This window comes from Gallinula chloropus, assembly GCF_964237585.1.
Source record: "Gallinula chloropus genome assembly, chromosome: 4".
Lineage (NCBI taxonomy): Eukaryota > Metazoa > Chordata > Aves > Gruiformes > Rallidae > Gallinula > Gallinula chloropus.
Window position 1 is genome coordinate 29,960,070 of NC_140088.1, and position 269,793 is coordinate 30,229,862.

At 38.3% G+C, this 269,793-nt stretch overlaps 5 protein-coding genes across 5 annotated transcripts in view; 3 read left to right on the top strand and 2 right to left on the bottom strand.

Annotated features, from left to right (window-relative positions):
- Positions 1–14,323, top strand: part of FAR1 (fatty acyl-CoA reductase 1) — a gene marked incomplete at both ends in the record, with an annotated part of 23,619 nt that extends 9,296 nt beyond the window's left edge. Inside the window, 6 exons of the mRNA XM_084263975.1 lie at positions 84–202; positions 676–743; positions 2,277–2,448; positions 9,496–9,625; positions 10,696–10,823; positions 14,161–14,323. Coding sequence (XP_084120101.1) covers positions 84–202; positions 676–743; positions 2,277–2,448; positions 9,496–9,625; positions 10,696–10,823; positions 14,161–14,323 — 780 coding nt within the window. The remainder of the gene's footprint in view (positions 1–83; positions 203–675; positions 744–2,276; positions 2,449–9,495; positions 9,626–10,695; positions 10,824–14,160) is intronic.
- A 25,297-nt stretch (positions 14,324–39,620) lies between these two features.
- OVCH2 (ovochymase 2) lies at positions 39,621–57,590 on the top strand (the record flags this gene model as incomplete). The annotated part of the gene is made up of 21 exons (XM_084263138.1): positions 39,621–39,711; positions 41,984–42,093; positions 42,779–42,870; positions 43,963–44,135; positions 45,081–45,176; positions 45,563–45,714; positions 46,388–46,583; positions 47,909–47,932; positions 49,186–49,276; positions 49,385–49,518; positions 49,903–50,043; positions 51,076–51,206; positions 51,599–51,692; positions 52,501–52,632; positions 53,030–53,110; positions 53,755–53,941; positions 55,446–55,515; positions 56,084–56,279; positions 56,537–56,688; positions 57,028–57,196; positions 57,568–57,590. The coding sequence occupies 21 exons, from the start codon at positions 39,621–39,623 to the stop codon at positions 57,588–57,590; spliced, it is 2,535 nt and encodes an 844-aa protein (XP_084119264.1).
- A 4,306-nt stretch (positions 57,591–61,896) lies between these two features.
- On the top strand, positions 61,897–74,047 carry CYB5R2 (cytochrome b5 reductase 2). Its single transcript, XM_084264060.1, has 10 exons — positions 61,897–61,940; positions 62,042–62,188; positions 62,985–63,057; positions 64,756–64,862; positions 65,796–65,925; positions 67,297–67,380; positions 67,880–67,965; positions 68,777–68,876; positions 70,663–70,860; positions 73,193–74,047. The coding sequence occupies exons 1-9, from the start codon at positions 61,926–61,928 to the stop codon at positions 70,833–70,835; spliced, it is 915 nt and encodes a 304-aa protein (XP_084120186.1). The 5' UTR covers positions 61,897–61,925; the 3' UTR covers positions 70,836–70,860; positions 73,193–74,047.
- Positions 74,048–74,907: 860 nt separating this feature from the next.
- Positions 74,908–159,437, bottom strand: PPFIBP2 (PPFIA binding protein 2; the record flags this gene model as incomplete). The annotated part of the gene is given in 27 exon segments (XM_084263037.1): positions 74,908–74,940; positions 74,943–75,023; positions 76,596–76,766; positions 77,144–77,332; positions 78,153–78,278; positions 78,925–79,059; positions 79,930–80,018; positions 80,501–80,612; positions 80,775–80,925; positions 81,400–81,528; positions 82,202–82,340; positions 84,419–84,560; positions 86,487–86,528; positions 88,363–88,423; positions 89,173–89,237; positions 89,431–89,525; positions 91,497–91,572; positions 94,209–94,270; positions 95,619–95,729; positions 97,191–97,299; positions 99,200–99,292; positions 101,255–101,437; positions 106,716–106,847; positions 117,267–117,380; positions 122,188–122,277; positions 143,410–143,624; positions 159,371–159,437. Coding segments are annotated over 27 exon segments (3,012 nt in total).
- Positions 159,438–188,032: 28,595 nt separating this feature from the next.
- OLFML1 (olfactomedin like 1) lies at positions 188,033–193,612 on the bottom strand (the record flags this gene model as incomplete). Its single annotated transcript, XM_084263917.1, has 3 exons — positions 188,033–188,811; positions 191,785–192,073; positions 193,487–193,612. 3 exons carry the CDS (start codon positions 193,610–193,612, stop codon positions 188,033–188,035), a joined length of 1,194 nt encoding a protein of 397 aa, XP_084120043.1.
- Between the last annotated feature and the right edge of the window lie 76,181 nt (positions 193,613–269,793).

The window sequence follows — 269,793 nt, forward strand, 5'->3', positions numbered from 1 at the left end:
TTCCCCCTCCTTTTGGAAGGCAACAAAGTTCCATGTGTTTTATTGGTGCATCTTATGTCTCTTTTATTGTTTTGTTCTTTAAGGCAGGAAAAGGAATTCTTCGAACAATGAGAGCTTCCAACAATGCAGTAGCAGATCTTGTTCCAGTAGATGTTGTTGTCAATACAACACTGGCTGCAGCCTGGTATTCTGGAGTTAATAGGTAAGTCAGGTGACAGTAGAAAATGCTAAGTATTTTGAAATGATCTTGTGTATTTTAATAAATCACTCTTCTTTTGAACTTCTAATTGGTATTCTACTATTTCTCCAGGACAGAGTAATCTAAGGTTTTAACAGTGTTAGTCTCTCAAATTGTAACTTCTTTATGCCAAAGAGGAAGACGTCATTTACTGATGCTGTTGTACAAGCTATGCCTGAAAATTATTTCTTGGGTTCTTTTGCAATCTATACAATCTACAGTAATGAAAGTGACGCCTTCTGTAGGAAAAAAATACAATAGTTAAAGGAGAAAAGTGGAAGATAATACAGGAACCAGAATACCTAATGCAGGACTGATGCTTTCTGCTTTATGTAAATAATGCTATTGAGGAAGAGGCAAACTTTGGGTATGTCTCTTGTCTGTGTTTTTAAAAGACAGTTTGTCTTCTAACTTGCTCTTTTTCTTTTTCCCCCCAGACCAAGAAATATCATGGTATATAACTGTACAACAGGTGGCACCAATCCTTTCCACTGGGGTGAAGTTGGTATGCTATGTGTTTTGGATTTTTTATAAGCTTTAACAGAAAAATACAGTCAGATAATAAAAGCACCTAATTATAGTAGGCTATTGGCATTTTTATTGTTGAAAATAGTGTAATAGCTGTGTCTCTCAATTTTGCAGTGTATTGTGCTTTTTCATTATCTTCCATAGTTAATTCTTTCCCTTTGTAGCATTATCACTTGTTCATTTTATTGTGTTTTTAAATTCTGTTATAACTTAAAGTGTTGGAGAACTGAGTTTTCTGTTTGCTGCTGCCATGACCTAATCTTCAGAGTGAAGGTAGCATGTAGAGAAAAGCATTGCTCAGAGGAACAGTAGTGATGTTGGGTTTAATGCCAACTTTAGTAAATACTTATGGATAAACAGCTTGCAACTAGATGTCTTGTACATCTGCATAACTGAGAAGTATGATAATAATTTTTCACCTGTGAGCTCTTTATTCTATTTGGCTTAAGTTAATTGTTAGTTGAGATGACTTTTTAAAATCTTCAGATAGCTCCAACTATTTATTCGTGTACAAGGGAAAGTAATCTTTGAGAGTATGGCCGCCTATTTTCAACCCTTAGATACTCCGACTAGAATGTAACCAACATGCCAAAAGCTTTGTAATCGTTCTTATTATAAATAGAAACGCAAGCTGACTGGTATAGTAAAGGTGTCTATTAGAATTCAGTTTCTTAGAAATAGAGATCTTAAACTCAGGTTATATATTTTGCATTCAGCTAAAATCTTAAATCTATTTTATTTCTCTTGACTACTTTCTTTCTGCTCTTTACTTGCTCTTGCCCACTTCTCTGTATCTGTGTTTATAAACCTTATTGCTTCAGCCAAACTTGGAAGATTGCTGACTTCATTTATATCACAATTTGAATCAGGGGGTTTAAACACTGTCTATAACAGTTGCAGCATAAACTTACAAGAGATGATTACAAAGAGGAGGTGAATTTCCAAGTAATTTTCTAGGACACTGATCCTGCATGTCTGTCTTGTACAGATTTTTCAGGTGTCAGCAGGAGTTTCCTGTGGAGTTTGATCCTAATAGCGTTTTTCTTAATGCTTAAATATGGATAAGTAGTCTAAAATTTTGAGTCACTTGAAATGCACTTCAGATGCTTGTGATGGTCCTCAGCCTGGTTTTAAATTATTCTTCACACGAGATTACAATAGTGTTCTTCATGAGATACAGTGCTATTTAAGTAGTGATCTATATGCTATATAAACTGAAATTACTGTGAATTTTGAAGTCAACAACTTCAAAGGAAAGAGGAACAGAAAGAGAGAAGCTACAGTAAAATTCTGTTAAAGTGGTTTTTAATATAATTAAAAGGTCTTTTATGCCTTCATCTTCGGTATTGAGCTAAATGTGTATGACTTATTTTCTGTGTATTGTGGGAAAGTTAGGGTGGCTACTGAAGTAACATACTGAAGTAAATACTGTACACTGTAATGTACTTTGCAAACCATTACATTTTTATATGGTTATCATCAAAGCTGTTACGCAACTTCTCTTCCTCAGAGTACCATGTAATTTCTACTTTCAAGAGGAATCCTCTCGAGCAGGCCTTCAGACGGCCCAATGTTAATCTAACTTCCAATCACCTTTTATATCATTACTGGATTGCTGTAAGCCATAAGGCCCCAGCATTCCTGTATGATATCTACCTCAGGATTACTGGAAGAAGCCCAAGGTAATGGTGACTAGCTCTGTCTTGCCTGTTCCTCTGACTTCTAAAAAAAGCTATGCTTACACCATGAAGTATATTGTTTACTTTTAATTTTTTTCTTTCCCTGAATGCTCTGTGACTAAAACCCAGCATTTTTTTCCTGAGAACAGGTCCTTGAATTCAAAGTGACTTTCAGCTTTCTAGCAAAAATGAGGATGTTTTTGTTGGATAGTTGGGGGTTTGAGTAGTCAAGGTAAACAGAATTACAAGATCTAGCAAGTTATGTTTGTTCTTGAAAAACAGGCATGCAAAATACATTGATCCTTATTTTTTCCTACAGGACACTACGTTAATTTGAATTTCACAATAAATCCGTTAGAAGGTTCAGTAAGGCACCCTAACTTTAGTTTTGAATCCAACATTCTCTTATGTCGTTATTGGATGGTAGTCAGCCATACAGTGCCTGCAATTTTGCACGATCTTTTGCTCAGATTGACAGGTCACGAACAATGGTAAGAAGGAAAGGGCTGAAAATACCTTGATAGTAAGGTGGTGGAGACTTGTGAAGAAGACATGGCATGGGCACTGTCTGGATGTACTAACTGTAAGCAATAACAATCCAGTGGTGGCATTTCTGAGAGATTAATGACTGGCTCAACACTCTTGTCTTTGATCAGAATCCTAGGCAGTCGTTAAACTCCAGGATGTGGCTTGCGTTAGGATTGTTGTTGCTATTATAAACTGAAAATGGAATGGGTGACTGAGTCAATAGCTGCGGGTTTTTCCTGTAGATGATACAAACCAACATACCAGATCACACAGTATCATCTCAGCATTCCATCCAGTTTATAATGTTTACCCTAGCGTCTGGCTGACTTCTTAAGCGGTGAAAAAGGCTGAACTAAATTATGTAGAAAGAATATAAGATGTCACTTCAATTTGTTTCAGATTTTCCAAGCCATATGGTCTTAACTCATTGTGTATGTTGTGTTTTCAAAAGTATTGGTCTTCAGACTATAAAATATCCACTGTGGTGACAGTGTATTAATGCAAGTGAGTATTCATTCATTGTCCTGTAGTCTAGGTCTGTCTTTCAAGGAGGGTAAAAGTTCTGTAACAGACTCGGTGCTGGATCAGTAGAAGGAAGCCATGTGAGTGGTTTGTAGAAGACTTCTAATTGCCTCGGGTTCTCTTGCTCTAAGCCTACTCAGTAGTGTAGTACAGCAACAGTAGTGGCAGGAAGCTGTGCCTGTAGTCTTCTCACATTAAAAAGATGTAAGCCCTTCAGATCAAAAGAAGCTATTGAATGTACAAGCTCTCAGCTTTCAGGTTCTTTTACAGTTTTAAGTTCTTCGTAATAAAATTGATAGTGATTCCCTGACAGATGTGTGAACTTTATCACACAGTAAAAATAGTTGTACTATAAATGCCAGCCTGCTGTCAGGAAGTAGTACTGCCAGAATCTTATCAATCTTTAAAAAACATATAGTCCTTTCAGTAGTTGACCAGTGGGAGTAAAATAAGGCCGTGAGTAATCGTGTTATTTAGAACACTTAGCAAGTTTTATATTATAACACTGGGAATGTTTCGTTTTATTTTTGCTTTTCCTGGAGTTGATGTCCAAAAGAGGGAATTTAGAACTTCATTCAGTACTAGTACAATTGGTGACATTTAAATATGTTATTTCTAGCCTGTAGAGTATTCCTAATTAGCTAAATGCAACAGTGAGTGGGTGAGTTTCCTATCATGCACAAGATTTCCGGTTTGGATGAAAGATGGGAGATTTAACTAAAACAAGCTATTGTTCAGTCACTAAGGTTACTCACATCCACTTAAAAGAAAAGCTTTTAAGTTTGATATCCAGCCCACTTATAGGAATATAGCTTTCATTATTTAGTGTTTTTTTAAAGCACTTTAAAAACAGGAGCCTGAAATAGGAGTAGAAGCAAATAACTATATAGATGTAAGCAAGACATGCAGTGTTAAATGAGCTTCATGTGTTACTTAATAAAAAAATTTGACAGATCTTTACTCTTTACTCCTCCACTTTTTTCTAATCTTCTGGCTCAAAGTACTCTGAAAGCTGGTTTAACTAATGGGCTGGAGACTCATGGTATTGAGATGTATTATTGTTGCTGTGGTCATTCTATCCAGTTGACAGAATGGCTTTAATTACCAGGTAGCATGTACTAGAAAACTTTCAATACCTTGGAAGCATCATTGGAGATTCTTAAACTCACTGTAACACTGTTCTGAGGGGAAAGGTTTGCTTAACTTAAAACGTGACTTTTTTCCTGATACTATTTAGCAGAAAAAGTTAAGCAGTATAATGAAAGTGTGAAATCAGCACAAGAAAAGTACCATGCTAAATTGACTTGCACAGTCAGCAGCCTGCCCTCTCAGTGCTGAGTCTGAACATGCTTCTGAGGTCTTGGTTGTGTACAGTGTAGGAAGAAACTGTGAAATCACTGTATGGATTTAACTGCACTGTTGTCATACTGACAGGATATTGTACTACAACTGAATGAGAAATTTTTAACAAGTGGAAGAAATAAATCAGGTGTATGATACTTCAGACCTAAAAGGATTATGTTCATAATAATTAATTTTTTTCCTCTTCAGTTTCTTGGAAACTTACTTGTTTAAATTTTTCTGTAGTATGAAATCCTTCTTGCCTCAATTGTGGAAGTAATGTTTTTAGTGAGATGGAAATATTTTTGCATTTTTGTATGTAGCTAAAAGTTCTTTGAATTCAACAATTATCTGATAGTATTAACAGCTAAGGAAAGGAATAGAAGAAACAATGAGTATAATACTTCCAAATTTTATAGAAAGAGCACGTACAATAAAGGTTGGCATAATAAAGGTTTAATATTTTATATTAAAACTTAAGGCTGTTATAACGTTGTGCAGTTACATAAATAGTGGTCATTATCCTTAGGATCTAAGTTTAAGGAAAGTGTTGTCAGTAGCTTGCCATATATATTTAGTTGCATAGTAAAGGTCATTAATTGTGTTAATATAAGGCATAGTTCTCCTTTTACTTTGCATAGTACTTAGTATAACAGAACTGTGTTATTGTTGTGGCTTAACCTGGCAGGCAGCTAAACCAACCAAACAGCCTTTGCTAACTCCCATCCTCCCCACACAGTGGGGCTTGTGCCCTTCGCCTGGCTTCAGGATTAGCTCTTGACCAGCATAGTGGGGTGGAAGAAAGAACAGATTGAGAGAAAACCAGTTTAATTAGGACAGAAAATGAAGAATGTGATAAAAATATGCAAAACAAGCGATGCACAGCACAATTTCTCACCCCCCAGTGACTGATGCCCAGGTAGGTTCCCAAGCTGCAGCCCTTGGGGGCCAACTCCCCTCAGTTTATATATTGAGTGTGTTGTCATACAGTATGGATATCTGTCCAATTTGAGTCAGCTGTGCTCCCTCCTAGCTTCTTGTGCACCTGCTGCAGAAGGCTCATGCCTTGGCACTGGCAGGGCCTGGGAAGTTGAAAAGTCCTTAAATGTTAACACTGCTTAGCAACAGTTAAAACATTAGTCTGTTATCAACATGATTTTAATACTAAGTGCAAACAGCAATGCTATACCAGCTAGTAGGAAGAAAACTATCTCAGCTGAAACCAGGAGAGTTAGTTGAAAACAACTGACTGTATTTGAAATCTTAAAGCCTTTAAAATACTACCCAGCATATCTTTGCAGTTACTCTGGAAGAAGAGAATGTAGTATAAAATATTTGAAGTGGTAATTCGGGGATTTCTCCAGCAATTAACTTCCTGTTTCTGCTTTTTGTAAAGTTGAAGGTGTGGGTGGTGTGTTTAGGGAGGCATAAAGGATGTAATGTCTATTGTTTCAGTTCTCAGTTCAAAGCTTGTTAAAACATGAAGCACCTTTCACATAGTTACTGTCTGACAAAGCAGAAATTATTGAAGCATACGCTTTTATTGGCTAGTTTAGTATGTTCTTCCTTTTGGAAGCACTTTACATCGTTCACTTAAAGGAACTGCAGAGTTGTGGCGAAGATAAGAATTCCAGTACTGTGTCTTAGATTTCAAAACTTACAGCCTAATGTAAAGCTGAACAAAGACAAAGCCAAAAGCTTGGTTTGTGTTGTATAGGAATCTTAAAAAAAAAAAAAAAAAAAAAGAAATTGCCTCTAATGCGGAAGTGGAGACTTGCAGATTGGTGGCCTGTAGATCAGTCTGTATTTAAGCATCAGAACTGTTTTTATCCTGGAGAGAATAGGTTGTGTGTAAGACAAAATGCAGTCATGGCCTTAAGCCAGGTTGCTTTCAGCTGTCTAGTACAGAAATATGCCCACCCAACTTATGGATAATCGAGTTTATTGCTTAAAACTTTTAGTTCATGTGACATGCTTCTCAAGTTTATATGGATTTTGTGTTAATGGCACCAAGCACTGCCTAGTAGAGGCAAAATTCTACTTGATACCTAGGTGAAAGTCTCATGTGCTGTTACACTGACTTGCTGAGTGCTGCTAATGTTCAGTTCTTCTATGATGGTCAGCAGCTCTGACTCTGTTTTCGCTTATCAAGCACTGCATCACATCTTAATACTATACTGACTGATTATAGATGGCTTTGATATGACATATCCAATGGCTATCTCTGGAACAACCTGTGAAGTGTATATTTTAAAGCTTCAGGTTGAGATAAAGTTCCATCATGTGTATTCATACTCTTTTTATTTTGAGTTGTGTGTGTATTCCCATCTGCAGGAGGATTATGGTGCCGTTGAATTCACAGAACTTAGTTTGCCAACACTACATATGCCCACTTAATGACATTCATTTTGTTGACCATCTTTGAATACGAGAGGTGTTCCCCATACTTCAAAAAAAAAAAGTGTAGTTTTGTATTGATTCAGAGCAAACTAATAAGCTGTCACCAAGAAAGCTGGCCCTATTCTTCCAACTTTGTAATTGATCTAGCAATTGAGAGATTGTTGTCTGATATATCAGGACACTAACCCTACAAAGAAAAAACAATTTTCCACTGATAGAATCAGCTGGTTCTTTGGTTAGTCACTAAACACAATTTATGTTGGAGGGAGGGGACAAAATCTGCAACTGAGGTAGAAGAGCTATTTTTTTAATCAGCTTACTTATACTCTAAAACCATATCCATAAGCAGAGACAGCAAGATTCCCAGCAGAGGTTAGTCTTTACATTACCTTAAACTTAGTTTAGTTTTTCTTTACTGGAAAGAGTGAAAACTGATATCAGTGGCCAATAAGAAGCTCAAAATCTACACTTGTCTAGTTGGATTTGGACAATCTAGCAGGAGCACAAGTCATCTTAGCCTGTAGCTTAGCATGAGACCACAAATTGTGGAGTCACAAAAGGGCAAGTCAACTAAGTTAAATAATAAGACTGTAAGTAGACCTTTGCAAAAGATCTGAGCATTTAGCTGCATTGCTTTCCAAGAGCTTTTCTGAATTTGTTGACTTAACTGTTATGCTTTTTAATATTTGGTTTTGTTAGTACAGGATATGTTTTGGATGCATAGTCTATATTCCCATTTATTGAATTGTAGGAACTCTGGTTCTACTCAGCCCTCACTGTGGCCACCTTGCCCAGTTGATGAAACTATAAATAGGTGTTTGAAAGCATCTATAAATGTCTGCTATTAAAATTAGGCAGTGGTCTAAAATTTTAATACAGGTCTGAATTTTGCTGTATACATAAGTTCCTGTCAGGTTTAAGGAAAAGTTTGTCCTTTTTCTGCTTTAAAGATACTCTACTTTTTTTCTGTGGTCTCCGCAAGTTGTGTTACTCCATTTCAAGAGAAAGAGGCAATTTTGATATTCCCCTAGATACAGAGATGCCACCCATTAGTGACAGTAGGGGACACTAATGCAGTGTAAAATACTTTTATTTAGAAGAGCTTCTGGGACAATCTGCTATATCCCTTCTACATGTATGAATGCTTCAACGCAGGTTTCAGAGAAAAAACAGTGGTGTTTTTTTATTGCTTCTATGAACTTCACTGAAGAAAATTTACTTTCAGAAAGCCATTCCCTGTTAGTGCTGGGTTGGTTTGCTTTCTCTGCCTCCCTGTGCTTAAAATGATCCCTGTGTCCTGCTATAAGGATCAAATTGGAAATACCTCAGGCAGCCACAGCAGAAATTTTAATAACATTAGGTTATGAGATACCTAGTTAGTACTTACTAAAATTAATGATTATCTAGCACTATAATACTTGAACTGATTTTCTTGTCATAAATGTGGAAGACAGACCAGATGACTCATGTTATTTGAGTCCACTTCAGATAGTCTGTTCAAAGAGAAACTTGCCCAAATTGATCCTTATTACATAAATTCTATGTATTCCAAGTGATGTTTTCTGTAGAATTGCTTACTTTGCATAATAAGAGATGATGGAAGGTTATTTCTGCATATTTTGAAGTAGCATAGAACACCTAACTAGCAGGATCTGCGATGATCTATCTGTGCTTTTAAACATTTTCATACCCTCAAATATTTTTCTGCCCCTTGCTGCAGAAGCAGTAGGGCTAAGGGACTAAGCCATAGGTTTAGTCGTTTTAAGTCTTGATGTGTTAGTGGCTGTAACAAACCAATTTTGTTACAGAGATCTGGTCTTGCACAGTGCATGGGAAGATCAGGGAAACAAACTCCTTTAAAGTTATGTGCATATGTTCTGCGCTGTGCAATTTCACCAAATCAAGCTGTCAGTAAAGCTAGATTCTCCAGTATGCTGAAAAGTGTTCTGTGTCCTAAAATAAGAGAACACGTTTTGCTATCTTTTTTTTAGGGAAGGAACTTGTTTATACTGGGAAGTAGAATTAAGAAAAAAAGGACAGTCCTGTAACTTCTGTCTCTATAGAGATTGAACACTCCTTGTCCACTTTAAAAATATGCAGAAACATCCTGTTGATCTAATATAACATGCTTTGGGTACAGAGCAAGATGGGTTATGTTAACATGGGGGGTGCGAGGTTGGAGGGTAAAAACTGCACAGTGTTACTGTTTGAACTAATCTTTACCTCTGTAACCTGTCCTCCCCATGCCTTGGACTGTAGGATGATGAAAACAATAACACGCCTTCATAAGGCCTTGCTGTTGTTAGAATATTTTACACGCAATTCTTGGGTCTGGAACACGGAAAACATGACTATGCTAATGAACCAGCTAAACCCCCAAGACAAAAAGGCAAGTAGTTGTGTGGTGTGGGCGTGGGGGCTGAAAGTGTAATGTGAACTCATTGATTTAAGACTGACTCAGGACATGAACTGGTAGTGCTGCTTACTGTAATATGTAGAGCTAATCCTAGTATTAACTTAGCATTGGAGATTCTTAACACATCCTTCCAGTTGTGCCAGGCCTGTGTCATGAGCTAGGTCAGTGGTATGATCAAAGATGAAGGGCTGGACCACGTTGTAGGAATCCTCATGTAAACAATGGTTGTCTTTGGAGTGGCCTGATGGTGTACTCTGGTGTTGCCCGCATAGCAACCAAGTGGCCACACTGTTACAGTTTTAGCTACATAACAAATAAAACAAGGCTTTACTTCCTGACCACTGTGGAAGGATGGACTTAAGCTTTTAAAGCTGAATACTGTTTCCGCTCATAAAACTGTTTACTTGTCTCAAGTTTCTGTAATGATCTAATTGGCAAATTTATTCTAATTGGTCAAGTTAAACTGCTAGGAAAATCTCGATATTTATTTGGAATTCAAACAGCTTAATCTTGAGGTGAGGAAATCCATACATCATTGAGAAAGTGAAAGTTGAATTTACTCTAACTTCCTCTCCTGAGAAAGATACTCATCTGGTTCTTTTTAAAATGTAGTGATACCAACTTTAAGCACAGCTAAAAACTCTGCATTTATTAAACAAGTGAACTTGGCGCTGAGCAGCGTTTATTCTATTGCATAGTAGAATTTTGTTGCTTAAAAGGAAGCAACATAACAGAATAGTTCTTTCTAGTGTAGAATTCCTTACAGACAGATGAAGTGGGGAAGCAGTTCACTTAGAAGTTGAGGGAAGAATATTACTGCTGGGGAGGAAAAATAAGGCATAAAATTTGGAAGACATGATTGAAGAAGCTGGTAGTTGAGTCAGAAATGGGATCTAAATCTGGAGCATTCTTATGATTAAGGAGAAGATAACTTTATTGCATCAAAGACAAACTGGAACTATCTGGTATAATTTGGTATTCTCTATTATATATAGCAGGAGAATTTTTAGGCAAGTGACGTTGAATACTTTTATTTCATGCAGACATTTAATTTTGATGTTCGACAACTACATTGGGCAGAGTACATGGAAAATTACTGCATAGGAACAAAGAAATATGTGCTGAATGAAGAAATGTCTGGTATCCCTGCAGCTAGGAAACACTTGAATAAGTAAGTATAAATTTTTGTTTCCCCTGGTTTATATTTTCCGTGTTTTCCTGTCCTTGTCAATTTTTGCTTTTCTATGTTGTAACTTTATAGCACCTGTTTAGGTCCTTGAATTCTTCTATTCTAATTCAGTGGTGTGAAGCATTTTCTAAAGTCGTCAGATGTCTTCTTCCTTTTATTTGTTGCTCCTGAGTTGCTCTCAGTATTAAGAGTTATAGTATTAGTCTGAGATTATGGTTGCAGTGCTGATAAATAGTGTGCTGTAATCCAAGTTTCTGATTTTGCGTAAGTCTCTTTTGAAGGTAGAAGGTACACAGTAACACAAGGTCAGAATGGCTTGTTCAGTTAACAAGGTTCAGTAGAACAATAGTTGTTTCTTACTGGAATGTGAACTTTAGAAATCTGTGAGTAAACAGGTGTGGACTGTCTACATCAGAGTAGGCAGCTTTGACGTTGGTGCACTACCATGACTTCTAGCCCTTTTCCTGTGGCTTAACTCCACCAATTTGAATGCATTGTTACTGTCCAGAATTTTACAGGCACAGTTGCTCTTGTTTTTGTTCTTAGCTGATTCATAATAACACTTGTAGACTTAGTTTTGTAGAACAAGATTAATCACTTATTTCACTCTTTAAAAAGAAAAAACAATTTCTTTACATCTCTTATCCTGATAGCACAAAGAGAAGTGATCTAGGTCATAACCTGTGCCATTCTTCTAAAGACAAGGATTTGCACTTCTAGAGTGGCTTGGCGTGATAATGTTACAATCTCAAATACAGGCTCAGATAATGGTTTGGGCTGGAAGGGAATTTAAGGATCATCCAGTTATCCGCTTCCTCCACCCCCTCCCCTGCCATGCACCCTCAACAAGATCAGGTTGCCCTGTCCAACCTGGCCTTGAACATTGCCTGGGAGGGGTTATCAAGAAATCAACCTGTGCCAGAGCTTCACCACCCTCAAAGTATGAAGAATTTATTTCCTAATGTCTGTTCTAAATCTCCCCTCGTCCAGCTTAAACCCATTACCCCATGTCCTATCATTCCATGCCCTTGTAAACAGTCCCTCTCCAGCTTTCTTGTAGGTCCCTTTAGGTACTGGAAGGCTGCTGGAGCCTCTGATCATTGTTACCTTCCTGTGAACTTGCTCCAATAGCTCCATGTATGTCTTGCACTAGATGCAGGACTCCAGGTGGGGTCTCAGGAGAGCAGAGGCAGAATCACCTCCTGTTGGCTTTATGGGCTGGAAGTGCACATTGCAGGCTTATGTTGAGCTTTACATCGACCACCGCTCTCAAGCCCTTCTCAAGGCTGTACTTAATCCATTCTATGCCCAGCCTGTAGTTGTGCTTGGGACTCCCCCAACCTGTGCACAGGACCTTGTTAAACTTCATGTGCTTGGCATGGTCCCACCTCTCTGGATGGCATTCCTTCCTTCCAGCATGTTCACTGCACCACATGGCTTGGTGTTGTCATCAGAAAACTTGCAGAGGGTGCACTCAATCCCACTGTCCATGTCTCCAACAAAGATGCTAAACAGTGCTGGTCCCAGTACCAATCACTGAAGAAGCCCTGATGAAACTGGCCTCCACTTGAACATTGAGCTGTTGACCAGAACTGTCTGAGTGTGACTATCCAGTCAATTCCTTATGCACCAAGTGCTCTGTCCATCAGATCCATCTTTTTCACTTACCCAATTTAGAGATCAGGGTGTTGTGTGTGGTACAGTGTCATATGCTTTGCACAAGTCACAGTAGATGACACTAGTAGCTTTTCCCTTATCCACCAGTGCTGTAACCTCATCATACAGGGGCACCAAACTTGTCAGGCACAATTTGCCCATAGTGAAGTCATGTTGGTTGTCAACAATCACCTACCTAATTTTTATGTGCCTTAGAGTTCCCTAGGAGGATCTGCTTCATGATCTTGCCCAGCCTGTAGTTCCCTGGGTCTTAATTTTTTTCCCTTTTTAAAAATGAGTGTGTTATCTCCCCTTTTCCAGTCAGTCATATCTTTACCAGACTTGCACAGCTTCTCAAATATGATGGATAGTGACTTAGCCACTTAATCTTCCGGTTCCCTCTGCAGTGGTGAGTGCATCTCATCAGGGCTTGTGAAAGATGGCAATCTTTGACAAAGGTGGGGATAGCTGAAGAGTCCCCTTCTGGGTTGGTTTTTAAGTTTAGATGTAATTCAAAAGAATGGATAGGAGTTAACATACAGTTACCATTCTTTGTACAAAGGATCATACCAAGTTAAGATGAGAAATAGTATTGGAGCAGCGTCTATTTGCTCCCAGCTCTGTTTGTAAGTGGATTATTTTGCAAGAGGTTTAGAGTAACATATATTCTCTGTGAAGTAATAAGTCAGTCTCTTCTGCTACCGTCTAGTGCTTAACTAGAATCTTGAGGAGTTCATTGCTTCAATATTTACCAGAAGTGACAGTCTAGGGCACCTGACTTCTCTAGGAAACATAGTAAAATTTTTCCACAAATACAAAAGTAGGTTTTACATATGTAGTACAGACTTTTTTTTCTTCGACAAGTAGTTTGTAGAGGAAGGTCTGACTATGGTAACACCCAGCCTAAATGTAAAACAAGGTAAGGGCAGTGAGTATTTCCTTAAAGTGCATTGAAAATGCAATTTGTCATGATCTGCTGAACCAAAGAGATTGCTCTCTAAGAAATAGAAGCAAAATCTGGCTCTTGTTTGTCTTGGCAGTCTTCTCACATGTGAAAATGGAAACTTCCAAAAGTCATAGTTGCCTTAAAAGGACACTTTTTTAATAATCTTGAAATAAAATACCCTGTGAAGAGTTTAAAATTGCAGTGAAGACTCTGGACTCTGTGGCTGGAAAATTGTATTATGTAGCTTGTTTGGTTTTGGGTTTTTTTTCAGCAGCAGTTGGAGTTACTTCTACATATATATATGTATATATATATGAAGTTTTAAATACGTGTAAGCGATGAGGGGACTTCATAGTGTTAAATGTTGTTATATATTTTGTGTTGTTGGCAGCTTTCTGTAGGTAACTTACAGTTTCTGTGGTCTTGGCTTTAAGAGTTTTCTATCAAGCAGTTATGAAGCAGTAGTACATGTTAGCAGTAGCCCATGCTACAAGGGCTGGCTCTATTCCTTACTCTTCATGTGTTCCACTTTTCAGCAGTGAACTATGGAAAATCCTTCTCCATGTGGTCCTTCACTTATCAGCTTATTTCCATCATTCACTTAATATGACTCAATGTATCTGGAATTCTACGTTAGAAGTTAATTTTTAGAGTGTTCTTGTTCACTGTAAGTCCTGGTACCTTGTCTTTTAATTCTTTGTTTTGTTTGTGCTTTAGGTTAAGGAACATACGCTATGGCTTCAACACAATTCTCGTGATTCTGATTTGGCGCATCTTTATTGCCAGATCACAGATGGCAAGAAATATCTGGTACTTTGTGGTTAGTCTGTGTTACAAGTTCCTCTCCTACTTCAGAGCCTCCAGTACTATGAGATACTGAAGAAGAGAATTTACCATTAGGACATCTATGCATATGGTGGTCTAACTGCACAATGCCTGTAACATGTAGTCATCTCACATTTTGTAAAAGCATTATTTCACCTTAAATTGGAGTGCAAAATATACGGTATGGTATATGTAACATTAGTTGTGTATCTTCCTGGAAACAGAGCAAATAAAATGGTCAAGTGCCAGGTTGAATTGGCATTAGACAAACATTTAAATGACTTATTAGCCTGGGGAAAACCTTTTAGACCACTGACCAATGTAACTGTGCAATTTGGAAGGTGTTTGTTTGAAATCTGCCTTAACATGATTTTTTTTCTTTGAAGTTTTACTCCATGTAATAAAATATTGACATAGTAGTTGCTAGCTACTGTAGACCTATTTATTTGAAATTCTAAATTAAAGGGTTTTACAAGTTGCAAAAGTGTATAAATGATGGTGGATCTCCTAGATAAAATAACTTGAGGACTTCTATAATTTGTCATTACTTTTTGCCACATCCTTTTTCAAAGTAGGGATGCAACAGTGGTGCCTACTTCGCTTTAAAGGAGAAGGGGGGGGAACCAAACCAAAATCCCAACCAGTCTGGTCTTAGTGATTCAGTTCTGCGCTAGAAACTGGCTGCATCCAACGTAGATTTGTCAGCATGCACAATTTGCTTCTCTGAAAGCAGAATTTATCCTATCGTTGAGTAAAAGAAAAAGAAATGTAATCCTCAGTGGGGCAAAAATAGTCATTGGCTGTCCTCTCTTCTTAATGACTTTTGTTGAGAACACAGAGCCAGCACTTGATTGTTACACTTCTGACTTCAAAAGGTAAATAATAATTGAAAGAAATTTATTATGCTTAGTTGCTATTTATGTTACTGGTAATAGTAGTTGGACAAGCTATAGGCTTTCATTGAGAAATACTTGGTTTTAAATTCTGAGTAATTTTACCAAATACTTCTTGAATCTTTTTTTTTAATCTCTGAGCTATGAAATTTGATGTATGGACAACACCAGTGCATAAGCACACTTTCTCATCCCTGCCCCAATAAAACCTCTTGTTTTGCTTGGCAAGCAGAGTAAGGGGTGCACCTTACTTCAAAATGACAGTATGTTAACAATTCTTCCATCTATCTTTTAATAGGTTTAAAATTGGAAAATGTGTGTTTTCTGGATACTACTGTTTCAGTGGGGCAAACACTTGTAGAAATAGCAAGGTGTAAGAACATATTGAATCCTTGTTTAAGGCAATACAGGAAGATCCCTTTAAATTTTGATTGTACAGGGTTTTATCTGAGAACTCTAATGTTCATCTAATTTATGCACTGACCAGCACCCTTGCCTAGTGTTTGCTCATTAAAACAGTTTAAGCTGATGAATTTATGTTCTTGAATCTTCTTGGAAAGGCAAATAATGACTTAACACAAGAGCCACATTACAGTTGCCCTTGGTAGGGGTTTTTTGTCCTATTATGTAAAGAAGTTATTTTGCTATTCTTATGAAACTCTTACCTTAAAGAGAACACCTTTCCTGCAGGTGTCTGTCTCTCCTTGAAAAGATGACAGCTTCCTTGCTGAAGCTAAATATTCTGTAGTAAGTAGTGAAGCTGTAATTCCTTTTTAAAATTACCTGTGTGTATATAAAGCTAGTGATGAAAAGCATAAATGGTCTAGGACCACACCTTGTGTGAGAGACCTCTGACTGTGTCTGAAAATAAGTTATGGCCTCTGTGATTGCAGATGTTACACTCTAACAAATACATTAGGCATATTCACATTTCTAGTTGCCCCCCTGAGTATTTTACTAGATCTGAAAGTATGCTTAAGCATTCCTGCATTGTAGACTTTTGAGGTGCCTATTCGCTGATGACACCCTTATGTCCCATGTTGGCATGTGGCTGAAGTTTGCAAAGGACAGTTATATCATTCTGAAAATGATTCTGTGAAGCAGTTCACTTATGAATTTTGGTTGTTTATAACTCTTATACGTGAAACTTTTGATGTTGATTTGTTAATACTGAGAACTATGAAGCCAGTGAACTGATTATTTCTGGTCCAAAGGACTGCTTAGAAATATATTCTTTTGAATAACTAACAGAGAAAACTTTAAACATAAGTATACTCTCTAAACATTTGCCAATTTCGAAACCCAGTTTTTTCCTTTAGAGACTATGGTTCTGTGCACTATTGGTATTTTACACAAATTCATAAGGCATCCTGTTTAATTGATGATAGATTCAGTGTCTCGTTTATTACGTTAGTTTTGTCACTTCCTGTGGTCAGTCTGTGAAATTCTATCTGAAACTACTGGAGGTTTTTCCATATCAAAACCCTGTTCTCTTGCAGTTCTTCATACCAGTGTTTGCACAAAATGGATGTTGATCAAAAATATACCGGAACTATATTTTGATACAGTAAACTAGACTCACTGTACTGACTAGTAAGATACAGGAGGTATTCCAGGTGGTTAAAAAGGAAGAAGAGCAGTCTGAAACAACATGATCACTTAACTGTTACTGGTATTTAAATTTGGGACCAGGAAAAAGCCCCATGTTTTCCTGTAAAAATGTTTTTCTCTGCTATAGGAACAGATGTTTGGAAACAAATGCTAAATCTGTGAGCTTTTATAAGACAAACAGAAATATTGGGTGCCTTTGTTTGTAAACCAAAAAATAAACAAATCCCTTGGAAGTGTTGTTACTGTGTTTATTGTGTGTTTGAATGGCTTTAGTCTAATTTGTGGAAAATAACTGCACAGTGCGAGTGCCATCTTGCTATATGTGAGTACACTCTTCTGAGAAGCTTTGGAAGTCATGATAATGACTAATACTGCATTTTAAAAAACAAAACAAACCTTCACAATCATAAAACACCAACAAACAAAACTCCCCACAATCTAAACGCTCACGGGGTGATACCAAAACACACTTTGTTTTATTATGCTTTGTTGTAGTGACTTGTATATCAGCTAGTTTCCTCCTCACTGTCACTACCTGTTCATTTGTAGTGTTAGTTTCAAACTTAAATAAATGCTTTTTCATATGGTTTTAAATGATACTATGGTTTTGCAGTAGCTTTTGGATTAACATTTCAAAGAATTGTTACACAGCTATTTTGTAGCATCTGTGTTTTGTGGTAAGGGAGGAGAAGGTAGTGTTACATTAGTGCATCACCAGCATGGCTTGTGGATTTTTTAAAAAAACCTTAATTTCTTGGAATCATTGTATTTCAAAGATTCCTCCTTTTATTAAAAGCACACTTCTAGAGATCGGACATGATCTGCAAGCTGTGGTTTGGGGTCTGCCACCTTTCAAGTAAAGGAATGGCTATGCTTTACTTTAGGAGATAAACTCCCAAATATAGATGTGTTTTGTTGGTCTCTTTTAGATGATTAAATAGGAAGGAATAGAAAAAAGTTGTCTTGTGCTGTTAAACATTTTGCCCTTTCTTTAGAGTACAGTATTACAGTGTACGTTGTTCAAAAAGAACAGGATTATAGGAGGTAACAAGTGCCCTGCACGGAGCTGGGATGCATAACTTTTCATAGTATCTTTACATATTTGGCAATCTGCTGAGCAGACTTCAAAAACAGAAATGAAGAAAAGTCACCAAAGAATTGCTACTCTGGAGAAATGTAAGTGAACTACATTTTAAGTGCTTTAAAGTATATTCTTGTTATTTGTTCATCTTTTTGTGCTGAAGTATGTGTAATTTATCTTGTCTAGCCTGCTGACATTCGCTGTGTATTTCGAGTAAATCTCTAGGAATGGTAAAATTGTTCCAGTGGAGCTGGAGTTGTCTGCTCTTATTTTTAATGTGTTGTACCATCGTAAATATAGAAGCAAAGGTTGACAGGTCTCACTTATCACTTTACGTTTTAGGTTTTTGTGCTGTCTTATACAGTATTCAGAGCTTCTTCAGACAACTCTGTCCTCATTTCTGTCTGCAAATGGCTGCAAGTTAAAGGTTACTTAACCAAACTGAGCTGCTGCTTTTCCATCTCAAACTAAATTTAACCCTGGTTCCACTTTCAAGATATTTATAAATGCTTTCCTCCTTAATGTTATCTTAGTACTTTTCTCCAGCGTGGATTTGACATTCATTCTGGCTTTCCCTGCTCTGCAACAAATATGACTCACTGATAATTGGAAATTACGCAACTGTCTTTTCTGGAAGATGGAACAATGACAGCTTTGAGCAGCTTTTATTCTTACTATGAGAAGCGGGAGAAACTGACTAATTGGTGAAAGCTAAAGTTCTGACACACTAATGCAGTGAATAAAACTGGAATGCTCAGAGACATGGGCTCTAGGTAAGGTGGATAGGACTTTTTTTTTTTTGTTAACTGCAAGTGTAGTGATTATTACCAGAAGCTTTTCTTTTCATTCTAAATCAATTGTTACACTGTTCAGGATTGTAATTCTGTAGCTGCCACTGAAAAATTAATATCTTGACATGTAGAAGCAAGGCCTCTTTTGCTTCTTTATAAGCATGTGAAAAAACTGAAGTATCAACTTAACCGTAACATTCTTTGAAATAAAAGATGAAATCCAGAACCAAGACACCACCAATTTTCTGGGATGTAGAATGAGCAGTAAGTCTTAAATTGTCCATGCCTCCTGTGGTAGGAGTTTCTGCTACATCCCCTGCATTTGCCCCATTTGTACAGCTGAAACAGCGATTCAGTCTGCTATCGTGAGTGTCAGAAAATAGGTATGGTAATCTTGGTTTTTTATTGACAAACATCTGATTTACCTCTTAAGTGAAAAAAATTAAGTATTTCACCACTACTAACTCTTATATATCATGTCAGCCTTAATCCAGGTTCAAGACAACATCATATAGCTGAAAGTTTTTATCCTTATGAAACTTGGTATCTCTTTTTTCCTTCATTCCTCATGAAATTATGCCAGAACTAGATGTCTAGGGACACAAATAGTTACTTACTGTTTTAGATACCTAACTCGGATGGAATTCAAGAATCTAAAGTTAGGAGGCTTGATTTCCTCTATGACACAGTCTTCTCAGTATGATTCAGAATCATAAGGCAAATGTTTAAAATTAATAGGGACTTCTCAAAAGAAGTCATACTGTGAGGTGGGGAGACCAGTGGAAATAAAAAGGCATGGTTAAATTGTGGGAGCAATCTGAATGTTGTTACTGTTTATTTTCATGGTAGTATATACGTGGAGTTGCAGCTGTACTGGCACTGCATTGTCATGGGACTCATGATCCGCACTGCATATAAAGCTCGTGGTCCAAACAGAAAAACTGGACAAGAAGTTAACTGAGTCTATGTGAGCACTTCTCACTTAATGTGTTCTAGGACCCTGCTTATTCAACCTGGACTCAGATTCGGGGGAGGGACAGCAGCTAAAGATACGTTTGGAATATTGCTGACAGTGTATCAAAGCTTGTGGAGTCTGTGGAACATGAGGGTTTCTTTGCAGTTTACGGGATAGAATCCGTGCAAGCTACTTACATGGCAAAGTACAGCACTGTGTGTCCCACATACACAAGTTAATCGCACCTATGAACAGACACCTGGTGTCTTCAGATAGGCTTTAAAAAACTTACTGTACTTCAAAGAGGTAGTTAATTTTGGACATATTGCATGGATTAGGACAGGAGGGCTTGATACTTACAGTTAAGTCCTGTAAGTCCTTAGCAGGAAAAACAGAAATTTCCTGATCCACTTGCGGTGCTTGTTTCATGTTCACTTGCTTCATGTTCCTTGAGGGACTTTTTATTTGATAATGCTTAATTTTTAGGCTGTACTTAAGTACAGTTCTCCAGTTAGGTGGAGTTAGCTTTTATTTTGAGAGAGACCAGGTTGGTTTTTTGTTTGCCTGTATCTTTCAAATCAATCTTACCTTTCCTGTTCCATAATGATTCTCTCAATTCATGTCAGAGACCTGCTATTTTTGCATAAAGCATGCAGCACATACTTTCAGAATCTTGTGCCTGCTAAGTAGGGTAAGGATTCAAGCATACTTCTGGGCAGAGCAGAACAATCCTGAAGCTCTTGAGCTTTCACAGAGTACTGTAAATTAAGAACACATGCTATTCTGACTCTTAATGCAACCTTCTCCAAGCCTGAAAGTGAAAGAGGTCTCTTCCAAATACAACAGTGGAAGACCCATAACTGATTTTCCCCAGGCATTCTGTTTGCTGGCAGAGCACTTGTCTGTAATAAGCTACTTAACCCAATCTAATGTAGAATTTACAAGAATCACCCATTTCCTCTGTATCACCTTGCAAGTGACAAGCCAGGAGGCTGCTTCTATGTTTGGGTCTTGGCTTTAAAAAGACCAGAGCTCTGTATCTAACACTGTTTTGCTATGAGCTTGCATGTTTGGAGTAATTTGCACTGAGCAAACAAGCTCTTAACTGTTGGCTCCATTGTTTTCCTCCTCCACCCAGATGCTACTGCTGGTTCCCCTGCTCTTACCACCCACTCACCACGCTGTAGCTGTAGTTCCTTAAGATGAAAAGATTGCATGCTTTTGGTTGTAAATACTTCTAAAGAGTATTTCAATGTCTGGGATTAATAAAGTGGCCATTCCCCTGATGCCTAAATTCTGATTCTTGGAAACAAACACTTCTAATTCTTCTGTGACAGCAAGTATCAGTCTAAATGATGCATGTGTAAGGTTACTTGGTGAGCGGAGCATGTCTAACTACTCTTCAATCCGTGTGTGTGGTTTTAAGCTACAACTAATCTTTCCTTGTCAGTGACACCTGTGGTTTTCCTCTGTTAAATATTTGATTTGGAAAGAAAAACATGCAAGGTAGCTTCCACTCTTGGTGACTCTAATTTAAAACCAAGTCTATCCATTTTTAATAGGCGTGTGCTGCACTTAGCCTAGCAAGTCACCTTCTGGATGAACTCGTTACTTCTGTGCTGGTTTCTGCACTTTAGAGTCCAGGGGCACTTTGCACCCATATGTATGTTGAAAGAGTATGAAATGTGACTTTAAATTCTACAGAACATCAGGTGGCTGAAAGTATTTTAGGGACTCGGACTCCAATAGCATTCTGTGAAGGCCTTCCATGTAGAAATCCTCTCTGGTGAGAGAGCTGGAGAACAGCATATTTTTTTTAAATGTTAAATTATTTCCGTGTCATATCAATCTCTTCTATTACTGTAGAGAAAGAGCAAACTACTGATAGGAGTTAAACCACTGCTAGGAAATAGTAGCTATGTCTGAATTAATGAGCTTAAAATATTTTTAATCAGACTCAATAGAAAGAAGTACTGGAAAAACTCAGAGCCTCAGTATATAGAAACTGTTGATGCTTTTGTCTTTAAAGGTTGTGCTCATGCCTATCGAATAACCTTGCTTCTAATTAGAACTCTACAGTAGATTTTGTAAGCAAAAAGTACTAAGGCCAGAAAGCAAGTGGAAAAAAAGTCAACTAGTTCTTTGCACTTGTTTCTTTCTCTGTTTCAGAATTAAATGCAATCTTGTCTGTTTAGTCATTCTGTTGTAAACTCTTGGGTTTTGTGCTGCTTGTTTGTCTTTTGTTGAAATGTCAGGAGTTATTTCCCTGGGTGCCAGCAGTGATCAGTGTGGCTGGCGTAGAAGCTGAAAGAGGAATCTGGAAACAGATGCTCCCTTCACTCAGAAGCTTTACAGGTGCTTGGCATGCAGGTTTTGTAATTAACCTTTTTATGTCAGGCATCTTTTAGGGTAAGTTGGATATGATATATGGTAAGATATCTTGCCTGAAAGGGTGTCTCTTCAGGTACTTAAAAAACCCCCACAAAACAAGCCCTCCAGAAAAGCCATGCTAAGACGTCACTTGTGCACTTCAGTAGTACCCTTTTTAAATCCTGACCTGTTGTTAGCACATCAGAACTTGCATTTTCTATTAGAAAGCCATTAAAACATGGTAAGTGAAGATGATGTCTTGTGTCTTGATGAATGGTTATAATCTTCAAAGCAGGTCATCTTTCTCTTGATTCTTCTTCCCACCTGTGGGACATTGAGTGGCTCCTATTTTAAGATCACCTGTTTAGAAACCCAGGTGGGAGAGAACAGGTCATTTAGCATGTAGTGCTGCAAAAAGACATGGCTGCTGCAGAGGAACTGCTTGGGGCTTTGGAGTAGAACAAGCTCACCTGGGCCTCAGGTGATGCTGGAAGAATGGGTTGCCACCACTTAGTTAAACTGAGAGCCCTGGCTGTTAGTCCTCTGGCCCAATTTGCCTCCAGTTCCTTTTGTAGGATTTTTCAGGGTTGGTTGCTGCTGCATCTTCTAGAAGCTTTTGCTTGTTCTCTTCAATAGCAGCAGTTTCGTAGTATTCCTGAGGAAGCTGTTCAGGAGATGGACAAAATCTCAGGTAAGAGAAAAGCACAAACGGGCGGTTTTCAGAAGAGAAAAGGCTCAGAGGTTCCTCTGAACAGCGGCTTGTTTGAACTGACCCACACTGAACTTGCTGCTCCACTTGTTCATCTCTTCTGCATCATCTGTGTGCCCTCCATGCTGGCTTGTAAGTAGTGCTTCCAGAGGGACTGCTTGCTTTCTCTGCTTGGCAGTGTTTGATTAAAGCTTTTGTGCTCAACTGCAGGCCTTGTGCAGCTGTAGTTCTCTCATCAGCAATTTTTCTTTATTCTGTTGAGTGTATGTAGTTTGTTAGCGGGTGTTCAAATCTGCTTCACAGCTTCTGGGTTTTGTAGAACTTGTTGAATGCTCTCCTAAATGCACTGGTTGTTAATGACTTTCATTGTGCAGTGCTTTGTCTTCTCAGTACTTCAATATCCTTAGCCTGGGTAGCTTTGGAGGCTAGTGCAAATTCAAGATATAGCTCACCAGGAAAACAGTGATGTGATTTCATATGTGCAGAATCAGGATTCCAGCTTGTAAGGTGTAGAAGTGATTTCTTCGGGGTTTTTTTTGTTGTTGTTTTTTTTAATCTAAAATGTGTAAAGTTAAAAACTACCACTTTTTTGCTTCCAACTATCTGTAATATATACTGTCTATATAGGACTTCTCAAACTACGTGTACAGTGCACGTGACTGTCCACCCTTCTTGTTTATTGTTGGTTTTATGTTCCCTGGAAACAGTCTTTTGTTGACAGGATCCGATTTAGAACAGGTATATTCACGGTAGATTTTAGTCCTTTGTTTCTTTACAGTATTACCCTGTGTTAATCACATTATGAACATATACAGTAATTTGCAAGCATTGTATAATAATTTGAAAAAATGTCCAAAGTGTTTAATGTGTGCATGTCTCAATTTCCATAAACATGTATGTATAAAGAGTAATATATATATATACATATTGCCAGATTTTACTCTTCTGTTTTGTTCATGACTTCTGATTTCCTGTTTTATCTGTGGCTCCTTTTGGAACTGAGGTAGGAAATGCTTAACCATTACTATTTCCAAAATGTAACTGCTTGAGAAGGCTAAACATAGGATGCCTGTGCTAACTTGTGCCATCTGTTAGGCGCTTGGCTTGCGTCAAAACTGCACCAGTCCAGTGCTGCCTTAAGTTCTTTAGCTGCGTTGATGCAGTGGTCTTCCTGCTGGTGGGATGAAAGAGAACAGTTTGGTCTGAGAAAACACAAAGCTAGTCTGGATACAGCATTATTCGAAATTCTGTGGGCTGCTGATTGATGCTGAGGTATATACTTGTGCCCGTGGTGAGCTTCTGAAAGAGAGTTCTGAAGTATGCGGCAGTGGTAGGTGCGAAAATGTTAATAGACTTGACAAGCTTATGGTTTCTTGGAAGCACCAGAAACGGGGTGCATGGGCTTGTCACTGGTGACTCAACATAGATGTGGAAGATGGGAAGAAACATTTCATCCTTTATTGCAGTAATTGCTACTTCAACCTTGTCTAAAGCCTTATGCCCTGCTTCCTTTTGACAGCAAAAAGTACGTGTGTAAAAGAAATGGGAAAGTAGTAAAAGAGTCATATTTTATACAACTGGATTAAATAAAACTTGTGTAGCTTGTGGTATGTGTGAAAGTAAAAAATGAGAAATAAACAGAAAGTGTATGATGAATCATTGCTCTTAAAAATATTTCTACTGTTGTCCTTTTCCTTGGGGTGGAAAGTATAGCTGCTTTAGAGCTTGTGTTTTGAAAGGAAGCACAAGTTATTGGAAACACAGATCTTTTTTTTTTTTTTTTTTTTTTTTTTGCTCCTGTAGGAATCCGTTATTGATAAAATTGCTGTAGCATGATGTCTCTTGGACTGCTTAATGAGTATCTGAGGGAAAATAAAAGGTACAAAGGCTGTAACTGAAATCTGATTGCATTGCTGGTTTGGAACAACAGATTCCTGGCCACTGGCTGGGATGTCTTGGAGCTAAAGTAATTTGAATACATGTGATGTTAATTACTAAGCTCTGCTTAGATTTAACTGCAGGATCATTTTGAACTGTGTGTATTGGTAAGCTTGCTATGAAAGCAATAGTCAGTTGCTGTTATGTATTTGGATGGTAATATTGTCATAGCCAATTTTCTGACACTCCTGTCACTTTTTTTTTTTTTCTTTAGAAAAGAATGACTGAAGATTAGTTGTTTGTATGGAGTTAAGAAACACAGAGCCCAGATTTCTTTCCTGGCAATTAACTACTTTAGAAAAGAGGCTTGCCTTGGGAGACTGTTTGTAAGTGGTGCATGTCTACCAATAGAGTATTTCAAAAAGTACTAAAGTAAATCTGTAACTTTAATGCTATACAGACAATACCTGCTGTAATATAATATTTAGGCAGAAATTTCTAACTAATAGAATTAAATATTTTCTATGTCAGTATGGAATAGATTAAAATACTAGCCCCAGCTAAAGTATTTCCAGATAAAAATCATCTTCTCCAAATTATATAATTGTAAAGCTTACACAAAAACTAAGCCAAGCATATATGTGCATGTATACTCACGTACACAAATATATAAATGGCTCTTCAGTTTCAGGATCCTTAGGAAAAGCTGAAATGCTTCAAGGTGTATGAGAAGATTTTTCACTGTTCTGTAGAATTAAGAGGCTTATCATCTCAATTTCTTCATTATAGGTGTATTAAATCCAGTATGTGGTTTGCAGCCTTGTATTTCTATGTGTAAGTTAGTTACTGCACGTAGAGAAGGTGGTGTGTGCATTGTTGGTAAGTTCTATTCAAAACTCAATTGTTCTGGAGCAGAAAGGACAAACAAGAATTCAAAAAGTCTTAAATATTTTTATGACAACATTAAGATGTGTAGGCTCTAGATTTACTGGTGCGTTTGAAGGGTGACAACTGTTAAATGAACTTGCAGAGAGATGGAATCAGTCTTAAAGAACTCTGCACGTGCTTGAGCAGGTAGCAATAAATGGAAGGGTGAGAGAAAAGGAGCAAGTTCAGTTGCATTCCACAAAAGGCATTTTTTTTCCTGTCAGTTAATGAAAGCAACCTAGAAGCTTCTACCTGTACACATTTGAGAGAGGGGGGAATAAGTTTACTTTATCTACAGCTCTGTAGCAGCTGTACTCTAATCTTTAGAGCAAACTTGAATGCACAGCTAAGCAGTGGTTGAGTAAAAGTGCTGATACTCCATTAATAACAGTATTGCAGATGTTGTTGCTTCAGTGAGTTTATGGATTGGCAATTTGAATAGCCAAAAGACAGCAAGCCAAAAGAGGAAGTATTAAAATAGGGATCATACAATGGACTATTGTTGCACGCAGACTGTTGGGTAAGCAGTGATAAACAGTGCATGTTGATGGAAACTATTGTATGCTCTCTTTTGAAAACTTAATTGTGGCTTCTGAAAAATATGGCATTAGTACTGCATGGGCTGCTGTTAGCCTGCTTCACTTGTGTAATATAACTGCAGTTACATGCCTTGAGACAGATGCCTAATCTTTTGTTTGCACACGTATTTCTCTCTCTTGTTAGGTGGCAATCACACTCTGAATGCTCTGTGTGCAGAGATAGGAAATATAGCAAATTCTGATGACCAGCTCCAAGTTAGTTACATTCTGACACTGTTTCTCAGAGCCCCTGTTGTTAGGAGACTGTTGGTGTTTCCATAGTAAACTCTAGGTCTGCAGCCTGAAGCCTTTCAGGGTAGCACTTGGCAAACAAGTCAGGCCTCTTCTTGCTGTCATTGGTCTCAACTGCAGGATAGCAAAGTGAGGCTTCTGGGGGCCTTGAAACAGGTATTGCATCAAGGACACTTTGCGTGGCAAAGCTAACTCTTCCCAAGGATTCTTGAATACATTACTCTCTGCTGGGGAACAGGATTGTTCTGCTTTAAAGAGCCTTTTCCAGAGAGGGAAAAATGACTAAAGAGAGAACCCATGCAGTTCAGATGCTGTTTGAGGTTGGCCAGTTAAAGCTACACTGGAGCAGATGATTTGATACCCAGCAAACTTTAATTTTAAATGTGGTGTTTTTTACTTCAAAAATCACAAGCTTTCTATAGTAGAGAGCTCTGACAGGTGCCAGCCGTAGTCAAACTATGGAGAATGGAGCTTCCCCTGGATTGATTATTGTACCAAGAGGTCAAGATTATTAGCCTTGGCTCAACTCAGGGACTTTTAGCTGTTGAAGCTTCTGGGTGTCCAACTGGTCAGAAACATAGGTGCAAACTGTGCAGCAGAAGAGTGACTTTACGTAGGTTATGAATTAATCTTTTTCTTTGTTTTAAAGTTAGTTTAGCCATCGTGCTATTTTGACCATTGCACTCAAAAGTGCAATGTTAAATGAGATTCAAGTCTTGGCTTTTTTATTTAATTATATTGCTTAATGTTCAACTTTTTAATGACAAACCAGGTATTTTGGAGTAAGGAATGAATGAGGGTAACTAAAAAAAAAATAAAAATTTTAATTTTAAGAAGCTAAAGCATACCCAGATTCTATTGTCAAGGTCTTTCCACGTTTATAAGTCTACACAGTTGCTTTATGCATGTCAAGTTTATTTGATTTGTTCTAAGAGTTAGGTGAACCTTTGCTAAACAGACCTCACAAAGCTCTGTTAAGGGCTCTGAAAGCATAGGACATCAGAATGTAAGTAGAAGCTTTTCATGCTCGGTGTGTTGAATCTGGGTCCATGGGATAGGCTCTGTGGCGCTGCAGTGTTAAACTCAAATATATCTGGTGTTTGACTTTCACTGAACACACCTATTAAACTAACCACTAGTTTCTTGTGTGATTCTTTCCTGCCTGCAACAATGAAAACACTGGAGACTACTTGAATTATTAACTCTTTGTAGTCTGAAGTCAGGCATCCTTCCTGCAACTTTAGAGAGGGTCTGAAGCTGCGGAAACCATTTGTTTGCTGCCTGGGAACAGTTCAGAATTCCAAAGACTATACCAGGTCCATGGAGAACCTCTAAAATTGCAAGTAGAAATAGAGTGCAGAAAGAAGATAGTGCTCATCTCAATAGAGGAAAGCATGCAGAAGCTGCTAAACCGAAGGAGTTGCTTGTTGGGAAGATCTTGAATGTCAGTGGCAGAGCTTCCATCGCCTGACCTGTCATGCTAGACCACAGCCCTGTTGTGTCTCCTGTTCTCATCACCACACATGATTTCAGCCTCTGGAAGCCTTTTTTTTTTTTTTTTTTTTTTTTGTAGGCTATTCTGGAGGTCAAGATGTGCTTCACTGAAGTTTGCTGTACTTGGTTTGCAGATTTATCTATCCTACCCTATTTCCTTTCATCCATCTGTACATACACTCAAGCCTTATATGTTTGGGCTCTCTTTGCATCAAAAGATATTAAAAACCTACAGTTTACCCCTGACCTGTGCTCTAGAGATGGTAGAGAGTTCCTAACTCATGAATTAGTGATGGAACCCCATGCATATTACATGAAGGCAAGGAACAGTGCAGCAAGTGATGTGTACTAATTCAGTATAAGCTAGCACAGAGTGGCACAAAACGACAGTATTCTGCAGTGTTTGTGAACTGCAGCGTTCTGAGGGCTTGACATGGCACTTTCCTACATAAAAAGGGTTGCATTGTGCACAAAGTTGTGAAAGAAACACTGCTATTCAGTATGTTTCAGCTGTTTTTTTCTGTAGGGAGTTAGTATTTGCTGCCTAGTTTGTTTGGAGTTTGTTTTTTGTGCGTGATTTTTTTCCTGTTGTTTGATGTGGGGTTTTGTGGTTGGGTTTTTTTTTGTTTCTTTTTCAGAACTGACCATAGGTCTTGCATGATCAGCACAGTGCTCACAGCTATGTGGCTGACCTCCGTGGCAGTGACGTCTTAAGTCAAGCATGTGCAGAATTTGTAGGTGGCTTAGTTCTATTTCCTGTATACATCAACTTAAGAATAAAGCTTGTTCATTGTAATTTAACACTATGTCTGTGTTGGTTTAAGTCATGTGTCTTTGACCCTAGAATGAACATACTGACCAGTTCCCTTGTGCTACATACTGCTATTAGAAATAGCAGCAGTATGAAGAAAGAGGGCTGACATGAAAATTTGCCTGTTTAGCTTAGGTGGACTGTATTTCAGTTGTTTCAAGGGGAAAGAATTAAGCTTCAACTAATGCTGATTGCATGGAATATATATCTGCTGATGAAAGGCAAAAGCCATTTCCTGAGTTTGAGTAGAATGTGGTTTCTGTACTGTTCTGTGATGCTCATTAAAGGCCTCCAGTTTTTGACATACTGCAAGAAAAGTGACCAGTTGGTGTAGTTCAGTTTTCTACCTACTGTAGTTTCATACCAGCCCTGGAACTCCTTTGAATTAACTTTCTTAAGCTATTAGAACTTGTCTGTGATCATTTTGTGGCAATGTGTTGCATGAAGCTTGCTCTGGCCTGTCATTGCAGCTGTGGTAGTCGTGACCTAAACCCTCAGGCTCTGTCAGCTTTGCCAAATCTTGCTAAGATAGTTGAAATTATCCCTTCCAAAGCAGGGATATGATGGAATGGTTGTACATACGTGTCTCCTTCACAGTATGTGTGATGATGTTACTTACAGCAATGGGCACTTTTTTTTAAGCTCCATTATTTAGCATTTTTTTTCCCCCTTTGGCTCTTCTTGCCTCTTCTCCTTGCCACAATTGCTTTTGCAAAGTCTTAAGTTGTGTACTGAATGTTTTTTAAGGCAGGCTTCTCATTTCCTACTCTGTATTTAGAGCTACATTTGCCACTGCAGATATGGGAAATCCCAGTTTCAGGAGAAACATTTTCTACTTCCTATCTTTCATCCTGCTGTGTGGTATCTTCTGGAGCACAACTTTCCCTAAGGAAGAGAACTAGTAGCATTATTGCTGGCTGGTGACATCTATGCAGTGATTCTGCTGTGGCAGAAGATGGTGTAGGTGGTCACATTGGTACAAGCTGCTTGGAAGCAGGAGGCTAGTTATGAAGGTGAGAAAATAACCATGTTAATGTGATAATTCTAAGCCACCTAAAGCTTAAATGCAGGTGATTTTTGTATTGTGTGCATACCTGTACTAGGATGAATTCTACTTAAATTTGCAGAATGGTTTTGCAATTACTGTCCCTTGTGCACTCAGCATTGAGAGTGAGGTGCAAAACTGGAAAAGCCATATAAAAATCCTGCAGTGAGATCTGTGCTGTATATCCTTTTTACTCATAATGGGGTCCCTTATTACAATTAGTGAACATCACAGATTTCTTGGTTTTCCTTAAGCCTCCTCTGCAGTCATTAAAACAGGTTTAAATTTATTCCTATAGAGTCTATTAATAGGATTATAAACTAAACTCTTAGTGTTACTTTAGATATCTCACTGGGTTTGAACAATGCTTGTCTTGCAGCATGGAGCATAAACCATTTATTTTTAGTTCTACAGCTACTTGAATGGCTGCATGTTTACTATACCAGGCAATATCAAACTGTCCAGTGTAGACCAACTACCTCCATGACAGAATTGGTGTTGCTCTGCCATCTTATGGCAGACCTGAAAATGGAACACAACACTTCCTAATTTAGTTTCCGTGCAGGTTATACATATTAATATGGGGCAGCTGGAAAAGCAAACACAAATGCAGTTGATTCTGCTATTGGCTGTATTTTAGTTATAAAGAAAGGAAATATCCCTTCACTGATCAGTAATTCTGTTTGATTTAGCTTTCTCCACCTCTTGGAAATTGTTTTCTTGTTGGGCTTGAGCTGATTTTGCTTGTGCTTTGCATGCTGTTATGTTACTCTGTTAATATAAGAGGAGACCTTAAGTTCTGGTTTTCACTTTATTGCAGTCTGGTTCTCTTCTTCTCTGTGTCTCCCTTACCATATTTAAATGTGGGGGTTGTTCACCTTGTAGTCTTTCACAAAGAAACCCAAAACCCACTATCCTGATTTCAGCCTGGAAGGTACTTGCCCCTAAAGATGAAATACACCCTTTTGCAGTTCTGGCAAATATAAATAGCTCTGTGACCATGCTAATTTGTCACTGGTCTCTTTTCTGGATTGACCACTCAGTCCAAACTTGCTCTCTGATTCTCCCTACACTGATTGCATTTTCCCCTGAGTCCTGAAGAGATTGATTAGCCACAGAGACCAAAGCTGGCCAAGAGCAAACAGACCATGGTTATATGACAGCTTCCTGTAACAGTGAAAGCCGGTTTCTGTTGACTGATCAAGAGCAAATACATAGATCACTTTCAGACTTCCTTCTCCTCGACTTTTAAGCTAGTTTGTAGAATCATTCATCGCTGATCAGCTACCATTTGGACTCAGTTCCATCCCTGTAGGGCAGTTGTACTCTCTGTGAAATAGACTGTGCAGTGGTACCAAGAGCTTTGGGCTTCCAGTGCTGATCTTAGAAGGCACCTGGAGTGTTGTCCTTCTATGTCCTGTTCTTGATGTGAATCGCAGACTAAACTTGGCAGTATGGCCCTGCTCACCTAATCTTTCTCTTCAGAATCTTTCTGAAAAAGCATGCAAGAACTCCTCTCGCTGCTGTCTGCCTGAGATGATGTATTTATGTATTTTGAGAATATTCTTAATTGCACTGTAATAGTGTAACTGTTTTTCCTATGTTAAAATCAGAAATTAAAATGTATTCCCCAAAAACCAGGTGAGCTGTTGGATTTATTTTGGACCATGTGCCTGTTAGGCATCAATGTAGTATTATCCAGTGTAATTAATATGAGTATCTTCTATGCAGCAGACACATTTTCCTTTTATACATTGTTCTGTTCATGATATTTTGAACCTTGTTCAAAGATAGTATGTGGTCAGAGATTGCTGGGAAATGTGTATCTGGGGCAAGAGTACCTAACGCTGGGGAAAGGTGACAGGTTGGGAGTGTGGTCTCGTTTGTATTTGTTTCACACCAGTGATAGGGAAGCAGGTTGTATGCCCCCTTCTACCTGATGTTACTGTTGCATCTGTCTTATTGGCATATACCTCATTTATAATATTGGACATAAAATAATGCAGTCATCAAAAGGCTATGTGAAAGGTGGCTCTTATGTTCAGTTCTTATGTTGGGTTTTTTCCCATGATAATACACTAAAGCCATCATAGAAACAAGCATTCAGACCTTGAAAATACTGTCTGTCCAGTTATGATTTCCTAGTATCAGGCCCAAAGATGAGAGAAGCGGTAGCAAAGCACAAGCTGATACTTGTGGAGGTGAAATGGAGATTTATTTGTATCAGATGGTCAATACAAACATGTCACATGATTCCTATGCTGAGGATGGTGATAGAACAAATTGTTGTCAAGGACAACAAAAAGGACTTTAGGTATATCAATAGCTAAAGGAAGACTGGGGAAACCGGGCACAGTGTGCGTGCTCAGTTATGTAGGACACAGAAAGGGCAGAGTTACTAAATGCCAACTTTTGATTCAGTTTTTATTTCTAAGGCCAGCTTTCAGGAATTCCAGTCCCTGGAGGTAAGAGACAAAATCTAGAGAAAGACTTTCTCTTGGTTGAGGAGAATCAAGATAGAGATCACTTAGGCAAACTTGATACCCACAAATCCATGTGCTCTGATAGGATACACCCAGAGTGCTTAGGGAGATGACAGATGTTATTGCTGTGCCACTCCATCATCACTGAAAGGTCATGGAGAACAGGAGAGATACCTTTAGGACTGCAGGAAACACAGTGTAACTCCAGCCTTCAAAGAGGGCAAGAAGGAGACCCAGGAGACTACCTGCAAGTCAGCCTTACCTCCATCCCTGGAAAGGTGATGGAACAGCTCGTTCTGGATGACACCTTTAAGCACATGGAAGAAAAGAAGATTATCAGGAGTGATAGCATGGATTCACTACTGGGAAATCATGCCTGACCAATCTGATAGCCTTCTATAATGACATGTCTGGCTGGGTAGATTAAGGGAGAGCAGTGGGTGTTGTCTACCTTGACTTCAGCAAGGCTTTTGACACTCTCTCCCATAAGATCCTCATAGGCAAGCTTAGGAAGTGTGGGTTGTATGAGTGGAGGATGACAGTGCACTGGAACAAGCTGTCCACAGAGGTGGTGGAGTCTCTTCTGGGAAGACTCAAAACCTGCCTGGGTGCAATCCTGTGCAGCCTGCTCTAGGTGATCCTGCTTTAGCAGGTTTGGACTGGATGATCTCCAGGGGTCCTTTCTGACCCCTATGGTTCTGTGATTCTGTGAAAGGAGAAAACTTAGCACGCATTAAAAAACTATATATTTAAAGTGGCTTAACTAGTTATACCAGAAAACACTGTTCTTGCCACTGGTCATGCTGTCTCCGAATCTACAAAGCCTGTTTGATGAATGTTTGTTCAGCCAAATCATGCCAGATTGCACTAGCATCGTTTCAACTGTCCTCGTCGAAGTATGGTATGATGTAAAAATGTCCTTGTTCATTGGTGTACTTGTCTTGCAGCACTTGGCTGTGTGGGGCATCCTTAGGGCTCTTCTCTGTGCACACAATGCTGGCAGTGTGAGGGATGGAGGGGAAGGGTGGGCTCAGTTGCTGTCTGTGCACAAAGCAGTGCAGAACAGCTGAGACATTTGGCAGCAATGGTGGGTCTGTTCATCTGGTGCCTTCCATCTTGTATCATTGACGTGCCTGTTGTGAAGACAGCCAGGACCTCACACCCTTTTGTGCTCATAACTTATCTGTGGTAAAATGCCTTGTGAGTGCAGGTTCATAGCGTTTCAGGCTCTCTTCTTCAGGATGTGAGAGGGTGCTAAATACAGAGTCTAGATACCTGCAGAACAAAACCAGTCATTGCTAGAATGTTAGCATAAAATAGTATAGCTATGTGAAATTAATGCTTTAGCATTCCTCTGATTTTTATTTATATTTACACTGAGGAGCTGCCACTGTGCTAATGACTATGTATTTTATTAGCAAAAAAACATTCCAGAGAGGACGCTGTACATTAGGGAACTAAGCAACCTGCACTCCTCTGACTGTAGCTGATTAGCCAGATATTCCTTGGCTGAAAAGCATTATTACTGATCTTCCCTTAAAAAGTATTTTGAGATATTCAAGCTAAATACTTAAGCAGAATTTTATTCCCTTTCTCTTCCTGCATTTGTCCTTTCCCAATTAGTGAGTTACCCTGTAGAAGCAAGGCTGAACTCCATCCGGGGGAAGCTTTGGCCTGTATCATAACACGTTTTACTTTTTATAGCCAGCAATATTTTTGTGGTTTTTTGATATCCTTGGAGTTTTTTTGGTCTTGTTTCTTGCTTATCTTGAAAGGTAAAATCTCTGTCTATGAGAAAACTTAGCTATAAAAGGAAAATCTATGTCAGCATTACTCATTGCAGATACAAGTATCTGAACCTGCATCTGCAATTCTCATACACTAGTGAGCTTTGAAAGCAGGAAAAATGAAGCTTTTGTGAATAGTGGGAAAATGCTAGCAGGTGGTTTAGTTCTTGGTTACCAGTTACTTTTGGCTGGTCTAGCAACTATTGCGCTTTGCTCAGCATGATGAAAAAGAGTTTAGTGTGCGTTCCTCTAGTGTCGCACTCCTCTTTTTCACAGGGACTTAAATAGGTTTTGATACATATCCAAAAGCCTGAATTAAAGACCAAATGTTCTGGGAAACAGTGCCTTGGGGGAGTTTCTGTGGGTTTTCATTCCACCCGGTGCTCTTTTGAACATACTTGCTATTGTACACTTCCTTCTGTGCCCTGACAGGTCAGCTGAGAATTTAGGAGGATGTAACAAGTTGAAGTAAAAACATTATCAAAAGCCATCCTTTCTTGTTTTACTGCTCCCTCTGAGTCCTTACTTTAGCTAATTAGAAGCAATAAAACATAACTAAATGTCTCTCTGTGAGGCAAGAACAGTGGCCCTTTCAGTTATGGAGAGGTCTGTAGTGGGAACACAGTGGTAGCGGGGGAGGAAATGTTAAAAGCACCAACTCTCAGAAAGTAATCTGAAAAGGAATCTGATATGTTAGGCTGACTAATACTTGGGAGGATGTGGAGTGGATGCAAGTTGTGCAGGGGTGGTAGCAACTTTCCTGTTTGATCTATGGAGTTACTAGGTGACTGTTTCTTTTAACTTCTGCTGTGATACTAAAAGTCTACAAAGATAGTTGGCCCTTTCACGGGTCTTCATAATTTAAGAAAAGGGACTTCATAATCCCCAGAGTGTGATGGTTCATACTTAAATGTTGCAGAACATTTAGCTGAGATATGTTTACTAACCAGAACCACACAGGAGGTTGTGAAAAAGTTTGGAAGAGAACCACAACCTCTGAGTCTTCTTTTGTAGGGCAATACTGTGTCTAAAACCCTGTCTGGCTGAAGTTTCATGATTGTTTTAGCTATTTTAAATTGCAAGCAGAGGCTGCAATCAAAAGGAATGAGTTGATCTGTTTAGTGCATGCGTTCATTACTCTTCTTTTGCACTGGCACTAGCATTTTTGAGTACTAGCTTTGATCAAGAAGCCAATCCAGCTTTAAAAGCAAATCTAGCTACATAGGAGCATTCAGCTCTCCAGCCAGCCTGACCAGAACTGAAGCCAGCACAGGGGGAATGGCAGCAACAGGCACTTTCTGGAGGGGGAGGGTAGGAGTGTGTTCAACTGTCCTCTTGGTGGAACCCGAATTTTGGGTTGGTTTAAAGCTATCATGTATTTGTATCACTTGTGAAACATTTGCCTACTGAGTTTTCAACAGTTACTGTTTGTCCTTGGTATAGCAGCAATCAGTCCTCTGCACTGTTTTTATTGGTAACTGATAATTAAATAGGTTCAAAACAGCACTGGCTTAAAACTTTAGTCTCTAATCATTGTATAAATATTTATTTGCTTAATTTTCAGGCAAACATTTTGCTTCCCAAAACATGTCTCAGTGACTGAAGAATCATGGATATGCATCTGTCTGGAAAATTAATTGATTGTATTGTCAGCATTAATTCTGCAAAGTTTTAGCTTGCAGATTTTTTGGTAGCCTTCACCCAAACCTAGCTGTAATCATAAACTATAAAGCTAGCTTCCTTAGGATTTACGTGGGAATGTTGAAGTGAAATTTTGTGGTTTTTCTTTTTAGGAGGTCAAGCAATTTCATCAGAGATTTCTGCTGGTCTGAGAAAGTACGAGAGTGCTAACCACATGAATCCCGACTAACACAGCAGTCAACAGCCCACTTCTGCTCTAACATGGGACTGTATCTGTGGAGAGGGAGAGGGAAAAACGTGTTTGTGAGTTCTAGAGTTATTGAATGTTTTGGTTCTCAGAATGGAGAATTTTGAAGAGGTAATTCCCTCAGCTTTTCAATAGATTGATCTTTGAAGTAACACAAAGGCTTTGGCTGGAAAGAATGAATGAAATGTGGTTGGATGGTGGTTTTAGAAGCACTCTGAAGTGAGTTCTGTGCTCGTATATTTTGGCTTTTATTGGCATCTTAAAGCTCTTATATTTTGGGAAATGGTAAGCAATAAAAGGCTTATCTTGAGAGTTAAACTTGACTTTCTTGTTATGTCAAACTTGGGCATAATTTGAATCAAATCATTGGAGTTACGGTAGGTTAAAATGTGTGAGAAAAAAGTTTGTTGGAAAATAAAAATTTGTGCATAATTATCAAAACATAAAAACTTTTAATCCTTATTAAAACTAAATCTACTTTCAACTAAGAATGATTAGATCCGTAAATTTAATACATGAATGATAAGATCTATGTGGTATAATATTTCAAGACATTATATCACGTTTAAAATATCAAACTGTTAATTTTATTGAGTTAATAGGTATTCTGATTTTACAGCAGTGAACTTGTAAATAGTTTGGATGTGATCAGCAGCCCTTGAAAGTACTGCTCATTGTGTTTAAAAAAGCCAAAACCAGTCCACAGGGAAACCAAACAAAACCCCCTTCAACTTAAATGCCTTTTCTACTGATCTTCTAACAGGTTAATCACTAACCAGCAATTGCTGGTTGCCTTACCCTACACACCCTCAGTTATTCACTCCTTGTTCCCTCTTCTCTTAAATTTCACATGATCACTAGATGAATACATTTTCCACCTTTCTTCCTCCTTGGACAGGAGGAACAACACAAAGCAGCTTTTCTAGCAAGAACAGAATGTGTTTCTTTAGGTCCTGAAGTTTGGTCATCTCTGTGGTCTGCTAGCCTTCAGTGAAAAGCAGCCTGCATTCCCTCCCATCAGCTCCTGACCCCCCTTTAGAAATCCCTCAAAATCAGAAAAAAGAGCAGCCATTCTAAAAAGTTCTGATGATGAGTGTTCATTCTTGTTTTCTCTCTTGGACTTAAATTTATTTGTTTATGTGTGTTTATTGTTTTTAATATCCTGATAAGAAGAAGCAGCTATATATGTATTTCTACAGCATCAATTATACTTGGATTTACAAGTGGTTTATTCCCCAAATGCATGGTCAAAGAAGTGACAGGCCAGGCTAGGCTGACTAGCATTGATTAATGCCATTATTTTGGGGCTAGGGAACAGTTCTACCTGCTAGAACCTGGATTTGGCCATTTGGACAGTTAGTAATTTAATGGCTTTGTCTTCCTTACTACAAAGGCACAGGACACTAGCGGGATATGAAGCCAGCTCCGCGTTGAGATTCAGAGCACGCACGTGGATGGTGATCCAGTCATAGGATTTGACCTTTCTCTGCCTTTGAGGAACGATGCTGGTGGGGCTGCCTGCCAAAGCTCTGAGTTTTAGGAGCAGTAGCAGCTATCCAGTGGGCTAAGTAGGCAAAATCATTAGTGCATCTGTCTGCATGCAGGGTAAAGATAACAGCGCAGGAGAAAGATAAATAGGTAGCAAAAGAGAAGAAGAGAGAATAGTAGGACAAGAAAGCCTGCACTTCTGTTTTGCCAGCCTAGATAAGGAGCAGGTTGTACAGAACGTGCCTTTCTACGCTTTTTCTTTCTGACCTCTTTGCCTGCTGCACAGTAAGTGTTGTCTCCCTGTCAAATTTGAAATGAGCTGATTGTTTCATCATTTGCCAGTGGGATGGATGTTTCTATTTCTCATCAGTAATGTGACAGCTGTAGTTTGCAGAGTGTCACTTATAACTGTAGAGATGGGGTTTTTTTCTTGGTTTTATATCATCTTGTGTGGCATCATTCCAAAAGATGTCATGGTGGTGGGTGATCAGGTTCGTCTACTGTACTTGGAACTGGTTTTGGGTCCCTGCAAAGTACAAAGGACTTAATGAAGCCAAGCAACCTTCAAATTTTTAATTAGAGCTGGAATTATATTGGTGATGCAGGTTTCTGAAATGAAAGAATTAGGTATCTCCACAGGATCAGTAGGAAAACTGCAGTCTTAAGTTCTGTATATAAGAGAAAAAATGATTGCAACTCAAAATTTCAAAGTTTATATTCAGTTGTTTGTTATGAAATTGTATATTCAAAGCTGTGGTTTGTTATCCTCTGACTGGCAGAGGAAAAGAACAATAAAAACCTAGAATTGAATAAATACATAATTGATTGTTAGGGTATGTTGACTGATGGTAGATTGATACTGTGAAATACTTGGCCAAATATTAGAACATATTCAATAGTATTACTGGGTCAAATATAAAGTTGTTTTCATTAGGAAATTAAAAATCATGGGTCTTGTTCATTGTGATAGTAACCACAAAAAGAGATACTGTTTTAATTACTGTTGCAACTTATTTTAAAAGAATATCTTTTAAAAGAATATCTAATTTACCTTTACCTTCTGGCATCTTGAAAAAATGTAATATTGTTATGACTATGAAGGTGTTCAAGACTGAAATTTGTATTAACATGCATGTATTGTTTACTCCATGTTCCTGTTTTCAAAGTCTGATTCATTTCCCATGTGAAAGTTACGGGTTTGTGAGAATATTGAAGGTGGCAATATTGAATTATCTTTTACAAAGAGAGGGGAACCTGAGGTTCTCAACTACTTAAGCCAAGAAAAAGAATCACAAACAAAGTTTTTTCTTGTCTTTTGTAAATATTTCTTTGTTCCCAGCTATAAATATCCCTTGCCCTTTATGGTACAAATGGGACTTGTGTTTTCGGCTATCCAAAGCAAAACTATTGCTTCTCTTAATGACTTTAATGTCTTACATTGGCTCTTATGTATTTCTTATGAGTTTAAGATAGTTTTGCTAGTGCTTTAATTGTATTTATAATTTTATTCAGTCAGTTCCAAGTTGACCAATACTTGCTAAAACTGATGAAAGTTTGAAGTGTTGAACTTGCAAAGGTAACTTAGGCTTTCTATTTTGTGAAGTCTCTTAATTTAGCTGCTGATGTGTTCTTTATTTAGGATTTGAGTAGCCTTCTAAGAGACTTGCACTTTTAAATTGCTATTAAAAGTGCTTAGCCATCAAAGTGACTTGGAACTGGTGCTGCTGATTGCAGCAATACTGAAATGTTTTTAAAAAGCTGAGCCCTGTCCTCCTTAGGTGCCTTTCAAAAATGGGACATAAATACTGCTCTTTTGAAAAAATGACACTCTGATGCAGCAGCAATCTTTGTCTTGTACAGCACCAAGCATGCTGCCAATAAAATGATAAACCTGTGGTGCCTTTCTCAGGTCTGTAAAATTGGCTAAATAATGTATCAACTCTTCAAAAATAGCAGAAATTCTAGGGGCAAATAGGGGCAGTTGACATTCTGTTCGCTTGTGTTCCACTTTGTGTAGATCGGCCTGGGTAAATGTTGGTAGCAAGGCAAGCAATGGTAACCTCATCTTGTCATTTTGCTGGGGAAAATGCTAGGTTTAGGGAGGATTTTGCTAGCATTCTATAGCAAAGATTTCAGTAATGGTGTATGAAAGGATCATGCTTCGCGAAATTTTGTGCAGGTGAGTGCTTTATGGCTGGATTAATGAGTAACTTCACTTCAATTAGTTGCTGTCTCCTGCGGTGTAGTATTTGGGCTTCTTTTTCCCTATAAAAACTCTCCTTGTGTTCACTCAGCCATTTAGCATCCCAAGATGCGTGCTGCTCCCAGTAAGCTGCAGTTGCTCCTGACTGGGATGGTTTGTATGACAGAGTTCTGCGCTGTGCCATCTGCCCTTCAGAAAGGTAGGGTAAAGTTTCACTTCTGGCACTAACCATTTTCTGAGGACTAAGGGATATGTCCTTAGGCAGTGTCCTTAGCAGATGGGAGTCAGTGCTGAAATAAAGAAGCTGAACTAGTTTCACCCCCTAAGTTTTTGACCCTGAGAGCTTGTAGATCTGAACAGAAGGTAGCATTAGAATAATTGGTATAGTTTTCCTTCTTTGCTTTTGTTGCAATCCAAGTTTATAACTGAGAGTTATCTTTTCATGAGTAATTCTTATGAAACATTTATCTGATTCCTTTAACATTAAATATGATAACACTAAATAGGATTATAATTAAATTAAAAAAATATTCTCTGACTTGCAGCAAGTTGATGCAGCTAATGGTTTAGCATGTTACACATGGACTGCAAACAAAAGACAGGGAGCCCTCTCTCTATTCTCTTCCATCTCAAAATCCAGAGTAATTGGGGTGTGGGGGGGGAATGGGACAACACTGAACAATTAATGATTTAAATTATTTCTGTTTCCTCATGAAGATGTACTGATTTATAACAAACTGGAATAGAAATCAGACCTTGGCTGTTCGTATCACCATCTTGCTCTCATTTTAAATTTTCAGTAGTAAAAAAGAGAAGCTTGATTTCCTAAATTCTGCATATCACTTGTTTTCACTGTAAAAAAACCCCAACAAAATAAACCCTCTATTTTTAACTGTCAAGACAGGTGTGGTATCAAAACTGTCATAATAAGTTGCTCACATAAGCAGTCCAAAGCATAGTATTCTGTAAAATGGTATTCTCTTGCTCCAGCATCCTGCCATGCAGATGGATGTGATGCAGTTCCCCTAGAAATCTCTCACCTGACCACTGATCGAGACTAGTCCTGAAGCAGGCTGTAAAGCAGGCAGGAATCTCTTGGGCATACAGATTTTAGTTTTTTAAAATGTGGGCAATAGAAGTTTGGCACAATATATAAATATTGGTATGCAACATTTAAACTAATCTTGCACATGTTAGGAGAATAGACTTTAATGCTGAAAGAAAAAAACAAAGTTTTAGAGTTTTAGTTTGTAAATCTGATTTTTATGTTTTTTCCCCATTTCTCCAATACCAAATTCATTTTGGTAAAACCTAATCCTATTTTAAAAAAAAAATTGTTTGCTTTCTCTCTCCCATTTCCTGGCTGTATCTTTGCACATGGGAACAATGTGGGTGCAGTGAGAATTAGGAGACAATGAAAAAAAAATCAGATGAATTAACCACATCATTTCAATATGAAGCCTTTTTTGTTTGGATGCTAGGTTAAGGTAGCATTGTGTCAGCATTATTGTGACACTGTAATCACTTGCATCAGCCATGCTAATCCTGAGGATGATTGCATAACCCTCTTTATGGATGCTGTAAGCATTTTATGGTTTGGAGGATTCTACCTTTTCCAGACAGTGTATGCAAATATTGGTCCTCCATCCTTTGAACACAGCTGTCTGTCTGCTAGTTAGAGAGGTGTTTGGCTTCAGTGAGTTTTCATATGGCTTTCAGGGAAAATAAAATGGCAGCTACCCCTGGGTTTGGGAAGCGCTACGAAGATTTCTCCTGTTACAGTGTCCTGCTTGGCAGAATTGGTTGCTTTGCTTCTGTCTGTCTTAAAACACTACCAAATCAGTAATTATAACTACAAATCTGTTTCTGTAAATATACCCCTTTACAAAGTCATAAATGTTACCAGCCTCACTTAGCCATGGTAGGTGATAATGAGCGAATTAAGTAGTGAATTAAGAAGAAATAAAGTTGGCCCAGTAATACATGTGCTGGAGAACTTAAACCACACTTGTCCATCAAGGTCTGTATGTTGTGCATGGTGACCCTGATTGTCCAAAATACTTTAAATACAAATGCTGGGTGTAAAGAGCTGACTGGAAGCCATAATGAAACTGCTTGAAAGAGAATGCTGACATTCAAAAAGTTCAAGTAAGCATGGACCAAACAAGACCAGTAGCATATGTATGCACACACACTTGCTCATGGCAGGGAAAATTCAATAACTGTGATACAATTGAACCTAAAAGTGTTAATCTGGGTAGCTTCTGCAAAATAAAGTGCATAGCATTTTTCTTAGCCTGATTTAGCCTCCGTCTGGGCAGTAGTTACTGGGAATTATAAAACGTGTTTCCTGTCATGAGACAGCAGGTAGTTGTATACTAGGCTGTGTCTTCCAATGCTGTGTTACTAAAATGCAGAAAAAACTGAAATCTGGACTACATCTTTCGTCCTTTTCCCCATTTACTCCCCAGATCCTAAGTGTGGGCAGAAAGTTCAGGAGACGAAGCTGTGGAGTTACCTTAACCTTTTCACTCGGATTGTTGGGGGAAACCAGGTGAAACAAGGCTCGCATCCATGGCAGGTTTGAACAAGGAAATGTGTTTTTTATCTTCAGAGTACTGAATTTTCATAGAAATGACAAAATAAGAAAACAGATGTACTCTGTGCTTACTGACCCTTACTGATTCCTGCTGTATCATTGAGCTCCAGCCTGCTTTTATGAAAAGCAGTGAAGCAAATGGAAAGAATGCAGAACCTGTCCTACTCCCTGATAAACCTTGATTGTATTTATTATTTTGTTTATCATTAATTCCTGAAAGAGCAACTGTAGATCAGTCTGTTGTAAAGAGGCGTGGATGAAACTGCTCAGAAATAGGAGGTTGCCGAAGGCTGCAAGCCCCAGCCCTGACTGTTGTCAGGCATCATGGATTTGCTGTGGTCCCAGTGATCTGCAAGGGAAAAATTCTAAACTTAACTGGTAACTTCCACAGAGTGCCATGTATCTCAGTGATTTGACATTTATTACATCTATGTTGCTTTTATCCCAGTACCACATTACAGCTGAGTGGAACAGCAAGGTTTAGGGTCTCTGACTCCAGTACCATAAGAAAGGGTGTACCATGAAAGTGCTTGAAAAGCCTCATGTACTTTAGCTACGTGAATCTTCAGAGAGCACTTGCATGTACTGCCTCCCTTCTTCCCAAAAAAGCAGTAAGAGCAGAGATAAAGATTTTCTTTATTTGGCATGCCTTCTTTGTGTGGCACAGGTTTCCTTGAAACGAAGGCAAAAGCATTTCTGCGGAGGCACCATTGTTTCTGCTCAGTGGGTGGTCACAGCAGCGCACTGCGTCTTGGACAGGTATGGATGTGACATTTCAGGGGCAGGCTGCAGGTGCAGATGAATGCTGACTGTAAACAACGTGTTTGTGCTCTAGCATCTTCTTGTGTCAATTACAGGTGGTACCCTTCCACTTGTAACTGCTATTTCCCATGTTTTAAACGAAACGGAGAAAAAACAAAACCATTGCAAAAATAATTACGAATATAATAAGTTTGCAGGGATTAGTGGAGGCTGATTTTTGGAAGTGTAGGTAGAAATCTGTACCTAACCAGAAATATCAGGTGACTACAATTGTATTTTTTTTGTTCCAGATGTAGCAACTGGCAGAGTATATGCAACTAAATTGTGAATTGATATAGTACTGACCTCTTGCATGCCAATGATTTTCAGTCTTTGTGCTAAAAAAGCCCCAAGACCCTCATCTGTGACTGAGTTGAATGGAAGGTTTCAGTCTTGACTCTGTGGTGACTTCACAGTTATTCTAATTCTCTTATGATTAATACTGAATGCTTGTACTAGGGGGTCACCTGGAATTACAAATTTCATCTGTATCTGGCATTGTACATAATCACATTGTGGTCAGATTACCCGATAAGTCAGAGTTTATATTACCTATAGAAGTAGAGGCAATATCTAAATCAGCACAAAACATCTGGACACAAAAGAAATTCTTCAAATCTGGTGAAAAAATTTGAAGCAGAAAAAAAAAATATAATGACTGCTTTTGTGCTTCCTTACTGCACATCTGGTCTGGCACTAGGAGCCCTAAAGCAGGATTCACTATGTTTTTAAGGTATAAATTGAGAATGTCCAAGTCTTCCCTCTTTCTTCAGAAAGCATTTTTAAACATGGTAAGAGGACCTGGTTCCTTAGTGGACCATCAAATCACACTCAGGAGTTATAGCTAAATCATCATTCTCAGTCATTTTCATCTCCCAATTTCTACTGCTGGGCATAGTCAGCTCTTGCTTACTTTACATATTAATTTAAAAAATGAAGATGAAAGGTATTAGGTATCAGTAGTAATAACTCTTCTGTTTAAATACAACTGTGTTTTTTCCTTTCATGTTGAAGATTTTGTAGCAGAACTTTTTTTTTACTATTTTACAGGAATTTACTCCAGTACCTGAGTGTTACTGCAGGAGAGCATGACTTGAGGATTAGGGAGAGTGGCGAGCAGACACTCCCTATTAAAAATGCCATTAAGCATCCAAAATTTGACCCCAGAAGGCCGATGAACTATGACATTGCCCTCCTGAAGCTGGATGGATCCTTCAACTTCAGTAAGGCAATAGTTATCTGGTATCTTTTTCAGTGGGGAAGGTAACGCCTTTGCTTCTCCCACATGCTGCCAAGTCTTGAAACTCAGTTGAAACCCATTTCCCAGCTGTCAGGTTATGCCACTAAAAATCTCCAGAGTATTTTGCCACTGAAGTATTAAAAATACCAGAGGTAACTCAGAAAAATGCATCTGTTTAAGTGGTCTTCTTCAGACTCCCTTTAAGAAAAAGGTATTGTTCTTCGTATGTAGAAGATTCAAATTTGTCACAATAGGTGTTTTTATTTCTCTGTGGTGTAGGTGGAGATTTCTGTCTCTGGACAGGAAAGCTAGTCAAAGGCAGAGCAGACCTCAGAGCATACTGCAGTGCTGTCTGTACCCTACTCAGTTCTCTGCTACTACTTGCCCACTTTTCCCTTCCTGCAGAAAGGAATATGGGATTATCTTTAGTAGTGTGGAGTGGTCCATTTAGGGGTGGGATGGGGAAGGAGAGGACAGTTGTTACTGCCCTGTTTTCTGGCCTGTGAACCTAGCTGTTTGTCACCTGTATGCTAACTTTGACTTACAACCTGACTTACAGTCATACATAATAAATCCTGAGGTGCACAGGAGAGTCTGCCTGACACTGCTTTTCTGAAGGCTCCAGCTCACATCATTAGGTTGCTCTTTCTTTGCCACCACAGAGGTGAACAGGTACTTTTGCTAATGGAATTTTGGATCATGATAGCAGCTAAGTTTAAGCAGACTGGGCTGAACGTTGTGGTGTTGGGGCTTTCTGTTGCTATTCCAAAACTACAAAGCTGAGGTGCAGATGAATTGTCAAATGCCAGATTAATTTTTCAGATGCCACAAAAATAACAGTAATTTTCTAGTTTTAAAAGATGAGAAAGGAAGCTGCTTTTTGTTCTTTCAAACACTTTCTAATAAAACTAACGTCTGTGTGTGACAGGTTCATCAGTTCTGCCAGCATGCCTTCCTGATCCAGGTGAAAAGTTTGAAGCAGGATATATATGCACTACTTGTGGTTGGGGCCGTTTAAATGAGAGTAAGCCACTCAAATTGCTCTTTGACATTCAGTTTTTTTAGTGTCGTATTTCTGAAGATAAGAGCTTGATTCCATTGGTCATATACAAGAAGAAACCATCAACTACCCAGAAGTATTGTCATCTCAAAGTGGGATCTTTGCTAGCTTCTGTGCCTGCTTGTGAATTATCTCAAAATGGATCATTAGATATATACACACACACCTGTATTTTAGTTTTGAAACATTTTGACATTTATTCAAGTAAACTGCTTATGTGCACAAAACTGGATGCTTATGCAACCATAAAATGACTGACAGCAAATTTACAACTCTATTTTTGGTGCATTAGCAGTGACATTAAGTTTACCTTTCAGCATTTCTTATGAATGATTTATTTTGTATTTCAGATGGAGTCCTCCCCCAGGTTTTATATGAGGTCAATCTACCAATTCTAAACAGTAAGGAGTGTTCAAGAGCATTGTCAACTTTAAAGAAGCCTATCCAAGGTGACACTATAATGTGTGCTGGATTTCCAGATGGAGGAAAAGATGCCTGCCAGGTCAGCTGAGCAGAGGGGCTTTTGAGTGTTTCTTAGCAGCTCAAGGCTCTGTGTGCCTAAGTGAATAAAAATGCAGTATTTGGAGGGTATTGATTTTGATTTGTAAATTTTGTCAAGGTTCTGTATGGGACAGCACACTTAATTGCATGATTCCTTTTTAGTTATTGTATCACTTGCATGACAGGTTCCTGAGAGCACTTTTGCAATGTATCCCAGTGCAATTACACTTAGGGCTTCAGAATGCTTGATAAATTAAGTAGTTAATGTTGCTAACGTCCTAAAGAGGAAGGTAGAAAGCATTGCCTTGGATTACAGGAAGGAATGGAAGAGAGATAAAGGTTAAATGATTGTTCCTTGACATGAAGGGGGAAGGGAAACTCCTCACCCAATTTTTCAATCTGAAACACAGCAGATGTGCACCCAGGAGGGAATTAGTCTGTGTGTATCCCTCTTCACTATCCTTACTAACACAATAAGAAAGTGTCTTCCTTCACAGTTCTGGGGGATTTTTTTGGTTTGGGTTTTTTTTTTCTTTTAATTAATTACCCCCTACATTACAGGCCTGTTGCTATGGCACAAAAGACAATTCAGTAAACTCTTCAAGGCTTTCTTAGTGGTATGCATGCACTTTTGTAAGCTGTGGGTTGTGAGCTTTTACCTGATCTTTTTACAGGGAGACTCAGGAGGGCCTCTTTTGTGCCGACGTAAACACGGTGCCTGGACACTAGCTGGTGTGGTCTCCTGGGGGATGGGATGTGCTCGTGGCTGGATAAGCAATGAGAAGAAGAAACATCAGGAAAGAGGATCTCCAGGAATATTCACAGACCTCAGTGTGGTGCTTTCCTGGATTCAAGAGAACATGAGTGCTGGTATGAAGTCTCCACAGTGATGTGTCCCTCACTCTGGTCTCATAATAGTATTTAATTGAATTTTATCTTCTTCAAGATACAATATGTGTATTTTTCCCACTTTTCCTGGCAAAGCACCGTGGCATTCACAATGCCTTTAAGTATACAGTATTGATTAGCAATTGCTAGCACCAAACTGAGAGCATTGTACAAACTTGTTTCTCTTCCACTTTACCTTCTACAGGGACAATATATATGTGTGTATATAAATATATCTTGATTTTAAAAAAAAAAAACCCAAACCTTTAAGGATGGTTCTTTTATCTATGTGGGGGAAAATGATGGTCTTGGATGTGGTTTTGCTTAGTATGCACAAAAGACTGCATATGCCCTCTGTGCAGGGGAAGAGCATGAAAACTATCCATCACTTCCAAAGACTTAGAGCTGGTGGTATAAATGACAGTCTGTCCAGGGGTGAACTTCCTTCAGAGCATTAAGAAACAATATTTTCTTCCAGTTTTGTCTGTTTTTATTAAAAAGTGCTAAAGATTGTGTTGAAAGAACTGAAAAACTGAGTTTTTACTCTTCAGTGATAAGAAAAATAATTGCAAGGACAAGAAATTTCCCATTTTAAACCAGCTTCAACTGGTGACTGACAAAAGAAACCATAATGTCAGAGAAAAAATGACCAGGGTTTAACTTCTGAAAAATGTTTTCTTTTTCATTTAAAAATATATACATAAAAAAAGAGACAGTCTTGTCATTAAGTTACTAGTTAGCACGTTTTGTTATCAGGAAAAATTAATATGATTAGCTATAGTGGTAATTAAAGTTTGTTGGCTCCAGTGAACAGAAACAGCGCTCTGGCAGGTAAAATGAGAACACAGTTCTCAGTTGCATTGCACCAGGTTTTGCTCGCTCGCTCTTTTATACTGTCACACTGGTGCAAAAGACCTTAACTGCAGTCGCTGTCAGGCTTAATGTCCCTGTGTCCCTGATGTAATGCTAGCAGTTGGATTCTGCTAAGCTTACCTGAAAAGTACAGTATTTACTGAACGTGTAGAGGGAGAGTACTGTGCAGGGGCCTCTCAATGTATGATTAATTCTAGAAGTGCCTACTCCAGAATTGTTTATTCCAAAGTCAGCATTGCCTGAACTTCCAGTTTTAATTCCAAGCTAGTTTATTGTAGGCACTATGTCCCTTATAAGCATTTGCTTTTGCCTCAGTTCTACCTGTATAAAATTACCATTTCACACAGATAAACATAAACCCCACATTGTAAATACAAAACTACAGTAATTTATTCTTCTTTTTCCACTTCCTTCCCTATCTCTCCTTTTTTTAGATCTGAAAATGAAAAGTTCCACAGGTGAGTACGGTATTTTTTCAGTATCTTCTATATGTCTTAGAACATAAACACCCCACTCCCCAATAGTCTGATGTGTATTCTACAAAGGAAGAAACTTGACTCACAAAAGCACATTTACATATATATTTTAAACATATCCTTTTTTCCCCTCTGGTTCTGTAAAACAAATACTTATGTAGCATTGTACTTGTGTACCGATGACTTCAAAAAGGAGTTTTCCTTAGGACAGATACATAGAGAAAGCCATATTTTTACTGAAATGCTAATAAAGTTAATAGGGAAATTGTAGAACAGAACCTCAAGCAGTACATGAAATCTAGTTAGTGAAATTGATTCTGTATAAAAAAAAAAGTTCTATACAGAAAGTATGAAGTAAATTAGTAGTACTTTTGTGAGGTCTATGATGAATCTACTTGTCTGTCTGAGTAAAAGGCAAAAAACCCAGCCCTGAACATAATATGTTTTATAGTTTAAGTCTTTGATTCTGCCATGTTTGTGTTGTTCGTGGACACTTGGTTCATCTAGGTACAAGTTCTCAGAGTACACAAGCTTGGGCACACAATCAGTTTGTGTAGACTTGCTGTGGCCGGTGCAAATTGGGTATTGAAGTGTTTTGTCTTCTCAAAATTTGTTACTGGTCATTCTGCCTTCAGGTAAGATCTTTTAAGTACATAACTCCTTAAATGTGTTTTCATATATGTAATTGTTGGTAAGTATCTTACTGGTTTATCTTGCAAGGAGAAGGAAAGGCAAGAGAAGATAATTTTTGTAAGTAATTGTGGTTCTATTGTCATTTACCTGGAGAGGAAAGCTTCTGCTTCTCTTAAAGTGTCTTTAATACCCTATTTGCACTGTTGCAAAAATCTTCTGCTGTAACACAGCTAAGAACATTATTACAAGTGGGCTCAACAAACACTTATGTTCTGAGGTATGTATTTTTCCTCCCTGGAAAAATATTTAGACTGAAATCCTCATTTAACAAATAGTTTCTTGAAGGTAAAAAGCATGCTGGCAGTGCTTCATTTTTCCTCCCAAATTGTGTGGGTTTTAAAACTGACTAACCATAATTTCAAATACAAGAGAGGAGATAGAACACCCAGCATCTATCTGCCAGCAGAAAGAAGGTGCAGATGAGAAATCTTGAGTCTTGCAATATTCTCTGGATGTTTGAGCTTTTAGGTGTAACAGATCATAGAATGATGTGTAGGTGTCAAACCTGGTTCCTCTTATTTTGTTTTAACTCTACAATGCAGCATTTTGTGGCATTCAGGATGGCAAACTCCCCAACACTGAAGGAGAATTACATTTTCCTGGAAGTAGCAGAGAGTTCTATCAAAACCAGCAGTAAGTAGACAAAACAGTCTTTCCCCAGAAGCCACTCCTGGTACAGGTGGCGTTGGTTTTTTTAACTCAGTTCCAGCTTCGTGAACAGGAACTAATTTATTGTTCCAGATTGTGCATTTGGACTCTCTCTGTACCGGAAGGGAATCACATCTTGCTTCGTTTTTCTCACTTTGATATAGAGCCAGAAACATTTTGTGACTATGATTCTTTATCAGTCTATTCAAAAGACGACAGACTTGTTGGTGAGTTGCTGTAGCCTTACTCTCTGGGTACTCATTCCTTTTAATGGCAAGTACACCCAGTGAGGACATTGCAGGTGAGTATTTTTGCTTATGTTTTTGCAATGAATACATTGTGACATGATCTAAAATAAAAGGCAAGGTTGGCAGGAAGGGAAAGAAATGCAAAATGCCTGGTTAGGGAACTGTGTCAGCATATTTTCAATATTTTAATAGTGTGTGTCTCTTATTTGTGCTAATGTAGTGGTAGAAAATATAAAGGAATGGACAGACCATTTTCTGTTCAACTTTAAATTTGTATAACCAAGTACTTAATATGCTTCATGCAAAAATTCTCAAGTGACTAGAGACTTTAAATGGTGATTATTCTCTAATATATTATTTCAGGGAAATTCTGTGGAGCAGATCTTCCATTACCTATTTTAATCGGCTTCAATAGTATAAGGATGAAATTTGTTTCTGACAACAGGGATTATGGAACTGGTTTCTCCATGACCTACAAAGCTCTTACACCAGATATTCTTCCTGGTAAGCCTAAGTCTAGCAATATACCTGTCTGCACTAATGGGTGGTGGCCTGAAAAATGTTTTCAGGAGAAAATAAATCAGAGGAAGCTCCTCTGACTTTTCTAAGTGGATGATGTTATGAACAAGGGAAGTGTGTTTATGCAGCTGTGTGACATTATGAAGAAACTGGGCTGTGGAAGAGACAGGATAGATCCTGGTGAGAGAAGCCCTCCTTTAACTTTGCCTCTTCTCCATCCACTTTAAACAAGATCTCATTTCCTTCTCTACTGCTAGAACATTTTAAAATTTAATTAATAACATTGAGCAGATGTTTAATTAATATGATTTCGCAAATGAGCCGAGTTTCCAGATGAAAGCTGCTTTGCTACTCTCAAGCATGCTTTCCTGGAGGGGCCCTGAGGGAACTGACTAATACATATATATATATATATATATATATGGGAATTGCTTTTCATTTTGCTGTGCAGAGCAGTTCACCATTGTAGGACAGGATGATCACTGGGAAGCAGGCCCAAGGGCTGGCTGCTGAGTCTAGGCAATCCAGTTAGACACCCGTTGTTCCTGTTTCTGCAGCTTTTCCAGCTAGCTTCTTTCCTTTGCAGAGTGTAATAGCAGAGTGTAGGGAGGAATTCCCTTGGAGGGGCCTTGCCACTGCATAGTCCCTCAGGAATGCATATCTGCTGGTTGCATTTTATCTCGCCATTCTCATTTCCAAAGAATGCTGGCAGATATCCTTCTGACATGCCATGTCCTGTTCTTGTATCACCCCACACAGGCACCTGTGCCTGCCAGTGCACTACCTGTAGCCAAAAGGGAATGCTATAGTTGTGGGTTTAATTGCTCTTCTGCCTGGGAACAGAGGAAAAGTTTTCTTTGCATCTTTTTCATGCTGAAGGATTTGACTTCCTGCTCTTCTTTTCCCTTTGTCAGCTGTGTGAAAGCACCACAAGAGTTTTTCGAGATTTAATTTTGTGGGTGTGAAGGATTTAACAGGAAATCACGTGCCTCCGTTTTTGTTTTCCTGCATTTACAGACTCTGGCTGTGAGTCCTTAGCAGTCCTTTTTGAAGAAGGAGTGTTACAAAGCATGCACTATCCGGAGCGCTACAGCAACGCGGCCCACTGTCAGTGGGTTATTTGTGCGCCAGAGGACCATGTAATCCAGGTATAACATGAGCCCTTCTTGTGTCCACAGAATGGAACTGGGCACCATTTAGTTAGCAATGTTACACAGCTAAGGAGAAGCAGCACCAAATAACATAAACTTGAATAATGTTGCTGAATGCAGTTAACAGAAATCACTTTCCATCCCAAAATTCAGATAGGTTTTGATCTCTCCTTAAGGTGACAGTAGAATAGGATTTCCCGGGTTACATTTTATCATGGCAGATTCCTCTAGCTACTCTAATGTGCTGTGTATCACCTCTGACACTCAGACCTCTCACAGAAACCAAGCCCCGAAGGAATCATTGAGGATGCTGAAGATTCTCTTACAGATCTTTGAATTTTTCTTCGTGAATTTAACAAGGCTCACCTGTTAATTTTTTTTATTCAAAGCTTACATACGATTCTTTTGAAGTAGAGGAGAGTGAAGATTGCTCTTACGATGCCGTGACTGTGTATGAAGATGTGGGAAAAGAGGAGGAAATTGGTTTGACTTTTTATTTTTAACATACTGTCACGGTGACCACTTTCTTTCATGACTTTCCTAGCCCTGTTTTACAGTGTAGAGCTGACCTCTAGAGTCTCGGGTGATGTTATAGGTCCTAGTTTCAATACCTTGAAAAACACATCCAGGTGTTGCTGCTTTTGTTCTGCTGACAGAGGTAAAACCACATTTAACAGAAGAGATTCATGTATTTCAGTTCTACATGAAATGCAGTTCTGAAATGATATAAATGAACAAAAGGACATAGCACGATATTTTTATAGTAATGATCAGGCATGGAAAGCACCCAAGAGGTCTCCTTTTCAGAGGCTATTTGTTCTTCACTCCAGGTGAGCATCGGTGTAATTCTTGCCACCTTGCTGGAGCTTCCCCTGGCTTACACAGAATGAGAGGAAGACCTGTTTCAGGCAACTGTTTTCAGCCTTTGCCAATGCTGGTGCTTAGATTAGTGCTAGCAGATGCTAGTGCTGAAACACAACCAGGGCAAATCAAGTTTCCAGGGTGTTCTAAATGTAATGACAACCGATGAGCATGAGTGCTGCAATAGTCTCTTGTGAAATAATGTAACAGTTTCCTTGTTCTTATGAGATAATTACTGAACAAAGACGGTAATTATAGAACAGTCCTTCAGCCTCAGTCTACTTATCTGTCCTCCTCTCTTGTGCATAGCGATGTTTTATCCTTGTGTGAGATCTAGAATGCACGGAATATTGAGTACCCACTGTTGAAAGAGATAAGGATGAAAAAATACATATTAATCTGCAGTGAACCTTTCCTTTCTCATCTCTAGCTAAGTCCTGTGGATTTGCCCTGCCAGCACCTGTTCTAAGCTCCTCGGCTGTGATGCTGGTTGTCTTTCGCTCTGATGAAACAGAGACCTTTGGAGGATTCAGAGCTACAATCTCCTTTGTTCATGTAACAGGTAATAGAAGTAACTTGGGAAACTGCCCCTTTGGGGCAGCGAAGAGGGCACTTCAGTGAATCTGGCTGTTCAGAATTATTTTGCTGTAGGAGGTTCATTGAATTGTTTCATTGAAAAAATGTATTGTAAACCCAGTGAGGCATTAAACAAAGGGCCTATTGAGTGGGTGAAGAGAAACAATGAATCTATCAAAGCTGGAGAGTTTTGTTTTGTGTAACAGTATTTTGGTGCCTTTCAGATGGCGCTTTACTGCCCTGTGGAGATGTAATTGCATAGATCCCAACTGTAGAAACCTATTCCTTCTACAGAAATTATAATATAAGAAATAAAAATGATTTTGTAATAAAAATAACACTCAAGACAGCCTGCTAAGACATTGGCCATTTTCATTTGCTAGATTTAGATGCTTTGGATTCAACTAGTGAAGACGAATTTCAGGAGATGGATATGACTAAAGAAGAAGTACTGGTTACAACAGGTAAGCCAACCCGAGTTGTATTTTCTCCCTGGAAATAGGGAGTATCTACTGGACTATAATTTAAATGGTGTTTTCTCCAAATATTTAATGGATGTGGTTGTCCCAGAATATTTCATTAAGATATTTTGAAGAATAAAGAGACGAATAGTAACACTTCAGTGTTTTGGCTTTAAAATAGTAGAACACAGTTTTTCTTGTTTTGTGCATTTAAAGTCATTTGCAGCAATGCAATGACACTATTTCAGCTTGTATGTCCACTTATACCTACTTGCTTTGGTGAAAATAATTGCAAGGAGTAAAGGGTAGTTGAAAATAATAACCAGGATTTTAGAACTTCCCTTTTTCCCTGTAGTACTTTATAGAGAATGGGATTAATCCATATTCGTTACAGGTTTGAGGCTAAAACTTTTGAAGGTAAGCAGATGCTTTCCATATTGGGGAAGCTCTGTTTTTACCAGGGTCATTTCCTCATGCTACCTCTAAATGTTTGGATCATTTGTAATGAGGCAAATTGAAAGATTGAGTGAAAAAGAGGAGGGAAAAATCTTGAGAAGCTGTGGGGCAGCTCTTAAATGGGCTGTTCTTTGCTTCTGCAAATTGTAATCTCTAAAGACTTCTTGAGACATCAGTGCTTTCTGTTTTAGATTATATTTGTGGAATACCTTCAAATCAGCCCAGGTTCATCTTCAGTAGGATAATTGGAGGTGAAGAGGCTGTACCATACTCATGGCCTTGGCAGGTCAGTGTACAAATTACAGATGAGCATATCTGTGGAGGAGCAGTTCTTGCCAAAGAATGGATTGTCACAGCTGCTCACTGCTTTAATTCTAAGTAAGTACACTGGAATTAACCCTTCCCTGGGAATGTCTGTAATTGCATGGTGCATCTCTGCAGTGTGGTGGTTCTGCCAGGGGTGGCTGGCACCTGCTTGCAAGTCATGTTGGCATAGCACTCTTGCCCCATGTGTATGTACTGGGATCACAGTGGCTCCTTACAACATACGTAGCTTACTTCTGTAGGCTTAGTTTTTATTCAGATCAGTTTTCAGGAGGGATGACAAGATATTAAGTCTCTTGTCATAGGGATGACAAGACATTAAGTCTCTTGTCATCCATCACTTACTCTTAGGTAACTTCTTTGTGTTTGGGTCATTTACAGAGCATGCTTTCATCCAGGTAGAATCAACCTATTAAAAATCACTGAATTTACATAAATTTTAGAGGTTATATAGGATGCTCTTGTGCACAGAGTGGATGGAATTCCATTATTAAGAACCTATCAATCTGCTAAATCAGATTACATGGGAATTTTCCCATCTTTATTGAGAGGAGCCAAAAAAATCCGTGTGATTTTCAGTCTTGAAAATACTTTCTAAAATGCAATTCAGTTATTAGTCTCATGACTAATTGAACACTACCTGACTCTTTTGAATTTCAAATTAATAAAAAATATACTAATTTAAAATTCACATACCTAGGGCCATTGAAATATTTTTTAATTCTCTAAGGATTGTTGATAATTAATTGTTCTGGCCTGTTACTAAATAAAGCTGCAATTACTTGAAAATGAGGGTAAGCTTGTAAAAGCCCTGAATGCCAAAGTTGCCTGGACATCTATATTCCCCATGTCTTTGATTCTCTTCCTCATCCCAACAAAACTCTGGGGATCTGAAATGCAAGTGCTGTTTTGAATTTTGTAATTTGGCGTCTAAGTGTCCAAATGTTACTTGTGCTGTGTTGAAGGCACAGCTTTAAGTGCTCTATTAAGGAGGAATTCTCTGTTGCATGCTGCCATCACATCAGAATTTGTGTACATGGATAAGTGATTCTACCTAAATGATTTCATCAGGGGGGTATGACAGGTTTTCAGGGAATGAGAAGGTCTGGTTAAGAAACCAAAGGATTAAATGAAGTGTTTCTGTTGCATTTCTTTGCATCATTTGGTGGGTAGTTCTGTTTTAAAGTTACCATTTTTTTCATTAAGAAGATTGGAACCAGCGCTGTCCCTGGATGCTGAGGACCATGCATACCTTGTGTTTTGAATCAAGCATTCCCAGTGCTTATAGAAGTGACTGTTGTCTTGTTGGCTGCATGTTTGAGAGGTCCCACTGCCTCATCCTGAGAATGTTTCATGCTCCCTAGAAGTCAATAGGAAGATTTTCAGAGATTTGTAGGGGAGTATGGACCTCAAAGAGTTGTTGGCCTAGGAATATGTAGGGCCCTAGTGTCTCTTTTGGGTGGGAGAGGTTTTAAGATTCACAGCTTCAAGAATGCAAGAATGCTGTTATACTGACCTGAGAATGTACTTACTCTCTTTTTTTTTTTTTTTTTTTAAGGGAACTATACAGAGACTTATGGATGGTGGTAACAGGACTTCATGATCTTACAGACCAAGAGTACAGACAGGTACTGTAAGTTCTGCTGAATAGTAAAATAATCTCAATCTTACAAAATGGTTTTTAATGTAAAAGCATCTGCCAAATTGTTTGTGATGCAGCAATCAATCAGCCTGCGTGCTGACCTTAATCTGCATTTACACAACAGCTTTTGTGTGACTCTCAGAGAAGTTGTATCAACTTCTGTATCAACACAGACCTGTGTCTTCACCAGTAATGAACTCCAAGCTCAATATCCTGGAGGATGCGTGAGGACTGTATTGTCTCTAACTTCCCTAGTCACTGTTTCCAACACAGAAGTAACGGTGGCACAACTTTCTACCTTGCTCAGGCTGCACAAATGTTTTTCCAAGACCCTCTTCCTAGACTGAATTTCCTGAGTGTTCCCTAATCCATATCCAAGAGGCATAATCTTCACCTGTTAATATAAGAAAGCTGTTGACTTGATCAGCTGCTTCTAAATGTTTCTTCCTCTTAAGGCATCTCACATATGCCCTGGACAATTTATAAAACCAAAGTTATTTAAAACATCAAATTCCTTAGTCATTCAGAAAATGCTAATGTCCTTGTTTTCCTAGAAAAGGTCAGTAAAGCAGTATATTATACATCCAAGTTATAACAAGACTACTATGGACTCTGATATTGCCTTACTGCAACTGGCTGAGCCCTTAGAATTCAACGACTACGTGCGCCCAGTGTGCCTTCCTGCCAAGGAGGAGGTGGTTCAGCCCTCCAGGGTGTGCATTGTCACAGGATGGGGTGCACATGAAGAAGGTATGCAGACTTTGCCATTTTGAAGGGAAAGCATGCTGTAGCTGTGTTTTAAATAGTGTGTTCTGTGTTGTAAGTCATTCTGTCTATATATGAGTTCCCAGAGAACAGACATGTTAAAAAGTTGTCACTTTTTAAAGCTCAGGTGGATGTGCAGGGACATGGGTTGGAGGAAAGAAGTCAGATAATTTAGATTGAGACTGAGCAGGGGAAAAGTATTTCATGCCTCTACTGTTTTCTGAGATGTCTTTTACTTCAAGACAGAGGAAAGGGGAAAAAATTGCATCAGCTGGAAGTCCCCATCCTGGTCCTTGACACGTGTCAAAGCTATTACGTGAATCTTCCCAGTAAAGTGACCCAGAGGATGATTTGTGCTGGATTCCCTCTGGAAGAAGGCAAGGACTCATGCACAGTAAGTTGCACACATCACCTTTGTCTTCTAACACTTGGGGTGTGGGTAGATGGGTTCTGAAAAGGGGAGTATTAAAACCTCACTAAGAGCTGTTTTCTTGCAATCAAGCTGAAGGTGATATATAGCAAAAAAACCTCCTTAATAGTAGGATTTTAATTACTCATATTGCAAACAGAGGTACTTCCCTTAAACAAAGGTTACTTCATTCTCTGAAATGTAATAACTTTTAGAAAGAAACCCCCAAACACGTGAGCAACTCAGGCCTCTCATAGCTGAGCCAATGCTTTAGAAACAGGGAGTGATGTTAGCTCGTAACAAGATTCCTTTCTCCTTGTGCAGGGAGATTCAGGTGGCCCATTAGTTTGCCCTTCAGAAGATAACTTGGGATTTTACACCCTTCATGGAATTACTAGCTGGGGCTTGGGCTGTGGAAGGAAAAGCTACCCGGGCGTATACACAAACGTTGGTGTGTTTGTTGACTGGATCAAGAAGAGTGTTAATAGTAGTGGTATGTATGAAAGTTAAAACAATTGAATGAATCTTTGTGCTATTTGCTAGATGCTTTGAGGCCTTTTCCAGGATACCATATTTATGTTTGGGTGTCCAGCACTTCCTTAAATCTTGGCTGTTTAAAATACCCAAGCTGAATGCCCAGAAATAGCTGAATGTAAATCAGTAGGTGCTACTGAAAATCTTACTTCTACAGGATGTATTATCCTTTTTATTATACTTCTCTTGTTGCTGCTCATTTCTCAGGGTTGGGAGGAGGTAGGGAGGCCTGAACTGACACATGATGACAGCTGATTTGTGTTGAGAAGTTTACAGACTGCCTTTGACTTTTGCAAATTTTACCCTGTTGTTTTTTTCTCCTTTTTGTAGATCTTCCCCTTTTCATGGTGTGACTGTCAAAAGAGCAGTTCTGATGGACCACATTTTAAAACATTTCCAAAGCACAAATACCACTGAAAGTGAAATCAGTGTTAGTTCAGGATTGGAATCTCTTCACCAAAGTAGCTGATACCCTGGTGAATTTACACAGGAAAGTGATTTACTGGAATAGAGATTTTGGCCTTACACACGTGTGCTTGGGGTAGACACAAGTTACTTGCAGGCTTCTGACACCTCTTAATCTGTATTAGAAGGAAAGGGAGGTAAAGAACACCATGTGCTAAGCATGTCCTTGAATGTAGTACTGGAGAGCGTAAAAATACTGTGGAAATAGGTGAAATAAATGCTGCTGAAAAACAGCTGAAGGGCAGTCAGTCATCTTTCTGTTAAGGTCAATGAGAAAGTTACCTCTGGCTCTGAGAGGGTGAGTAGCAACAGTAGAACAGTGTCTAATCATTAGCAACGTAAATCAATCCAGTTGCTGGGAAGAGGATATTTTTAATATAGTCATTCCTATTTTACCAAACTCCATGTTGCTTAAAGAGATAGAAGTGTTTGAAAAGACAAGTGTTGCAGGCTGAGGGCCTTTTGCACCACATAAGAACTGACAGCTATCCTAATTAATCTATACATATTAAATTGTATCCACACATTTCAAACTGAGTACATTTACTTGTAAATCACAGTTTGTTTAATGACCAAATGGCTGCTTGTGTAAGGAATTGTGATGACAGGCTCCAATTAGCTTTGCAGCCTGCTCTGTGCCCAGTCTTAGTTTTTCAAAACTAGCTCATTGTGACAGCACAATAGGTAACACAAGCGGTTTTGACTCTGTGGTCTGGAAAAGAACTGGAAAGGAAGTGAAATATCTCATTTTGTTTCTGTTGATATTAATGGCAAAAATCTTGAGATGTGTTTCCCATACTTGTGTTCAGTACCAGTAACCCTACTTTTTGGATTACGTTAGTTTAGGACTTCAGATTCTTTTACAGATGCAACTTTATGCTGCAGCTGGGAAAATAAAATAAATCTACCTTTATTCCCAAGGGAACACAGTAAACATTTTTCACCAGTTTGTTCTCTCCACTGTAAATTTTTAGGCCAAAGCCCACAAAATAACCTGTAGCAATTCTTCATGGTGACGGAACTATTGACAAATTCAAATTAAGTGTTAGGCACAGCTGTGTTATTGACCAGAGGATGCTTGTTCTGTCTTTGATAAGCTCCTTGAAGGGGGTTTTGGAAAGCAATGGAGGGAAAATATCCTTTGCAGTTTTTCATTACAACAGTCAGTTACTGTTCAACTATGATGGAAGTTGCTGTTGGTTAACAATATTGGTTTAACTATGCTTGGAGCAAATGCATCTAATCACTTGGTCGTGATTCTATTTTGTTTAAGAGGGACAAGATGACTTTAAAAGACCTGTAAAGTTTTTATCTGCTTATTAATCTAATGCAAGGATATCAAAAGGTGTGTTCAGATGAAGTTACGGGAGAAGGAAAGGTGCCAGCTGTACTTAACCCTGTTTGGCGTAGTGGTTATATGCGGATAAATTGGTATCACTTTCAAAACACCTTTTATAGATCAGAAATGAGATCTGAAATTATTTGTTTGATGTGATTAAGGTACTTACTTTTTGCTTGACTAAATGATGTTGACTTTGTGTTTCTCCTAATCTGGTTTTACAAGTAGTCTAGTTTTGCTTTTGTTTGTTGTATCTTTTAGTCCATTGTAAGCTGCCAGTATCTTTCAGCAATGATGTCAATTGTTTTGGGATGCAAAAGAAAGCTGATTTAAAACAAAATTAAAAATTAGTTTCAACAGACCTCATGCAATGGAATTGTATTTTAGTTTTTATAAAATTAATATGAAATCTACTTTAATTCTTAACAGTTATATGAGGCTTTCTTGAACCCTACAGTCAAAAGGTAGGATACTAGCAGCTGACCTTAGTACTGAGGTAAGCTTAGGTTCCTTTAAAAAAAATCCCTTAAAATCTGGTTATAAACCTTCTTCTGTTGGCATGTAAATAAAAATAGCGTCTTTGTGACCTTATATGGGAAGAAATGAAGGTTCATTGCATTGTTCATTGGCACTGTGCTAAATATTTAGAAACAAAGTCTGTGTCCAAAAATATCCTGTTCTGACCTTTGGTTAACATAAGCGTCTGTGGCCGTAAATTCTCCTGCTTAGCTCTGGAACAGTAGCCCTACTCCACATGTGTGCATGGCCATGCTGGGAGTCCCACTGTGTGGCCAATGATGCACCTAGGTAGCTGTTCCAGGAGTGGCTATTACAGCATTTTTGTCACTTGTTGGAAAGGGAAGATCTTCATCAGAAAATAGAAAGTATGTATCTGTTGTTAATGCATGTCTGGCAGCAGGTCAGAAGAGGAAGCCACTGTCTGAAATCTGGGGTTTGGCTATATAGATTCTTTTCAGCCTAGTGGTTTACTGCATCCTGCTGTTCTTGGTTGCTTGCTCCTGTGATCTCCTGGATGAAGCTGGAGGAGCGACTGCACAGCAGCATCATATCCTTCCTTGGATGTACTCTGCCTGGAGGTATGCAGGCCATGTATTTCCTGACTCTCTCACTTTCCAGAGTGGGCCTGTCCAAAAAGATCTGGCAGTCATAGTATTCAGGTTGTACTGTAGAACTATATTCTCATGCAGTCTTCCAGTTTTTCTTCTCTTTTTCCCCTACCCTTTTGTCCTTTGACCTTTTTTGAGCATGAGTGGCACAAGGGCAGTTTTTATTCACGTTTAGGAATCCATTTACTGTTGTGTATGGGATGCACAGAAAGACTTACTAGTTCACCTGAAGTGACCAGACTTGGTTCTTTGTGTGCTTTCAAGAGTGAATTGAGCAGTAATGTCAGAAGAACTGTGGATGCTATGTCAGTGTAAAACAAGTTAATCAGAGGAAGAATTAGGTTTAATATGTGTAATTATTTTTTTCCTTCCGTTTTATCTAGATCAAACTCCTGCCTTTGGCACAAAAGAAAATAATCAGCAAAAATTGAAGGAGCAATAGGAATAGTTAATACAGAAAACAAGAAAAACCTCTGAATGTTTCTCAAGCTCTATAAAACCTCCACAAAAGTCCATTGATACTAAATACTTTAGCATTGCTGCTTGTCAAAAGTGAAATTTTGGTCCAAGGGATAGGGAAGAAAGTACAAAATAAATATTATTTCTGAAGTCATATTAGCTGAATCTCAGCTTTCTTGCTCCCCCTTTCCCTTTTAGGAAAAAGTTCTTCAATACAAGGGTGGTGGATCACTGAACAGGTTGCTCAGAGAGGTAGTGGAGGCCTCATCCCTGGAGATACTCAAGGTCAGGCTTGATGGGGCCCCGAGCGACCTGATCTAGTGAAGATGTAGCGGGGGTCTGACTAGATGACCTCTAAATGTCCCTTGCAACCTTACACATTCTATGATTCCGTGATTCCCTAGGTTATTGCTCATTTCCTGGTATTTTGCAGCACAGACTGCACATGCCTGCAGAGAAAGTCACAAATGCAAAGCCAAGAGGTCAGCGGTGCCTCTCTGGGTGCACTGGCATTGGAATGACACCATTACCTGTGATAGTGGTGCAGCTTTAATGGTGTTTCATCGGTCTGTACCTATTGCAGACTGGAGGATGTTTGAGTGTGAAAGATGCCATCTTTACCACTGAACTATTGTTAGATTATAAATCTATTGTTAGATTATGAATAAGGTTATGTGCCATTCTGCATAGAGGACGTGAACTTTGTTACTTTACAGGACAGACTGGCAAACTGGGTCTGGGCCAGAACTCCTGCATCACTTCTCTGTTGCTGAACGTAAAGGCGATGAGAACTGGGGGAGGAAGAGGACTACCACTGGTGAGTGTCCATCCTGGGCAAATGGATTTTGTGTGTGTTTCTGCCCCAGTGCTCTGTGCCCAGTTTCCAGTGGCCCATGGTGTAAGTGCCACGCTCCCACCCTGGGACGCTGGACCCGCAGGTCAGTGCGGTCTGTCTGTCAGTGACATCTGTGCACAGGCCACGTGAAATGCTGATAATTAGGAATCATATTCCCAATCATGCCTTAGCCTTCAAAATTGACGCTTAAAAGGGGAATTCGATTCCCAGGGTACCCTGTTTCCACCCGGGTTGTGAGCGGAGCAGACGCTGGGCAACTGGTGCGGCATCGCCCTGGCCCCAGCCCCAGCCTCCGCCTCGCCTCACGCCAGCAGCCCCCACGCGTCCCCGGCGGCTGGGCACCGGGAGGCGGGACCCCGCGGGGCCGGGGCGGGGCAGCTGTGGCGGGCGGAGGGCGCAGGTGGAGCTGTGCCTGTCGGCTGGGGAGCTGTGTGCGGCCGCCATGGAGGCTCTTGCGGTGAGGGGGTCGGGAGGGTGGCGGCCCGGGGCAGGCCCGCCGGGGGGCCGGGTGCGCGTGTGGCGAGCTGTTGCGCTGACCGGCGGCCCTTCTCCTCACAGGGCGCCCCTGTGGCCATCGCCGTGGCCGTGGTAGCTGCGACTGCCCTGCTGCTGCTGCTGCTCAGAGGGACGGGGCGGAGGGCGAGCGGCCTCGTCACCTTGCAGGACCCGCTCGCTAAATACCCTCTGCGGCTGGTGGACAAAGAGGTGATCGAGCGCCCGGGCGGCCTCTGGCCTCCCGGCTCCGCGGGGGTCTCGCCGGCCGCCTCGCTGCGGCGGCCTGTCGGCCCGGGGCGGGGGGTGCTGAGGTGCGGTCGGTCTGTCCCTCGGGGAGGGCGGGGCTGAGGGGTGGGCAGTCTGTTTGCCCGGGGAGGGCTGGGGGATGCGAGGGCCAGGGGCGGTCGGCCATGATCTGACCCAGTCTTTGGGGCCAGCGAAGGGCGCAGAGCCCTGGAGGGGCGGCTGTGGCTCCCGCAGCCACGCTGCGGTGTTTCCTGGGATTCCTAAGCAGCATTTGTGCCTACACTCCGGCGTGACGGTTGTTTCAAATGAAGGGTGGATTCACGTCTTTGTGTGCTTAAATCCTAGTTTAGAGCCGCATTTCTCCGTTGATTTCTGTCCAGCGTGCACCAGTGAGGAGTCACCCCGGCAGCCGGTGCTTCTACACGCCCTGTCTTGCCGGCCTGATCTTTGGCCACAAGTTATGAAATGTGCTCGCTGGCCTTGGGCGATGGAGGCTCTCCAGTTTTGCTTTATGTGACAGTGCCGTAGGGATTGCACAGCCAGACAAAAATCACCCCTTGTGGAATTAAACAGGAAAAGGCTTTGGTTCTAAACCGTCTTAGCTATTTAAACTTTATTTTTCAAAGCTGCTTCTGCTTCCTTTGCTAGTGCTTGGCTTGCATGCTAAAGAGGAGCAAGTTTACTGTGTTGAGTAGAGTTTGAAATTCAAAGCACTGGTGATGTTGTCCTCATTCTGATCCCATTTGCTGAATCTTTTTAGGAAATCAGTCATGATACTAAGAAATTCCGGTTTGGGCTCCCTTCACCAGATCATACATTAGGATTACCTGTAGGTAAGTACTGAAAGCACTTCATTACATGTATTTCAGGGTTTAGGTTTTATAACTGTACTCCTAGTTCTTGGACTTCTGACTGAGAGTTGAACACAAGGAGTTAAAACCTTCATCTGAATGCTGCTGTGTCAGAGAGAAATGTCAGATTTCTCAAGGGATTGTAATTTTCATGTTTTGTGTGTGCTTTGTTCTGTCTCTTAAGTTGTGTGGTGTAGTTTGGGACAAGAACAGTGAAACTGAGATGTCTGATGCCATTCACCAGCAGTCAGGAAACAAGCAGTCAATCTCTTTCGTGTTTCTTATTTGCATTCTGCTTCCATCTGGTGTCCTCAGTTTATTGTCAGCTGGCCTCATGCTTTTGCAAGTACAGTTGTAGATGAGAGTACAGCTTTTCTGCCTGGGAAACTTATAACTATTCGGTGCAAAGGGGAAAATAGAACTACTGTATATAGAAAATACTCCAATATTCAGAGCCTTCTCTATGCATGCACTCACCTTTGATTAGCATACCATGTATGTACAACTTTGTCTTGCTTCCTGTAGCGTGAAGTTCAATTCAGGCTAGGATTGGCACAGTCTGCATTACTGTACCCAGCAAAACCGATGGGATGGCATTGAACCTTGGACCTCAAATTAATGGTAATCTATGCAGGGGAAAGTCTCCCTTTTTTGATTTGCAGACAGGGCAGATGCAGCCCTGTTTGTGCTGTACTATGTTTTGCAGTTTCCCTTGCTGTATGGCAAGTGTCAGGGTCTTTCCCGTTCCATGCTGTGACCATGTCCTCCTTTCATCCTGCCTCTCAAGGACAGTTGTCTTTCTCCAAATTCCCTTCTGGCATATATGGGAAAGTATAATTTACTAGGCAGACAACAAATGAATTGAGATGTGCCCTGCAGTGCTGGTGTTTATCCAGACTTTATTCTTAAGAATTTAGGAGTAAGATCTCGAAACTGCACAGGCCAAATAACTTTGTGGGAGATTCCCGCCTTCTGCTTTCTACCAGGATCATTTTGCTAAAGTGTTTTCTGCCAGCACTGCTCCTGCTTTATGTTATTCCATAGAACCCTCTAGATTAGCACCACCTGGCTGAGGAGCCTACTCTTGGCAAGGAGCTTCAGTTCTTTTAATCAGGAGAATGAAACAGGAGGTTGCCTCTTGGAGCATTAGGTTGGGCACCGAGCTCTTTGTGGACAGCAGTGTCCCATGCTGTGGAAGTGGCAGCGTTACCGAGAAGGACTGTGACCCAAAGCTGTGTTCTTCATGTCTTGGTGCAGAATTGCTGGGAAGTTTGCTCTGAGAGGTTGTTGGTAACAAGATGTAATAAATACCAATGTGAACTGGTGCATCCTTTCACTTTGTTGCTAATGAACATGAGAACAGCAGAACCCAAAATACAGCAAGCACCTGAGAATGAACAATACACTTCCTATAGCACTATTTTACTTCAGATTTCCTACTTTCCTGATATTTTAGCATTGATTCTGTAACATGCTGGCTCTCTAGTTACCCCACATTCCAGAAACTCCTTCTGAAAACAGAGAAGAGACTAGATTGATACAGCATTCACGTGGTAAAGATTTTCTCTGTTATTGCTTGTGTTTAACAGGTTTCAATGCCTGCTTTTCTCTCGTCTTGTGCTCCAGGAAAATTCAAAACCAGGCATGAAAAATAATCAGACTATAATTCTCTTTCCTTAGGTCAGCACGTTTATCTTTCTGCAAAAATCGATGGTAATCTGGTGATTCGAGCTTATACCCCAGTTTCCAGTGATGAGACAAAAGGTTATGTGGATTTAATTATAAAGGTAAATTTTCATTTCCTTTAATACAGATAAATTGTGAACTGGAAGGAAAGGAAGTACTTCATTTTAGTGACATGTAGAACAACTCGTTTCACATTGTCCTTGAATAGTTAGTTGCATCCTGTGTATCTGTCACAGAGGTAGTAGAGGTAGGGTAGATGGTGAAGAGTCAATTCCTTGGCATTACTGCAGGGGCTTCCCTAGTATCTTTTATCTGGCAACATATAAACAGCAATCACTCTCCCTCGAGATGCTGCTACTAACATGCTAATAGGTGTAAGTAGAAAACAAGCCAGTAAGAACTGATGTTCTTGGTCATGCTACAGAGATTGCAATTATATGTCTGTAAGCATCAGAAGTTGTTGTTAATGTGTTTATTGTTTAAGAAAATGGGATGCAGAAGCAAGGGAAATCCTTTCAGTTTAGAACACAGGATGATTTGATCCCTGGATTTATGGATTTTGTAACCATTTTCTAGGACAGTTTTTCCTTGAGCAAAAATCTGGGCTTCTTTTGCTGCTGTGTTCTTCATGTTCCAAGTATGATGAATTGCTAGCTAATTAATAGGTATTATGTGTTTTGAAAGGTGAAAAAGATATCAGCTGGCTGAAGTCTTAAAAGAAATGATGCAGCAATGCTATTTTCAGGAGTGATTACAAAAATGGGGTGACGTAAGGTGCTTGCTGGAGCAACAGCAAAATGAGGGCACCACTGTGTAATCTGCCTGCCACCCATTCCTGTTAGCCTGGCTGTCTGCATAGGGACATGTGCCTGACAGTACATGGCTTATTTGGCTGCTTCTTGTTGCAAGGCACAACAGCTAACTGAGAGCTAAGAATTGTCTCAGTTTCTTTCTCAGATGCTAAATACCTGCAGTATTGTGTTCTAGAGCTTGTGATACTGTCATCAGCAGAGTGACTGGATTTTTTTTTACAGGTCTACCACAAAAATGTGAATCCCAAGTTTCCAGAAGGTGGGAAGATGTCCCAGTACCTAGATGGAATGAAGATTGGAGATGTGATTGATTTCAGAGGACCAAATGGGCTCCTTGTCTATAAAGGAGCAGGTACTGTGACATGAACATGGGAGAGCAAAAGAGAGGAACTTGTAGTGGCTATTTTCAGGGGTTCAGTAAGACTTTTGTAGAGATTTTTTTTTTTTTTAAAGCAGAAAAGAGAAAAATCTACCTTTCTTGGTCTTGACCAAGAGCCCATCAGAGTTGATGTGATAGGAAAGAGTACTTTGTGTTTCTTTTGTGTGAGGAGTAGCTGGTTAGTCTCTCACCTCTGGGACCGTGTAATGAAATCTGAAAAAAATTGCTATTGCATCATATTAAGGACAAGGCTGTGCTGGGACTAACACCTCAGCTGTACATATAGAGGCAGATGTTCCAGGTGCTTCTCAAACAGGGGTGGTTGGGGCCTAAAATGCCCTCTGAGAATCTCAGCGTTGTTACTGAATAGCCCACCGACTGACAGCCAGCTCCAGGTGTGAGCTGACTGGGACAAGTCCAGAACAGTCACCCCCTTTCAGGGCGCAAGCGAACGACTGTTGCACCGATCTTGACTGCGAGGGGCTGTGCGCTGAACTCGTGCTTCAGGGGGATAGGCTTTCAGTGCTCCTCTGGGTTGTGACCTTGTATTTCAGTAGTAGATACGATGAACCTGTCTCAGAGGAAAGGAGTGATGCTTTGGCTGCTATGAAGAGTTAGTTACAGCTCTGTCTCTAAGGTCAGACTATGCCAAGTGCTTTTTGTGTAGAACACTTCTCGTGGGCTTGCGGTGTGGCTGGGTCCTTGGAGCCCAGTTCGGGCACACACTGTGTGGTTTTGCCATAGGCCTGAAGCAGTGGTGTACCCAGGGCTAGGGCAGAAATCAGCAAGGTCTTCTCATCACAGGATACTAGAAGTTAGTCAGCTGACTCTGAGTGTTGTGGGGATCCCATTAATTGGAAATTAATTACACTAATTAAGTACTGATAAAAATACTCAAGGCTCCAACATTGTTGATTCTAATCTTTGCAGGGGTTCTTGCTTGATGCTGGTTTACTTTTAGCTCCTTTGAATGTGGAGACGCACAACTGGATTGATGCACAGTGCAAGTGAGGGTGATGAAGATGGTCTAAGAAACCTGTTTCTGCAGTAGAGTCTGTGGTTACCTTCAACAGTCACAGCTGCTGATCTGTGTTCTGGGCAGTGATGTGGGATTCCTGGAGTTTATCATAAACAATCGTGGTAGATTAGGAAGGAGTGCATCAGTTGTTCAAAGCTAGGACTGGAGTTTACAGAGACAAGGAGGCTTCTACTCTTTGTGCTGAGTCCATTTAGCATTTCCAGATCATCTGTCCTAATGATTGGTAGGCTGTAGTAATGTATTCCCATGGAATTTCTATCTGTTTGGGAGTTAACATAGATACAGGTTTTGAATATTTCTTCTAGGTACCTTTCTTATCAAGCCTCAAAAGAAGTCTGAAGCAGAGAAGAAGTTTGCAAAGCATCTTGGGATGATAGCTGGAGGAACAGGTAAAACCATTCTCATCATATGGAATGTTCAGAGAGTGAAGACATTTTATGGATGTGTGTGGGGAGTATCAAACACTGTCCTTCAGTGGCAGAGCACTCAACACTTGGAGTGTTTGGCAACACTGAGGCTTCCTGGAGCTCAGTCCTGGGAGCTAGTTGATTTGCTGGGTAACCTCAGAGAAGGCACTTCACCTCTCTGAGCTTCAGTCGCAGCAACAAAAAATATTTTAGGAAAATGTCTTAAGAGTAGAGTTCCTGTGGGTGGTGGAGAATGCTGAAGGGGAAAGCCCTGGGTACAAGTATTGTAGTGTTGTTGTTCTTTTGAAGCGATTTGTAATAGAACCCCCCAACCTCTGCATTTGACACGAATTAGAAAATCAGAGGTATGTAGCCCTGTGCAAACTAAGCTCCCACTGAAGGCTGAAAGAAGGCAGCGTTGATATTGAAACCACAGTTTTTGAAAGACATACCCCTTTTTAACCACTTTGTTTTTTCACAGGAATAACTCCTATGTTGCAGCTGATTCGTCGTATCACAAATGATCCTAAGGACTCCACCAAATGTTACCTTCTTTTTGCTAATCAGGTGAGTATACTGACTCATCTGCTAGTTCTCCTGTGATGGCCTACAGTTTTTGCTGGCCTCTGAGCTCTTTAACTGATGGGACATTGACCACTGGAGAAAGTACTGTGCTGCATGTTTCATGCTCCTCTTTGGGTTTGTATTTTCACCCAACCTGTTTATGAGGAAACATTATCTGAGATAGGACGTTTAAAAATGGTCAGTATAAGGAGGAGCAGGAAATGGTAGTTATGACAGCTTTTAAAAGACTGGCTTGGGTTAGAATGATGTAAGGAGGGGAGACAGGATAAAAAATTACCCACAAGGCCCTTTATAAATACTTGTGTGGTGTTCTCATAGTTCCCATGGTCTTTGTTTTGAAGATGGCTCCTCAAAGTTTTACTTGTACTCCCTAATTCCTGTGTTGTGGAACAAATAGTGTGAACAAATCCTGATGCCTGTACTCCTTTTATTCCTTTGCTGATCTGAAGGAAACAAACAGGTTTCTTTTCCATCAGTCTGTTTCTAAGGTCAGCCTTCAGCCTGGCCGTATGTGCCAGGGTCAGAGACAAACCCAGCTAATTGTGACTGCAGTCTGGATTAAAAGGTTGTTGTGGTTGCCATCTTTACAACAGTGTTCAGGTGGTTGTTACGTCTCATAGGTGGTTGTTCTTAATCTGAATTTACAGAAGCCTGTAACAATAATAGCTGCTGTGTAAGGGGCAAAATAAATCACTTTCTTAGTCTGAAGGAGCTATCATTGCATTTGGGTAGTTGAATGCCACAGGAGCTCACATTAGATGGTTTGGAGCTGAACAGTGGTGTCTCTCTGCAGACAGAAAAAGATATACTACTGAGAGCTGAGCTAGAAGACATTGCCAAGAGGCATCCTGATCAGTTCAAGCTTTGGTATACACTGGACAGACCTCCACAAGGTAGGCTGCTGGCACACAGTGGAAATGCCTTTGCTTGTTGCTGTACAACAGTGTGAGTTTCACTCTTGTTCAAGGGGACAGTAGTGTAAATACCAAGTCTTCTTGTCCTACAATTTTAAACGACAAAGACACCCCCAGGCCCTCCAAGACAAGCCTCACTGCAACACCTGTTTGGAAAGTGATGGAAACCAGGTGTGAGCTAACTAACTCCGGTTGGGTCAGACATGTCACTCAGTTGCTCTCCCAGCACAGGATGTGCCATTTTTTGGGACTTCTCAGCAAAGGTTACAGCTCAGTTTGGGCCATCTCCCAAATCAGCTTATGTTAGCACTTTGGCATTAGATTGCTGAATACCTCTAAGTACCATGTGCACATCTTCATTTTGCAGCAGCTCCAGATTAGATCCTGGTAAAACGGAGCTGCCATGTGTTTAGATTAAGGCATTAACTGTAGGCTGGTGTAACACTGAATTAGAAACGGAGTATGGGGTCGGACTCTACTGAATCTCCTTTGAAACTTGGGTATTTGTGTTTGCTGATGAAGTAAGTGATCTCAGCTTTTATTTAACAGACATAAGAGCCAGAGTGAGTCGGATCAAAGTTCTGTACTCGTCAGCAATGTCCATGAGTAGATGGCCAGAGTAATCAGCAGGCCTTGATACTCTGCCAATCTTTAGTATTTCTCAGTTCTGAGCCAAATATGTCCCTACAGATACAGGAGCCCTCAGGGGACTCACTTTGTATGAACTTCCTGTGTCTCCTTTGGAGCCCGTGTGAGCTTTTTGGCAGTCTGTTAGTGGTTCCATAGGATTAGCACTTTAGTGTGAATAATGACTTTCTCTGGTCATTCACCTCTTAATTCTTGTGTCAGAAGACTGTGAGTAGGTGCCTACCAACTGCCTTCACGTTACTAACGTTACAGATGTCTGTCAATCATTCTTGCCATGCCAGCTTTTCTATGCTGAAGTTTGCTGCTGTCCCCCAAGTAGCAGTGATTGTGTACCTTTGCTCATCCTTCTGCTCTCAACCTTTTCCAGCTCTGCTCTGTCCCTTTTTGGGCTGAGCAGATCAGAACTGAACAGCTGTAGTCAAAATGCAGGCAAAGTGAAGTTTTGCTTTGACAGGGTTGTTCTTTTTCCTTTCCTGATACTTCTTAACACTTCATATGATATTGGACTGCTGCTGTTTTCATAGCCTCAGTATTTGGCTCCTGATAAATGACCTTAAAGTATATATTTTATATGTGAAGACAGGATTATTTCTCCTGCTTGGTTCACTCTGAATGGCAGATGCATTCAATAATATTACTGCTTGAAATCAGTTAGCATTTCTTTCCTCCTAAATCTTTTCCCCTCTGATAAGAAAGAAAACTACAGGGCAGAAGCTCGATGATCCTCAAACTCTGTCCCCTCACCACTTGATCTCTTTTCCATGTGTGGGTTTTTTATGTTGGATGGCACAGGTCTCAACACCTCTCTGTGTACAACTGTGACCTCTGTTCACTGGAACAGAGATCTACTCTTCCTGTTTATTCCTACCTGCTGTCCTGTTTATCATCATTTACTCACAGATGTTTCATGTCTTAACAAACAGATCATTACCCACAGGCTTCTTGTCCCTTTTGAAGGTTTGAGCTCCATGAGAGATACAAGTTTCTCTTGGCTTACAGTGATGGTGGTATAACTTTGCTGATTTCCCAGCTACTTTGTGGGTGCAACATGTGCAATTGAGAAAAGCTTCTGGCTGTACAGAGATACAAATTGCCTGTCTAATGTCTTTTGTTTCAGATTGGAAGTACAGTTCTGGCTTCATCAGTGCAGACATGATTAAAGCCCACCTCCCAGCCCCCGGCAGCGAGACGCTAATTCTCATGTGTGGGCCTCCACCTATGATTCAGTTTGCATGCCAGCCCAACCTGGACAAACTTGGCTATCCCAAGAGCAGTACATTCTCATACTAACTCTGATGCCATCTGATACCTTTTTGTAAGTACTACAATTTTCCTACAGGGACAACTGGTACATTACTATGCAGTATTTCTCTTTTTTGCTGCGTGCCTGTTTAACTGCTTAATGTGATTTCTGTAGTTTAAAACTTCTGCAGTTATTTTAATAATAATACTAAGAAAGTTGAGAGATGGTCTTGAATCATGTGGCAGTAACTCAGTCTAACCTCTTAAGCTAGTATGAAATGTTAATTCCAAGAAGAAAAAGTGTCATTGGAGGGGTAGGGCAGAGGTAAAGCCATGGGATGGTTAACATGGAATTTGGGAGAGACCTATAAAACCTGCATTTAGTGAATCCTGGGAGAGGAGGCTACAAAGAGCAGTTGTCCTTTTTTTTTTTTTTTTTTTTTTTTAAATGCTGTTTCACAGGCCTGTACCAGGGACTAAGAAAGAAGTCACAGTCTGCTACTGGAAAAGGGAACAGACTTTGGGTAACATGCACAGTGCTTGTTACTGGAGCAGAAATGCTCATGAGTGCGAAACTCAATTCCTAACAGCCTCAGCTAAAGAGTCTCTGCCAACTATATATGGAACTTCTGGGCTGCATATAGCCATAACTGTCCAGTGATGTCACATCATTTGAATGTCATTCTCTAAGCGTACTGTTTGTTCTTTTGGCAGTTTTAGAAGTTTCCTTTGCTTATGAGGAACCAGGGCTTCTTACTTCCTGTAGCAGCTATGCTGAGTCAATTTTATACTCAGCTAATGCCTCATCTTAGTGTTTTTACCACACGTTGTGTTGCTCTTAGTTTTCAGTGCCTGAAGTACTGCATGTTCATTTCCAGGAGTTTATACATACTATGTTTGTTTGAGGGTCTGACAAATCCCTGAGCCAGAAGACTTGTGTCTTCAGCTGCTAATGAATATGTTTTACCAAATATTTTTACTCATGCGACACAACACGAGAGGAATTTAATAGTTAAAAATTGCTTTTGTAGTCCACTGGATCCATATTGCAGAGAGACACCCGGGGATGCAGACTCTGATTCTGTCCCTGATGAGAGATGAACCACATGCATTTGTGTTAGAATCATTCCACAGTCAGCAGGAGATGGGGGAACATTCAGAATTTATTCATAACAGTCAAAAAATAAGCATTTATGCTAGTGTTATGCTAATTAGAATGTCTTACTATATATTTTTTTAAAAATCAGTAATTTTGTAGATTGACCATTCACAGCCAAGTCAGCACAACGCCACACTGAGTTATAAATACACATCAGCCACAGAAATCTGAAAATCTGCTTGGAATATCCCAGTGACATTAAGGCTGCCCCTGTTGAAGCAGATTATCCTATTTGTGGTGCCATAACAAGTCTGCTGGCTAATTAACCTGACCAAGTATTTCAGATGCCTGTAGTACAGGATCTGGTCACTAGAGTTGACTGCATTGCTGGGTTAGAGATGTACTTGACTGGTATGTTTAGTACCTTTTATTGAGCATTTTTAGTTCTCTGTGTAAGCAGATTTCCCCGTCCTTTGGCTTTTCTGTTATCATTTCACTGTTCAGTGACAAGAAAATTGCCTTGGTTTTACTGTTTTGGACAATAAAACGCTGTGCTTCTAAAATGTGAGCCTACAGTGCAGGCTTTGTCATGAGAGGCACATGGGGTGCAGATTAGAATAAGTCACCTTTAAAAAGTGCCAGTGATGGCTCTTGAAGAGCCCTTGCTGCATGCTCTGAGGTTTCCCCTTTACTTGGGAGGGCTGTGTCAGGGGGTGACCTGCCCTCAGGCTATATTAGTATGTAAACTAACACCCTGCAGCCAGCAATAAGAGTAACACAAACCAGCCACATCTGTACTCAGCCTTTTCTTTACAGCTGAGCTGATTTAATTTCTGGCATTTCCCTGTTTACTAAGATCTCTTGCTAATACCTTACTAGGATGCAAGAGCCACATGTCAAAAGATGCCACATGGAATTACTGCTGTAAAGGAGAGACACTTACTTACCCTCAGATAGCCCCTAAAGTAAAGAGGGATAGGCTGTATTTCCCTCTGATAGACTGCTGCTTCACTCAGCAGGATAGCAACAGTTTTATTTTGACAGGTCTTTTTAAAGAGACAAAAAGTGTGTTTCATTGTGGTACTTGCCTGATGCTCCTTAGTCACATTTTATACATCAGAGCAGTAATGTTACCACTTAATGAAGTACAGTAGTCTAGGAAATCTATCTGTAGCTGGAATGAAAAGAGAAGGGAAAGCAAACAGCAGTCTTGGTTACATTACCACCAGTTCTGATGCAGATTTTACAAGAGAGCTCCTACTGCCACCTCCAGTACTCAGGGCTGTTTCCATCTGTGTTTAATTAGGTGCAGCTACAGAATGAAAATAGGCTTACTTACCATCCCTGTCTTCCTGAGAGCCTGTGCTGTGTGTCAGACCAACCAGGTACGGGGATCAAAACTTGGAACCATTTGGACTGTTCAGAAGACTGTTCAGCATCCTGGTGTTGCACATGTGTGGCAGCACCAGCCCTTTCAGACATGATGTCAGTGTACAGAAAGAGCCTATTAAATACTTCTACTTAAAGAATTGTCATTTAAAACAAAAATGTGGATCATGCTGGAAATTCGTTTGCACTTAACCTACAACAGAGTGCAGTGAACACCACTCTTAAATTACTTAAATGTTTTGATTGCTACTTGATCATGAACATCTTAATGCACATGTAAAACATCACATGGTAAAAAAAAAAATCACTTCAAATGAAGCACCATTTTTTGAGTCCATTAGTTTTCTAGTAGTCTGAGAGTTACATTTCCTGCTGCAGTTGTTCAGCATCTTTGAGTTAGGTAAAGATTTATGAATGTGCCATCTTGATTGTCATCCTTCTGATAAAAGCAGGGGCAGGATGGATATAGCATCATGTTCTGTTCTTCCCGATCTGCACCGCAGTTAGAGGGCAGGACACGTGCCCATGGAAGGGATGAGAGAGTAAAATCCTTCTGTGGGAAATAGTCTCTGGCAAGACTGTGGTAGCAGTTAGTGAGCACTCACCAGCCTCCACCTGAATTTTAGGTTGCTCTGATCAGTACCCCATGGACTATGGGACTTTAACCATTCCTGCATTACAAGTGAGCTATAAAAATAAAGAATTACAAAAGCTCTCTCATTGTACACAAACACACCGTGTAAAAGACTACCCAGTAAAGAGGTTAAACCATGCTGCCAGTCTCAGATTCCCAGTCTCTGGGTACCAGTACCACTTCTCTCTCAACACCCACTTCACATGATGTAATATGGAAAACAGCGTGGAGGAGAGTTACCTGTGATGCTTTGCTACACCAACAGTACTAAATGCTACGTGGTAAGTCAGTCTCATTGGCAAAACAGGGGTAACCACAGCATCAGGCTTCTCCTGGCCACCCCTCTGGACAAGCATGAGGTATTACTAGTCGTCTTGGTCACATTGAAACATCAGCTCCAGTCTTCAAAGGTAGGTGTTAAAAATCTGCTGTCGTTCAGTGTTTCATCTTGGCTTAACATTGTCTGAAAACACAAGATGTAAACAAACAAGCAAGTGTGTTATGGTTAAAGAAATCCAACTGCAATGAGATCAGATTCACAACAGAGGGGGTTAGAGCCACATAAAATTAAAAGGAATTTCTTGAATGCAGCTTTGAGTTGTTATTTCAGAAAATTCCCAGAGTTATAGGCATGTGGCTTAATTATGTTATGTAATTCTTCATTATATCTTTCAGTCAAGGTGGCTGGGTTTTTTTAATTAGCTGCTGATTTTTAAGTCTGACCCTCTTTCCTCAACTTTGGTGTGACTGAGGCATTCAATAGTGGCTACTTGCAAAATCTTTGAAGAATCGTTTTGATTTGAGGATGGACGTCTGTCACTTGGTCAGAGAAGTAGCAGAGACCTTAAAATAGGCCTAAATCGAACTTGGTTTCTAATGTGATTCAAAAGTAGGGTTCTTCTGGAGTGCGAACACACAGCCAGGCTCCAAAGAAGTATTTAAGAAGAGTGAGTCACTCACTCTTAACTACCACCAGCAGTGACCGACTTTCATGAACTCTAGCAGAATACATTTGTGACTTCAAAGCAAGAGGGAAAGGAGTACATACCGTCAGGTGGCTTATGCCTTGAGAGAGAGCCCCTATTTGCATGACTGTTCCTTCTGAATGTTCCATCTGTAAAAGTATTCAGGAACTAGATCAAATCAGGCAGCACCTGCAATCGTATTCACTCTGCATGCTTCGGGGAGGTATCTGTGCCTGGACAGATGAAGCTGGGGTACGTTTAAAAGCTCTGATTTCTGCACATTAACCAGAATGACTCCATGCTGTACAGGATGTGAAAATGCATTTAACAATAGGAAGGGTGAATCTGGATGAAGAAAGATTGATTTCATGTAACTTAAGCTGTAATTCACACTAGAGAAGAAAAAGCTTAGCTGGTGTTACCAGTGAAGAATGGTATTTTTCTGACACTGTAACACTTCTTCTGGTAGTCGGCTTCCACAGGTAAGGGTACTTCATGATACAGTCCTACCTCTTCTGCTAGAAAAAGGTTATCAGTTCTAGGGCACAGAGATGGCACTGCATGACCACGTGCTTAGAGTCATGCTGTATTGAAAGAACATGCTCCCAGACAGAAATCCAGTCTTGTAACGCTTGAACAACCCCATGGTAGAAGCAATTGGCTCAGAGTTAATGCATTCACCTGCAACTCCTAATTGTGCTCGTGGCCATCCATCCCAAATTATATTCAGGACCTGGTAATGTCCCTGCTTGGGAACAGTACTTTACCTTGCAAAGGTGTATGCTGGAAAGCCAGGGTTAGAATATGAACATGAATGAGACGTTAGATGCAGTAAACCATGCAAATGGAAAACAACTGCTTCACAGTTAGTGTTTTCAACTTGGTGACCCTTCTCTTACTAGCCTTGAAGTGTTTGTCTCTCACTTAAGGCCACAGGGCGTAGGACAGGTTACCTCCAGCTGCCTCTGTGGCTTCTGCCTGTTGTCAAAGTTCACACAAGCCTCCTGGAGCTCCGTTTTTCAGGGCTTTACATGCCTTTACACAACAGCAAAGTTGAATAACATCTGATAATTTTTTAGTTCTTCATCCTTTGTCTGTATGATGTCAAGACAGTTTTGTTCACAAGTTCACTGCTACATAACAAAAGTGAATTATTTAAGTATTAGTTTATTAATAACCTTGTTTGTTCCTGGTGCATTGTTCTCACATACACTGCCTAAAGCACAACTACTCCCCGCTATACACAATGAAAGAGAAATTCAATTGGATTCTTTGATTAACCACTGTTGAAAATATACAACCCAGTTGTATAGCACTTGAGAGCTTTGTACAAATTAGTCCAAATAAAGTTATTACATTAAAAACCACCCCTAAAGATAATGAAAAGTCGTGTGCAATACTGAGCTTAGGAAAGCTAGAAGTAAGAAAGTCTTGTGTTTACTGCAACCACCACCCTAATTGTCAAAAGACATCGATCTTCGCAGTGTAAAGGTGTTACATTCCTGAAAAAGGGCTTGAAGATGGATGTTTGTATTAAGTTGATTTAAAAATGTAACCTGAAATTCTTAGTATAGAAGGCTTTCCAGTCCACAGCCAATACCTCTCAATGAGTTCATGCGGATGCAGTGAATACTGAGTTACATGCTAACGTTTGGTTATTTGCAAGCTTGGGAATGCATGGAGAGGATGAGATGAGAATGGCATCAGTCTGTCTGTCCCACCTGATCCAGTTCCCTATCAGTTAATGGACTGAGTCCTTTGTAGCCACTGTAGTTTTTCTGAGTGCCGTTCGTAGCAGCTGGGCTTGGATCCATAGGACAAATGTAGTCTGTCGATTCATCAAATTTCTTTTTTCTTAAGTTTCCAAAATGTGAAAATCCCAGTTTCTTTGGCTAAAGTAAGATGAAACAAGGAAAAAAAGGTTGTCCTTCAGACATTCAAACCCCCCTCCTTTTTGATTTGTGGTTATATGCTAGTCTTTAAAGTGTTTAGATTTTGAGCTAGATAAATGTAAAGTCCAGTGTAGCTCCCAGTTTGAAAACAGCAAGGTAGTGTGCCTTTTAAGAAAAGACAGAAAGGATTGCATGCTTATTTCAGAAGTGATTTAAACAGATACAAATTAAATGCTTTGGTAGCTAGAGTAAAAGAAAATGTGAAAGTCCTAGAACTGATGTCTCTCCCTGCCCAGCTTTGTTCCTTATTTCCTTTGTAAGACAGGGAAGAAGCAGCTTGAGCTTCTGAAATGCCTTGTGTTCAAAGCGGTACCTACCCGCACTTTGGCAGTGGTGGTCAGAGCTGTGTATGCTGTTGACTCTGTTATTTCTCTCTTTTCTTGTTGTGCCTCTGGTCCAATTAATACGTTAAAATTGGTTGTTAGGTGGCGTCGCAGGAGGGTCTTCTGAGGTGGAATGTTCAGCAGCATTGCCAGCGTGTCACCATTGAAGCGAGGCTCAAGAATCTATTAAAAAATGGCAGAGTATTTATTATTAATATGGTTAAATATTTGCAATAGTGAACAACTACAGTGCTTATCAGAGGGATTTCTTAGAGAGAATAAGCTAGCTAGCTAAGTTAGACCTTTCATCACTCACTTGTGATCTGATACTCACATGGGTTTGAATGGGAAATACATGACAGTGGGCACAAAGGAGTGCAGACCATCATCAGGCAAAAACTTACTTCTGTTTATCATCAAACTTTGCACTTGTTTGGATTCAACAGATGTTTTTCCAGAATTTTCTGCTTTACTCTGAGGGTATAAACTTCATCTTAGCACACTTTTTCCCTATTCCATTGCTGCCAAAATTCTGTGGCACTAGAATCATGGTATTTCAGAACTCAAACTTTACTAAGCTGCACATACTCTAAATGTTTTGAAATAAAAAGAAGTCATTCCTCATTGCTGGCAAGACTGCTGTGAGTGCAGGACAGTTAGTTACAGTAGCTCAGAGTTCTGTTAAAACCCCTCAAAGAAACACCTAACAATGCCTTGTTAATTAACTTCCCCACAGTACAGCTGTGTTCTGTGTTTTGAACACACAGCCATTAGTCACGCACAGCTCAGCTTTGATTATATAAAAAATATTTCAGTAGTCCCTTTCTTATTTTAGGTTTCCTCTGTAAGATTCAGAGGCCTGGATCAGAGACAGAGGCTCTGTCGTGCTGCCCTGTGGCTGATGTATTTGTTTCCTCCTGCTTGACAAACCCCAGATACAAGATGTTTTCCATTACAGTCTGCCAGTGTTCAGTAGGTGCAGAGTAGCATGTGGAGTCCTTACAATCAGGCCACCGTGCACTCCGCTTCCTCGAAGGTTTGGCGCGTATTCCGCCAGGTCGACCGACCTGAGCCACTCCATCACCCTGTGGTTGGACCACTGAACTACTTCGGTAGGCGAGACGCTTTTCTGTTAAAGCAAGAAGAAGAGCTGATGACAATTGCATGTTCCCACTGCGTATCCTCATTTCAGATAGAACATTGTTCCTCCTCTTCCTCAAAGAGTGATCTTTTTTGCCCTATTCTAAGGTATTGTTTCATTCAAGGCCTCTCTGAAACATTCTCTGAGGAGATGGCAGGCACGGTTTTGTACAGATGAAACTGCAGATGAATACTGCATCAAGTAGTACAACAACAGAGACTGCAGCTGGCAGGTGTAAAAAGGGGAGCAGTTTGAGAACAGTGTTACTCTCAGCCTTTAATGCTACAAGAATAAGCTATGCTGACTGGATCTCACGGTCCACCAGAGTTGAAAATTAGGACAGGCAGGAAATAATCAAATCACCCTCTCAGAAGTTGAATTGCCTTCTCTAAGTGAGTAATTTCTCTAGGGAAATGCACGCGATGCAACAAATAAGGGGTCCAAGCACTTCAGGGGGGAGCAGGTTTTGTTATTGGTGAGTACCTGTTACGTTCCAGAGTGGGGAAGCAGCATCCCTACAGCTTTAGCTGCAGTTCCCTAGGAGCAGTGATTGAGGTATCATTGTACACCACTAACTCTGCATCACCTTTCGCTGGCATCAGGTATTAGTGCTTGTTTAAATTGATATACTTACACGTTCTCTCACCTCCTCAACTGGTCGCCTGCGTAGACAGTGGGGGTTAAAACTGTTGACATGCAGCACGTGAATGGCACACTTAATGCTCAGGTGATGCAGCTGACTGGTGACTTTCAGGAAGAGAAGGTCATTCTGGAAAGGAGCCGAATGCCACAGAATACAGACTAAACCAGGTACTTTCCCCAGGAGGAAAGATTTTAAGCTTGCTGTGTAGTTATATATAAACCACAGTAACTATGGTTTAAGTAAAATTAAAACACAATATTTAAAGGGAGTTTTTTGGGGTAGGGGTCTTGCTGGGTGTCTTAACCAGTGTACCCTAGCAAGGCCTGGCTAAAAACTGAAACTCACCAGCCCGTTAATTAAAATCCCAGTGCATGGCTAGCTTTAAAATGCTTTGACTGTTTCTAATCTAAGATGCTGTTGTGGGTAGGATCTGTGCAGCCAGCAACCCCCACCCAACAGCCAGGGAACAGTAGGGACTGTGCTTCTCTAACACCATAGGCAAGACCGTACTTTTGATAACAGTTAAATTGCAAAAAGATGCCTCGCACAGTTAACGAGAGCAAATAATTATCCCAATGGGCAGGGAAACTAAGCAATCGCAGTGGCTGGGTGTAGTGCATAGTTTGCTGCTTATGTGGTTGGAGCTGCACACGTTACTGGATCTGCTGCTTATCTTTACTGAGTATTGTTGCTACCTTGGTGTGGAGAACACCAGCCTTTAGAAGTGCTTCTAGAATAAGTCCTTTTGCCTTTAATCATGGGGTGTTAGATGATTTGAAAGGCTTTGCAGACGTTAACTATACTGCATACTATGACTTATTTTACATACCTGAGGAAGAGTAGTTGTACACTACATAATACAAATGAATGACTACTGGCACTATTTCTGTCTTGCAAAAATTCCTTAACTGTTCACATTTAAAGGAAAGTTGTAAAATTCTTTGCTCCTTCTGAAGTTAAAGCTGGTGAAACCGAGGAGAAAGGGTTTTAGCTTACCACAGTTAAGTACTGCAACATTCTCCCATCAACTCTGGATTCATGAAACTGGTCTTTGTACTGAGGTAAACCAATGTCATCAAGCCATCCTGCAGGTACAAGAACAGGCCAGACCAGTGAGAATGAAGCCCTTCTCCCTCTTGTCTGGGCTGCCACTTTGAGGCACTCGGATGGCTCTTTCTGCCCAGCCACCACCTTTCAACAGGAGAGCCTCTTCCCAGCAGCCTCAAAGCAAGTCCCACCACACAGTGTCCCTGGGATGTTTTACATACAGCGTGTGACTGAACATGTACCTTCTGCAGCGTAACGCGGCTCCCGCTAGGCTGAGCCTCCTCCTTTTCCTTCCCCGCAGTCTGAATGCCAAGGGTTCCCCTTGGAAGGTAACTGCAGAGCTCCATGTTTGGAGGGTGAGAACACAAAGTCCTCACTCTATGGAAAATTTCCTAACTTTGAAACTTAACGGTCTTAAAGAGATGTTTGGTAACTGCTTAAACAAAGGTGTCAGGGAGCCCATCCACGGGGGTGGGGTAAACTCCTTTCTAAACAACTCCATGATAGTTCAAACACTCACGTGTCACCCAGATATGGTCCAGTTGCGCAGACTTCTCATCTTGTTTTGCATTTATTGATTTAATGGCCAAAACTAATTTCTTCCTGTGCAATGGATGCTTTATTCCCATTTCCTGAAACAATAACCATTAACAAATTGTTTGCCTTGCCTCTGGCTCTTTCAATCTCCTTAGGGATCTACAAAAATGGATACTTGGTAGAACTGCCAGGAGTTTGAAAGGGGATGGTTGTACAGAATCTACATGTGTTGTTGCTCAAGAGAAACAGCTGATTACCTTTTCCATGTCCTGAGGTGTTGCAGTTAACAGTGTATGGCCAGAAGTCACCCACTGCCGTGCAAAAATGACGTACTGACCAAGACCAAAGTCCTCAAGCCAGTTGCAAACTCTTTCAGTGCTCCACTGAGCGAATGGAGCATTGTAATCACTGAGAAGTAAAGGAAAGAGAATTATGGTTATTATCAGAAAGCATATTGTGCACCCTATGTGCCACGGTACGAGTGGCCTCATGATTTGGCTGCCCAGCCTCAACTTCTGAGCAGTTGGAGGGGTGCGGGGCCTGTGGGTGTGAATAAGAATTTCCCGTTTTCTATTTGAAAAGGGGAAAAAAGAGAATTGCTGTATCCTCATCACTTTGCAGATACTCCCATAAGAGATAAAGAAAAAAATCGTAACAAGATGAAATATCTGACACTCCACCAAACAGCTGGTGCTGCAACCTGCAGCTGAAGGAGTGCAGATATACAAGCTACTACTACTTTTTCTACCAGAGACATTATTTCCAGTTGTTGTGGAATTCCCTGTGTAATGGGAGTGTGTTGAGAAATGTGTTTTTCCCCCAGAGAAGCACACTTAGCAATACCACACAGTGTGCTGTGCAAGGTGAAGAAGGAGCCCTTACCTTTTCTGGCCTTTGGTTTCCTTTGATCTGGATAACCGCGGTCCAGCTGTTGCACGGAGGCCACCTCTTCGAAACTCTGCCAAGCCCAGGTCGTCTGCAGGGAAGTTACCTGACTGAGTTCTTCGTATTCTTTCAAGACAAGAGTGCCAGGACAGTACTGTTAGCATGTGACAGACAGCAGTTGTTTCGTCTGGAAACTACAGTGACAACTAGAAGCCATATTACCTTCCTGTAAGCCACAAACATCTAATTAAGGTGGTAGCTGAATAAGCTCCAGCCAAACAGGCTAGAACCTATCTCCGAGGAAAGGAAATAGAAAAGCTCTGCAGCGCAGCCATAGCCCTTCACCCCAGTTACAGACCCATACTGGAAGCCAGACTCATAGATGTCTGCTGCTCTAAAGCAGATAAAGTGAACACAGTAAAACAGTCAGTCCCCTGCTTTCTTTCATATTTTACCTGATGGCTTCTGAAATGAACAACTTACTGTCATTTAATGGCTCAACACTAATGAAAATGATGGTATTCTAAATTATTAGCACTGTAAGACGACATCAGTGTCTTATTTCTTCCAGCAGCATGACACTCTGAAGACTGCCATCCATTTTTCTACTCCCAAGCATACACAGAGACAGACCCAGACATCACAGAGCCACTCTCTCCTTTTCCTGACTTTTCCTTCATTCTGGCTGCAGATAGTGTAGCTTTTGCTGAGACCTGGACTCAGACTCAGCTGAAATGCTTTCATGGGGAACTAAAAAAAAAAAAAAAAAAAAAAAAAAAAAAAATAATAAAAATCTTACTTTCCCCAGATTTTCTTGATTCCTTTTGGACTCTTTCTGTTTTCTGGAGACAATGAAGATTGTGGACTTGAATCCATTCCCGAAGAAAGAGGTGAAAGGTCATCTGAGATTACTGTTCCATCCATATTCTCGGTTTCTCCTGGGTTAAGAACAGTAATAGTGTCACATTTTATACTAATTATTAACAAAGGCATTATCTGAGAGACTAATGTTTAAATACAGAACACAATAAAAATGTAAATATTTATAAAAGTGTTCCTGTATTTTTTAATAAGATAACAGAAGGTAACAAAAATGCTAGCTGCACATTTGATACAAAGCAGAAAAAATAAAACATTGGGTAAAATAGTATTGTTATTTCAGTCATTTGTATTTAAATACATTATTTTAATTATTCAAGGTCTTCAGACTGAAATGGACTCTCCAGACACTTGCCTTGCCCATTCTTAACACCAAAAGTCCCATCCAAATGCCAGACAGCAAAAGCTGTCACTTCAATTCCTTACTACACTTAAGGAATTCAATCTGGATGGTTCCCTTAGTATTAGTATTTCATAGAGAAGAAAAAAAAAAAAAAAGAGGGAAACAGGAAAGGGAAAAAGTAAGCAGCAAAACTCATGTTAACGTTGCATCTTGTTTGGGTACAGTACCTAGCACTGGTGCACTGACACTCCTGACGCGATCTTCAGTCATCCCAAGAAGCAGAAAGCCAGATGAAGAAGCAAAGAAGATACAAAACACGGGCAAAATAAAGTTACAGAAGAGCGAAGTGGTAAGCTCAGCAGTAAAAGCAGAAACCAAAAGAAAAGAAGCAGTTATGCTGGACGTGACAGTGAATATGCATCGGTGTGCACAAGCCCCGAGAATCCCGTACAGGTCATCTTGACAAGAGAGGGATGAGCAGTTATAGCTGTTTTTTTTAAAAAAACTCTTCTGGGACAATTCCAACATGTTAAGCATATGCCACAGAGCTTCACAATGCCTGTAGTGTCTCTGAAATGAGGAATGTCTATGAGTACATTACATTCCTCTGAGGTACAGACTTGGTGGTATAATGAGTTTACTGCACGTACAAGAAACAAACAAAACTGCAGTAAAAATTCCGTAAATTCGGTACATGGAAGGAGCCACTACTTGTTTCTACAAAAGGCTGGTTTCCTGTACAGGATCACCCATCCTTGGATAATCCTGCAGTTAAAGACATAATAGCATGGCTCATGCACTGCCTACATCCCAAACAATCCCAAACATTTGAACCTGTTTTTAGGACTGTGAGACCTTAATAAAGACTCAGATAAACAAAACCAACGAAAATGCAACCCAACCAAACCAAAGCAATCTGAGCACAACTTTTAAAGTGTAGGAACACTTTAAAATCACAGGGGACACTCTTGTGCCAGAGCTCCCATGCTCTCCAGCCCTTGGGTAGTACCTGGCTCTGTCTTACTGTAATGTTTTTTTTGGCAATAAATCCATGCTGAGATGTCACTGAAATGAAATTACTGCCAGCTTCCACACATGGCTATGGTTGGTTGTGGAGTAACAATATACTTGTATTGTCGAAATCCCCTGATGTTTTCCTGCACCTAGAAAGTTAATTTTTTACTTGTGGGTCCCCACAAGCTGCAATTAACACTGGGCACTAGGACTTGTGCATGTTAGTGCTAGTTATATTGCAAACCTTTATGCACTACAATGCAGTGGCATGGCAAGGGAGGGGCTGCTTGGTTTTAATACACCAATCTAGTATATGTTTTTTAAAAACACTGGTGACATTCTTGGCTGTGCATTTTTGTTTGCAGACCAGCAAGCTCAGGAGAGCAGTGGAAGTGTGTGTGGGAAAAATACCACTTATTCATACTGGCAATATATCTTCATCTCTAAAATATCCAGGGTTTTGTTTCAGAATGCTCTCCCCCTGGTCTTTGAAACAGTGTCTCTTATTAGCTATACTGTCACCGATGTCAGCAAATTCTGTCATCAAGTGCACTAGAAAAGAACAGTCTGAGTTAAAACCATCCTGTAATCTCCAGTGAGTTAATGCAGAACAGTTTTGGTACATAGTTAAAAGAAGGTGTTGCAGTGTCCCTGACTGAATCGTGTGAACGTCACAGCCCATTGTCCTGGCACAGCAGATTGCATGTCACATCCTGCCCCAATCCCTCCCTTAGCCTTTTTCCCTTCCACGTAACCCTCTCAGGAGGGGCAGACACATACTCAGGCCCAGGACGCTGTTGTCCTCGTTGGTCACAGCACACCCGTCCGGCGAGTTGTACGTTCCCTGCTCTCCGTTCTGCAAGGGTCGAGGCAGCTTTCCTGGCAAGGTCTGGTACTTGCTGCCTTTCACAAGCGGCTTACTCTGGGGGTGGTTGTGTGTTGTTTTTTAAAGAAGGGAGAGAGAATTACGTAAGTGAATCATTTCATTCACGGCATTTGCAATCCAGTACATGATATCTTAAAATTTGAGGAAAAGTATTTGAAGTTCATGGCTCAAAATGACACCACCCCCTCCATGTTCCTTCTTACAGATAAGTCAATTTAAATCCAAAGGTCAGCTGACAAAACTCTAGATAAGACAGGGCCTGCTCTTCCCTCCTCTGCCCCTCCCACTTCAGCCAGATTGAATATTCCATTAAAATGTGTTGGGTACTACCTGGTTTTGCCATAAGAATGTTTCTCTCTGTCTCCCTTTCCTCTAGGGCCCTGGCTCTACAATAGTGTGGTCCTTCCGAGGCCCACTTCGATAGTGCCAGAAATGCATTTAGTTACTTCTCAGGCCATTCTTTGCTCTGTCAATTCTTCTCCCTTTCTCCCATCAGACTGCCTGTGTTCCTGCTTCACAATATTATCTTGCTCGAACTTAAGCCAAAATATTTGAGTAACTCAAATTTTGTCAAGCATATTTGCCCACCCCCATTAATAACAGTAAGAATCAACAGTGAATTTAGGATACAGCAATTTAACTTTTGTAAGAATTAAGATCTCTTTGTATAGATAACATTACAAATACTGCAAATCAAAAAACGCAGCTAACTGGATAGTTACCAAATATACAGTGAAATCTATATAATTGCCAATTCTATTACAGAACATAAGCACAAGATATACTGCAGTGTATACTGGGGGGAAAAAAAGCACAGGCTGAGCTGTATTTTGGGGTAGTCTGAAGGGGGCTGCTGGCTACACAGTTTTTGTCCAGGTCAGGCTGAGTGTCTAACACATGTGTGGCTGCAGCCGTGGTACACACACAGCCACACCAGCATCAGTGGGAGTACGTGTGGGAGCAGGAACTTCCTCCAGCAACACAGCTCCTGAGAGGTGTCCTCACAGTCTTGTGATGTTGCAGTGAAAAGGAACAGGTATGTCAAGGCTTTGCTAACAACAGAATCTCAATTTTCCATGCATTCAGTTTTTCAGTGACCAGCTGCTTGGCGATACTGTTCCTTGTATGAGGGTAGAGTAGAATTTGCATAAAAAACCTGATCATTTTGTGCCTAACAAGATACTTCTCTAGCCAAAGTACGCATTTCACAGCAATACCTGCCTACACCTTTGGAAACAGCACATCAAGACTCCTTCAATGCTGAATCTACATAGATGAAGGAGCCACTGCACTGGACACAAACTGTTTTCCACAGCTGTCACAGCTATAGGAATATGGAGGCTCTTCCAGAGGAGCAATGAGCCTGCAACTCCAAGGGACATTAGCAGGGGAGGTGAACACTCAGTGTGTGTTTTGGAGTAAGCTCATACTGGTGAACATTTCAGTATCAGAAAGGAGGTTACGTAGGGAAAGTTTGTACTGAGAATACACAAAACATATTTAGTATACAGAAAGATCTAGTATGTTCCTGTTTAGTAACCCCACTCTGACAAAACCGTTTCAAAACCTTGTCTGTGCCAGGGTGGCACATGAAATATTTAATTGGAGAACCACTGATTTATCTGTTCTCATTTCATGGCCCAGAGGGACTCTTCCGATACTCAGATGCAGTTCAGAATCCTCAGTTTCTCAATCCCTGCTCCTGTTTCAGCAACTACAGGCATACATCCTGACTTGTACTAAAATTTAAATGATCTTCTGAAGTTGATGGACTTGAGCTTCACATAAAAGCCATTAGATTAAAACAATTTCCTTCTCAAATCCTTGCCCCTGTTCCAAGTTTGCCAGTACCTGAACTATGCAAACACTTAAAAGAGAAAAGGAACGTAAAACGAAATCACAGCCATACCATCACAGCACATCACAACAGATAAACGTTAAGGGAGTTGGCAGGGAATATACCTCTTGTTCTACAACAGGCTGTACAGGTTTTCCGTCTACATACTACGGAGTTGCAGGGAGGATAATTTCAAAGTTTTATGAAAAAAAGCAACAGACAAATGTTAGTATTAACATACATACACAGAACATTAATTGCAGTCTTATTACTAAAGTGATGCTACTTAATGCTTTGACAATATATTGCAAGGTCTGTTACCTCTTCCTTTCATTTCAATAAAATACTAGCCATGACTGTTGAAACCCTGCTACTGAACTTGCACTCTGCTTAAGGTCTGTTGTGAGCAAAAGGATTTTTCTATTTTCAGGCTTCTGGGTGGTCCCTTTAGACTTGCCTTAAGCTGGGAACATAAAACAGGTGTTTTAACAGTTGCATGAACGATATGAAGGTGACTGGCATGAAAAAAGAACATACACAATACTGTATTTATCCAGCCAAACATAAAGAGCTGTGATAGAAATACCAGTGGGGCTGGGCAGAGACACCGGTGTGTTTTAGTTCATCATTGCCAGGCACAATTGGAATGAGAGTTTTGTGCAAAGTAGAAGAGCTCCAGTAAACATTGGGGTTAGCACAGGTTCTCCTGGACTTAATGCAGAACACAGTCTTACTGTGCTAAGTCAGCAAAACAGGTTTTCTTGGGCTTAGTTTTGGTTGCAACTAATCCACATTTAGAGATTCACTTATATGCATAGGGAAGTCTGATGTATTTCACCAAGAAGCCTCATGCCTACATCAGGTAGCCCACTCCAACGCCCTGCTGAACACGGGTCTGGCTTGCTGCAGTTCTCTCATATCCTTGGTAGTTTGTTACTCCTCAACGGACTCTGATTTCAGCAGATTTAAAACTTAGTCTGTAGGTACGGCCTTAGTACATCACATCACAGAGACAAATCAAGTTTTCCAATGTAAGACCAGAAAATAAAAGTTATGAAAAGATGACAGACCTTCATAAATTCCACATGGAATGAAATGTTAGTTCTGAATTGATTTGTCACATGTATGACCACAATCAAATGAGTGCAATACAAGTTTCAAACATTCTGTTTGATCACTCTCATCTTCAGAGATTTAAGAAAAAAATTAAGAAAATTTGAAGAACTGGAGCAATTATATTAGTATCCCTTTTGAATGGCAATACTGGGTGTGTGCTGTCTTGTACTGAGCCTGATTTGAGTGTAGAGAGCACCAATAACAGTCTCACAAAGCATAATTACAAGTGCAGGAAAATTTCAGTGTACATCATGACAAAACGGGCCTCTGGACCATAACGTAATGAGGCTTTGCAAATTGGAAAATCATTATTCTGGAATGGAATCAGGCCTTTGGATTAATAACAGTGCTCCAGCTGTTCTAACTAAGGCTGCATCATTACCATCTTCAGGAACACCATTTGCATCAGAGGTCTACGCTAGGGAGCGATGCTCACATGTACATGCAAGGACTCGGAAAGGAATCCTGTGTGGAAATACCCAGTCCCAATATTTTGTTACTTTCAGGATTTGCTGCCCTGACATTTTTAGTGATTTGGAAGTAAAAATTATTTTCAAAACACCTACCTATAAACAAAATAATACTCTAGTTCAACAAAATGTCTCCTTATTGTTTCTTGTATTTATCTTTTTTTCTTCCAGCTGGAAAGCTGAAGTTGAGGATGTGTCTGTATGGGTGTGTCAACCAGTCTGTTTGTGCTAAACTTGCCAAGGGGGTAAAAAAAGAACCTGAACTGTTTAATCATTTGGGCTTTGCCCCCCGCCCCATACTATGTTAGTGCTGGTTAGGGTTACTATATGTGAAACAAAAAGAGCCTTTATACATGACCTGCACCTTTCAGTCAAGATTATAAACACCAGGAACTGGAACTGCAAATAAACCAACCTTTTCCAGGCATTCACTCTGCAAATCTTCTAAACTGCTTGACTTCTTTTTCTGTGGAACCCTTAAAAGAATGACAGGCAGAAACGCAAGAGTTACTGCAGCATAGTCTGTATGCACGCGCCATCGCTGTATCGTGCGACAGCTGCATGTGTCGCATCACGTCTGCATATACCAGATAATTCAGAATTAGGAGATTAATTCCTTTTGTTACAATTTTAGCATAAACCTCATAGTATTGAGAACTGCAGTACATGAAATCAGAAACAGCAACAAGATGCTCTTTGGTCAATAATGAAAGGCAACAAGGTGCAACGTGCAGTTTTTGACCTTGTATCTATGGATGACTTTTTAGAAGCTCTTAGCAAGCAAAGTAGACAGCAGTAACTCTGAGAACAGTGTGCAACATTAAGGGCTTTTAAAATATTTTAAAGACCAAAAAAGGAAGAATTGTTTTACATTTCAATTAAATTTACTCATTCTTACCTGTTTGTGATTTCCAAAGATTCATCTTTTGGAGAGGTAAAATTAGTTGAAGATACTGGAATGCTTCCACTTAAAAATCAGAATAAATATACTGGTTTAAGTACTACAATACATATATCTTCAGGTACATAAAAGTGCTATTTTTCTCCTGTAAATCAAACCTTGGGTAACTACATATTGCAAATGTCCATGGCAAACACTGCATTCACAACTACCCAGAAGTTCTTGCAAAGCCAAGAACAGACAAGACAAGATGCCAACAGTTAAACAATACAGATTTAGGACAATACACACACATAGACAAAAAGAAATTAATAAAGGCCTTGCCTGATTTCCATGGCTTTGTGTGGCACTGGAGAGAGCAGAGCTGGAGACAACTCCCCTGAAGAGCCCTGTGTAAAACAGAAGAGTTTCAAGCCTGTAACTAGTACCTCATCCTGAATCTGCACTGCCCATACCTAGAGGGACAGAAATTCAGAGCCAAGCCAAATCCTCCCCTAAATTACTTTAGCTACTACAGAGAAACCAATACAAACAAACCATATTTACAGCAGAATTTGCTTCTAAAGCATCTTTACTAAGTACCTCTGTTTTAAATGATTCTTGAGCATTATTCACAAGATTCCACTTCCTTAAAGTTGTCTCAAATTCCTCTTCACTGCTACCAGAGACAGAAGAGCCTGCGAGCAGTAAAGATCACAAGTAGAAAGGAAGAGAAACAGACCAAAATAAAAAAAAAAAACAAACAACATTTACAGCCATATCACACAGTCTAATACTTCAGTCTCTGAGATCCCCTTCAGTCTTCATCTGATGCATGTAGTTTACCAGCCACTCTGCTCCCCACCCCCTTTGGGCTCTGATTTACAAGCAAGCTGGTTTGTATTAGAGCAACAAATTTACCACTTCTAGTTACACGTTGTGTTTTCACTCCGCTGTACAAGGCCTGAGAATATTGTTTGTTAATGTGATGATGTACGTTGAACAAAACTGTCCTTTGAAGTCAACTTTCCCAGACTAAATTTAGCACTTCAAACTAAGGCGGCAACTTAAAATAAGATTGTCCTAAAACCCAGTCTGCTTCCTGCAGTGTAGCTGATCAATTGGACAAAGACTTTTCCCCAGATCTTGAAGCTGAATATATAATATTGAGTGCATCAAAGCAAATGTGGGTTTTCCGTTGTCCCCTCTAAAGAACCTGTCTAGTGGGCTGTCAGGATTTTTAACGGAAGGGAACGACAATGTAACTTCACTTCAATTCTTCTTAATAAAAAGAAAAATGTCCACTTAACAGTATTGAACTGCCCCTGATATCACCTTCCCTTTTATGAATGCAGCATTAAAAACCACAACACAAAAAGAAAACCCTATACCACTGATGCGAGCTGGTTGGCTGGCAGCTTGATCATTACTGCCATTCCTGAACTGAACTCTTGTGGGGGTAATTTGAACTCAGGATTTGATTAATTACTGTTCATCATCCACTAGGGTCTCCTGACACCATTTTACACTGTAAAAGCTGGTTACTCCTAACATAAGGTCACAGGAAAACACCACGCAAACTTAATGACTATCTGTATACTTTAGTCATCTCCTACAGATCAATTAATTAGAATCTAACTGAATGTCATTTTAATTTTGATTAATAGATTCTAGAGAGGGCTATAGCGCTATTTAATATGAACACTGTAAAGTCATGGCTTTAGCTAATTTGAATGAACTTTCCTAATTGCCCCAGTATGGACAAATTCTACATCTGCACAAGTGTTTTGCTTCCTCCTTTTTGCCCTTTTGCTGTCATTTCTTTTGGTCTGGCCTCTACAACCCACATACAATGACAGGGATGGCAACCAGCAGCAGTAAAGTAGGGTGATTTGGTCACGAAGGACGTATGCCGTAGGCCTGTGCTATGGAAGTGACGTACAGCAGTCCGGTCAGCGAGGAGGGCCAGGCCTGCATCAAGTAGTTACTAAAACCACAGCCCAGCTGCCCACCCAGCCATTGCTACCCTGATGTAGGAGTTCTGCCCCACAGCAGCATATAGCAAACTGGTGTTTTAAGGAGAGCAGCTGCTGACCGCAGGTGGCCTTGGGACGTAAGGAGGCAAACTGCTGTGCTTCAGCCCCAACTGATAAGCAGTGCACACAGCCGTACCACCAGAGCAGCAATCTCATCAGTCATCCTTCCTTATCAAACAGAATCCTTAATGACACCATCTAAAACAACATACAGCACCAAAACTAGGCTCCTAGGAGGGATTTACCATAAACTGATGGAAAACAAACTTCAGGTTATGACTTCATGGAGCTGAGCATAACATTCAGCCACAGACCTCTTGCTGACTAGTAACATTGTAATTACATCTCCAGACAGATTTGACCCCAGTTCTTAGTGCTGACTACAGCAGAGGAAATAAAAATATCTCCACAAGCTACAGGCAGTAACACAAAAGCCTTCTGAAGTCACACTGGTCCTCTGTATCTGAAAGATCGTGTACTTGTTCTCTTTGAACTCCAACATGATACAAATATATGCCTAATGAAATATATATTACTATACACATACACGTAGAAGGACAACAAATAGCAGTTATAGTGCATGCAAGTTTTTAAGAGAGCTGGTATCAGGAAATCTTCCCCAAGACATTTTACCGTGAGCTGCAGTAATTATCTCTTTGATCCTCCTGTACTGGCTTAGCAATAGTGTTAACTCCTCTATTCGGCGGTCCTGTGAAAAACATTAAATACAGTCATATTTAAAATCCTACATTTTTAACCCGAGGAAACACTATATCACACATTGATTTCTGTGATTTTGGCCTGCTTTTCCAGAAAGCAGGACCAAGTCTTTCACATGCATTGGAAAGAATGTTTCTTAGCATTTATTTACCATTGTACAAAATATGTACAGGATGAATAGTATGAAACTATGGATGTAAGGAAGCCAGGGGAGTTTGACACTACCAGTAAATTAGTTATTTACAGAAAATCTGCTTTCACTTCTAAGAGTCAAGGTGATATTCTGGAGTTGAACCTCAAGTGCCTGAAGTGGGCATTGTTTGGTATTTTACTAGCATCATACCTATAATCATAAAGTAAACCATGTTTATGTTTTGTAGAGTTTAATAATCTAGTGATGTTCTTTAACCCTTTCTTGTAGGATGTGTTCTGCATTCCTACATCTGCACTTGTTCCAGTTGTGAACACACCTTTTTGAGCTCAGGCAGTCAAACCTTTACTGAACCAAAGGCCTCATAACCATCTGATGCATTATCTGACTCCACTTTTTCTCCAGGAGCTAATGCTTTCCTGTTATGTATGGCGAGCAGTTTGATCCACATGTTAAGGAAAGGCAGTTGCCTTTTACACAGATGCAGCATAACAACTGGCAGCAATCATTTTTCAATCTGATCTGTCATTTCTCACATGTCTATGTGTGATACTGTTACAATAAATTCTTGCTGCCAGTCACCAAGTGTCAATCCTGCACTCAGAGTTTGTCCTGTTTCTTTGACCCCAGTTCTAAACTATTCCTGGGCAATAATATTGTGACTACAGAGCACTGAATACAAACCCAAGCAAGTAATAAGGAACTAGTAGGAGTCAGGAAAGCCACTGAAGCAGAGAAGTCAGCATTGGAAGGGGAAAACTAAAAAACAAAGAACCCAAAAATATAACCCCACCACCAAAACCCAACCCAACCCAAAAAAACCCTACAACTGTAAAATTCCAAACTCCTTCCAGGAAGGTTGGCAAGTATTTAAGTGATTAGCTGATACTGAGCTGCTGCCCTGCCACAGCTCAGAGATAACTCAATCTGCTCCAGCACGCATACGCTACGTTACAGTTCCGTCAGAGAGTAACTGCACAGAAACCAGACCTTTATCACATTAGGAACGGCAGATGATGCAGACCCTTCACACCTCAGCAAGCATACACAAGACGAGAGAGGCCTAAAGCAGATACCTAATTATCCCAAATATGGACAGGAGCAATAGGTTCTTCTTCACAGCAGAGAACCAAGACTAACATACCCTGTTCTGTAAGAAAAGTAACACACACACCACTTACTAGCGACCTAGTTGAGCACTTTGCCCTACGCAACACAAGGAATGTTTATGGTTATCCCAAAAGCTATCTGGAGCTATTTTCCCTGAGGAAGAATAGTTTATTTTGCAGAAATAAACTATGTTTTTCCTTATTATTATTGAAGATAATGGTTCTGCACTAAGCATATAAGAAGTTGTGAGTTGACCATCAAGTCCACTAGTTTAAACACTACTGTTTCCAATGAAACAACCCTCCTTTCCCTGTGAGTATATCCAGACACTAGGACACAAGCTACAATGTTTTGTCTTCCCCTCTAATGCAAAAATCTTATGCAGACTTGGATAACTTTGGCAAGAGATAATGCCACGTCTTATTTACCAGATGTGATTTTTGGCTTTTTGATTTTTTAGGAACTATATGCTGCTATGAGTCACATTAATGTGCTCCAGAATTAGCACTGCCCTGTCCAGACTCCCCACTTGCCAAAAGAAGTTTTTAGGGATGTATATTATTTTCTATTTATTTGATCTTACACAAGTGTGTCAACATAAAAGAAAATACTACGGCCTGGTTTATTATCATAAAACAAGAATTACAATTTCCTCAGCAATTTAAGAATTAATCTCCCCTCAAGCCCTTTCCCCCCAGCTCCCTCCAAAAATAAGGAGTAATTTATGTAGTATATCAATAGCAACTGAGGGTGGAGATTCAACATCTGCCCCAAGTCTGAGCCCTAAATCCCACGCTTCAATTGTCTGATTGACAGGTAAACAGCATAGAGATGATGAGACAAAAACTATCTTTAGTGTTTAAATGGGTTTAATTCTACTCCTCCTCTCCTCTAGTACTTTCTTCCCTCCTCCTCCCCCCCCCCCCTTTTTTTTTTTTCTTTCCCTTGTCTCCAAATCCTGGTCCCTTTCACCCAAAATTTTGAATCAGATTCGAAGGCCACTTTGACTTCCTTTTAATATCACAATCTAAACTGAGGATATTGGGGCACTTCAGATGAGGTTAGAAGAACTACCAGAGGTGACTCAATGATCTTTTCAACAGCAGAAACCAGGAGATTCTGCTCACTATAGCCTTGGCTTTTTGCTTTCCTCAGGAATTTAATGAGCCCCCTAAGTTCTGCAGACAGGTTAGCAAGGTCAGCTGCACTTTCTATTTAAAAATCAACCTTCTGTCTCAACCTTGTGGGATAATCCAAGAATCAGGGCAATACCACGCTTACAGAGAGCAGGTTATTTAGAAAAATTCAGAGATTCAAACCCATCATTTCAATCTTATTATGTAGAACAAGGATTATTTTCATACCTTTTCTTCATTTGCAGCCAATAATGATTCCATTCCTATCTTCAACCGTTGAACTTCTTGATCTAGAATTTTTTTTAAATGTTGTAAGTAAAATAGACTTGCTGCATTTAGTGTAAGCAATATATTTTTTGTGATACTCTTAATAGTAAAGAAAACCCTGCCAGTGGCATGGAAAATCCACTCTTAAACTACACTTAAATTAGAACTTTCCAAAAGCTGAATTTTAAAAAGCATCACAGAACACAAACATGCTGCTTTTGCTTCTAAGGCTACATAATAATATTTTATAATTTAAAAGTGAAGTAATAAAAATAACTGAGTTAGAATCTACATCAAGACCTAACACAGAACTGCCTCACAATTTATTGTTACAAGATGGAAGTTTTACAGGGATTTTATACTCAAAACCAATTAAAACACACCTTGAAAATGTATGAGACTGTTAATCATATCATCCTAACTTTGCTGAAGCAAATCTTTCTTCTCCACACACAATTCCTAGCAAGTTCTCCAGTACCAACTGTATGATAATACTTTATACTAAAGTCTAGATGACAGAGATAGAACCTGATATAGTTTATCTACTGTGACTGCCACTCAAGGAATTCATGCTTTGACATTAAAACAGACCCACTTGTGTCACAAAAAGGCTATGAAAACCAGATGTGGCAGCATGAAGTGAGAGAAGAAAGAAAATCAATGGTTGACTATCAGCAAAAACTGTAATTAGTTCTTCTTGTAATGATTCTGAAAAATACACATCTTGTAATGATTAAGTTTTAAAACATGTAAATGCACTTTGTAAACATTTCTATTACAAAAGGGAACACTTAGTAACACAAGACATGCACAGACACAGCCAGATCAAAAACCAAAGCCAGCAGGCAGCGGGCAAGCAATTAGAAGGTTGGAGGTTTTTTTAAAGCCATTAAAAATCACAGTCCTACTTATTTATAAGTATTAGACTTCAAAAAGAAATGGTGTCAAGGTACTTTAAAGCACATTAAAGTAAACTTTACTTACAATATTTATAAAAACCATCAAATAAGGAAATATTTTTATTCAGACTGGGGTTTTTTGTTGTTTTTAATTTACTGCCCTGATTAAAAAAAAAAAAAAGCCCAAATCCTTCCCCTCCAAGGAAGGAGGCCTTCAATTAAAGCTGTCTTTCCAGATATTATTTGGATTTTATGTATGTACAAATAAAAAGAGGCAAAGCTTAAGTTTTTGCTCTGTTAACCTTGACAATGTCCCTTTGAAGTCCAACTATCTGATTTGTGAAGCTCTGATTATTTTTTCTGAAGTGAAACTTTACTAGACAGGGTAAGTAGCTGCTTGATGCAAGCAGTGAAAGCAATTTCTCATGTGAATTACAATAAGGCAGCTAAATCTAAACAAACATTGAATTACTGCTGCAGAATGCATCCAAGTTATAATTTGTGTAATAGGAACAGTGAGATACAGCCAAAAGTGAATTGCAAGGCTTACGTTTTTCTTTTAGCCTTCTCCTATAAACTTCCTCTACGATGGTAAATGGTGAGAGTCAAATAAGGTATGTAGAAAAAGCACATATTAGATACATTTTGCAGTTTAGTTAGAATATGCATTCTAGCATACAAGTACAGTGACATTTTTTTCCAAATTTGAGAAGACCACCTGAAAATCTGATAAAAAATGTTTTTTTTGCAGAATTATTACTGCTGCATACTGTTTCCATTCAAATATAGTCTTAAGTGGTATCCTTAAATGCAGCCTAAAGAATCTGTACAGGGTTTAATTCATCTCCCACTGAAATCAAGGGCAGTTTCACCCAACTTGAGCATGAACAGGAGCAGATGGACTACTAGAAGTTGAAAATTGCTGAGCTCTCGATTTATTGTCATACTATTCTCTTTCCCTTAAAATATCAAAAATTATTTGGGAATCTCATAGAAAATATTAAATTCTATTAGTAGATGAGTTCCTCTACAAAATACTGCTGTTAGACAAACTCATTTCCTAGTTAGACATGCAGTTCTCTACATGCACAAGCACTGCAGATGAGTGAAATTGGCACCAAGTCCATGTTAAGTCACTTATTTGGAATAGACAACAAAGTACAGAGTCTTCTAGAAAAAGACACATCTGCATTAATTCCTGTAAGGAGATTTGTGGTATGCCCCAAGAAGGAGGTAGCACAGCACCTGGGAAGTCACATCTCAACTAGGGCACTCTTTGGAGGTGTTAACACCCACAAAAGAAGTTAGTGTAGCTAAGCTGATGCATTGTGGGGAGCTACCCTGCATGGGTAAGTGTCCATATTACAGAAGAAAAAGCTCACTAATATCATACTGCTCACAGCCTAGCAGCTGACAGAAGCTCCAGGGAACCAGTACTTCAGAGAACTCTGACATGACCAGTTGAGACCAAAGACTAAAGAAATTGGTTTATTTGCAATTGACCTGCATAGACAGTGCAGATTCAAAACAGGAAACCTGCAATATCATAGAGCAGCCCAATTGGAAGGGACTTTGAAAGACCATCTGGTCCAACCTTTCATGGGAGAGGGAGCTTGAATGAGATATAGTCCTGAAGAAAGGAAAGGTACAAATAAATGACTATGTTTCACAATGCTTGGACATTTAAACATTATACTTAGCTACTACTGTGACTTTTTTTTTCCCCTTCAAAAAGTGGAAACTGTTAAGTTTTGTAAAAAACTTTTGAAGGTATAAACAAAAACATACCAGCAGATAAAGTTTCTGTGCCCTTAGGATACTTATTGCAATTTGTCCTGCCTCTAAATTGGGATACAATTTCACACATTAAGGGCCTCTACTTACAAATGACAAAATAAATTTGCACCATTTTCTCTTCCAAAATAAATTCACTAAGTCCATTCTTGTATCTCCTTGTATTGCTATGAAATACTGAGCCAAACTGCTATGTGAGCGAAGTTAAAGTAGAGTTTTGGATTTTCAATTGTAATTCTCCTCCTCTTACCTCTTTCTGCCACTTCACTATGTGATGAGGTCCTAGATAGCTGACTTTGCAAGCGTTCTATTTCTGCGTCTTTGAGAGCTAATTCCTCTTGAAGCTGGGCTATCTCAGCCTGAAAAAGGGTACAAGAAATTCAGTGTAACATTGTCAGTGATTCTCTGTGATTCTTTTCCATCAACTAGAAGACTTCTAAACTTAACACTTTACTTTGATTGATGCTCTGTTCCCAGTTCAGGGCATTTCACAAACACTGTATCAACCTTATGTATTTCCTCACTTTTTCCAATGCAATTATATCTCAGAGAAGAGAGACTTCCAAGAAAGGGAATTTTCAAGAATTCATGTAGGTAAAGAAACTGGAAAGCTTTCAACAAACAAAGGAAACAAAAAACCACTATTGTGACCAGTTTCCTAAAAACCTAAAATAAGGCAGGAAAAAAATGCAAACACCAAACAATATTATTCAAATAGGGAAAAAAGATCAACCAATTTACTATAATACACCAAATTATTTTCACCAGGAAGCAAGCAGCTGGATGGCAGCAGCAGATCACCACTCTGCCTGTGATTCCATATGGAATTAAAGAATTTGCCTTGTGGCATCTCTGAAGAGCTCTTACACTTCCCAGTGACTAACACGCTTTTTATATCCAGCCATGGAAGTATTCCAATTTCTCATCCAAGAAGCTGGAGCAACAGAAAGACAAAAGCTGCAGACCTTTTAATACCACATTTGGTTTTTTCTCCCCTGGCCTATTTGATCTCTCATGTCTCTTTTCCATGAGAGTCTCCTATAATCTCTACACCTATTTTTCTTCTTCCTCTCTCTTTCCTTGTACTTTTCTTCCTTTCTAATCCTGTATCTTCTCCCACTCAATGGATTTTACAATTCATCTTTCTTATTTTCATTCTACTCCTACACTTTCCATAATCTTTATCTGTCTTGGCAGCTGGCCACATACTGCTTGAGAAAATATTTTCCCAAAGACTCTTCATTTCCACCACGTCAGAGAAAGCATTTTCATGGATACAAGAGCTATTATCTTAATAGGAAAAGAGACAATAGCAAGATTTCAATATTCATCTAATGAATCTCAAAAGAAAGAAATGCTAATGCAAGTAATATCTATCTGTCATTGCTAGATCAAGCTATCAAGTATTAAAAAGAAAATACAGTTTAATAATTTGAAATGTTTTTCCAAGATCCAACCACAACTCCAAAAAGTCAGTCATTAGCATCAGCAGGGATTTTAGTACTATACACATGAAAGGAGATGTGATTACAGCACAAAAGTGTACCTCAAAGAGGAAAAATAACAAGGTGCTTTTTAATCTAGAGAAAAATTATTAAAAATTCAAACCAGAAATAAAATGCAACTGAGCTGTTTAACTATGAGAATGTTCAATTAGAAAAAAAATAATTATTGAGGAAAAAGGTGAAATGCTTCAAAAATCAAGTTTCTTCAGATTACAGTCCAATGGCTTTCCAGGATTTAAGGTCAACAGAAGGGCAAGGGAGCTATGTGCTTCGATATACACAAAGTCAAAGCAGATGATCTCATGGTGTATTTTGGGCTTAACGTCTATTAAAATAAATTCTATAGTAAGCGAACACCCAACCCACTTTGCATATCTCTTCGGTCTGAAAAGCGTATTCCACAGAGGCTCGGCACCATTAACCAAATAAAAGACAGAAAACTTTCAAAGAGGTTTTTCCTCAGTACAGGGCTTTCTTTAGTCAAAAAGCCACCCCCTCCTCCCCTTTTTTTAAAAAAATTAATTACAGAAAGGTAGAAGTCTGCAAAGTGCAGGGAGGGAGCAAATGGCACAAAAAGAAACTGCAAAAACTTTAAATCAAAATACTTATTCCAAAGAGGGTTGAAAAAAATTAGACTTCATATTAGGCCCTGACAAGGCTGTTGTAAGAAAAGTAAATATTGATGAGAAGTGGAGCATGTCCCTTTCCAGCTGAAATAAGTCTGTCATTAGTAAATGCCAAGTATTCTGCTTACTTTGGTTGCTTTTAATTTCCACTCGTATTGATTTCTTTCATTTTCTAGTTCTTCCACTTTAATTTTGAGGTGTCTAAGTTCCTGTAGCAAACCCTGCAAAGTAAGAACAGCAGCTGTAAGTCAGATGACTGTGGTAGATAGTAGTTTTCCATAGTCCTGAATTAAAGATCATGCATGAGCAACACAACAATGAACACTGAACTGCCACTTTAAAACCCTGTAATCTAAGCTAAGACAAAAACTATTTTGAATTGAGAGATAAGGAATACCTTCTCAAACTCTCCGTTTGAAATTATAAGCAAGCTTCTTACTCATGTTATGGAAGGCAGCTGAGTCTGGTGAAATCACGCATGTCTCCGTGAAAATGAGCCCAACCCCCCACAACTGCAGTCTCATATAGCATTAACTGTTGGGTTTTTTTGGGAGAGTTGGGATTTTTTTTTTTTTTTGTTATTTTGGTGTGGCGCTTTTTTTTTCAATTTTGTTTTGTTTTTCAGCTAAAAGGTTTAACAACTTTCATTAAAGCGACAATTCTCTCCCCAAACAGGTGTTTAAACTGCTTACCAAGAAAAGTAACTCTCAAATTGAAGACTATCTAGCAAGTTACAGGCATTTAATAACAGAGACACACAATCAAACATGGCTAGAAAAGATGCTACTTTCAGCACTGACGTTTGCCACCTTGCAGGCTGAGCTGATGCAGCTGACCACGGTTCCAAGCATTCTCCATCTATTCCCCTGACAAAGTTGTCTTTTAAGTGCCCCTTCTCCCTTTCCTCAATAGAGCTGTAACTTACTGTTCATTCTGAAGGACAACACTGTTAAATCCTTGATGGAGCTCTGATGTGACCAAATGTCTTAAAATAAAGGAATGAAAAAATTTGGGAGCATAACCCAATTTTGCAATCTTGTATAGTATAAACATTAAGCAAACACACTAATTTCTTGGATTAAATTAATGCTTGTTTTGAATGACTCCCAGATTATTTCCTCAATACACAGCTTGTACTGTAGTCTAATAATTCATTAACTACTTCTGAACAGAGACAAGCTCAGAAACAACAGCACTGTTTTCAAAATAGCCATCATGCCCATATGAGCTTTTTTTGTAAAATAAGCCTATGAGAAAAATTGCTGAAAAACTCCCTCACAACGTAAGCAGATTATTTATAAAATGAATTCTGGGCATCCAAATTTTAACCAGAGAGATGTGGCAACCAAAGCAAACTGATTCAAAAGCAAGTTCTAAAATGGACTTTTTCAAGCTTACCGGAATCATTCCACCTGCAGTAACTTTAAGCAAGTTATGCAAAGTAGCTTTTGTTTTGACCAAATACAACTAGGATCTGTAATGTAAATTCAAAAATGCTTTTCTAGTAACTGCTAATGTCAGACAATAAACAAAAATGTGTTGGATTTGCTGTTTTTAAAGTACAAGAAGATTATTTTTATTATGGCGCTTTTAACTTTTAATTAGTAGAAGGAAGGTTGTATTTCAGGTAGTCTTACTGGACACTGTATTTTATACCGCTATTAAGGTTTTATGAAATTTGAGAATTAATAAATTGTGTTAGGAGGACTGGTTAGGGTATACTATCATGCACAGCTAGGGTGACATTATCATGAGGAAAATTAGCAAATTACCAAACCATGCTAGCATGCTGCACATACCAGAATTTGAATTAAGGGGAAAGGTGGGGAAAAATCCACACAAACCCCAAAATTTAAAAAACCCATACACACAGCATACCAGCACTACAGGCCTACAAGTAAAATGAAAATCATTAAAAAATAAACACCTCAAAGAGGTGATTTGATCTTACAGCTATCTATGTTTTATCAGAGATATGAATGGTAACCAAATTTGTCCTAATCATCAAGGTGGAGTGTCTGAGGTGGAATTTTTTGGTCATTTCTATGAACATTTTACTTTTTGATAATGAAAGCCACAAAGATTAATGCAAATAATTCACAGCATAGCTCTGGTTAGAAGATTTTAGTTTCTGCAAGAGAAGAGGCAATACACAGGCTTCTGCTAAGGTGTACTTCTCATACATTACACTCAGTGCAATTCTTCTGGCTGAAAGTCTCTACCACTGCTCCTGGACTAGATTGAGGACCATTAGGTGTCAAGTCTGGTTTCCTATCTTGAGACTTTCTTTCTTGGATTTTACTATTAATTTCCAGCTGCAGTCTACACATCTGCTCCTGTAGCTCACTGATCAGGTTCACTACTGACTGAAAACATGGGAAGAAAGGAAAAAAAAAAAGACAAGAAAAGACAGGTGAGAAAGAAATCAACACAAAGAAGATATTTCTACAGTTGCAGCACAAAGAAATACATAAAGGCAAACTAAAAGAGAGACAGAATGTTTCCCTTCTAAGTCTCTGTGAATGGCTATAAATCTGAAATACTGCACAAAGCTACAGTTTAAATAGAACAGAACCTATATTCCTGACTAATTCATAATTCTGATCCTAATGCAAAGATCAGAATTTGGCTCCTCATTTTTAGAAACTTACCCAGTCACATGAAGACAGACATCAGGAAAAATTAGGACTTATTTTCACGTGCTGGCTCAGAAGCATACTTCTGCTGAAATGGACTTGATTGCATTCATTTACACAGCCAAATCATCCACTAGGAAGAAATGCTGAGGCCATAACCTACACGTTCACAATTTATACAGAGTTTACTAGTGAAGTAATTCTGTTTCCTGGTTTAGCCTGGGTCAGAAAAGTAACTCCTTTACCAAGCTTGCTAGCAAGGCAGTATTTTGATGTGGAGGAAGAGTTAAGCAACATACAAAGGAGCAATCAAAGGATAACAAAGAGGAAAGAACAATGACTTTGAAGTGCACCGATTTGCTGGCCAGCTTCTTGTATTTGTGTATCACTGATACACAACAAAAAATATCCAGCTAAAGAAAACAAAGCAAAGTATGAAAAACTATAAAACTTTTCATTTAAATTTCCTAACTCAGTAGCAAACAGCACTGGGTATTTTCTCAGGTATTGCAAGTTTGGAGTGTCTTTCTGTATTTCACATTCTTCAACAACATATGTTTTGTTATTTCTCAGTCTTCTCAAATGGAATAAATTCTGTGAGACTAATTCATCTCTCAAAGGAATGAAAAATTTTTAGTGGACAGACAACTGATGACATGTAGTAATTTTCAAAAAATATACTTTCTTCATTATAATGCAAAACAGCCCTCCTCTAACCTCAACTCTCTATTGAGCCAGTTATCTCAATGTTAGGGAACAGCTGCTGCAAGGACAGGACACAACTCCAACCAGGTAAGTATTATAGTATTATAATAAGTCTTATATAACTAGTCTTAAACTGCATCAGCATCCGCAGACAGCTTTAAACACAAAGACTCCTTTTCAAAAGCTTACATGTCAGATGAAGGAGTTTTGCATCAGGTAAGTATTTTTCTAGGACACTATGCTTGAGAGGAAATTCAGAAAAGTAGTTGCATTTATTTCACTTTATACATACTATTCTCAATCAGGATCACAACACCTGATACTTGTCCTCTTTCATCCAACAAACCTTTAATGCATGAAAATGAGGATTAGTCCCCTAAATTATCAGAAAGTTTAGAGAGAGTACTGGGCCCCAGCACTCTCACTCTGCAGTAGAGTGAGTCTTTTAGAGTGTGACATTTTTTGCCTGTGTTGCACAGGTAAGAAAAGTTTTCTCTTTCAGTATCAGCTCCCCAGGGGAAACCATGTCCTTTGTACATCCTGTGGCTATATTAACCATTTTGCAGCAATACAGAAGGACAGTGGTGGGGAGAACATCCTCCTACCTCCTCCTTTTGTCACCTGTAGGGATAGCTGCAGTTACTATACACAATCCCTCCATCTTGCATGCTTAGGTTTTGTTTAACAGCTGCTCCAGTTGTGGCAATGTAGGAGAGTTCAGAAACACTCCTGCTGCTGTCTTGTAATTCTTTTCTCTTTTGCCTCCCATAAAAAATGGAAATGGGAAACTCACTGCTTCCCTGTCCCTCAGGGCAAATTTGACAGTATAGAAATGGCAGAGATCTTTATCCCAATGAAGGATAAGAGGTGTATGAAGAAGATGAGATAAACTCCAGCTGAAATATATGCCTTTACAGTTGTTTATTGTTTCAAGGTAGAAAAGGCTTCTCATTTTTGGGATTCTTTCACAGCATGAAAATTTACTAACACAAATACACTGTACCTTGGTCTGTTGTGTCACCTGAAACAAAACTTCCCAGTGGGAGACAGTGGCTCACTGACTCAATTTTCCTTGAAATTGCAACTATGAACTAGATACTTATTGTCCACACAAAGCCACAAAAACACTTCGCAACAGCTTTATGGCAAACTTCAGATCCTCAGTATGAAGAAGCAAAACCCACAAAACTTGACCCCTGCTAGGAGGCAGGAGAGGAAGAGCTGCTAAACCAGTTGAAATGGACAATTATTCCTGCAGTCTCCTGATAGAGATAGGAGGTCTCTTTTTTCAGGTAGTACAGGCATTTAGGCTGCCATTAATCCCTTGGTAACACTGCTCCTTCATACATTGCTACATTAAGAAGACAAAATTTCTAAGGCTTCTTGGGTATAAGACAACCTTCACAGCATCACTACAGCAAAAGTAGAACCTTATTCCACAAAAAAGGAATTACAATGACAGAGCCAAGAGCGAGACTGTCCATTTACATGCAGCTATTCTCCCAGCCCATGTTATAAATATAAATGGCACTTAAATTTAGCCTGTGCTTTTGAAGAGCCAGAGACAAGTGGCATTCAGTGTGAAATTAAAACCTTTGAGAGGAGGTTAGAGATGCTTGATACAGTCTTTGCTGCTACTAAAACCAAAACTAAACCACAGCTGCAAAAGATAAAGTGACACAAATCTGACACATTAAAACTTGCTCGTATTTTAGAAGGATAAGTTAATTTATTTTGTTTCCTCCCAACTTAGCTGGAGAAATAATTCTGATGAATTCTACGTGACTGGAAACAGCTGCTGTGAAATAAGGTGACATAAATTTAGAGTACAAAGCGAAAATGTTTCAGATTAATTATTCTGCAATGATACATTTAATTTTAAACCTTGTATGCCCTATTATTATATTTAGAAAGTGCAGGGTCATCTATGAAATATAATTATCAGGCTGCTTAGAATGGTTTAACTACTGGATGCCTCTAACATACACAGTAGGGTGAAAACTGACAACTATTACTTCTGATAGCAGCAAATCTATAAAAATCACAACTTGGCTCACCTCTGTTAATCCTAAACTCAGTCTTTAAAGCAGCAATTGGCCAGCTGCAGTCCATAAGAAAGGCTCTACCTGCCACTCACAGCTTTGTTCCACTTAAGTAAAAATACTAACTGCAATTTCATTTGAGGCACTGTACACTGTAGGAGCATGTAGTAGTAGCCATGACATTCAGAGATACAATTACAAGAAGATAAATTTCATTCAGTCACTGTCAGTTTGGAGAACTGTCTCACTGAAGCAATTAGGTGACCCCAACACAACTATATAGGCATAAACAACAGCAAACGAAACATCGACTGTTGGTGAACATGAGTGGTTTATTTACTATAGAGGTGTAGCTGGGCAAAGGAGGCAAGGTGTTCGGAAGACACTCAAAGCAGAAGTTATAGTCTAATGTTATAAAGAAAATACATTAATAAATTTAATTTTGATGTTTGTGTTTGTATTGAAAATTGGTAAAATTTACAGAAAAAGGAGCTGAAATAGGCTTAAAGCAGTAGAATTTAAGTAAGCATCCAGTTTGACTGAAAACAGCCCCTGTTCAACTTGAGAAATTGGATTCAGGCTTGTTCAGGACAACCTGAAATAATTTTTTTAATGGCCTAATGAGCAAGCCAAAAATACTGTTTAATTCCCACAGCTTAACTGACAACACCCATTTTCCTTGCTTTGTATATACAGGTCGGCTGCTTTCAACAGGCCAGAAACCTAATCACACCTTAGGCTACTTAATAATTCAGGGCATACTGAATACAATGATTCTCAACTTTTCCATCAGATTAGAATCCTTTTCCATCTCAGCAAGAACGTTTCTTATCACTTAGCAATACAACAAAGGCTTCCAGGCCAATAAAGCTCAACTTTTCCATCCAAAGGGGCCACACACCTTGTTGCAGTGGCAGAAGGATTTCACAGGTCACAGCCTCACCCTCAGCACAGAAGCAGACCTACTGGGTACTTCAAAGTGCTCTCAATGCAAATGCACTCAAAAGCTTTGTTGCTTTTCAGGAGTCAGGCTGATCATGCACGTCCTGGAATAATATAGGCAGCCTCATCCAAGTATACAATATGTAATGGAAGTGCTGAAGGCCTCTTGGAAAGGTGGCAGCCATCTGCAGCAATTAGGTGCTGCACAGACCTGTTTAATTTTCAGGCTGTATGAGACTACTTAGCACTCCTGTATACAAGACACTGGCAATTATGGGTGAAAGAGCATGAGAGGGCCACAGATGGTTAAAACAGCAGCTGGTGCCTCCCTGGCTCGCAGCCTTTGCCAGAAATTTCTCTCTTTAAGTTATCTTTAAATCTCTAAGGAAAACTTCAGAGGATAAATAAGTCAAAAAACAAACACACCCCAAACGTATTATGTCACTGCAGGTAAATTACTAACGCACACTTATCAAATATTCTACCAGCAACATTATGCAGATAATGCTTTTCCAACACTGCCTGGATTTCAAATTCTCCTAAGTCAACAAAGAACATAAATTCTTTTTTCACAGACACCAATGATTAAAATTTGGGCCTGGTAACTCTTCCTTGCCAGGTAAGCCTCTCCTTCTCGTTGGTCTCCTTGCAGGACCACTGAGTAGGACAAAATGGATGCTTCGCGGGTGACTCCCCACATCACACTCTCTTTTCTTAACCAGTACGGTAAAAAGCAAAGCTGCTTTGATGTTCAGAACTTTCTACATCTGAAGAGGAGTAAGGATTAGAATTTCCTCCAATGCACATAATTTTTTTGGCACCAGAAGGGGAAAGATTCAGTTGAGGAAAACGCTCTGCCCCTTGCCTTGCCCTCCCAAGTGCCACAAATGCAGTAAAAACACCAGGGGTGATCATCTCAACGTTTTTAGCATTCCTGATATTACTGAGCTGACAGTCTTCTCTGCCACAAAGAAGGACATAGAGGAGCCCCGGTAGGCCTCACGTGGCCATGCAAGGCCAGCTTCTGTGGAAAGGGTAAAGTAAGCACCAGTTGTAATGTATGCTTCTGGAAGGGATTTTGTGTCTTGATTAAAGCCAAACAGCAGCCTTTGAAGCATAATGAGAGAGGGGAAAAGAAACCACATCCCAAAAACACATAATCATATTCCTCACTGAATTCACAGGATCAGTGATATGGACTGTGCTGTAATCATGGAAGATCCTACTGCAATCCTGAATTCAGCTCAAAAGCTCAGGTGTATGACAGTGTACCATAGACACAAAATAGAAAAACAAATAAAAGCTAATGAAAAACTCACCTCAGCTTTGTTCTGTTTCTCTTCATATTCACTCTGCTCCTTTTCCATACCAACCAGCTTAATCTTCAGATCTGAAACTTCAGCCATTAGATCTAATTTCTGAGTCTCTAGCGATGTTCGACTTAGCAACTCCTGAAAGCAAAGCAGAACATTTTCTCCAGTTAGTTATTTGAGCAGTGACAGAATGCTACTTGATTTACTGGCAGACCCATAGAAATGTTTCTATGCCAGCTTTTAACACTTCCAACATGGAAGCAAAATGATTCTCTTCTTCACATTCAGTACTGCTGTACAATGGAGCAAGATAGATTTGATGTAAGTATTTACTGCAGGAAAAAAAATAAAATGGAGTGATCAGCAAATTCATTTGAAAGCAAATCTCCCTACTTCTCTTAACAGTGTGCATACCTTGAGCTGTTCAAACTGTGACACTATTTTCACCTAAATGTTCCCCAGCGTTAATCACTAAACCACTGTGCCCCCTCCCTCCATTTGAAGAAAACATGTGGCAGAGTCAATCCCCAGGGAAGATACGAAATCCTAAATGAATACTAAGGCTGAACAAACACAAGCCTACATAACACTATAGAGACCTTCACATGACACATTACAAAAGAGTTGGGTACTTACTCAAATACTCAAACCAAGCTATGTTTTAGTATTACAATTAAATATTTTAGAACTGCTTAACTCGTGTTATTCAATAAAGGATTTATTACAGCATGAGCACCCTAACCAAAATAGAGTACCAAAGACAACAACATTTCTGCTGTTATGCTAATAGTACTTGAAAGTTTACACGATGTAGTGCTTGTTAACTTCTGAGGGCAGCACACTCTGGAGGGAACAGCACTGAATGAAAAGTGGAATGGTCTAACTGGAATCTAAAGGCAATAACTGACAGAAACCAAGTGTCAGTGTAAACGAGTGTCATGGTTTAACCCCAGCCAGCAGTTAAGCCACACTCACTCACTCCCATCTTAGTGGGATGTGGAAGAGAATCATAAAAGTGAGAAAATCTGTGGGTTGAGACAAAGACAGTTTAATAGGTAAAGCAAAAGCAGGATAAGCAAGAGAAGCAACACTTCCCACGGGCAGGCAGGTGTTCAGCCATCTCCAGAAATGCAGGGATCCATCACCCATAATGGTGAGTCGTGAAAGTAAACACCATCAATCTGAACTTCCCCCCATTCCTCCTCCTTCCCCCAGCTTTATATGCTGAGCATGACACCCTATGGTATGAAGTATCCCTTGGTCAGTTAGGGCCAGCTGTCCCAGCTGTGTCCCCTCCCAACCTTCTAGTTTGTGGGGTGGGGTGATAGGCAGAAAAGCCTTTGAGTAAGCACTGCTCAGCAATAACAGAAACATCCCTGTGTTATCAGCACTGTTTTCAGTAGGAACCTAAAACAGCCACTGCGAAGAAAATTAATGCTACCCCAGCCAAAACCAGCACAACAAGAAACAACTGGACATGACTTCAGTTTGTGTGACCTGAGTTTGTTTTTCAGATTGCAGAGAAAGGCATACTTTGGGCAGAGTGATATCACTGGTTTTGGAAAACATTAAATATTCACACCTTTTTGCACCTTTCAGTTTAAGAAAGCCAAAGCAAAAAAAAATATTTCAAACTTTATTAAAGTGTATTACAGATATAAAATGCTTCTGCTGTCCTCCACTTGAAAAGAGGAAAAAAAAATCCGTTCAGGAGTTAAAGCCTTAGTGAAAAAAATGAATTCCTAACTTTACAATTGCCAAATTAATTTTTGCAAAAGACCATAGGTTTCTAACTGGTTAAAAAACAGATGGCAATTTATAACTCTTGTTGGCGTTTTGATCATATGAAACACACTGAGGAATCACACAGAATTACAAGGTTGGAGAAGACCTTATCGAGTCCAACTGTTCCTGTCCTATGCTAAACCATATCCCTAAGTACCTGATCTACTCTTTTTTAAACACATCCAGGGAAAGTGACTCAACCCCCTCCCTGGGCAGCCTGTTCCAGGCCCTGACAACTCTTTCAGTGAAAATTTTTTTCCTAATATCTAGTCTGAACCTGCCCTGGTGCAGCTTTTTGACATTTCCCCTTGTCCTATCTCCTGTCACTTGGCTGAAGAGACCACCACCCACCTCTCTACAACCTCCCTCTTCAGGTAGTTGTAGGTGGTGGTAAGGTCTTCTCTCAGCCTTCTCTTCTCCAGACTAAACATCCCCAGCTCTCTCAGCCGCTTCTCATAGGCTTTGCCTTCCAGCCCCTTCACCAGCCTGGTTGCCCTTCTCTGCACTTGCTCAAGGACCACAATGTCCTTCTTATGGTGAGGAGCCCAGAACTGGTCAATACAGAGTACAGGGGCACAATCTCCTCCCTTAACCTACTGACCACACTATTTTCTGATCACAGCAGATTCTGCTTTGAATTACATGGAATTGACTTAACTGAAATTGCATGATTATTCTTGATCTATGTTCATGGTACTGAGCGATCAGAAACTGCCCTGTCCATCATATCGTTTTCTCATGTCTCCCTCTTCCATGAATTGTACAGTATGTTGTAGATCACAGCTTGGAGTCAAGGAAGCCACAAAGGTTATTTTAAAAATTATACAGTTAAAGTTTATTTGGAACCCAAATCTGCTCTACATCGGAATTGTTTTAGTCTGGTGGGGAATACTGCCCAAATTAAAAATAGTACTAAACTTGCATCTGCACTGCAACACCAATTATCTAAGCCACCCACTGTTCCCAGTGCCATGACCATTCCTGCTGACACTGAGAACGATATTTATGCATGGATGGAAAAATAAACAGAAATCTAACCTCATGGTTTGTTTTTTTTCTCTGAATGAACCAAGCATTACTCAGGAAAAGAGGGCACTGACTTATTTTATTGAGAAACTCTAAGAGGCAGTCACCTAGTGAAATCCCAGTAGTAGCTGCTTTCTACAGAGGTGATTACAAATTATAATTATGATTACAAATAACTCCTCCATCTTCCAGGAAAACACTAATTTGTACAAGTTCCAGAGGCACGTTCCAGTACAGACTGGAACAGGCTCAGTACAGGTAGTAACGTGGCAGGCTTCTGCAGATTAAGACATACCTAATAAGTGAGAACTTTGATATGAAATAAGGCCACTGAACATCAAAAAGGCTAGTAGGATGAGGTGACTTTGGCCCCATGGACAGACTCTATTCATTGTGGAACTGAAACAACATTTAGAATTTTTTTACACTGACAAAGTGTTCCATGACACAACAGGAAGATTTCTTAATAAGGCAAAGAGACATGGCATCCCTCTAGAGATTTTTAACAAAAGATCTACCCTTTAAGTGCACCATCTGGCATTACTCCTTACTTTTTCTACAAACTCCTAAATTACTCTTAGTTATGGCAATGGAGAGCAACATCTCACTCCGCTCATTCCTAGTTCAGTAAGCACCATGTGAACAGTAAGGTGCTACCTGGTACAAGTGAGCATGAAGGCACTTTTTTTTTAAAATCAACTCAAAATTTTACCATTTTCTCTGAAGCCGGAGAATCAGATCCTCAACTAGTGTAAACTGGCATAAAACTCTTGCCTTAAAATAGACAAGCTATCCCTAGTTTGTTTTCAATGGAGCTACACTGATTTAAAACAGCTGACAATTTCTCTTGCATCTAGAGAGTCTAACTTTTGCTTTGAAAGAAAGTGCCGTTTAAAGTAAATGTCCTCTCTTGAAATGGTAACATCTGGAAGCAATTATTTTCATCTTCAAGCAGATGCTCACAGTGAACAGCTCATTAAGAATGTGACCCATTTTGTTCCAGAGAAATTATAGTGTATTTCAGTGGTATGATGCAACTGGAATTCAGCCAGAATAAATATGCAATTTTAAGAAAAGAAAATACAAATTTATGTTATTGGTTTTAAAGCAAAAAAGATAATACAAGACAGGCAAAATGGTAATTTAGGAGGATCTTAAAGACCTGAAATGCAAAACAAAAATAGAATATATTCTAGGGAATCTTTATAAAATAAGACAGTTGGACTTAATTTTAAAATGTACTATAGGTTTAATTTAAGGCAAGGTTCGGTTATTTTTTTCTCCTAATCAATATTTTACCTTTAAAAATTAAGGAAAAAAAGACATTTTAGAGTAGAATACTTACAAAGATGAGTCACAGATCAATGGACAGCAAAACTATTCCAAGCTACTGGTCCAAACCATTTCCAAACACAACTATTTTTAAAATACACACTGTATACTTCTAAAATCTTTAACCATGCTTTTTTATATCCCCAATGAAACTGAAACGTGTGTGTTATATTTCACTTTCACATTTTGTTGTCTTAGACATATATAATTCTTACAAAGTTGTTTATAAAATTTAACAAGACAGAAAATAGCTTAGAAATAGGACACTATGCTATTCTAGGCTGTCAGCTGCAAGCACAGAAAATTCCAGGATATTCAGCACTCCACAAAACAGAAGAAACAATCATGCCAAACACTGATTAAGAAACCATAAGTAAGATTTTAGTTAAGTGTAAGGAAAAAACCCTCAACCAAAGTTCCCATTTTGCACTTGTGCATTGTACAAAACACAACACTCAAAAATTCACCTTTTCACCCTTATTAAAATAGTTGACAACAACCGACCAAGCTACCTACCTGGTAAGCAAAGTTCAGCAAGAACCACCCCGTCTGAGGACTGCACTTTTCAAGTACTGTGTGTCAGCTGTGGTAGAAATTAGATATTTGCTTAACTGAAAACACAGCTGAGAGCAATGTCCATGTGTAATCACCATAAAATGGTGCAAGTCAGTAGCAGAGAGTGAATTACAGCTCTCCAATTCATCATTTACCCATTTTATAGTTAAGCAACCGAAAGGACAGAACTTCCCATTGCACTGCCAATTTGAACAGATCCTTGCACATGCCTGATGACCAGATTTGTGCCCACATTAGCTGTAAAATAACAAAGCAGTATAATGCTCACCTGGATAGATAAACTGCACAACTTGAGAGCGCTCTCTAAAAACCTTACACCTCACAACCGGAGCAGCACAGAGCACTCTTCAAAATCTGAAACACTAAGCTAGCTGCTGGCAAGAAGTTACTGCATGCTATAAACAAGTGCTGAAATTCATCTAAGATCAGATAACTCAGGCAATTGAAGTTGAAGGAATGATTCTTGCCAGCCTGCAAAGTTCCTCAGAAGCAAACAGATACATACCAGATTTGTACTCTGCAACCAAGATGGGATTCTGTCTCCCCTGAGTGTAAGGCTATCACAAAACCAGAACAGGTACACACTAAACAACATTGGATTCAAGTTCCTATTTTCACACAGCTCCTCCCTGCATTCTTTTGATCCACTGTTTTTTAAAAGATTCTCTTGTGTGCCTTACAAAGGGCACTGCCTGGCACTTCCCCCTGCTTCTTGCACCCAGGCAGAACTTGGCCATGAACTAACATGAGAAACAGAAGTTCACTCCTGTTTGCATTCCAGCAGTTCAGTTTCTGTGTGCGTTTTTAAGACAGAAAGAATCCTAAAGCCAAGTGGCTTGTACTTTGCAAGGGAATTTACCTTATAGAAGACACAACCACATTTATATAATGCAAGCATCTGACAAGAGCAATTAAGTGTCAGAAACAAGATGGAAGGTGGAAACAGTTGAACTACTTCTAGGATTTGGTACAGGTTAGATACAGAAAAAACATTTCCACCTAGACCAGCAGTTTGATTGGCAAAGCAAACTATAGGCTGTTATACTTCATGTCACAGGGCTTTGATGGAGTCTCTGTTAAATAAATCAAATGCAGCACTGGAATAGCAAAGAGGTACCTAACTATTCTTACTCATGATAATTACCAAAACAAACGCACTTAAAAACACTCTGGAGGTGAAATCTGTATGTGCAGAAAATTGACTTTTCAAACTGACTTAATGCAGCTGTCAAGACTGACAGCATAGATTCCATAACACCAATGTGTTTACATTATGCACGGCTGGTACTTTCTGGTGTAGGATAACTTAGGCTACTTTCCAGAGCAACAAGTACTTTTGCTTTCCGATTCTGTTCTGTATTTGTAAAGAAAAGTCAACAGCAAGTGGATAGGAGGTTCCCCCAAGGATAGCACAGCAGATGTATAAGACCATCTCTTCTCTTAAAAACTTTCTTTCTTAAAATTGACTGGGAGACAGTACTTAGAAATGCCACAAACAAACTTGGAACAAGACACATGCGTATCATTCTTCTCTAAAATTGGCTGTAATGTTACGTTTTAAACCAGTTGATATACTGGAAATGGACTGTCACAGCATTAATTGTTTTCCTAGGATAATTCTAGGAGGGGCTTTTTATTTATTTCAAGACATTATTGCAATGTGCTGAGGGGCAGTGCAGGTTAACTACTCATGCAGGCTGACATTTCCATATGCTTTACACATTTGATGGCAACACAGAGACACCACTGCAAGGCAATTCAGTGAGGCCAAACTGGCGTCTTGCTCCCAGTCACACTTCAGAAAATTTTCTTTTAACAATTACTGTGAAAGATGACAAGGGAAACCTGTGTCTTGAAAAAACATGAACCATACCTAAGGACTCATTTAAAGTTTTGCCATTACCTTTTGTGAGTCTTCAGAAGACCCACTTTGTTTTAAAGAAAGAAAATGCAAACACCTTCAAGAGGAAAAATGCTTTTTCTTGACTAGAACAAGTATCCTTACAAAAGCAAAATGCTGAATTTGACACCATTAAGCATCACATCTCATTAAAACATAGGTGCATTTTCTGTAACTGCACACCAGGGCATCTCTGCATCTGTTACACATGATTCTCTTGTTTCTCAAACTCGTCAAGAGACGTGCTTTCTTTGGCTGTGGTTTCATAAACAGCTAGGTCAAATACATGTATCACCACTGCCCCTATGCCACACTTTGACCTTTTCTCTGAGCTCTTTGAACTCGCTAATCCAGCAGAAAAACTTCCCCTTCTTTTAAACCCCAAGTTTGTTTTCTCCCAGTCACTGAGGAAGAAGTCTGATGAGCATTAGAGTCAGTGTAAAGTAAGTTGCAGAAACTGAAGGTCAGGAACAGGTAGAAGGATGAAAGGAGAATGAGGCCCTCTCTTTTCTCTAGCAGTAATCTTTAGATTGGCTCAACTAATTTCAAATTTCAAATAAAGGATATTGCACCATCCTCAGAGTGATGAAGAATCATTATTTTCTGCACGGAAGTTGCAGTGTCTGTTGCTACTATTCCACATTCACAATGTCCACCCTAAATGTTGAACAGACATTTCATATAATTCATATAAATTTCATTTTAGATCTTGTTTCAAAAGTGTTTCCACAATCACTTTGTAGCAGGGTTCAAAACAACCATGCATCAATCATAAGCCAGAAGGATTTTAGCCAGTAACCCCACCCTGAAGAAGTGGACAAGTCTCTGCTAGCACAGACTCAGCAAAAACTATTTTGCAAGGTAGCATTCTGCACCCCTTCTGAGGTGAAACTACCAGATATGGTCATTAAATTATCCTAAGAAAATGTATGATTTCTCCTCATTACAGCATTTTGGGCACAGAATTAATTTACAGTCACTTTTCTCACAGTTCCCAAAACTAAAAAGACAGGGCTTATGCTGTACTCAGAAGTTTTCCCAAAGAGGTAAATAATATGCTTATCCAAACTGCAGTTAGCTTAGCTGTTCTAGTATACATTGAAGATTTTAAGCTAGGGCAATTACCTTTATAATTCCATTTTCCATTTAGAAGCAGCAGCCAACTGAAGTTCACAAAGGTATATCAGTGGAGTTCAATACATTGTGAATAAACAAGCAAAACCCTAATTTTATTTCATGGTTCATGTGCACCTAGGAAGATAATAGAAATCCTCCTTGAAAGCAAGTATGTTTCTTTAGGTATGTGGAGCTAGGTGATTTTTTATTATTAGAAATAAGTTAGCTTACTGCAAAATAAATAAATACTGTCTTGAAAGACCTACTAAATAGTTTTGAATGGAAAAATCTCAGTGACAACACTAGTATCTTTCACCTCCCTGCCAGCTCATATAGGATGCAGGCAACTGCTGCATGAGAAGATCTGAATGTAATATTCCCCAAAACCTGACTTATCCATCAGCCTATTGAAGTCCCTGAGGCCAGATACTTTCACCCTTTGACAAATTAACTGCAAGAAGGCCTGTTGGCCACATAACTCACATAAATGTCCTAATCATCGTGTTATCAGGTCATTTGCTTCTTTCCAAATCTCAACTCAGTCCCTGTAGAGGGTAATCTTTTCAAATTGAGAAAAGACTCTTCACAATAAATTACAGACAAACAGGACCCTACGTTGAGACATAATAAATGCATAATTTCTCTAGATCTCTCAATCTCAACAGTCAATCTGGGTTTTGCAGATCTCATCGACTACTGGAGATGCAATTAATGCGAGAAAGACATCACAACTACAATTCCCTCATCAACTTGTAGTATTTAATTTAATTTGCTCTTCTTACTGTTCATAAAACTAAAATGTTAACTCTACATAATTTTTTATCATTCCAGTTAGAAAATAAATTTTAAATATATCAGTTGCACACTGAATTTACTTTTTAAATTTGGTTCAGCTATTCAAAGTACATCACTCACACTAGAATTAAAATACTAAGCATATGTGTTTGTGTACATATATCCATGCAAAGTTCAAATTGACAAACTCATAGGATTAAAATAAACCAGAAATTTTTACCAAGTTGTGGCCTAGGTAAGTCTCCTAAAATACCCAAAACTCACGCTATCATACATATTGTAAGTATGAGATGTGAGTCCCCTGGAAATTTAGTAATCAAAAGGCAAGCTTGAAAGTATTTCTGTAAGTTATATTCAAATGTCAGATCTCTAAACTATTAATCAAAACAACCAAAGTGGAGCTTATTGCTATTTACTATGTGTACAGAAAAGAAAATAATTTGAAATTACCCCCATTTTGCAACAATTATACCTGCTTAAAGTGATCTCAAAAGTTAGATTTAAGCCTTATGTTAACCATATTTGAAGATTCTCTGACTTCCTTAGCTTTAGTACAGACTTTTGTAGCTTATCACTTTAGGATCAGCTTTGTAAGCAATTTGTGCATGTGCCTAATACCAGACGGGTAGACTCAAACATTTTCACTGCAATAGCAATGTACATGCATTATTATATTCTACTTTCAGATGCCTCAGTGTTCTGTTATATTAGGCCTTAAATTGACAGGTTCCTCAGAAGACTACCCATGCAGAAAATTTTAAGTCAAAACAATAAACAGTTTTAGCAGAAGTCACCTAGGTTTGGATTGAAACAGGAAACTTCTACACTCTATTGTGAACGCCTTCCTGAAGTTTGAAGACTTCCATAATTTAAATAGTTACTGTTCTTGAAATATAATTTCAGATCTCACTGAAAAAGTAAAAGGCACTTGCTATTTGTATTTTTAAAAATGTACCCTCATTAAGTATAGGAATAAAACTCTTCCCAGATGTGAGCATTTTGGGCTGCAAAAGGTGTGTGTGATACAAAGTTGTTTTTACAGAAGTTTGGAGAATTATAACTAAATGGTTTAGGATACAAGTTTATCTTATAGAAACTTCTACTGTTTATACCACATATACATGGATCCATGTCATAGTAAAATAAGTTTATTTAGATTAATACAACTGTAATCTAAAGCTATGCATAGTTCATAGATTTACGTATTTCCTATAGACTAAAATAATAAATTTATAATACAACATTTTGGGTGGGGAGAGGAAGTAAGTTCATCGAGAACAATAACTATCCTGCAAATTTCTGGTGAGGATTTTGAGGATCATTTACAGTTTCAAATCTACTTTTAATATGTATGTACTGTATTACCAGTGGGTGACTTGCATCTGCAATAACAGAAACTGGCCCTGGGAAAGTTCTTTTGCATCAATGGGCCTGGCAGCTCTACTGCAACTCATGAAATGTAAACTATTTAATTTATCATTTATTCTGCTCCCTCAACATATAATATGAAAGAGCAAAAATTAAACCACATACCCTGAAACTGTCAATTAAAATAAAGTATGTCTTTCTAGACTAATTTTCTTTCAAAAATAAGGGGAAAACTCCTAACTTTGACTTACTACCTCAGCTTCAAAGGAATAAGAAAACAGAAGATAAGTAAGAAATAATTCTATAGCTCCTACATATTAGATACATTTAACTTGTCTAACCAGTTACTCAACCACGACCAAATTTAGTTCGTCAGCACAGTACAAATAAGACACAATAGTTTCATTTTACATGCTGCCACGTACAGTATTATGCAACCAGCCAGTAAAACATTTCTGCAACAGGAAAACAAAGAAACATTTATTGGAGGAAAAAACCCACACCAGTGCAAAGCAACATGAGAACAATAAAAGAGGTATCTTTTTTCTCTGTTTCATCTTGTTGCTCAAGGCACTCACACATGAAGAAAAGCCGACCATGTATGTTTACCCCTTCTGTTGGAGAGATTATGCAAGAACCTTTCTAATCCAAAGTTTTACCTGTTGAAGCATTTCTTCTGTAGCATTCAGTTTCAACTGATGCCCCTCAAGACAGATTTCCAAGTCCCGGATTTTCTCTCCTTGAGCTTCCACCTGGTCTGTAAGAACACTCACCTGTAATTTGAGAAGAGGAGCACAATGCTACTGAACTGACTGTAAATAAGTTTCAATTACCATAGACAATTAACATCCAAATGCACATTTTAACAGCAAGTTCTCTTTTAAAGTCCTCAATGGTTTAATATTCTTCTGCACTGCAGCAACCTGCTCTATCAAGATAGCCATGTTTTCAGTCTTACCTATATTTTGCTTCAACCCCACCCTCTGCCCCCTCCTTCCCCTTCTGATTTTTTTTTTTAATATAAAAAAAAGAAAGAGTATTTCTAGAAGAAACGGAAGCCTACCTATAGGTAGCCTGAGTCCAGTAAACTCTGAAAAATTAGAAAGAACTAAACAAGAACATAGGATACTGAAAATATTTTAAGTGGGTTTGGAGCATGCATTGCCATTTCAGGTTCTGTTGACATTTCACTCTCTAAAATGGATAAACAATAAAACTGCTCATTCTGAAACCAACCAATTACTTCACTCCTTACAAGAACAGAGAAACAGCTTACCTATCAATAAAGCGTTCTGAAGTTATAAAGAATGCAATGAGTAAAAGGCATGTTTTAGCAGCGGCAAAGTTCTATTCCAAGAAAAATTCCCAGGCTTTGCAAGCCAAAACATGAAAGCAAAAGAAGTGAGATACAGACAATGAATCCCAGGAAAAGAAACAATACGCAATACTGGTAAAGTACTGTGGGAATGGTGGTACAGACCAGCGAGTCTGTAATAAGAAAAGCCCAGCAGCCTAACTCAAAGCTTGCAGAGCTGAAAAAAAAAAGTCAGTAGAAAATTAGAGAGATGTGGAAAAACCCCAGTGGTTGCTCCTACGTTAAGCAGCACATACGCTCTATATTATTTTTTTACTATTTATTTATATAAAAGGCTTTATTATACTAGAAAAAAAGTTCTCAAACAAAAATTAAATCCTGTGTGTTTAACTCCAGATTGAATCGAATGTCTTAACAAAAACTTATCTATGCTCTCACATCCATCCCTGTAACACCTTTATATTAAAAAAAAAAGGTACATTATGTGGAAGCGAGACCTTTAAGATGTACCTGCTATGCAGCATTTCTAAAATCCAATCAACAAACAATTGAGTTCACAGTAGGGAAGCTGCAAAGGGAGTGACCAAGTGATCTATATTTGTTTTACCTGCAAACATAATGACAAGAAGCAGGAACAAAGCAAAAGAAAAAAGAGGACTATATTTTTTTGCCTTTAAAGTAGTTGGCTGTATGGTAGCATACAGAGGAGTGCAAGATAAGAGAGGATATGAAGGCCTGGGTGGAGGTAGATGGCAGGGGAACACATCCAAGCTGGGGTGGGAGGGAACAACTCCCTGCAAGGAAGTCTGTTGCTTGTCTACTTTTTTGGTTTGCTCTAGTTAAACCACTGATGGCACACAAGAAAACCCCTATATGAGGTCAGAGAGGAAGAAGAAACAAACTGAAATCTCTCCTTCAGTCTGATACAGGTTCCAGAGAAAGAAAACAAGCTTTACTTAAAGTGTTGGGCTAGGTTCCAACTAGCATTGTAACCTGTAAGGAAAACTCCCTGTTAAATGTGATCTGCAAAGGAATTCAGTAAAACCTTAGCAGCTTTAGAAGCATGTGCTGGATGTTCCAGTAGTTAGGCTGAGAAGCACATTAGCCTCTTTGAGCTCATATTTTCCCCTCTGTTCAGGATGACATCTGCCAGACTCTTCAGGGAATCAGGAGGCTGCACACAGAACATAACCTCAGCATATGCTATGCTGGCAAGTACATCTTGCCTTAGCAATGTCACACTCACAAGAGTCATTCCACAGAGAATATGTTTTCTGTAAATACCTATTAAATGAGGCATATTGAACAGTAAGCTAAAAATCAAGTGGTGTGTTTCACACACCTTCATGGTGAAAACAGCCTTGAAACAAACCTACTATCTACAGTAGTATATTAGCTCCTATACACCAGCACTGAGCTGTAAGAAGTTATCCCAGATACTGTAGCATTTCTAGTCTCCACTGCAGACTGAACAGTGCTCCATTTCCCAACACTTTCTCATCCTTCATGGCAATGGTCACACCCAGGAGCCAGGTTTGCATCAGCAGGACACTGTAAGCTCAGCATGGGACTTGCTCATGTTCCATATATTCGGCTGCCTAGATAGAATATGCAGAACTGGTGTAAACCATGTTGTAAGCTCAGGTCCATCTTAGCACCTTTTTGTTATTGTTGATGGTTGATGTTCATCTACGAGACTGAGACTTTCATCTCTCTTACTTGCCTGGGGTTTTTGGAGTTCTACCGCAGTACTGTGCATGGGATAGCAAAATACATAAATATTGACTAAGCCTCTTTTATTTGTTGGGGGTGCAATGTGAGTAAAAGGTAAGAGAAAGACAACTTCTACATCTGATTTTACTACATTCCTTCTGAGAAAAATTCTTGTGAGGTCTCCAAACCATGTTGTAAAACATCCTCCTTTGCCAGTCTGGCTGACTGCATTCTATAGGTACCTCTTTGTGTGGATGAATAAATAGTTGCTAAAAACCAGCAGGACAAAGACAGGAAGAGTACATACTGAGCAGTAGCTTATAACAATCTTCAAGAACTTAAAAGTACCAGAGACAAGCAGTCCCATTACATGCACAAAAGCTGATAGACTTTGAACACCAAGATCCTGCCAAATCTGTATGATCCCATGAACACACATGGCCATAAAAAACCTGCTGTGTAGCATGAACCACATCCAAGACGCCAGTGGCTGCTATATGCAAAGAATACAGAGTATACACATGTATGATGAAAAAAGGAGGCCTTCAGGGACAAAGCCACAGGTGCATCAGTACAACCTCTGCTTCTGAGCAAACAGATGGGTTTGGCCTCCTAATTGCTACTGCAGTTATGAGTGTGTGCCCATGTTTGTGAGAACTGTGCAAAAGGTGAATGTACTGTGTGAAAATTTGTTTGCTATTATTAAGAGAATCAAGAGTTAAGTCAAGTTAATAACTACTTGATTAATAAAAGGCATTTTAATAAATATCAGTTGTGATGTTCCCCCTGACCTATTCCCTTTCAATTCCAATGTGAAGTTTATTTTTAATTTTTGATTTTTTCCCTATATTTATTCACAACTATTTGAGTTTAACAGTAATGAAAAAAAAAATCCAACCAAGCCTAACTTACGCCTCACAAACCATTTATTGTTTATTTAAACTTAACAGTAGTGAGAATTCTGCTCAGCAAATTACCACAAGCGAGAACAGAACGTACAGGATAAAACACGCTTACAGAAACTTGTAACTGAAAGTAGGGAGAACACCTACTCAGTATAGTTAAGTTTTATTTGATATAAATATATATGCTTATCATATGCTTTTATAAGTGTAAAGAGAAAGGATATGAAAAGACCATTTAAAGAATCTTCAGCTTCAGTTTTAAAAAGTATGTAATACAGGGTTGAACAACAGTGAAAATATCCAGAAAAAAAAAAATTAATTTAAAGTTACTCAACATAAGTTGTAAGTGCCTGGTCCTGCACATGTCTCAATCTGGGCAATCCCAAGCACAACTACAGGCTGGGTGGAAGATGGATGAAGAAGAGCCCTGGGGGTGCTGGTGGACAAGAAGCTCCATGTGACCCAGAAATGTGCGCCAGCAGCCCAGAAAGCCAACAGTATCCTGGGCTGCATCAAATCCAGTGTGACCAGCAGGTCAGGGGACCTGCCCCTCTACTCTGCTCTTGTGAGACCCCACATGGAGTATTGCATCCAGCTCTGGGATTCCCAGTATAAGACAGACATGGAGTTCTTGGAGTAAGTCCAGAGGAGTGCCACAGAAACAACCAGACAGCTGGAGCACCTCTCCTATTCAGACAGGCTGAGCTAGGTTTGTTCTGCCTGGAAAAGAGAAGGCTCCAGAGAGACCTTACTGCAGCCTTCCAGTACCTAAAGGAGCCTACAAGAAAGCTGGAGAGGTACTGTTTACAAGGGCACAGAGTTGACAGGACAAGGGGGAATGGCCTTAAGCTCAAGGAGCACAGATTTATATTCGATACACCACTGAGGGTGGTGAGGGCCTGGCACAGGCTGCCCAGAGAAGCTGTGTCTCTCCCATCCCTGGCAGTGTTTAAGACCAGGTTGGAGGGGGCTTTGGGCAACCTGGGTGTTTCTGCCCATGACAGGGGGGTTGGAACTGGATGGTCTTGGAGGTTCCTTCCAACCCAAACCATTCTATGATTCTGTTTTCTCCAGGAGGAAAACTTACATGGCATAGGTGATCTGTTTGTAAAATGTTTGGTAAACTGAGAAATGGGAACCTTGAAGAGCTTATGCATGCATTGTACTGCCAAATTTTCTGGTTCCCCTCTTTACGTTGCCCATGCTTCCTGATGACGTAAAGCAACTTTGGTATAGTACACAAGCAGGAAAAACACCAGATCTCCCTACCTGCCAGTCTTCCAATTAATTAAAAATGCTGGCATGCAGAACCTAGAAAATCAGCTGATAAACTCTAGCAAATCTATAATGAGAAACACTACCACAACATTGGCTTGGGACTTCACAGCATTATTTTAAGTTGGTTTATTTTGGTTTTTCTCCTTTGTCATTCTTCTCACTCTTACTGCTGCTAGTCCCCTCTCCTCTACCCAGTTACCCCACCATGAAACCCATTAGATGGATTATACAAATTAGAAATGAATTCCTGATTAAATGTTGGTTACATTTGTTGACCTGCTAACATTTGCTTAACAGAAAATACTCTCTCCCTTCAGCTTTTATACCCTGAATATCAACTACACAGACAATGTTCTCTTTAAGACATACCTGCAGTATGAGTGACTCTTTATCACCTTCTAATCGTGCCAGTCTTTCTTGATAGGTTTCATTATTAGATGAATGATGATTCACCTGTGACTGAGGGAAAAAGTAGAATTTTTACAGTTAATAGTAACATTTCAAGCAACAGTTAATAAAAGTTGATGTAAATTGAGTGATTGTATAATGCAACCCCCCCCAAAGTGTGTCTACAAATAAAACCTCTTTATTTCATATTCATAACACTTTTGTATGTACCTTTAAGATGGATTTTTGAAAACTTTCTCATTTTCAGCAATCAAGAATGGTATATGAAAGATTTTACATTTTCAAGCAAATTATCATTTAATTGAGAAATACCATCTTATCAAAACAAAACCCATTTAATTTAAAACATCTGGTCTCAACAGTCAAAGATACACCTCACTTAGGAGCATTCACTGCCAAAAGAAGAATATGGTATCTCTACTCAGAATATACTATGTTTTGAGCAGTTTATGGTAGGTACAACTAGAATTCAAGACCTCACAGAAATGGCTCTAAATACACACATATGAGTGCATTGCTTATACACAAACCTAAGTCTCAGGCAAATTAATAAGTGTTCCAGTGGCACCTGTACAGAGCTGGCCCACTGTATAAGTATACAATGGTCTTAAAGGAATGATGACTTCATTCCCTCTTCCCCTAATATCTTTCTGTCCATGTTTCCTAACATCTTAACGTATTTTGTTCAAGCCTTCTTTTATTAAGAAATAGCACCCATCCCCAAATCTCCCCACCACATTTATAAAACATGCATCTTCAGCTTAACTTAGGCTTTTTGTATTAAAAGCTAGTCAATCATTCAGTCCATATTGCCTCAAAGTTCATTCCTTGTTAACTTTTGTTAAAATAAGGACTCCTCATAAGTAAACAACATGCATTTCTGTATGTTCACCTACAGTTAGTCCTCTGACCTCAGCTATACATCCTCAGTCATATTGCCAGCTATTCTGCCTGTGTTGTTACTCCACACAGAGAGCAAAGTCTTACACTGTACTTCAGAAGACAGAAACTTTAGCCTTTATTGTTAAAACTCCATTAGATACCATGAAATGATTTTTCTCAAGAGAGAGTCCAGAGCTCCCCCCCAGTATGTCTCTCACTCACACACAGTGGGAGGGGAGACTTTCCTGCACTTAGAACATCAAATATCCAGGGAAGAACAGCACATTGCTAGGCATAAAAGGATTCTCTTAACAGCAAAACCTACTGATGAAGGCCATCTAGTTGGGTAGATTTTACACTCTTTCTCCTGCCATCATTTGCTATTTTTCTAGGCTAGATTTAAGAAATATACCTGTAGCCACTTGTGCAACCACTCCCCCCTCCCCCCCGCCTTACAAGCACAGTGATTTAAATTACTGTCAACACATTTTTACATAATCAATCTGTCATGAATGCAAAACAGAGCTCAACATTTTATATAATCAGGAATTAAGAATTAGTTCAACATCAAATCACAAATAAGATATTTTACTACACTCACGTTTACCATATGTATAGCCCCCAACGACGTCTGCTGCACTGAGTGACTGAGAAATATCCTCTCCTGGAAGTCCAATACTCAATACCCATGCAAAACCTAGTGAATCACACCCATGTGAACAGAAAAAGCTGAAGAAAAAAAAATAAGCCTACCAATAGGTCAGCCAGAGCATGCACAGATAAGTGCAGGAAAGTACAGTAGACAGAAAATGACCTGCTAAATAAAAAGTAGCTGATTGACACAGAGCAGTTGTTTAAGACTTGGGAAATCTTTGTGGCACGCATAAAGACAAGATAAAACAACGTAATTTGAACCGAGGCCATCTGTGGATGTTTGGAGTGCATTCTACAGTTGTGAAAGCCACTACAGAGAGGTAACTGAGCAAGTATACTTAGATATCACACGTATCAGCAGCAACTGAACACAGGACCTTTAATGCTAAAGTCCTAAGACTACTGACCACTCAATTGGGTGTTAAGAACTCACAAATGATTAACACTAGACTTGTGCAACCACTGGATCATGTGGTTGCACAAGTCTAGTGTTAATCATTTGTGAGTCCAATCACCTGAACTTTCCACAAAGATGTTATTTCAAAAGATGTAGCCTTAAAGACCAAAATCTTCACCTGGGCCCCAAGATTATAAGCTACATATGTTAATTCTATTTCTTGTAATGAAAGAATGAGGAAAATCGCATAAAGCATGTAAAAAATAACACACAATAACTAAGTAGAAAGGAAGATATACTAAGGCAAAGTGGTTGAAGCTACCTTGATGGTGGTACCACCACAGATGAAAGTCAAGTGTATACCACATATACTTTGCCCAAGGAAGCTGCAAAGCAATTTCTTGAACCACCTGTATTATAGTGTCTGTAGAGATTTTCTACATAGTTTAATACCTGTCGGACCGCATCAGATATTAACATAAAACGTTTCCTCAAACAATTCAAAATCAATGGTTTCTCTTGGTTCTAGAAAAAAACAAACCAAAACAAAAAGTCTTTTGCATTCTACCTCTTGCTTGAGGTTCTTCATCTTTAGTTTCCAAACCTCTCTCTAGAATACGATCTTTGCTCTAACTTGGATGCAATATTGGTAGCTGCTGGAAAATTGACTTACATGATCAAATCATCACGTAGATCTTTTCCAAGAAAAAGGCTTAAATATTCCTCCATAATATATGAAACAACAGGAAAATAAAAGTCAGACTTCATAGGTATGATTCAACAGCTTTAATTTAAAATGGAGATAATCAACAGAAGATAAAAGGGTATGGCAACAAGGGGAAGAAATGACTGACCAATTCAGATTTATTAATTTATAACAGCCTTCTCTGAGCCTGGAATGTTATGTTTCCTTGCATGGTATTTTAATGGGAAACAATTTGGAATGCAGCTTATTCTCAGAACAGAATGACAACTACTGTGTAGCTTCTGTACAGATGTTCGGTTCAGAAGCTTTGGTAACAGAACCACTAGCTGAATCTTGATAGGGTGTGAAAGCAAGCCCCTTAAAGCACATGTGTTAGATAATGAAATAATACAGGCTAGTTTACATTCTCCTCATATGTGCTGTTTCAGTTTCAGCTCACTGTCCAATGCGGGTAATTTTAAAACAAACAAACAAAAAAACCCAAACCCCAACTTCTAAAGTTGATCAGCCATCTGATATATACAAATTTGTCACTAAGACCATGGATCTCATATTGGGCTGTAGGGGAGTAGAGAAGAGCTGGGAAAAGAAACTTGGCAATTGGACCGGTGAGTCATAAGCTTTTTCAACAAGTCATCTGCCTCTCTTCGAAGACAGATTATGTCATAACCCTCTTCTCTTCTTATTCAGTCACATGAATCACCTTCAGTTCCACTGATAATTGAATAAGATGCCTGTGGCAACTATAGTACTTGCATTAATGGGGAAGATTAGGGACATGCTTGACATATTGTCTTTTGTTGCATATTAGAAGCTGAAGACAAGGACTGTAAGCCAGCAGAGTTCAACCAGTTTTCCCACAAACTACTGACGGCATGCAGACCGTAGTATTATGTTTCAACACAAGAAAATGGAGACTATGGACTTTTTCCAGCCTATTTGGAGATGATAGTATTTAGAAGAGTATTGACTTTCCATGTCTATTACTCTTTTGGATCAGCAGAACTGATGTTATGAGTCACAGTAGGTGCTACTGTGTTGTGATGACTGAGTAGCCTCCACAGTAAACATTTTTATTTTGGCATGGTTATAATACAAATTTAGTCTTTTGCCATGTTAGCACTACTTAAGTTACACACCCATCTGAATATATGTACATGCACTCAGTGTACTTGAGGAGAAGACTGGAACAAGATTTCTGGGTCTGTAATTCTTGCCTTTCATCTGAAGACAATAAAGCAACAATAGGAGTTTCTATTTGCCATTGATCCTTGTTGGTTAAGTGAAAGTGGCAGTCAGTTTAACTGAAAAAGCTAACAGCATGTAGTCTGAAATTAGGTAAAAAGAGAGAGGTAAATTTCTGTAGTCATTAACATAAAAGCATTTTGGCCACTTTTTTTCTTAATCTTGATATTTTTTTTCTAATAGTAGCGCTTATTTTCCAAGCATGGATTTAATTCCTCCACCTCTTGCTAGTACAGATTATGAATAGCATCTGGAAGAAAGGAAATAAAAGGTTAAGAATAACACATACCTATTTCAGGTCAGCCATTATCTCTGAAGGGCATGTAAGGTAAGTCTAGAGAAAGCTACAAGAGTCATCAGATGCCTCTGCTTCATGTGAAGGCACATCTCCTTCAAAATCTTGCCACTGTCCAAAGTTCTCCAGTGGCAAAAGATTTTCCACGTTGCTACACTCCACCTATCCACTGCAGTTCAATAGCTGAGTTAATCACAGTGTCCTTAGAGAAACCTTCTGTGCTGTCTGTAGTAAATATTAGCATTTATGTTTGCAATGCTTTTTTGGTGTTTATACCTATGTGCCTACATACCAAAATGGAGACTGTGCCATTTTTATTCAGAACGCTGTGTTCCAACTAAGGTCAGATGGAAAGATAAGAGTAAAGCAACAGGACAACAGCTGAAATTGTATGTGAACCCTCTAACCCAAATCCCATGGGAAAACCAAAGAAAATTTGCTAAAGATGAGACACTTCCAGCTTCAAGTAGCAGGGAGTGTCTCAGGTTCCACTGCTTGCAACAGAAATTTTTAACAGTGACAGATTTAAGTTTAGGCCCTGAAAAATAACACATCACTTATCTGCTTTATGAGAACTATAAAAAAAATTTCTATAACCTTCTAGAAACAGACAGCTGACAGACATGCCTCCCTCAATTCCTGTGACCTCCAAAGTGAGCTTTGTGTCTTCCTGGCAACGTATCCTTGAATATCTAACACAGCATGAAACCAAGGCAGTAGTACCTGCCTATGACAGGTATCATTCAGCTTCTCAGGCAGCAGAAGCTAACAGGAACAGTTCTGAAAGTACCACCAAGATACCACATGCTGAGAAGTACAGTATAGCTGTTCCCATTGCATAGTTTTCTCTTTCTGATGTTAGGTAAGCTAAGTTCTTTCTCTTGTGAAAAATACTAGTGCAGACTAATAGCTTTTGTTACTGGCAAAAGGCAGAAAAAAGTAAAAAGAAGGGGAAAAAAAAGTAAACAATGGAAAACACATAAACTGAGCTTCCTACAGGACTGAAACAAAGCTAACTTGGTTTTTAGCGCTCTCCTCTGGCTCTTACATTTTGCTGCCCACTCAGTTCATATCTGTGGCCATTCTTGGCACAGCACTTTTCACAGGTCATTTTAACATGAAGATAGTCCAATGGAAAGAGCTGAAGTGTGGAGACACCGTAGTTCTATTTGATCCAAGTATTGCTTTGTCCCTGCTGCTGTTGCACAATGCTGTTATATGCATTATGTTACCACACTAGTGCTTTAAACTGGCTCCTCTATTGTAAGCATCTGCAAATAGCATTTGTATCTGTCATTTTGCCTGCCTGGATCTTGTGATTTTTATATTTGTTTGCTGCTTTAAGCCAGTCCAAGCCACAGATACCATACATATCTAGCTTAGCCAACCAACAGCAACATCAAAACTGATGCCGTTCTCTGAAGTGATTTCTGCTAATCATGAAACCAAAGCCAGCTTTGGCATACTTCACCAGGGGTTTATGGAGGTCTGCTGCAGTTACTGTCTGCTAAATGCCATTTGTTACTCTGGAGAGTACTCATACTTTCATTATCAGCCAAAGAACAACAGTTAATGATTGCAGGGCCTGAAATCTCTACATGCTATCACTGAGAGTGCCAGACATATGATATTAGGATTCTTGAACATGAGAATTAAATAAGCAACTTAGACTGTTTAATTTTATTTTTTTTAAATCACTTGTCAAAGGAATTTGGGAGCAGACTACTTCTCCTGCGAACAACTCGAGATAATTTTCAGCTCTTTTCCCTTCTGCCACACGGGCTCTCTCAAGGAAAAGCAGCAGTATTGAAATTCTCCTTTATGTTCCCTACATGAAAGGACTTACATGCAACCATAGTAATAGCATGTAATTTCTGTAAAAGCCTGTGCTACAGTTGAACACAGTATCCTTTCACAGTTCTCCAAAATCATCCTAAAGACATCCTGTAACCCCTCCAAACTTGAGAGCATTTCAGTGCGAGACTCTTCACTGAAGCTATTTTCTGAGTGCTTTCTCACTATATTACTGTCCTCAACGTACCCTGAATGCCACACAACTGGATAACTGCACACCTTTGCCTTTTGTTAGCAAACCTATATTTTTAGAAATTCAATTTAAACCAGGAAGTGTGTGTTTATGTGTGTGTGGGGGGAAGGGTACGAGCGGTATTCAAAACTGCACTTAAATAAAAAATTAATATGTGATCTCAAAAACCCTGAAGTTATTTAGCTTTAACTGCAGTGAGCACAGGTTAAACTAATAGTATAATGTTACCGACTGCTACTTCCTGTTGTCTCTTCTCCTTCACTGTCCCACATACACCAGTTAATCCCCTCCCCATCCACGCTCCAGAAATGTGAAAGTCTCCAGAACCTGATGTAAATATTTTGGAAGTTAACTTCAAGATTCTCAGGCTTTTATTAAAGACTGATATATCACAAATATTTATACTAATTCAAGAAACTATCCAAATTAAAGTTCCTAATGATACTTCACAGAAGTATTTACCTACATACTATGTTTATAAGGCTAGTAAAAAAAATCCAGAGTGCATGTGCATATGTATACACGTGTGGTTTTTTTTCCAGTGCCATACAGAAGTACTAACACAAATGGTGTGTGTGGAATTTACAAGAGAATTATACACAGGCTAAGATATGTTTTAAAAGTATAACAAGAGTATGTGCTCCTTACATGACACACGATTAAATTAATATTGCAGTAAAAGACAACATATTGTGAAGGATCTATTCACATCCCATTCATGGATTTTTTCAACCGCTGACAACTAAATACTTGAAACCTAAAAAAATGTAAAAGCTCACAAAAAACCAAAGTGATTTTCCAAGGTGATGAGAGAACTGCACAAACTTAGTTTTTTTTCTGGTTTTGTCTTCCTATAAAAATCTCATGCAGTTAAATTCATGTTCAGGCAGTTCATCACAAAATTAGGATTTTCATAGCACTATTGTTCAAAAGTATATTTTATCAGAGTAACATGCACAGGAAAAAAGTACCACCATTTTAATCCAAAACAAAGGCTACTGCAAATAATTTTTCATTTTAAAGCTCAAAATGGTAAACAACATATTCTCCTTTTTTTGCCAAGCACTTCCATGCAGGATTTGCTTTGTTATAGTACGATCTCAGGAAAAGCACGAGCACTTGCTAGAATGTGTTGCCAGTTGTTAGAAGTTTGATTCCAGAGTTTCATTTTTAAAGACAAAGACAGCTGATTCTCTCCCCCCTCACTAAGCTGCCGCCTCCTCCATGAAGAAACGTCTTTAATTCGTTCCTCATGAAGAACCTACAATATTTTATGTCTGAGGCACTCGATAAGCTTTCTTTTGCAAAGCTGAGAAATCTAACTAAGATTTGCTAAAGCACATTTACAAAGAGAAAACAAAGCCCAGCAAATCACTTACCCTCTTTAGCCACGTGAAGTGCTTGTAAATATCAATCTCACCATCCATGCTTTGGGCCCATCTCAGCAGTCACATTCCCAGGGTTAAAAGAAACTTTTGGAAGCAAGCGCGCTGCTTTGTTCTACAGGATAGAGCTGCAACTTCTTCCCCTTTCAACCCTCAACTAAAATCTTGAATGCGTGTTCACATTTTAAGCTAAATCTCCTGCCTCTGTCCCACAGTCTTATCCCAAATGCTTCTCACAGATGTATATATAACATACAACTGTATAAACTTCAGACTCTCCCCCAAACATCTGTTTTTTTTAAACAGCAGATTGGTTAGCAACAAGAACAATGCAACTCTAAAAACGTCAAAAATATAACTTGCTAAGTGATCTTTAAAAAAAGGATCTTTCAAGACGAGTATAAATCTGCAGAAACTGTTCCCTTTTAGTGTTGAATAACAAGCTAAAAATTATTAGGCTGTCACTGAGAAACTATTTTCAAGTAATGCCTTCTCTGGCTTTCTGTTTCAAGAGTGACTGGAACTCATTACCAAAGACCCCCTATTTCCTGTCTCTGTTTTACTCCCTGTTTATCGTAACACTACTCAGCCTTCTCAGTTTATTTCAGGCTCAGACTAAACCTAAAAATAAGTTCTGCTCTTTGAATTACTTGCATGTCCTCTCAAAAGACATTATAAAAGAGGAGGAATTCAAGGACGATCCTGTGGGGAAGTTAATTAGCCCATAAATACTGCTATTGCCAAAGAGGCAATTTTCCATCTTAACAGATGATGATGATGATACCAGTCTAAGATTTTTGCCTGCCTCTGCTGAAGCTGCAGCCTCATAGCATGGCAACATTTCAAACTTGCAACATCAAGATAAATACATATGCAAAGCAATGCTCTGGCAAGAAGGGAAGTTTAAAAGTGCTGCCTGTTACTGCGGTGTCCTCTAGTGCCTCCACGCAGTAGTTATCATTACGTTCTAATTTTTCCCAATAAGCTCCAGTTTCCAATGTTGTATCTCCCGTTAGTAAATGTGGCTTTGACCTTAAACAGTGCCACTGATTGTTCCACACACAAGGACAAGTGCTTGGGCAATGTCAGTAAGATCAAAATGCAGCAGCCCTCTAGGATTTTTGTGATAATCTCAGATCATTTGCTTACCACCCCATTTTCTTCAGTTTCTACACCCAAACACATTTCTATATTTAAAGTGACGTAAAACAGCAGTGTGAAAAATCCAGTGACAAAGTTGTCCATCCTATTAATGCAGTATACAAAGAATTCAGAGTCTGCAGCTGTGTAATGCCCTGAAAAGCAGTTCTTACAGTGACCTGTTTCAGCCATCTACGTGCATTCCAAAGTGTGCCAGTCACGAACGAGTTTCTGCAAAGGACGTGGGACTTTATTACTTCAACAATTCTTGATCCTTTGCACCTGAGAGACCTCTTTTTAGAATTCTCCATGAAACAAAGTAAGAGGGAAGGATATAAACCTAGACTGCCAGCTTTCTTCATGTATTTGATGCTTGAAGTCATGTGACAAGAAAAAATATGAATGGTTTTTAAAAGTTAGTGCTCTAAGTCTTCTAAAGGTGCTAAAATACCTAAAATCACCAGTAAATGTGTCAAGATAAAAGAAATGTCAGTTTTCAAAAGCAAACCATGCCACAAAACAGATCTGAAGAGGATTCTGAGTGCTCTGTTCACAGAGCATACTTATTCTACGCAAGTTGTAGAGGTTTTTATGCTATCTCAGACAGCAGCTATTTTTTGATTAGCTCACATCATCTGCCAAAAGCCTTAATACATTGTCAATAGTCCATTTAAAAAAAAAATCCCACCACCACATCATAGAAATGAAGATGCACTTAACATAGTACTCTATTACTGACAGGCTGTCAGGGCTGACAACTTTAAGACTGACATTAAAACATGAACTCCCTACAGCCTGAGGCATTCACCCCCCAAAAGAACCCCAAACAACCCTACTTATCTAATTATGTAGAACAGCAAATAGATCAAACTTAAAGGTAAAGTGTTGCATATCCCATAGCACCACCATTACGGAGCCTGAAGTTCTACATTTCATCCATTTCAAATCATAGGCTCTAAGACTCTGCTTTCAGGCTTATTTAGGGGGAAACATACCTCTCAGATCATTCCACCACACATCTTCTCATAATGATTTTGCTTTTCAATTTAAAATACTACAGGAAAACTTCATTAGTGCCTCAGTGTAGCCATCCGCAGCTAGGTGAGTATCCATTTCTCCTCTTGAAAGTATTTAAAATGACAAACATACCTTATTTCTGCCTTGTCATTTGTCCTGGATTTCATGCAAAGGCCTCTTGGTTCTGTTAGAGTCATTCTTCCTGATTAAAAGGTAAACGCGTCTGAATTTTCTGCATCTTATCAGCCACAAATGTTGACAACATACATTCCAGACAGTCACATGTTCACTTTTAGCCTGTCACCTGCAAGCTGAACTTTACATCCTGCTTGAGCTTTGGCCTGAAAAAGTTTCAGGCACCAACGAAATGCAAATCAATCACCCCAGATTTGCTTAGAGTATTTCTCCATTTCACTGGAAAAGCAGGTTAGTTTCTCTGGGCAGTGTGGAAATAAGGAAAATATGTTGCAATCTGGGGATTGCTTCATCAGGTTTCCACTGTATTTTTTTTTCTTATTTTTATGAATTCCATGTCTGTGTGTAGTTCTCCACTGAGCACTTGCTTCTAGGTCAATGAAGAATTAAACCAAATGAAAACAAACCCAACAAAAATCCCCTACTATCACTGCAGTACCACCACCCTAAAGTGCTACCCTGTGGATTGAGAATGATCTAACTGCTATTCCATTCTCCCACCAAATTGTGTATTCTCTCCAGTGCAGGCTCCAAAAATGAATAAGAAGAATAAGAACACACAGAACAGCAATATAAATGAAGATTAGGGTGCTAAAATGTTTAGAATTAGTGAAGTTGATATACTCTATAAACTGCACGAAAACCTATCAGGATTTCTTTTCCAGTTCTGTAATTCCAGTCAAAACTGCAGACTACTGCCAGAGTTAATAGAAATAAAAACTCCATTTGCAGAACAAAGGTGATAGCCACATGATTTTAGGCTGCTACACATCCCATAAAAACCACCAAACTAGGCAACCCTTTACTTACTTAGAATGTCAAGTATTTCCAAAAAGATTTTAAATCTGTTTCAAATAGTAAAACAGACATGCTGTAACAGACTTGAAACTGAAGGAAACAGAAGGATTTAAACAATACGTTACACTTCTCATGTCCCTCCATTCCAGACCTATGAAGAAGCAAGTAAACATTCACAAATCCTCTTACAGCTGTGGAGGGAAGGGCAATCTGACTGCCTGGTGTTTTCCTTCTTCTACCAACAATGGAGCTGAGGAAATGGAGCGTTGTTTGTTTTTCCACCACTGTCCCTCTTTCTCCCAGCTAAAGCCCTATGAATATCATAAAATCACATTTTTAACCTTATTTTAGCAATTTTACTTTTTAACCAGATAAATTTGTGCTAAACCACATCTTTTATGATCATTTAGAGTAGCACAAATGCAAACTGTCAATAGCATTATTTTAGTGGCACTGCAACTGGAAGGTTAGAGGGCAAGGGAATAGGAAACAGTAAAAGTTCTTCAGCCTCCATCAGGTCCAGGTTCTTGGAGCATTGAACCTCTCTGCCCTTTCAGCAGTAAGGTTTTGAGCATTTTGACTTCAAAACCCATCAGCCTCTGGCCTTTCAGGCCAAGAACTTAAAATACCAAATACACATCTTCCCAGCCTCCTCAGGAGACTACAGCTGAGTATGGACATGCAACAAACATTTACTCGTTCCCAAACATTGCATCAACTTTCCTTTACATCCGTTACTCTATGCTGGTCACAATTCTAGTGTTTGGGATGCTCTGGAAACAAATGGATTAGGACCAGATTTTAAAAGGGAAACATTCCTCAGGATGCCAGTTCCCACACCTTTCATTCTCATGCTGCAGAAAAACATGAGAGCTTCAGAGTGAAGAAAGAGAATATGACAGTATGCCTGCATAGAAGTACTTGTTTAAAAAGAAATGTTGGCCATTTGTGTAAAAGACAATGGAGGAAGAAATCATTTTTACATAGTGAGGAACAGCTTCAGAAATCTAGATGAAGCATTTCCAGCAGGATAATTTGTCTTAATCACCACTAACTGATAACTCCTGAGTGACAGAAAAAGATGAAACTATTGGAAAATAATAAAAGGACAAAAACTACTGCATTCTGTATCTGAGCACATTAGCTTTACTAGAGATATTAAAACCCAACCAAACAAAAAACCCCAAGCATCCTGGGAAACAAACTACAAATAATGTTATGTAGCAACATGAACTAATAATCCTTTCCCAGCATAAAATGCACTCAACCCAAATGGCTTAATTCTTTGATTAAAATCTGTATTTCAGAAATAATCAGACTTAGATGGCCATTAGTTCCAAGCCGGCATGGTTAACCCTCACCCTTATGGCATATTTGCGGGGGGTAGGGGGTGGGGAGGGGGGTGTGGGAGGAGGGAGGTAATACTTCAAACAGGTGCTGACATCCTTGGAGTCATTCCCATCTGCAGGCTGTATGATATCATGTATCTCTAACAGTACTATGTCCTTTCTAGTTATTGCTCAAGAAATAACTAGCTCTCTTCCCTTGCAAGAAGAATGTATTACCGATACTGAGATGAAATTACTGTTCATTAATTCATTCACAGACATTCGCACATTCTTGGCAGTTTCAAACATTCCTTGCCATATGCTGAAATACTTTTTCCAGCCCAAGTTCTAAAGAGCTGTAACTTTTTGCATGAAACTTATTTAGAAAAAAACGTAGATGGTACTTGAGCACAAGTTTCTTTGCACAAAAACTGAAAAATGTTTTCTAATTAACAGAACAACAGAATCACTGTGAACACTCCCCCCTAGGTGCTACAGGCAAGAAAAGAGCACACCAATATGCAATGAAGATATTTAAAGAAATATACTTACATTCTACCATACAATATATTTCAGTAATTAAGGTTTAGTTTTCAGTCTGAAAGGTTTCAAGGTAACACTGCAATTAATAAATATGTAGTAAATCAGTATAGGAATAATTTGAAATGGGATATTTACCAAATATTTTCACATACATCAATGATGACACCAAGCTGAGTGGTGAAGTTAATGTGCCAGAGGGACAGGATAACACCCAGAGGGACCTGGAGAGGCTGGAGCAGTGGGCCTAGGTGAACCTCATGATGTTCAACAAAGCCAAGTGCAGGGTCCTGCACCTGGGTCAGGACAATCCCCATTGTCCATACAGGTTAGGAGATGATGTGCTGGAAAGCAGCTGTGAGGAAAAGGACTTGGGAGTACTTTTGGATGAGAAGCTGGACGTGAACCACCAATGTGCAGTCCAGAAGGCCAACTGCATCCTGGGCTGCATCAAAAGAAGAGTGTCCAGAGAGGTGATTCTGCCCATCTACTCTGCTCTGATGACACCTAACCTGGAGTACTGTACTTTGGAGCCCTCAACACAAGAGGGCCACAAAAATGATCAAAGGGCTGGACCCCCTCTCTTATGCAGACAGGCTGAGAGAGTTGGTCTTGTTCAGCCTGGAGAAGAAAGAGAAGGCTCAGGGCGGACCTTATAGCAGCCTTCCAGTACTGGAAAGTTGCCTATAAGAAAGCTGGGGAAGAACTGTTCATGAGGGCATGTAGCACTAGGACGAGGACTAACGGTTTTAAACTCAAAAAGGGGAGATTTTGGTTGGATATTAGGAAAAAGTTCTTCACTATGAGGGTGGTATATCACTGGAACAGTTTGCCTGGAAAGGATGTGGAGACCTCATCCTTGGAGATATTCAAGGTCAGCCTTGATGGGTCTCTGAGTGACCTAATCTAGTGAAGATGTCCCTGCTTAGCTGCAGAGAGGTGGGACTATAGGACCTATAAGGGGGGAAGAAGGGAATGAAATCATGACTAGAGTGAAGTTTGCTAAGAAGGGAGCGGGGTGGGGTGGGGGGAGGGAGGGAGGTAGAGGTGTATTAAGATCTGGAAAACGAAAACAGCTCATGAAGAAGTGACAGAGAACCCCATTTTTTTCCCAGTCCCTGCCCCCTGTGCCACGACTGCAGGGAAGAAGGGAGCAAAATCATAACTAAAGGTAAGTCTGCTTAGAATTAAGTGATGGGGGAAGGTGCTACCAAGAACCCCATTTTCCCAGTCCCTGTCCCCCCCCCCCCCCCCCCACTCCCCGTGCCATAATGGGAGGGAAGAAAAGAGCAAAGTTCTGACTAAAGTCTGCTAAGAAGGGAGTGGTGGGTGGAAAGTGTTTTAAGATCTAGTCACGTTGTTTTAAGATGTGGTCACACTTCCGACTCTGGTTTTCATTGTTTTTGTAGAGTAGTGTAATAACTTAGATAGCTTTCTTTCCTTCACTCTGTGTTGAGTCTGTTTTGCGCACGTCATTGATGACAGGATGATCTCCCTGTCCTTACACCAATTCCTAGGCCTCTCAATAAATATTTTCTCCCCTGTCCAACTTAAAAGAGGAGTGATGGACCGACTCTTGTGGACATCTGGCTTCCAGCCAGGGCTAAACCACCATAACTATATCAAAAGAGGATGAAATAATTTTGTTGTGAATTATATTATTGCTATCTTTGTCATAACTGATAACATAGAGCAAATAAGATCGGTCAACTTACCCAAATTCTGTGAAACCTCAATATAAGTTTTATACAGAAATACTTCTAATTTACGCCCTTCCTCCAACATTCAAGTAATATCTCAAAATCTCTTTAAAAATGAAGTGGACCTTTAAAAATGAAAATTTTGCACCGAGCTTCTTTACATGACCATTATCTTTGTACCTGATTTGTAATTAAATAATTCCCACTTACTAACTCCTCTGTTAATTACTTTATGGGAAATTCTTGCTGCTGTTTTTCTTAGCTAGACTTAAAAAAGCAGATAACTTTATAGCATTTACATTTATACATTAATGTTTGTTAAATTAATACAACATGTATTTAATTCAGTGAAAACCAGTGCAGTTGGAAGTGCTAGTGACATCATAATGAAATGAAAAAGGATCACTATGCGTAACATTAGGCAAAAAAGGCAAGATGAACTAGTGTGATATTGAGTCACTTAGTGCTAAGGAAGGCCCTGAATCCAACAGCTGAGTCTTAGATAAATGGAACTGAATAAATCCTACTAATCCCTTTGAAGGCTGACAAGCAATTTCTGTATACAGTCATGGCTTCCCAAAGAATAGTCCACTATTCCCTCTGACAGTATCAAGGTGCAGACAGCCCATGTAGATGGGATTGCCACCAACGGCTAGACTTCTTCACAGTATGTCAGTAGATTACCTCGAAATCTCAGAGAATTAAACTTACAAAATATAGGCCCTGCTATCATAACAGGAAGACTACCTTTCTTCCATGAGTACTCTAAGCCTAAGGCCATAACACAATCCTGTTTAATCACTTCTGGTCATTGCAGTTTAAAAGTGGCTCTGTTAAGCACTACAGGTGAAAGAAAATGTCAAATACTAACCTTACCATGTCATTTTAAGGAGGAGATCTAAGTCAGCCCTACTCACTGGAAATTTAAGCTTCTATTAGTTCTTCATATAAAGAAGACTTTCCTACCTCTGTGGGCAGCTACGATGGTGAGCAGTCACAGTGAGGGGTAGTAGGGTTGACTCCCAAATAAAGCAACCACAGACCATTAAAACATTACTCCTGATTCAGAAGAATTCCACACAAGCAGCGTACATCCCCCTTCCACTAGCTCCAAGGCACTCTCTAGTGTTCATAAATAGCTGCACTTATGAAGGACACTTCGCTGCTGTTTCTTGTGTGCTCTGAATTGCTCTAACGCACTTTGTGAACTCCGAGAGGACCAGATTTTCCAGTTCAGGGCTTCCTTGCATCATCAACTCATTGAAAAAGGAGCTGGAGGACTGGGTCATACAACTTTTGACTCTTGACTACTGCTCAGAAAACATATCCATCTTATGTTTCAAGTTGGCAAAAATAAACACGAATGCTTATGGAATGACAGCTTTAGTACACTGTCCCAAGCAGGCTCCACTGGTCCATTTTCAATTTAACATGTGTTAATACCACTTGGCAATGGGAAGATTCAGCTATATATAGCTCTATCGTGACTCTCAACAGTTGAGTCCCACAGTCAAATCTACCAGCAGATAAATATACTGGCTTTAACTGGCATTGCTCAGATTATATTCTCTTCCCACTCAGCTGTTGCTGAAAAAAAAATATCTATTTATACTTTTATAAAAGCATCTTTTCAAGTATATTTAAGTGCCCCATATTGCAGTCATTTTCTGCTTTTGTTCTGGACAGATAACTCTATAAAATGAATCTCAGACAAAAGTGAAATAAAGAGACCAGTGATTATGTTTCAGCAGAGCACTTGAGCACATGCTTAAAATAAAACTTTAAAATAATTTCAAAACGTTCCAAACTTCACCATGTCAGAATTCTGAACTGGGCTTTACTGTTTTAACACAAGTCCCTGTTAGGGCACTGGAGAAAAAAAAAAAATCCTTTATTTTAACACACAGTGGAAACAATCTCTTCTGAATTTTAATTGTGACCAAATGTCAATAAAGACTTGAAGAAATTTATCCTATTTCTGCTAAAAAGACTGATTTTATCACTATAAAAAACACAGATCATGAAATGAGACAAAAGCACATTATTTTAACAAATTGCCTTTACCACACGTTCCTCTATTATTTCCTTTGCTTTTCTCTCCTTCCTGTTTCTTCAAATTTAGACCATTTAGAGAGACTTTCACAAGTAGGCTTCTGAGAAAAAAAAAATTAATCAGGCAAATATTAATGAGTTTTCAAGAAACAGCATTTTCGGGGTCAGTATACATGTTGAAGTGGCTTGCTTTAAAAATAAATGTTGCACTAGAAGGAAGATCATGTTTTGCAATCCTGAAAATGAGGCTTTCACTCATGCTTAAAATCATTTTACAACCATTGTAAGAACACTGGGTTCCTCTTTACTCAGAAAAGGGTTCCATAAAGATATATAGATTAATAAAGAAAAAAAAACCACAAGAGTATAGAAGTTCATTTTGAGTTATGAAACTGTAACTAAATACATTCTCTCATAGCTCACCGAGTCAAACAGTCAGTTGTTACTGCAGCAGTTAATTTTTAATGCTGACATTACTACCTGCTTTGTGATATGTCATGTGGTCACTAGCAATACTAAAATATTTAACAAGAAGCATTGAAGCTATACACAAAATTGTATGAACTCTCTGTGATAATTTCTAGGTCTTTTTGTTCTGTTTTTAAGGACAAAGAATTTACAATTGTGAAGCATGTAAAACATTCCGGACATACTTGCTCTGAGGCAAAAACTTTTAAACACACTTCTTAAGTAGTTATAAGTCTAATTAATTATGTTTTATTCCATTTAACTTTTGACAAGAGATATGTGCAGTTACAGCAACTGTTAAATCCTTATTCTATGATACACAGTAATTTTCTAAGTTCGGGGCTACATTTGTCAGGCCTATTTCACCTATCTCAAAGCAGGGGTAGCACGCTTACTGTGCCCAGTTACACTGCAGACTCAATCTGATACCTGATACACAGATCCCAGACCTAAGAAACGCAGAAAGGAGCCTTTTTGAAAAGCACATGTGTAGTTCCACAGTGTGCCTATTCCTTAGGGAACTGTAGATGATAAGGAAAAAAACATAATTCCACCAAATCACTGAGACACCCAATCACCACCGATGGTTCCATAATAAAGAATAAAGCAAATGATTTCAAGAGAGGAAGGTAAGCAAGGTATCAGGTTTGAAACACAATGTCTAACGTTTTCACGCTCTAGGTATATCTAAGTTTTCTCACATATTATGTATTCCCACTTATAACAGACAGACCAAAGATCATCACAGTTGCAATTGTTTAAAAACAAAACAAACCAAAACAAAACCCATGGAAAACCCACAAAACACATATTGGTGATATTTCATGTCTGATAAATTCCACAGTAGCAACCTATGGAATTGAAGGAAGGTTAAGACTCTAATGAGACCAGCATCTTTAATCGTCATAGAAACTTCCCAACTGATCGGTAATAAGCCAATGTGCCTGAAAGCTGACCAAGATGCTAAACTTATTTATTTAAAAACCAGGTATATTTCAGCACACAAAGTGGCAATGCTCAAAGCTGCAAAGCTAACTGAATTATAAGGCCAGGGGGAAATTTTTTGCTGAAGTTATTTTTCCCGTCCTAGTATATTGGAGCTCTAGTTTCTAGGTGATAATCCAATATAAAGAAAGAATACAAAGAAAGCTCAGTCACTTTCTGTCCTTTAACTTACAATCCCAACTACTGCTGCGTGGCACAAATGGAACTAGCGAGTGTAGCCATACCCTGCCTCAGAGCATCAGGGCTGCATTAGGTTATGACAATTGCAAACGCAGAAAGGGCACACAAGTAAATAATGGGATTTCTACCCCATACTTCTGCTTAAATGAAAATCTTTGTTTTTAAATGCTGTATTTTGATATTATAAAGCAGAAACTGAGCCATCTTTCTGACTATCTCTGTGGTTTCCTAAAAAAGCCAATACAGGGCAATAGCAAAACACACATTCAAATTATTTCCATAAAACACTTTGTTTGCATTCTTGATTAATCATGGCAGCTGCAATGATCTTTAATACAATTTTCAAGCACATGTCTAAGGAAAAAAGAATCATAAAACCCCACTCTTTTCTTGAAAGAAGCATGTTTCTATGTTTTTTTAAATAAATGCCAGATTGCTTTTTATATCTTGAGTTTCTAAGGTATTTCTAGTCAGGATAAACTGGGAATAAACAGGTGTGAAATTAACACAGAAAAGAAAATCCCTCCCAATCTGACCTATAATAGCACTTAAAAAAAAGCTCAAAAATATCAGTTTACTATCAACTCCTACTTTTGTTACAATTCCACTACTGCTACAAAACATTTTTAATATGATATTTCAGTTGAATACATAAAAATATATTCTAAATCTCTGAACTGAATTACTACCCTACATTTTCAAGACAATGCTTAGTATAGACACTTTGTAGCAAATTCCAGTTGAGAACATCTGGCATTTTCTATGTAATGATGTTTTACTTGACAGTTCCCAGTTGCCACAACTGGGACACACACCTTGGGGGTGCCTATGTGAACTCGTGGGGTGCTTGTTCACTAGCACATGGGTTAGCATACTGTAGGAAGCTCAGTGGGTACACACAAAAGTTAAGCACCTGCATATCCATCGGGAGATGTGTGTAAGTAGAGGAACCCAGGGGTGAGAGGGGATACACGTGTGGGTAGCTGAGACTGTGTGTGAGCACGTCTGTGTGATTTACCTTCCTGGGATTAGTTACAGAACTGCATTTAGAAATTTATAGGTATTCCTTAACATATTTTAAGCGTGTCGTATTTTGGTTTATCTGTTGTATACCTGATGTTGATCCTAAATATGTAGTTCACTGATTTCCAGTTATTTATGTCTTTAATAAATCAGCAAACCGCTTCAATCTTGATGTGTTTAAGCCACAGGAATTGAGCAGGGCTTTTCTGTGACACTTCAACATTTCACAGACTAATCATTACCAAACGGTCTTTGAGGCTTCAAATGTGAACAGATTCACTGATTCATTCATTCTCTATAGCTTACTACCTGGAATTAAGGAAATTTCAGTATGGGACATAACTGTGAAATACATATTCCTTTTCACTGAATTGAGCTGAATTTTACCAGATTTCTTTGCATTTTCCAAGTCAAACAGCTGCATGTCAGTGGAGGAAGCTCTTCCATATTTTAAGTCCATGGCAGCTTGTGTAGCTTACAAACTGTTTGCAGTTTTAAAAAATATAAAAATAGTCTAAAAATACATAGATTACTATCCCCTTTTGAGCAACAGTCATAGCAACATACTGCACCAGACATACTCTGTACCACCAGTTTCCCAGTGCTGTTGGTTCTGAATCCAGGCTGCCCCATTTCAAATGAATCCTACTCTTGATACACTAGATGAGGCTTTTAGGACATCAATAAACGGGAGCTCTAAAAGGCAACCGTGGCTCCTGCTTTGCCTGACTTCCCATTTAAAAAAAATACACAGATACAGATGAATATAAGTCAAAACATTATTACCTACCTCACAGAGCTGAAAAGCTAGCTTAATATTTTTGCAACAGAGGAACCAACAGCCAGACCTCCAGATTCAAACTACTCAACTTGGTGATTCAGGCCAACTTTACTGTGAACCGCCCTGAAAAATTATGTCTTTTATGCATTAGAAATATCTTTTAGCTATTGCAAAACTTTGAAAAAGCATTAAAATTTCAGCAAAGGCAGGAATTCAGTACGAGCTGGCCTCAGAATCTGGACTCAAACCTTAGACTGTAAATCGAAATTAAACATTGCTTCCAACTTTCGCTCTCAGAGCTGGTACCAAATCCCCATTCCTTTCTCTCATATGCTCCCAAACAGGACTTTCCAGCCATAGACTTGTGCTCTGTGGAGAATGTCACCAAACCATCAGATGAAAAGTTCAAACAAAAGTAGCTGCCTTTTCAACATCATGATGTTACACTAGGCACAAGGCAGCTATAGCAGTAGCAGATAATAAATACTGAACCAGAAGATACAGACACGATTTCACATGAAAGTAACACGCACCGACAAAGCCAGAGGAAAATGCATTCATCCAGAAAACATTTCTGGAGCTGAGAAAGTGATAGGTAGCTTTTACTCATTAGGAAACCACAATTCACTTGCAGTAACAGGCTTCGTGAAGAGGATCGTGCTGGCGCGACCTGCTGTTTCTCTTCCTTTGCATCCAACGCGTTTGTTCTTTAAAGGTCTGTCTGAAGATCTGCTCCTCACCTGGTAAGTCTCAGTCTCTTCCAATATAGTGAAATGTTTATTCCCCATGAGAATACCCCATTCAGAAACTAGAGCTTTCCTGTGTTTACCACCACTGCCTGATGTACCAGATATTCTGGAGATCCATAATACCAGTAGTTAAGGTAGAAGAAATGTGGTGAGAAAAAGGATAGGAGAATCATCCAATATGAATTTGTCCCTTCAGCAGAAAATGCCACCATATTCCAAATTGGTACTTTAAAAAAATGAAAAGTCTTATAACTAGTTACAAACTTGTTTGTTGTTTCTAGCAAAGGATCAATAAAAGTAACCAAAAAACCCACAAACCCACAGAAAAGGTAATTTTTTGATAGCTTATTTTTACTATCTTTTCTCTCACCAAGGACAAAATAAGGTCTTTACCAAATTCTTGTAGTCCTCTATCAGTATTACTTTAGCAATCACCATATAAAGTGCTAAGGCCCTCAGCTTTCTATGATTTCTCACCATCCTCTGCAGTTCTTTTAAGCATGCAAATTTCATTTACAAAGAAACAATCAAAGTATCAAAATAGTTGAACCAATGTTGTTGTAAACAAAATGGAAAAGCTACAAATAACTACTCACCAGATTCTCTTCAAACCACTCCCGTATACACACTGCTGTGGCTCCCGGAATTTGGTTTCGCAGGGCTTCTTTCTCTTGAGGGTCTTCTAACATTTCCAAGGCCATCTTTAGATCTTCCAGAAGATGCAAAATTTGAAACGTGCCCAAGTATACTGATGGAGCAGGTGAGACAATATCATAACCACCGTTAGTATACTCTGTAGCTGATTTTGTACCTAAAACAAATAAAATCAAGGAGAATAATGTCATATAATTGGTGTATAAGTTACAAATATATAGGTACTTCACAGTACAACATTTGGCCTTCAGATAACTGACAAGTATCACTATGTTTGGTTTAGAAATATTTGAATTAGTCTCTAGATAAATAACAAACACTGGAGAATTCAATGTGAGAGGTATGTACAAACATATTAACAAAGAAAATTGACCTAGAGAATATTTGCAATGTCCGTAAAATTACAGACTCCAGAACCTTACCCCAAATCACCTGTAATTTTCCACGGTTACCATGAGATGTCACTAACTTCTCAGCTACATACTCAGAAGTCTCCACACAGAGCATATTAAGCAACATAATAAAGATTGATGTGGCCCTTCGACAAGAAACTTAGATGAAAATAGATTTGTGTTGCCAGAACTAGAAAAATACGTGACCTTGAGTAGGTTTAAAACCATTCCACAGATAACAAACCCCCAAAAGTTAGCATTAGAAACAGCTGACGAAACTTTGCTAGTTCTCTACATTACAAAAAGCTCCCTAAATTCTAACACCTGCATCTTGCCACCTCTCTACAGCCAACATTGTTTTCTCAAGAACAGAAAAAGTACAGCCACAAACATACATCACTTGATGAAAGAATTAGAAATAATGAAAATACTAATATTTGGAATCTCTATCTTAATACTCTGTATTTCAATGAGACGCACACTAAAATGAGCTTTCTTTTCTCAGTTCTGAAATTCAGATCTTGATTTCATTTAATATCCCTTTGTATCTTTAAGAACTAGTTGGACAAAAAAAACTTCTATTTGCTCTACTTTTTATAGTTTTTATTTACGATTTATTGCCTTGTGTACATAATAGGTTGTACTCATGTCTTCATTCCTGTTCTCTCTGGCAAAAACAATTACATTTTCCCCCTTGATTTCACTTCATGGGAGATTTTCTTTTTTTTAGGTTTTTGATCATTCAGACTGTAGTCCTCTCAATCCTTTCGTTTTGTAACGTGCTTTACAGGTGCATGTTGGAACCACATAGCGTATAGTATTAGATGACTATCATTAATCAACTGAAGGGGATTATAAAAGTCTCCATACTATGCTTTGTTGTACTCCTGTGTTTAACATAATTTACATCTTAGTTATGAAGGAACATAGATGTTCACTGGGCCTTTGAAAATTATTTGCTGAGGTTTTTCTTCCTGAGCAGATGTGTTTAATTTGAAACCCAGATGTATAAGTAATCCAATCTTCTTGAATGCACACTGCTTTGTATTAATCAATGTTAGATGGACATGTCCATGATTTGGACTATACAAACTACGTTTGAATCCAGTGGTTAACTTTACATATAGCCTCATATACAACTTATGCCTTAAAACAATTCAAGAATGCACTGACACTCTTGCACTGTTCCTAGTTCATGAAAATGCCTTCTTCACCTGGATTAGCTTTTAACCAAAAGGCTAACTAATTATTTAATTCTAATATAATTCTACTGTTATTTCCCATCCTAATCAGGTTTTGATCCAAGACAATATTTTGTCTCTTATTTTGTGAATACTTAACTTTATTCAAAGCTTTTGGGAAAATTCCAAATATTAACCAGGTTTTCTTCAGCCACCTCTTTAATGGCACAAATAATTATGTCAGGTCAATTATCTCTGCAAAAATTTGCGTGGTTTGAATTCTACTGTACCTTGTATGTGGATTTTATGTTTGACTGTTCTAAACAAAGCAAAACCATCCTTAGAAATGTCTAAAGTTTTGCAGGGCTTAGTAGTAAGGATTTTTTTTTTTTTTTTAAAGCAACACTCTTATTTTCACTACTGGAGTACTTCTTGTAGTTGTGACCTCTTTTTAAAGTAAGAATGTATCCTGTCTGGTCCTGTTGACTTCTGATACTTATGAGTTTCTTTTAGTACCTCAAGTGTGAGATCTCAATTTCTGGCTAAGAACATGCTCAAGATAAAGTTTCTTCAATATCCGGTGCTACGAAGACTGCTATGCAAGACAACTTCACCTCATAAATCAACCTTGTCTTCCTGAATGACTTCATTTGAGGAGGAGATCAACTAACTGTTTTGCTAGACTTGAGTATGCACTAAAAGATATTTTCTTATTTATTTATATACTCTCAGCTACTTAAGCCAGCATAGTTGTTTCTGTTTCTGTACTTCCTAATGCAAATTAATATTAAACTCTTCCAACTAAAAATAGCAGGTTTACAAATTGTGTAAGAGCCATTTGGATCATATAACCTCTTAAATATTTTCATTCAGCTAGAGTGGCTCTCTACTTTACAAAAGAGATACTAACACAAAGCAAAATCTGGTTTTTAAAGATGCGCCTGCCTCAGTTATTGTGACATTAGGACTTTTAGATGAGTTTTCTCACTCTTTTTGGAAAACTCCATTCTAAATTTTTCTGTCTTTTTGTTTAGCAAGTAGTTTTCACACTAGAAAAGCAGACAGGATCCAGAGCTATTTCACAATCACTGAACTGACAGTGTACACACAGATATGTAATGGGAAAAACTTAATGGAGGATTCTGTTAATAGCATTCTTCATGTTATTTATATGAATACAGACATATATACAGGCAAGAGAGAAATAAACAAATAAAAATCCACATAATCCAAACAAAGCCACACAAACTTTCAGGCTCACAACTAAGACTTCAATTGTGAAACAAAAGCTATAATCCTTAAACCACGAATCCGTTTTAAATACAGATTTAAAACAATTGTGCAGTTCAGTTAATTAAAGCAGGTAGGTAGTTTATAGGGCTGTACCATATATACCACTAACTTCCTTGAGGTCAGCAATGGTGACATCTTCCCTCACCAGTCTAAATGCCTCACTACACATCACATCTTGTCTCCATCCTCAGGTTATCATTACTACATTACTGGTAATACACATCTTCTGCAGAATGTAATTGAAAGTTTTGTAGAAAAATCCAATAACAGTGAGTGTCACATTTATTTGGTATATTTTTATTTGATTTGCCTCTCTCAAAACCCTAGGAAAAAACCCAAAACCATACATACACTCTTTAATCTTGGCAAGCAAAAGAACTGTCTCCCTTTAGAAACTCAGTTCTATAAAAGGTAAAAATGAGACAAGTATTGGAGCACAGGCAGGAATTATCTCTTATGTGATTTCTGAGAGTGGACATGCTCCACATTCATGCTTCAGTTACCCAAAGCTTTTCAACTGACTGTTCAGACTGGTAGAATTCTGAGCATTCTCGAAGTCTCACTTTGTACACAGCAGTCAAATTTATTTCTCAGAACTCTCAAGAACTAGGGACAGTTGGAAGGTGATAAAGTATTTTCACCAGGAAAGAATATCAGCTTGATGTCTAGTGATTCAAAAAAAAAGTAAATTTAAGAATTTTCAGGTTTTTTTAAAACTCTCTTTTCTGCCACAAGTTTTCCTCCATTTAAGTTTGCATGAAATAAGAAACAAAAATGGAGGCAAAAGAAGGAAATATTTTTCTATTAATTGATAACAAAAAGAGAGGAAATAAATGAAAATCATCACAGACTTCTTTATGGCAAACTCATGTTGTGTTAGCTACGTAACTACACACAAGTAATAGATCTTACGACTTACCCCAGACTTATGACAAGGAATTAATTTTAAATATAAATAATTACATTATTTTAAACTGCACAGGACAATAAAGATACTTCAACATTTTCTTAGGTAATAGTTTCAGGTTTGTGTGGCAAGGTTTTGGTAGCAGGGGTGGCTACAGGGGGTCGGGGTGGGGGTGGGGGGGTGGCCTTCTGGGAGAAGCTGCTAGAAGCTTCCCCTAGGTCCACAGAGCCAATACCAGCCAGCTCCAAGATGGACCTGCCACTGGCCAAGGCAGAGCCAGTCAGCGATAGTTGTAGAGCCTTTGTGATAACACAGTTAAGGAAAAGAAAACCCGCCAAAAAACCTAGCAGCAGCTTCTGTTGCCAGAGAAAAGTGAGAAGATGAAAGAAACTTTGCAGACACCAAGGTCAGTGAAGGAGGGGAAGAAGCAATGCAGACACCAGATCAGAGATTCCCCTGCAGCCTGTGTGAACATGGTGAGGCAGGCTGTCCTCCTGCAGCCCACATAAGGTGATGGAGAGTAGAAATTCCACATGCAGCCCATGGGGAGAACAATGCATGCCAGAGCATGTTTACTGGCGGGACCCACACTGGTCCTGAAGGTCTGCAGCCTGTGGGAAGGACCTGCACTGGAGCAGTTCCTCAAGAATTGCAGCCTGTGGGAAGGAGTCATGTTGACAAAGTTCATGGAGGACTGTCTCCTGTGAGAGTGACCTCTCACTGGAGCAGGTGAAGTGTGTGAGGAGTCCTCCCCATGAGGAGGAAGCAGCAGCAGAGACAAAGTGTGATGCACTGACCACAACCCTCATTCCCCATTGTCCTGTGCTGCTTCAAGGAGGAGGTAGAGAATTTGGGAGTAAAGTTGAGCCTGGGAAGAAGGGAGGGGTGGTGGAGGTGGTTTAAGATTTGGGGTTTTTTCTCATTATCCTACCGCAATTTGCTTTGTAATAAATTAGATTACTTTTTTCTAAGTTAAGACTGTTCTGCCTGTGATGGCAATTAGTGATCTCTCCCTGTCATTATCTTGACCTGTGAGCCTTTCGTTATATTTTATCTCCCTTGTCCAGTTGAGGAGACCAATGATAGAGTAGCTTTGATAGGTACCTGGCTCACAGCCAGGATCAACCCACCACACTACTAATAGTAAACAGCACAGTATTTGTTTCCTTACCTGAATAAAGATGAAATCATCTTATAAGTGTACTGCATGTGAATTCTTATATGCACTAGTTTCATTAACCTTGAAATAACATCTCTCCGATTAATACCAACTAAACTTAAATGAAGGAAATAGAGAATGAAAGGCTTGATTTCATTAATAATTTTAAATCTTTCAACTGAAGTTATTATCCATGAAAGAAGTTATTTTGTTTATGTACATATCTCTGTTCTGTTCCCTATCAGTACTATTACCCAAGAGGTAATGGTTTAAAATTGAAAGATGGTAGATTTAGGTTAGATATTAGGAAGAAATTCTTTACTGTGAGGCTGGTGAGGCCCTGGCACAGGCTGCCCAGAGAAGCTGTGGTTGCCCCTTCCTGGCAGTGTTCAAGGCCAGGTTGTATGGGAAACCTGGTCTAGTGGAGGGTGTCCCTGCCCATGGCAGGGGGGGTGGAACTAGTTGATGTTTAAGGTCCCTTCCAACCCAAACCATACTATGATTCTATGACTTAGAAGTGCTTTAACTTTTAATCCAATCTGCTGGATTTGGGGCAGAGTAGTCAACAAAAATGACAAAGCCCTCCCACGAGTAACTCTTCTTTTTCTGGAACAGGAGCTACCCATAGATCTCAGTGCGTCACTAGAGAACACAACCCTTCAACCTCCCCATCAAACACAGGCATACGCTCCTCCTTTGTGACATTATTTTTAAACTGGTTTGCCATGGGTTGACACTGTACGCCCTTTTATTCTCCTGGCTGAAATGGAAAATGAATTCCTTTGAACACAAAAAATACTGCACTTTATACTAGGTAAAGAAGCAATACAAATGCAGAAATGCAGTGTTCAACTCAGCATTTTCATTCAGAAAGCTTCCTGTTTTACTGCTTAAATTCAAATGAATCACAAGGTTGCTTCTCATATTTGCTTTCCACGTAGTTTCATATTAAGTAGGATATATATTGCTCACCAGAAGAACAAGAACACACCCTGTTTTTTTTTTACAGAAGTAAAAGTGCATAGGAGTAAATAATTATATTTCTTTGCATTAGTTTAAGCGTTTACATCATTATGCTGGAAAGCACATTAAGTTTTAGCACCAGACAGTAAGAATTTGGATCTCCTTGCAGGCTGATTTAAAAAAAAAAAACAAAACAAAAAAAACAAAGAAAGAAAAAAGATGCTACGGTGCAAACAGAACACTACATGTAACCAGTATACTCTACCATTAACAACAATTTGTCAGTAGCTTTATTATATGCAGCTGAAGTGGGGAAGAAGATGGTTCAAGCACTAGAATGTTATACTCAGGAAAAATAAGTGCAGTTTTGAACTCTTGCAAAAAACCCTCACTATATAGCCTTGAGCAAGTCACAGTCTTACTATGCCTCATTTTTACCAGGGGTAAACAGGACATAGGCGAATCTTTTGTCACTATGTTTATATAATAGTCAAAACCATGGTTTCCTAGTGTACTACTGGAATGCATTTAATCATCATAAATGTCCACCTCAGAGGAGTAGGAAAGACAGAGAGAAAGGGTGAAAAAAAGTATCACAACTAAGACATTTCAAGTAGCTCAATTCTGGCTTCCACATACAGACGTTGGATGAAGGAGGTTAAATGTTGCTGCACATTATATGTATGGTAGAAAGAATAACAAAAGTAGTGAAAAAAAGGAAAACAACATAAGTTACACATTTCCTACACCCTGACCATGCAAGCACATTTTGAGTTCAAAGTTCCTTGCAATTAACAGAATGGTTTCAAAGAAATGTTCCTTTTGGGCAAATACATAACCTATTCAGAGAACAGCATTACAAGTAACTTGCAAAAACAAGTTACTAAGCAGAAAGGCTTACAAGTCTGAAAATCCACTTTCCTCAGCATCAGTCATGCATCCCCCAACTTCCACCACTCTTAGCAGTAGGTACTGTTTCTGATCTCTCACTTTTCTTTGCCCCTTAATGTCTGATCCTCTGCATTCATCCTTATTATCTCAGTCTTTTAGCTCTGAAACTGGCTGAATTTTAGGAAAAAAAAAATAATCCTGGAATACACAATAATCAGTGGTTATAAAAGAGATTTTCCCAAAACTGGTGACTCCTTTAGTCCAGAACACTACAAAACAGAAGCCCCACAACAAAAGCCAAAAGTTATTTCTGCTCTAGGTATGCTTCTGCTCTTCTTATGACTTTCTATAAAGCTGAAATACTCCAGGGTAAGTTTCAATATCTGACCAACAGTGGTTAGAATAAAACGATACATCTCCTCTGGTCTTTCAGTCAACCATTACACTGCTACAGAACATTTTTCTTTTTACCTGAGTTTTTACTCAATGAGTAAATAGGTTGTCCAAGTTCTTCCTCTCTCCAACACTACAAAGTGTAATTTTCTTTGAAGCACAAGTCTCTCTTTCTCCTGAAGATAGCCTTGAAAACGTGAATTTATGTAAACTAGTAGTAAGGTCTGGATGGGACATAATTCAGCCTCGTCGTTCCTAAGCCTTCTGTCAAAGGAGTGACGAGGTAGCTCATACAATCCTTTCTTCTAATACTGAAATGCAAAATACATCACAAATGGTCTGTATTGAATCATAGCTCATATTACCTTCTCCTCAAATCTCTGCTTTTAGATCTTTAACTACAGAGAACAGTAACTGTTGAGCTGGATTAGCAGGAAGTCCAAGGAAAAAATTTCCAAGCACAAAAACATTAATGACCACATTCAGATGCAGGTTTCATGAAGCTCGGACGATTTTCAACTGAACTTTATTTACAACCACACAAGGAATCCTTGAGACAATTTTCAAGAACTGTCTCTAATTTCCCATGCAAATCGTATATGTAATTACTGAAGCTTTTACATGCCTATGGACTCTAAGCTGTGATGTATATATAGTACCTACTGTGCTGCACAACTGCAGCCAAGAGATCTCTCTTATCCAGAAACACAAGCTAGGCAACCTTACAGCTGGTGAAAAAAAGGAAGATGGATTATGCAGCTCTGACTGTGTTTTGAGGCCGAGTCTCCCTCACTCAGGAAAAAAAAAAAAAGTATCAACACATTTTATTTAAAACAAAGAACAAATACTTGCACTGATTTTCTTTTTTTTTTTTTTTTGGTATTTGTACATGCAAAAACAAGTACATTTAGGGCCAGTGAAACCAGGAGTCTAATTAAAACAGTATTAAAAAAACAATAAATACATCTTTTTAGTATGAAATCCAGAATTATTTGTTATAAGCAGTAGCAAGCTACTGGTAATATGAATGCTGCTACATGAAAAAAAGAGAATCTCCGAAAGCTGATGGAAAATAAGAACTTTTAGTTTGTGAAAAAATAAAGACATCTGGTGTTATAAAAATTACACTATTTCAATTTTTAAAGTGTCTTTCAAGTCAATTTCATTACCTTAAAGTTGAGAATCTATGATTTTGAATTTAAAGAAATCCCATCTTTGATAAAGCTTGCTTAAGTTCAAAGCTTAGAAATCTGTTCAGTATCCTGTTAGACAACTGAATGACTCATGTACTGAAAAACAGATCACATCATAAAACCCACAAAAGAACCTTTGTGACACAGATTTTCAATCTTATGGGGTTACAGCCATCATGGTTTAACTGCTGCCTTTTGTGTCTGCAGCTATTTACATTTCTTCTTCTTTTCCATCATTTTTCAAAATTTAATACTTACACTGTATGGATTCTGTTTTGCATAAACATAGTATGGTACTGCATTTTCTGGTATGTTGACATAGGTGTCTAGATCATGACTGTATTTTTGTTGGGGTTATTTTTTTTACTGACAGAACACTTTATAGTAAGAGATACAGAATTTAAAGTAGTATATTTCAGTTGCACAGACTTCTCCTTTTTGAATTAGTCGTAACTCTTATTTTCAACAAAACTTCTAATTTTGTTGTTTTCCTGGAAAGGTAGGAACACACATGGGAAGTCAAAGACCAACTTGATCAGTAAGTAAATCACTGTCTCAGCCTTCAAAGGACAATTTTATCTCACACTAACTAATTTGAAACAACCATTTTTGTAAGAGATCATTAAATATTTATAGGGAAAAAGTTCTTAATGGTTTCTGCTCTATAGGATTCTGTAGTACTGCCTTGTTTACAGAGGTAATCCATCAGTACTACAAACAGAATTCAGAGAGTCTTCACTTTCTCAAACCCCCACTATCTGTGAGAAGATATGCTTTGGGTAGCGAGAGTATGGGAAGCATGTTTTGGGACAGTAGCCCAAATAGCTATAATGACCTCTTGCAAGGTTAAGCACTCAAAATTGAGGAAATTCCAAACTCCAGGTTGCTCTGGCAACCCTGGGTAAGGAATGGGTAGAAAATGTTGCACATGCGCAATCAGCGTGCAAATTGTCATGATTTTCACGTGCTTTTAAAATACAGATCAAAACTGCACCTGAACAGTTACGCAAGGTCTTAACTGAAGGCTACACCATGTATAAAGCCCCTGAAAAATGCAGTATCAAATGGCTGTAATGGTTATTCAAATGCTCAAAGTTTGTGAGGCCATGTCTTAGATATTCTAAACAACCCTAAAAAAAAAGAAAGACCACAGATAGCTGAAAAAATATGGATTTAAATAAATAGACAGTGAACTGCTATATTTAAATGTTTTAAAACATTTTAAATTGCTATAACTTTTATTGCTGACAACATGCAAGGAATTAAGTAATAACTTTTTCTGAAACTGAGTATCTGAAGCTAAACATCAGCACCTATCAAGCTAAAAGATAATAAAGATAAGAAATTTTGAACTACATATTATAATCATTGAGTTTTCCCCTTTAATATCCAGGATGGTTAAAGGTCACCATTTTAATCTTTTTTTTTTCTCCCCCTCACAATGTTCTTGCTATATAATTTTCTGGAACTGTTACAACAGGATATTTCTCTATCAAAGACCTGATTTCAAGTAATTTATTATTTAACTTCCTTTTTCTTATCTCTAGTTCAATAAGAACTATGTATAAGTATGATCTATTGGCTTCAAAAAGCCACTACAGTATCTTATACTGTACAACTGCACAAATGCTCACCTTGATTAATGCATTGCAATGACATGATAAACAAATACTGTAGTTATTTCTTTTGTTCAGAAAAAGGCCTAAATTAATCATTGAAAAAAACCCAGAAAATAAAATATACTAATCATATTAGCACAATTACAATTTGTTTAGAAAATACAAGAAAAATACTGCGGCTGTTCCTGTTCAATTACTCTTATCTATAATGAAAAAAATCCTCATTAATTAAAATATTTTGTCTCTCTCATCATTATTTCATTTACAGTCTGTCTCAATCCAGTGGTCTAAAATGAAACTGTACAAAGATCTCCATTAAAAGTTATACATATTTACTACAGAAACTAAATTTTGAATGTGAAAATACAGCGAACCTTGACTACAACATAAGCGATAAAAATATGAAGCCATCTGTAAGTACACAAACCTGAAAGGAAGATTTTAAGCTATTCTCTAGTCATTCTACACAATCACAGAAGGTTTGTACTGTGCCTCACCTGCATGTTACCCATCCACCCCTCTGCCCCCCTAAAATAGGATTATGTGCTCTCAGTCTGGTCTGGACAATTTCATTCCCTTATGAAGCAGAACAGAGTTGTCTGTCTTCTTCATGTAAAGTGCTATGAGATTAGTCCTTACATTCTGAATGAATTCTGTGGTGATGTGTATGACTATTTATGGATAAAGGAAGAGGTCATTAGGAAATATTTTGATTTCCTATATTTTATATAGGAACTCAGTGAAAATCCGATTCCACAAAAAATAAAATTCATCCAAATGACTTCAAATGAGTGTTAGTATTTTTTTGCCCCCTCCTACATTTTTAATGCAAGTTCTAATCACTTAATTAGAGGTGACTAACATAGACCATAGTGTAACTCTGGAACTTGAACTCTATTGTTCTAATAAAATTAACATGGGGCAAAATAATAAAAAAAGAACACACCCCCCCCCCGCAACACCCCCCCCCAAACAGGTCCTCCTTCAAATTCTGGCAAATGGATCCCATGAGGAAAATATAATTAACAAGATTTTAATTCAAATTTATTTAATAAATATAATTTCTTCTAAAGGCTTCTTTTTCAGCACGGGTGTGGGAAGCAGTTAGGTTTGTAGCACACAGTCATAGCAATAAGCACAAACTTTCTGCTGCTTCACGAGAAGGAAATTTAAACATGCATACTTCTTGGACAACTTCTTGACAAACTTCATTTATACTTTTTTAACCTTTCAGTACTAATAACATATTTAACTTTCTCATAATTATTCAGTAAACAGTAATTGCAGGAGTTCTGGTTGACGTGAAACTTGACAATTACACCAATTACTTGATGAATTTGAAGAGACTGGATGAGGGGTTTTTAGACCATACAATTATGGTCATTATTCACAAAAGACAATAATGGATTTCCAGATTTTTTTGTTAGAGAGAAGCATCTTAATATGAGTAAAATTAGAATTTTAATTAATTAGGATATATTGCAAAGCAAAAAGAATAAAAATCTATTGTCCTATAAAGAAACACATTTCAATAAATGGCTACAAACTGAATGAAAGGTAAAGTAATGACTTGGTCAAAACTCAGAGGGAAACAATGCCAAAGTCACGCACCCTAAATAAAGAACGCATAGACAGATCTGGCATGTGGGCGCTTTCTTTAGAGAAAGCCTCTGTTTGGAGCAGGAGTCATTCCAGCTAATGGATAAGTCATGTTCATTGACAATCACATTAGCCCTTTTTGCTATTTTAGTCAAATAAGGCTAATCATTTAGCATGCCTAATTTATATAGCTATGAGGGTGGGTTATCAGTACAGATGTACTGATGCATAAAAGACTTGGGAACACTGACCTATCTGTCAAATTTGATCAAGCCCAATGAAATTCAATTTGTTAATCTTGCTTCACAATCCTACCCTCACGCACTCTAAACACTAATACATTTTGTATTGCACTGAGATGCACAGTCTACACTGAGACTTTTTGTTTGGATTAAGCAGAATAATGTACAAGCTATGTTAACATTTAGAGTAAGGGACACTACTTTTAAAATTAGAAGGCTAAAAGTAGGACTGCAAATCTGTAAATATTTGTAATATGTATTTGCATGCCCAGTTCTTACCTTAATGGACAAGACCACAATATAATATTTTACTCATAACTACAGCTAACAAAAGAAATCAGGACTGTTTCTTATTAAACAGAGAGAATGCTGGTTTTGCATGTGAGGATACACATCTACTCAATCTTCAAAAATTAACCACATCTCTGGACTTCTCACTTCTCTAAAATAGTGATTAATGGTCATTTTGTGCCTAAAGCAAAATTTTCTGAGGCCAAGAGAAGAGCGTAGCCCTCCTAGTACTTACTAAACCCTCACTCCAAAAGAAATACCTTTTTTATCAGCTATGTAAGTTTCCAACAGTCATAAAGTTTAGCCATAGTCTTTGAATCCAGTCCTGTGAGAGAAATCCCCAGCATCTTGATACACTGAATGGCAATAGCACAAGCTCCAAACAGTTGATTTTTTTACTGTTTCCAGTCTATTCTAAGATCAGCAACTTTCGTGCAGATGATTTGGCCAATATTTGTATACTATGGTATATCCAAATCTGTAGTTACAAGACTCTCAGTCCTGGTTTGTTTCACGACAGTCCTCTGGTTCACCTTCTGAAGGACTTTCCTACCTTATTTATTCTCTCACCATACAGGATGGGAGAACATTCCTGTTTTCCAGTCCCTGCCCAAATTGCATACAGAAGCTTACTGGATTGAATTAGAGAGAATCAAACTTGAATAATTACTATGTTACTCAATTTGAGACAAACTGGAATAACAACTGTATCCAAGTATAGGCTCCAGCAGATATATTTGGCCCTTCCTTCATAGCAGAATATTCAAGAAACAGTTTTGGAATACACAGAACATTATCCAGAGGAGAATGACCAGAACCAACTTAACCTGTCTTAAAAGGCATCTTTATCTACCTTATATATTTATTATTTTCCATTACTAGAAATAAATAGCTTTGCCACCAAAATGAACTTTTGCTTTAAGACATAACTGAAAATAAGTAAAGGAATAAAGCAATATGATTTTTTTAATAGGTATATGTAGATATAATTCTGAAATCACATGGGAAGTATTCAATTAACATTGATGAGACTTGAGAGATGCGTTGTTTGGGAAATAGCTTGGTCCTTTTCCCATTAGATATCTTTATACAAGCCTGTTTTCCATATTATACTGAGTGTCAGGGGACTTTATGTTAAAAACGTAAGTGAAGTGAAGTCCAAGTCATCTCTCTTGAAGAGGTGGTAAATACATTGTGGAAACAAACTCCCACTATCACACCTGAATCTGTTTTAGAGCTTGGGCATTAACACTACCACAAGCCAGCTGTGAAAGGCAAGTGCTATCTCCTGATTCACACAGAACACTTCTTCCACCTTTTACTTTGTTTCTCTGTATCACTGTCTCCACCATCAGGGCAACTAAGTGAGGGAGGTAAAAGAGATGTTTGGAAATCCAGAACAATTTAATTCTAATGCTTATTTATCTAGATTAAACTCTAAAATGTTATGGGCACAAATAATCTGAAAAAGGAGTGGGGGAAAGGAGTATTCAAACAAACAAATCAAACACAGCTTCCAATCTTATTTATTTTTCTAGCATGAAACTAGAATAGGTGATTTTCTTAGGCAGTCGTATATTGCCATTTAATCAGTTATACCAAGTATTACAAGGCTATCTTTCCATACACGGAAAAAATAAGCAACATGAAAGACCTATTGTCTTACTCAGAACTGGCCTCACAACAACCGTTTTTTCAGATTTTCCATTCATGGGAACACTAGTGAGTAGCAATGTTATCTTCAGTGGAAAAAACATACAGCCAGTAAGCCTGCAAAACTATTTTAAAGGGAATATGAAATGGCATCTTCAAGCAAAACTGATTTTTTTTTTCTAAACAGAACATAGCACTGCTCAGAACAGCAATGCAATAGACCTGTCTGTTGAATATGTGGTCTTTTATTGCTCATAAGAGGAGTTACTTGACAATTTGGGATATATTGGAAGCACGATCTATTAACAGAAAACACTGAAGCAGATAAAATCCTATGGAATGACAAACCTGAAAATCCACAAAAATCCTAAAAAGTTCTCTAACCTTTTCCTTCAAAACATAACACAGTTCTGACAACTCTTGGAAGAAAATAAATATCTAATCTGAAAAATCATTTTATATAGAATATGTCTATTTTTCTTTCCCTTGGTTTTTCTGAATAAGGAAATCATCAGTGCATCCATGATATCATACATAGCCCAGCACACATTGATAAGTCATCATGCAAGAGAGATAGTGAGTTAAAATTTCCAGATGTATGCAGGTGATTTACAAGCACAGGTTCCATTGTGTAATTAAAGGAACATGGGTTTCTGCATTACTTTGGCCCTTTTATACCACTAGCCAGGGTCATATACCAAGGTTTACAATGGCTAAGAAATTATTTCAATTACCTAGTTTATGAATTGTGGTTTGGGACTTGCTTTTCTTGTTTTTTCTTTATAAATCCAAGGGAAGTGCAATGCTGCTCTGACTACCTGTTTACGTGTTTTGTAAGACATGAGGTAAAATAAAATCTCAACTTATGCTGCTTAAAATCTTGTTTTAATAAGATATTGGATTCAGAAAAAGTAGGGAGAAGGAAATACATTTCTAAATTCTCCTATTTGCCTGGAAGTTGCTCCATTGGTGTGAAAAGCTATTTGTGGAGTTGTATCTATCACATATTTACATTTACACTTCTGTATATCTTAGCAGTCTGTTAAAGCTTTAGAATAAAATGAAGAATCATATGTGAATGAGAATTAAAAACTAATCTAGGTATTATTTAAACTAAAAATCCTGGGTAATAACTTCCTGCCTAATTATAGCTAGCCTGATGGCAATATTTGAAGCTCCATATCAAGTCTCCAGATAGAAAGCTTTACTATAAAACAGGAACAAGTGCAAGAAGCATAACTGCAACAAGAGGCTGATGTCATCATCAACATTAGGAGGAAAAAAAAATAAAAATCAAGGCGTAGCATCAGTGTCAGTATTTAAATTTATAAAGCTTTTGTGAACACTTTCCCACTGTGCACAAGTGAGATCATGGCCCTACCCAGATACTTCTTTTAGAAGCTCATACTGAATGGACTGTGAGCACAAACCCCAAGGCTACTGAGTCCTAACCACAGAAATCGATTTCTTTTCTTGAATGCTTTAATGTTGAGACAATATTTTTAATTGCCTTACTGTGAGAGAACCAAAAGACAGCAAATTCTGCAACATATGCCTTTCTAGTGGGCAGCTGTCTAAAAACAAATTCATAGCTCTGCTCCTGGATATAAGTATCCACAAAAAGATAAATATTTTAACACATTAGGCCGTGAAGGTAATTAATAGCTAAGCTATTTTAAATATATACATAATAAAAAAAGAAAATTATGTATATTTTTAATATATATACACATATATTTACATACATCTATATGTGTGTGTAAAATACAGATACTGTGCAGCTAACTGGAAGTCTTGGTGAAAACTTTTTCCAACAACACACTGAAGTAAAAAAGACTAACAAGATGGAATGTTACCACATAAATTAGGATGTGTGTAAGACAACATATAGCACTAGAGCAAAGTAAATCTCTCCCACTTCTGAGGTGGAATTGTGAGTTTTCTTCATTTTACTTCAAATTTTCTTTACATCACTGTTGAATGAGAGAATCTCACACAGAACTTGATAAATTGACAATAATAATTAAAAAGTAAAAAAACCTACAAAACGGGAGAATTGCAGGAGGAAACAAGAAAAACATAATTATATCTCAAAATAATTTGGTGTAAAATAAAGTGCTATTATACCTGCAATGATGTCATCCATCTGCTCCAAAGCTGCTTCCAGCATATGACTAGCGTCCGAAGCCATCATCTGCGATTTCTTCAGACCTTTAAGGTTTCTACTGAAAAGACAGATGAAAGCATGTACATTACACTAAATCAGACCTGATAAAAAGTATGTGTCACTGTTACATTCTAAATTAAGCCACATAAGCAGAAGTCCACACTAGCAAAAATCCAGCCTAGTAATATGAAAACTAACAAAATGTTTCCTATCATAACTTGGGATTTCTGAGGTTTTCATTTATTGTTGATTTGGGTTGGGTTTGGGTTTTTTTGTTTGTTTGGTGGTTGTTTTTTGTTATTGTTTTATGGGTTTTTTTTCCAATGAAGAAATAAACACATGGTGTAAAACATGCTTAATCTTAGAGCAGAACACAGTAGGGCTATGCTTTTTGACTACTGGCATCAGAGTAAAGAACAGAGACAAACCTGCTCGAGGCTCAACCCCAAAAGGCAATTATGTGACTTTCATGTTACATCACTCCAAGTCCAGCAATTCTGAAATAGTATTTAATCTTCCTTTCTATACCCCGATTCAAACTTTCCATCACCTCTTTCATGACACTATAAATATGGTTCTTTCTGTTCCAATAATGACAAAGCATGAATTTTCTGCTTCATACTTTCAAATATGAAAGTTACTACTACCTCTTTAAAACAGGATTAAAGACATTCATGTTACCATCTGACATTAAGGATAACAAAGTTTTCCAAAATTAGTCTATACTTGTGAGTTGGTGCTGCTGGACTTTTAGTCAAGAGCAATCACAGATGACATTGCAAAGGAGAAAAGAACTAACACTGTCCATTTCACAACTAGTGAGAAAACTCTCTCTAAAATAAGGTTCTTCATCACTCAAGTATGAACTCAGTGCCCACACAACTATGAATAGGGATCGTACTCTGCATAATTTTTGCAGTGCTCTAACACACAACTCAAAATACTGACAGAGCCTTTAAAGGTCACAGATTTTTTTTTTCTTCCATGAAGGGTGCAATTCAGGCTTTTAGCATTTAATATTCAAAAACATCAATTTTTTAAACCTGTGATTCAAAATTTTGGCAGCATTCAAAGCATCATAAAAGACACCTGACAGTGGCTAGAGGTATCCTTCAAATGATGCAGGTTATAGATAAGTGTGCAGGCAATGGTCATATGTTTGTGGGGCTGATCATTCCCTATCACTGAAATTTCACTGATCTATATTTATCATGCAATTACCTATGCTAAGAATTGATTTTTAAAAAAATTAAATAAATATTACAATAATCTCTTCTCAAAGAGATTGAGGTATTTTTGTACTGAGTTCATCCAGTGACAGTTCAGACACTGGCCACCATGACCAACTCATGGCTGGTAGCTAAACCACCCACATTTACTGCCTCAACTGGAGCCTGCCTAACACTAAAATGTAGAATCAGCAGCCAGAGAATAAAGTCAGCTTTAAAGTAAAAGCTTACCCGTTTTTGTTTGAGGGACCATTTTGAGAAAAAAAAAAAAACCAAAATCCCTAAAAGTTCAACCTCAGTAATATGCCAAGTGCAATGGAAAATTTTTATTAACAAGTTAAAATTGCTTCTTTTGCAACATAAATACCCCAAGATACATCCTTTTCCCCGTGATGCTGGTGAAATATACATAGGGCTAATTTGTTAATAACCTCTGTGCCATCAGTAAGGTGTATGTCCTATGTCCGGTTCTATATCATTATCTACTACAGATGCAGCAATAAGAGTCAAGAAGTACTATGTTCTAATTTGAGCTCTGCCATTTATAGCTTGTCTTACTGGATAAGCTATTATTTAACTTTAGATCAAATTGATCTGAAAAGCAATAAGAGAGTGCCTTATAGAGAATGGAAAAAAAATCTTTAGTGTCACCCAAGGCAAAAATTAATGCATCTTTTTTATTCTCTGTTTTTTTTTTTTTCAAAATAATAATTTAATTATGAACAATGCTAAATGTAACTGAATTTCCCCAAAAGCTATCTGACCCAAATATTTCATTTAATGGTATTGGAAATAAAACAAATTATGCTCAGAATAATCTGGAAAGTCATTTAGTCAGCTGATATAAACTGAAAATTTCAGAATGCTTACACACATGTACTTTACAGACACTGCCTCTCATTGTGTTGCTTCAATTTACTGGCTTTGGAAGACTCCCATCTTCTGTTGTCACATTTACCAGTCAGTAGCTCAGTAGATTCACTAAACGTTTTAGAGATACCAGATTCTGAACCACAAACCTATCCTTGCAATATTTTCCCAAGTTCAAAGCAACCATAACATTGGTGGTCATCACCTCAGTGAAAGGAAATCCACCTACAGTAAGCAGCTGCCACAGAGGCAGCTAGGTTACCTTGCTGCTTCGGCAGATGTGGCCACCAGTCACTCCCCCAGAAATCTATGGCCACCAGCTGTCATGGTAAAACAGGACAGCAGACTGACTCAAATCAGAAGGGAGAACAAGAGTGAAAAACACTACAAAGAGCATAAAGTTTCTATTGCTAGATAGCACTGCACGCATGCTCTTGTGCTGTAAGCTACTGCTCCACATGCTTAAAGCAGCTAGAGCAATACAAGGTTGTTGTTAACATGAATGGAGGATTACTGTTTCTTCTAAACATCCAATATAGTATTTGACTATATGTTGTGAAAAAGGTACAGAAAATGCTGATACTTTACATTGGTATTTACTTGGTATTTTACTTATTAAAAAACCCCTTGAATCTAGACATTGGCACAAACCAGAAAGTTTTGCTGAAAAACACCGTCAGAACTATTTCCTCCCGACCTCCACACTCCGCCTGTTTTTCACTTGTACCTGCAATGTATTTGCTGCTTGACTGCACTAAACTAGAATAATACCTGCTGATCAAACAACGATTTACTAATAAAAGCAATGTTCTCTGCTCCAGAGTGATAATGTAATATTACTTGCTTGACATCTTTTTCTAGACAGACCTGTTGCTTGTGCTTCAGGCAAGTCTTACTTTCCCAGACACTCCCTTCTTAGTTTGACTGTTCTGAGCAATATTATGAAAACTGCTTGTTAGACCTCATATGCTTTCTGTTACCACTGCTGATCTAGTTCTATACAAATATCTGCAATTGTGGATTATTTTCTATTATTTTTAAATAACAAGACACCTGTATCAATCCCAAACCCTGCCAAGTGCTTCAGACAGAATCCATCTGTTTGCTGGCATTTTAATTGCAATTCCTTTTATGGTTTACATTCCTGAATGACATTAACAGAAGCAGAACACCATGATTTATCTACCTGCATAAGAATATACATATACTTTGAAAAATAAACTTTTTCAGCTTTGGAAAGGACTAAACAAAACCTTTAACATTACAGTACAAGCTTTAACACAAAATTCTAACCTTTAGGATTTATTAGATTAATTCACATCTCAGCAAAATACAAGAATCAATCTACTCACCTTTTTAGGTCCCTAAGAAGAAAATAATTTACTTTTTTTGCCTAATCAGTAAAAATCTCTCTTTATTAATAGCCAAAGCTTTACTGTTAAGGAGATGTAAATCCAAATTATTATCATCCTTTCTAAGCCACACACTAATAATAATTTAGAGCCCAGCCCACAGATAAAGATATTGCAACCCTGTTTGTTATAATTACCTAAGTAATAAGATATTCCAGGAAGTGCAGACAGAGAAAACTGGTCTGAACACCCTAATTTTATTTTGCTCAGCTAGCTCTACCCTATAAAACCCAATCTGAGATTTGCATTTCAAATAATATGAAAAATCTCTGGTAGAACTATTGTGCTTAGAGCCCGTATCCCTTGCAAATTTCTTAACCTACTTTCTGTATGTAAGGCTATAGCTTACTGTGTCCGAAAAGTACATAATATTTAACAGACATATTCTCTATGAGCAAGATGTTCTTTAGAATTATGAAAAGCCTTAATTAAATTTGAATCTTTCATGGCTGCCTTGAACCAGCAGCTGCCCAGAGATAAGAATGTGAACATTTAGGCAATGCAAAAGTCAGATGTTTTTCCAAGGTTGCTCCTTATAATGAGGTTGCCGTCTTCATCAGTTAAGGAGAAGGGGATGTTTTTTGACAAAAGTTCTTGAAATCCAGATCTTGCCTTAATATCAGTGCTTTGGGTAGCCTACAAATTCCTCTTATGTTTGGATGACAGCTAATAATTAAATACCACCACCCTTTTTTCTGGGATGAACAGAATTTGAATCTTTAAACAATTTACAGACATTTACCAAGTATCACACTGCTTTGTACTTAATGGTACAATGAAATAACAAATGGCTTAGGTAAGCTTCAGAAGTCCTCCACCTTTTTCTCAGCTGCCAGATGACTCCTAAGCTGGAATGAACAAATATGCACAATTTCTACCCCTGCCATTTCCCAGTTTGCTTCTCCCCCAACCACATGCTCCATTGTATCTGGTCACTCCCCACGAACACAATTGCAGATTCATCTCTCCAGCCTGACTCAGGAGTCCTCATGACACTGTCAAACACAACAGTTATAAATGTGTATTTGGATCCTGGGCTATTAAAACCTGACATACCTCTCTAATGAAGTTAATGCTTGATCCTAAGTAACCAAGAATTCCTGATAACTAGAATGACTGCCTAAGGAACAGCATCCTCCAGGATTATCCAGGCAGAAAACCTATTCGACTGATCATAGCTTTAAGTTATTTGTGAACATAGACACTACTTGCTCTATTGCCCTTTCATATGGTTCGTTCCTAGTTGGAATAGGCAGAAGGGTAAATATAATAGACCCCTTCATTAATTACCCTCTATGCAATAAATAAAAACAAGACTATAGAGGGTTTTTTAAAAAGTAACCAGAATGGGAATTAAAAAAGAATAGAAAAAAATACAAAATTATAAAGGGTCCACACTAAGAGGGAAAGGAAATGTCTAGAGAGGAATATAGACCAGCCAAAATTGAACAAACACCTGATACTGAACTATTTCAGGTAGATGCTACATGAACTTGTAAAGTCTCGAGTCAAAATATTGCTGACCCCTTATATGAGGGGGACACCCTTAGGCAAAGCACAGTACTTGTACAGTATCACCCTGATGTAAAAGAACTAAGCTCATTAACTAAAGTAACTTATGGAGGCAGCTGGGTATTACTACTCTGGCACTGTAGAAGTACCATGTTATATGCTGCTGTTAAAAGCTAGAGTGACAAGCAGTAAGAACTATGCTGCTTTTAAACACATTACCCTAAATAATTTGATTTAAAATATGAAGGGAACTGAATGTAGTTAAATTTACTGCATTATGAAGTAGCAGAGTCAAAGCCAAGCATCTGTTTTCAAAAATAAAGCCATTAAGTTTGCTAATACAAGACTAAATTTCAACTTTGGGGGAGGGCAGAAAATAGAAAGTACCTTTAAAAATATGCTAAATTATCTGGCTGAAACTTTAAGAACTCCTCCACAGGACTCATGATATTAAGTTACAGTTGTTATTGGTACCATAACCAAATTTCCTGACTGATGTTTGTACAGTCTCATCCTTACATATAAAAGCTGACACCAGCAGAATGGCATGTGCAAAGTGAGGTTACTTTGGCTCCTCTCTATAGCAGTTCTATCAACTGTAAGAAGCCCTTCATTCCTTCAGTGTTGTTTTAAACATTGTTCAGTAAAGCTTAAACCAGCATTTCATAGTTTAAGCTGTCATGAGATATTTTAGGTTTTCTCTCTGTTATACACAACATAAAGGGGCATGCTGTAGCTTCTGACTTTGCTGAAGAACTTAAACCCAAAACAACATTCATCATTTATTATTGTATTACTTGGGGGGAGGTGAATAACCCACTCCAGTTATTTTGGTTCTGTTTTCATCTAACTAGATCCAATTCCTAGCTAGTTAATTTTTTTAAAAAAAAAATGAATAAATGCTTTGGATTTAAATTTCAAATGAATAAAACACTGACTGGTAAAATACGTAAGAGGAAAGTTTCTAAACCAAAATGTGAACACTTCTGGTCTTAAAATTAATGCAAAGACGAATGGCATATAAAAAGTCAGATTTGGTACACAGCTGTTCAGTTATAAAAACATTACAGTTAAGAAGAGTTGGATGCTCAAAATTCTGATATTTAAAATGTAGTTTATTTTTTTCTTTCCTTTCTAACCTCAGGTATTCCCTGGTTTCAAGGTCACTGTTTCAAATTTTCTTCCATGAAGGCCAACATTTCAACTAGGTCTTTTAAGTTACTTAACTCCAGATCCAATGCCTGGGAAACTGTATCACTCCCCCCACGCCCACATTCTCCCACAAACCCTCCAAACCAACAAAACCACACAAGAGTTAAAACTTAAGCTGAGAAGTGATGTAATGAATGATCCTGTGAAAGTAAATTCATGCTCTGGTAAATTGAAAGGTGAGAAATGGTAATAAAAGTAAATACAGAATTCATGCATGAATTAACTCTTTGCCCTAGAATAAACCAGAGGACAAGACCTTGACAGAAATTGCAAGAGATTAGGTATTTGTGATCAACAAAAGTATTCAAAGCTATCCCCTATTAAAATCCTTAAAATGTAGGCAAACTATACTGGTGGAAAAACCCCCATTCTTTAAAGCTTAAGAATTGGAAATAACATTTCTTTTTGTTCATAAATAATTCTTATGCTTTTACAAATCTCTCTGAAGAAGGAAAAAAAAAAAAAAAAAAAAAAAAGAAAGGCTTTGTAGCCTGGACATGACAACCTATGGATCAGGCTAGTCCCTATGGAAAATCCTAGTATTCAATCGTTATTCATCTTTCTGCATTTCAGTAAGTTTTGTAAATGGAAATCGTTCTTCTAGCCCATTAAGCTGTTACAGAACCAACTCAGCAGAACAAGCACTACTAATAACTTACTTCATTAATCTATTAATTACATGTGTATAAAAGCCACTAGGGATACAGAGGTATACATGTGCACCGTGAAACAGATTTTGATTTACCTTATGAAGACTTAAAATATTAGCCTGAAAACACAGATGTTTTATTGCAGTAGGCCAGTTCTAACATAGGGCCAGAAAATCTGATATCTCAAAGAAATGTAAGGAGGTCAAATTTTCAAATCTGCTCACATTGTCCATTTTCTTCAGTTCCTTGATGTACACAGAGGATCATTGTAAAAATCAGCTGCTTTGGCAACAAGGAGCAAACACTCCTCAGCCAACTGGCTTACTTTTTAGAACCCATGCAGTCCTTGAGCCTAGTGCCTCAAATTCTATTTGTTATTGACTGTAGCATAATTAAGACAGTTATCCATCAAATTCATATGACTCCAAGGCAGAGAACAGGTCCATATTTTTGGAGCTCTTATGACACCAGAACAGTAGTCATGTTCATTCATACTAAAAGTCTGTCTGGCCCAGTGCTCTGTCTCTAATGATGTTCAGAGCACCAGAGGTGCACAGTGTCCTCCTCTTTCTTTGCAAACATGAGACTTTGTGAAATACAGACTGGATAGGAACCATCGTGTTTCATAGATGTTGAAGGACCCAGCCTCTGTAGATTTATATGATGTCTTGTCAAATTCATTTTGTATAATTTCTTAATGACTGCTCTGATATTACAGAAAAACAAACAGTGGTTAATCATGCCACAAAGAATCATTATCCTGAAAGCCTCTCCTCAGAGTAAACCTGATTCATATTTTTCAACACACTTGCTGTTTCTCTATATACTTTTGCTTGTTTCATTGTACCGCTGTTGAGATGAGATGACAGAGGCTACATGTAGCATTCAAGTTGCAGGATAATTCTGACCCATAAAAAAATGTCACAAAACACATGACAACTTAGGTGAACGTGTGAATGTTCTCACACAGGGTAAAACCAATTAATTGCTACAGAAATAACTCACTTCTGAAGATTAGAAGAGCGGAGAGCACTAAGTGTTCCTTAAAGCAGACAGACACTAAAGTAAGTGAGAATTGGTAGAAGAATTGGTACCAGTGGACACTGAGATACTCATCTCTCTTTCTGCAAGCACAGCCTTGGAACAAAGAAGAGAGTTAACAAGCTAGAAAACAGATTTCCTGCAATCAAGAGACATGATTTTAATCCACAAGGTCTGGGTTAAGACTACACAAAGAAACAGTCCAACACAGACACAACTAAGAAATATTTCTTGTGATTATTTCTCATTTAAAAAATATGTAACTTTTTTTCCTCAGGTTACAAAGCTCTCTCCTGAATATACCTTAACTTTATTAATGTGATATGAAGACTTTTAGAAAGTGTAAACTTAGCTTTTGACTTCAGGCCTGAGAATGAATACTAAAAAGACCACTTTTTTGACTTTGTAGAATTTAATTTCAGATTAGTATTTTCTCTCTCTTTGAAACATTTTATGCAACAATTTGTAAATAACTGGAAACATCACTAGGCTGGTTTCATATGACCCACTCTGCATCTGCAAACACACCCACCGAATTCACACTAACAGGAACTGACAATAACAAGTACTTTCTGCAGAAATTTAAGCTTCGGTAGCTGCTTTCAGGAAAGTGTGGGAAACAAAGAAAGGAAAAATAGAAAATAGCAAACTCAACATAAGTGAATCTGCTTGGATTAAAAATGTTAAACTAGGAACAACAAATGGGTCACTATGAGAAGCACCAAGTCCCACATTGCTCATAAGTGAAAATATAAATTTTAACAGCTGTGTCAGTTTAATGCTTATAAACAAAACATTCTTATATCAAATGCTTCCCGAAGATTCATGAAAATAAACTTGGAAAAAGAAGTCTTCAAGGTTTTGTCTTTCTCGGCTTAAAAAATATATATAACCAAAATGGAAAAATTCTCTGTTGCAAGTGCATAAAGAATATGTGACTACACACGCAGGTCTCCTCAATGACCTAATTTTATGGACAAGCTGTATTTGCTCACAGAAAATCATGTTTATCTAGAAAAGAATCTGAACAGAACCACCATACTGAAAACCCACTCAAGTGCTCAGCTTTTCTATTTGAGAGTAATCTGTGCGTGCTGTTACTGTTTCCGCTCTATCACCACAAATGAAACAAGTAAGTTTCAGGTGACTGCATACCCAGTTTTGTCTATTTGCTGCAAAGTTTTAATAGGCTTACAGAAGAGTTCCAAAGTGCCCAGCATGATGCTTCCATAAAACAGATCCTGGAAGTCTATTGGTTTATATATTACCTTTTACTACCAACCATGCTAGCCATTCTCAAGTTCTTACCAACCACAAAGCCCTCAACGCTTTCAAGGCATTTACTCTTGGTTCTATACAAATGTAAGCTGAACAAGTTTTCATGTCAAATCATATTAACAAGGGTAAGCCAGATCAATTTAAATCTCTCCTTATAAAATATGCATGATAAGTAGGGCAAGAGATAAGGGAACGCACAGCCATGATTCCATGCATCAGTATGCTTATTTAAATTTGCAAAACTTAAAAAGTATACATAATTTCCAGAAAGAGACTAATTGCTCTGTAAAACTGGTTCTGCGTATGAGCCTCCAAAGCTTCCGTATTCCAGTTTAGTCATTTTGGCTTACAGGTTTGCTAAGACATGTAATTCAGAAAGCTGTTTGAAGTTTTGCAAATCAAAAGATGCCTCTCTCAATATAAACCAAATGCAAGGACTGGACCTAGAAACAGATCCATTTATAAACATGGCATTCTTCTGGGTTCTATATACATTTTTATATCTGAAGTTCAGGATGCTGTCAGCATAATTAATCAATGGCATATGTATAAAGGATCACTTAAGTTCTCTTCATAGTGAATTCCCCTTATGAGCATAAAAAAAACAGAAGTTAAACCATTGTAATGAACATACATTCTCATATAAGTATTTTAGTTAACTACTTGAATGTGAATAATGATTGAAAAGTATTTGCCAAAAAATAAAATTATAACCTAGAATTGCTGGTACTATTTAAAAAACTATTTTTAGTTCCTTCCAGTCCAAACAAAAGGTCTTTCACATGATTGAAATAAATAGAAAAAGTGCAGTTGTCACTGCAAATGCTGGAGCGTAACAGCACCTGAAGCAATGTATTATTACAGAGTTAGTAAAATTTTACTGGCTCTGAAATAAATGGATTAGGCACCCTTGCACCGACACAGAAGACAAATGAAACAGAATTCTTGTATTACTTTAAAGCGCCTGAGCGTCATTATAGCAAGGCCAGAGGCCCTGAAGCACACTGTCACAGTCCCAAACAGCAAGGACACCTAAGGGGATACTTAGTGTCAGGCTTTTACACATCCTGTCTCACATCAGAGGATTTCATGTTAAGACTCAGAGCAGCTTTATAAACTGTTTGAAAGGCTTATACTCGTATTTGGTCCTACTGTGAATAGACCTATCGAACAGCCCGAGTTAATAACTTAATCATGTATTTTACTATTTGATACCAATGCCTTTATTGGACCTGTTTATTAAGACAAGCACAAAATTAAATTATTTCAGGGGAATGACTTGCAAAGTCCTTTAATCCCTAACAGCTACCCGCTGATTTGTCTTTATGAAAAATATCTCAGAAATTTCTTGCATTTGGAGCCAAGTGACAGGGCAAAAAAATCAAAATTAAAAAAAAAAAAATGAAAAAAGACTGAACAATTCCAGTGGCATCCAATGCTTGAAATTAAGCGTGCCTTCTATTTCAGGAGAGAAAAGGAAATGAGAGTCAATTGCCAGTTTCTTCAATGTATTTCAGTTTCCAGAAAAATGGATCAAAGTCTGCTTCTGTATCAGCGATCATGTCATAAATTTGCTACAAAAGTAAAAAGATAAGTAAAATTTGATTTGCTATTATATACGAGAGATTTAGTCATCTGTGTCACTGGTCTTCAAAAACTCCAAGTAGAAATACTCATTTTCATTAACTCTGAAAAATATGTATGCACTCTTTTCCTACCTTAAGAGAAAAATGTGGTCATGTCAACAAAAATTGAACTACTGCTCTGTCGTGAAGAAATAATTTCTTCTCTACTAGCCCCTCATTGATAAGGGATAGTTCTGCTCCATGACAGAAACTGCGCTGTTTACTTTGTTAGTTAAGAAAAGTAAATAAAGCACATTCACTGTAAAATCATGTTTACAGGCATACTGCCTGGCAAACTAGGCAAGCTCCCTGGCATGGCAGTTTCATCGGTCTCAGCTAATTTGGAACCTCTGCTTCCGAGTACCCAAATCTGTTTCCAAAGGAAGTAAGCAGCTGCTAGCCCTTGGATAATCAGAAGCTTTGATTAAATAAAAACCTACAAATAACTGATGAATCCAAACTAAATTAATTCTAAAGCAAGAGTTCCCTATGTGCCAAATCACGTACTCTGAATGCAAACTCCTCCTTCCATGTTAAAAAATGCAACCTTCTGCATTCCATCCTTTTGCAAGTAGTTTATGTGACATGGGAACCAGCTGGGCTTCATGAACTATAAAAGAAACTGAATTGCTACTAAATTTCTCAAAATTAAGACTATAATCAAAGCAAAACATATTTTGGACCACAATTCTTGCAACGGTTTTCTAGTCCTTAGCCTAATGTACAACTACGTTCAAACATGGCATTCAATGGACAAAGCGTAGGTAAGTAACTAGTGTGGACAATCAAGTATTTTTCACAACACTACAGGATGTTCTGCAAAGCAGGCCAGAACAGGTCTTTTTCTTGTGCACAAGCTTGTTATAGCAACCCTTCTTTCTTCTAGTAACAAAAAGATATAACCGTCAGTATCAGTACAGGCTGGGGGATGACCTACTGGACAAGAGCTCTGTGGAGAAGGACCTGGGGGGTCCTGGTAGATGACAGGTTGGCCATGAGCCAGCAGTGTGCCCTGGGGGCTAAGAGAGCCAATGGGATCCTGGGATGCATCAGGAAGAGTGTGGCCAGCAGGTCAAAGGAGGTGATCCTCCCCCTCTACTCTGCCCTGGTCAGGCCCCACCTGGAGTATTGTGTCCAGTTCTGGGCTCCCTGGTATAAAAAAGACAGGGACCTCCTGGAGAGAGTCCAGAGAAGGGCTATGAAGAGGATTAAGGGCCTGGAACACCTCCCCTATGAGGAAAGGCTGAGTGAGCTGGGGCTGTTCAGCCTGGAGAAAATACAACTGAGGGGGGACCTAATCAATGTTTATAAATATCTTAAGTATGGGATGCAGGGGGAATTGGCCAGCCCCTTTCAGTGGTCTGTGGGGACAGGACAAGGGGCAATGGCTGCAAGTTGGAGCACAGGAAGTTCCACACCAACATGCGGAAGAACTTTTTCACAGTGAGGGTGACAGAGCCCTGGGACAGGCTGTCCAGGGAGGTGGTGGAGTCTCCATCTCTGGAGATATTCAAGACCCGCCTGGACGCCTATCTGAGCGATACGTACTAGGGAGCTGCTTTGGCAGGGGGGTTGGACTGGATGATCTCTTGAGGTCCCTTCCAACCCCTACGATTATGTGATTCTGCATTATACATCAGTAGTTTCCCAGATCAGGGTGTAAATTGCTCTTTTCAACTTCACATAAAATGACTACTTTGGATACATTCTGTATCCTGCACTGAAGAGTACCTTAATTCAAGAAATACTTAACTTATTATTTGTAATATTTATGACAGACTTTCAGGTCTCAAGATCTAGTGACTTGTTTTGCTATTTTTTCTCCTGGTCTGCTGCATGACCACAAATCTGCTGATAAAACTGTTTAGGGAAAGTGACACTAAGGCCACTGGAAGAAGACACACGCTTATGTGACTTTTCACTTATACCCTCATTGCAAAGTATACAGAGAGGTTACAATCATAAATCAACAAAACCAGAACTAAATACCTGATGTTGGGCATAAAAACTTGAAAAAAAAAGTTTTCTACATGAAAAAAAGGAATAGAATTAACAACAAGTTTTAGGTAAGTACTTATGTTAACTGTCTTGTGACAACCTGCACTTAAACCTAATGAGAACAGTTTTATGAAGCATATGGGAGTATTATCAGAGAATGAGTCACAAAATAATTAAGGTTGGAAGGCACCTCTCTTCTGCTCACTCCAATTCCTAAGAGCTTGTGTTTATTAGTACATAGCTTAACATTGCCTGGAATGTCACCAAGGCACTGAATGTATAGGGCAAAGAAATTTCATTATGAACTACAGAATGATAGAACATTTTGAGTAAAAGATGGAGAAGTCTTACGCAATATGATCTTAACACATCCCACTAATACTGTACACAGCAAATACCATCCAGGTGAAACACAAAAACTTTGCTTCCCAGGATGGTTTGTGCTGGTTTTCTATCTAAGATGTTGGATTTACTTCTCCAAGGTCATTGCTAGAGATTTTTTTTTTTTCTGACGTGAAACATCAAAATACTTCAGTTTAGAAACTGACTGGATTACATGCATTAGTTTATCATCATCACAAAAACACATTCATAAATCTTACTGCAATGTCATTAGAATAATATGTTCTGATTATGCATTATTAAAGTAGATGCTACCATCTGCACTGTATTATAGTGGAATAACAACATGGTTTGCTATATTCAAGAGACACTTGGCAAATATTTTCCCCTGTCAAACTAATATTTCTGAAATAAACTTTAGGTTGAAAATAGTGCAAACTGAAAAAAAAACCCAACTTCTTCGTACAAGCAGTACAGATAGAAAGAAAAAGGCATCCCCAGTGAAGTCACCTCTGAAGGTGGAGACCAACCAGACTTGTTTTCAGAAGAGGGTAATGTAAAACATAAGTTGCCATACTATCAGTGCTTGAAATCCATATTAGAATTCAGCATTTTAGATTTATCTTTAGTAATTACTTCCACTGACATGTAATCTGTTGATTTTAAAGAGTATGGAAACATATCCAACAAGTGAATCATTCTCTATGAATATTCATGCACCTTACATCGTTGCTGTAACACAAACAAGACTCTCATTCAGCATATGATAAGCAACTCTTGTAACAGAGTTAGGCTTTGGACCTGTCTTTCTCTTCCATGCAGCATGCTTTCTTTGACTTTGAGCCTTCAGTTTTATTTCACCCCTCAAGCCCAATTCAAGATTTTGCTGAAGAAGAATCAGGCCTGCGCATAACTTTTTTTTTCCAAAGTCACATCTGCTTTAGGAAACCATCATCAACTTTGCACCATATCCTTGAGTGATATTCAAAAGTCCTCTCATACAATCCATAGCTCATGCGCTGTTAACTGTAATTTTTTGGAAGTCAGACCCATCATTTACAATTCCAGGCATGTTGTTTGCCACATACTATCTGGTCACCATCAGGTTTCTGCACTTTTCCCCTCTCTAAACCACAAAGCTTTCCTCATATTTACTTCTGAAATTTCATATTCAATTACTTCAGGTTTTACCTGGATACTTCAGCTAAACAGATGAACGTGCATTTTTATATGGATATAAAATAAATATTAGAATATATTTTAAATCTCACATACAGAGAGTTGAGAAAAACCCTAATTGGGTCAATATCATTAGATATTGATCATCCGGCAGAGAAATAATTTTCTCCTGTCTGGTCTGTTTTTGATGGGCTATTCTTAGGACAAATCTCATTATGGTAATTTTGAAGAGCATCTTCACTATCTCTTTTTCAGTTTAAAACATCTGTATTAAGAGCTTTAAGAAAATATGCATTCACACACTGAGCATCTGGTGCTCCTTCCAGTTTTCTGTATAAATATCACCAACTATGCAATATTTTGCTACTACAGGATATAGTGATTTTACTTTACTGGTGGAAGGAAAAAATTAAGAGCATAATCAAGGAATAAAGCCCCACAACACAACAGAAAAATCACCTAGATTATCAAGAATAATTTTCAGTTTTGCCTGTTACTACTGAAACTTTGGCTGGGATTCCTCCTATAAATCAAAACACTTCTCTATGAATTTCATTTAGGATACCATACTACTTTACAACTGAATGGCAGGAAATTGACCTAGGTTCAGTGTATTTAGGGACCTGTTTACTAAATAATTAAATTGACTCACCCTCCCAGCAAGGAAAGCTAAGAAAAATTTCGGAGCAGGAAAGCACTGAGGCCTTGGAAATTAATTCTTTGTCACAGATAAGAATAGCATTCTTTCCAAGAGTATGCTGAAAGATGCATCCTACATAACCGAGGGTGTACTCTTTGATTAATTCCGGAAGCAGAATAGGGAAACTGCATGTTAGCACTGTCTTATGCATGCGAAGATACCAAATTTTCTTCTTTGATCAGTATGAAAATATACAGCTTTCCCCTCAGCAGCTTTGGGCTACAGGTCTTCCAGAAATACTAGTCAGCTACACAATATTTATAATGACCTTGCTTTACAAGTTATCAAATTAGAGTTTAAAATCCAGGTCAAGCATACGGTCCTTTAAACCACTACATTGTAACTTGGTAGGTGCAGTGTATAAACATAAAATCCACAAATTTACCTAGACTAATAACAGTACCATTAGGATTTACTTTTCATGTTCCTTTCAGAAAGGAATTATCTTTATAATTTAACTACTTTGTTCTCTGCATCAATGAACTGCCAAATAAGAGCAAAGTGCTATTGGGAAATGGTTTTACAGCAAACAAACACATGAAAACGCAGGGAAACAAAAGAGTAACCCTAATGTTACAATGTCACAAGAGACTTGAAATAAAACCATTGTGCTAAAACATACAGGTAGAGGCATCAAGCTACAAAAAAGTATGTTTATTTTTTTGCTTAATGGGCATCTATTTAAAAGAAGAACTGTAAAAAATACTATAAAGGGATAGCAGGAAGAAATTCAGGCCCTTGTGTTATCACCTCACAGCTGGTACTTAGACAAAAATAAAGAACAGACTGTCCCAAGCTGGGAGTTGCAGTTTCTTCAACTCCTCAAAAGTAAGAGGAGTCTATAGCATAGAATAGACTGAAGTAAACTGGAGAAAATTTAGAGACTTAAAATAGTTCATGGCCTAAACTTTCCAATTTTTGAGGGATCAACTAAATGATTTCATATACATCTACTGAACTCTGGTAACTGATCAAGTACGCCTCTAAGGGCAGCCATTTCTGGCTAAACTTAGTTCAATAGCTTGTGAGAATTTCAAGGTTACACCTTATGAAGTTGAATTCACTGAACTGTGAGGATGAGGTGGCAAAATGAGATGATAAATGTCTCAAAAGATTTGAATGATGTAACTTCACTAACAGAAAAGTGGCTTCTAAATGTTCTCATTACTGCCCCAAATAATGTCATTTTCTGTTGCATTACAATTTCTACACTACTATGTATTTCTGGAAAATGCAGAAAAATCTTGCTTAGTACAGTACACTGAATGATAACTTGTTTGCAAATATACTGAGTGATCTTTATCACAAAATACATTTTCTTATGCAACTTTTCTCTGCTTTCATAAACACTAAATCCTATGAATCATATGATGAGCATCTAAGGCTAGAGGGTTTCATCTTATTCCCGTAATCACCTTTTTTTGGCAGAGCGGGTTCAGGAGAAGGTAGATGTTTTTTGCTAGCTAGCAAAGCACCACTGAGGCTCTGCTTTACCTGTACAAGCATAGCCCTTTGTTAACCTTACTAGGTCAAGGCCCTCATCTGTTTGAACTGAAATGCTCAAACAAATCCCTAGCTGTGGGGAGAGTGAACTAAGTTTCGGGACTATCTCAGAATAGTCTAGTAAGAGTGAAAGGAGTCTCTAGGGCTAAGTGCTATACAGTTTTTGTGGGAGTTCGTTCGTTTGTTTTTAAGAGAGACAGACCTGAAAGAGGCAAACAGGAAACAAGCTAGGTAAATGAGGGCTGGAAGCAGAACTGCACCTGGAATAAAAAGAGATGGGCCACTACCTTTTGTTCTTTTTCATTTTCCCTGTCTTTTACACTCATAGCACATTCTTCCACTGCCTTTCCCCCTTATTTCCTGACCCTAAGTGTTCAGGGAAGGTGACATTTTAAGGTCACCACTTACTATTTTTCATCTGTTCTCTTCTGGTTCTCCATTCAAACACGTTCTACCACACTAACTCACTCAGAGCCTGAACAGTCATTATAAAGTAACAGAGGGGTTCAGCATGACAGAAGCATGACAGAGGAAACAGAGAGAAGTGATTTAAGAACCAAGAGCAGTTCTGAAGTTTATGCATACACAGATGTAATCTCTGCTCACACAACCCCCAATCACTTTTCCACACTGCTGGTACCACATTAACAAAAATTAAGTGAGATCAGATTCAGTAGGAGTGATGGTAGGATAGAGTGCTTATCATCCCAGCCCTACTTATTCCTTCCCTACTTCCTTCCTGCCTTCCCTGCTTCCAGCATAGTTTTCTTACAGATGGGGTTGCTGGAGTGAAATCAAGACAGTAACAGCAGTGCCCCCTACTACCATTCCTCTAATTCCTCAGCTTCCTGGGACAAGAGATGAAAGCAGCAAGGGAACACAGAACCTGGGAACAATGCTCCCAGCCCAATTCCTACCATGCTTCAGCCACGCAGATTAATAGGTTTCTGCCCCCTCCCTTTAATGTGGTGCTTTCCATAGGGCAGAGTCCCAGATGTACAATAGATAAACTGCTATGCTTTGCCAACACACTCAATTATTACCTGGCTTTGGTAAATAAAGCATTTAAGTTTTCAAAAGTGATGTGAACCTTAGTTTGAAACTGTTACAGGAATATCATGTGTGTCTACAACATATATAAATAGCAACAGTCAGTCGCAAGATTAGTCTTGAGCTATGCCTCTGCTTAAGTCCTCTTACTGGGGACTCGGCATTATTTTGTAGATTATAAATCACATTACAATTTTTTTTTCCACATTGTTTTTTCCTCATGTTCTGGTACCAAGCTATACTTGTCCTGAAGACAAACCTAAGGTTCTTTTGGGTTCTCCCTCAGCTCTAACGTACACTGCATTTCCTTTAGGTTCCAGAGGCCCTTACCATTGTTTCCAACTGGAACTACCAGCAGGTGGAGGATAAACCCATACCATGTAAAATCAACCTATATTTGTTTAGATTCGTCCCAATGTGTCCTTCCACCATCCAGCTATACAGAGCACTACTCCAAGCATTTCTCCATTGGAAATACTCAAGGAAGCATCAAGATTTGTTTTAGCTAAGTAGATCCAAGTCAAAATCAGGAACACGAGTAAAGTAAATCAATAGGCCTGGAAAGCCTTTTTTGCTCTCCCATCTATTCTTTGCACATTTCCATACAAGCTCCACAAGGCAGCCCTTCATGCACCTGTTCACACATTCCTAGTTACAAACAACAACAAGCACCAAAAAGGCACACAAAAGTGCCTCTCACTGTTCCACCTCCTGCCTAAGCCCTGGAATTAAAACCCCAAAATCGCAGAGAACCTTTATGACTATGGGACATCGTACACGTGCTGTACATGAAAATCTGCAAAAGCACGTATTGCACTTCACCTACATACAGCCAGATCCGCATCTACTAACCTATGAAAACAACACTTAACATCTTATTTTGCCTCATGCAAAACTGAACAAATGGTAACACACAAAGGGGTGTGATCCCTTACTGCTGTGTGATCCCTTACTGCTCTTCCAAATGTTAAGGGAGGAGGTATTTGTATCATCATAGCAGCACGATAACACGACCGCCGAGGAAGAGAGATCACTTGACATCTCTTCATAGCCTTACCTCCCTTATCTCTGTACTCGTAAAACAGCCAGTTTCATCTTCCAGCTGTTCTTTGCTGAACATCCTTTTAAGTATCTTATTTCCCCGCACGCCTCCTCCCTGAGCTAAGTCTGTTAGGGGCTGCACCTCCGCTCTGGAGAGCCTGGCTCCAACTCCTGTCGCTACTGACAGCGGAGCTTCTGAGCCGGCTCTTCTGTGTCAACACGCCGGCTTATTTACTGAACTGCCAGCTGAACCCGGGCTCCGCGGCTCTGCTCACCGCGGGAACAAATATTTAACTTACAAGAGCCGCGTCTATTTAAAAGTCTTCCCGACAGCGTGAAATCCTCAACTCTCACGGCAACAGCAAGGCGCTTAGAAAGGAGAAGCAACAGGCGCTGCGGTCACACCCGCAGCCGGAGTCGCGAAGGATCCTCTTTTAACAACCGTCCGAAGCGCCGCCGGCAGCGCCCGGCGCCTGAGCGCCCCGCTGACCTGCCTCCCGCCCGGCGGCCCTCGGGACAGCTCGGCCCAGCGCTCCGCCACCCCGCGCCGAGGGGACACCCGAAACGCCCGGGCAGCGGCGCAAACCCTCCCCCCGCTGAGGCAGGACCTTTCCGCCGAGGACGCGAGCCCGCCCCCCGGCTCGCACCGCCCGCCCGCGGGGACCGACCTGTGCGGCGGCGCCTCCTGGGCTCCGCGCTCGGCCGCTCTCTCCCCTCCACGGCGCCAGGTGCGCCGCACGGCGGCGAGCGCTCGCCTCCCGCCCTCCTCACGCGCGCGCGAGCCGGGACACGCTCAGCCCCCGCGCCATTGGCCGCGGAGACAGGACCGGCGGCGGCTGCTGCTCCCCACGTGACCGCGCGCTGCGGGGCGGGTGAGAGGGCGCGCGGCGCTCCTGCGCCCCTCCCGCCCCCGCGCGGGCAGGTGCGAAGGAGCCGCGGCTGGCGCGCGGCAGCCGTTAGCCCGGCCCCGCGGGGCCCCCCGGCGGCGGCAGCGTCCGCTCCGCGGCGCCTCCTCAAACCCCCCGAGCCCAGGAGAGCTGACGGGGCCCTTCGGGATACCCGCGGCAGGTCTGGTCCGTGCAAAGACGCGTCCTGTCGAGCCCAGGCAGGGAGCAGAGAGGCTGGCAGACAGGTGCATACCCTCACCTCCTCACACAGCACCTCAGTGTAGGCGTGCGCAACTGTAGCGGCGTAACAGTGCCTGACGCCCACTACCAACCCCTCGTGTCAGCAGAAAATCAAGGCTGCACCAAGACTCCCGGCTACTTCCCCCTGTCCCTAACAGGACAGACAGAGGAGGCAAATCCCGCTTCAGGTTCCCTGGTTCGTAACCTCACCTGCCGTGCAGTGCCTCAGTTTCTGCAGCTGCCCTGTTCCCTGTGGGAACCAGCGAGGTCTGGCTGGGCAGGCTACAGCCTTCTAGACCTTGGCTCTGCAAGAGCCTTTCCCACCACCTCACTATAGAGATGGAAACTAGATACACTAGATATTATCAGCCCTTCACTGAATTTCAGTGGGAAGGGAAGGGTATGAAGTACGTGCTGCTGCCCCCCTCCCTTCCCCTCCCCCCCCAGCAAATTCTGAGTTTTGGTCTTTGCGTTATTAGATGTAGAAGAATTTATTACAACTCTCTTGTTTTAACAATCCTAGGAGCATATTTTAGGGAATTGAAAGGTTAACGAAAACATTATGTTGTTAACTGAGAAAAGCAACACTCCAAGTTTTTCCAAAGATGTAAAACTCAGGTATTTTTCTACCCAAACCACTTGTTATCTATTTTAATTATATTAGTAAAATAATAGCATTGTCCATTTATATTATTTAAGTGTTTTATGTCATATTTTGGTTGACTCCTTTTTTTAAAACATTCTCTAATGCTATGTTTATGATTGCAAAAATTTCTAGTATAGGAAGTCTCCAAGGAGGTGCTGAGCACATGAAGCAAGGACTCATACTCAAAAGGTGCAGGTTTTTCTTCTGTCTAAGGAGATCCCTCTATGAAAATGGGGCAGGATTTGCTCACTGAGAGTTTACTGGTCATTTTGAGTGCCTTGCTGATCCAAGATCTGATAGGGGCTCTTTTCTCTATTTTTTTTACCCAAACAGGTCATCCCACATGTGGGATACTGACACAGCTCATTCACAGTGTGTATGTGCTAAGTACTTCTGATTAGGTCAGTTTTCTAGGGAGTAGGCTAAACTATAGCAGGCATTGAGCATGAAGTGAGATCAAGAGTTTCAAGCACTTGTAATATCAACAATGTAATTAAGACACACTTTTTGCCATTGGTGAAAGTGGTTGTATTTCACCCACCGTTGTTTTTTGTGTGCCCTCTGTGATGATGTTGATTTCTGTCTAAATAGTTGAAGCGTATTAAATATGCAAGATGGTTTAATTCTGTTAGTTATAACAATCGTCCTAAATTTTAGAATTTCTTTTTGCTTAGCAAAAAGTATTTGGAATGTTCAAACATTTTCTTCCCTGTTACCGACTGATGTACTCTCTGACCTTATGAAGAGTTACATATCATTAAAGTTTTCTTTTAAGGTTGTGCATGAGACCAAGACCATGACTCACATACCAGATATTCCAGATAAAGAATTGGACCTCACTTACAGAGCAAACATGCCCAAGGTGGGAGAGGGAGAGAATGGGAATTGAAGTAGAACGCCTTTGAAACAGCTCTGAACATGCTAAAGAATAATTACAACTGGCAAGAATCCACAGGCTTTGTATTAATTTGGCTTGCTTTTGAATTTTTCTTGTCTTTCCTCTCAGCTTTGAGGTAGTCATATTAAATAGGTCACGTAGAGGAGTGGTCAGAATTATAATGGTTGATAACATTTGCATCTTTCGTAATACTGATACCAAAAAGTATTACTGTAACACTACTGGTTGCAGTATCATTAAATCATTTGGGAATGGGGTAGTGGAATTTATACAAGTATTGGGCAAAGCTGGAATTCTTTTTCAGCACCAGCCTAGTTTCCCCTCCTTTTCATCAACTAGCCTCACTGGTGACCTAGGACTGGCGTCTGGGTGTCTTTCTATAAGGGGGAAGTAGCATCCAGGACCTTCTTTACTCCTTTATGGACATGTAGATTCCTTTTTTGTTTATTTCTGACCTGGGATAGTAAAAACCCTGCTGGTACATGCTGTTCTCCAGTGTTTTGTTGGAAAAAGCAGTGCCAGCCAGTGCATGGGAAGGTGAGCATGGCCTTGCCCTAGTGCTGTGAGAGAAAAGGACCTGGAACAGAGAGGCTGTGCAATTACTACCACTCCCTTGGGAAGCAAAGGTAGAAGCAGAGGGAGGCTGAACAGCACAGGCTAAACATGGAATATAAACCTGGTATATGTGTGGTATATGTGTGCAATCATTTTGCTGTTCTGTATTCTTTGACATAGGGAGTGCTGATACTGCCATAATATTATTGTACCACCAAAAAACAGAGACAGTCCTAATTCTGGGCTACCTTTAGCTTGTTGATCCTGTCTATCCTGCTTAATATAATTTAAACTGAAGTATATGAATTCTGTGTATCTCTGTGTAGTGGATTTCAGCAGCAGTCTCTCTGCTGTCCTGGCCTCTTGGCTAATTACCATTCCAGAAGTCCCCCCTTCAATAAGAGTGGTTTGCTTCTTTTCTGCAGTAGTGCAATCACATTACTGTCACAAAGCTGGCATTGTGTTAAGTCTTTGCCTCCCTTATATAACAATGAAGCTTATTCAGGGAGAGCAGAACCATCCTTCTCAGAAAAGAACCATGAATAAAACAGGTTAGCAACTCCAAAAGAGAGCACTGCTGGACACTGCTTCACTGGCCACCTTAACTTTCCACTGACTTTTGAGATGGAAGAAATTATGTGAGATGCCATGTGTTGCTCTGTAACTGTTATTTTCAACTAGATGTAATGACCAGAGCTATTTTTATTTTGTTAAAAAATACTGAGCAGAATTACCAGAGTTTCAATTCCTCAGTGTCACTGCCACATTATGTGTCATGCTGACGATGCTGAGAAGCCCTGTGTTTGAGTCCAGGCCATGTTCCTGATCCTGCAAGTATGCCTGAATGGTTCTTAGGGTGGTGTATGTTCGTTCATTCTTTCATAATGCACTGCTTGATCTGTGGCTGGATTGTTCAGAAAAGTGACAAAATAGTTCACAGTTACTGAAGGGCAAGAACTATACGGAAGCTCATGGTTATAGACAGGAAAGAATGTTTATGTTTTGATACATCATTGTGCAGTATGTTCCAAATTGCTGTTTTATTTGCTGAAAAGGTCTTATAAAGCTTTAATTTTGCTCCTTATAAAGGAGAGTAAATTGGCTGCAGCCAATGTAGTCTAAATTCAGTCCTAACCATTCTGATTTTTTATCATTAATTTAATCAGGAATTCTCACAAGAGATACCTAAGACCTCATGTCCTTCTTTATCAAAGACTTCACTCCAAGAAGACTACAGCAAAGTTTGGTCACTGTGTGATTTCACTGTTTTCCCCAAGTCACTGTACCCTATGAATGGACTGTAGAAGCTATGAAACACTAACATTAAAACAATGAATAAACATTTTGATACCTAACAGTGAAAGTTGCAGGTACTGTGAAGTACTCTTTTTTGTGACAAAAAAAAATATCTGTTTGAATACTCAGATATTTCTTGTAAATTTCATTAAATCAGCTGTAGACAGGAAATAATGGGTTGAAGAATCCTTCTCCATTGTCTCCATACAACTAATCCCTTATGGCTCATTAGAAAGTGCAGCCTGCTTTATCTTTAACAGAGATTTGTGGCTAGTCATGTTATTAAATTCCTCTGACAAAGCAAACCTTCTCTTATCCTTTGAAACCTTCTTGTTTTGTTTTAACATATGTGGTTATGCTCTTTTTTAATGGTTAAGATATGGTTGTGTGGATTTTTTCCCCTGTCTTTATTTGGTGGGGTTAATGTGAAATGTTCAAGATGAGACTCTACATGAAATTACATTTGGAATTTTCTTGGACTCTTGCAGGACAACTACCACTACTTCATACTAAAACAGAACTTTTTTTTTCTCTCACCATTGAGACCGTAACTTCTGTAGCAGTATGCATCATATAAAAGTCTTCAGATATCTCCTACTAGCACAGATGGAATAAATTTTTTAAAACAATTCCTTTATATGTAGATTGTTTTCTTAGAGCGTCCTATGCTTGTTGAGCTGTTTTTTTCACAGCTTTCTGTTTAAATTTCAGAGGTTTTTATGGACAAGTGCAGTTCTTAAAAGAGGCTTTCAGGAACGAACTAGTACTTTTGTTCAGCATATTTAAAGACATTGAAACAAGTCATTGATCTGGCCACTTGCATGCATACAACTCATTGGAATAAGCAGTTGAGACAGCTGTAACGATCTAAATATACTTAGTGGTGCTACAAGGACATAGCTCCATCTAGTGTTCTGCTTTTAAATCACGCACCAGCGTTGCTGAGTTTTTGGAATGAGCGCACTCGGTTCCCAGGTAAACACTAGCTCCGTTATGTTGAGGCTTTTAATAAATTTTTGGTTTGGCAAGCCTATCATATTAAATGAAAAGATAGTGAAGGACACGTACATTCTTTTTAGGCAGACCCAGATGTTTAAAACATCGGAGTCTGCATTTGTTCTGACCATCAAGCAAAGGCCTTCTTACTGCAGCTTGGAACATAGTATTTACAATGTAAATTATTCCATGCTTAAGCACAGAGAATACAGTACCATATAAGCTGTCTCCTTTACTGAGGTAATTTTGAGTCATGGGACTTGTTTCAGCCAGGCTGAACTCATAACATTGGGGCATTTTTCTAAATTTTTTGCATTAAGAAATAGTAGAAAAAACCCACCATGCTAGAAAGTATTGTGCATTACGAAAGACATTAATAAGCTGTTGTTTTAACTGAAGAGATATCCATTATTCTGTTATCTTTTGGTGAAAGCTTCTATATAGCATTTATGTTTGATTCAAATAAAATGTATTTTTTGTAAAATCCTATTTAAAAATACATACAAAGTCCTGTACCTTCACACATAGAAGAGTCTGTAACAGCAGAAAAATTCCAAGTTCATTTTACCTGCAAGTTTTGAGGACATAAGGGTCACTGTCCATTCTTTTTCCCACATAATACTCTTTATTGCTTGTGTCTTTGATTGTTACAATTGTTATCATACAGATCTTTTTCTCATTAGCATGCATACAGGTGCACTATGTCATGCCTGCAGTAGGGGCAGACCCTAGGCAAATCCAGCCAATGCTGTTTGGTATTAGGGTACAGCTGGTGCAGTACAACAAATTCTCTGTGCTTGCTTAGCTGAAGAAATGAGCCATGGTGTGTTACTTGTTGCAGCTTTCAGGCAGTAGAGATTAGCTTAAGCCACTTTCATCTAACCTCTACATTAGCAAAAGCCGGCAAGGTCAGTTACTGTGACTCAGCTGATACCCAGGAACTCGGTCACATGCTTGAGTTCTCTATTTGTTTACTGATCAGCTTTCTTTTGTTGTTTTCTGACATTTGCTAAACTGTGAGTTCATAGAGGATCAATGATACTGTCTGAGGAGATTAAAGAGGAATGGACCACATACAAATCAAGTAAAATTGAGTCTTTGCTGATACACATCTTAAAATTGTTGTAAGAGTCAGCCTGCAAGCAGTCACTAAGATCTGTTGCAAAATACCCCAGAACAACCCGCCCCCCAAAGTCAAGCCAACAGCAGAAAAAAGCAGCAGCTCCCTATCTGTAGTGATTGTCTTGGATCCAGTAGCTGATAAAGTATGTCTGTACCAGAGTCTGCTTAGCTTGGAATTGATGAGTAATTGACCATGATTAAAGTATGCAACAGGAACTCCTAGATATACAGATTATCAGTCTCATATGGTCAGTGTAGAAGTTGAATGGAGAGTGGAGGTTGACAGACTATCACAGCCTGAATGAAGCCACACTGCCCATAAGTGCTCCATGCCAGACATGCTGGAACTTCAATATGAGTTGGAGTCAAAGGTGGCCAAGTGACAAACCACAACTGATACTGCTAATGCATGATTCTTGATCCCTTTGGTGGCAGAATGCAGGTCACAGTTTGCTTTCATTTGGAGGGACATCGAGTACCCATGGAACTGACTGCCTCAGGAATAGAAACAGAGCCCCATCATTTGCCGTGGACTAATCCAGACTGCACTGGAAAAGGATGAAGCTCCAGAGCACCTGCAATACATTGATGACACCATTGTATGGGTCAACAAAGCATAAGAAGTTTCTGAGAAAAGGAACAACATAGTCCAAGTCCTTCTGAGAACTGGTTTTGTCATAAGCTGAAGTAAGGTCAAGGGACCTCCACAGGGGTGGGAGGTCCTCATTGCACTGCTCATTGCATTAGCAGTTAGGATTAATATGTTGGATTCTTTCCTTTTCCACATAATTACTAAGAGATCACAGAGGAATCTAGTGTAATCATCCTCTCTTTAAATGATCTTTACTTGCATATCATAATAAAAATATTGTTTCTAACCTCATGTATCACAATGAAGCTGAAGTCCAGGTACACAAGGGGAGATGGATGGCAGTCCCCGTGCCCAAGGAGCAGCAGAAGGGTGCAGTGGAACATTTCCCTGGGAAAGGGGCCCTCAACACCCCCTAACCCTGCTCCTCCTCCTGGATGAGACTATTTTTCGTGTCACTGGTCTCCCAATTGCCAGAACAGCAGTATTTGGCCACAGACATTGCCATTGCAATGGACTACTAATGTCACCACTACCTTGCTGCTGTTCTGGATTTCATGGGTATAGCGAGCCTGGCTAGCTGGCCCACGATTCAGTGAGCTTTGAGGTCATCTTCTTCTGTTCTTTGAAGCTTTCTTCTGTTCTTGTTCTCTTATGATTGTACATAAATTCCAACAAATCAGTATCAGAATTAACATCTGGGAATTCCAACTCTTCAAATTTTTTGGTTGTTCATAAATGTTTTTGAAACTAGAAGGCTTGAAAATCTGCCCATACTTTTAACCAAACCTCAGTTTTGAGATTTTTGTGAAAAGTTGTGTGTCCTATTTTATTTGTTTTCATTTCATTTGCATTTTACACATAAAGAAGTAATCTAGGGAAGCTCATTCATACAAAATTTTCTCCTTTGTCAAAACTAGGTAGTAACTTTAATCTATTATGAAGTTTGGATTTTCAGGGCAGAAGGTTCAGGGAGTACACTGCCTGAAATTTTGAGGATTGCTCATTGAAATCTCTATATAGAATAATAACATGGGCTTTCTCTGTTGTGTGATAGCGTGGTGCATATCATATTCCAGAAATACCTTTTCTAAAGAGCAGACTCAACCAATATTTATGTTAAAATACTTTATTTGCTAAGTAAAGAAAATTACACATCATTTTGCAGTAGATCTCAGAGCATTCCAAAGGTAGCTAATATAATTTTGTATTTCAGTGTTACTAATTTTAGAGATGAGGAGTAAAGGCCAAATAGCTGCCTCTGCCTTTGACCCATGATCACATGGGAAATCCATGCCAGCCCACCTTACTTCCAGCCTGAGGATGTCTTTAACTGTGCTTACTACGGCTTCTGTAATGCAGAAATCAGAAATCTCGCTGTAGTCATTAAGGCCACTTTGAATGATTCAGTTTCTTTGGTTACAAGCAGAGTACCACTGTTGCAACTCAGCAGTCCATAGCTCTTAGTTTTATTCTGGAACTCCTTTTCAAAAATCTGTTGAAGTGATCTTTAAACATAACAACAGCTCTTTCAGTGTAAAGAACAAAATGGGCTTTCTGTAGAGGCAGCTGCAGATTGCTTTTCAAGAAAAGCACCATTTTTGGTGAGGTTTTATTGGACTTTTTTGGCATTACTAAACAGAAATGCAGCTGTCACTAAAATCCAAAGCCTATAGTCAGTACCTGTATTTAACAAATAAAAGTCTAGGTTTTTTGGCTTTGTTTGTTAGAATTATTTTTGACTGAAATATGTGTTTTTATTTACCTGGAGTTTCTCTGTAACTTTTAAAACCAGGATGGACCAGTGGCATGCCCTCACTTGCACTATTGTGCTCATCACAGTGACATCTGTACAGGTGGTTTTCTGGAGTCAGAAGATAGGATGAGAAAGATTCTACTATGACCAATGGAAGTGATTTGAAATATTGAGGAAATACTTCTCAAAAAAATGTTGTTGAACATGTAAAAATAGTGTATGATACAGAACAGATCTTCTAGAACATTCCTTCTCACACACAATCAGTGATACAGTGCAAAAAAAAAAAAGTGGCAAACTAAAGCTGCTCTAAGTGGATATTTAGCTGTAGCTAGTGTATTAGCAGGATAAACACTGAACTGTATAGCTATATGGGTAACAAAAATGTGGAAATTTCCTGGAAATAGTCCAAAAGTTCAATGATTAGGCATAGCCCTGATGTACAAGATGTCCAAGAAGCCTATGTTAAAAATAAACCATGTTTGAGAGGCTATATAGTCTTATGGTTTGTGATATAATAAACCACTCCTTTTAAAGCTTTATAGATAGTTTCTCTGCAAGCATGTCAATTTATACTGCTTACAAGAAAGCTTCCTGCAGCAAGCTTCAGAGTAGTGAAGACTGTCAGATGATGTGTACTGGGCAGGAAAGACTTCTGATTTGATTTCCATGGCACTGAAGCAGAATGCGTGTTTTTCACAGGAAGAGAACGTCAGAGATGATGATGATTTTTTTTAAAAAATTAAGCTTAGTCTTTGGGAATAGTTTGTGTGTGTATGTATTGTATGTTTGTGGTGATTAGTCATCATGTAATCCATATTAATGGAATCTTTACACATTCTTAATTGGACATTAGTTTAAGATCACTTGTGTATGTAATCCTAAATTTATGTAAAATAGATGCAAGTTGTAACAGCTGGGAACAATGCATTTTAATGACAATGTTGACATTGGACTACTAGCTTTTAAGTGTATTTGAAAAGTTGCTTAAGATTTTAACCTTTTGGCTTTGTGTGAAGCTTGTAAATGATCTGGGATCCATCACCCCAAGCAAAGAGTTGCATTTCTTTAGGATTGTAATGTATAGTGGAATGGCTACCCTGACGTTTTGGAAAATGCAATGCTGGGATTTCATAGGTATTTACAGTATCCAAAACATCATAAACACATTGTATACGGGAGGTGCCTCCAGCTGGTAAGTTGTAGACAACATAGAGCATGTTGCATGCCATGAAAGCTGCTTCAGCATCCTTGCTACTGCATGGTGTGTCCCAAGTGTGCTCTACTGCCATGGTCAAATGGTTGATTTTAGTGATTACAATGTTTCCTCCAGTCTCTGGTTCTGCATGGATTGCCCATAGCCCCTGCTCATCAATGGCAAGATCTATTTTTGTAGATGGAGAAAGCTGATAGGCAGGAATTCTCCCAGCCCCTGGCAGTAGCATTTGGTCTGTTATATTTCTTTTCTGGATATTGAATTTAATTATCTCATTTAGGGAGCCATATCTGTGATAGAACAGGAAACCCTGATATATGATATGGCCAGTTCCTTCCCAGGGAAATGGCAAAGTGACTCTGCGAGCTTTTAGTGTATGATTGCTTTCCATGAAAGTCATGATATTTGGGAATTCAAAAATAATATTATTTACAGAATCATTTAATAAATAAATCTTTGTGTGCTTTTTGCCAGGATCTTTCATCCAAGAGCCATGCTTATGTCCAGTCTTCTTAACTATCTTTAGGGACTTAATGCCTGCAAGCATGTGGTCACAACCTGCAAGAAAACACCCAAAGACACACACACATACACAAATTAGAATATCTGAATTTTCCAGTTTCCTTTCTTTGAATGAGTTAGTTGCTTTTAAATCCATAAGGCCAAGGTCAATATATCAGTAAAGCTGTCACTAGTATGGCTGTGGTAAGTAGTGTTGAAGCAAACATTATACAGTATATTCAGCATGTCCTGCTAAGGACACTGTATAGCTTCAGGTAGATATAGTTTCTGCTCATTAGACCAGTGTTATCCAAAAAAGGAATCTGTTTGTGTGTCTGAGAGAAGCCCAAGAACACAGTGATTCTCTGGTTATTGTTGTCAGTTCTTTTATAGAGCTGCAATTTTTACTTCAGAGAAGTGACTTTTTAGATCAACACATTAAATAATAAAATTTATTTCTTATTGAAAGCAAACAAATTAAAATCCATTTTCCTGTTATACCATGTGTATGGTGTTTCAGGAATTCTCTTATTGTCTGTTAACTTTTTTTTTTCCTATTTATAATATAAAGACATATAAAAATACATCATCATAACAGAAAATGAAAACCATGAGTTATCTTCCCATTCCCCTTCCCAACATCTGCAGCACAAAGGAACTAGAATAAATATATAAATCACAAAAATGTAATGTCCATACATTAGGTGGTCTTTAAATTGACTGCTTTGGCAGGGGGGTTGGACCCGATGATCTCTTGAGGTCCCTTCCAACCCCTACGATTCTGTGATTCTGTGATTCTGTATGTTTTTTGTGTTGTCAGTTCTTATGCTAGAAGCATGGCTGGTGGAATTACATAGTTGTTTACCTCACTATAGGGATAAAATTGGCAACATCAGCAAGCGAGTCATAGTTTTGGCTTCATTACATTTTGTATGCACTTTGCACTGATGACAAAAAAGCACCAAGCTGGCGAAGACTCAGGCATTTAGGCTCCTAGATCTTTATCAAGGACCATCCTTTACAGGAAAACTCTACTGCAAAGCATATTAACAAGCTTGCTTACCAAAGGCACTCATAAATTACAAGAGATATTGTTTGAAGTTTAAAGAATTGCCTTTAGTGAAGTGCAGCCATTTCAGTAAACAGAACAAATAAAGCCCCAAGGCAGGAAGTTCTGGCAGCAGATGAAATGGAGAAAGCAAAACCAGCATCCCTATTTGCCTGATATGAACCTATTGAAGTCAGTGGCAAGATTCCAGTTGCCTGTAGAAAGCAACCTTTATGTCACTTGTGTGTGCTGATACACTTTAACCAAAGCATTTGAATATTGCTGCTATAGCATGGATTTTTTTCTTGGAAGTCCTCACTCTGGGTACACCTTCCCTGAGCAAGCCTCATTAGCTTTCCCAAAACTAATAGATTCTAAAAACTTAAAACTGTTGAATCAAAATACCTAACCAGCCCTAGCAACATCTTCCTCTGCAGGAGAAATAACCAGATTACTATCTGAAAACCATGAATAGTCTCAACTTCTTAAGATAAAGATACTTATAAATTTATTTGTTTTTTTTTATAAAAGTAAAGACTGTGTAAATATAGGGGGCACCTTCATAGAATCATAGAATCATAGAATTGTAGGGGTTGGAAGGGACCTCAAGAGATCATTGGGTCCAACCCCCCTGCCAAAGCAGCTCCCTAGGACATATCACTCAGATAGGCGTCCAGATGGGTTTTGAATATCTCCGGAGATGGAGACTCCACCACCTCCCTGGGCAGCCTGTCCCAGGGCTCTGTCACCCTCACTGTGAAAAAGTTCTTCCGCATGTTGGTGCGGAACTTCCTGTGCTCCAACTTGCAGCCATTGCCCCTTGTCCTATCCCCACACACCACTGAAAAGTGGCTGGCTGATTCCCCCTGCATCCCCTGCTTAAGATAATTATAGACTTTAATTAGGTCCCCCCTTAGTCTTCTCAAGGATGAAGAGTCTCAACTTACTCAGCCTGTCCTCATAGGGGAGATGTTCCAGGCCCCTAATCATCTTTGTGGCCCTTCTTTGGACTCTCTCCAGGAGATCCCTGTCCTTTTTAAACCAAGGAGTCCAGAACTGGACACAATACTCCAGGTGGGGCCTGACCAGGGCAGAGTAGAGGGGGAGGATCACCTCCTTTGACCTGCTGGCTATACTCCCCCGGATGCACCCCTGGATCCCATTGGCTCTCTTAGCCACCAGGGCACACTGCTGGCTCATGACCAACCTGGTCCTTCTCCACTGAGCTCTTCTCCAGCAGGTCATCCCCCAGCCTGTACTGATACAAATGGTTGTTCCTTCCCAGGTGCAAGACTTTACACTTGCTTTTGTTGAACTTCATCTGCTTTCTAACTGCCCAGCTCTCCAGCCTGTCCAGGTCTCTCTGGATGGCAGCGCAGTGTTCCTGCGTGTCAGCCACTCCTCCCTTACCAATTTTCTGTTCAGAACTGAGCTTTGCTTGCAGCTAAACCATTGTGCTCTCTTGATAAAGTACGTGGAGGAGAGGGGGAAAGAAGGAATAAACCAGGAGGAGAGTAAAACAGTAACTCATGGGTTGCCTTTTGAATTCAGGGTTTGACCCCTGCCCACTCCAAAAAAGAAAGACCACCATAATTCCTTGGTGTAGCTGCAATACTAAGAAATGCACTGGCATTTTTTTTTCTTGGGCTTTATTAGACTGTATATTCAGAGGCTTTTTACACTACTTTGTAATAAAAAGTGGCTTCCAAAAAATCAATTTGATATGTATTAGACTATCTGCAAAAGAAGTGTTTGAATTGTAGTTTCTTCCTTCCCTCTCCCATAACTTTTTTGTAGGCTTTTTTTTTTTGTTTGTTTGCCTGGTTTGTTGGTTGTTATTTTAAGCCTAGTATTTTCACAACCAAAATTCCATTCAATTATCTGTGGTTTTCACATAACAGTTATCACTTTATCAGCATGCATGCATTGGCTAGGGGACTGGCTCATTCACTTCAAAGTTCTGAAAAGCAAACTGTTCTTACTTGCATTAAGCATGAGTTTAATTTTCTTTTTTTCCTCTGCTTCTTCAAATAGCTGCTGTTTCACCAGGTCTTCATGTACTTCTATACATGTATTAGAATCTGTGGCAGACTTAAAATAGTCAATGTCCCTTTGTGCTCGTTCAATTCTTGTTAGCAGATACTCTACTTCATTTTTGACCTTGGCCTCATAGTTGTTCAGTCCTGCCAGGCGTGACAGAACCATCTTTGAAAAGTCTCGGAATTCTTCCACGTAATCCAGTATGTCTTGGTTGCACTTTTCCAGCCTCTTCTTGAGTTAGAACACAGAAAGAAAATACACAGATATCTATTTCTGCATAGATTACAAATTTATTCATGATTACTTTAAAACCCACACTATTCTCTCTTACCTCCTTCCCCCCCCCCCCCCCCCAATTTCAAACCAGTGGTCTTTTTCTGTGTATGTTTAGAGGACATATTAGACTGGCACTAGCATTCATGGTTCTCAAACAAAAATATACTTTTTTTCCCCTCCCCTTTGATGTAGTTACTGCAATGAGATACTTTGTTTTGCTGCTTACAGAGGGAGAAGGACTCTGGTGGAAACAGCTGGTGATACTTAACAGCACATGATCACTGATTATCAAAAGAAGTTTGGGTTTTTTTTTTTGATTTTGGGTTTTTTTAAATGAAATTGTTAGATGTATTTAGAAAAGAATATGGAGGTGTCTTTATAACTAGATTCAAAGAATGAACATTTTAAATTGTGAGGAAAGTGATGTCTGTTGCAATGCAGCTGGTTTTGCAAATATAGATAGCTTGAAAATAGAAGTCCAACTGCTAATTTGGAAAGGTGAGAAAGTTAAGCCAATGTTTAAGCCCAAACACACAATCATAGTAGATCTGTCAGATTGGCTGATCTGATTTGGTGATTTAGTGCAGCATGCATGTGTTTCTTGCATGCTTGGTGGTAGTAGTTTGTTGGTTTATTTGGTGAGGTGTGGTGTGATTTCTACAAACACACACCATTTATATGTGACCGTAAGTCCCCAGGAACCTGTTTACCTACTTTCTACAAAAAAATGACATTAAATGTTTTCAAGTGTTCTTTTCAGTATCTGCTTTATCTTTTAAAAAGTTTTTTCTTGCACCAAGTGCCACAGGTGGGATTGCATAATTTTGAATGTGTGCCAAATTAATGGCAATTACCACGTGAAGTTATTCCTACAGTGGCTAATAAAATTTAAAGCTCATTCCTAACAATGACAACAGAATATCAGGGTAATTCTTCAGTTCTTTCTGTGTTGTGAAGTTAAGACCAGTGAGACCTTTGTACAAAAAGGAAAGGTGAGATCAGGCAAGTTAAAGTTTCTCTAAAAGTTTACTAATGCAAGTCAGGATCCAATCACGTTAATGATGGAAGTTAAACCATCCATGTTTACAGCATGCCACTGAAAGGGTATTTTGCAGTACTGGTGGTTTTTTTACTGCAGAAAACGAAGCGGGTACTGGCACTTATATAATTAATCAAAAGGAAATGCCTATTTCAGTCTCCCAGCCGCAAGGAGGTTATTTCCACTCCTTGTTAAAGTGCAAATACACTGCTAGTTTATACTGTTTAGCATAGAAGCTGTTCTGTGTTCACACACATAAAAAATATTTATACATTTTCAAACCTCTTTGCAGTTAGGCAGCATTACAGAGTGATACAGATAGCACATACCTCAAATGATAGGAATCGCCGGTCAATGTAGTTCATCAGTGCTGCATCTTGCATCACATATTGTGCCGCTCCCATGACACTTGTGAAGAATAGAACTAATAAAAATCGGAGTTGCAAGGCTATCATCGTTTCATAAAATTCTGAAGCAAAAAAGTAGTGAATTAATTGTACGTGTAATTGTACTGGCACTACTGCCAGTACAGGATTAAACTACATTAACACTTGTCTGATCTGAAAAAGTAACGGCAATAATTTTTATAAAGTTAAGAATACTGTGGCTGTTAGTATTAAAAAGCCTTAAAATGGCTGTTGCAGTTTATCATTTAAAAAATAAAGTGGAAGAGGAACTGAATGTGTTTATTTCAAGAAGCCAGATGACTGCTTTCCAGTTTGTGATCCTATGATTAATCCCAGATGTTCAGTACTGAGTCACATAAAGCCTGTAGGCCAAATTTTATTAAATACAAATAAAAATAATTTGTGTTCCTTCTTTTCTCCTCCCATCTGCCTTCCCACGTGACCCACACAGTGCTGTGTACACTTGGTGTAAATCAGCATAAATTCAAAGTCAGCAAAGCACTGATCATTCTTTCACAGGAAGATCTGATGCATAATGTCTGCAGCTAATTTAAAAGCATGGTTCTTACTGTAAAACAATCTAAAGCAATTGTTTAAACTTCCAGTATTCAGCCTATTTACACTAAGACTGAAAACAATAGACAAAACTGTTTTTTAAAAAACATCTTTTTCCTTCCTCTCTTGCGAGTACTTTTTTGGCTAAAGTCAGTATTCTTAACACAGTTCTGTGTCAGTTTAATGGAGTCATTGATAGGTCTCTTCTTTCAGAATAATAATTCTACTTAGGATGACTTAAAATTAATTTTGGTTAACTTACATGAGTCAAATGCATTTGAGGCAATACTTTTTTTATTCTTTTTCATAATTTCCATGACTAAGTGCCTTGTCTGGAAATACGTGGCTATGCTAACATTGTATTTGCTAGGAAAACATATGTTAGGATATTAGAAAGCTCCCTTTGTATGTGAAGCCAAACTGGATGTCTCTGTTTCCCTTTCTCAGAACTCTCCACCTCTTTACTTTCCCTTCCCCCATTTTCTTTCTCTGCAGGTTTTTTCCTGACATTTGCACAGCTTTCCTTTTCTTTCTGACTGCCTTGTGTGTAAACATGGGACTTGTGACAGAAATAACAAAAATGTGTCACAGCAGGCAGATTATTACCTCCATTTCCTTGATTGTTGCGAGGTATGGTTTTGTGTGCTTTATAGGCAAATTTCACAGAGGTGCACAGATAAGTATTTTTTTCTTTTAATATTAAAAGAGGTGTAAACAGTTTTCCAGATTCTGTTTACAGGCAAATCTAATACTTGGTTCTCCAGTGTCATTTCACTTTACTCCAGAAGCCCTGCCTGAGAGGATGGAAAGCTTTTTTTGTTGGATACTTGAAGGATTATGCACTGAGCATAGACATCCTTGGAAGTCTATATTCTTCCTTGATTATCTGCAATGGAATATCTTGTCAGAGTGTGCTGTCTTCTTTTCCACAAAGCAATCAACTTCAGCACTAGGGAAGAACACAGAAAAAATATCTCTTTTCTAAACTCCTAGGTGAACCTGGTTTTTCTCTGAGTTCAGTATGTCTATTAACACAATCTAAGGCAATGACCAGTAGATGAAGACTATGGGACTCAGTAGGTTAATTTCTTCACCCAATGTAGGGAGAATTCACACATTTATATAAAACAGAATCATGGTTTGCCCGCAGTTTGGAACACACTTGACTCAAGTTATATCTGCAAGTCCTATTTTAAAGCTAATATGAAGAGGCATCCTAATGTTAACTTTTAATATTCTTTTTTATTGCAGCCTGTAGTGTGGGTTTCCCTCTAAAACAAAGCAGTAGTTTCTTTGGGAAATTTTATTGAATTATGTCAGAGATCAGTCATAGCAGAAGTCCTTACTGAAAGTTTTTCTTAGAAGAGGTGGTATAGGTTGTATTTGATATCTGCTAATCACATACAATTGCTTAGACCTTACTTTATGAACACTAATATTCATCAGTTTCAGACCAATCTTATTTCTTTCCAGACCACTTAAGGAAATAAAATACCCTAAGCAAAAGATTACAAATTTACTGTCAAGAAAGTATACTTAAAAGTCAGGATATAGATATATAATTTATTTTCTTCATCTTAAAATATAGACAAGTTATCTACAAAGCAAAATATCTTGAATTACTGAACATCCTGTATAAGCTTAAGCATGATGTATAAGACACTGGATTCTGTAGTGTTGCTCCATCATTTCTTAGAATTTCCAGGAGCCGAAAGACCAAAAGATTCCTAGGATTTCTTTTAATGAGACATTCCTATGCTTATTAAACCATAAGCTCATGGTAAACGGCAATGATGTCTGTGTCAGATGGAGAGCAGCATTCTGGGAGGTCATGCTATAGCATCTTATTAAGAACTGAGCTTAGGTTGTTGTTTGTTTTCTTGAGTTGTTATACATTTTCCAGTTTTGTTCTGCCTGGATATACACATATACATGTTAGGGTTTTTTTTCCCCCAGCTATTGTATTATCTACATACGTAATAAATAAATATATGTATGTATTTATGATAGTGATTTAAAGCAGGTTTGCTTTGCATGCCTGGGAAGACATTGGTCTCAATGTACAGGAACAGACCTTTCTTATTGCTAAGAACACTTTTTCTTTTGTGAATTGTTCCTGGAATATGTTTCCTATTGCTATCTTGGGCTGACAGACAAACCTCTAAAAGGAAACAAGTATGTCGATACTGTTGTCCTTCTGTCTCTGGGTAAGGTGTTATTCTTGTCTGTGCTGCTTCTTTGTTGCACTTATTCCACCTTTTTACCACTTGGTGTCTCTGTTTCGACAGCTGTTTGAGGTTTTCAAATAAAAAAATAGGCATTTTCAGATCCACATCTACGTTTGTGGTTTTGATTTCAGATGCTAGAGGAGTTCTCTGTGTTTTAAAAGTGATGTTGAAATCAATTCAGAATGGAGACTAGATATGAGGAAAAAAGACATTTCTTTATGGTGTTATTTTACTCATCCCATTGCAAGCATGTTTTCTTAGGGTTTTGAAATCAATTTATTTCTAGCATTTCAGTTGGTAAAACCAGAGCAGTGCCACAGTCAGGCTTTTTTCAGTAACTTTCTGCACTCTGTGGTACCTGAAAACCCTGTTACAGTCAAGGAGAATGTGTGCAAATTGTAAGTTTGCTTCTTCACCAGAACCCATTTCTGCAGCACATTCGTGATTGAGAAATTTTATCTGTCATGACATAGGACTACAGAGAGCATAGCCTCATGGAGTCATAGAATAAGTTGAGTTGAAAGGGACCTCAAAGGCCATCTAGTTTCAATTCCCTGCCATGGGCAGGGACATGCTCCACTAGACCAGGTTGCCCAAAGCCCCATCCAACCTGGCCTTGACCAGTGCCAGGGAGGGGGCAGCCATAGCTTCTCTGGGCAGCCTGTGCCAGAGCCTCACCATCCTCATGGTGAAAATGTTTTTCCTAATGGCTATTCTTCTAAACCAAATCTACCTTATTTTAGTTTTAACCCATTACTCCTTGTCCTGTCACTTCAATCCCTTGTAAACAGACCCTCTCCAGTTTTCCTGTAGGGACCCTTAGCTATGGGAAGGCTGCAATAAGGTCTCCCTGGAGCCTTCTCTTCTCCAGGCTGAACAAGCCACATTCTCTTAGCCTGTCTGCATAGGAGAGGTGGTCCAGCCCTCTGATCATATTTGTGGCCTCCTCTGGACTCACTCTAATAGCTCCATGTCTGTCTGGGTACCCCAGAGCTGGACACAGTACTCCAGGTAAGGTCTCACAAGACCAGAGTAGATGTGCAGAATCACGTCCCTTGACCTGCTGGTCACACTATTTTTGATGCAGCCCAGTTGGATTTCTGGGCTGTAAGCACACACCTCTGGGTCATGTCCAGCTTCTTTTCCACCAAGTTCCTCTCCCCAGGGCTGCTCTCAATCTATTCTCTGCCCAGACTGTAATCGTGCTTGGGATCGCCCCAACCCATGTTCAGGACATTTCACTTGGCCTTGTTGGGCATCATGCATTTCACATGGGCCCACCTTTCCAGCCTGTCAGGGTGCTTCTGGGTGGCATCCCTTCCCTCCAGAAGATTTGTCACAGATCACAGAGTGATAGGGGTTGGAAGAGACCTCTGGAGATTATCTAGTTCAAACCCCCCTGCCAGAGCTGGAAAGTCTCTACATTTCCACATCACTGCCATAGCTTCTGTCCAGGTCTTCCTCAATTGTTTGACTTGCCTCCAGTCCCCCTGTGGCTTCTTGTAGACCTGCCTTTGTTATTAAGAGGAATAGTTACATGTTTTTTGTCCCACCAGAGCTATAAAACATAAACCACATTGTGTCATTTCTGGGTCTGTCCATGACTCTAATATATTTCCAGTGTGCTCTGTGAATCCAGCCTGCCATTCTTCTTTCTGAGCTTTAGACACATCCCTGTGTCCCACCTCCCTCACCCCCTTTTCCTTGGTTTCTGCTGAGCAGCTGATGCTTTCCTAATGTTGTACTCTATGCTATTATGATCCTGAGAAAAGCAGGAAGCCCAAGGTCCTGTTGTTTAGATCTAAGTAACGCGTACATATATCTATCTATCTATATATATATATCAGATTTTACTTCAGAAGTCCAAAATGGCTTAAAACAGGGCTGATTAGGTTTTTATCTTTAGTTAATCTCTACATGTGAAGCAATAGTAGTCAGATGAAAAGAAAAAATCAGAGACAGTCTGATATACAGCTTTCTACATTATTGACTTTACATATATACATTAGAATAACTGTTACTCAGCCTGGTGCATCAGTGATGCATCAGTGCATGTGTGCCTTGTGGTTTTGCATCTCATGATCATTCATTGAATGTGTTATAGGCAAAAAAAGTGGAAAGAGAAAACTATTTGAAATAATGGGATTTTTTTTTGTGCTAGCAATTTTGTTTAGTTTATGGTTGCCTCATTCGATGGGTTTTGGCATTGATGAATCATAGTGATGTTTAATATTAATAATATATAGTTATTTTATTAATAACGTATACTGTATCATTGCCTTCTTCTGTAGACTTGGGTATAGAGAATTGAGTTCCTTATTAGAATTGGTGACTACCTGATAAGGTTGTCTAATACTGAGATCTGTGAGGCTATAAAAATTTTTGTCCTAGTGGGAAATCAACAATTAATTCATTTTGAAACTTTTTTTAAAGCGCGTTCAGTTTTATGATTTACTTTTCCGTGAAAATGACAAACGGGAAATCTAATTGAAGTCTTTATGTGGTGTTCAGCTCTAACAACAGTGTTGGGAATGATACCACTGAAGAATGTAATATACACTGTACTATAAAGGAGTTTTAGATACTGAATTTTGGGGTTGAGACAGAGGTGTCCACTAGGCGGCTCTCAAGCCCTCAGAACTGAGAGGTATGAACACCATTTCCAAAATCGCGAAAGGAGAAAGAATGTACAGAAGGAATTATAGTTCAAATGATCCAAAATAACAGAAAGACACACAAATGGAAAGTTAGTAAGCCAGGTGCTAGTAGGCTTCAGCAATCTACTGCTGCAATGAGAAGCTCACAAGCATTAAGGTTTTGCATTTTTCAAAACAGTAAAAGCCAGCATTTCCTGGAAGAAGCAAGAACTTGGGTTGTCCAATATGTGCAAGAAACACTAATCCTCTCATAAGGACTGGCTCTAAAAATGAAATCAGAAAGGCAAAATGAACCCCTATTTTATTTTTACTTATTTACATTTGGAGCTAGTTAAATCATAGAATCATAAAATAGTTTGGATTGAAAGGGTCTGTTAAGGGTCATCTAGTCCACCCCCAGCAATGATCTGAGACATCTTCAACTAGGTCAGGTTGCTCAGAGCTTCATCCAACCTGACCTTGAATGTTTCCAGGGATAGGGTATCAGTAGACAGCCTCTCTGAGCAACCTGTTCTGGTCTTTTACCACCCTCATTGTAAAACATTTCTTTCTGGTATCTAGTCTTAATCTAACCTCTTTTAGTTTAAAACCATTACCCCTTGTCTTATCACTACAGGTCCTGTTAAAAAATCTTTCTTGTAAATCCTTTTTAGTATTGAAATAATCCACAAAACTTCATCTGGATACAGATCGTGAAATAGTGTGACGTAAAAATCAACCATGTGTAATCATTTTGAATGGTTTGGTTGCTTATTTGTTGTAATACTCATGCTTACAGGTTTTGTTGACAATTCCCTCTACCTTGTAGTTTAAATTTGTGTAACGCTGAAACTAAACAAACTTTGAATTGTACAGTTCAATACAAACTAATCTTAAATATTTCACTGATTTTGTCTTGTTTTGAAGAGTGAAATCTGCTGATGAATAGTCTTACTAAAATTTGTTTTGATTGAATGTTCAAGTTCATTAAAGCTATGCACAGGAGTACAGTAGTCAAACTTACATTGGTTTTAAATTTATAGAGTATTTACAGGAAATGATTATGACAATTGACCAGCCCAGTTCATTTGACAAGGACAGTTTTGAGGGTTTTATTGTTTGCATTTATTTTTGAAACAGATAACGATAACATGTATGATACATGCTTTCTGTGTATTAAATATCATATTAATATTTCCCAGAGTGAAACATGAAGAGATATTTTTTCTATTTATTTTACATGTCTATGGGGTATTTTGGTGTCATTTTTTCTTTTTTTTCCCTTTTTTTTCCTTTTTTTTTGGGGGGGGGGGTATAGACACTGACATTATAACCCATTGCATTTCAGTGTTGTTTCATTTATGTTTGAAAAGATGGATCCATAACCTGTGCATCTACCTACATGTTACGAAGAAGAGAGAAGGGTTCTGTGTATACCTGGGAAAGCTGTTAATACTTATTAAGTAATTTTCCCTTTGAGATGACTAAATGCCACTAACTGATGGAAAATATGTTTACTGATGATGAATAATGCATACTTTTATAGTTCACTGGCAGATATGAAGAGAGTTTGTAACAAGGTGATGTGCTCTGAGAATGCAGCAGTAAATTCAGAACTCTTCAGTTATATTGTTTAAAACCAAAACTCTGACCCTACATTAAATTTCCAAGTGATCATTGATGACATGTTCAGAGATTATAGTGATAGCTACAGTACCAGAAACTTGAGCTGAAGAGAATGGAGTTGTCCTAGCAAGTGTCTAATTAAATCTACCCAAAACCTAAAAGATAGGAAAATGTCTATGAACTGGGGGAAGTAGGACAGAAAAGGCCCTGGAGGGGCCATGCAGAAGTTGATGAGGATGGTAGAGATTTGTTATGCTGTCTTTTTTTTGCATTACCAATAAAAACGAGTCCTATAAAAGAAGAGGAACCTATCCCAAACTCAAGAGTCCAGCTTAAAAATAAGGAGTATTTAAAAATAAATTTAAAAATAAAGATCACAATATGAATAAAGAAGAAAATATCTGTAATTACCTTTCTCAGTATTTACATCTGCTTGCTATCAGCTGAATCCTGGTCTCAAGGGAAGATTAATAAGGCTCACTGTGTTCTCAGATTTCTACATGGGAGTCTTGAGATTTCTACTTGGAAAAGTTGGTTAAATTTTATACTGTTCAAGCATGTTTCTCTGGATGAATTCAAAATTAAGAACTGCATTCAAGAGTTGAGCCAAAGAGTCATACTCTGACTTTAAATGGAGATCCACAGCCATAGATTGCTGTTTCTAACATGATGTGGAAAATAAATTTCATCAGTTCAATTTTTTATTTCTAATTTTTATTTCTGTCAACCTATTTATGATCTCAAGATTATCCCTGATGCATGCCAGATAGCCTAAGTGAAATAAACTGCTACTAATTATGATGCAAATCAGGGGGATCTGAGCTAATACGTACAGAATGGGTATATAATAGGACAGCATGTTTTTTTGGTGCACATTAATCTGAGCATTAATTCAGAGAAATTTCCTGGCAGAGAAGCTCCAGGTCAGGAGAGGGTGTATCAGGTGGACCTGCAGAGCAGTCAGCTGTACAAGGTTTAAAATTGACATTTTTCAAAGGCCAGTCATGTCAAGATGCTTTCCTATCTTCATTTCATGTTAGCTTCATGTTATGCTGCACCCAATCTCTACAAATAAATAAAAGATAAGATATTCACAAACATCTCCAGATTAGAAATGGTAGCTTCCAAACCGACAGAACTCTTAGCATGACACATATGCAAGAAATGGGTTTTGTGACCTTTTTCTCTCTCTAATGTTAGAGCTATCACATTTGAAAGTCAGTGTATCCGATGAGGTGGTCCTAGTGCCAGCTCATGGTGAATAATAAAGCCCTTGCACTATGCTGATTGAAAAGTACATAAACATGTTAAGTTGTCATGAATAATGGATAACCCTTTCTTTAATTTGTCTTTAGAAACCAGCATGTTGTTTAGCAGTGCTATCATTGTTATACTGAATCCATTCCTCAAGCTTTGTTTTATCATTGAAATTAATTATCTCTCTCCAGGAAAAAGGTCACATATGTCTGTGCACAGCATATAACATTCTGCAATGTTGTATCTCGTGGATTTGATCTGTTACCTTTGACCTGTCAGGGCTCAGCGCACATTGAATTTGTATGGTTTGAAATGTGAGTTTCTGCTCAAAACAACTCAGTCTTGTCATAAAAATAAGCAACACACAGTCTTCTCTTAGGAAAAAAGCAGAGCACTTGCCTTGAGAGGAAAGCTGAAAGGGACTGAATTTATTCAGTAATACATAATATGTGGTAAAATTTTCCATCTCTCTAACTCTCAGTTAGCCAGACAATCAGAAACTGTTTCTATTAACTGATTAAAATAGAAATTCAGTGGCACCATCATGGCCTTTTACTGGGTTGTCATGAAAAAAAAAAAAGCTGTTCTGCCCTGCAAGCAATCCAGCCTGTCTCTGTTTGCTTCTCTGAGTAGATAGGGCATGACTAACTCGTCCATATGTTCAAACATAAAATTCCTGCTGTGGTTCTCTGCAACAGAGGGCAAGCAGCATCTGTACATAAGAGATATCTTTTCTGCACTTGAATCACTGCAGTTCTCCAATGGGACATATTTATTCCTGACACCTGGGAGCTAGCACGCCACTGCATCTTTGAGGCCTGCTGGTATAATAGCAAGATATTCCCGTTTCTGCACATGATAAGAGAGTACTGCATCCATGCTCGACCACAAACTCTCTGTCTGCCCTGTGCACTTTTACCCCTGGCAGAAAGATTGTACAGTTTCTGTGGAATTGTCATTGTACTGGACCCCTGAACACAGCTGGGTTAATTTTGAGAATAGTCTGGGATAATCAGTCACTGCGGGCATTCTCACATGCTGTGCTGCCATTGCAGTTGGGCAGAGAATTTGTGTACCTTCCTATGGGCTGTGTTAGTACGTGAATGGACATTAGGTATATTCTTTTAGATCCTTTGACAAAATTGTCTGTGTGTGTCGGCCTGAGAGGTGAGCTAAAAAGATGTTACTGCCTAACATGGTATAATTGTAAGTAACAAATTAGATTTGGCCACTAGCTTCTTTTTTTTTTTTGTGACTTTCTTCACGAACTTTGCTACAAGTTAGTTACTAATTAGTACTCCAAACTCTTAACTGCACCAACCATTTACTAATGTCACAACAAACAAAATTTTTCGTAGGATGTATGAAAACTCCTATGACATGTTTCTGCAGAGATTTACAGAAGAAGACTTTAATCTTTAATTCTGGGCTTCCTATTTTCTTTTACTGGAGCTCCATCTTAAGGAAATGTTGTAACTTTTGTCCATGTTTGACATGTTCTGGGTATTAGAAAATACAGACAGCTTTGTTTTGACTAATATCCTTGTGTACTAACATTTGGTACAAGTGTTATTCCTAGCTCCTAAGGGCCAAAGTTGTTAAGCAGCTGAGGATGTGGCATGACCTGTTAATTATAGATTAGGATCTAAGACTGCCTTTGCCTGCCTCTGTGCAGGTCCACATATTTCCTGCTTGTGTATAGTTCATGCAAAGAATGAGAATGATCATCTTTAGGTGGCTTTTCTCGCTAAGTAGTTTTCCTTTCCTTTTTCCTTTTTCCTTTTTCCTTTTTCCTTTTTCCTTTTTCCTTTTTCCTTTTTCCTTTTTCCTTTTTCCTTTTTCCTTTTTCCTTTTTCCTTTTTCCCTTCCCTTCCCTTCCCTTCCCTTCCCTTCCCTTCCCTTCCCTTCCCTTCCCTTCCCTTCCCTTCCCTTCCCTTCCCTTCCCTTCCCTTCCCTTCCCTTCCCTTCCCTTCCCTTCCCTTCCCTTCCCTTCCCTTCCCTTCCCTTCCCTTCCCTTCCCTTCCCTTCCCTTCCCTTCCCTTCCCTTCCCTTCCCTTCCCTTCCCCAAATAGCTTTCCCTTTCAAAACTACTGAATTGTGTTTGACCCCAGTTTTCTTTCTGTCCATGTGTCTGAAATATCTACACCTATTATACAGACAGGAGACGACTTGAACCAACTAGAAGGTGATGTTGGTATGGGAATTGTTGCTTTACAAACCTCTTGGAAGCTAATGAGGTCTCCTTTCTAGTGCCAAGCACTTCCAAATCCGTATCTATGTAATAGTTTTAGCTCAAGTATCAGGTAGATGATGAAGCACATACAGTGAAATATAATATACACTTTAGCTGCTTATTAGACCTCTTTGAAACAAATATGTTTGAACATAATCTTACAAACAAGGAAAACACTATAGAGTTAAAGTTGAATCAAAAGAAGACAATGCAAGATCTGGCAGCCCGGGTAATGCATCTGTAGCCCTGCCCTATAACAGGCCCAAAGCTGCAAGCACACTGCTTTTTTTTGAGAAACCAGATGCTGCCACTGGAAAATATCTCAGTTTGACATCTATGGCCAGATGGTCAAACCTGCACCCTCTGTATATTGTAATGCATGCAGATAATTCTGCCAAGCGTAGAAAAACAGAAATATGATCCAGTGATTGTCAGCAGTTGAACCAGATTACAGCAAATTCTTGCATATACAACTAGGAGACATCAAGCTGTTGGTGATGGTTTATGCTGTATGTGTGACCCAACTGTGAAATCTAAGCTTTGGCTCAGGCCTTACCATAAGCAGCTGTTTGAGTTTAGGAGAGACAGGTACTTGTATCAACCACTCGACCACTAGTATCCATGGCCTCTCAGTTGCCACTGACAATGGACTTCATTGTTTCTCTTTTGTTGTGCCCCAGTGTACAGTCTGAAACCACCCACAAATTAAGCTAACCTGTTTGACTTTGAAGCAGAAACAGGAACAGTTTATGACACCATTTAGGGCCAGGAACTAAAAGCACTGTCTCTTAAAACCCATTCACACATAGAAACTTGAACTTGTATGGAATTTGCTGTGCTGGCTGTCTCCTGAGCAAACACTATTGCGAAGCCATCAAGTACACTGAGCATAGCTGCCAAGGTGGGCTGTGAGCTAGGCTACAAACCTGGACTCAAATCCAGACTTATTAAGAATATGGATAGCCCCAGTTATTTTAAGTGGAGATATGCACCTATCTAAGCTGTTTTGAGCTAGTATGACAGCTATTAAGGGATGGTATGGCATTAAAAGAGAGAGCTCTTGGATGAAACTAGTTAACTAGTAATTGCAGTTCCAACTATATGCTTTCTAACATGGAGACTGGCTCCAGCTGGATGGTCTGGTAAAAGTGAACTATCAAGAATTTCTTTTCTTGTAGCTATCATTGACTAAAATGAGTTGAAATCCATTTTCCTTTCTCCCTCTAAACTTCACCTGGTTGCTTGGCATTATTAAGCAGTTGTTTTTCAAAGTTACTGCATTTCAGTCATGAACATGATGGGTGAAATACACTTTGGATGAAAGATGCCACAGACCACTGAGTGCTGTCATGGGACTTGTTTCTGAAGTAGTTATTGGGAATGGAAGTGTACACTTGAGAGTCCTTTTTACCTACCTAATTGCCTAGTGTTTCTGTCTACAACTCTGCTAATAAACTTTAAAAGCCATGCAAAGATTTTACAATGCTAGTGATACAAACAGAACATTTGCCTTTATTCTTACTGCTCAAAAGCTTCACAAGCTGTGCTATCCCAATTACCTTTTTTCAATGAACATCATCCCATGAGAAATTTCAAATCCCCTACAATCTAACTGAATGTTGGCATGATGGAAAAGGCACATGGAAAATTCAGTTTGCCCAGCAGGACTTTTGCACAGACATTTCTGGAGAAGAATTTTAATTTACTCCAAAACACCTAGGATGATTCCTTTGGGTAGCAATTCTGTATTTATGCTCGATGAAAAAAAGTTTCTACAATTACCTGATTAGTATGATATACTTTTTTTCTACAGCAGAATCCTGGATATTATAGAGTAGCTGTAAACTACCTTTTTTTTCCAAATGGTGACATATGGGTGATGGTTGGCTGCTGTAATACTTCTTTTGATAGTATCAGATGGGATTTACTTAGAGTAACATTGTGGGTGGGATGAAGTTCTCCCACCTCACAGTGGAAGTTACAGTCAAACATGAAATGGGAATGGAATTATAAGGTTTTAAGCGCAGCATTGTGTATTGGTGTTTAGTTATTCAGAACATATTTTTCTATGTCCTAAATATATGTACACAGTGACTGATCTCCAATTTGAACAGTTCATATTTGTGTGGAAAAAACTTCACAAAGTGGTTCAGTGTAGAACAGTGTTCAGATAGTTTGTGCTGGATTTAGATCCCTAGGATAAACAATCCTTGCATGGAATTGTATTTTTAAGGAAGGAACTATAGAAATTTAGGAAACATTCTAAAAATGTATTCTCCAGAAGACTATAGAAATGGTGATAAAATTTGCTTTTACTTACATGGATCCTATCCTGTTACTGCTTTTTTAGGACTAGTGTCTCATTAAGTTGAAATTTAGTCCTCTCCAACTTCATTCCTGCTTATGCCATTAAAATGAGTGGTGATTATTCATGGATCTGGTGATCTATCAGGGTTTTTTTTCCCTTTTGGCTTGACTTCTACCTTTTTAGGTCGTACAGTTTAGTCAGGACTGCTTTGATGTCGGCAGTGCCCCCTTCCAGCAGCTTTCTCCAGCCTTTTATTATGGTGAGAACCAAGTTAAGGAATTCGAAACAAACTTACTTTTGCATTCATATAATATGTTAATGAGAATGATGCAGCTAGAAATAGTAGGTGAAAGTGTGTTGATGACTATGAACTATATCATTATGCCATTGTATTGGTATTGTAAAAGTTTCTTTTATCCAAAAGCAGCAAATTTTCTTTTTCTTAATAGAATCCAATACAGAATGATTTTTCAATTGAATTTTAAAAGCATCTTTTGGAAATTTATGATTACCTATTTAGGAATGTCCTGAATCAGTATGTTCTGATTTCCTTTCTCTTCCCTCTCATGGCTGCTTGTAATATTAACTACATACTCATAAATAAGATAAAAAATAAAACCCAGTTCTCTTGCCTGAAGGAAGCTTATTGTGTGGTTGTAAAAGTTTGGTTCGGGGAGTTGAATTCCACTGGACCACACACACACTTGCAGGAGCAAGCAGTCATAAATTTTGCAGTCGCAAGGATGGTTAAATCTTTTATTTATAAGTTCATGTTCTTTTTTTACTGTCAGAAAATAGTGAGCAGAATGTACTTCCGGTGCATCTGTCTTAATGTCAGGCATGTCTGCCAGTTTACAATTTTCAAACAAATAGTATGTTGTAATTTAAAACATAAGTCTTCAGCATGAACTCTTGGGTACTAAATTAAACAAGTGGAAGCCCTGTTGTACAATAAATAGAAGGCAAATATGTTTTGATAAATTAATCTTTAAAGAACCTTAATTGTATGCAAAATATTGTGGAGAAAATATAAATTGCAAGGGTCTATTTAATTACAACTGGCAAACAGAGGGAGCTGGACAGATTGTGGCTTTTCATTCTCAGCACTGCCTATGGGGGCTAAAGAATCCCAGTTCTCCCACAACTGATTATAATACATCTGATGCAGCACAGCCATCTCAGAGATTTCCGAAAGATGTGAATTTGGTGGCAAAATTGGAACAAAAAAGACTAAATTTGGACATAGTTCTGTGTTTTTTTTAACTCCATCTGCTTGGCCTATGTGCATGTATTATGTATATGCACACTAATTAACTTAGAAGTAAGCTTTGTGTGTTTGAAAGCTTTCTTGTTTTTTTTTCCTAGCTGCATCACTTGATCTAATAAAAGGTATTATGTCTCCCAGTGAATCTTGCCTGGCTTATATCCTTAGGCTATTGTAGCTACAACAGCATTAGTTAATTTGCCAGCTTTCACACATACATTGCAGCCAGGTTGTGGAGAAGTGTAACATCAGATAGAATTTGATACATTAGGCCATCAGCTACATGTTAGTATTTAGATTATTTTTAGTCTGGCTCCTGTAAGGAGTTGGCTGCCAGGACAGAGCAGGAATAACTGGGGTAACTGCACAACAGAATTAATGAGTAGGAAGGCGACTTGTTTATTTCTTAGCAGATAAATGTGCAATTTTTGCAATTTAATTTTGCATTCTGCACAGAAACAATCAAATTCTAAAAAGCTGTCTCTTCACAGCTTTCTGTATTGAGTAGTTTTCAAATTATTAATTAATAGAATAGGAAATGTTTCTGAAATGCTTAATCCAAATAATAAGTAAGCAGAATAATTTACTACTCACCCTTTGCTAAACACAGTCTCAACAATTTCAGTTAAAAGCTACATTGTGCTGCTGTTCAGTGAAGGCTGTATGATATGATGTTTTGACAATAAAAATTACCATCAGGAAATTCAAAAGGCATTCAGAAACTTCATTTTTATATTATGTACAATGTAATGGTTTATTAATAGCTTTTACAGTGAAATAACATAAAAATTCACCCAGGTATTAGGCTTAATGTCCCTAAAGACAATGACAGAACATAATTTAGTTGTTTGCTTTCATATGTAACAATATTTCTTAATATTAATTTATTACTGGCTGAAGTGAAGGATTGCAAATGTTGTCCAAGATTTTTATATCACATGAATTTAAATGTAGTGAACAGCACAGTGTGGAATCAGTGATACAATAACCAAACAGTGAAGGGCTTTGACAGGTATGTTTTTCAGATTTATAGGTATGTAATTTTTTTCTTAATGTATTACTGGGGAAGAAGGATATATGACGTAGGAATCAGACAACAGACACAGCTCTGAAACAACTGAACAGTAGAGAAAAGATTGTGTTTGCTTTCTCAGGGCTGAATGCCTAATTGCTTTTTGTTATTATAGCTTTTTTTTTTTTTGGCTGTGCTGCAGAGTTGTTTATAGCAGCAATTTTTATGCCATCCACCAGCATGGCATATCATTTCTAATTGTGGAACTGGACCTTGTTCTGGGCTTTAGGCATGGAATGCACCATGACCTTGTGGGTCTGAGTGCTTGTTCATGGACTACCACTACATGTGCTTCTGTTCAGCTTCACCTGCTATCTTGCCTCCTTTGAGATGGAGTTGGTGAGCCAATCTGGGCTTCCCAATGGGCTCTTTTGGCTGACAGTTGGACAAGCCTGCTGTATCAGAGTGGTTCCATATATGAAGTTAGATTACTAAAAGAATGTTCTGCTGTTGAGCTGGGAAGAACAGCCACTTTCTTCTCTTGCTTTTTAAAGTTTTACCACAAATCTTCAATCTACCTTCTCTTTTCTTTCATTATTCAGGGAATATCATAGACGCATCAGAATAGAATGCCCATCATGGGATAGATGCTGATGATCTTTTACCTCTTAGGCATCCTTCAAACTAATTTGGACAAAAATAAACACTAGAATTTTCTGTCCTGGATGCTTCAGACACGATTGGTCACTGACTACCTCAAATGGGTATTTTGTCATTTGGCTTTTTCAAGTCAGGAGGATAAAAAATGGATACTGTCAGTTGAAAGCACTCTAAATAGCTTAATAGCCATTACCTTAGGCAGTACCTTTTACTCTCCGTTTTGTCTTGGTTCCAAAATATGACTTTATCTTTATCATTTGTTGACTACTGTTTCAGATTTGCAGTCTCAGAAGATGAAGTTGCCTTCCTGTGCCCAGAATAGCTCCCACAAATCTGCCTGAAAAAGTATTTTAGAAATGCATCACCATAAATCATGAAATATTTGCACCAGGGGGGCATATATAACCACCCATTAAGTGAATGATACTTCTTTTCAGTGTCAGGCCTGGAAAGGATATGAGTATATTGATGCTGTTAAGTGAAGTACTGATCTTTGGTTTCTATTCTTTTCACTGTTATGTATGCAAATATAACCCATTTCTTCAGAAGTTGAAAGCATAACAATGAGGTTAAACGTAGTTAGTAACCAAACATGGTATTTTCTAAGAATATCACGTGGTATTTAATAACCATAAATAGATTGGACATACATGCACCACATGTCTGTCTGCTTATAGACAGGGACCTAATAATATCTTATGAACTATTTATTCTGAACAATATACAATGACACATGTAGGGGTGGATATTTTATTTGAGTTTTAATTAATCTTTCTCTGAGTTTAAAAATCCTTTATTTTTTTTCATAAGCATCTGGAGGTATTAGGCAAGCTCTATAGACTGAAATATTTATAAAAAAGCTCTAAGGACACAAACCACTTTGGTTTTTAACTTAAAAGTTAGTGCCCAAGACTTGACTCACAAATCCCAATTTAAAAACTAAAGTTTAAAAAATGAATTCCTAATTTAACACACTTTGTCAAATATGCTAGAGTTCAAATAATAAAATAAATGTTTATAATTTTCTATTCTTAGTTTTCTATTAATATGCTTCTATTAGTATACTTCCCTGACAAAAAAAAAAAACACCTGAGCTCTTAAATGTCCTTCTTAAGTGCTTAAAAATTGCAGGAATTAGAGCTGTGACAAAAACTGCTTTTGAGAGACTGGAAGTGTTCTGGAAGACTTCTTGAACAGGACTCACGTTTTATGCAGAACTAACCATTCTTGGACACTTACAATGCACAATCTGAGTGTTTTTCTATCAGATGCTATGGAATATTGCAGAGGAATTTTCTGTGATTTTCATGCTGAGCTGAGTAACCTACTACTTACTCTGGACATGCAATGAATAGCAATAGCTCTTCTTCAGCTGAAACTATAAAATGGGCTGACTCAGGTGCACCTGTTTGAGCAGGCATAGGCATACACTAACAGATGGTTGGGTGGTAGAGCTCTGTGTGGGCACACATGGTTGTCCAAATCATCTTGTGCAGAACTGGACCTCATATAATAGTGCAGAGTGATTTTTACTGACTTATTCTGAAAACTCAGTATTTTTTTTTTCTATACATAGGTGATAGAGCTGGCAGAAAAAGAAATCTGGAAGGCAGAGACAGAAAATCCTTGAGAAAAGACTAGGATCAGTCAAGCTTGGAGAAAGTGGTTTTTTGTTTGTTCCTTGTAGTTTGAGGGAATAGTGAGTACAGGCTCTGAAAAGGCAGTCTGTACAAAACTGGATGTTTGAATATTTTGTCCAATGCAAGTCAGGAGTTGCACTAATTTACATATGAAGCCAGGGAAGGGATTGAGTGCCTGTGCATCAAGCATAGAAAAAACAATTGACTGAAAATCACCTAAAATGGATACTGTGTGCTGGAACAATAGAGACAGCAGCAACAGACTGTGCTTCATGTACATTATCTGCACCAGTCCTAGTGCCTTTATGATCTGTATACCATTAGAGAAGTGACTGATTGCTTCTGTGTATGACCAGATGTTTTATTTGAAGACCATTAATCAAATTTCCCAAGGCAAAAGAAACATTAGGCAATTAATTAAGATATAAAACCAGTCCTGTAAGAGGTTTCTGACTACACTAATTAATCAAGCCAAGTTGGAAGATTTTGTTCAAGATTTTGTTCTGAAACACTTTCTGATATACTTCAGAGAAAAGAGCTGCAAGTATCACAAAGGAGATGTGAACTATTCAAGACACCTGTTTTGCACTCAGATCCACTGGTGATGTGATGGATTGTGTGTTAGAAAGGCATGCTGAAATAAAGATTTTTTCTTATAGTCACAAAGATCTTTGTAATGAGCTGTGGTTGAGTGAGACAAGGATGCCCATCCTTCTCTCTACTGAAATAGAAGAAAAATGCTTTGTATTTCGAAGGTAAAGTCAGGCTGCTGTTTCAGTTATTCATTTTGAGGGAGTATGGAAAGAATATGCAGTTGAGAAGTGATATACCAGTGATTTTGATCATTATTTTTAATGTTTAATGCAACAGCATCTAGGCTTCATAGGTTGAACCCCCTTTCTTGTGAGCATTGTACACTTTCTGATGAAGAAAATGGTCTGCAAAGACAAGGAGTGTTCATGGCTGCTAGCTAGCCCATAGAAACTTTCCCAGATATATTGATAATTGAAAATCACTCATGTAAATAGTTACTTGAACATTTCAGCTTTGGTGATGTAGGAGGGTACTACATGTTTTCTCATGAGGGGCTCAGGCAGACTCTTTGAAGGCCAAAGTGAGAGGTTCTTCAGGTTGATAGGAGCATGATAGAAAACATTATCTCATGCAGAAGGTAACATGGACAGTTCTGTTAAGTTTTTTTATTTTTTAAAAAAAGGTATTATTTTAAAGCTTTTTAAACCAGCTCTAGTTAGAACTCCTATTCCTTGTTACGTTGTCTGAGAGATAAGTTTATGAGAAGCCTCTTATGGTCAGTCATGCAGGAAATAAAGTAATTTGAAAAAGAAGATCAGGCGATTTGAAGACTGTGTTTAAAAAAAGTAACTATTAGGTATGAAATTAAGTAAGAAATTATCTCTTGTGACACATTATCAACTATGGCAATCAGTAAAATTAATGAAATATTGTTGTAAATTTTCAGACTAACAGTTAATGCACAAATGGATCTTCTTGTTTCCTTGGTTATTGAAACACATTTTGGTTGATATGTGATGTGACTGGCCTGTTTGGATAGACATTGTCAGGAGTTCTCTTCAGAGAACATGCCTATGTGCTAGGTAGAGAAAAATATCATTAATCAAAGGGATCTAAAGCACTTAAAATTGAAAATGGCCAGCCAGCAGTCATAGCGGATCTTTGACATCTCAGCTAGAAAAACGGACGGGGTTTTGACATACTGAGTCAGACAAGAGTTTGGGAACTGCATTGTATAGGTTTTATGTGATCAACTGTGGCTGTCAACCAAAAAGAAATCTGCTAACTCAATCAATGTTAAACAAATACCAATCAGAACTAAGGGGTGAAGTGGCTGTAGCATAGTTTCTCCAAAAAAGACGGTCGTGAAAGTAAAATGGCTTATGATGGTTAAGGGGAAGATACCAAAATAAAGGAGCATGACTGAAAGGCTAACTGGAGTATTAGCTTGGGAAAGCTACAAGATATGTGTTTCCATAGAAACAAAAATGACAGATTTGTTTAAATGGTTGCTCTGTGGGCCAGAGACTTTCCTTACTGCCTAGAGAGGGCTCATTGGCAATGGATAGAGAAGGCAGGTGCCAAACTGATGAAATCATCACTGATAATGAAACCATTAATTGAGATAGAAATCTTGCAGGAAAAGGTATTACAGTAGCTGATACATACAGAATAATAAACATGCTGTCATACAATTCTCACCCTTCTTTGACAGTCTTTTTTAACTGTGTTAATTGGTTTAATAAAAGATACTTAATTTTCCCACAAACTTTATCTATTTTACACTGTTAAATCATCATGGCCTGAATATTACTATTTGAAAAATAATACTTGGTATTTAGATACAGCTGTTATAGCTATTTATAGCTCCTCTTTTTTTCCCCTGAGTTCAGAAAAAAACCCCATGAACACTATTTTTCCTTCCAACAAGAAGAAGAAAATGCAAAAATGTAGATATGTATGTACACAACTACCTGTGAGGAAAAAGCTCACATAGATTATTGAAAGATTTTGCCACTGATTTTTGAGTACATATTAAGGTAGTAGAAGGACAATTCTAGAGCTTACCTGCGTAGCATAGTATTAAAAGGTTGGGAAAAATATTAAATAATATTTGGCAAATTTTTTTAGTAATCAGTCCCAATGGTGTCGTATCATCTATGTCACCATTTGATAAAAATGTGAAATTTTTTATAGCATTTTCAAGCTTATGGTTGTGAATAGTCTAAATTTTTCATGAGGGTGTCTCTTCCAGACTGGATCTTCTGCATGCTTACAGATGTGGACTTTCAGAGAATAAAATACCAAGTGTCATTTGGGTCCCAATAACAATGTAGCCAATGTAAAAAGTAATTTTTTAAATTTTTCTAAATACTTTATCTTCTCAAGATGGATTCCTGGATGGAACTATGCTAAAATGAGATCTTAGGGTAGTTTAGTAAGCCAGTTTACTAGTTAACAGTAAGCTTATCTGGAAAAAACCTAAATCATATCAGTTGAATTAATTTCTGTGTAGGTGAATTTACCTAAACTAAATTGGAGACATGAATTTTACTGATGGTCCACTCTGTGGATAGGGAATTGGCTAGACTGTTGCACTAAAAGAGTTGTGGACAATAGCATCATGTCCAAGTCAAGAACAGTGACAAGTGGCATTTCTCAGGGGTCGGTACTGGGACAGGCACTGTTTAACATCTTGTCAGAGGCATGGCTAGGGGGATTGAATACATACTCAGCAAGTTTGCTGATGAGACCAAGGTGTGTGGTGCAGTTGACAAACCTGAGTAATGAGAGGCCATCCAAAGGGCCCTTGACAAGCTTGAGAATTAGGCCCATGTGAAATGCATGATGCCCAACAAGGACAAGAGAAAGGTCTTGAACATGCATTGGGGCAATTCCAAGCACAATTACAGTATGGGCAGAGAATGGATTTAGAGCAGCCCTGAGGAGAAGGGCTTGGGAATGTTGGTGGGTAAGAAGCTGGACATGACCCGGAGGTGTGTGCTTGCAGCCCAGAAAGCCAACTGTATCCTGGGCTGCATCAAAAACAGCACGACTAGCAGGTCAAGGGAGGTGATTCTGCACCTCTACTCTGCTCTTGTGAGAATCCATCTGGGGTTCTGTGTCCAGCTCTGGGGTTGCCAGTAAACTAAAAGAGCATAGATTTAGAGTAATATTTTATTATAAAATATTTTCATTGTGAGGTTGGTGAGGCCCTGGCACAGGCTGCCCAGAAAAGCTGGCCCCTCCCTGGCAGTGTTCAAGGCTGGATTGGAGGGGGTTCTGGGCCTGGTCTAGTGGAGGATGTGTTGGTACTACATGCTCTTTGAGGTGCCTTCCAATCCAAATCATTCCTTGATTCTATGAGTTTAAGTGAGTAGTTTAAAAAAAATTTTTTTTTTTGGTGTCCATTCATGTAGTTCAATTTACATGAACCAATAAATGAAATTCCTGAGATCCCATTTTGATCTCAGACACCAACAGGCAGGTGAGGGAACTGCTTCTACACTCACCAACCACTTGTACATATACTGGACCCATGGTAAAACTTAGCACTTGATTGGAACTGTGACCACAGTGTATCTTTTCAGTAGAGTTTATGTCTAAGGATTGCTCTGGGAGTATGAAAGGAGTTACAAAGTAGGCATGAACTTTTGTGCCTAACTGCAGTTGAACTGCAAAGTACAGAGAAAATGAGACAAAGAAGTAAAATCCTAAACATCAAAAGAGAGGAAAATATATTGAACGAAGTACCAAATGAAATTAGAGTACAGGTATTTAGTCAGAATTATTTAGTCACATTTTACCAGTATAAAGCTAGAGTAACAAGAAAAATATATAATATAGTCGTGTTTTTTCATGGTACACCATCATCATTTCCTTCCAGGTTTCCCTACTGTAGCATGACAGGGTTTTTTTCACATCTTTTCTTCAGTGGCTTTCTAAAAGCCTGGTAAACTGTTTAGCACTGTTGCTCTGCTACTGCTACTGAATAACTTGCTAATAGTAGAATGATGATCTGAAATAACAAGATAGTCTGAGGGTTTTTTTTTGTTGTTGATGGTGGTGTTTAGGTTTTTTTCCTACAAGCAGAATATAATCCTATCATCTAGTAACTAAACAAAAATAGAAATTATGTGAAGTCAGATTTGATATGTGACTAATACTTTGGACAATGATATTCATGAAATAAACTGTGACCTGGCTTTAGCAAGGTTGTTAGATTTTCTGTATTGTTAGACTATGAGAAAAACTAACCATATTTTTTTTAAACAGAAAGAATTGATGTTACCCTTACTCTGTTTAATGATTTCAGGTTTTCTAGTCTCAAGCAATTTTTTCTCGCATAAATCATGTCATCTCTCTGACAAATTCTTTATAAGATTGATAGTTTATAAGGCAGATCATTTTATCTTCATTGTTCTGATTAAATAATGTTGGGGTTTTTTTCAGCTAAGGCTGCAGTATTCCAAACATAGAAACATGCTACTGTTGCATTTGAGGAATGATTAGAACATATCACCCAGTACATGCAAGTCTGAAATGAGAGAAGATTGCATCAGGATACTGTTGGCAAGGTAACTTTTATCATAGCCTCACATGCCTGTCTATGCAGTTTATTCCAATTAGTATTTATAAGTTGATTTATTAAAGGTCATGCGTGTTGCATTCTTAAATCTTAGATAAAATGTATTATACGACGCTACAGTGTTCATTATTTCACACTGAGTTTTGGAGTTTTTTTCATTTTTTAATTAATCTGTACGCCACTGACATTCATCATCTGTACTCTGAATAGGAATATTTTTTAAGCTAAATGGGCAATAATGTCATATGCCTTAATACTTTTATTTTCACACCTCAGAAATGTATACATTATTATGTGATAAAGAATCCTATAATTCTAACTGAGGCAAAGCTTCAACACGTACAGTTATTTCTTTGAAGTCCATGGGGTCAAGATATTATCATGGATGCTTGTCTTTATCATTCTGGAGAACTGGTGAGACTGAAGAGGAAGAGAAAGCAAACAGGCAAAGTCAAATCTGGACTTGCAAAGTTTGCACCAAAACTCCCATTCATGACTGGGACCAAAGTTTCATGAAAGGTTCTAGCAACTTTATTAATAACTGAATATTATGGCTTTTCCTACCATTTCTCTGTAAAACTACTATACCACCTTGATCCTGTCAGTTTCTGCATTCATTCATCTGTGATACTCTAAGGATTTATGAAACACACTTGACTTAAAATTCATGTGCAGTCAAGTTGAATTGATTTATTTTACTATATGAGTAGTAAGACTACCCCTCATCCTTGAAGTATGAGATATTTGTGTATTTTAAATGTACACAACTAATACAAGAACTAATACAAACAAAAATTCTGATATAATAAAGCATTCCTATACTGAAAAACATACATTTATATACATGTACATATATAAGTATACACACATATATCTATATATTCACACACACATACATATGTATGCATAGATGCACAGCTCAGACTCACTAGATTTATAAAATTGGATCATGTTTAAATATAGATTTTGTTCCATGTTTGAGTCGGGAGGGACTTAGACACATCCATAAGTGTTTTCTTTAACCAAGTCCCCACAGAGTGTAAATTGAAGTGTGTATATAATACACACTTTCTAATGGTATGTCTAAGTTGTGGGCCTTTGTGTTTACACGATTCCCTATTAAGACAAGACTCAAGTGCAGGCAGGTTTCCTTTTCCTCCATTTCTTGCTTTCCATGGGAAGCAAACACATAGAGATCAGAGGACAGTTAAGGCATGGGTCAGCCTAGGTGGTAGAGTGTGTCAAGAAGCATACCTATGTGTCTTGAGGCTGTATGGAGTTAAGATTGTTTAGGTGCTCATCTAAAAGAGTATATGACAAATTTATTGAGCCAGTAATATCTGCATTGTTAATTTTGTGAAATCCAAAGAAAAGTACGAGGTCAGAAAAGCCTAAAGAATTTTATGGTTGGCAAATAGGTAATTCTAGTGGTGAAACTGTTCAGAATAAAAGTTTTTTGTGCATTCCAGTGTGAACATTAAGAAATTCTGTTTTATGATTAAAGATTTAGTTATCTGGAAGAATTTCTTTACTGAAAGGGTTATCAAACATTGGAATAGGCTGCCCAGGGAGGTGGTGGAGTCACCATCCCTGGAAGTATTTAAAAGGCCTACAGATGAAGTCCTTAAGGACTTGATCTAGAGGTGGACCAGTCAGGGTTAGGCTATGGTTGGACTTGATGATCTAAAGGGTCTCGTCCAAACCAGGCGATTCTATGAATCTCTGAGCAAGATAGCCAAGACAAAATTAATCTACTGCTATTTATTAATCATTGTTCAGTAAGCCTATTCTATCACTCACCATATTTTTTGTGTGATTCTTTCCAGAGCCTTGACTTCAGTATAAACAGAAATGAAACCTAGTTGTGTGAAGTTGCTTTGCTGTCATTTTCAGAGATGACATCATTTGCACAATTTATTATTTTTCTCTTGTTAGTTCTTCTCAGCTTTGCTATAGCCAATGTAATTTAGTGTGGTAACTGAAACAGACATTGGTCTTTACAGGGTGTATTGTGCATGCAAAGACAAGCACGTTAGTTCTGAGAGTGCTAGGAGATTTATATGTAGACAGCCCAAAGCTCACATTTTCTTTCAAGAGCCCTTCTCAGGCACAATCACGTCAGATCACTGCCAATATATTGCCATATGTAGCAAGCCAGCTAGCAGATCTTAAATGTCTTCCTTTGTCACTAGACATGAGCTTTGTACCCTACATAGCATGCACATCCTTTCCAGTAGGAAGAAGCATGCTGCAAGAGGCATGCATCGGTATAAAATCACAAAATTTGCCTTATAATCTTAGTTTGGACACTGGTCACCTTATGATTTCGGCAGACTATTTTATTTTGACCTTCCTATCACCTTCCAGAAATGCCCGTATGCTTCACAGTCAGATATTAGAGCAGGCAACACATCAGGGCTTTGACTGGGAAAAAGCCTTTGCTGTAGGTCTCTTTATAGCTTTTGAAATGTAGTGTTGACAAAGCAGCAAGTTATTTTGGAGAGAGTGAGGTTTCACTTGGCTTAGTCTGTTTATTCTGTCATTTGTCCCTTTATTATGATGAGTCGTAGTTGACTTTTGGCTTTTTTCAGCCTTTATGTTATCCAGATTGAAGCAGTTGAGATTTCATGGGCCCTTTCACTAGGGCAAGCAGAAGTCCCCTTTGTTCCTTGCTGCTCTGTTGAAGCAGAGCACCATGTATCTGCCTTGTAAGGATGCAGTTTAGTTCTCACAAGAAACTTGCTGAGATGAGGAAACTTTGAAGTCACTCTTGATATTCTGTCACTAGAGAAAAATGAAGTAGTGACAGCCTATGGTTTGTCACAAGACTAAATAACCTTTGAGTAATTGGTCTCATTAGATAGAGGCTTGTTGTTATGGTAATATTATCATCCCAGTTGATGCAGAAAACTGAACAGGGTCATAAAACAGCAATTACAAGATGTGTCAGACTGAAAGAATTGGGTAAGAAATAGTCTTTCAGGAAGTGGTTGTTGGCAGGTTTCCCAGGAAGCTTCTAACCCAGAGCTGACTGATTCACCTAATCCCTTGCTGCAGTCCACGCAGCACAATAGTTGCCTGCTTGCTGAATGACGATCTTGAGATCAAGACCATTCACAAAATCCTCAATGCTCCATATTGAGCAAAGAGATTCTTTTATCTACCTCCTCATTCAGGGACAGTCTGACATTATCCTCCAGGCCCTTAGGCCTCCGAATTATGACACTGAAACCTTTAAAAATGTTCAGTTTATGAATGGTGTGATCATACTTCAGTGTATAGTATATGCAGAAAGATGGTTGTAAAATGGAAGGTTTTAAAGTTGGTGTTTTTGAAAAGCTCAACAGAAGCAGTGAAAAGCGAGAAAAGCAATTTTTTAAAAAAGAGATGGAAGATTAGGCTACTTTTGGTATGGAAACATCCTTTGCTGTTCTAAGATGAACTTGGATAAATAAGATGGTTTTTTAACCTCATTTAATGAGTGAAGAGAAAGCTTATTTAAAGAAACATCAAGATTTAATAGTGGAGAGTAAAATTTAACTGTAGGAGAAATAATACCAGTGGGTTGCTTGAGTCATTATGAAGGCAAAATTCTGTCTGTCCTCTTACCTGTCACTTAGCCAGCGAATGTTCTCATGTTTTATCTTGTTTCAACCTGTATGAAATTTAGTAGTTGTTACATGTTATAGGCTGCAGGTAGATCAAGGACTTTCAGGGTATGTTGAGTCTAGTAAATTAAATAGTGTCAGGGAACACTAGTGGATATCAGAGCTCCATTATCTGTATTGTCACACTTTTGAAATGTCTCCTGCTTGATTTTGGCATGAGTTCACTGCCACTTTCCCATACAATAGCTAGACATGATTCAGGAGTCAGCACTGGTCAGGGAGCCTTCCCAATATGTAGTTTGAAAACACCCTGTTTTGGTGGGGAAGAGAGTTCAATAGTGCAGATATACCAGCTGGCCAATTAAAAAGGTTTCTGCATACTCATTGACTAACATAGCTGTTAGTTTAGAATTTTTTTCTTTTTTTTTTTTTTTTAATTCACTGTAGTGGAATTCAATTTCACATTTTCATTTCAAAATGAGAAGTCAAGGCACTTGCTTTAAAAAATCCAAAATGAAAACTTTCAGCATTAATGCCCAACAGCTATTTGTTGTTTGCTGAAATGACTCAAGAATTCATTTCTGTTCAAATAAAAACTATATAATCTGATTGAAAAAAAGTTTTTCCACTTTTAATGCCCGTTGTTCTTTCCAAGTGTCGAGTACACTCAAATCCCACAACATTCAGATAGGATTTGTGTGTCAGCCCCTAACTTGAGACATGTAACAATAATATATATATGAAAGAACTGACCTAGACAAACACAGTTATGCAGACAGGAAGTACAGTATCTACCAGTACTGAACATGCAACATTTTTCTGTTGATTTAAATGGTAGCTAGTTAGGTAGATGTGTGTGTGATATTTTTCAATATTCTAAATAAATATGTTACTATAAATAACTTTATTTTTCTTTTTCTTTTTATAACCTCAACTTTACCATTTAGCATAATAATAGATGTGGGGGAAAAATATTTTTGAATAGAACGGTATCAGTTGCAATCTAAAGAACGTATGAATGTGTTGTGTTAGGCTTTACGAAACCCACCCCTTTTTCCTTTTTCTGATTATACTGTGTGAAAGAATACTATGACTTGAGGAGGGTAAACAGTTTTAGTTAATGGATTTATATAATAAGTTTTATTACGTTTGTTTTAAAACTTTGTTATTTGCAAAAACTAGTAGCTTTTCTATTTCAGAGTATTATGGTGATAAATGTATTAAAATAGAATTGCCTGAATCTTCTGTGCTAAGACATATGTGTTCCTGAGATACCACCAGACTCTTTAGCAGTCTCTTTTGTAACTAACAAAAATTGCATATCCAGAACTCACAGTGAACACATCTGGGGTTACAGGTTACAGGTGATAATTATAATCTCTGCAAATTAAGGTACTTGTATTTTTGCATACACAACTTGGAGTAAGTCCAGAGGAGGGCCAGGAAGATGATTAGAGGGCTGGAGCACCTCTTCTATGCAGACAGGCTGAGAAAGTGTGGCTTGTTCATCCTGGAGAAGAGAAGGCTCCAGGGGGACCTTATTGCAGCCTGCCTGTACCTATAGGGGCCTACAGGAAGGGATACTTAATCACAGAGTGTAGTGATAGGACAAGGTTAATGACCTTAAGATGAAGGAGGGTAGATTTAGGTTAGATACAAGGAAGAAATTCTTCAGTAAGAGGGTGGTGATGCCATGGTACAGGTTGCTCAGAGAAGTCCTGGACACACCCTCCCTGGCAACGTTCAAGGCCAGGTTGGGTGGTGCTTTGGGCAGTCTGGTCTAGTGAGGGCTGTCCCTGCCCATAGCAGGGGGTTGGAACTAGATGGTCTTTAAGGTCACTTCCAACCCAAACCATTCTATGATATATGATATGATATGATATGATATGATATGATATGATATGATATGATATGATGTGATATAGCAACAATATATGAGTGCCTGTAACTAGACATACAAGAAAGAAACAATCCATCCTGTTCATAATTTGCTATATGGAGTCATGAAAAAGGAATGAAAATCTTATACAATTTCTTTAATATTGTCATTAGTAAAATGATGCATTCAGAAAGATAATTATGGTCTAATGAAATAATAGACACATCTCAGAGAAGCAGCAGAAGCTGGTCTACTGAAAAAAAATGAAGGACATGACAGAAATAGAGTTTTTATCTGGTTAAAATCATGTCTGGAAGGAGGTAGGACATTAAAATTGGTGGAATCATGTCAATACTGCTTAGGAAGAGCACAAGGATAAAGTCATTGGATTGATAGTAGTTGGTAATTAATGATTGCAATAATAATTTATGCATTGATACACAGCACCAGCATGTACACCATCGAGGTCTTAAAAGTTACTTTGTTTTTTTAAAGTCATAATAAAATTCTGTCTGCTCAAAAATGGCTTCTTTCTTTCTGGCAAGACCTGACAGCAAGGTATAGATGGGTAAGATAAAATGAAACTTCACTAATTTAAATTTTTATAACAAAGAACAGCAAGTCCCTTTGCTCTTATAATTTTAGGATTTTCAGTAAGCCAGATCCTAGAGAGTGGCAGAACCTCCATCTCCAGGGAGTGGAGCATAGTTCTAAATATAGCTCAGTCTGGAAAGTATTTGGATGGCACTGGGGTAGGGAATGCTTTATGAGGTTTCCATATATAAATAAAAGATGAATGCAATTAGTGCTCACCATAGGATATTTCCTTCTATGTGACCCAAATTTGTTTTTTCTATGGTTTTCAGCAGGAGATGTGTCATCAAATGCCTTTTGAATATCAAACAGTTTGAATCAGCTGCCATAATCAGCTCTATAACCTTTTATGACCGTCTTTGTGGATGAAAATTTTCCCTTTGAAATCCATATTGGCTATTCTCTTTCAGGATATTACTTCAAATATGCTCCACAACTCTCTTCTAATTAGTGATTCCATCTTTTTTGTACGCTACAAATTAACAGTGCTAATCCAGCTTCTCCAGGTCAGGACTGCATGCACTTTATAAACACTGAGGCCTTGTCTTTGTACTTTTTGGAGTCTTCACACTTTATTTGTACTAGCGCTTCTTTTCATTATGTCTGCCACAACCTCTGAATTCACCCTGGTGTGAATCTTGACTGTCAGACTAATTCAGATCCTGAGGCTTCCATGAAGATCTTGGGAGTTAGATCTTCTCAGTATCTCCAGTGGCCACACTTAATCATCTTCAAAACTTCAGAATAACATCAGCAGTGTTTTGAACATTATTAAACTATTTATGTAAATTAATATTTTTGCTCCTGTTGATCATAAAATCACCAGCAATAATATTTTCTTAGAATTGAGTCCACACTCAAGCACATCGACTTCTCTAGGAGTTAACAATTTGAATGAACACTGAGGAACAATGAGGGCAATTGGAATGGATGTTTGTAAGACTGCACTACTCTGCAATCAATTAGTTGCAATAAAATTGTCCACTATCACCCTTCAGGAAGTTTCAAATTCCTCATTAATGTTGTAGTGGATGGAGAAAAGTGCACTTCCTTGCACCAGAATGGACACTGACTTGAAAAGAGCCTGGCTTCTAATTCAATTGCAAAGCTAGTATCTCTGTTCATTCAGAATTTCTCTCTTTCTGATGTTAATACCTTACTTCGAACCATAATTATGTGTTTCTGGTATTGCAGAATCAGAAATCTGAAAATATGAGGAAGAAATATAGAAGCAAGGGAACTTCATATTAGGGAATAAAACATTTCTTGTTGTTTTATATTACTAAATAATATGGTGAAGACAAAAGTAGCAAGTTGAAGTTCAGCCGGACCAGAAGTACATTTTCTCAAAGATCTAGAGACAAAATCTGTTCTTTTTAAACTCAAAAACCTACTTTTTAGTTAGACACCCCCCTTTGTGTTGTTAGTAAGGATGTCAAGTCAATCAAAGTTTGCTAACATGATAGGATTTTGATCTTTCTGGTACTAGACTATTTTTTTGATAGTTCTCAGCCCTACCCTTTCAAGCAGTTGATAATTAATTTTAGTTCTGATAAATTTATGAATTTGTACAGTTTTGTAAATTAAACTTGTTTTTTTAGTATTTCCCGTTGTGCTAAAATCTTTGCTGTGGATAGCAAGGAAAAAAGAGAGAAATGGAAAATGCATGTCTCCTATCGATTTTCTGTCTATATGCTTAAAATTTTCTCTGTAACATCAAAATTAAGCACTAAAATACCTGATTCAGTTACAACATGTCAGTTGACCAATTGTAAGAGTTAATGTACATGCTTTTAGCCTGTAGCAGTGAGAGAAATTCAATGATCTATTTTACCTCACAGTCTGTTACTGCAATTAACTGAGGACCTGCAATAAATCAGTCTTGTACCCGAGCTCTGGCCCAGCTTGGTGTCCTTAGTTACAAACTGAATGCTTACAGAAAATGAATATAAATTTCTAGTGTCCATAAAATAAGTCCTAAATTCACCATACTCTTATGGATAAATTCTGACAAATTAAAAAATGTCTAGTTACGATATTACAACTTTTAAGATTTTTTTTTTTAATCCACCAGTGTTTTGCAATTCCATTCATGAAATTGTGTACATGTTGTGCTATAAATGGAAGTATATTATAGTCCATGCTTTAGAGGGGCTTCTGAGATACAGGAGGCAAAACTCAGTGAGACAAACAGGGAGGTGGCATGAAGTTGGGGCAGAGTGGCTCTGAATGGTTTGGTAAGCGCTGGTCAAAATAGAGCAAAGCTTGGCTGTGCTGCTTTATCCATTGCAGGAAAAGAAAGTCTCAATGAGATTTTTGAAGGAAAACAATAGGATTATTTTTGCATAAATTAGAAAGCACACAAGTATACGGCTGCTTGAGAGGGAATAGGTAGCAGACAAGATTACACAGATACTGCCTTATTTTATATGATACAAACTAAGCTATCATATGCATATCACTGTGTTCTTTAGCCCAGTTATGTATGGGAAAAGTAACTGAGTGATGCTGTCCCTGTGTGTGTTTTTTGGAGAATGATTATTTAGTTTTACAGAGGAAAAACACAGTTTACGGTGTTCTTTGTCTAGGAAGCAATCTTCATAGAAGCATTATTTAGTAAGGCTATGAAGTGCAACAGAAATCTGTCACACTGTTTCAGATTTCCACTAATTTTGCTACAGCAGTGAAACAGTTCAGTCTTCATGACTGGAAATAGTGTTGTCCGATTAATAATCACAGTAGTTATGATCTTCAAAAATCCCTCAGGCAAACTGAAAACCCTCTGTAGTGTGGAATAAAAGGGACTTGAAATGAAAAAAGTTTATATAAAGTAGAATCATCATCAAGTGAAAAAAGAACATTTGTTGCAATGAAGTTCTTGGTATATTTCACTTGTGTTTTACTAGTACTGCAATCCCTTATATACTTTTGAGAAAGTAATGAATTTTTATTTGATTTTGCATTTTATTACCTTGCATTACATTGTATATCTCAGTCATCATACAAAAATACTTCTCAGTATCCACTGTGTCTTCATGGTTTTAAGAAAAGGCAGGAGAATTGTAAAGTATTTAGGGTAGAAAACAGATTGTGACATGTCTTGTGCTTTTTGCCAAAGCAGAAGAGAAACAGGGTATCCAGTCTATGATTTGCTAAGAAAAACTAGAGGACTTAATGTTGCAGAACTATATACTAAGTAAGTATAAGATATGTAGGTTGTAAAGTTTCTTTGGAGGTTAAATAAGTGGATCTGCAAGGCTTACTTTCATATCAGTTCTAGCTGGAAGCATACATAGCTGACTTAATTTGGATTTTCTGATAGAGTAGCACCATAATTTTATCTTGATCTTTCAAAAGTAAAACTCGATTTTATATTGAGACAGTTGAGACTCTCTCAATGTAGCTCATCTTAGGCGCATCAAGTGCTGAGTCCCACAACCTGTTGTAGTTGTCTTCACTGAATGCCACATCATTAATTTAATTTAATTTGCCCAAAAATGCTTGCAATTCTATTTCATTTCATTGGAACATGTTGACAAGTTTTGATTCACACTATAGTGAATAAAGTCAGAATGTTATGCAGTGAAATGCTGCTGTCTTATTTTTTATCAGTAAAAAGCATTAAAAATTTGTAAAATTGTGCCTTTTTAAAGTAAGATGCTGACTGAAAACTAATTTCTGGTACCTGCTTTAGATTCCAATTCCCCATTGACTCTAATATGGAGACCGATTTTTCATTTCACTCTGCTTGTTATAGATGTGTACGGTGCTGATGAGTAGTATACGTAGACCTGTTAGAAATGTCCATAAACTATGTCTATGATAGTTCTTGTAAAATAATCCAATAGGCCAACCAAAACCTGCTTTCAAAATACTTTCCTAAACGTACTTCTTTGCTTGGGTCTTTCTTAAATAACAAAACCCAGATATATCTAGAACTGCTGAGAGAAATAAATTCTAAGTAAATTGCCAGTCTTTTAAGAGACAATGTGTATAATGTGTATAAATAATGATGTCTATTCAATGCTATGATACTGTGATATCATATTAAAACACCTCAAAATACTTTTAGATGAAAAATACTTAGATTCTGCTTTTTGGATGTTGAACTGAGTATATTTTGTAGCAATTAAAATTGTGTCATCTTTCCAGTCATTAAATACGGTATTCCAGTTAGTAAGTTTTTGATGTTTTTTCAGGACAGAACCAATAACTTCTTTATTGTCATTTGATAAGCAGAGAACCAAGCAGACTAAAGGATACAGTGCCATGAACTTTCTTGCAGTTTTCAGTACTACTTCTAAAAATACATAGAGAATTTCACAGCTCTGGGCATCTCTGTGCTTCCAGCATCCCACTGAGATTTCCAGTGTCTTGAGTGTGAATGGTGTAGCTGAAATGGCGTTTGATATGCTCATTTTAAAGTCCAGTCATTTGGTACACTTGTTCTGCAAGTCTGCAAGTTTTCTTCCCAATTTAATTCCTCTCCCATGCAAACTCCAGAATTTCTTTAGAGAATAATTTTTCTGTGTGCTTTTAAGAGAACTGCTACACTAAAACATTAAACTGCTGTGCTTTAATTTTAACAAATCTAAAGAAATTAAGTTATAGTTCATTCCTGCATAAGCCTTTTTTCCCATCAAATTTATGGCAATTGCAAACTTATAATCTATATTCTGTCACTTATGCCTGGGTTCATCTTAGTGCTATGCTGTAGTCATCTAATTTTACATGGTTTAAGAAAATACAAGTGAGCTTAGAAGGTCTCATTTTTTAAACCTCAAGAAGGACTGAGTATTGCTGATTTCCCTTCATTGTTTTTAAGGATGTGTGGTTTATTTTATTTATTTATTTGTTTATTTAGCCTTTGCATTTGCTCTCTGTACATTCAAGTTTGGAAAGGTTCATTGCTAACATTGAGAGGTTCAGTAGTGCCTTGAGATTTCTGCAGTAGCAAGTTCCATACTAATTGCATAGTTGCTAAGATAGTTCTATGTCCTATATTCATTAATCTTTCTGAGAAATAGTATGATCATTCTCATTCTGGGACATAACATGTTGTGTAGTTTTATGGAAGCATCATGTGTTAACTCTGCCATTTGCAGTCTGGAGTGGCTCCAGGAGGGCCCAGTTTAGCAGCTTCTCTATCAGAGAAGAGTCTATTTCTTCCCCAGTCAGGATGTCAATTCATTAGAAGTCTTTGTGCCGAAGCCTGTATGCATCTGCCCGTTTTCTGTCACAGATGTCACAGTTCTTTTCTTTCTTCTTTCCTTCCTTCCTGCCTTCCTTCCTTCTGTCAAAGGACATCAGAGAAACTTGTCTCATCAAGGACCATGGGGAAAGAAATGCATGCATGTGTGCCATTATCAGAAGTTCTGAAGAATACATGCAGTTTGAAATATCTAGATTTATGTGACTCAGAGTAGTATGTTCCAGTGAGACCAAGTTACAGGAAAGGATGAAATGGTACTGAAGTTCCTGAGCTGTATGGTCAGAAAATAGTGGTCAAATGTTCTCTTTGGGGGGGACTCGAAAGTCACTGATCTCATTTTGTAATCAATAGACCTGAAGAGCATAATTTTGTCAAACTTGTATAAATTAAGAATTCTTTCTGGTAGGTGCCAGATGTGGTAAATAATACCACACTGGCAAATCATTTCACATGTACCACTGAAAGAATTCTTAATTTCTACCTATGTTATTAACATTTAAAACATTTAATCTACCAGTTCAAATTCAGATCTATGCATCAAGTGGTAGAAATACTGTATTGGTAACTGGTAGAAAAAAGATTCTTCCAGGTTGTTAGAATTTCTACCACTTGATGCATAGTTCTGAACTTGTTAACATTAAGACATAATAAGAAAAAATAAACTGCTATCATATATATAGCACATATATAAATATATATTACCAGTGCACTGTCTTGTTTCATCTGTCATAAATCAGTCGTTGACTTTGCTTTCTTGTACTATCCCAGTATTATCCTGTAACAACTGCACTTAATATGCCTTTCATCAGCACTACATTCAACTGCAATCTTCATTCACTTCTGTGACAAAAAATCTCATCAGCAGAAGAGCACTGAGAACTAGAAATAAAATTAATTGAAGTTAAAATACATTAAAAAGTTACAATGCTTCTTAACCACTTTCATCCAGAAGGCAGGAATAAACGTCTTAAGTTCTGTTTACCAGTGAGTAGAGAAATGTAGTCAAAAAGTTCCTCTTCTAGCTGTTCTCAACACAATTATAAATGATGGAATCTATTTGGGTATTAAATGTTACAAAATAAGTCAGAAGAGGTTAGGCAAGTTAAGTAACAGAAATGTTGGCTGGGAAAATCTTGGCACAGAAACTCCCAAGTCAGAAACTCACAGTCAGAGGGGCAATGACAACAGAGTCTGAATAAATACTAGAGCTATAAATTCACAATGTAAGGGCACTAATAAATAGGTTGAAGGCCAAAGGGCTGTCATACCAGCTATATTAAAATTACAGATGAGAAGCTTCATCTCTCAAATTCTTCATAACTTCATCAGATTTCACAATATACCTTCTTTCTGTGCATTGGTTTTCAATATGCAAGACATATTTTTACTCGCTTTGCCCAATGAGAAAAGGTGTTTATAAAGAAAAAAAACCCCACCCCAAACTAATAACACTGTTTTATAGTCAATTCAACTCAATTTAATGCCAAAGACGTTTCTATGATACTTGAGGAGAATGCATTAAATAAACATAAAATTGGGAGGCTGCATTTTACTTGTATTGAGAGCAGCAAAGAAAAAAGGTTGAAATTAAAGGGTCTTGTGGAAAACCAAGAAGCATGTGTCTGTGTGAACTAGTCTTTGCCTATATACCTCCTTTGAGACAACCTGCACCAAACAGTAGCAAGGATGTGAAAAAATATTTTCTATTTAAAAGTTCATCATCAGAAAGTAATAAAAAATTATATAATCAGATAATTTTTGGAGACTTTTGATTAGTTGGTGGTTATTTACTTTCTTTTATACTGTCTCAATTTTGTTCTCTGAAGATCTATCTATTAGAAATATAAAATTCACAAGAATTTACTTCTTTAGTGGTCACAGCTATTTTCCCCATTCTTTATATTACATATCAATGATGATGAGTCATTTACTTGCAAATATGTTCCCAGTAATGAGTTTTGCTGAAAACTGAGAAGTCACTAAAGATTCTTGATGATAATTTCAGTATTTTTAGAACTGTTAATCATTGTCTTTCCCTGCACAACTGTGTTGTTATCTCTGTACTGGGCAGATAAGGAGAAAACTAAAGAACAGGGAGATTCAGAGCATAACCTTCTTCCCATGGGCTCTTTGCCTCAAAACTACTTTTCCAGCTGACTTACCCAACATTCACCTGCATCTCTAACTGCAGGGCTTTGCGATGCTCCATGTGTCATTGTATTTGTTTTCACATTATCTCACAAGAAAAAGGTGTACGTTGGCAAATTTTATGTCAATCATTGTAAACCTCACGGTGGCTAGGCAGGAGTCTGTGCAAAACATGACCAGCGAGGAGGCTGGCTGCGTTGGCAAACTGTTATGGCCATATGGGGTCTTCTGGGGAAATGAATGCAAGAGCAGGTGTGCTGTTGCAAACACTTAAAAACTGATAAGGCTAGTTTTGTGGGTGACTGGAGGAAAGCGAACAGTGCTTTTGTCTCTGCGTGTGTTTGGCTGTGTGTTGCAGAAAATGGGGTAATTAAATTATGGTACTGTTCAGGCAAGCTGGGTTTTGTAGATGCCCTAGAAGAGATTGGTAGCAGATTGCTATTAGAAGAGCTGCTCCTAAAATCAATTAGATTAATGTGGAAAGCTGATAGCAAGGGAACATAAGCCTTTTCTCTCAAAGACTATGGGAGAAAAAAGTTAGGGACAGCTATGCTTCTACAAGTGTCCATCTAGGTGAAGCTAAGGGAAATTGAATTTGGAATTGGGTGCAGGAAACAAGGGCTGGGGTTCAATGTGATTTCTGAGTATTTTGAAGGAAAGCTAACAACTAATGACTTTTGGAGGACTTCTTGAGATCAGATGGAGGGCATGACAGAAGGTCTCTTGGTTGTACCTGTGCATCTTCAGAGACTACAGAGATTCTTGTTCAACAGATGTCGGAGAGGCCCAAGGCAGCTTTGATTGCAGACCTCTCCTAGAGCCAGTCTGGACTCCACTGGACTTGCAGAGTAGCTGAAGTGAGCCTGAGCTGTGTGACTTGTGACAGTTTGCAGTTCTGGTAAAGCAACATTGTCTGGAAAAATAAAAGTGGATTCAAACAGTATCTACAGTTAGATTATGAAGCTGACACGGCCAATTTCCCTGGTTTGCTCGGAGTACTTCTTGTACTCAATGGGAATTTACATTAGATAGGATTTCAGACATAAATGCTCAGATTATTTTTATTACAAATTCAAAGAATGTTTTCTGAAACTGCTGGAATCCTGGAGGCTATAAAGATGCTGGGATATTCAACCTCACAACTACTGTTGAACGTGTTGAAATCAATAGCAATGAGTTTTGGCTTGGGGTTTGTTACCCAAGTTATGCACTAGAAGTGAAAGTTATATGAGAATTCCAAAGACTCTTCAAGTAATATTCCTCTGAATGTTTAATTTGCATTTGGTGCTGTCTTGTCTCTGTCTATTTGCTGCAGTTTCCTTTAAAAATAAATTCCTTTTATTTCTGAAAGAACTTGGAAAAGAAAAAACCTGGTGTCATGCTTGAAAGTTAGTTCAATACAAAGCTCTTCTCTTTCAGAAGTTTTGTATTTTGGAAATCCATATCTGGGACTGGAACTCCAAAAGCAATATGCAGCATTTAAAAGTAAATCTGGCAGTGGTTATTAGACTATCTTCAGCAGACTGTACGAAGGTCTACTTGTATTTTTGTGATGGGTTGGATCAGGACCACAAGTAAGCTCCTTGCAGGATCAGTATTTGTGTTTGCTTAGAACATTCTTGAGCAACTGAAACTCAAAAACATTGATGACAGCCTGCAGGAATTAAATGAAAAATACCCAAACCTCAATAACTAGCCTCATCTGTTCATGTATCCTGTCCCATAAACATTGCTGGTATTATTAACGGAAATGTGATTAGGATAAGAAAATGAGATCCATACTCAAAGGTACGTTGCAGTCTGTGTGCTGCAGATTTTTAATGCTGCAGGGCTGAATTACTGTGGGAAAATCACTACCAAGATGACAATTTGTTACTTGCAATCTTTTTAAGTTTCTGGACCTTTGAACCTTTTCCCCTGCGTGAAAGTGCTTCCTTAGACAATGACAATCATAAGGGATTGTGAAGTGCTCGGAAGCTACTGAACTAAGGATTATCACAGGACACCCTCTCATATGTTTTGAAACGAAACTGTATGTAATATGGGCATGATTCAGATGCACACCAAAAGGTTTTATCTTAGTGCAACCCATACTGAAGTGTCTAAGTTTTGGCTGACTAAAAACTGCTGGTTGCTCTAGCAATTGATGTTTTTACTTAAAGGCTTATAAGATTTTTTGCATCCTCTGGACATGGAGAGATTCAGGTTTGTTCATACATACCTCTGCTGCTTTTTGTTGTCGAACTTAAAAAGCAAAATTTATTTTTCAAATTGTGATTATGAAGAAGCATGGGGTTGAAAGTAATGAACACTTAATTAAATGGGAAGTTCATTTTAAAGATAAGAGTATGTGTACCTGACTAAATATGCACTGTAAATAATTAATCCTATATCTATTGCATAAATAATAATGTATATCAGACTGAGTCAGCCTGAGGGTTCTGTAAGTGTTATACTGTGTGTGTATCCCATAGGGGCAGGAGAAACCAGCAAAGGTTTTACATTTCATTAAACCTTTAGACAATTTTGTAGATTTCAGGCCTGCTGGGATGAGAGACTGGCCTTAAGTGACTTTCTCAGATGAGATGTAGTAAAAACACTTCTTTGGCTACAGTTTTCCAAATGTTTTACATGACACCAGGTGTTTGAATGGGCAGGCAACTGACAACTTGTGTATGTTTTGATTAAATGAACAAGGTGTCATCAACCCTGCTGTACACTGATATAGGTCAGGTGTAATATTTGTAATATTCTGAGAGAAGTAGATAAAGAAGTTTTTGCTTTGTTGGTTTAAATCCATCCAAGATGCTATAGGTAGTATGTCCTTCATACTTAGTTCATGAAATAATTCATGTAATATATGTGCTGAAAATCTGTCCAGCACTGTAAGATCTAGAATCTAGTATCCTGATTTTGCTCTCTTTTACTTAATTATACATGTGATCAGTAGAACTTTATATATTTTTTTCATTATCCTGTAGTAGCAGGATATGCCATTCTAAGAACAGCTGAATGAGATCAGTAATTCAGGATTAGATTAGGTAATTTTTCTGATCATTTAATATAGAAGATAGTAATCAAAGATATCCTTTTTTCCAGGAGCAATAAAAATACAGTAACAACTCACATCAATATTTTATTTTTACTTCACTACAGCGGCTGAATATGCTTGAGCTAAAATCATTAGTTACCTATTCAGTATTTCTCTCACTCAATGCCATGACTTAGCAGTTTCCATGGCTGAGGATGTCCACAGTGTTAATGGTATTTGGCACCGATAAGGTTAAGAACCTCTTGATGTCTGTCCTGTACATGGTTGCAACTGTTCTGTTCATTCTAAAGAAGTGGCTTGGTAATTAAGAACTGAATTTTAAATTCTGCTGGTGCGCTTTCTTTGGTCCCCTGCTGTTCAAAATTACAGAATTGTTTAACAGTATTTTTCAGTGACTATAAGTATCTCCATCTGTGTTTAAAAGAAATGCTACTAGAGGAATAAATGAAAATATATTACATACCTCATATGTAAGTAACACTACCGTAGATTTTACAACAGTCCTTTAAAATTCCTATCAGTGACATACACTTTGCTTTATTGCTCTGCTCCTTCATGTATCAGTTCCCAAAGCTTTCAAAATTCAGAGGGTAGAATTATACACTAACAGTGCTCAAGGGGCGCCTGCTAGTCTTTGATTATGATCTTTTCTGGGTCAGATTAATAATTCATACAATATTTCTCTGTGAAAAGAGATATGTTGCTTGTCATCTCCTGTCATCTTTTTATGGCTTCTTTCCACACACTAACACGACTGAGGCCATATAAGTTCATTTGAGCATTAAACTTCAGAAAAAGGATAATTACTAGGTTATATGAACAGGCACCAAGTAAAGAGCATTCTTAACTTGGATTTGTATTTTGGATCTTCTGCTATTAGACTATGGAGCTTCTCATGGAAAAAAGATGGAAGATGCATTACACTAGGCACTTAAAATGCAATTGATAACTCCTCATGAGGAGAAAAAAATGTCACTGTGAGGAATTATTTTGCTTTGTGCAAGAGCTGTAGATACAAACACATTTTGCAGTATTTTTGAGGGAAGGGGTACATTTCTCAAACGTCTTTTAACTAGTTCCTTTAACCCATTTCATTACTCTTTTCATCTTGTTCATATTCTTTGGGGTACACATTGTTGTATGTTTAATTATGTATGTTGATTTAAAAAATCATCTTGATTTAAGAAAAAAAATCACTTTTAAACTGAGTAAGTCACTTTGCAGGTGTATCAGGTATTCATAAATATGGATTTGAACTGAAAGTTCAGAACAGAAGGCAACACTCAGGGATTTTGGTTGGCTTTACATTCCCCCACTTTTTTGTTTGTTGATGGGGTTTTTTCGTTTTGGGTTTTTTTTTTTCCACTTACACTCAATTTTCCTGTACTGCTAAGAATATAGGTAGTGTTTGCTGCCTCTTTGCCCATTGCCTACTTTTGAATGAAGAAGAGGAAAAGTGTGGCTTGACAGGCTCCTTAGACTTGTTATTCTTATAAATGAGTTTGAAGAAAAACTCTGGAAAGGGATGAGGAGAACCTCCTTGTATACACATCCACGACTTGTGTATTCCTTCCTACAGAGCTAGGGAACACGTAACAAGAAAGGGTTGTCCAGCCCAAGACAGAGCAATGCTGGTTGAAATTCTTGTCATATAACAGACTTTCTGTATGACTATGGGAAAGTTGTCTGCCCTCTCATAAAGCAGCCTAATGTGAGGAGAAATCTGTTAATCTGACATACTCTTTAGTAGAAAAACAGGGCTGTATATGCTCATGTTCTCCTGAAACCATGCTATAAGATGACCCTGACAGGGAAGAACAAGGCTTGTGCTTCAAAAACAGTCATGACTAATTCTTTTACTAAAGAATATGGTAATTTAGTTTCATGTTGAATCTCACTATCCAACTCTATATGTATCTGGAACACTTTAAATTGAATCAAATAACTGAAGTATGATTAATATTGGAGTTTCAAGATAAGGTCCAAATGATCTGTTGTTTGAAAGATAAATTAATGTATAGTAGAGTAATAAAGTTAATATTTTTTGCACAGATAATTGATGATTACTGTTTTTCACTTTCACATCCCATCAGCCTGGGAAAGATAAATTTCTAAAATACCAGGACGGCTTATAACATAAAAAAGACTGGTATAGTGGAGCAAAGTCTTTTTCAATGGTATGTATATGATTAAATTGCAGGTGAGAGATTAAACCTTTTTATTATAGCAGTGTAAGAAGTAGATGGGGCTAAATTACTCTTTGTGGCACACATTTCAAGAACATTGCACAATCACACTGAGAGAATAGCAGTATAACTTACAAGAAAAGTATTAAGGACAAAGAAATTTGTGCAGAGGTAATCACATATGTAAGTACTTAATCTGTGGCAAAGCTTGACATAGCTTAAATTGCATCTGGAAGAAAAAGAAGTAGGGTTTGAGATTATCTGTGTTATACTTTCTATTTAGAACCCAGGACTTTTTTTGAACACTAAAACTGTCTTGTCTTAACCAGCAGCACCTGGTTAACATGAGCTGGAATTAAAGGTATCCTTTACCATTATCTCCAATGCACTGTCAGTGTTTGCTCTATTACTGAGTCCGATTACTCTGCCTTGCTCTTAAATTCTTACTGTATTAGAAGAACAAGAAATGACTGTTACGAAATTCACCCTGCAAGGTTTTCATCCTCTGAGGATTTCTTTAAGCTGGGAGAATCATGTCACTCTCAGACAGGGTTGAAAGCTTACTGGAGGTGTTTAACTCAGACTTGTTTGCCTCACACAGATAGAACTTGTACTGTGGTTAGTCTGAACTAGCTACAAAAGGATGGTTCATGTTTGTAACAGAAAAGGAGACTGTTGATAAAATCCCTAATGATTTGGTATAGCACATATTTCTATATGTCTGTGGACTGGAAAAACTATAGTTTTATGGCTACAACCCACCATGCCTTTGTAACTTCCTCTAATACTTGCATATAACTACAATTGCAATCATTGTCAGGCCAACGCACACACAGAAAAATCACAAAGCCCTCTCTCAACAGTTGGTACTCTTGGGTTTTTATACCATATATTATAGTAAACTGTTTACAATTGTAGTTTTGCTGCAGTCACTAGAACTTCTGAATAGATTTTTATAATATCTTATAGAAAAATACAAGCAAGAAAAAATTAAGTCAATTTAACAGAAGAAAGCTCCAGCGTATTACTGAAATAAAGTATCACATAAAAGAAATGAGGTAGCTTAGACTGCAGGTACCTCCAAAACTTTTTATTCAAAGCAGAATATTTCTATCAAATATATAAAAATACATACTAGAACAGTAATTCTTAAATGTAAAGCAGTATTGTCAAAAATATCTGAGCTAGCTAATCTTAAATCTCATGGCTGAGATGACTCTATTCACTGTTTAGAATATTGGATCCACTTTTGGAAGAGTTCTAATGATTACCAGTACAATACTGTGACACATTTCAGGGAAAAAACCCCAAGAAAGAAGGTTTTCAATCCTGTTGGGAATCTTTTTGACTTTTCCCTTATAGATTTGATATGCTTGAAGAGGATATTACCATGTGGATATTAATATAATTTCTGAGTCAAATCCACATGGCTCAAGCAGTAAATTCACACTTCGTGTTATTCTAATGTAATTTCCTGTGAAGAAGCTGTCCTGTTGTCATATCCAATAATCCCCCAAATAAACAAACAACCAAGCCAAAAAGGAGGGAGGAAGGAAAGAAAAAAAAAAAAAGAAAAACAGAAAAAAGGAAACGAGAGGCTGGAGATGGTCACTGTTGTTTCACAGAAGAGCCATCATTTGTTTTTGTGTGTAGAATCACGATTGTTTCCAAACCTTTCTGACTTTATTTATTCAGCAGATTTTTATTTAGTTTTTCACAGAAGTAAATTTGCACGTGGCAAAGCCCTAGAGTCTCTAGCAAACACTGTTGGGTTCTTTTGAAGGTAACCAGCTATGTGGTGGTGGTTGTTTTCTCCAGAAAATACCCTGGAATGAAGTTGGAACCTGGGGTCAACTAAATGTGTTACACATACATTATTACAGGAAGAGTAAGTATCTGAAGAAGCATTCAGAAGAGGGCTGTGCAAGCCCTTTTCTGTTGGCAGTCTGTTAGGACAGACCGAAAAGGAAGCAGTGTGCATACAGTAAGCTATTTTCCAGATGATGGCTTAGAAGTATGACTGCCATTCAAAGAGTAAGATTAAAGCTTTCAGAACAGGATTTTCTCACCGATGTGGTAAGTTCTTACAGAGCATGCAAATTCCAGCGCTTCTTCCAGGAAATATTGTCAGTGACTCATCAGGAAACTTAATTTCAGCAGAAATATAGAGGAATTATTTTTTTGAGGAGGCTACTGATGAATTAATTTATAGAGCTCCCCATCTGCATGTTTTGGAGCAAGTTCTTGAGCGAGCATCTCAGATTACCTGTCACCAAGTCTGGCAATCAGCTTGGCATGATTTAAGAACAAGCCTGTTGGTAAATGAGCAGGCTATATAATAACTTCTAATGTTTTTTAGCTATTACTTACATTGTAATTTAACTAATAATTGTAAAGATTCAGTTTGATGCAATTTTGTTTGTACTTATCTGATGGCCACAGTTAGCCAAATTAGGATAATAGCATAGCTGATGCCCTGTTCAGAAGGTTTCTGTTTTTAAACTTTTGATGGTGGCAGTTAAACATCTGGTACCCTTTGTGAGAGAACACAGTTTTATTTCTAATCCCAGAGACTGTCACATAAAACCATGGCTTGTTATGTTCTAAAATCTTTTCTCAGGCTACACTTGTCTGAAAATGTAAAAATAAATAAAAATGAAGAAGTGTTAGCACATGTGCACTGTTTATGCTGTCATGTGTCGTTTTCAGCTCCTTGATAAACAGATGCACAGCCTGGTGAATATGAGAGAGCTGGAGGTACCATTGGACTCCCTGAGTCACAATGATTCATCTCATGTGCTTGTTTCAATAACTCCACTAGTTTTTGTTTCTCACCTACATTAGTTTTCCATCACATTTTTGCTTGAAATATTTTTGTAGCTCATATATACAAAATTTCTTGGCTTTAATTTTCATTGGATCCATTAGTTTTTCCTGTTGATGGAACAGAATTTTTGAAAGAATATTGAATCACAATTATCACAACAAGCTAAGGCTGATGACAATGGTGTCATAAGATACACACAAGTAGTATTCCTGCTTAAGCAGTCCTGGGGTGTTACAATCATAACAGACCTGCTTTGCTCTGGTCAGGGCAATGCTATGGTAAGAAAATATCTTATAGATCTTTATATGTAGAATAAGTTTTTGTACAGATGTCACTGATAGGGACTGCCTTTACATAATTCACTTTTTTGTCCATGCTTAGCTGTTATCCACTAGACAGCTGGAAGTAGCATAGTGCTGCGAGACCCTCATCCATCTCAGCACATTTTTAATGCTATGTGATCAAAACTTCTAGTTCACTTTCAAAAATAAGGTAAGGGGAGTACATCTTGTAGTTCCTAAGCAGTCAGCTTAGAGGAGACTCATACTAGTTCTCTTACATGCTGAACTGCATAGGACATATCTATCATGTTTTTTTGCTTCAGATTTTTAATAGACTGATGAAAGCCCTCCTGCATTTTTTTCCCATTTTGTTCACAGCATTATTAGTGCTTTTATTTTAGTCTGAGATTCTGCAATGAAATGTTGCAATAAAGGAATAGGCTGCATGTGCAATACTGCAGCATAGAAAGAGGCCTGATGGATGGCAGAACCATGTGTGGACCTTGTGTGCTGTATAGAGTTCTCCTCAGTAAAGACATATTGCTCAATTCATAATTATTAACCAGTCTGCAGGAGAGGAAAAAACTGTATTCCTGCCTCCAACCTGCCTATTCTTTGACAAAATTCTTGGGTGCAAGTACATATACTTATACATAAAGCAGGTTTTCCTACATCCCATGATTATGCTTGAAATTTATTTGCAAATGTTAATTTGATCCTACTCAAAGAATAGATTAAGAGGTATTATGTTACATAAGAAGGAATAAATTTGTAGGTAATACAAAATTACAGATGAAAAAGGGACTAATATTTTCTGGGTAATTATGTATTATGAGAAGTGGGCTGCGATCAAAAATTTAATTACTGCTAGAATTTAGAGGTTTTGTTTTTTATTTCATTTGAATCATAATGTCATTTTATGAAATTAATTTTATTGAATACTTACTTTCTCTGTTCTCTTTGGACTCACAAATCGACTTCAAAATTTCACAGATGTAAATTTGGGATCAATGCTTTAATAGAGAAAGACACATGAAAATAAGATGTGAATACCATAAATGCACTTTTAAATTATCTGACACTCTTAATCACTGCTGGTGTTGCTGATGACTAAATGTAATAACTTGTTAGATACATCTTTAAAAGGATTTGAAATTACCTTTTTATTATCATTCTAAGACTGTCAGATACAAACATATATATTTTTTTGGAAACCATGTTCAAATGGTAGTAAATTGTAATTGTGGGAAAGAAGTTTAATTACAATTTTAAAAAGATTGCATAAAATGATAAAATAGAACTTGTGGCTTGTCATATTCCATAAATGGAGTGTTCTGTGGTTTACGCATAGCAAATAATCTGTCTCAGAAAGAATCAAGTCATCGTGCACATACGAAATTTTAGCAGAGATTCACAGAATCTCTCTTAAGCTCTGAAACACAGTCTGAAGAAAAATGTTGATGGAAAAGAACAAAATCTTTTTCTTAAGTCATACAATATATGACTGAATCACTTTTTAAAATTATACTTCTGACCCTGTCCAAGTTAAAGTATTTTCCAATTCAGTTCTTTCTCCCCTTGTTATACCTTTCTTTGCTGATTTTTCTAAAGATTATAAAATAAATTTAATATAAATTTAATACAAGTTAATAAGCTTTCATATGTTACAGGAGTATGTTACATAGTTGAATGGTTTTAGGTGTAAGAGAGAAAACTATCACCACAAGAAAGACCTAATCTTTCCACCTTCAATCTCACGAACTCTCATTATAGGTCCATGGCAGAGTTCTCAGGAAATATGTCTTTTTAAAAATGTCCTAAAATTGAAATTCTGTTGCAGAGAAAAAAAGCATCTAATGAGTTTCATAGACTAAGGAGGAAGATGCCTCTCCTGTCCAACTGCTAAAAGATGAAAATATATTTTAAAATGCTTGATACAAGTTATCTTAGAACAAATGTCAGTTTAGTAAAGATGACACTTCTGTTAAAGAGGATATTCAAATAGCTGTTCACAATATGAAAGTCATGATTCTGTTCCAACATATCAGTTTAACCTATTTTGCAAACACTATTTCAAGTGATACTTTCCCCTTATGGATAGTGAATGTACTGTTTTATAGCTTTGATGTTTAGGCTTTCATTGAAAAAATTTGTTTTCATCAGATCTATCCTCTCAAAGAGTAAAATATTTGGTACATTCATACTATGTATTTTACTGGAATAAATAATTAAGGGGTGTGTGTCTGAGGCAAGTATAGCTCAGCTGACAAACCCAGCACACCTTCTGCAGTGCAGTCATTCCTTCTACAGGCTCAGCCCATCTTCCCTGAATGTATTTTATATCAGTGGGGGGTTAGACAGAAACAGGGCTAAAAACTCCACTGCAGTAGGAGTGACTCTTAGTTACTACCAATGTTTAACTGAATACACTGTAATTTCTGACATTCTCCATTTGTTTAGGTATGGATAGACAAGAAGCTAGTAGCACTCAAGCTATAATATGGTATATTTTTATTCTTTACTGAATTTTTCACAGACTTCTGTTCTGGACTCCTGAGCTGCTCACTCCCTATTTCCTAACTTCCTGAAACTTGTGGTCTCAAAACCTTTTGTAACATATTATTCCATTGCACAAATTGAAAGTTTATCCATATTTCTCCTAAACAGAATTATTTATGGAGACCTGTTCTTTGGATATTTGGATCAGAGCATTAGTCTGCAATATTCCCTATCAGCTTGTTTAAAAGAAAAGAAGGGGGAAAATGAGATGGAGTTGCCATTGCATTGAAAACCTACCAAGAAATATGTGTTTCTTTTATTTATACTAAATGATATGTGAAGATGAATTGAAGCTAATTGACTTCCTTTGAGAAATGAGTTCAGATGATTAAAGGAAGGTGTAAATTATTAGGAATACAAAGATTTTAGATAGATCTAACAGTCAGGAATAGCTCATTTCATCTGAAGTGTTAAAAGCACATAACAGCTTTTAGCCTGAGTGATTAATCTCTTGAGGTTTCTGTTTGGAAGCATATATTTTTTGCCAAAAGACCTTGCTAATAATAATGTGTCATAAGATCTGCACCTCAACACAGACATGTAGCTTAAAAAGTTATTAGAATTAATTCCATGCACCCGTTAATGAAGGAAAAACACATAGACATTCTGAAGGCTACAGAATTCATCAATAGGGTGACTGTCAAGTCAGAAACAGTGTTTATCTGCTGGAAGAGCACTCTTCTCCACAAATCCTTGGTTCATCTTTTCTAATGAGAGCTGCCTTGGGATAATAGCCAGGAAAATATCGTTTTCTTTACTAACGTTCAAATAAAAGAAGTAAATGTCCTAATTCAAACCCATTTATGGTATCCTTTTTGATGCCTTACAATATGATCTTGCCATGATTTCAATGCAGATACGAGCAACTGCTATTTGATACTGGATATTTAGCAAGCTCTAAGTTTATACCATCATCTGTGGAAGGCTGAAATCAGTACACAGACAGCCCTTGGCTTATAAAAATGGAGGCAGAGATTCCATGTTAAAAATCGTGTGAGATTCACCTAAGATCTTACTGCTTGTTTTGCACCTACTTGCTTTCCTATAATGAAAATACAGACACAGTGTAAGATAGTTACTGCACTTATATGAATATCATTGTTTGATCTCTTTACATGTTTATTTTTTAATGGCTTTCTGTAAAAAATAGAAAAATATATCCTACAAATTTGATTTAGAAGGTGCTTTAAATAATCATAATACTTAATAAATTGATAGCAGAGCCCACTGGTCTTTCTACACAGTAGCACTAGTGCTCTTTATATTTGTCTGCTCTTTCTTCTGTTAATATACTCCGTTCAAAACTTTCTCTTAGTTAATGCTGCTTTCACAATTCATAGAATCACTGAATCAGTTAGGTTGGAAAAGACCTTTAAAATAATATAGTCCAACCATTAACCAAACATTGCTGTTTCCACCAGTAAACAATGTCTCTAAGCACGTCTTTTAAATACCTCCAGGGATGGTGACAGAACCACTTCCCTGGGTGGCCTGTTCCAGTGCTTGACAATAATTTTGCCAAAAACATTTTTCCTAATATCCAACCTAAACCTCCCCTGGCACAACTTGGGGTCATTTCCTCATGTTCTATTGCTTGTTACTTGGGAGAAGAGACCAACACCCACCTGGCTACAACCTCCTTACAGGTAGTCGTAGAGTCCAACAAGGTCTCCCCTCAGCCCTCTTTTCTCCAGGCTAAACTACCCCAGTTCCCTCAGCTGTCCCTCATAAGATTTGTGCTCTGGACCCTTCACCAGCTTCATTGCTCTTCTTGGATGTGCTCCGCAACTTCAATGTCCTTTTATAGGCCCAAAACCAAACACAGTACTCAAAGTGTGGCCTCAGAAGTGCGGAGTACAGGGGTATGTATGATCACTGCTCCAGTCCTGCTGGCCAGACCAGGATGCTGTTGGCCATCTTGGCCACCGGGGCACACTACTGGCTCATATTCAAATGGATGTTGATCAGCACCCCCAGGTCTTTTTCCACAAGGCAGCCTTCCAGTCACTCTTCCCCAAGCCAGTAGTGTTGCTTGTGGTTGTAAGCAGGACCTGGCTTTTGGTCTTGTTGAACCTCATGCTGTTGGCCTTGGCAAGTCAGTCCAGCCTGTCCAAATGCCAGTGTACAGCCTTCTCACCCTCAAGCACATAACACTCCCACCCAACTTGGTGTTTGTTAATTTACTAAGGGTGCCCTCAAACCCCTTGTCCAGATCCTTGATAAAGATATTAAAGAGAACTGGCCCCAGTACTGAACCCTGGGGAACACTACTTGTGACCAGTTGCCAACTGGATTTAACTTTGTTAATTCCCATTAACACTTTACTAATTGTCCATTTCTCTTGTACTTAACATTTTTTACTGATAGTTTCATTGATCAAACTTTTAAAATTAATTGTTGGTTTGTTTGGTTTTTTTTAATGTTGCAATCTAAATGAGCTATATAGTCTTTGCCCGTGAATATGGAAAGTAGGTAGGGATAAATTCGAATATAATTCTACACCTTATAGCACTTTATGACAAGAATGTGATATGTTACTTTTTACATGCTGATATTATAGAGGTTAAAAGGGTTTCTAAACCATGTATATATGTATAAAACGTTATGAAGAACAGAACTCAAACATCAAAGAGTGTGGGTGTCAAATACTCAGCAGTAACTTTTGCTCCACAAAGCTGCTTTATTGAGCCTTACTAATGCTTTGCAGACCAAAGGTCCTATGGTTACAACATCTCTTTCATCTAAAGCAGTAATTTATGAATAATATGGGCCTTGGCAGAGCTACAAGGGTCATTGCCAGCCCACAGCCAAAACAAGCTCAATGAACCCAGTCGTATTCTCCAAACCCTCAGAAACTGGAAATATTGTCAGTCTCTCACTCACTCTCAGTTTCAGATGAGATGCCTGACAGTTTGGTCCATTAGTTGCCATGAACAATGGCCAGGTGAGCTTAACACATTGGCACAGTTGGTGATATGAGAGAAGGTAACTCTCTTCAGCAGTCCTAGAACTGCTACTGTTATGTCTATGGCATCTTCATCTTATTATTCTACACATCTTCGTGTGTGAAACTCTTGCAAAGTGACGGTCCTCTTGTGCACCCTCAAATATTCTTAACACTTGTGCTCAAATAGTTCTTTCCAGCCAGGTTCTCAGCATTGAGAATGAAAGTCTTTTTACACAGCTGGCCAGAGCAAGGGACAGGAATTTAACAGAAGATGTGGCATAAACAAGATGAAAGATGGGACATTTATGCCTCAATGTTAAAAGTTGCACAGAATTTTAGAAGTTGAGTAAATATATTCACATTTTTCAAATGTCAGAAGATCTGAGAAAGCACATCCCTAATTTCAATGTTATTCTGACAATGCAGCTTATAGAATCATAGAATCATAGAATGGTCTGGGTTGGAAGGGATCCCAAGGATCATAGAGCTCCAACCCCCCTGCCACAGGCAGGGACACCAACCTCCAGGCCTGGATCTACACAAGGCTGCCCAGGGCCCCATCCAACCTGGCCTTGAACACCTCCAGGGACGGGGCATCCACTACTTCTCTGGGCAGCCTGTTCCAGCACCTCACCACTCTTTCTGTAAAAAACTTCCCCCTAATATCTAATCTAAACCTTCCCTCCTTTAGCTTTAGTCCATTCCCCCTTGTCCTGTCATTATCTGCTCTTTTAAAAAGTTGAATGTCCTCCTGCTTGTAAGCTCCCTTCAGGTACTGGAAGGCTGCAATGAGGTCCCCCCACAGCCTTCTCTTCTCCAGGCTGAACAAGCCCAGCTCCCTCAGCCTCTCTTTGTTAATGAGTAATGGTTTAAACTTACTTTCTATTATTACTCTAATATGTTCATGAACTTGCGTACTTACAGAATTTGAGTGCAGTTGACACAGTGTCAGAAATCCCAGATAAATTGTACAGCTCCGAATCACAGGGTCAGTGAGGTTGGAATGGACCACTTCATATCCTCTAATACAATTCTTATTTTTTAAAAAACAAAATGACTAAGTTTTATAAATATGAAAGTTGCAAACATTTTCCAAGAATAAATTCTTTATCACATGGAATTTGTAGACACCTTCATAGAACTCATATTTCTGTTGCCCTTTGTTACATCCGGTTGAGTAAGAATTGTGATTCACAGGCTGAAAATTAGCAAGCAGCGATTTTTCAGGTTATATTTGAGTCAGTGTGGAACACTTTTTTTTTTTTTCCCTAGGAGCCTTCTAAGTAAAAGAAAAATAATTTGCATGGTTGCAAAATCAGAAAGGCTTGAAGAGAAAAAAGGAGGTTGTGTGCTTACTAGTTGTATTTTTTAATGTAGTGTTAAAAAGTCAAAGCTGAAGGTTTCCTTTCTATAAATTCAATTTAAAATATCAGAATGAAAGCTATTCCTCCATAATTATTATTTTTGAACACACAGTAATATATATTGGCTGAAAAAATACAGAGCACAAATAATTATTTCAGCAGATCACTGCATTGCTGAAACTCCAAAAGGTTGAAATTAAAGTGTTTGAAAGCTATCCTGTAGGCTAATTGTGTTTCCTCAAGGCCCAAGGCAACTCATAATGTCTCCATGGCAACTGTTCATTACTTTTTTTATTTAGAAAACTGTTTAGCCTTCATACTTCACATATTATAAGGTATAAATAAAACCTAATACTGGAGATGTTTAACAGTAAACAGCTTTTCCTTTTGCAGTTATTTCCCTTAGCGCAGATATTCCAGTTGTGATTTCTGATCCTAACTAGATCTTTATAATCAAGTGATCATTGCATTTTAGTTTTGCATTGAAAAATACATGATCGCTAACAAGTTAAATGATGCCAAGTTTTTTTACATTTTTGTATAAGCAACTCATCTCATTCCAACTGCCCTTCACTTGTGTGCAATTTTCATGTAATTTAGCAGAGGTTTGACAGCTGAGATAGTGATTGACATGAATATCAAATCTGAGCATGATGATCCAGATTCATATCCATATGAACCCATATCATATGAATTGTACCTCTCTTGACTAATTCATTGACTATAAACTGCAGCAGAATTAGGACTAATATCCTGAAATTGAAAAGGGAATCTAACTTATTGAGACTGAATAGGAAGTTGAACAAAACTCTCTCCAATGTTCAGGCTGCTGTATTCAAGTGAAAAACACCTCAAGTATGTTTGCCTTCAGATAATTCACTTCACCTCTGCAACTCAGTTCCTGCCTCTACAGGTGATATTATGATTTGGTTTTGCAAAACACTGCAACATCTGCATTTTTGAAAAGACATGAATTACTGCTTAAAGCTTTTCACTCTTAGTGAATACTAACCAACTTGCTATCTGGAAATATTTTGCCATTGTCAGTCCTTGCTCATCAGTGTTTATTTACACCAATAATACAAAGACTGTGGCCATTTCAGTCACCTGCACAGCTTTTGCAGTTGCAGTCATTTTAGAGAGCTACATGGCAATTTGAGGTCTGGCTTCCTGGTCTTTTTTGTCAATGCAGTATTTTTGCTAGGGCTACCTACCTGTATTTCTTCAGATTTGACAAAGGCATGACTGGAGATCTTTTGGCCAGTTGCTGTTACTACCTGTACTTTTACCAAACAGCTAAAAGTTGTGTCACCATAGCTCATATCATGTGAGATTAAGGGATTAGGAAGGATTGTATCTTCTGTTTGCAGTTTTCTAGAAGGGACTGTAATATGAACTGAATGAACAGGGATAACTGAGAGTGAGTCCTAGGTCTGGAGCTCACTGCAGGACTTGGCTGAATTCAATAATCAGTTTGGGGAGGCAGTGGTAGTGAGACAAACATCTGTCAAGGATGTTTAGATATGGCTGATTCTCTTTTACAATGAGAATGGGCAAGAGATCTCTTTGACCTGTTAGGATCCTTGCCACACCTATTTCTACAGCTTTATGTTACTTTTCAACAAGGTATATTTTTTTAAAAATAATTTTTTTCTTTTCAAATATTTTCTTTTAGATATTAAAAATTCTTGTTTTAGTATTTACTGAGAGGTGGGGGACTATTTCCTATCAACGATTTGAGCTTAAAATTTGTGTGGATAAAACTGCAGTTAATGACAGTCTTAAATGTAAGCACTTATTTAGATGCTTTAGCAAATTGAAGCCTGTCCTCACAGTGCCCTGTTCTGCCTTCTTCACCTTCTCCTTGAGAAATATGAGACCAGTGTGGTGATGACTAATCCTGCTGCTTTTGTTGTGGTAGTGTTCAGATGCATCAGTGTGGAATATTTTTAAGAGTATTTCCTATTCTTTGAATTAATCTTTAATAAATCAGGGAACAAAAACTGTCTGTAACCTTGAACAGAAATAACACACTTCAGATATCTAATATAGAGGAAACAGTTCCCAAGCATCTTAGAGAGTATAAATTGTTGGGTCAGGCTAATCATCCAGTAATAATCCCATCTATAACGAATTAGTAATTTGCTTTTGTGTAAAATATACAAATAACACCCCTCTCCCAACTGTGTAATAGTAATAATTCATTTATCAGTAACAGCTTGATAATAACAAACTGTCAGTCTATATTCTGGCTTGTAATAATAAGAAATTTCAGTCTCTTGTGCTAGTCCTAGGGAAGTATAGTGGAAAGCAGAATTAGACATTCATTGTGTATGACTGGATGCCAGTTGATTACAATACTTCCATTAAAGCAGCTAAACAACATGCTTGTGGGTTTTATTGGCACATAAGGTACAGTTAAAAATGTCTGCTTTACCATGAAAATGAACACAAAGTAGTTGTTAAACAGTTGGCAGGAGAGAAAAGTATTGGCTTAAAACTTATTTATTGTAGTCTTTTTTGATTTGTTTTTCTAATAACAGTAATAAGCAAGAACATGCTATAGAGTGAATGTGTACCATTCACAATGACTTTGCTACTAGGTTTTAGAAAAAGCAATAGCCTCAGTGGTATTTATGTAATGTTTTCATTTAGTAAAGACCTCTAATGTTCTAGGAATATTACTAATATACTCGTGGATGATCTCTTTAATTGTGATTTGTTCATATGCTTTATTTATTACAAATACCAAATACCATCTCTTGTGTTTTGATGTGTCCATCTCTTAAGTCTTTCTTTACATCAGGAGCATTCAGAGCTAAGGCTTTAGGTTTTTTTTTTATTTTTTTTTAAAAAAAAAGCTCCTTTAGGAGCTTTTGGGCCCTCTAAAGATGCCCAAAGAAAATGGGGGAATTGCACGCTATTTGTCAGAGGGGTAATTGTAGAAATTAACTTACTTACTAACTCTACACAACCTAAAGACTCATTTCTCCAGAGAGAAATTCTGGTAGAAAAAAATCCGTCTGCTTTCTGGTGCAACCTTGGTGTCTTGTGGCACAAGTTGATACTAGAAAATCTGCCTTCATAACTAGCAGTAATATGCATTTTAGATATTTTTAGCAATCCTAATGGATATATCCTAATGCATAAAATCTTAATTCTACAGCTATAGAAATATTGTGTTTTGTCCCATATATTATCCAGGAAATTTCCTCATGGAAAGAAAAAAAATTAAAATGAAAAGCATTCAAGAATGCATAATTTTCTCCTAATACCAATTTCAACTTTGCTGACTAAAGTTCATTCTCAGAAACACAAATGTTGACTTCAGTAAGCATCTTGAGTGTGGCACTTGCATTGTGTTTAAGCCCTGTAGGCCTAATTTGAAATGGATAGAAGTTGAATAGTCAATGTAAATATCGTATTATATCTGTATAAGGAAGGATGTTTCAAATTAATTTACCAATTAAAACATAACTATATAGGGCACAGGCAGCAATGATCATTGACCAATAATCTAAATATGAAATGGGGTGAAAAATACTGAATAAATTAAAAAGATCCTAAATAAGAAAATTACCTCCTTTCTTCCTAAGCAAAACCTCACGTGCAATAGAAACGAACATTTGCATTCATTTGGTAATATTCAAGGTCTTGACGTTTTCATATAACATTCCCAAAGCCCAAAGTACACTTAACTTTTAAATACCTCCGTTTGTAAAAAACCCACATAATGAACCACAAAAACATGGTGAAAGTAGTGTCTACCATAGGTTGGTGTTCTTTTATTTTTTACAGAACTTGAATACAAGTAAAAATGGTAAAGTTTTGCTGTTCCAAACATCAGAATAGTATATCTCACATGCAACATCTATCTCATTATTGACTAGTGCTATATTGTCCTCATTTATCAGTGTAGGACTACCCCTTGGGGCAGTAATGGTGGGAGGGCTGTGGAAAATGGAAACAGGAAAATGGAGAAAACAGAGAACAAAGGGATACAATTTTTCTTCATCATTTAATAAGTTGTCCATTCCTTTCATGCATGTACTAAAATGATAATTTGTATGATTGCCATTAATTAATGACCTTAAAAATAAGAAGATTTATTAATGTTAGTTGTGGGAGGACCATTATGGAAGAAAGGTAGCTACGTGGTAACATCTGGATGCTAGCTTGGAAACAGAACCCCTGCTGGACGTTCAGTTTTATTGCTGCTACCCCATCATATTCACTTGTGCAGAAATACCTTTTAACATAGGGATTGCAACCAAAGATAGAGAAGGAGCAGTAGGAATAAATTAACTCATAAGAAAAAAAATCTAGTTTCCATAAAAAGACCTTAATTAAAAGAAAGGGTAGGGAAGGGGGAGGAAAAGAAACATAGAACTCACAGAAACAGATTGCTTTTTATGACTGTATTTTTAGCTCATTTCATGGTGAAAATTACTGTTGAAAAAGAGCTTCTTAATACATTCTTTACCAATACTTAGTATGGTGCAGTGTGTGTTTGACTACAAATTTACATAGGGACAAGGTTAATGTTGAAAGATATTTGGCATCACTTCAGTCAGTATATATACTAATCCCCGGTTAAGTTTTACCTGATCTTGTCTTTTAAAGTTAAATTTCTCCACAAAAGTAATAGAAAATTACATGTATCAGTTTTCTTTATTTACAATCATTATCTACTAATTTAAGCCTACCTGGGATTGGTTACTCTGTACCATGGAGGCATATAAAAGCAGATGTGATTATCAGAGAAATAAGCATTCTCCTCTTGGGTAAAGTAGCGAGCGTATTCCTTCTGATATATCTGAGGATGTAATGCATCAGAAGACCCTGTCGATCCCACATTCCTTTGATGGTGCAACATCAACCTGACATAGGCCAGGGTTTAAGGACCAGAGCAGAGTCCTCAATGCATAATTTGCATTTTTCACTTCTGAAATGTTTTTCTTTGGTATTGTAGATAAACTGATTATAACTGAGAATATTGAGAAAACTTTCCTTCTGCTTACCAGCATGGGAAGAAGCCACACGTGTGTGCAGTCACATGTAGTGCAGTTAAACAGGATAATTAATCAACTTGATTGTATCCAAGAAAGCTGGAAAGCATAGCTTATTATGGTTTCTTAGCATCAGAGACCATGGAAGCTAAGAACATTTTCCAGGACGAACAGACTGGAGAGATTTTGATGCAGGTTCATCTTTAGAACTGATACAGGCTGCAGATGTGATAAAGTAAAGCAGCATTTCATAAGCATGTTTTTCAGTTTATTAGATAGAGAGTTTAATTTTGGCATCCTGAAATAACAGATGAGACACTTTGTTCCATTTTCATTTCTAGATATATTTATGTGGCTCTTATTTTTTGTTTCATTTGTTTTGGAGCCTTTGGAGTTCTTCTTTGACAATCCATTAAAGTTGTCAGGATTTTTCTACTTCATTGCCTTTAATTCTAGTCCTGTCTCATTTTTTCTGTCATATTCTCCTCTCCATCTCTCTTACTGTTGTCTCTTTTATTTTTCCTTCCAGCTTTCTTGCTGCTTTGCTTTCTGATTCATTATTTGATTTTTTTTCACCTTATGATGAAGAATCACAGGCATGATTTACATGATATTTGCTTTCTTTTAGATATAGACATTTATTCCAAATAGTGGGTAGAAGCCTCTGAATAATGTGGTTTAAGAGTATCTGTTGTATCTCTAGAGTTTCAGCAGAACATTGATTACTACTCTGATAATGTCATTTGAAGTTAAAAAGACTGACAGAAATGTAGAAAAGAAAAGGTAAGCAGGAAGACCATTCTGAATTTTATGTGAGGAGAAGTCACACTAGAACAAAACAAATCCCTTAAGAGCAAAGCCTTGTAAAAATAAACAAGGCTTAAATCTGGGGGTGTATTTATTACAACACGTGTTGCAGAAGCTTAACACTTAGATATTTTTACTCATGAGCTCTTGAATAACTGGGAAATATGTAAAACAAATACTGCTTATGTATAATATGGACAGACAGATACATGTATTCAAGTGTGTTGAAGAACAGGAGCTGTTTAAAATCATGTCCCTGAATTTGTTGGACTTAGATGGGAGAAGATTTTCAGAAGTGATGAGTCACCTTGAGTTACATTCTCCAAAGGTCTTGTGCTAAGCCCTTTTGGTAAATTATATTTGACTCCCCTTAAGTATATTCCCAGCAGGCCACAGCAAAAATGGAAGCACAGGGAGTAAGTAAAAACTTTTCATTTTCTTTTCAAAGGAATTCTGGTAGAGAAAATTCTCAGCCTCCTCAACTGGGGATTTTGGATGCAGAAAGGTCAAGAAGATACAGGGGTTTATAATGAGACAAGACTAGTAAAAAGAAGCATTAGTGGTATTAATGGTCCTTCAGTGATGTCCATGGACTGTCTTGACAGGATATGGGCAACATCTTTCCGTTAAATAATATGTTATCAACGGGATGAATGGCCAAGAACATTCTACAGTACAGTCTTCATATCACTGCAGTGGGACTTGTCTGAAAATGCAAGTGAATTAATTGTAGAATGACTGCTTAATATTAACAGAGCTCTGTTCATTAGATTGCATGGAACGTCACATTAGCTAAGTCATGAATGGTAAGCCCTCGGGAAAGTTATTAATTTGTTGTTGAACACTGTCATTCCAGTCTCTGATGGGCTGAAGCAACAGAATATAGATGTTGAATGGGTAAAAATGTGAGGTGGCAGGAATTGCCTGTGGTTCATGATGGGTCTGACAGAGACTATTAATACTGCCCTTTGCTACCATCCAGTCACTTCTATTCTGACATTCATGAATACAATATATCCATTGAAAAAGGATGGCTTGCAAACTACCAAGTTAATAATATCCTTAAACAAGGATAATGTCCTGGCTCTGACTGCACTATGTGTTCAGCTCCTTCTACTTTATGTGTAGAAATAAATGAACAGATGTGCACCATGTTAAGCAACTTGTTGACTTGGTATTTTGTAAACAGGCAAATATTAAAGTAGGTATTCCTTTTCCTCACTGTAAGCAATGACAATATTCCTGCTACTGTTAGCGACTGCAAGAATAGGCCAGAAAGCTAGTTCTGCTTGAGTTAAATGAGGGTACAATGGATTACTCTTTCAAGAGTAAAAGTGGTGAGGTTACTGTCCTAGATGGATGGGATGCCATCCAGAGGGGCCTGGACAGGCTGGAGAAGTGGGCCCAGGTGAACTTCATGAGGTTCAACAAAGCCAAGAGAAGGGTCCTGCACCTGGGTTGGGGCAACCCCTGTTATCCATACGGGTTAGGAGATGATGTGCTGGAAAGCAGCCCTGAAGAAAAGGACTTGAGTGTACTCATGGATGAAAAGCTGGACATGAGCCACCAGTGTGAATCTGCAGCCATCCGCATCCTGGGCTGCATCAAAAGAAGTGCGCCCGGTAGATCAGGATTGGTGATTCTGCCCCTCTGCTCTGCTCTGGTGGACATCACTTGGAGTACTGTGTCCATCTTTGGAGCCCTCAACATAAGAAGGACATGGACCTGTTGTAGCATGTCCAGAAGAGGGCCACAAAAATGATCAAAGGGCTGGAGGACCTCTCCTATGAGCTGAGAGAGTTGGGCATGTTCAGCCTGGGGAAGAGAAGGCTCCAGAGGGATCTTATGGTGGCCTTCCAAATGTGCCTGTAGGAAAGCTGGGGAAGAAGAACTGTTCATGAGGGCATGTAGCACTAGGACGAGGGCTAATGGTTTTAAACTCGAAAAGGGGAGATTTAGGTTGGATATTAGGAAAAGTTTCTTAACTGTGAGTGTGGCAGGTCACTGGAACAGGTTGCCCAGAGAGGAGACCCCACACCTGGAGATATTCAAGGTCAGGCTTGATGGAGCCCTGAGTGACTTGATGTATTGAAGATGTCCCTGCTTACTGCAGGGGGGTTGGACTAGATGACCTCTAAAGGTCCCTTCCAACTTTACACATTCTATGATTCTAAGAAGTTGGAGTCTATAAAAAACATCTGTAGGGGTTTTTTTTATCTTATGAGAGCAACATGCAGACATTGTTTGCATGAAAAGTGCACTAAAATTTGACTAAAACATTTTAATGAGTCACTGAGGGACTGTACTTCATCTGTTAGGTTATATGCAAAATGAAGGACTGTATCATTCAAGCTCAGTGCTCTGAAACAGAATGTAAATGTATAGCAGGAACTGTTCACTGCAATAAGGAAGCAGCAATATTTGTTTGAAAGACAGAGACTCCATGTTAGTCTACACTGAAGGACTTCTAGCAAAGATAATGGAAAGCTTCCTTCAGAAACTAAATGGAGTAGCACTTTCTCAAATGATGGCCAGGTCTCAAAAAACTTGTATGCATTTTTTATTTCTCTACTTTCTATTCCACTTTAAAAAAGAGTATGGCAGTTGATTCAGATCATCAGTTCATGTTTTCTTCATTGCATCCAGCTATAGCTAGTTAATATCTACCATTGTTACAAAATCTAGTTTATGCCTGGATGACTTAACTTGTTTCCAATTAACATTCCATTGTGAAATGTGCATCATCCTAACTCCAAAGAGGCTGTTTCTGTGAAACATCAAAAGTGATCATTCATTACAACACCCTTCATATTTGTCAAATGTTGTGTTTGTCATTTGTTGCCAAATAACTGCATAATGCTGAAAAGAGGCAAATAGCTATGGCATGCTATTTTAAAAGATCTGAAGCAGAAGAAATTGTTTTTAACTTCATGAAAAAAAACCAATCTATGGTACATTTTATTATTTTATTTGAACTGTAACTTACCTTGAATATTTTCACATTAATTACTAAAGTAATTTTTAATTGACTGTACACTGGCAGAACTTGTTCAAATTGTAAGAGCTAATTTAGGAACTAATATTAAATGAAAAAAAGCTCTAATAAAAAAAAAGAGAATTGCTTTGGTTGGAAAAGACCTTTAAGATCAAGTCCTAACCCTTGAGATAATAAAATGTTTTGTTTAGTTTTATAGATTTACAATTATTTCTATAATTTTTATTATTACTGTCCTTTGAAATTGCCAGCAATTTGGATGATCACACTTGTTAAAAATGTATAAGTTTATAATTTCTTAATAAGGCTTTCTTAAGTAATGTTTATTATGTTTTGTAGATGTTCCTTTTTCAAATGTATTTTGACATTTAATGATGGCTTATTTACAATTGGGAACACATAATTGGTGGGTCATTAAAAATCTATGCCCATTTCATTTGAATTAGTTTCAGGAGTAATTTAGATTAATAAAGCAAAGACAATATTTATTTGAATAATGACAGAATGAATCATCACTCAGCTACTGTAATCCATACCATCTATGCAGCTTGATGTATTTCACAGGTGAAAATATTTATTCCTGATTTACAGAGGGAAATTGAGGCAAGAGTTAATGAGTCTGGTGGAAGCCAACATCCTAAATGAAGGAATAAAAGCTTGTGTTCTTATCCCATTACTGGCACCCTGTCTACTTCATCATCTTGACAGAAGCAAGAGCATCCAATGGGATTCTGGTTGAAGTTGTGGGCAGAAGCTTGTATCTGTGAGGCAACACTGGGTGTGACCTTGCTATAAATATCAGAGAACTTTTATGAGTAAACTTGAGTAAACTTTTATGAGTAAACATCTAATGTCCAGTTTCAGTGATAGGAAAGACTAGAAACAGACTCACAGCTGTGCCTCTTGGAAATTATCTCTTATTGATCTTCATTTACATGGTGATTTTTAAGGCTTAGACCTCCAAATATATCCGTATGAATTTGTATGAACATTCACATTTGTATGACTGAGCCATGCAAAATGAATCCTACAAAGGTGTTATTCTGGGGCACCTTTTTTTGATGCAGTGGGCAGGAACAAGGATAACATTACTTCTTGCTGAGAAGATAAAGAAAAATGGCTGATCCTTTGAAATTCGTTTTGCTAGAGAAGACATGATTAGTGGGATAGATTTTGAATAAATTCTTTGTGTCTGTATGAGAAATATTCCCCTAATGGAAAACATCCAGGAAAAGCCTTCTCGGTATGTGCAGCAAAAGGAGTTACAGGAAGGCAGAGGAAGGAGGAAATTACTTGTAAAAAGATGAATAAAGCAAGATTATTTTGGAGATAAGAAATAGACCGACGCAGTACATTTCTTGTGATTTCCCAGGATACATCCTGTGTTTGTCATTTTATTGTGGCTTAAGGGAAATGAATTTAGTTTTTATTTCCAGAACAAAAATCATTGCATAGAACAGGAATGCCCAGAGTAGGTAGTGCACAAGAAAATGTCAGGGACTGAAGGTGTAATACTCATATCAGATTACATTCAATTGTCTGAAGTGATGCAGGAATTCATTGTTCCAGTTCAGCAAAACCCAAATCTTTGTCTTTCAGAGATTTAGTGCAAGGCTTTTTTCACAGACAAGATGAGTAGCATGGGGGTGCATGATGGAAAAATGTCCCCTTCATTGGCTTGATTTGTTCAGTGTTGTCTATGTAATTAGTAGTGATGTCTATCCTTCATGACACCAGGAAGTTGAAAATGGATTTACAACTAATGTAAAAATGATAACATTAAATAGAATTTGTTTATAGGATTACCTAGAAAATAAAGGTTGTGATTAATAGTTAAAGATAGCCCAAAGGAAATACTACACTGCCCTAAGGTTTCTGTATTGCTGGTACTTACTGGAAATGGAGCATTATTTTATCTTTGTGTCTCTCCTGCTGCTGTATCTAGAGCATTCTGCCAGAATAATAGTCATCTTCAGTGATGCCACATATATATATATGTTGTAGGAGCACCCTGAGATGCTTCAGCTTTGGAAGATCAAAAATATTACTGCTATTATTACTTTTATAATTAAAAGCTATTCCTAGAAGAACTCAAGACAGATTGGAAAAAAAAATGAGTAAATGCTGTTGTTCTGAGTGCTCAACCTTGGAATCTTCACTGTGGGTTTCTATTCAGAGATATTTGAGTGTACAGGAAATCTTGAAGTAAAAGGAACTGTAACAATCTGAACCTTTCTATTCGTAGATCTAGAGGAAGAAGAAAAGAAAAAGGAAACAGCACACACATGCACAGTACAAGTGATGGATGTACTTTAAAAATAGAACCCCAGAACCATCCATATCTCTGACCACTTTATCAGCTTTTGAGTGAGTATCTCAGAGTCACTTTTGGTTACGGTCCGCTTATGGTGCAGATTGATAAGCACACATTCTTGCCCCCCAGAAAATGATCCAGAGTTAGGTGGTGCTTGATCACAGCATAGCATTAAAATTGCAGTCTATGTCCTTTCCCCATGTGGATGTAAACAGCCAGTGTCTCTTCCCACTCCTCACTCTCTTGCTTTCCAGATATTTAGTGCATTGCTTCTTCAGCTAGCATGTTGAAGAGAAATCACAATCTACTTGCCACACAATGGGAGTCTGAATGACACTAAGAAAATTTGGATAACAGTTCCTGTTCTAGATACCTTCCTTTGGCCATCAGTAAAGGGATCAAGAATTATTTATATTGGAGAGAAAAGAATCCCTGTGTCAGAGATGGTCTGAATTTAAGACACTGTGGCAGATGGAAAAAAAAACCCAAAACAGCCTTCCAGCAACTTCAAGGCACTGAGAGTGGTGTGAAGGCTTTACAGACCCAACAGGGAAGAATAAATACCTCCTCCAGTCTGGTGGTTCTTTCCACAAGTTCCCCAAAAGGGAACACTGAGTTCTCCTTTGACTCCCTGCAGTGGCATCCCTGGCATTATGTTGGTTTTGAGCTGTTATGTTTGGCACAGAAATTGTGTCAGTTGGAGCAAGAAGATCAAGAAGGGACCAAGCATATTTTCTTAGTCTCTTCAAATGTATACCAGTCCCTTGAGTTTGTCTGACACCCAGCCCTGGGCAGCACAAAGATGACGTGTGTTTCTGCTGTCCCATTGTTTTGTTAAGCATATCAGAATGAAGAACTGGGCTCTAAAGGTCTGTGAATGTCAGATGTGTGTGGCCAGTTGCAGGAAAAAATATCAGTGAAGGTAGGAACTGGTAAGTCTGGAAAAAATTATGGAGTACAAAAGCTATGCTGCCAGACTGAGGTTCTGGTGGCAGATGCAGCTACAAAACTCAGCATTACACATTAAGTTGGAGTTGAATTGGACTTTATTCCCCCCCCAGTTAGCAACTTGGTAAATGTTTGTCCTTTCACTGAGAAAAAAGAAAAAAGGCTTTGCCCTATTGTCCATAGAAGTGTGCTTAAGCTATTCATAAATAAAGTAATTTTTACTTGGAAACAAACTTTTATATGTTCAGGAGTTTAGGAATCTGTGAAATTACATTTATGGGCAGGATTAGACGGCAATGATTTAATTAGTGGTTGAACATGTGGACAAACTGCATACACGATCCTTTCAATAATCATATCTTTTCATGGACTGACAGGTTTTTGTAATTTAAGTATCAGACAGTAATTACAAACAAGGTGCTATTTTAAGCACAGTCTGCAGCACATCTATATTACTTATTTTTGAATTCAAAACAAACACAAAACAACTGTTGGAGCACTTCAGGCAGAAAGATGAATTTAAGTCACTTAAGGTAATGTGGCATCATTCATAGATACATGAATTGCTGTGAGTGCTGTATGTATTATGATAATAATCTCTATCTGGGTTTTCTGTCACAGACCATAACAGTGGTTTTAGTGGAATTATTTTTTTAAGTTCTGTGTTAAATCTTCTAGAACAAAAAGCTCAGGTTTCATTTGCAGACTCTGTTGCACTGTGTGTAGGTATTTGGGGGCTCAGAAGTGTCAGGGTGAACTATTTCCTAATAAAAATTGAGGCTTGTTAACATATTGTGAAAGCCCTTTCTGTAACAGGAGGTTAGGAGAGTCTGGGTAAGATACATAATGCAGCTAAGGAGCAAGATAACGTTATAGTCTTCCTCTGCTCCCCACACTCCTGCCATATTTGAAGCAGATTCTCTAGAATAACAAAGGGTGTGTTGTAATTGGTTCTCTATTAGACTGCTACCTTGTTTGTTGTGGCAGCAGGAAGGATATGGTATACCAGGCTGGGAATTCTCCAAAGAGAAAAGGTATCCTGGCTGAAGGCAGTAACTAGGGTATTCTGTGCCTGCTTTTCCTGAAGAGTTTCTATAAACTGCTAAGGAAATAATTTATGTTGAAGAGTTCATAATTTATCATGCCTCATATTCTGTTTGTGTCTAAAGTGCTTTTCTTAGAGGGAGAATACAGAACTCAGCATAGCATCTGGGCTTGTTCAGAACTCTATTTTGAGGAAAAGCTGCTCCAATATGTTTATTAATACAAACCTTCACCTTTGTTTTTTTATTTGACATCTGAAAAAATATGGTGATATTTTCTCTGTGCTTTTGCACTCCATATATGTAAAATATATTTTCTTTTACTGCAGCTCATGCTATACCTGTTGCCTTGAGTACAGGGCAAGTAAAGTAAATTCTGTGTTCTGGAGATCCACGTATCTCTTATAATGTGCTACAGAATCATAGAATGGTTTGGGTTAGAAGGGCTGTTAAAGATCATCTGATTTGTCATGAACTTAAGTCAAGTTGTTTCTGTGTGGTTGAGGCTGACATAGGATTTATTTGCTTTAAATTTTGTTCCTTCTATTGGTTTACCTCTACATCAGAAAGAATTGAGGGGAAGCTAATCCAACATGCTCTAAGAAGATATGGAGATTTTCTTCCAATGCTGTATCTTGCTTGATTGTCATCTGCTGCTCTAAATGATGAAGAAAGAAACCACGAAGAAGCATTTTTCTTTATAGTAATATGTATCTATATGTAAACCTAAGGGATAAATGTGAGATAATGCCTGATGGTATACTTATATTCCTACAGGAAACTTATTTATGAAAGAAGGACAGTGGTGGCTGTAAATTGGTTTGATATTTTTCATATGATACAGAAGCTTGTTCAGCCTGGAGAAGAGAAGGCTCCAGGGAGACCTTATTGCAGCCTTCCCATAGCTAAGGGTCCCTACAGGAAAACTAGAGAGGGGCCGTTTACAAGGGCATGGAGTGATAGGATAAGGGGTAGTGGCTTTAAGATAAAAGAGTGGAGATTTAGATTATACATTAGGAAGAAATTCTTAAGTATGAGGAGGGTGATTCACTGGCATAGTTTGCCCAGAGGAGTTCTGGATGTGCTTCTGTTCTTGACCGGGTTGGGTCTTTGGGCAACCTGGTCTAGTGGAGGGTGCCCCTGCCCGTGGTAGGGGGATTGGAACTAGATGATCTTTAAGATGCCTTTCAACCACTCCAAGCTATCATTCTATGATTCTTTTACTTCTGAGTAGCTAGCAATCATTAAATGCATGATGATTTGTATTCCTCACACATTGACGAATTGCTGACTCATCTTACCTCATGAAACTTTTTTTTACTCAAGCATGCACAACAGACAATGATTTAGATATTTCAGGGTTTTTTTGCTTTGCCTCATGTTGTTACCCCTTTTGAAAAAGTTTGTAGAAGGTGCAGGATGTGACGAACGGGAAAGGAAATTTGTATAAAGCAGAAAATCCAAACCTTTCATTAGAGTTCCTTTCTCGTAAGGATAGTAACATTAGAGATTTACTGGGCTTTTGGTTTAAATAAAACTTCCAGGAAGCATTTCTCAATTAAAAGTTGTTATCTGGGCAGTTAGATAGTGTAAGTATTATGTCAGTTCACCTGAATCGTATTGTAACACCTTTTCTAAACACAGCACTCTCACCTGTCCGTTTGCTTTGTGTATTGCTGGACATTAGTTTGGACAAATGTCAGAGTTCTTTGACATTTCAGGCTATGTTATGGCCTGAAACATTTTATTAATGTACTTTTTCAAACTTCACAAGTATTGACAAATGTTTGATGTCTTTAGGAACAGACATAAGCAGCTATTGATTTTGGGATTTGCTGTCACCTTGGATTTTGCAGCATTCATCAGAAGTGTCTCAGGCCTGGCTATTGTTATTAACCCATTAACTTGCAATCTGGAAATTTATTCTACCATGTTCTGACATTCTGTAGGAGCCCTTATGTCTCTACAGTTTTGCTCTTTTTCCTGAAGGCAAAATACATATCTTTCTAAAGAAAATGTTACTGCTGTGAGGTTACAGCTGATGAAACGTGAGTAAAGGTTGAAGCAGCTCATTACCAGCCTTGTCTGTTGGACCTGATCTCACTGGGAAAACTGCAGGAGAAATCAACGTGTTTGGGAAGGTTTCTTATATAGGAAGAATAAGAATAACTGAAGCCATCTGTCTAACAAAAATCACTGAGGGAAAAGATGATAAGGGCAAGGTTTTAAGGGAACAATAGGAGGAAAAGAAAAGGCAGAAATCAGAAGTGGTAAAAAATGTAATACCAGTAGACTAACTGAAAACCTATTTGGCATATATCTAGATGCAACTTAGAGGTTATTTCTGCTTGCAACAGAATTTCCAAGGCAAAGCATCTTAGATGTTGTCTGAAGAGCTCCAGAAGTTTTGAAAGTTTAGCTGAAATGTGCTGTTCTGCCTTATCAGGGCAATAGCAGAAAAAGGACTGGGAGAGAATAGCACTTCCATTCTCAGTTTGGAAGACCCAAACCTAAACATGTTCCTCAAGAAAAGAAGGAATGTCTTTTGTTGAATGAGCTCAAGCTATTATTTAGCAGTGCTTTCAACAGTGAATTTTCTTTTAAAGTGGATTTAAAGAGTAGGAGGAAATAGCTTCCTGTCCTTTCTCACTGAGTAGATTCAGCTCCAGTGTCATACTGAGAATTCCTCCTTCTGTTTCAATCCACTTTAACTTTTCATGTAGTTTAAGGAGTATAGAAAGGGAAGAAGTCTTGGAACATTTACAAACAACTGGATAAAGATTTAAGAAATTAATTCATTTGGAAAAGTATGACAGCAAACCTTAGCTCCTGCTACCAGTAACAAGCAAACCATCCATAGTAGTAAAATGTGTGTTCCCAATTACTGTTGCTGGAACTGTGTAGTATTGAATCAAGTTCTGCTACTGTTGATGCATAGTACCACTTTAGGGAGTCTTTTACCATTTATCATGGCCTAAATTTATTTATTGACCAAAAGTGTACCCATGTTTTTAACTGATGCAGCCATAAGACTTAGATTATTTGCAGATTCTGTAGCTCCCAAATTCCTTTTACTTTAGACTTAAAAGATCTATTTATCTGTAAGATCACAGAATCAGAGATTGTTAGGGATTGGAAGGGACCTCAAAAAGATCATCTAAGATGTTAGGGACTAAATTAAAAATGAAGCAGAATATCTTTAAAAAAGTATTTGAACTTCACAATTATGTACGTTGTTGCATGGCCTGACAAAGCTAGAAGCTGGTGAGATTCCTCAAGGGTAACTGAGTTGAGGTGACCAGGGTCAGATTTAGCAACGACTTTTGAATACTTAATGTTGTTTCCCTGAAATGTGGTATATATTACAATACTTTGAAGTAAAAGTAAAATGCCATCATGTTTGGAGAGCTGAGTTTTTGAAGGGAGGAAATACCAGTGATATGATCAAAAGATTGTTTTCTGGAAGATGGAAAAGGTATTTCTACTAGGAAAGTAATTATTTGGAATTGAATTTCACTAATACATGAGAACCGATTGATAAGTTTGGAGTTGTTTTTAAAGATAAGTTATGTGATTATTCATTGAATGTTATTTAGGGATTATTTAGGGGTTTATTTTTTACTGTATGGAGTGAAATATCACTTTAAAAAAAAAGCAGAAATCAATCATAAAGTCAAAAATATTTGCATTTTAAGAGATTATTTTTAAAATTATAATTTGATTTTTTGACTCCTAATGTAGCTGAACTCTATTAATCTATTGTTTTAAGAATGTTTTTGTGTCAGTTACCAGGATAGAAATTATATGCTTATAGTAACATTCTAGAAACAGAATTCTGCCTGCTAAGCTGAAAAAGACAGAACTTTATAAAGGCTCAGCATAGAATTTTGTTGTTGTTTTAAAGAATGTTTTCTGCAACAAAGATATTTTTATTGCCAGTTTTTCCTTTGGGTAGGAATCTAACACTAGCTGGCTTATAGATATTTCTCACACTTCTAAATGATTCTTTAATATTAAAGCTGCTTTCGCTAGGGTCTCTGAACCAGACTTTCCAGGCGCATCTTACATCATGGAACATTTACAGATGTCCCTACTTGTGTTTGCATTGGAACATAAATTCACTGAATGTTACTTGCAAGTTATTAAGCGGTTTAAAGCCATGACCTTTTAAATGCTGTGGTGGACCAGATTGAAGTGTGTGGTTAATTAATTTGGAAATTATAAATATGTAAGTATAGCCAGCAAATTATTTGGTGCTCTTTAAATGGCAATGTTAAAATATGGATTAGGGTAGTAAAGACAGTGTCTTGTAACTTTGGTTCTCAGTCCTGAGTGTTGGAACTTCCTTTTTGTACAGTCCATGCAGAGGAAGGATTCATCCCCGAGTAATCTACTGATTTCTGTTTCAAGGCAGAGAGGTCTTCGTTTGGGGTTGTTTAGTTTTTTAAAAATTTTGCTTAGAATTTACACCACAAGTCTTACAAGAATTTGCACATTGTTTCTACTAGAAACCTCTCTTAGGTGTCACCAGGAAAAAGTTCAGTGGCAGTATTGTCAGACATGAAGACATGAATGGAATTGGCTTGCAGTACAAAACAGTGCACAGTTTCCTTGCCTGATCATATCTTTAGACGCAGAGGTTCATCCCTGTTCCACATCTCTTTGCCTGAGTTACTGATTTTTTCCTGTACCAGCCTGTATCTTTGGCTTTTCAGGGACATAACTCTGCTCCCACTCCTGTCACTTCAGGTTTTTTTTAGACTTTGTTGCATCTCCTCACTAGGCATTCCCCCTATGGAAAGTCATAGCTGCTAGTAAAGCTTGTTAACAAGGTATCTCCCTTAAATTCCATCTCACCGGATATTAGCTGTGCAGGATCACTAGGCTTCGCAGATTTAACGTTATGTGGGTTGTCTTATTTGCTTTTTCAGTGAGGATTCTCAAGCTTTGGCTTCTCACCTTCAGTTCATTAACAGGCGGATGTAATCAGTCTTTCAGTTTTCCCAGTCTTCATGGAGTTTTGTCTGGAGGCTACATGTAAAGACTCAAAGGATGATTCTGCTGCAAAAGTGTCTTGAAAGGAGAAATGTGTGGGCCTGTTTTGACAGAGGAAAAGGCTTTTGTGTGCTTTTTAACAAGGAAATAGAAATGTGCAAAACAGTATTATTGAAAGACATTAAATACAATTTTGAAGTTCGTACACCTCCTCCGCTGTAGTGTATTTTATAGTGGCTTATGGGACAGAGGGATAATTAGCACTGCATTCATTGCCAGGGACAAAAGCCCTATACATGTGTCCTTTTTAAATTTTCCATCTCTCTTGTTAACCTTGCGCACCGGGGGTCTAGAGTCCCATTTACAGGTACCTGTATATAATACAGAAAAACAGGAGGCCTAAAGGTGTTACTATTATTGAGGCTAACGTTAATGTTAAAACTACTGGTCTGTTCTCATTTCTTTTCCATGTGTCTGGGATATCATATAGTCCCACAAAATAACAGAATGATATTAAATTCTTTCTTAGTTCCATTAAATTGTTGTTTTGTGCCATGTTTTATACGGCAGCAGCCCATTATGAATGCAGTATGTGCAAGCGGGCTAGATCTTCTAAATGAGAGGAGACTGAGGGGATAACTCTAAAGAGACAATGAAACTCTTACTTAATTAGATGACATGCACATGTAGAATCCTTGCTGATGGATACGTAATTTCAGTTGGTGTGAAAAAAGGACAAGATAAAAGGACAACAGGGTCCTTGTTAGGTGCAGTTTGTGTGGCCATACCACATAAATATGTCCTCTATTTTCCCTTTGTTTCTGGGCTCTTCCAGGGGACCCCTGGGAATTTTCCTGAGCTACATGTCATGCTGATAGGAAAATTGCTATTTTTGACATCCTGCTGTACTAAATATCAATTTTGGTAATTTAACACATTGTCGCTTGGTAGAGGCACTTCTGTAGCTTCTTGATTTTCTTCTTAATATTAAGTATATATGAGATTCATGTTCAATATCTCTAAAAATCTTTCTGTAGTGATGACTGTTATTAAGGGATGAAACAAGAGGAGTTTTCAGTATCCGAAATCCCAAATTATGTTTGAGTCCTGTAAAGTATCTGTCATGTTAACAGCTTTGCCTCTGGTCTCATTTATTTTATCAAAACACAACATCTGTGGAGAAAAAATGGAGTTAAAACATTTCCAAAGTGTTTGCTGGGTTTCTGAATAATGAACTGAATTTTAATATATTAAATACAAAACAGTAATAAATTACAATTGTGCAATTTCTTACAGAGTTTTTATTAACTTCAAAACTTATTTGTTCAGACTAGATTTATATAAATAAATCACAGTACATTTTAACTTGTGTTTAGAAGATTGTAATACATATTATAAAATTAAGAAAGTTTTTGTCCCTTGAACCATCACTGCGAAAGGAATCATGCATTATTTCTACTAAATGAACAAAATGCCCACCTAATTGAGAGAGCCTTAATACAGGTATGGCTCTAGTCTCCAAAATTAGACATGAAACATAGAGATATCGGGACTATTTATTGAACAAGAAATAATATAGTACAATGTTCATGTGTTATTAAAACCAAAAGTATACCAAAACAACACACCTCTCTTCACGCACCTTTGCAATGGGTATTAAAAATGACAGCTGGCCAGCATGCAACTTAGTAAAACATTCCAGTTTTACAATGTCTATGTTTGAGCAAAAGAAGGAGGAACTAAAAAACCCAGACAAAACAAACAAACAAACAAACGAGCAGCCCAGATGCTTAAAAGTCCTTGTGTCATCTTCCCCTCTGTGCCATGTGTGCTGTGTTCGGTCAGCAGTGGAGGTATGTCCTGATGGTACCTTTCCTGAATAGTGTCCATCACTGCCATCTGGATTTGTGCACTTTACGGACCTTCAAGGAGATGGAGGTCCTTTCACAGAACTGCAGGACCCTGCAGATCTTCCAGCTGTAGTTTCTTGCCCAACCCACTGTATGTGACATTAACTGTAAACGCTCTTAAAACTACTCAGTCCTGAATGTACAGTGCTCTGACACTGTAAGTCACGTCTTGCACAACGTGGTGCACATACTGCTAAGGCTGTCACTTCAGAACAGGATTATGGTTGCAAGCAAGGCCTTGCACTCATCACAGCAAGATTCAAGGTGATGCTGTTATGAAGTCGGTCCTGCTGCCATTTTTCCTAGCACAGTCTAAGAAATTCTACCGTATTGTGGATTACATCCTCTACATGCTTTTCTCCTTGTAGATAAGAACGACATTGTTTTCTCACTTGATACTGAGATGTAATCATTTGACAATGCACTATTCTAAAGGGAAGAAAACATTTAATTGATGACACTTCAGATTTAGTCACCCAGTTATCTTTTTTTCACTTCTTTCTGTTCAAACAAAATGCATTAACAGTAATTTCAGATAGATTTCTAACTGGCTCAAACAGATTTTTCAACCAAATTTCCAGTTCTCTTTCTACCTTCCCATTTATTGTTTGTTAAAGAGCTTGCAGCTAGTTTTTTCAATGGCAAAGAGGTCCCCTCAGTGCTCTAATGTTGCCAAGTGATAAACATGTAAGTATGTCTCTCCCCCGTCTGACTTTGGGTGCTCCTGTTAATATAGCTACATATCATGTTTGGTTTCTAAAAATACACAAATGAAACCAAGTCAAACAAAAACCCCTCAAAACCAACACACACACACACACACACACCCCTAAAATAACTTATATTTCATTGTTTTATGTTGCCCTTTGCTGCTGTCTCACTTGAGATTGAACCAGCAATTCCACTACTGGGAGTTAAATTGGACTTCTATATAACATTTCTTATATGTGGTTCTTTGCTGTTTCATGGATCCATTGGCATAGAAAGCTGATATGTGCTTTGGCTGACAGGAACAGTTTCAGCACTTGGTCTTTTATACTTTGTGTTTGCTTTCTGTTCTGGTAGTCCCTTCTTCCCCAGATTGAGATGCCAGGACAGAAATGCTTTAAATGTCTTGTGATTTCAGGGGAACCAGATAAAGACATATTTCAGCACTCAACTGCAGAAGGATTGTGCTGGGAGTATTTTGGCATGGGAATATCACACAACTGCCCATCATACGCTGCCTCAGTGTCAGTGGCTTGGAAGACTTTCCCATTGACACTCCTTTTTCATAAAACATCTGAAATGAAGGCTTGTTATGGAAAAATAAAAGTAACAGTTTAATAGCATGTTGTTAATGAGTGGAGTGGGATTAAAGTCTTGCTGAGATGCATTTCTAAGTGATTTTCTTTTCTATTTTAGAATTACAATACTCGTCATACAGCATGATTATGCATTCACAGGAAATAAGAAAACAAATGAGGGTTCTGAGTTTGGAATTATTCTTGTGAGCCTTCTACTAATTTACCTCTGAGAATCACAGTTCAGAAAAGAAAGACTGAACAGTATTGAGATCATAGTCTTCTCTGGGTTTCCAGGTGATCTTGCGGCAGTACATCCTATGTTCCTTCCAATGTGCCGTTGCATTATTGTACAACAGTCCAAAGAAAGCAGCAGTACTGGCACACCAGAACCATAACAGGAAAATATTTCAGGTCTAGGGAATAGCATTGATTAAATGGAGTATAAAGCTGAAGAGTGAAGTATCCAAATATAGAAAATAGCTATTATTTCATATATGCACTGCTATGATAAGGCAGATATTTGCAAAAAGCACATATTAATGCCACAGCCTGAGTAACAGTTTGCAAGTCACAAGTCAGCAAGAATTAGGAGAAATGAATAAAAATTTATATTTGCTTCCCCTTTCCTATGCCTTTGAGGTGTGCTGAATTCCTTTAAATGCTCACTGAACTGAGATTTCTTTTTTGTTTGCTTTTAATAGAACTGTGTTCCAAATCATTCCCTTGATGCCATATCCTTGAGAATTAAATAAACTGAGTATGGTAATAAAATTAAAAAACACTGGCAATTATAATGACTACTTTTCAGTTGATGTCCCTTTGAGTTGCCAGTGACAAATCTTAGAAAAGCTTCTGAACTCATCCATGGACACAAAATGAGCCTGCTGCATAGTTGTGCTCCCTTTTACAGAAGATACTGTTGGTTACATTGCAGTGGGAAAACATGCCAGCAGCCAGGTAGGGATGCACGAATACTGATTTGTCCAGGAAATGAAAGAACTCTACTCCAAAGGAACAGGTTCTTCTTTGCTCATGCACTTATCCCTATGCTGACTCCAGGAAGATGGACCTGACTAAAGAGTGCAGGGTTTTGCCTGAAGGGAAGATCGTGCATGAACAAATATGAGCATTGTCTTGTATCACTGGCCTGCTGATACAAAGCTTCAGGTGAAAGTGTAGTGAAGTAGTTTTGCCGGGGTAAATATCTGTATTTTCCATTCTTCTGGAAATGCTCGGTCAATCATCAGAAATTTTGCTTGGGCAGGTTTTGAAGAGTTGTTTAGTTTGCTAGTGGTATTGTACATGGCAGCTGCATTCTCCACAGCATGGCATGAGATTTTTGAAACTAAAGTACTTACAGGACTTCTCCTTTAAAGCTGCAGCAAACATTTACAACAAATCCAAGATTTTTGGTCAGTGCCAAGTTGTGCTTTACCCATTAGTCATTCTGATTTTCCAGAATATTCTTACTTTATAGGTTAAAAACCTATTATTTTTTGAGATTTGGGATCAAAATTTCAAATATTTTGTTCAATCTGTGAATGCATATTTGTGTCAGCAAAATTACAAACCCAAAGTGCTTGGTGAGCATTCAACATACACAAAGACATGAAGCAATGTGTGTGCACACAAATTTATCTGAACTATATATAAAGACAAGAACCCCCTATCTGTAACTAAGTAATAGGCAACTAGATTGTATAAAACATCCAGTTTTAAAATAAAAATTGCCATGTAAAGACTTGAATCAAATTCTCTCTAGAAAAGTTTTTGAAAGAAGAGAGAACTTCATGCATGGCCAAGTGGCAAAACTTTATCACAGGGGCTCTTGTTGTGGGACATGGATTTCATCAGGTGAAAGAGTTCAGTGCTCTTATTTTTTCATGGTCAAAATTTATTACAATATATCATCATGTATGACAGCCCTGTTAATTCTACTACAAATAAAGACTTACCAGGCACTATATATTTGGAACAGCATTTTAAATGACATTGTGTGTGTGTGTGTATGTGTGTCTGTGTGTGTGTGTGCTTGTGTATGATAAAGCATAAGCTGTCTGTGATAGGCTTCCAACTTTTGCAGTCTTATGGACACAACTAAGAAACATGGACTGGAAAATCTTCTACAAAGGTTAGAGAACTAACAGTCTCCATGTTATACAGATGGCTATCTTCTTTCTAAAAGAACATACTGTCATTACAAATACCATATGTATCTTGTTCTCACTCAGCAGAACTTTTTTCAGATTTGAAGCATTTCTGCAAAGAAACATTAATTTGTTTTCATGTAAGGTAAAAGGAGGCACCAGCTGAGACTGTGGATGCAACTTGTCATCAAAAATAAATGTCTGATGACAATCATTCTTGAAAAAATATACATCAAAAGCTACCCATTCACAATACTGCATATACAAGAACAATAGTTGTTGCTGCTTCCCACATTTGTTGGTTGTCATTGCTATCATGTTGCTTATAAAACCTGGGTTATTCTAATGAACAGAAATTATGACTTGAATTTGGGTAATGCTCACAACCATACAAATCTACCAGTAGCAATAGTGTCAGCTGGAGAGTTAATGCTACAAGTGGATAACATTACGCTACTTGAAACCAATAGCTCTTCACATAGCAGAAGACTGAGGGTCCTATTCAGCAAATATTCAGGGTCCTATGGGCTGTGGCCACAGAGGTTCCAGAAGCTCTCGCTGAGTCTAATCCTGATTCAGGAACCAAAATGATATGCTGTGTATATATTTCTCTGCACAGCCTGGATGCGCTGGACACCCTCCCCCACTTGATTCCTGGGAAGGAAAAAAATATGTCTCTGTTTAGATCAGTGACATGAAAACCAATCCACAGTAATGAAATCTAAAGAAGTTAGGCAGGCATGTATGAAAAGAACAGGATGCCTGTAAAAAGGGAAGAGCTGTCAAAACCTAATTGTGGGCTCTGGCTGCAATAAAATTTATCAAAGAGGGAAGACAGGTTGGATATAAGGATGTAGACAACTTCTGTTATGAGACACTTCTTGCGTTCTGAGAAATAGGAACCTTTACACTACTCCTCATGTGCTTTATCAAGGTCTTCCTATCAATGCTTGGCTACAGCTAAGAGCTTGGTGATGTGTTTTCTACACACAGTTCCCAAATGCTCAGGTAGGCATTTCAAGTGTGGCACTTCAGCCAGTTGCTAGCTTGTCATTGAGGGCACAAACATCTAGGCAGAGCTCCCTGTCTTTGCTCAATCTTCTTTCACAGCACACCTGCATGCTGGCAGCACCCATGCTCTGAAAAGGCACGGTGCATTCCCACTGCAACAGAGCCGTCAGCATGCAAAGGTCTCCCTGCTCAAAGTGTACTGCTGTGGTCCCCAGGCACCAGTAAATGTAATCCCTTATGGGCACTTTTTAGCATTTTCCTACTGCCTCATGATTATTTAGGAACTGCTTGGGGTTAGTGCTTACAACCAAGTAGGTAAAATCTTCAGCTGCATTCTAGTAACATGGCTGTTACATAAAGTATGTATACTCACAGTATATACTGATGCATGCAGTATACTCAGAGAGGATGCAAACTGCTTGCCTCTGTATATTAGGTGCTTATGGCATTGTTTGTAGCTTGATATGATTACGACAGTCTTTCCTATCTTTCAGCATTTGGGGTAACATTGTGGCTATTCATAAACTCAGTAGTTTATTTTGACTGGGATTACTGCCTGACTTTAG

Excerpts from the sequence above, each read along its gene's own strand:
- CYB5R2 (XM_084264060.1), top strand. Across the intron at positions 67,381-67,879 it reads GATGATAGCTGGAGGAACAG|GAATAACTCCTATGTTGCAG; the intron begins GTAAAACCATTC and ends GTTTTTTCACAG. Across the intron at positions 68,877-70,662 it reads ACTGGACAGACCTCCACAAG|ATTGGAAGTACAGTTCTGGC; the intron begins GTAGGCTGCTGG and ends CTTTTGTTTCAG.